Here is a 288,358-nt window from a genome sequence, read left to right as displayed (position 1 = left end):
GATGAAACTTCTGCAAGGTTCACAGGAGAGCTTCTGTAAAGTTTGGAAGGTAGGAGACGAGGTACTGGCAGAAGTAAAGCTGTGGGGATGGGGCGTGAGTTGTGCTTGGGTAGCTCAGTTGGTAGAGCACTTGCCCACGAAAGGCAAAGATCCCGAGTTCGAGTCTCGGTCCGGCACACAGTTTTAATCTGCCAGGAAGTCTCATATCAGCACACACTCCGCTGCAGAGTGACAATCTCATTCTGGAAGAATGGAGATGTCCACAACGGCAGCTTCCAGTTTCCAGAAGAAAATTTTTTCTATCATTTGTATAACTTCTTTTTGTAAATCCATATAACCCACAGTTGATTTGCTCTGTTGTTTCCTCTCATAAACCTCGTGTATTCTACAATAACTGTGGTTTTTCCAAACTGAAGTGGCTGTTCCTTTATATAAATCAAAGACAATATTTTGCACTGTTGCTCAGCTTTTGTCATGAAAGGATCGACACATCATTTTAATATTAGACTGACATGTGTAATTCTTTGTAAACTATTTAAAAAAATTTCCACAAGTCATAACTGCTCCTGTTGTACAAATTTTAATTTTATGCAGTTCTTGATGAGGTTGGGGCATTATATGTAATCTGTCATAGCTGATGTGATAGCCTGAATGACTAAGCACTGGTGTATGCTAGCAGAACTTCTGACAAATAATTCACGTGTCAAAATGAAAATGCCAAATAAGAATGAATAAGACTTGCCACAATATGGAATTCAAGAAAACATGAAGATGTACCTATTTTTATTTTCTGGTATTGAATTGTGTCCTCATTTGCAGATGTTAAAATCAACAATTCCCATGGATATACTTATTTTAGGTGATATCATTTCATCCAAAGTTATGGGTCCACAACTTCATTTAATGTCTGAGTTGATACTTAGATCTGAATAACAAACAGAAAGTTAATGGATTCTTCATTTATTTTTAATTGCTAGCACAAACATAAATACAAATGTGATGCTCTCCAATAGGACTGCCATCAGTGTTGCCACTGTACCTTTATTCAAAACAAAAATTCAGTATCAGTAGTCCAGTACCATCTGAAATGACATATATGCTGTCATAATAACCACTATCTGTCACTGCTGATACTCTCAGCCCACCTCCACCTGAAGCTGCTTCTTTTGTAATGGTGACCTGTGACAGCATTGTTATGGCATCAATCATATTATGTCACAATTAAAACATCTCTTTCCATTCATACTATCATTTAATGAATTATTTTAAAGTTATGTCAAATGCCAACTTAACAGAAGATTTAGTGTATCAAAATTAAAATTGCAGAACCTAATGGGTTATTGACTCTATTCACATGCAAAATACATTTGTAATATATTTATTGAACTGGGTTAACATGAGGATAGGAGGGCTAAATACATACATAAACAAAAATATCTTCTATAATGCCAAAATAAAAATTGAAGAGAATACTATTATGTGCAGTAAATGATCGCATTTGGTTATGGGAATACAAATATGAAATAGAATTTTAACAATATTAGGGATAGGTTACATTGCTACTCACTGAGTTTTCCTTGAAAGAAGGCTTGGGCTGAAAGCTATAATGTATAACACTCTTTTCATTGTGCCCCATGTCTGAAACTCAACAGGTCATCTTTCATTGTTTGAAATAACATTTTGTCAAGGCAAAATATTTTGATAGTTATCAGTGTTCTGGTTAATTAATATTTTAATTAGTTACAAAATTGTTAAGGCTTTCATGGCCACTTGTTGACAAGCTGGCTGTTGGTCTCTGTCCCTGGTTCTTTGTCAAATGTTTGTTTGATGATTTTTCTGACACTGCCAGAATGAGTGGCTGACATTGTCAAAGATTCACCCTACATTGCAGGTGGTGGATATTAATTGAAACCTCATCTCTTAGGTTGAACCCATAATATGAATTGAGGTATTTTGGTGTTGATCTTTGACTCATACATCAATAACTTAAAAGGACTTTTTTAAAAGTATTTACAAAGAAGTTGACCAGTGCCAGGTGTCATGGAAGCTATCCCCTTTAAAATCTAGCAGTATGAGGTGGTTTGGCTTTCAATACAATTTAGTAAAATCAGGCACAGTTTTAAAAATTAAACCAAATCCAAAAGCTGGAATCACACAATGGGAGGTGAGAGAGTAAATATAGGCAAAATGACTTATGTGTAAACAAGTGGATAATTTCAAGCTATTTTATGTTGTGGACAAAAATATCTGTTACATTAGATCAGAACAAGCTTTTATTTAGGAAAAATTTAGGGAGTGATGAACAAATAGCCTTGCTTCTGAGTCAATTAGATGGAGAATGAGTGCTTGTAATCAGTCTTACATTGAAAAAAAAGTGGAGAACTGAACAAAAGTAAATTACAATAGATAACCATTTTTCTCAGTCACAGGTGCAATGTCTCTGAAGACAAACTTGAAAGGCTTTCTTAGATTAAATTATTTGAACTGGATTTTACAGGGTGGCTGGTAGAGTCACAAATTAAAATTTGGGGTATTTTCCAGGTTTTCATGGTTCAGTTTTCTGGGTCTCCCATTTTTTGTTATAGTATGTAAATACCTTCCTATCTACTTGTTATCAAAATGTGACCATAAACATTCAAATTTTCTAAAATAAAAAGTGCCTGTCAGTCAATACTATATGTTGTTGTTGTTGTTGTTGTTGTTGTGGTCCTCAGTCCTAAGACTGGTTTGATGCATCTCTCCATGCTACTCTATCCTGTGCAAACTTCTTCATCTCCCGGTACCTACAGCAGCCTACATCCTTCTGAATCTGCTTAGTGTATTCATCTCTTGGTCTCCCTCTAGGATTTTTACCCTCCACCCTGCCCTCCAGTACTAAATTGGTGATCCCTTGATGCCTCAGAACATGTCCTACCAACTGATCCCTTCTTCTAGTCAATTTGTGCCACTAACTCCTCTTCTCCCCAATTCTATTCAATACTCCCTCATTAGTTATGTGATCTACCCATCTAATCTTCATCACTCTTCTGTAGCACTACATTTCCAAAGCTTCTATTCTCTTCTTGTCTAAACTATTTATCGTCCATGTTTCACTTCCATACTTGGCTACACTCCATACAAATACTTTCAGAAACGACTTCCTGACACTTAAATCAATGCTCGATGTTAACAAATTTCTCTTCTTCAGAAATTCTTTCCTTGCCATTGCCAGTCTACATTTTATATCCTCTCTACTTTGACCATCATCAGTTATTTTGCTCCCCAAATAGCAAAACTCTTTTATTACTTTAAGTGTCTCATTTTCTAATCTAATCCCCTCAGCATCACCCGACATAATTCGACTACATTCCATTATCCTCGTTTTGCTTTTGTTGATGTTCATCTTATACCCTCCTTTCAAGACACTGTCCATTCCATTCAACTGCTCTTCCAAGTCCTTTGCTGTCTCTGACAGAATTACAATGTCATCGGCGAACCTCAAAGTTTTTATTTCTTCTCCATGGATTTTAATACCTACTCCAAACTTTTCTTTTGTTTCCTTTACTGCTTGCTCAATATACAGATTGAATAGCATTGGGGAGAGGCTACAACCCTGTCTCACTCCCTTCCCAACCACTGCTTCCCTTTCATGTCCCTTGACTCTTATAACTGCCATCTGGTTTCTGTACAAATTGTAAATAGCCTTCCGCGCCTTGTATTTTACTCCTGCCACCTTCAGAATTTGAAAGAGAGTGTTCCAGTCAACATTGTCAAAAGCTTTCTCTAAGTCTACAAATGCTAGAAACATATGTTTGCCTTTCCGTGATCTATTTCCTAAGACAAGTCGTGGGGTCAGTATTACCTCACGTGTTCCAACATTTCTACAGAATCCAAACTGATCTTCCCCAAGGTCGGCTTCTACCAGTTTTTCCATTCGTCTGTAAAGAATTCGTGTTAGTATTTTGCAGTTGTGGCTTATTAAACTGATAGTTTGGTAATTTTCACATCTGTCAACACCTGCTTTCTTTGGGATTGGAATTATTATATTCTTCTTGAAGCCTGAGGGAATTTCTCCTGTCTCATACATCTTGCTCACCAGATGGTAGAGTTTTGTCAGGACAGGCTCTCCCAAAGCTGTCAGAAGTTCTAATGGAATGTTGTCTACTCCCGGGGCCTTGTTTCGACTAAGGTCTTTCAGTGCTCTGTCAAACTCTTCATGCAGTATCATATCTCCCATTTCATCTTCATCTACCTCCTCTTCCATTTCCATAATATTGTCCTCAAGAACATCGCCCCTGTATAGACCCTCTATATACTCCTTCCACCTTTCTGCTATCCCTTCTTTGCTTAGAACTGGGTTACCATCTGAGCTCTTGATATTCATGCAAGTGGTCCTCTTTTCTCCAAAGGTCTCTTTAATTTTCCTGTAGGCAGTATCTATCTTACCCCTCGTGAGATAAGCCTCTCCATCCTTACATTTGTCCTCTAGCCATCCCTGCTTAGCCATTTTGCACTTCCTGTTGATCTCATTTTTGAGATGTTTGTATTCCTTTTTGCCTGCTTCACTTACTGCATTTTTGTGTTTTCTCCTTTCATCAATTAAATTCAGCATCTCTTCTGTTACCCAAGGATTTCTACTAGCCCTCGTCTTTTTACCTACTTGATCCTCTGCTGCTTTCACTATTTCATTCCTCAAAGCTACCCATTCTTCTTCTATGGTATTTCTTTCCCCCATTCCTGTCAATTGTTCTCTTATGCTCTCCCTGAAACTCTATAGAACCTCTTGTTCTTTCAGTTTATCCAGGTCCCATCTCCTTAAATTCCCACTTTTTTGCAGTTTCTTCAGTTTTAATCTACAGTTCATAACCAATAGATTGTGGTCAGAGTCCACATCTGCCCCTGGAAATGTCTTACAATTTAAAACCTGGTTCCTAAATCTCTGTCTTACCATTATATAATCTATCTGAAACCTTCTAGTATCACCAGGGTTCTTCCATGTATACAACCTTCTTTCATGATTCTTGAACCAAGTGTTAGCTATGATTAAGTTATGCTCTGTGCAAAATTCTATCAGGCGGCTTCCTCTTTCATTTCTTAGCCCCAATCCATATTCACCTACTATGTTTCCTTCTCTACCTTTTCCTACTACCGAATTCCAGTCACCCATGACTATTAAATTTTCGTCTCCCTTCACTACCTGAATAATTTCTTTTATGTCATCATACATTTCTTCAATTTCTTCATCATCTGCAGAGCTAGTTGGCATATAAACTTGTATTACTGTAATAGGTGTGGGCTTCATGTCTATCTTGGCCACAATAATGTCTTCACTATGCTGTTTGTAGTAGCTTTCCCACACTCCTAGTTTTTATTCATTATTAAACCTACTCCTGCATTACCCCTATTTGATTTTGTATTTATAACCCTGTATTCACGTGACCAATAGTCTTGTTCCTTCTGCCACCAAACTTCACTAATTCCCACTATATCTAACTTTAACCTATCCATTTCCCTTTTTAAATTTTCTAACCTACCTGCCCGATTAAGGAATCTGACATTCCATGCTCCGATCCGTAGAATGCCAGTTTTCTTTCTCCTGATAACAACGTCCCCGCCCGGAGATCCGAATGGGGGACTATTTTACCATCATCATTTAATCATACAGTAAAGCTGCATGCCCTCGGGAAAAATTACAGCTGTAGTTTCCCCTTGCTTTCAGCCGTTCGCAGTACCACCACAGCAAGGCCGTTTTGGTTAGTGTTATAGGGCCAGATTATATTTCACTAAGTTGAGTTTCTTAATGCATGCAAATATTCTTACAAAACAGTTTTCCAAACAATTTCATTACACAGAAAACACTACGATCATATACTAAATGTGGTGTCACCGCCAGACACCACACTTGCTAGGTGGTAGCCTTTAAATCGGCCGCGGTCCATTAGTATATGTTGGACCCGCGTGTCGCCACTGTCAGTGATTGCAGACCGAGCGCCGCCACACGGCAGGTCTAGAGAGACTTCCTAGCACTCGCCCCAGTTGTACAGCCGACTTTGCAAGGAAAGGTTCACTGACAAATACGCTCTCATTTGCCGAGACGAGAGTTAGCATAGCCTTCAGCTACGTCATTTGCTACGACCTAGCAAGGCACCATTACCAGTTTGTATTGAGATTATTATTGATGTATCAACAAGAGCGATGTACACCAATTATGGATTAAAGTTAAGTATTACATCAACTACGTACTTTATTTGCTACTATTAATTCCCTTAACTATTCCAGACCTCGCGCCAGCCTGCGTGAGCTTAAGCGCGTGCCTTTTGGCTTCACCTCATAGTGACTTGGCTGTCTTGCCAAGTCACAACACTAAGTATGAACATGTTTGTCCTCAAGACATTAAAATAGTAACAGAAAAAAGTTTATATCGTAAAACCTGATGAAACATGCTTCATCATTTGTTTTTCGATAACTCTGAGATTGATTCTTCTATTTCAGCCATACCAGCTAAATATCTCATGTTTTGAATTTCCAGTTCTTAGATTTGACTACTTTTGTGTTTTTATGAGATTCCTGTTCCATTTTTTTCTCTCTGTTTTTAAGCAGTTTAACCAAATACTCTTATACTTGAGCATCATGCATTGAATGTATGAAACTTTTGTTGATTCCTATACATTCCACATCTTCTGCATCTTGGTCAGATACATAAATTCATTGTTGTGCCCCCAGGCATTCTTCATGTTGATTTTCCAATAAACACCGTGAGTTTACAGAAAAGCCACAGTCAATGCTTGCACTGTCATGGTATAAGATAAGAATCTTTTTAACAAAATCCTTAAAATTTTCACAAGCCTTCTGTGGACTGCAGATTAAATCCATCCAAAATTTATCAAGATGAGTTTGAGACTTGTTGAATGGTCTAAGGTCACCTTTTATGTACAGTTGACTGCAAAGATCCATGTATTCTTGTTTTACAAGGTTGGACTTAATGCCAGAGAGTCTAGCATTATACAACAGAATTTCTAAACATAATGATAACAATTTTTCAGCTGATGGATCTATACATGAAATTCCCTGTGTGAGCTTATACTTTAAAGGCAAATGTTGTTTTAATGTGTCTAATATTCCTAAAATGTATGTTTACATTTCTTGTTTTAGATGGAGAATGTTCAGCTCTGATGGTCTGTTGTGTTTTCTCAGTAGTAAAGTCAAAATCAAACTTTCTTATTGTAACTAAATTATTTTGTTTTTGTTTTTTTCCCTGTAAGGTCTATCTTCCAAAATGAAAGAGTAGATTATAAGATATAATAGTAGATAATTCCAGGCTGCATCTGAGAAAGCTGTGAAGACCACAAGTTACTGTACAAGAATGGAGCCGTGGGATTAGTTGTCTGGTACTTTCACACAAAAGGCTCAACTAATGATGCTGTTGCACCAGAAAAAGCATGTTTTGATGCTAGCATTTTATCACTGAGAGCGTCACATACAGTTTCAAAGCTCTGTGTAGTTGGCACAGATTTTTCTTTTATTGATTCTGAAACATATTTGTTTAAAGTAGGCAACATTCACAGTTCTCTCTAAGCAACATCAATAGCATATATTGATCTGACTGAACAAATGTTTTTAGAGAAGATTGTACTTTAAAATATTCTGTATATTGTGCTCTGCTATCAGGAGAATAAATCAGCCAAAGAAGGCAATAATGTTCCAATTAGTTTTTATTATAACGATCTTAAATGCTCCATGTACCACATGAAGCTCTCAACTGCCTATATCTAGAAGACCCATACCATTAAACAATCCCTTAATCTCTGCATTTAAATCCATGAGTATTTTAAAGTTTAAATTAGGGTCATCCATAGATGCTTGTAAAATTTTATTCAAATTATCCATTCCAACAAAAGATTTTAGTCGTCCTGCAAATCTACAGCAGAAGTGAAGTACACAAAAAAAGAAAAAATCAAAATATCATTCTAATGTTTGAGAGGATTCTGGATTCCAAAACCGTACAGTGGTGTCCATCTGTGCTTTCTTTGCAACAGTGTTTAAACTTTTATCAAAGGCGACAACCATATCTTCACAAAAATAAGTAAGGAGATCTGTTCTCTGATAAAATGGGGAACAATGCTGTAAACTATACTATAAGCCAATTTTACCCTGTGTAGCTACATTCTTTGTGTTATTTTTAAATCGGGATACATCAGTGGAAATATGAATGAACATTCTGAAGAACAATGGAATATTATATGGCTCATCACAATATGAAGACACCATGGTAATGTCATCTGATAACATAAATGATCTCAATGATATTGATATTTCCGCTACGGTCGCAGGTTCGAATCCTGCCTCGGGCATGGATGTGTGTGATGTCCTTAGGTTAGTTAGGTTTAAGTAGTTCTCAGTTCTAGGGGACTTATGACCACAGCAGTTGAGTCCTATAGTGCTCAGAGCCATTTTTTTTCAGATATTGATATTTCAGCTTTCGGTGACTAACTCTACTGTAAACCTTGCAGAAGTTGAAGTATTTTCAGGGCCACATGCAATTGTAGTTCTTCCCAAAAACAAGAACTCTACATTAGACTTATCACACATACTTAATGTAAGAAGTTTTGCATTTTAATATTTACATAGACAGTAGCAGTAAGTTCAAAGAGTATCTTGTAGACACTTATTTAAATAGCTTCCATAGTTAAAGTTCTGCAAGTGGAGAGAAAATTTAGATTTTTTGCAATAAAAATTGTTTTCACTTTTTAAACAACAGCAACATACTCTTAATACCCTTGCAAGCCAATTTTCAAGCCTTGCTTAAAACACATTATGTTTCTTTCGTTACATACACTATGTGATCAAAAGTATCCAGACATCCCCAAAAATATACCTTTTTCATATTAGGTGCATTGTGCTGCCATCTACTGCCAGGTACTCCATATCAGCAACCTCAGCAGTCATTAGACATTGTGAGAGAGCAGAATGAGGCACTCCGTGGAACTCACGGACTTTGAACATGGCCAGGTGATTCGGTGTCATTTGTGTCATACGTCTGTACGTGAAATTTCCACACTCCTACTAAACATCCATAGGTCCACCGTTTCTGATGTGATAGTGAAGTGGAAACATGAAGGGATATACAGCACAAAAGCGTACAGGCCGACCTCGTCTGTTGATTGACAGTCCGCTGACAGTTGAAGAGGGTCATAATGTGTAATAGGCAGGAATCTATCCAGACCATCACACAGGAATTCCAAACTGCCTCAGGATCCACTGCAAGTACTATGACAGTTAAATGGGAGGTGATAAAACTTGGATTTCATAGTCGAGCGGCTGCCTATAGGCCATGCATCGTACATGTAAATGCCAAACAATGCCTTTCTTGGTGTAAGGAGCATAAACATTGGATGATTGAACAGTGGAAAAACATTGATGGAGTGACAAATCACGGTACACAATGTGGTGATCCGATGGCAGGGTGTGGGTATAGTGAATGCCTGGTGATCATCATCTGCCAGTGTGTGTAATGCCAACAGTAAAATTCGGAGGTGGTTTTATTATGGTGTGGTCATGTTTCTCATGGAGGGAGCTTGCACTCCTTGTTGTTTTGTGTTGCACTATCACATCGCAGGCCTACATTGATGTTTTAAGCACCTTCTTGCTTCCCACTGTTGAAGAGCAATTCAGGGATGGCAATTGCATCTTTCAAGACAATCGAGCATTTATTCTTAATGTATGGCCTGTGGCAGAGCAGTTACATGACAATAGCATCCCTGTAATGGACTGGCCAGCACAGAGTCCTGACCTGAATCATACATAACACCTTTGGGATGTTTTGTGCCAGGCCTCTCTGACCGACATTGATACCTCTCCTCAGTGCGGCACTACATGAAGAATGGGCTGCCATTCCCCAAGAAACCTTCCAGCACCTGACTGAACATATGCATGTGAGAGTTGAAGCTATCATCAAGGCTAAGGGTGGGCCAACACAATACTGAATTTCAGTGTTACTGATGGAGGGTGCCACAAACTTTGGAAGTCATTTTCAGCCAGGTGTCCGGACACTTTTAATAACATAGTGTATGTTGGCAACATTGAATTTGCTTTTTCTGTTGTTACCCTTTTGTTTGTACAGTACATTGTCTTTCTGGTAAATTTTCATGATTTTGAGTGATTGTGTCCCTACATAGTAAACAGTTACCAAATATTCTGAAATGAAAAAAGGTTAAAAATGTTATATATTCAACAAGTTACATGGTTTTTGGAACTTACCTTTTTCTGAAGACTTACTGCAGGTGGCCTTTGTTCTTGCATTCACTTCATGACTGTCAAGCTTCAAAAACATATTGATAGACAAAGATTGTCTTCTATGTTATTGTGCTTGTTCGAATGTGTATGACTGGTGTTATACCCAGGAACAACATAACAAATATATCACAGTTCTACAGTTTATTAACACAACACTGATACAAATAATTCTGCCACCAAGTGCCAAGTGCTAGGTGAACACTTTATGAAAAAATATAAATTGATGGTGGTTGTACCAACATACAGAAACTGCAAGTGGAATGTGGAATTCTGGCAGGAGTCGTAGGTCTATTGACACACTAAGCCTAATGATTGTTGAAGTCCAAGTTACACTATGGCAGCCTGATTCTAAGGCCAGAGCGCATCAAGACAGCATCAAGCAGCAGGTACACTTGTCCAAGACATGAAACAGTCTAACACAGCGTACTGCAGCAAGATTGTGGAATAGAACATAGCATGATGAAAACTGGCTTGCAGACATTGGTGGCATTCTAAAATAAGGCTCCATAGTTAATGTAGCCAGCATCCGCAGTCACTGTATATTTTGGGCAGTCAGTTGCTGCGTGTTCTGGTTGGCCAATCATTGTGGCTCTTGAGCACCCTTGCAAAGGCAGCCTGTGATGTTAGCAGCTGGCCACACATGGAGAAATGTGGCCAATGATGAGTTTCTTGGCTGTGCATAATGTAGCATGCCATTGCTTGGTGTGGAGATTTAATAGGAGTGGAAACCACAACTGGGAAGAGCTGCTTGCCACATAGAAGATTCAAGAGAAGTAAAAACATAGCTGACAAACAAAAGCTGAACAAAGTGAAAATGAGTGTAAGAAGAGTAATGAGAAAATCCTTGAATGATTTTGATAGTATGACATTGCCAACCGACCTGAGAAAAACCCTAAGACATTTTGGTTGTGTGTAAAAATCAGTAAGTGGGTGAAAATCATTGATTCATTCTCTCAGTGACCACACTGGCACCAAAACGGAAGATAACAGAGAGAAGGCCAAAATACTGAATTCAGTCTTCTGAAGTTGTTTCACCATGGAAGATCATATCACTGTCCCTCCTTTCAATCATCATGTTGTTGTTGTGGTCTTCAGTCCTGAGACTGGTTTGATGCAGCTCTCCATGCTACTCTATCCTGTGCAAGCTTTTTCATCTCCCAGTACCTACTGCAACCTACATCCTTCTGAATCTGCTTAGTGTATTCATCTCTTGGTCTCCCTCTACGATTTTTACCCTCCACGCTGCCCTCCAATACTAAATTGGTGATCCCTTGATGCCTCAGAACATGTCCTACTAACCGATCCCTTCTTCTGGTCAAGTTGTGCCACAAACTTCTCTTCTCCCCAATCCTATTCAATACTTCCTCATTAGTTATGTGATCTACCCATCTAATCTTCAGCATTCTTCTGTAGCACCACATTTCGAAAGCTTCTATTCTCTTCTTGTCCAAACTATTTATCGTCCATGTTTCACTTCCATACATGGCTACACTCCATACGAAAACTTTCAGAAATGACTTCCTGACACTTAAATCAATACTGGATGTTAACAAATTTCTCTTCTTCAGAAACGCTTTCCTTGCCATTGCCAGCCTACATTTTATATCCTCTCAACTTCGACCATCATCAGTTATTTTGCTCCCCAAATAGCAAAACTCCTTTACTACTTTAAGTGTCTCATTTCCTAATCTAATTCCCTCAGCATCACCCGATTTTATTCGATTACATTCCATTATCCTCGTTTTGCTTTTGTTGATGTTCATCTTATATCCTCCTTTCAAGACACTGTCCATTCCATTCAACTGCTCTTCCAAGTCCTTTGCTGTCTCTGACAGAATTACAATGTCATCGGCGAACCTCAAAGTTTTTATTTCTTCTCCATGAATTTTAATACCTACTCCGAATATTTCTTTCGTTTCCTTTACTGCTTGCTCAATATACAGATTGAACAACATCGGGGAGAGGCTACAACCCTGTCTTACTCCCTTCCCAACCACTGCTTCCCTTTCATGTCCCTCGACTCTTATAACTGCCATCTGGTTTCTGTACAAATTGTAAATAGCTTTTCGCTCCCTGTATTTTACCCCTGCCACCTTTAGAATTTGAAAGAGAGTATTCCAGTCAACGTTGTCAAAAGCTTTCTCTAAGTCTACAAATGCTAGAAACGTAGGTTTGCCTTTCCTTAATCTTTCTTCTAAGATAAGTCGTAAGGTCAGTATTGCCTCACGTGTTCCAGTGTTTCTACGGAATCCAAACTGATCTTCCCCGAGGTTGGCTTCTACTAGTTTTTCCATTCGTCTGTAAAGAATTCGTGTTAGTATTTTGCAGCTGTGACTTATTAAGCTGATAGTTCGGTAATTTTCACATCTGTCAACACCTGCTTTCTTTGGGATTGGAATTATTATATTCTTCTTGAAGTCTGAGGGTATTTTGCGTGTTTCATACATCTTGCTCACCAGATGGTAGAGTTTTGTCAGGACTGGCTCTCCCATGGCCGTCAGTAGTTCCAATGGAATATTGTCTACTCCGGGGGCCTTGTTTCGACTCAGGTCTTTCAGTGCTCTGTCAAACTCTTCACGCAGTATCATATCTCCCATTTCATCTTCATCTACATCCTCTTCCATTTCCATAATATTGTCCTCAAGTACATCGCCCCTGTATAGACCTTCTATATACTCCTTCCACCTTTCTGCTTTCCCTTCTTTGCTTAGAACTGGGTTTCCATCTGAGCTCTTGATATTCATACAAGTCGTTCTCTTATCTCCAAAGGTCTCTTTAATTTTCCTGTAGGTGGTATCTATCTTACCCCTAGTGAGATAGGCCTCTACATCCTTACATTTGTCCTCTAGCCATCCCTGCTTAGCCATTTTGCACTCCTGACGATCTCATTTTTGAGACGTTTGTATTCCTTTTTGCCTGTTTCACTTACTGCATTTTTATATTTTCTCCTTTCATCAATTAAATTCAATATTTCTTCTGTTACCCAAGGATTTCTACTAGCCCTCGTCTTTTTACCTACTTGATCCTCTGCTGCCTTCACTACTTCATCCCTCAAAGCTACCCATTCTTCTTCTACTGTATTTATTTCCCCCATTCCTGTCAATTGCTCCCTTATGCTCTCCCTGAATCTCTGTACAACCTCTGGTTCTTTTAGTTTATCCAGGTCCCATCTCCTTAAATTCCCACCTTTTTGCAGTTTCTTCAGTTTTAATCTACAGGTCATAACCAATAGATTGTGGTCAGAGTCCACATCTGCCCCTGGAAATGTCTTACAATTTAAAACCTGGTTCCTAAATCTCTGTCTTACCATTATATAATCTATCTGATACCTTTTAGTATCTCCAGGGTTCTTCCATGTATACAACCGTCTTTCATGATTCTTAAACCAAGTGTTAGTTATGATTATGTTGTGCTCTGTGCAAAATTCGACCAGGCGGCTTCCTCTTTCATTTCTGTCCCCCAATCCATATTCACCTACTATGTTTCCTTCTCTCCCTTTTCCTACACTCGAATTCCTTCAATCATCATACAAACATCTAAATGGCAGCTATTGAGATAACTGATCACGGAATTGAGAAGCAGCTACAATCAGTATGGAAAGGCTTCAGGACCAGATGAGATACCCATAAGATTCTATAAAGATTATGTGAAAGAACTTGCTCCTCTTCTGGCAGTAATTTATTGTAGATCACTTGAGCAATGAAAGGTACCTAATGACTGGAAAAAAATGCAGGTCATTCCCATTTTTAAGAAAGGCTGTAAGACAGATCCACACAATTATAAGCCTGTGTCATTGATGTCAATCTGTTGTAGAATTACAGAACATGTTTTATGATCAAGAATTATGACGTTCTTGGAAAATGAACATATTCTCTATAAAAATCAACATGGATTCCGCAAACAGAGATCCTACGAAATTCAGCTCTTCTGTTCCTCCATGAGATCCACAGTGTATTGGACAACGGCACTTAGGTTGATGCCGTGTTCCTTTATTTCAGTAAGGCATTTGACACCGTCCCGCATTGCCATTAAATGAAAAAATATGAGCTTATGGAGTATCGGAGCAGACCTGCAACTGGATTCAAGACTTTCTTGCAGATAGAACTCAACAAGTCACTCTTAATGGAAATATTCCACGTGAGAAAAATATATCTAAAAACAAAGATGATGTGACTTACCAAACAAAAGTGCTGGCAAGCCGATAGACACACAAACATACACATAAAATTCAAGCTTTCGCAATCAACGGTTGCTTCGCCAGGAAAGAGGGAAGGAGAGGGAAAGACGAAAGGATGTGGGTTTTAAGGGAGAGGGTACAGAGTCATTCCAATCCCGGGAGCGGAAAGACTTACCTTAGGGGGAAAAAAGGACAGGTATACACTCGCACACACATCACATATCCATCCGCACATACATAGACACAAGCAGACATTTGTAAAGGCAAAGAGTTTGGGCAGAGATGTCAGTCGAGGCGGAAGTACAGAGGCAAAGATGTTGTTGAAAGACAGGTGAGGTATGAGTGGTGGCAAATTGAAATTAGAAATTAGCGGAAATTGAGGCCTGGCGGATAACGAGAAGAGAGGATATACTGAAGGGCAAGTTCCCATCTCCGGAGTTCTGACAGGTTGGTGTTAGTGGGAAGTATCCAGATAACCCGGACGGTGTAACACTGTGCCAAGATGTGCTGGCCATGCACCAAGGCATGTTTAGCCACAGGGTTATCCTCATTACCAACAAACACTGTCTGCCTGTATCCATTCATGCGAATGGACAGTTTGTTGCTGGTCATTCCCACATAGAAAGCTTCACAGTGTAGGCAGGTCAGTTGATAAAGAGTGTCTTTCCGCCGTCCACCTAACCTTCGTAACCTCTTAGTTCATCCCTATGAAATCCCCAAACCATCTTCCCTACCCTCTGGCTCCTACCCTTGTAACTGCCCTCAATGTAAAACCTGTCCCATGCACCCTCCCACCACCATCTACTCCAGTCCTGTAACCCGGAAGGTGTACACAATCAAAGGCAGAGCCACGTGTGAAAGCACCCACGTGATTTACCAACTGACCTGCCTACACTGTGAAGCTTTCTATGTGGGAATGACCAGCACCAAACTGTCCATTCGCATGAATGGACACAGGCAGACAGTGTTTGTTGGTAATGAGGATCACCCTGTGGCTAAACATGCCTTGGTGCACGGCCAGCACATCTTGGCACAGTGTTACACCATCCGGGTTATCTGGATACTTCCCACTAACACCAACCTGTCAGAACTCCGGAGATGGGAACTTGCCCTTCAGTATATCCACTCTTCTCGTTGTCCGCCAAGCCTCAATCTCTGCTAATTTCTAATTTCAATTTGCCGCCGCTCATACCTCACCTGTCTTTCAACAACATCTTTGCCCCTGTACTTCCGCCTCAACTGACATCTCTGCCCAAACTCTTTGCCTTTACAAATGTCTGCTTGTGTCTGTGTATGTGCGGATGGATATGTGTGTGTGTGCGTGTGTATACCTGTCCTTTTTTCCCCCTAAGGTAAGTCTTTCCACTCCCGGGATTGGAATGACTCCTTACCGTCTCCCTTAAAACCCACATCCTTTTGTCTTTCCCTCTCCTTCCCTCTTTCCTGACGAAGCAACCGTTGGTTGTGAAAGCTTGAATTTTATGTTAATGGAAATAAATTGACAGATGTAAAGGTAATATCCAGAGTACCACAGGAAAGTGTGATAGGACTGTTGCTGTTTACAGTGTATCTAAATGATCTAGTAGAAAGTGTCAGATGATCTTTAAGGCTATCCACTGATGATGCATTTGTCTGTACCAAAATAACAATTTCAGAAGATAGTAAGAAATTGCAGAGCGACCTGCAGAGAATTGATGAATGGTGCAGACTCTGGCAGTTGACCCTGAATGTAAATAAATGTAACATATTGCACATACATAGGAAAAGAAATTCACTACTGTTCAGCTACACTATTGATGACAGACAGCTGAAGACACCATCTACCATAACATATCTAGGTGTAACTATCCAGAGTGACCTTAAGTGGAATGACCATATCAAACAGATAGTGGGAAAAGCAGACACCAGACTCAGATTCATCAAAAGAATCTTAAGGAAATGTAACTCATCCTTGAAATAAGTGGCTTATAAGATGCTTGTTTGCCCGATTCTTGAGTACTGTTCATCCATCTGGGATCCCTATCAGGTAGGACTTATAGAGGAGATAGAGAAGATCCAATGAAGAGTGGCGTGTTTTGTCACAGGATCGTTTAGCTGGTGAGATAATGTTATGTAAGTGCTAAACAAATTCCACTGGCAGACATTACAAGAGAGGCCAAGTGCATCACAGAGAGATTTACTATTGAAATTTTGGGACAGCACTTTTCAGGAGGAGTCGGACAACATATTACTTCCCTCCACATACATCTCACGTATGGACCACGAGGAGAAAATTCAAGAAATTAGAGCCAATACAGAGGCTTACTGACAATCATTCTTCCCATGCACTATTCACAAGTGGAACAGAGGTGGAGGGATCAGATAGTGGTTCTGAAAGTACCCTCCGCCACATTCTGAAAGTACCCTCCGCCACACACTATTAGTTGGCTCGTGGAGTATGATGTGGATGTAGATGAGAAGCAATGTTTATAGAAGTATTGCTGCTCCCAGTATACGCTAAACCTGTCTCAACATTTTCTCTCTTGACCAACAGAAAAGTGAATTCATAAGAAGCTTCATACAAAATTATGCCTTTCGCTTTTCCCATGACTGTGTCACAAAAATTGTTCACATTTTGTCATAAATAAGAAAAAAAACAAATCACATTATACAGGGTGATTCAAAAAGAATACCACAACTTTAGGAATTTAAAACTCTGCAACGACAAAAGGCAGAGCTAAGCACTATCTGTCGGCGAATTAAGGGAGCTATAAAGTTTCATTTAGTTGTATATTTGTTCGCTTGAGGCGCTGTTGACTAGGCGTCAGCGTCAGTTGATGCTAAGATGGCGACCGCTCAACAGAAAGCTTTTTGTGTTATTGAGTACGGCAGAAGTGAATCGACGACAGTTGTTCAGCGTGCATTTCGAACGAAGTATGGTGTTAAACCTCCTGATAGGTGGTGTACTAAACGTTGGTATAAACAGTTTACAGAGAATGGGTGTTTGTGCAAAGGGAAAAGTTCTGGACGGCCGAGAACGAGTGATGAAAATGTAGCACGCATCCAGCAAGCATTTGTTCGCAGCCCAGGAAAATCGACTCGCAGAGCTAGCAGAGAGCTGCAAATTCCACAATCAACTGTATGGAGAGTCCTACGAAAAAGGTTAGTTATGAAACCTGAACGTCAACTACCCGAGGCGATGGATCGACCGCCAGGCAGCCCGTGACAGAGCACTTCATCACTGGCCTCCAAGAAGCCCTGATCTTACCCTCTGCGATTTTTTTTTATGTGGGTATGTTAAGGATATGGTGTTTCGGCCACCTCTCCCAGCCACCATTGATGATTTGAAACGAGAAATAACAGCAGCTATCCAAACTGTTACGCCTGATATGCTACAGAGAGTGTGGAACGAGTTGGAGTATCGGGTTGATATTGCTCGAGTGTCTGGAGGGGACCATATTGAACATCTCTGAAGTTGTTTTTGAGTGAAAAAAAACCTTTTCAAATACTCTTTGTAATGATGTATAACAGAAGGTTATATTATGTTTCTTTCATTAAATACACATTTTTAAAGTTGTGGTATTCTTTTTGAATCACCCTGTATATTAACAACTGAAATTTATTTAACATTCAGTGATACCAACAGGGCCTTTAATGTGGCGGAACAGAACAGAATGGAATATCTATATTTTGTTAGCTTTTATACTTATTTCATGAGCTTATGCAACAAAAAAGTTATTTATAATGTTTTCTTGTATACAAAATAACAGCACATATTAGGTGCGTGAATTTGAGATGTGCATGCATTCCAACTACTTACATGTTCCGCCCCTTGCTGTGTGCCCTGTCATCTAAATTAAGATGAGCCATATTTTGTCAACCATCGAAGTGATGTTGAAACAAAATGAGAACAAAAAGCACAAGAGAAAAATTTTTGTTCTTGTTTTAATAAGAAAGGTAAATATTGACTTTATTGTATAAAAGTAATAATAGAGCAGAATGTTTCAAATTCCAGGACTTCATTTGAATTACCCAGTTTTTCAAGATTATGTAAGCTTTCTGGCTAATTCTCAGTTTTCAAGGATCCAATTACCATCAGCCACCCTGTTTTAACTTTGAACCTACTGTGCCCTTATCAATAGCCACTTTTCAATGTTCTACATAAATTTCTATACATTTGTTACTTTATTATCCCAACCAGTGGACATCAGTATGGATGCAGATGAACTTGCACGAGTCATGGCAGTGCAGTGCAGGAAGCTGTTGTGGATGTTATCACAGAGAATTGTATGGGGAGAACCACTGACTCAGCTGTTTACCTGCCGGCAATAATAGACTGATCCTCCCAGTTCTTAAGCTGACTTTGGCCAGCTAGGACCCCACCTTCACATGGCCCCATACTCTTGGTTGGCTTGCGACTTATTTAGTCATTTGCACTGATCATGTTTTGAGCTTTTTCCCTGCCCATCCCTGTACAGTGTTGGGACCCTCTGCTCCCCTATAGATTGGCCTACACATAAAGTCTTTCAGGGTACAGTTTCCTGGCTTCCATAGTTGAGACATCACTGGCTGGAGTAGTTACATTTGTGCTGACAGGATGGTTTTGCAGTGTTGTCAGACCAAGCTGATACAAACATGCTGACAGAGAATATTCTTATGTGGGTGGTGCTTTTATTTTTATTTTATTTTATTTTTTTTTTTTCAAAGTGTTAGTTTGTGGCCAGCATCAACCACCATTTTTGCAATTCTGGCTGTAATAGTTGGACTTCTAGAAGCAGTGACAAAAGCTGCAGCAGGAATAAATATAGGAGTTTCTCAGATGGAATAGGGAACTGACCTGCTCTCACTCCACACTGGTGGTGGGTCAGGCACCTACAGAGAAGCCTTCTCTCCAGCCATCCCAGACACAGTTTGCAGGTTCAATGAGTTTATGGAAAGATGGGAGAATTACCTGTGCCTGATGTTGCTGCACTGCCCAGTACGGTGTATCATTGATCCAGCTGTATAGGCCACCACATTATTGTCCAGCAGCACAGGGTTGTACAGAACTGTGAAAAATTTGGAACCCTCTACGGAGCCTGAGAAATTTAACTTTGAGGAACTCTGTCAGTGTTCACACACTTTGCAACTTGGTTGCAGTTTAACGAGAGCACCAAGCACTGTGGGTAGTCAAATGTGGCCTGGGTTGCCAACCTGCAACACCCCTTGCACAAGTGCTGGTTTGTGTGTCCGCAATGTGCTACCTCATATGCCGACTCACTGATTAGGAACATGATCATTCATTTATCACTGAATACTGAGGTCCACTCTAGGACATCGGTCTTCTCTTGCCTGGTCTTTAGTCAAAGTTGGTCAGGTTTCTGAAGCAGATGAGCTTACATCAGTAGCAAAGAACTTACTTTCTAACAACTGAGTGGTGGCATAATTTGATAAACATAATAAACAGTCCCCAGTGCTCTGTGGGATTGACCAGGTGACCTTGTCTTCCACTGAGGAGCCATGTGTTGACAACATTGCTGTTTCTAGTTGGGTGGCAACACAACATTGCCCATCTTTGCTTGCCTCTACCTGTGTAGGACATTTGGCATTAGTTTGTGCAAGTTGGTGAGTTGTAGGATAGTCACTGGATGTCCTAGTGTTTTATCGGGTCACAGAGGATATTTATGACAAGCATCAGCCCAGTGGGTTCTGCTAACATTGTGGTTGGGTAATTGACTGAGTTTCAGTTAGATATGGGGGCAACGGTCAGCCTAATTAGACACATGCTCAGATCAGAGGCTATCCTGAATCGCAATGTCCACTGTGTCAATCTGTATCTTACAGTAAACAGTATATTACATTGTGGAGGTTAATTCACCATTGGTGCAGAATATTTTTGGTCTAGATGCCTTTTCCATTTTTGGCATCCAGATCATTGAAAACACTTGGCGTCCCAATCAGACCCCTTTCAAGATTTGGTTGTACAGCCAACTATTTGAGCATGTATTGGTCTGGGCAGACAAATTGAAGGCCTATGTCTCCCTTAAGCTGACAGAAATACCTGAATTTTGTCAACCATGTCCCATTCGCTTTGCCATGTGCAAAAAGATCAAAGTCAAGTCCCATACCTTCCAAATTTCATAGAGCTTTTCCTGCAAAATCTGCACATCTAGCATGCCTGGACAAAATGATATAGTGGAGACATGGCTTAGCAACAGTCCTGGGGATGTTTCCAGAATGAAATTTTCACTTCACAGCAGAGTGTGTCCTGATATGAAATTTCCTGGCAAATTAAAACTGAAGCCAGACTGAGACTCAAACTTGAGACCTTTGCCTTTCTGAATGACAACTCCTTCCATCCAACAAATGAATTTTTAGGTATGAAGAAGTAAATGTAAAAAAATATATAAATTAAATAAATAAAAATAATTATATTGAGTAAAGAAAGCTAATTTTAACTGACATTGTCCACATCATTCCATATTCATGATCTATGGGACAAGTATTAATGTAATGTAATGAACTGTCTGCTGCATAATTACATATCTAGACTTTCTGAGAAAAGCATTATTTGTTGCAGATTCTTCATGTTTGGTAGCCCATCTTAAGCATGTATATTTGTCCATGAAATTCTACTTTTTTCAAACAATTTTTCAAGATAATCTCACATGTGTACTATTTCGTTGATGTCTCCGTACTTTGTGTTGCCATTCTCAGTGGGATGTAGCCATTTTTTGTTAGCTTTGTTTTTCAGGCTTATATAATACAGTGAAATAGCAATGAAGACAAACCATTCCCATGCCACATGCCCTTTTTTTCTTTTATTTTTATTTACAGCAAAGGAGTGCAAAGACAGCCTAGAAACTTCATTATGGGTTTTGTGTCTGCCAGGATGAATAACTGTAGCTAGCAGTTTCCAGTCACACCTTATTTGTTGAAGATGTTTAAGAACACCTCATGCTCCATAAAGTCACATGGTTTTTTAAACATCTCAAAGACTTCCACTTAAAATTTAAAACTAAACATAAGGTGTCTCAAGACTGTTTCGAGGTTGTGGATCTGTTTTCGTTCTGTGAACCATGTTTTCCTGAGTCTCCCTTGGTATCTATCTGCAAGTGACAGAATTTTGCTTCATCAGTGAAAGGGAGATTGCTTCAAAATTACAGTTTGTTGTCATGACCACTCATGGTGCTTGTCTTGTCCAGTGGATGAAGCAGCAGCATTTTCCAATCTTCAGATAGAGTTCAAATGGTTCAAATGGCTCTGAGCACTATGGGACTTAACATCTGATGTCATCAGCCCCCTATAACTTAGAACTACATAAACCTAACTAACCTAAGGACATCACACATGCCCATGCCTGAGGTAGGATTTGAACCTGTGACTGTAGCAGTCGCACAGTTTCGGACTGAAGCGCCTAGAACCGCTTGGCCACCGTCTCAGATAGAATCTGTGCTTTCCAGTTCTCTTCTGATTGCTTTTACAGGATCATGTTCTGTAACTTCTGAATCTTCTGGTGCCTTGTTGCTCTTTTAATTGGCCAATGTGACTGTGTACTGGAATATGGGATCCTTAGTTTCGGGTACCTTCTGTGTCTTTCACAGTTATGTAGTTCTTAAAGTAGTTTGCAAGGATCTTACAGTGTCCTTTGAATGAGATTATGAGATGAGCATCATTGTGTTGACTTATAGACAAGATTTTTCTTTTGGAGATTCTCTAGTACTCTCAGGTTTCATTTCACTTAAAGTTTTGTTCTATTTTTTTCAGAAAGAGACTTTTCATGTTTCTCGACTCAGGTCACTTTATCTGTGTGAGTTCTTTGGATTTTGTAGGCCTTCCAGAGAGTGTCTTATATATTGAGTAAAATTATTTAAAAGTCTAAAATCTTTCTTTGGTGATCAGTTATGAGACGGTGTTCCTCTAGTATTGCCATTTCTAATGGCATTGGTTGTTTGCGATGACTGTGATAGTACTAGCATTGTTTCTCTCTTAGTCATATGCATATCTGGTTGGAATGATTCTTTCACAACTAATATTACCATAATTGTTACTATTGATGAGTATCATTAATTATTAAAATTGTTAAATTATTAAGAAATGAACTGACTGGCCATTATGCACTTCATGTACACTCAAAAGTAGAAAAAACTTTCCAAGCTTTTAGAGCTTTTATTTTCTTCTGTCAGGGACAAAAATGGGTTTAGTGAGGGAAGGTTGTAAAGGAGGGGCAGGTGATTCACACCTCAAGCAGAGATTTACTCACCTGTTATGAGATGAGGAAGAGAGGAGAAAAAAGTGAAGGAGTAGTCATGAGAGGGACTAGGTAGGGCCACCATAGGCCCAAGTGACATGAGTGGCCTTTTGTGGTGCCAAGCAGAGGTGCAGAATTTTTAAATCTCTTGTGCAGAGTGCAAGGAATGTCAGCTAATGTCTGACAAGCAGGGGGGCATGAAACCATATGTCTTTTGTGCACAAAAAGTTCTTGAACCATCCATGAGGTTAAAAGGCTGAAGATAAGCACCTTTCATTATTTATTCAGTCATTTTTTATCTTCACCTGCTCATCTATATCTCTTTTCATGTTTACCCTCTTTTTCCATTTCCCTTCATTTCTTATTCACAGTATTCACTTTTCATTTCTTTTCTTCTTTAATCCCCCTTACCTCCTCAGTATGCACCTGCTATCATCCTGAAGAGAAACCAGACCTCCTACTCCAACATTGCTACTACAGTACTTAAATTCCTTTCATAGCTGTATTTCATCCTCCTTTATCCTAATAAGGTCATAACAAAGCAATTGATGATTCCTAATTCTGAAAAATATGTTGTCCTGATGTTTTCTGACATTATGCAGTCGTGGAACTCTGTATGTCACAGATAGTCCACTTGATATGAATACTGTAATGAAGAGGAACTGGAGGAAGACCAGTTACATTTCAGAAAAGGTAAAGATACCAAAGACAAAATTCTAAACTTGTGCATACTAATGAAAGGAAGGATATAACAAGACAGAACACCTTATTAGTATTATGGATATAGAAAATCTTTTCAGCAATTGAAGTTGAAATAAAGTGTCCAGAACTCTGTTGTGAATGAATGTAAAGGTGAGTACACTTGTCCGAAGACTGGTTGGTGCAGCCCTCCATGCTAGTCTATACTGGGAAGCATTTTCACTTCTGCATAACTACATCAAACTACAGCAATTTGAATCATTTAGTGTCATCAAGCCTTGATATCCTGATACTTAGTTTAACTCCTCACAGTCACCACCAGTGGTAAAGTAATGATTCCTTAATGTCTCAGAATGTGTCCTATCAACTGATCCTTTCTATTCATTAAATTGTGCCATACATTTATTTTCTGTCCAATTCAACTCAGAACTTCCTCATTAGTTCCTGATTTATCCATACAACATTTTTCTGTGGTACATTTCAAAAGCTTCTATTACTTCCCACCTAAACTGGTTATCATTCATGTTCCATGTTCTGCTTCTGTCCAAGGCTACACTCCAGACAAATAACTTTAGAAAAGACTGCCTGGCACTAAAATTTATATTCAGGGTTAACAAAGAGTTCTTTTTCAGAAACACTTTTCCTGCTGAAACTTCCTGGCAGATTAAAACTGTGTACCAGACAGAGACTCCAACTTGGGATCTTTGCCTTTCGCGAGCAACAGCTCTACCGACTTAGCTACCCAGGCATGACTCATGACCCATGCTCACAGCTTTACTTCCACCAGTTCCTTGTCTACTACCTTCCAAACTATGTAGGACCTCTCCTGCAAAAGCTGCAAGTCTAGCACTGCTAGAAGAAATGATATAGTGGAGACATGGCTTAGCAACAGCATTGGGGATGTTTCCAGAATGAAATTTTCACTCTGCAGTGTAGCATGTGCTGATATGAAATTTCCTGGCAAATTAAAACTGTGTGCCAGACCGAGACTCGAACTCAAGGCCTATGCCTTTTGTAGGCAAATGCTCTGTTGACTGAGCTACTCAAGCACAACTCATGACTCATCCTCACAAATTTACTTCTACCAGTACCTCATCTCGTACCTTCCAAACTTCACACAAGCTCTCCTGCGGAACTCACAAGACTAGCACTCCTGGAAGAAAGCATATAGTGGAGACATGGCTTAGCCACAGCCTTGGGGATGTTTACCAAATGAAATTTTCACTCTGCAGCAGAGTGTGCACTGATATGAAATTTCCTTGCAAATTAAAAGTGTGTGTCGGACCGAGACACAAACTCGGGACCCTTTCATTTAGCCTGAGCTACATAAGTGCAACTCACAACTCGTCCTCACAGCTTTACTTCTGCCAGTATATCATTTCCTACCTTCCAAACATCACAGAAGCTCTCCAGCAAAACTTGCAAGACTATCTTATCTACCACGAAATTTCAACTCAATGCACACTCTGCTGTAGAGTGAAAACTTCATTCTGGAAACATCCCTAAGGTTGTGGCTAAGCCACATCTCCATTATATCCTATCTTCCAGGAGTGGTAGTCTTGTGAGTTCCGCAGGAGAGTTTCTGTCAAGTTTGGAAGGTAGGAGAGAGGGCAGTGGCAGAAGTAAAGCTGTGAGGACAGGTCGTGAGTTGTGCTTGGGTAGCTCAGTTGGTAAACCATTTACACACAAAAGGCAAAGGTCCTGAGTTGGAATCTTGAACTGGCACACAGTTTTCTGCCAAAAAGTTTCATATCAGTGCACACTCCACTGCAGAATGAAAATTTCATTCTGGACTTTTCTTGCTGCTGCCAATCTGCATTTTACATCCTCTCTCTATTGTGCTTCTTAAATTGTGAAAATCACCTGCTTTTAGTGTGTCATTTTCTAATCTACTTCCCTAATTTCACTACATTCCAGTCTTGTTTTACCTTTGATGATATTCATCTTATACACAGTGTTCCAGCTATAGTACCCCTCATACATGGACATCAAAAAAGTTTGTTACAACAGGTGTCTGGAAATTTCTGGTTTCTGAGCTATAGCCGTTAAAACGGTTGTATTCATGGGAATGTTTTTCTAACACTAGGTCTTTACAGAAGATATTAACAGGGTACTTAATTCTGAGGTGAAGGGTACATTGAACATTGTCTTTGGTGCTGAACATGTACTCAAATCAAGTGCTCACAGAAGTGCATTTCATGTATGTTGTGCTGACTTGTTTGCACCAGGAGTGGTACCCACAGTGAAGACGTCCAGGTTGGAAGATATTTGAATGACTTCATTACCATCTATGTGTTGGAAAGTTTACATCTCCTGGTCTGGTGGTGGGTCAAACATGATCTACAATTTCAGATGTAGAGGAGGTACATTAATCAACTGTTTCCTGATTTATAGATAGGCAGAGGAGAGCCCCAATTGCTTGGCTTCCACGTTCACCTGATTTGAACCCTATCGATTTCTAGTTGTGGGGCCATTTAAAATCATTGGCGTATTCGTCTCCAGTACCTGACTTGGAATCCTTTTGGAAATGGATTGTGGAATGTTGTGAGGAAATACGCAATACTCCTGGAATTTGAGGTCATGTTGAGAGTGCTGTGAGATATCAATGTGACGCCTGTGTTGAAGCAGGCGGTTTACATTTTTAACAACTTCAGTAAAGACAAATATCTGCAGGGAGAATAAACTGCAGTGAATATCAATGTTTTGAAGGCTATAACTCAGAAATCACGCATTTCCAAACACATCGTAATGAACTTTTTTTACTATCTGCACATGGGGAATAAATTCCTAAAACTATGTCCTCTGTTTTTGAAACACCCTGTCAACAAAAGCAAAAGTAAAGGTAAGAAAAATGGAACCTCAAAAAGGCAGTTTCTGCTAAGAATTGGGCAAGGTGGAGTTGCAGCTTATCAGACATGTATCTTGAAGAATCAAAACAAGTGATGTGGTACAAATGTTAAGGTACTGGACACACATTCAAGAAGAGCAGAGTTCAGATCACCATCCATCCATCCATCGGAGTTCACTAACTTCTCGAGATTGCTTAAGGTGAATGTGGGGATGATTCCATTGAAAAGGACACGGCATAATTGCTGCCTAAAACTTGTCCAATCTGACCTCATGCTCCATCTCCAATCAAGTAGTCTCTCATTATCAAGATGATTAACTTTATTATTCCCTTCTTCTTTTGAAGAATGAGTGGATGAAGTCACAGACAGTGTCAGAAAAGTAATAAAATTGCAAGGAAAAAAATTATGAGTGCTAAGGTTCAGGTACAACACAGTCATTCGGTCCTAAATTTGGGAAGGGCTGTGAAAAGAAACAGAATACATAATGTGCACGTAAGACCTGAAGCATAAAAATCATAAGACAAAAACCATGAAGAGCTGTAGAAAAAAAGGGTAGTGACTTTTCCTATTTACATATAAAGATCACATAGGATACTCAGAGCAAGGGAAACTTCAGAATAGATTGACACACAAGTTTTGAAAAAAAAAAAAATAATAATGGAGGATTAAATCTGTGTTTCAGGAATTGTATACTGAATTTCTTTTATTTCTGCCACTGATCACCAAACTTTTTGTCTTTAGATTACTAATTTCAGTCAGCAATGATCATCTACCTTAGTTTTTCTATCAACTTTATGTTATATAATTAGCTCCATAAATGTGTTCCTGTGTTTATTATTATTTTCAGCTGAAACGACTGCAAGAGATCTCAGAATCATACATTATTGCTTAACCATCTCCTTTTAATGATTTTAAATTTAGTTTTATTCGTTTTTTTATTATTACACTTTATCACTGTACTACCTTATACGTAAGGCAAGCCCACTATAGATTTTACTTACTGTACTCTTTACGTATTTCATGCTGTATAATTTTTATAACTGATGAATCTGTGTAGACTTATAGTAGCGACATCTAACGAGCTTATGGCACAAAGATATGTTGTGCCTACTATATTGCAGTTTGTTATGACCAGCAGCGATAGAGACATTATGACCCTGCCAGAACTGTGGCCTAGTTTACATCACATTTTAAATATGTGCAATGATGCTATGCTGATTTTGTGTACTTTTTGTGATGATGCCACTGTGGATTTATTATTTTAGGGCAAATTGTAAAACAGGTATAGGTAGTAAGTTCCTATGGGACCAAACTGCTGAGGTCATCGGTCCCTAGGCTGACACACTAATTTATTTAACTTATGGTAGGGACAACACACACTCACACACACACACACACACACACACACACACACACACACACACACACACACACACACACACACAAGGAAGGTTTCGAACCTCCGACGGGGGAAGCCGCGCGATCCGTGATAAGGCGCCTGAGACCACGCGGCTAGACTGTGCGGTTGAAAGAGGTATGCCTCGTCATATTTTAAGTTCATGTTTTCATATCCATGAAAGTAATACTTTTTTGTTATGGCAAATTTTATTGTTCTAAGACGTAATCTATTCATTGGTTACATTCCGTTTCCAATGTTTTGCTGCAGATCTGAAGATGGTCATTGCCGACTGACACCAGTGACCAAAAGTTTTGTGATCAGTGGCGGAAATAAATGAAATTCATAGATTGGGTCATTCGAAGAAAGCTTGCTTCAGTACTTGTTCTACCGATGCACAGTGAAGAAAATGGAAGAAAAATTCGGAAGAAGAATAAAAGTGCAAGGAAAACAAATACCAAGGTCCACGGGCTACTTAGTCGAATGTTCAAATGTGTGTGAATTCCTTAGTGAACAAACTGCTGAGGTCATCGGTCCCTAGACTTACACATTACTTAAATTAACTTATACTAAGAACAACACACACCCATGCCCGAGGGAGGACTCGAACATCCGGTGGGAGGGTCCGCGCAATTTGTGGCATGGCGCTTCAAACCGCACGGCCACTCCGCGCTGCCGACTTAGTTGGTTCAAATGGCTCTGAGCACTATGGGGCTTAACATCTGAGGTCATCAGTCCCCTAGAACTTAGAACTACTTAAACCTAACTAACCTAAAGACATTACACACATCCATGCCCGAGGCAGGATTCGAACCTGCAACCGTAGCGGTCACGCGGTTCCAGACTAAAGCGCCTAGAACCGCACGGCCACACCACCGGCGCCAACTTCGTCGTATGTAGCAATCTAACGAAGACTTAGAATCCCTACTGAAAGGAATGGAGAGCATATTTAGGCTTGAACGGAATACGGATGAAGTATAAAAAAGACGAAAGTGATGAAGAGTAGCAGAAAGGAGAACAATGGCTTGCTCGAAATAAAACTTTTGAACAGTACAGCAGTGGAAAAAGTGAAAGAATTCTTGTAGTTATGGAGCAAGGCTACACAGGATGACGAAACAAGGATGATATCAGAAGCAGACTGGTACAGGCGTAGAAAGCTTCCTTCAGTAAAAGAGCTCGAGTGGTATCAGATATTGAGGAAGACGACTGAACATATGCTTGCCTGTAGTACTACGCTGTATGGAACTAAGAAGTGGGCCATGAGATATCTGAAGAAGAACAATCTAAATATTTTGGGTTAGGCTTTATCCTGACTGTTACTGTTACTGAATCAGTTAACAACTTTATTGTTATCAGTCACTGTTTATTTATTCCCGCAACGCGTTTGGAAGGCTAAAACCTCCAACATCAGGTGTATTTACGTGGATTAATGTATCATATATCTATTGCGTCATGACTTTTGGGTAATGTGTGGCATTGTCTAGTGGTCACAGGCTCCTTTATTTCTCGCGATATATCACATACATACTATCATACATTTATAGGTTACCCCACAGTCGTAACGCAACACGTACTTGCCATAATAATCCACATAAATCCACCTGGTAATGGATGTTTAAAACTTTGAAACGTGTTGTGGAAAGAAATAAACAGTGACTGGTTGTTTTATTCAAGATGAACATGGAAGCATTTGAAGTTTTATGTAACAGCAAGCTCCCGATTATTCGGGTTAAAGCGAATCCGAGGCTGCATGGATGTCGTAACCGAAAAACACAGATAATCCAAAATACACATGTTTTTAGCGGAAATTGCTATTTACTGTATTTGCAAAACACGCTACATGTCACACTCGACAACTTACTGCATTCGTTACACGTTTATCGACGGAACCTGACAGATTATTTACATAATTACCTTTAAAATACAGTGCATTTAGTGTAATGATTTCAGTTCACTTTCAGGAAATAATCGTCCCAGTTTCTGTTTCCGTTTTTCATTCAATTTTTTTCGTCATTTTGTGGAGATTCAAAACATTGCTGTAGTCAAACACATTTTGTCCTGCGTACTGTAATAACAGACTAATTCGTTTCAGTGCCTCGGTAATGTGTAATAGTGTAGTCTAAAAGCAAATATTCGTACTGATTATAACAGAAGACTTCGTGTTTTTTGGTCAAAAGTTCCAGAATTATTCACGTATCTGCAGGGTATCCCAGGAGGAATTATCAGCATTCAGGGATATGACAGGAACGATCATTCGAAGCAAAAACGCGTAGTAAACATGGGCTCTAAATTACGTACTGGTACCTTTCGAACTATGAGCACTTCTTCATGTTCGATGCCGTGGAATAAGTAGACTCCACTGAAACACTTTGCTTACCATATTTTGGGACGTCGTAGTATGGACAAAAAAAGAAAAAATTAAGTCCAGTAAACCTGGGCTCTGAAGTACATACCTTCAAGAACTGTGAGCACTTGTTCGTCTTCACTACTGAGGAAAACGTTTCTTCTACTGAACAAGTCTTCATAGCTCTTGAAGGAATGTATTTTAGAGTCCATGTTTACTAGACACTTTTGCTTCGAGTGATCGTTCCTGTCATATCCCTGAATACTGACCATTCCTCCTGCGACATCGTGTACACTGTACAGTATATTCTGTTGCACCAATCAGTGCCAAACATAATGTTTAATAGAACAGCAGTTCGAAACAATTACACTACTGGCCATTAAAATTGCTACACCACGAAGATGACGTGCTACAGACGCGAAATTTAACCGACAGGAAGAAGATGCTGTGATATGCAAATGATCAGCTTTTCAGAGTATTCACACAAGGTTAGCGCCGGTGGCGACGCCTACAACGTGCTGACATGAGGAAACATTCCAACCGATTTCTCATACAGAAACAGCAGTTGACGGGCGTTACCTGCTGAAACGTTGTTGTGATGCCTCGTGTCATGCGTACCATCACGTTTCCGACTTTGATAAAGGTCGGATTGTAGCCTATCACGATTGCGGTTTATCGTATCGCGACATTGCTGCTCGCGTTGATCGAGATCCAATGACTGTTAGCAGAATATGGAATCGGTGGGTCCAGGAGAGTAATACGGAACGCCGTGCTGGATCCCAACGGCCTCGTATCACTAGCAGTCGAGATGACAGGCATCTTATCCGCATGGCTGTAACGGATCGTGCAGCCACGTCTCGATCCCTGAGTCAACAGATGTGGACGTTTGCAAGACAACAACCATCTGCACGAACAGTTCGACGACGTTTGCAGCAGCATGGACTATCAGCTCGGAGACCATGGATGCGGTTACTCTTGACGCTGCATCACAAACAGGAGCGCCTGCGATGGTGTACTCAACGACGAACCTGGGTGCACGAATGGCAAAATGTCATTTTTTCGGATGAATCCAGGTTCTGTTTACAGCTTCATGATGGTCGCATCCGAGTTTGGCGACATCGCGGTGAACGCACATTGGAAGCGTGTATTCGTCATCGCCATACTGGCGTATCACCCAGCATGATGGTATGGGGTGCCATTGGTTACACGGTTCGGTCACCTCTTGTTGGCAATGGTGGCACTTTGAACAGTGGAAGTTACATTTCAGATGTGTTACGACCCGTGGCTCTACCCTTCATTCGATCCCTGCGAAACCCTACATTTCAGCAGGATAATGCACGATCGCGTGTTGCAGGTCCTGTACGGGCCTTTCTGGATACAGAAAATGTTCGACTGCTGCCCTGGCCAGCTCATTCTCCAGTTCTCTCACCAACTGAAAACGTTTGGTCAGTGGTGGCCGAGCAACTGGCTCGTCACAATACGCCAGTCACTACCCTTGAAGAACCGTGGTATCGTGTTGAAGCCGCATGGGCAACTGTACCTGTACACGTCATCCAAGCTCTGATTGACTCAGTGCCCAGGCGTATCAAGGTCGTTATTACGGTCAGAGGTGGTTGTTCTGGGTACTGATTTCTCAGGATCTATGCTCCCAAAATGTAATCACATGTCAGTTCTAGTATAATATATTTGTCCAATGAATACCCGTTTATCATCTGCATTTCTTCATGGTGTAGCAATTTCAATGGCCAGTAGTGTATTTCTAGGAATGTTTGAGAAGTCTGTAGCCGACATTGCCGGCTGACTAGTTCTGAAAAAGAGAAATTTGACAACATGATAGTGCTAGAAAGTTATTCTTGGGTATTTGGCTGGAGAGTGGCTTTTGCGTAAGAAAAACGTGGACGACGAACAATTTAGACTAGAAGAGAATAGAAGTTCTTAAATGTGGTACAACACAAGAGTATTGGAGATTAAATGGACAAATCTGATAACTAAGGAGAAAAGAAGTTTACGCCACAGCTGGACTAATAGGAGGGATCGTTTAATGAGACATACCCTCAGATATCAAGGAAACGTCAGTTTGGTAGTGGAGGTGAGTGTGGGGAGTTAAAATTGTAGAACAAGATAGAGTCTGGACTAAAGTAGCCTGCTTTAAATGGATGTAGGTTACTGTAGTTAGACACAGCTGATGAGGCTTCCACCGTATTATACGATCGGCGTTCAATAAGTGATGCAACACAATTTTTCCTCGGCCAGTTTCGGTTGGAAAAATGCGGAATATGTTGTGTGACATCGTTGACTATTCCCACTTCACCTCATGTATTTCCATGAAGTTCCGTTAAGGTATGGCGCTATTCACAGCCTTCAAATGGCGCCTGTAACGGAGGTGTGTTCCAAGCAGAGAGCTGTCACTGAGATTCTTTTGGCGGAAAACCAGAGCATACCAGATATTCGTAGGCGCTTACACTATGGCTGCGGCGACCTGGCAATGATGAAAAGCTCAGTGAATCGTTAGGTGAGGCGTGTGTTATCATCGCAACAAGGGCGTACACGTCACACCTCCAGCGTGCCGGCTGACCGCACGCAACTGCGACTCCTGCGATGTTGGAAGGAGCGGACACTCTCATTCGAGGTAATCGACGGCTCAAAATCAAACCCCTCGCAGCACAACCGGACTTTTCTGTCGGTAGTGCTGACATAACAGTCCACCCGTTGGGGTACTGAAAGGTGTCCGCCCGCTGCATTCCTCGCCGCCTAACAGGTTGTAAAGTTGATGCATTAAGTTGTTCTGAAAGCGGTGCTGATATTCAAGACAATAAATCGGGTTAAAAGCTGTGAGCTATCTGGGGTAGTTAACCTTGCATTACTGAGCAACTGTTTCACCATGTATCCAGTCTAGCTTACCAAATTGCCAACCAGACTAACATTAATTACAATCTTTTAATAGTCATCTTACGACAATCGGTGATATATACAGGCTGTTACAAAAAGGTACGGCCAAACTATCAGGAAACATTCCTCACACACAAAGAAAGAAAATATGTAATGTGGACATGTGTCCGGAAACGCTTACTTTCCATGTTTGAGCTCATTTTATTACTTCTCTTCAAATCACATTAATCATGGAATGGAAACACACAGCAACAGAACGTACCAGCGTGACTTCAAACAATTTGTTACAGGAAATGTTCAAAATGTCCTCCGTTAGCGAGGATACGTGCATCCACCCTCCGACGCATGGAATCCCGGATGCGCTGATGCAGCCCTGGAGAATGGCGTATTGTATCACAGCCGTCCACAATACGAGCACGAATAATCTCTACATTTGGTACCGGGGTTGCGTAGACAAGAGCTTTCAATTGCCCCCATAAATGAAAGTCAAGAGAGTTGAGGTCAGGAGAGCGTGGAGGCCATGGAATTGGTCCGCCTCTACCAATCCATCAGTCATCGAATCTGTTGTTGAGAAGCGTACGAACACTTCGACTGAAATGTGCAGGAGCTCCATCGTGCATGAACCACATGTTGTGTCGTACTTGTAAAGGCACATGTTCTAGCAGCACAGGTAGAGTATCCCGTATGAAATCATGATAACGTGCTCCATTGAGCGTATGTGGAAGAACATGGGGCCCAATCAAGACATCACCAACAATGCCTGACCAAACGTTCACAGAAAATCTGTGTTGATGGCGTGATTGCACAATTGCGTGCGGATTCTCGTCAGCCCACACATGTTGATTGTGAAAATTTACAATTTGATCACGTTGGAATGAAGCCTCATCCGTGAAGAGAACATTTGCACTGAAATTAGGATTGACACATTGTTGGATGAACCACTCGCGTAAGTGTACCCGTGGAGGCCAATCAGCTGCTGTTAGTGCCTGCATACGTTGTACATGGTACGGAAACAACTGGTTCTCCCGTAGCACTCTCCATACAGTGACGTGGTCAACGTTACCTGGTACAGCAGCAACTTCTCTGACGCTGACATTAGGGTTATCGTCAACTGCACGAAGAATTGCCTCGTCCATTGCAGGTGTCCTCGTCGTTCTGAGTCTTCCCTAGTCGCGAGTCATAGGCTGGAATGTTCCGTGCTCCCTAAGACGCCGATCAATTGCTTCGAACGTCTTCCTGTCGGGACACCTTCGTTCTGGAAATCTGTCTCGATACAAACGTACCGCGCCACGGCTATTGCCTCGTGCTAATCCATACATCAAATGGGCATCTGCCAACTCCGCATTTGTAAACATTGCACTGACTGCTAAACCACGTTCGTGATGAACACTAACCTGTTGATGCTACGTACTGATGTGCTTGATGCTAGTTCTGTAGAGCAATGAGTCGCATGTCAACACAAGCACCGAAGTCAACATTACCTTCCTTCAATTGGGCCAACTGGCGGTGAATCGAGGAAGTACAGTACATACTGATGAAACTAAAATGAGCTCTAACATGGAAATTAAGCGTTTCCGGACACATGTCGACATAACATCTTTTCTTTATTTGTGTGTGAGGAATGTTTCCTGAAAGTTTGGCCGTACCTTTTTGTAACACCATGTATATCGTCAACTTGGTTTATACAAAGAGTGTAACTCCACAATAATTTTGATAATTAAAATAAATTAGGTCGAAAAGCAATTTACAAAAGAAAAACGTCAAACTGGTTACTATCGTCTTACTATTAACCTGATGGGTCAAACCACTGTATAAGCACGTGGTACTGGTCCCACAAAGTACACCCCACGTGGGTTGAACATAAAGATAAGTTGCTATATTGAAAAATATTGTCAAGACGAGATGTTATAATCTCACGCACTTTCGCATTTAAGATTGATGATCTTAGTTAGAGTTACGGATCTTCAACACGTGGTTCCACTTTACCCACAAAGTAGTGACCAAGCAACTACTGGAAGATATTCTGAACTTCACACTCGAATTACACTGCGTTGCAATTTAAGATAACATAAGATATTTTAGATCTGAACCTGAAATAAAGGTGATTAAATTTTCAGTTAGGCTGAACTTAAGAAATCCATTGTCCTATGGACTTAGCAGAGATGCGCTTAGCCAGAGATCTTACCACATCAGACGCTCACCGCGGACCGACTGCCGTGGTCCCCTACCGAGGGTGCTTCACAGATACAAACGGAAGTGACCAGAAAGGCAGCTTCCTATACCAACATGACAAGGGACAGACAGGACCATACCAAGAATAGAAACCTCTTCGCTTTTAGAAAGCGTAGCTACCTGTTCCGACATTGTTCCTACTGTTCTCTAGCAGACAGGCTTGTCTGCTACCATCAACCATGCAACTAGAGATACATTTGCTCATTCATCCTTTCACACAGAAAGGAATGGGGATAACAGTATCTTATCATATACAGTATATAAAAGAAAGCGGATGTAGATTCCGTATGATACTGTGTGACATGAATTACATAAAAATTGTGTTTTAAAGTGTAGTAGTATGACAGATCTTTCTTGATTATGTGTAAAAGTAACACGTTCCACTGTTCAGTCTCCTCCCAGATAGAGTCAGAAACACCACAGTAAATTTAGTAGAGGAATTTATGCCGTAAATGACAACAGATTTAAGAAATTAACATGAAAGGAATCCAACAGAGACCTTTCAAGGTGACTATAAAGAGCAACGAAGGACCATCAGTGCGGAATTGCTTGCACGTCACGGAAGCTGACCGTGACAAGTTTTTTTTTTTTTTTTTTTTTTTTTGCGTCACAGGCGATGAAACATGGGTTCATCACTTGGAACCGGAAACAAAACGGGAATCCATGGAGTGGCGCCGCACCATCTCTCCGCCGAAGAAAAGCTTCAAAGCCACATCCTCAGCAGGTTAAGTTAAAGTGACAGTCTCCTGGAACTCAGACGGAGTTATTGTGTTCGATGTCCTCCCTCATAGCCGGTCGCTGTGGCCGAGCGGTTCTAGGCGCTTCAGTCCGCAACCACGCGACTGCTACAGTCGCAGGTTCGAATCCTGCCTCGGGCATGGATATGTGTGGTGTCCTTGGGTTAATTAGGTTTAAGTAGTTCTAAGTCTAGAGGATGATGACCTCAGATGTTAGGTCCCATAGTGCTTAGGGCCATTTGAACCATTTTTGAACCTCCCTCATCGTGCAACGATCAGGTCTGAAGTGTATTGCGCTTCCCTCAGGAAGTTGACAACGGAAGCCCTAACTCAAGTCTGCGGTCCCGAGAGGAGCTCACAAAACTTCATTTGACTGTTCTATCTGATCCACCCTGTTTGGCTGGTTCAAATCGCTCTGAGCACTATGCGAAGTAACTTCTGAGGTCATCAGTCGCCTAGAACTTAGAACTAATTAAACCTAACTAACCTAAGGACATCACACACATCCATGCCCGAGGCAGGATTCGAACCTGCGACCGTAGCGGTCGCTCGGTTCCAGACTGTAGCGCCTAGAACCGCACGGCCACTTCGGCCGGCCCACCCTGTTTGGCCCAGGGAAAGATGCACTGCACGAGAAGCAATACGTGGGTGATGGAAAGGTTATTGATGCGTTAGCTCGGACATCGATCAGTAGAGTGTTACCATGCGGGCATACTAGCCCAGCTAGTAAGGCGGTGTAAGGCCGTCGCATTGAACAGAGATTATGTCGAGAAACATGGTTTTGTAACTAAAAGAGTGGGTTATAATATGGTATTATGAAATCCGAATAAAACCAACGTGCTTCCAGAAAAAATGTGTTGCAATACTTTTTGGAAGCCTCTCGTAATATACTCTAGCGTGGAGAGCTGCATCAAACCGGTCTTCTGACTGAAGACCACAATAACAACAACAACCTCTGAAAGTGCCCGCTCTTTCCCTTGAGGACACTTACGCTTCGCAAAAGAACAGGTAGATTAGTGGAACATGGTATACATCACTACTGAACTTATCGCTTTAAGTAACAATAGAAGAAAAAAGTTGTAGCAGCGAGCTATGACGAGAGTGTTGGATGCACAGAAAAGAGAAGAGAAAAAAGCGAGTTAGTCACGGTACGAAAGTTCTCGTTTAGATACACCTGTCATTTGTCAATAAGTGAGCACAATAACATTGTCGTATGACGCTCTTTGTGCTCCCCGAGTCACAGGAGTCGCTATCAGACAGCGTACAGTTTACATCCGTGCGCCGTCTAATCGACAAGCCAATTATTTATACAGCTCGTCCACAGTTCAGGTGTCCCAGTGGACCAGACGATAATGTACCGCCGGCTTGTTTCTGACCATAGACATGTCCTCCTTGCTTGTCTCACTCTCCTGAAGATTGTTTCAATCTATTGCAGTTTTCGCTGCCGGCCGGTGTGACTGAGCGGTTCTCGCCCCTTCAGTCTGGAACTGCGCTGCTGTTACGGTCGCAGATTCGAATCCTGCCTCGGGCATGGATGTGTGTGATGTCCTTCGGTTAGTTAGGTTTAAGTAGTTCTAAGTCTAGGGGACTGATGACCTCAGATGTTAAGTCCCATAGTGCTTACATCAGTTTTCGCTAACTTGAGTCATACCAGCAACAGAAGGGTGCGTAGGTATCCACCTGAACATTCAGACAGTTTTCCCGCTGGATGTCCATAGGACACTCAACTAGGGTCTTTGGCGATTACTCTAAATTTGTCGGTGTATTTTTGCCGCGTTGCACTCATTCGTATTTTATTATTTTTTCACATACGGCAAAACTATAAAGAAGTTACGTATGTGAAACAAAAATAAGACTAAACAACCACACAAGAATATTAACAAACTGAATAAAATTATAGCAAGCGAAGATTTAGAGCACTTGCTAGTGTTACAATTCTATCACAGCTCTATGTCCAGCGGTATAAAGATGCTATAGCCTTTGGAATGGCCTTTATGAAGTCGTTCCAGAGGTAGCAGACTACGCCTTTTGTAGTTGTTTAATAATTATAGAAAATATTAGATCTGAGGTATGGCCTGATATGACAGGTTTAATGTAAGAAACTTTAATAATTAAATGATTTTAGTGTGTAAGTACACTCACCATTGTATTCAGTACGTAATGGCGACAAATACTGTGAGCAAATTAGTACGTCTGTTCTGTACAACAGTTAGTCTTAGAGTCCGCCGCTAGTGATCCGTTCGTTTGTTCCTTTTCCGCGAACAGATGAATGGAACAATTCAGCAAAGTACTCACCCCATCGCAGACAAAGATATCGTAACTCGGCGACATTAAATTACGCGGAGATTCATGGGAATATTCCATATTAAAGTGTTCTAGTGTTTCCTCTATTGCGACACTGTGTGGTGTGCTTTCCATACCATCGAGTAGAAATATTTATGGAATGAGCATAGCATACTGCACATGTCACCGAAATCAAACCGAAGTAGGCACATATTGTTTAAATTTTGTGCTATGGCTGAAACTTATGTTAATATTACAAATGTTTTCCCTGTTTTCTCCTATTTATTTATTAGTAATGGCAGTGATATTGAATTTATTCTGCTCACTCACTCACCAGTCATACCGGAGTCGAGAGTCCATTACCACAGAAGCGTATTTTCGCCATCTGTCCCTGTCTCGGACTATTTCCTTCCATTCACCCTCAGTACCTAGGCTCCTTAAATCAGCTTTCACATTGTCCTCCCATCTACGCCTCGGTCTCCCCACAGGACGTTTTCCCTCTAAGTGCCCTACCAGTACTCCGCGCGCTGCCCTGCCCTCATCCATTCGAGCTACGTGACCCGCCCATCGCAGCCTACGTGATTTAATAATACTGATTATGTCAGGACTTGAATAGAGTTCGTGATCCTCTTCTTTATGCAGTTTTCGCCACTCTCCGATAATGTCATCCCTTTTTGCTCTGAAAATTTGATTCTGCTACAGAAGCAAATTGAAATTCATCAAGAGAGTGAAACTATGATAAAAGTCTAATTATAGTTATCATTCCAGTAATAGCTGCTTTATGTTTCCACTGATAGGAAGACAAAGTTATAGGCCAGTTTATGTGACGTATGGCCACGTATTTTCGAGATAAGTGCAAGACACATTCGGTAGTGTAATAGGGTGCTGCCAGTCAATCCGCCGAATGTGTACAAATATCGACTGATGCTCATCTGCATATATCATTTATATGTGACTGACGTGGTCATTTCCCTCGTATTGTTCAGTTTTCCAAACTATTGCGCTTATTTCACAGTAGTCATAAAGTTTTTTTGACATGGTGTAAAGTTATGTGTGATAAATATTTTAGCGTCTCTGAGAATGAACAAAGATTGAACCATAAAGTGAAAACAGAAACTGTAGTTCTTAAAAATATATATCAGAGTGTTATCAATAGCTAATTTGCTGCGTGTCGTAGCTCCGCGAATTCGAAGATTTTCGGGACATTTTTCAAACTGGCGTACTTGGTAGTTTTTTCGCAATGCCATCTCAGCATAATCCACGAAAACCAGTTTCCAGTTAGCTGTCCCTTGCCGCAAGGAGTAAGTTAATGAGAGATGTTGGGGTCCCGCACAATTTTTCTAGACTTAACGCTAGCTATGTGGAAGGCGACAGTCCGGTGGACAACCCATATGCCTTCATGGCCTGGCGAGGAGCTAGTTTTTATGTGGAAGATGAGAAAGATTTGTAGAGTTGCTTAGAACAGATACGTTACATATCTGAGTCCTCAGTCAAGTGCCTCTTGTCGTCTGATATCTGATGATATCTTAGACAAGGCTGGAAACCAGGAAAGTTCCTTTGTTTTAGCGGGACGATAACATTTGTCATTGTGTCGTTGAGCTAAGGGTCAATCTAGTTGGTATGACTGCTTATAGCCTCACAGAAGCACAGTATTTTGCAGCAAAGCACACAGTCCATGGTGACCATGTAGGTTATGGGGACGCTTGTGCACTTCCTTCTTATTCCAGTCAACTTTCTGACCATGCTGTTTCTAGTTTTTATTTCTTCCAGTTACGTCAAGATGATTCTTAAATGTTAGAGAGCGATTTATTATTACACCCTAGATATTTAGGATGTGGACTGTGGTTCAAAACTGTGCCCTGAAGAAGTCAATATTAAGTTTGGTACCGGAGAACATAGTATTGGTGTGAAATGCAGACGCCTCTGAGTTTGGTATATCTGTTGAGTGTACCTACATCCTTTGAAAGCGTTTCTCCACAGTCATATAAAAGCCTGCTTGGCTCATTAAGGAGATATCATTACACTGTCAGGTCACATAATTATGGTCAACCTTTTGACATCTACAGGGGGTTTGGTAAGTCACTCCCGACTTAACAATTTCTGCAAATTAAATCTCTTTAGCATTGCAACATTGATACTTAGTCATTACACGTCATGGACGTTGAAGTTTTGTTGACATCAGCCTAAGTTTCATACAAGCCCAACTATTGTCGACATACTTTCATGATTCGTTCATTATACTTGCAATTGCCACCTTCACATATCGCTTAGAACATTCGAAAGAACTGTTGTCATTGTTACTTCTAATTCATTGGTGGTTCTTAATTTCCCTTGCTACACTTCTGTTGCTCACAGCCAGAGTGTAAAGTCAAAGGGCGTTAGACATGGATTACGTGTAGGTAAGGTCTGCCAATCTGTCATCCAGGGAAACGACCAGCCAACCACTCAGGAACGTCATCTGAGAAATATAGGCTTCCACTACCCTGCATAAAGTGAAGTCACACAGTGTTGTCTCGTTGAGAAATTACTGCCCACACGCCATGCATGTTTCATAGTGGTGAGAAAAAGGTTTAGGAGTAACCAGGGGAGATTCTAGAACTCGGTGAACGGGGGCAGGGCTAATTGGGGGTGGGGAATGGAATATCGCTTAACAAAAGGAGAGTTAGGGTCTTCCACCGACAAACTGGTCAAATTTGGTAATTGTTTTGGAGTTCAGGGTAAAAAATGTATATCAATGAATAATAAGACGCCCATTTTAAGATAGATGATATTTATTGGTTTAGATAGTAAGCTACGAGGGGCGTTCAGAAAGTAAGCTCCGATCGGTCGCGAAATGGAAACGACTATGAAAATCCGATAAAGCTTTGCACAGATGTGTTGGGTAGTGTCTCTAGTATAACCCCAGTTAGCATCACATCGCTCTTCTCATTTCTGAGCTCGGAGTGAGTGCGTAAAGATGTCTAGAAAATAGTGTCTGCCGCCAAGTACGAGGGCCTGGTGAGAAATTTCGCCTGAAGCTATGCAGCTAACATTACATAACTGTCGTGCTGTTTCTTCTTCAAGACAATTCTCAGCCGCATTCTGCAGGTGCAATGAAGATGCTCCTGCATCGTTTTCAAATGGAAGTGTGAGATTACCCACAATACAGTCGGCAATTGTCTCCCCCTGAGTTTCATCTCTGGTCACATGAACCGCTGTCTTTGAAGACAACATTTTGACACAGACAACGAGGTGTAGGCCAGCGTGGAGAATTGGCGGAAAGCACTGGCGGCTGTCTTCTATGATGAGGCTATTGAAAAGTTGGTACAACGCTATGACAAAAGTCTAAGTCAGAACGGCGACTACGTAGAGAAGTAGCTGAAAGGTGTAGCTAATTGTTACAAGTAAAACATTTCTGATGTTCACTGTGGTTTCAATTTGGCAATCAATCGGAGCTTACTTTCTGAACAGGCCTCGTATTTGCTGCTCTTATTCTTTTGTTAAAATGTGTTTGAAATAAATTGCAACCTGTATTACTACATAATTATAAAAAAAAATGTTTGAATCTGTTGGAGTAATATATTCGCTTATTTCTGAAGCCATTTTATCCAGTGTAATATGATATTCCATTGCTATAGCACCAAAGTCCTCCTCCCTTGCCGCCGCCCCTGGGACCAACAACAAAGGAGTCTCCAATCCCGCATCACTCTGTTATCTTTAAACATATCTGTTCCTTTTGAACAGAAGTTTGTTGATTCTCGCTTGCCCCATATTCAGGATCATTTTAAGAGCCGAGTGACACAAGCGGTGACTTGAACGCCAAGCTGAGAGGGGCACTCCAAATGGAAAACTTGTGTCATAATTAGCGGCGAAAACTGACACAGGTGAAAGTTTCCGATAATGGAAGTAAAAAGGTTCCAGTAAACGCAGTCGACTAAAGAGTCGTTTTTGGGACAGCTGTGAATGCGTGAACATAAGTTTCCTCTAACTTCAGTGTCAAATATTACCCTAGTTGGTAGAAATGTATTTTGATTAAGTCCTCATGTAATTTTTTCGATTCAGTCCATCCTCATTAGCATTTACTCGATCTACGTTCTTTAGGGCAAACAGGTGGGGGGGGGGGGGGGTGAATAACGCCACTAATGAACTTCTTTGGGTGCGGCTTGCTTTCTTTGCTATTTTGCTTCTTATGTCCTCTTGTCTGGACCATCATGCGTCATTTTATTTTAAAGGTAGCAGAATTCCATTAGTTTCGCTATACAACGCATGAGGTCCCAAATTTTGATACCGCCTACTTACGGGAATTCAGCCACGTAATATTCACGTTATATTTCACTTACACGGATGAAGATAAATACTAGGGAAGATTTAAACTTACGTATCGAAACTAAAATCTTGCTGGTTCGTGGGTTCGCTAGTAGGGGCCTCGCAGGTGCAGCTAGCTCTCACGATTCTTCGTTCATTACCCATCGCCCGTGGAGTCCAGATTGTATAAACAGCACAGCAAGTAAAGGCCTTTTGAGTTCTCTGTTTCAGCAGACGCAATTCACTTACAACAGAGCGGTGTGATATTCTTTGGTAGCACGTCACTGCACCTCCTGCAGAGGAAGAGCTGTACGAGTCTCGCCTTGCTTCTTTGGGGTCCACAGACTTATCTTTATGGATTGCTCGCTCCGAAGCAAGAATAACCAATGGCGTTCCAGGCTAGCGAGAGCAAATGGTACTGCTTTGTTTCGGATGAGCCTGTGTGCGGTCTGGCTTAGACCTTTTATCTCTGGTGTACTCGGGCGCTGAGGCTGACATTACGAAAGCTGAATGTTTATATGTGAAAAAGGGGAGTGAAATAAAACTTGCTCCATATTTTCAATTCGTGAATGGTCGTGTTGCTGGCTTCTCCTTCTGGAACATTTGCATATTGCGAAGATTCACTGAAAATCTTTTTTTGTAATTTGTAGCAGTCAGTGTATTCAATAGTTGTAGTTTTGCTTCCTACAACTGAAAGTATATTTTGTCTTTAAATGATCAAGTAGCAAGGCGTAAAAAGTGAAGTCGGACAACAATTTTACTGTCCATTCTTCACTTAACACAAAGTTCATTATTACTTGCCGTGTGGTGCAATCTTTGCGTTTACCGCCGAATTTACAGCAGTAATATTAAAGATTCAATCGCAGCAAAATATTTCTGACAAGCAAACCTAGAAACTTGTTTGGTGCTTGTTTCACTCGCAGCGTCTTGTCCTCTTAGGTTCCTGACAATCAACACCATCGGAGATTGCGACATATTCGGAGTAAACAGCAACTTATTCGTTACAGACCAGAATACAAGTATCATTGCTGGTCGTTTCACTTTCAGGAGTTTCATCATTCGTTTTTTAATCGGACTGAACTAACAAAATCGAAGAAAGTCGTTCCTGAGAGAGTATGCTGTTGTATAAAAATAACATCGAATATTCCAGAACAATCTTCTGTTACAGGAATAAGAAAGAATCTCACACATGCGAAAAAAGGGAAAAATATTAGCATGTAACACGATTTGAACCGACTTCTTCCAACACAAGAGCGACGTGCCTCTAACCAAAAGAACACGTTCACATATTCCTCCCTGCTTTAGTATCGTTTATCATACGATCTCCTAAAGGCTTTTTACCGTTAATGTGTCGTTAACTGACATTTAATTCAAAAATGGTTCAAATGGCTCTGAGCATTATGGGCCTTAACTTCTGAGGTCATCAGTCCCCTAGAACTAAGAACTACTTAAACCTAACTAACCTAAGGACATCACACACATCCATGCCCGAGGCAGGATTCGAACCTGCGACCGTAGCGGTCTCGCGGTTCCAGACTGTAGTGCCTAGAACCGCTCGGCCACTCCGGCCGGCTGACATTTAATTGTACGAAATCGTAACAAGAGCGACATTTGTGACAAATCTTCAATGCGCTATTGCCTAGAAACGGCATACTGTCATAATATGCAAGTTGTAATACAGAAACAACAAAATACGATGAAATCCAATATGGAGTATCCAAACTAGGAAGCGAGGGACGTTACGTGACCCGCCCTGAATGCCGTGAACTGCCATCGGCTATTCGTGTTTCGGGCAGAACTGTAAGACTACATCGTCGCCTGTCCTCAAGGACTTTGACTTTTTTTGTTGGATTTCTGAAAGAAGACCGTCTATGTGTCCCTTTCCGAAAACGTTGGAAGCACTTCCAACAAGATCGGTCGTATTTTACGGAAATACGATGTGAAATATATTTTCCGACCTCCAACTAAAATTCCCCCCCACGAACCATGGACCTTGCCGTTGGTGGAGAGGCTTGCGTGCCTCAGCGATGCAGATAGCCGTACAGTAGGTGCAACCACAACGGAGTGGTATCTGTTGAGAGGCCAGACAAACGTGTGGTTCCTGAAGAGGGGCAGCAGCCTTTTCAGTGGTTGCCGGGGCAACAGTCTGGACGATTGACTGATCTGCCCTTGTAACACTGACCAAACAGGCCTTGCTGTGCTGGTACTGCGAACGGCTGAAAGCAAGGGGAAACTACAGCCGTAATTTTTCCCGAGGGCATGCAGCTTTACTGAATGGTTAAATGATGATGGCGTCCTCTTGGGTAAAATATTCCGGAGGTAAAATAGTCCCCCATTCGGATCTCCGGGCGGGGACTACTCAAGAGGATGTCGTTATCAGGAGAAAGAAAACTGGCGTTCTACGGATCGGAGCGTGGAATGTCAGATCCCTTAATCGGGCAGGTAGGTTAGAAAATTTAAAAAGGGAAATGGATAGGTTAAAGTTAGATATAGTGGGAATTAGTGAAGTTCGGTGGCAGGAGGAACAAGACTTCTGGTCAGGTGACTGCAGGGTTATAAACACAAAATCAAATAGGGGTAATGCAGGAGTAGGTTTAATAATGAATAGGAAAATAGGAATGCGGGTAAGCTACTACAAACAGCATAGTCAACGCATTATTGTGGCCAAGATAGATACGAAGCCCACGCCTACCACAGTAGTACAAGTTTATATGCCAACTAGCTCTACAGATGACGAAGAAATTGAAGAAATGTATAATGAAATAAAAGAAATTATTCAAATAGTGAAGGGAGACGAAAATTTAATAGTCATGGGTGACTGGAATTCGTCAGTAGGAAAAGGGAGAGAAGTAAACGTAGTAGGTGAATATGGATTTGGGGTAAGAAACGAAAGAGGAAGACGCCTGGTAGAATTTTGCGCAGAGCACAACTTAATCATAGCTAACACTTGGTTCAAGAATCATAAAAGAAGACTGTATACATGGAAGAATCCTGGAGATACTAAAAAGTATCAGATAGATTATATAATGGTAAGACAGAGATTTAGGAACCAGGTTTTAAATTGTAAGACATTTCCAGGGGCAGATGTAGACTCTGACCACAATATATTGGTTATGAACTGTAGGTTAAAACTGAAGAAACTGCAAAAACGTGGGAATTTATGGAGATGGGACCTGGATAAACTGAAAGAACCAGAGGTTGTACAGAGTTTCAGGGAGAGCGTAGGGGAACAATTGACAGAAATGGGGGAAAGAAATGCAGTAGAAGAAGAATGGGTAGCTTTGAGGGATGAAATAGTGAAGGCAGCAGAGGATCAAGTAGGTAAAAAGACGAGGGATAGTAGAAATCCTTGGGTAACAGAAGAAATATTGAATTTAATTGATGAAAGGAGAAAATATAAAAATGAAGCAGGCAAAAAGGAATACAAACGTCTCAAAATGAGATTGACAGGAAGTGCAAAATGGCTAAGCAGGGATGGCTAGAGGACAAATGTAGGGATGTAGAGGCATATCTCACTAGGAGTCAGATAGATACAGCCTACAGGAAAATTAAAGAGGCCTTTGGAGAAAAGAGAACCACTTGTATGAATATCAAGAGCTCAGATGGAAATCCAGTTCTAAGCAAAGAAGGGAAAGCAGAAAGTTGGAAGGAGTATATAGAGGGTCTATACAAAGGCGATGTACTTGAGGAAAATATTTTGGAAATGGAAGAGGATGTAGATGAAGATGACATGGGAAATATGACACTGCGTGAAGAGTTCAACAGAGCTCTGAAAGACCTGAGTCGAAACAAAGCTCCGGGAGTAGACAACATTCCATTAGAACTACTGACAGCCTTGGGAGAGCCAGTCCTGACAAAACTCTACCATCTGGTGAGCAAGATGTATGAGACAGGCGAAATACCCTCAGACTTCAAGAAGAATATAGTAATTCCAATCCCAAAGAAAGCAGGTGTTGACAGATGTGAGAATTACCGAACTATCAGTTTAATAAGCCACAGCTGCAAAATACTAACGCGAATTCTTTACAGACGAATGGAAAAACTAGTAGAAGCCGACCTCGGGGAAGATCAGTTTGGATTCTGTAGAAATGTTGGAACACGTGAGGCAATACTGACCCTACGACTTATCTTGGAAGCTAGATTAAGGAAAGGTAAACCTACGTTTCTTGCGTTTGTAGACTTAGAGAAAGCTTTTGACAATGTTGACTGGAATACTCTCTTTAAAATTCTGAAGGTGGCAGGGGTAAAATACAGGGAGCGAAAAGCTATTTACAATTTGTACAGAAACCAGATGGCAGTTATAAGAGTCGAGTGACATGAAAGGGAAGCAGTGGTTGGGAAGGGAGTGAGTCAGGGATGTAGCCTCTCCCCAATGTTATTCAATCTGTATATTGAGCAAGCAGTGAAGGAAACAAAAGAAAAATTTGGAGTAGGTATTAAAATCCATGGAGAAGAAATAAAAACTTTGAGGTTCGCCGATGACATTGTAATTCCGTCAGAGACAGCACAGGAGTTGGAAGAGCAGTTGAACGGAATGGATAGTGTCTTGAAAGGAGGATACAAGATGAATATCAACAAAAGCAAAACGAGGATGATGGAATGTAGTCGAATTAAGTCAGGTGATGCTGAGGGAATTAGATTAGCAAATGAGACACTTAAAGTAGTAAAGGAGTTTTGCTATTTGGGGAGCAAAATAACTGATGATGGTCGAAGTAGAGAGGATACAAAATGTAGACTGACAATGGCAAGGAAAGAATTTCTGAAGAAGAGAAATTTGTTAACATCAAGTATAGATTTAAGTGTCAGGAAGTCGTTTCTGAAAGTATTTGTATGGAGTGTAGCCATGTATGGAAGTGAAACATGGACGACAAATAATTTGGACAAGAAGAGAATAGAATATTTCGAAATGTGGTGCTACAGAAGAATGCTGAAGATTAGATGGGTAAATCCGGTAACTAATGAGTAAGTGTTGAATAGGATTGGGGAGAAGAGAAGTTTGTGGCACAACTTGACAAGAAGAAGGGACCTGTTGGTAGGACTTGTTCTGAGGCATCAAGGGATCACCAGTTTAGTATTGGAGGGCAGTGTGGAGGGTAAAAATCGTAGAGGGAGACCAAGAGAAGAATACACTAAGCAGATTCAGAAGGATGTAGGATGCAGTAGGTACTGGGAGATGAAGAAGCTTGCACTGGATAGAGTAGCATGGATAGCTGCATCAAACCAGTCTCAGGACTGAAGACCACAACAACAAAAACAACATCTAAAATTAGAGTGGTTCTGGGTTCCGTCAAGGATGAGCTTGGTTTGCGTAAGGCGGGTGTATATCTCATTACTTGTAGCTATGGCATGGCATATATTGGTCAAACAATCAGGACCGTGGAGGACCGATGTACTGAGCATAAACGGCACACACGATTACAGCAGCCAAGTAGATCTGCTATTGCCGAACATTGCTTGGATACTGGTCACCCTACGTTATATAACAACACCGAGATATTGGCATGCACGTGCAACTATTGGGACAGTGTTATCAAGAAGGCAGTTGAGATTAAATTAGCGAGCTGCCTTGTAAACAGGGTGGAAGTTTTGTTTAAACTATGTTTGGAATCCTGCTCTCTCCCTTGTCAAAAAACAGAGGGAAAGAGTAGATGTTAGCTCACCTGCTAGTCCATAGTCTCACTATTGACATCTCTGTCTTAGGTCATCTTTGGTGGCACTAGTGTTCAGTGTGTGTGATTCCTGCATTAGTCCAAGAACAGAGGTTTTAATTTGTCTGTACATCGCCTGTCCGCTGCAGTTTGTGCCTCGAAAATGGCGGGGTGTACTCCCACCGAAATATCGACGGTCGCTGTAAATATTACCTGGCTGAATTCCCGTAAGTTGTTTGAAAAAAGTAGAATATATACACATACTAGTTAAAACTGAAACTATTTTAAAGTCACAGAGCTATAACAGAACATGCCAGACATTAAAAAAGACCAAAAGTAGACAATATACCATCAGAAGCTTAACCGAACAAAGATTGTTAGTTTTTTAATAAAAAGTCCTACATAATTCTTGTAGATGAGGAACACTCTAGTTCGTATAAAGACTATCCTCATTCAAAGTAAACCGTCACGATGTAATCTATGAGGTACACAGAAGTGTGCATATCTATAGCCTAAGTATTATACTACTGGTAATATATCAGAATCAGTTGTCACAACATCAAAAACACAACCAGACGGTAAGGCCAACGGCAGAAAACATATTATGCAAAGAATAATACTTAAAAAATACTTCGAGAGCATGTGCTGTATAGCACATCAAAGGAAAAGGATATATCCCCTACATCACTTAGTAGACGGGCAAATATAAGCGTGAAACAAACTAGGCACCAATCCATGTTTCCTAAGGGAAGTCCTTCAAAATCTCAGCTGACAACGTAATATTATTTCCCTGGGAATATAAGGTATTACACTATCGACCTATCTATAAAATGACGAACCTATCCAAATAGAAACTGACAAATAGCAAGCTGTATTGCGATAAGTAATGCGAGGATGGAACAAGCTAAAAGTGAGGTTCGTGTGCAAGACCAACAAGACGCCAAAGCCCACGCTGTTTTGATCTTTTATAAGCTTGTACGTATCTATGAAAGGGTTTTCCTTATGGCAATAATGTCTTCCTGAAATTTAGGACGGTGAGGTAGTTTTTGTTTCCTTATGTGTGATTTGTTGTAGTCAATTCGTTTGCGTACCATTTTTTGCAGGTTGCATTTTTAGACCCAAACTGACATATTCCTCGGTTCACTTGTGGGTTATTCGGTACTTTTTGAATTTCATGATTAATGTTTAATTAGTTGAGCATAGTTCTATCTTTGTGACCTTTACTTCACCATACACCTTATGGTGAATGATGGTGAATGTTATGATGTTCTTGTCACATATGCGTATTTTATGGTGTTTATGGATTTTGGATTGATGTCAACCTGTGGATATTTATGGAAAATTTGTGGTATGGTATTATGGGACCAAACTGCTAAGGTCATCGGTCCCTAAGCTTACACACTACTTAATCTAATTCAAAGTAACTTACGCTAAGAACGACACACACACCCATGCCCGAGGGAGGACTCGAACCTCCGACGGGGGGAGCCGCGCGGACCGTGACAAGTCTCCTAAGCCCACGCGGCTGGATATTTATGAGTATTGAGTTTATGTACTACTGCTGTGACCCACAAGTTTTACTGTGTGGCTTGAGACCCCTGGCGTATTTAGGCTTGGGCCAATACATGTCTTTTTTTTTTTTTTTTATCGTCTAGTATTGAGTAGTATTGTTCGACTCTACGGTTGGTTTGTAGCGTGACGTCATTTAACATCTCTTTTTCTCTCTCACAGTTGTTGCTCTTCCCCTTTTTTGCGCAAGTATGTTGCTTAATTAGTGCACTTGTACTCTGGTGTCTTGTTGGTGTCCCCACGCTAACCTTACTTTTAGTTCGTTCCATCTCCGCGTTACATATCGCGATAAAGCTTGCTTTGTATCACTTCCTGTTTGGATGGGTTCGTCATTTTGTAGATAGGTCGATAGTGTGATACCTTATATTCCCAGGGAAGTGGTATTACGTTGTCAGCTGAGATTTTGGAGGACTCCCTTAGTTAACATGGATTTGGGGTCCTTATTTGTTCCACTCTTGCTTTTTCCACCTATTAATTGATGTAAGAGACATCGAGTCATATCTTTTTATTTTGATTTGGTATTCAACATATGCTCTTGAGGTATTTTATGAGTATTCCTCGCCAAGTTCTCTGCATACCGTTATTCACTTAATATGTAGTTTGCTGTTGGATTTTGCGTCTGGTTGTGTTTTCGATGTGACAACTAATTCTGATATACCACCAGTAGTGATAACACGTAGGCGATAGATATGCACACTATTGTGTACCTTATAGATTATGTCCCGATTTTACTTCGAATGAGGATAGTTCTTCGTATGAACTAGGGTGTTTCTCATCGACAAGAATTGATATAGGGTGTTACAAAAAGGTCTCTGCTAAGTCCGTAGGACAATGGATTTCTTAAGTTCAGCCTAATTGAAAATTTAATCACCATTATTTCAGGCTCAGATCTAAAATATCTTATGTTATCTTAAATTGCAACGCACTGTAATTCGAGTGTGAAGTTCAGAATATCTTCCAGTAGTTGCTTGGTCACTACTTTGTGGGTAAAGTGGAACCACGTGTTGAAGATCCGTAACTCTAACTAAGATCATCAATCTTAAATGCGAATGTGCGTGAGATTATAACATCTCGTCTTGACAATATTTTTCAATATAGCAACTTATCTTTATGTTCAACCCACGTGGGGTGTACTTTGTGAGACCAGTACCACGTGCTTATACAATTGTTTGACCCATCAGGTTAATAGTAAGACGATAGTAACCAGTTCGAGGTTTTTCTTTTGTAAATTGCGTTTCGATGTAAATTATTTTAATTATCAAAATTATTGTGGAGTTACACTCTTTGTGTAAACCAAGTTGACCACGTGAAGCATGTGGTGTAATCACCAAAGTAGCCCTCAGCTATTCTTTTCGGGAAGATTTCACAGAGAGTTAGTATGAATTTAGTATACCAGTATGCGGTAATTTCATGACGGACAGGATTGCGCAACGAACGTAACTTCTTTGGGTGAAAATTGAATCGGTTGGTTGTGGTTAATTTCCTCTTGCATATGTTTCAACGTTCTTCGTGCGTTATTTTATGAAGGCAGTGTTGTATGCAGTCTCCCAATCTTGGCTCCATATTTGATGCGTTCCGTAAAATTACAAACTCACATTTTCACAATCCCAAATAAGGCACCAGTTTAGTTATGAATCAAGTGTAATATGCTGAAATTTTAACGGAACAATGATCAATGTTAAAATAAATGTCCAAATATAAACTGATTTATTTCTTTTTATTTAAATTCTCTATTTATATACAGGGTGTTACAAAAAGGTACGGCCAAACTTTCAGGAAACATTCCTCACACACAAATAAAGAAAAGATGTTATGTGGACATGTGTCCGGAAACGCTTAATTTCCATGTTAGAGCTCATTTTAGTTTCATCAGTATGTACTGTACTTCCTCGATTCACCGCCAGTTGGCCCAATTGAAGGAAGGTAATGGTGACTTCGGTGCTTGTGTTGACATGCGACTCATTGCTCTACAGAACTAGCATCAAGCACATCAGTACGTAGCATCAACAGGTTAGTGTTCATCACGAACGTGGTTTAGCAGTCAGTGCAATGTTTACAAATGCGGAGTTGGCAGATGCCCATTTGATGTATGGATTAGCACGAGGCAATAGCCGTGGCGCGGTACGTTTGTATCGAGACAGATTTCCAGAACGAAGGTGTCCCGACAGGAAGACGTTCGAAGCAATTGATCGGCGTCTTAGGGAGCACGGAACATTCCAGCCTATGACTCGCGACTAGGGAAGACCCAGAACGACGAGGACACCTGCAATGGACGAGGCAATTCTTCGTGCAGTTGACGATAACCCTGACGTCAGCGTCAGAGAAGTTGCTGCTGTACCAGGTAACGTTGACCATGTCACTGTTTGGAGAGTGCTACGGGAGAACCAGTTGTTTCCGTACCGTGTACAGCGTATGCAGGCGCTAACAGCAGCTGATTGGCCTCCACGGGTACACTTATGCGAGTGGTTCATCCAACAATGTGTCAATCCTAATTTCAGTGCAAATGTCCTCTTCACGGATGAGGCTTCATTCCAACGTGATCAAATTGTAAATTTTCACAATCAACATGTGTGGGCTGACGAGAATCCGCACGCAATTGTGCAATCACGTCATCAACACAGATTTTCTGTGAACGTTTGGTCAGGTATTGTTGGTGATGTCTTGATTGGGCCCCACGTTCTTCCACCTACGCTCAATGGAGCACATTATCATGATTTCATACGGGATACTCTACCTGTGCTGCTAGAACATGTGCCTTTACAAGTACGACACAACATGTGGTTCACGCACGATGGAGCTCCTGCACATTTCAGTCGAAGTGTTCGTACGCTTCTCAACAACAAGAGAAGTAATAAAATGAGCTCTAACATGGATATTAAGATGATGTGCCTTTACAAGTACGACACAACATGTAGTTCATGCACGATGGAGCTCCTGCACATTTCAGTCGAAGTGTTCGTACGCTTCTCAACAACAAGAGAAGTAATAAAATGAGCTCTAACATGAATATTAAGCGTTTTGCGGACATATGTCCTCATAACATCTTTTCTTTCTTTGTGTGTGAGGAATGTTTCCTGAAAGTTTGGCCGTACCTTTTGGAACACCCTGTATATAAGCTTTGTTCGGTTGTGCTTCTGATTGTATATTGTCTATTTTTGGTCTTTTTTAATGTCTGGCATGTTCTGTTATAACTCTTAGATGTTAAGAGCTTCAGTGCTAACCATTATGTGTGCATAATCTACTTTGTTGTGCTGCATGTGCGCAGGTACTTGTCTTAACGCTGCTACTTGCTATTTGTAAGTTTTAAGAACTTTTATTACTGCTCTTCACTTTCTGTAAAGTCAGCTGTGGTACACATTGATATACACTACATGTATACTCGTTTTAATAAGCAGGAGCCTAAAAACGACACTGAATTGCCGAAACTGGATGCGAAAATAAAATAAAATAACTCTTAAAATCGCACGGTTGTTTGGCGATTTTCCTTGTTGAAGATTTTCTGTGAGGTTCATGTCAGTTGATTTTGTGGGCCAATCGAGATGTCATAGTGTATTCAGAAAAATCAGTCCATATTCTTCCAGTGCACTTTTGTGCCTGTGTGCACAATGGCCTCTCGCGAAGTGACAGACTCCAAATGTTCATTTCATGCAAGTCCCGTCGCAATATTCTCTCGCTAACAGGGTGGGATGGACCTTCATCCACTTCCTGCAGCAATTCCTGTTGGGTGTGGAAGGGAATTTGGTTCGCAACTCGTGAAACGCATCTCACAAGGGAACATTCCAAAGTGTCAATAAATGGTCTTGATGAAACCTGGCGGGTGTGTAGACGGAACAAATTAATGCAATACGTGCTTTTCTGTTTGTGACCAATTTCACTTTTACGGCGTAAAACACACCCCGATAAATAATTTGGCATATTAGATTTGGAGGGAATATCTTCGAAACGATGATACCGAGTGATCAAAATTGTCAGTATAAATTTGAAAACTGAATAAATCACGGAATAATGTAGATACAGAGGTACAAATTGACACACATGCTTGGAATGACATGAGGTTTTTATTAGAACAAAAAAAAAAATACAAACGTTCAAAAAATGTCCGACAGATGGCGTTTCATCTGATCAGAATAGCAATAATTAGCATAATAAAGTAAGACAAAGCAAAGATGATGTTCTTTACAGGAAATGCTCAATATGTCCACCGTCATTCCTCAACAATAGCTGTAGTCGAGGAATAATGTTGTGAACAGCACTGTAAAGCATGTCCGGAGTTATGGTGAGGCATTGGCGTCGGATGTTGTCTTTCAGCATCCCTAGAGATATCGATCGATCACGATACACTTGCGACTGCAGGTAACCCCAAAGCCAATAATCGCGCGGACTGAGGTCTGGGGACCTGAGAGGCTAAGTATGACGAAAGTGGCAGCTGAGCACACGATCATCACCAAACGACGCGCGCAAGAGATCTTTCACCCGTCTAGCAATATTTTTTTTTGTTCTAATAAAACTTCATGTCATTCCAATCATGTGTGTCAATTTTTACCTCTCTATCTACATTACTCCGTGGTCTATTAAGTTTTCAAATTTATACTGACTTTTTGATCACCCTGTATATAAAAATGTTTCTTATACAAACGTTGATACGTAGGTAACGTTCGGTGAAAACTATATAATCGAATTTTGGAATAATTTGAAATTTTGCAAAATACCCCATCACCATGAATTAATTTTGAAAAATGAGAAGTTTCGTTACGAAGTAAATTAAACAAGCTTTCAACCTACATACATCCAAGTGTAATAAACCTGGTTTCCGAAACACCGTTTTTGAAAAACAATCTGAACACAATGTGCCGTCAGTGAATTTTCGACATACCCAGTTAAAATATCTAAACATTCATTAATACTCTAGTTACTGAATTTACTTATATTTGTTTTATGTTTTAAACTGTTATTCTACGCGTTATATTTACAGCTTTTTCTTTTATTTTACCGTGTCACATATGTATATTTTGTTAACTGAAAATAAGTAACTCATTATTATGATACAAAATCATTACAATAATGGTAGTCTCTAAGTAAATGTTTAAGAATAATGTTTTCTTACACCATATACATGAAATAGACGAAATTTCTTCACATAATATACATGACAGAGAAGACAGTATAAAAGAAAATTCAGCAGGATTTCAAACTGTCGCCGATGACTCTATGAATATCCTGATCTGTATTTGGCGCGTTTGAGAACATTATTAAGCGATGGTGAAAGAGAATTGATTAAGTACTAGTGACAGCACCTTGATTATTATCGTTTCTCAAGTGGATATCGACGTCATAATCATTCAACAGAATTAGATCTGAAAATCTTTTCACAAAGTTCCTCCAGCATCAAAAGCCGTAGAAATTCTACGGCTGCAACTGTGCCAAATTACCGTTCGGGTTGTATTTTACACCTTAAACGTGAAATTGGTCAGAAATAAAAAAAAAATAGGGGTTGCATTTTTTGCCCCCTCTTCACCACCGGCAAGTTTCATCAAGTTCATTTATTGACACTTTGGAATGTTCTCCTGTCAATCAGGATTTTTTTTCAGACGATAATTCGGACGTAGTGTTTCGTGGTCACGTGTCTTACAGCACTGCCTATCGACGCGTTGAACAGTACGCCGCGAAACCCCAACGAATCCAGAAACTTCTCACACTGTGTTGGTCATGGAAATGTTCAAACACGATTTCATCCTTCTGCCACTCTGTAAGTTCCTTACATTTAGCCATTTTTCCGTGCAATGTCCTCGTGAAACATAAATACTGTATCTCATTTATCGCTACTGCTTTATGCTCACGTAGAGGCAGCACATGTGCAGTTGATCTCTGCGCCATGTGTAAAGGCTTAACGATTAATCTGTGCGTGCTTATTTCTTGGAAGTTACGCTGAAGCCATATGAAATACATCAATGTTAAATTTACTACTCGTATTATTATTATTATTATTAATATTTTAAAACAAAATATTTTAATAACAAAATATGGTAAAATTGCACAAGTCTGCCATTTTAAATACCTCGGTGAAACTATACAGTCCTCAGGATTAAACCGAATTGCCAATGAACAAAGAATCACCAAGCTCCAGAAAGCCTACAAGCTAACATGGACGCATTACAACAAGAAGTGCATTTCGACAGACGCAAAATTAAGGCACTATACAACAGTGATTCTTCCAGAAGCAATCTATGCAGCTGAAACAATGGTGATTGATGGTCATTCTAAAATTAAGGAAATAGAAAAGCAGGAAAGAAAAATTCTCAGGAAGATTTACGGTCCAATCAACAAAAATGGCATTTGGATGAAGAGACCACAAAACGAGCTCTACAGAAAGATCAACATAGTAACAGATGAAATCAGAAAGCGCCGAGCCAAATTTTATACACACATCTACAGGATGGAAGACTCCAGAACAGCAAAGAAATTATTCAATATTATAACAAGGAGTAAATGTGGCACGGAATGGCTGAAAGATGTCCAGAGGGATCTACAGCAGATCAACATAAAAAATCTCGAAGATCGCACCTAGTGCCGGCATAAAACCACAAGTGTGAAGTTTGGGGAAAGAACATCGCGTCAGTCTGGTAAAAAATGGACAGAGGAACGGAAGAAGGAGCATTCTGAGAGGATGAGGAGGTTTTGGGAAGCAAGGAAGAAAAACATCCGAAGATGAAATTATGAATTCAAGTTCAATCGCTCTCCTAATGGGGAACAATCGTTATAATAATAATAATAATTTTAAAATATATTATATACAGTAATTTTTTGTTACTATTATTTAACGCATAGGCGTTGTGGCATGCTAAAACTGAAAGTGACCGTCAGCTACCTATATACAGGGTGATATGGATAAACTGGGACAAATTGGATTAAATGATCACCGACAGCATAAGGATCAAAAACGGTCATACGGACACACACTGAAGTGACAAAAGTCATGGAATACACATAATATCGTGTAGGACCTCCTTTAGCTCAGTTTAGTGCAGCAACTCGACATATCATGGACTCAACAAGTCGTTGGAAGTTGCCTGCAACAATTTTGAGACATGCTGCCTCTATAGCCGTCCATAACTGCGAAAGTGTTGCTGGTGCAGCATTTTGTGCACCATCTGACCTGTCGATTATGTCCCATAAATTTTCGATGGGATTAATATCAGACCATTTGGGTGGCCAGGTCATTCCTCGAATTGTCCAGAATGTTCCTCAAACAAATGATGAACAATTATGCCCTGGTGACATGGAGCATTGTCTTCCATAAAAAATTCATCGTCGTTTGGGAACATGAAGAACATGAATGGTAGCAAACACAACCATTTCCAGTCAATGATCGGTTAAGTTGGACAGAGGACCATTCAGCCCACTCCATTATGGAGCTGACAGCAGCTTGCACAGTGCCTTGTTAACAACTTGGGCCCATGGCTTCGTGGGGTCTGCGCCACACTCGAACCCGACCATCAGCTCTTACCAACTGAAACTGGGACTCATCTGACCAGGCCACGGATTTCCAATCGTTCAGGTCCAGAAGATGCACTGCAAGCAGTGTTAAGCTGCTAGCAAAGGCACTCGCGTCGGTCGTCTGCTGCCATAGCCCGTTAACGCCAAATTTCACCGCACTGTCCTAATGAATATGTTCATCGTAAGTCCGACATTGATTCCTGCAGTTATCTCACGCAGAGTTGTTTGTCTGTTAGCACCGACAATTCTATGCAAACGTCGCTCTCACGGTTGTTAAGTGAAGGCTGTCGGCCATTACATTGTCCGTGGTGAGAGATAGTGCCTGAAATGTGGTATTCTCGGGACACTCTTGACACTGTGGATTTCGGAATACTGAATTCCCTAACGTTTTCCGAGATGGTATGTCCCATGCTTCTGGCTTCAACTACTATTCCGCGTTCAAAATCTGTTGATTCCCGCCGTGCGGCCATAACCACGTGGGAAATCTTTTCCAGTGAATCACGTGAGTACAGGTGACAGCTCCACCATCGCACTGCCCTTCTATACCTCATGTACGCGGTACTATCGTCAACTGTATGTGTGCATACCACTATTCCATGACTTTCCACTTCGGTATATATCCGCAAATGCGTTTCAAGGGAGGTACACCCACTTGAAGGTGGAGATATTTTTCGCCAGCAGAGGGCTTGTAGCCCGCCAGCGTGGGGTTAACCCAGATAACAACGTGGAACATTGTCCACGACTGCTGTCACCATCAGTTTCGCTTATAATGTGTGCGGGCTTTGTTTGCATCGTTTGCTGCAGTTTTTTGCCCGTTTACTAGCTACATCTCCATCTTCATCAACATGATTACTCTGCACTCTGAAATTCACAATTAAATGCCTGGCAGGGGGTTCATCGAACCACATTCAAGTGTTGTGACTTGGCAAGACAGCCAAGCCACTACGAGGTGAAGCCGAAAGGCACGCGTTTAAGCTCACGCAGGCTGGCGTGAGGTCTGGAACAGTTAAAGGGGTTATTCTAGCAAGAAAAGTACGTAGCTGCTGGAATACTTAACTTTAATCCATAATTGGTGAACATCGGTCTGACGGTACGTGCATCACAAGATTAATAGCAAATGATAATGGCGCCTTGCTAGGTCGTAGCAAATGACGTAGCTGAAGGCTATACTAACTATCGTCTCGGCAAATGAGAGCGTAATTTGTCAGTGAACCATCGTTAGCAAAGTCGGCTGTACAACTGGGGCGAGTGCTAGGACGTCTCTCTAGACCTGCCGTGTGGCGGCGCTCGGTCTGCAATCACTGACAGTGGCGACACGCGGGTCCGACGTATACTAACGGACCGCGGCCGATTTAAAGGCTACCACCTAGCAAGTGTGGTGTCTGGCGGTGACACCACATCAAGCTTTCGAAGAGCGCGCTGAAACAACGAGCTCTGATTACTTTTATTTTATTATGGCGATCATTTCTCCTTACTTAGGTGGGCGTCAAAAAAATATTCTCGCATTCGGAGGAAAAAGTAGGTAGTTAAAATTTCATGAGGAGATACTGCCGCAACGAATAGGACCTTTGGTTTAATTATTGCCAGCCCAATTCGCGTATCATATCACGTGCGTTGTCTTCTCTATTTCACGATAATACGAAACGAGCTGCCTTTCTTTGATCTTTTTCGATTTGCTCCGTAAATCTTGTCTGATGCGGATCTCATACCGCGCAGCAATACTCCAAAAGATGACAGGCAGACATAGTGTATATAGTTTCTGTAGTAGACCTGTTGCATTTTCCCAGTGCTCTGCCAATGCAGACTTCGGTTTTCTTTCCTTTCAACATCATGTATGTGATCGTCCCAATTTATATTATGCGTTATTGTAATCCCTAACTATTTTGTTGAATTTACAGCATTTAAATTTGTATTATTTTTTGTGTAACCGAAATTTAGCGGATTCCTTTCAGTAATCATGTGGATGACTTAACACTTTACATTACTTAGACACAATTACCACTTTTCGCACCGTACAGATAGCTCGTCTAAACAGTTTTACAGTTTGAAACTTGCTGGCAGATTAAAACTGTGTGCCCGACCGAGACTCGAACTCGGGACCTTTGCCTTTCGCGGGCAAGTGCTCTACCAACTGAGCCACCGAAGCACGTAAAGCTGTGAGTACCGGGCGTGAGTCGTGCTTCGGTAGCTCAGTTGATAGAGCACTTGCCCGCGAAAGGTAAAGGTCCCGAGTTCGAGTCTCGGTCGGGCACACAGTTTTAATCTGCCAGGAAGTTTCATATCAGCGCACACTCCACTGCAGAATGAAAATCTCATTCTGGAAACATCCCCCAGGCTGTGGCTAAGCCATGTCTCCGCTATATCCTTTCTTTCAGGAGTGCTAGTTCTGCAAGTTTCGCAGGAGAGCTTCTGTAAAGTTTGGAAGGTAGGAGACGAGATACTGGCAGAAGTAAAGCTGTGAGTACCGAGCGTGAGTCGTGCTTGGGTATCTCAGTTGGTAGAGCACTTGCCCGCGAAAGGCAAAGGTCCAGAGTTCGAGTCTCGGTCGGGCACACAGTTTTAATCTGCCAGGAAGTTTCATATCAGCGCACACTCCGCTGCAGAGTGAAAATCTCATTCTAGTTTTACAGTTTGTTTTCGTGATATAATGACTTTATAAGATGGAGTGACAGCATCTTCTACAAACAGTCTAAGAGGGCTGCTCAGACTGTTTCATAAATTGTTTATGTAGATAAAGAACGACAGAGGACTTGTAACACTTCCTTGGGGAACGCTGGATATTGCTTCTGTTTTACTCCGACGATTTTCCATCAATTACTACGAACTGTGATCCTTCTGACATGAAATCACGATTCCAATCGCACAACTGAACCGATACTCCACAGACACGCAATTTGATGAGGAATTGCATGCAAGGAACTTTGTCAAAAGGCTGGAAATCTAAAAATATGAAATCCGTTGTCATTTCTGTCGGTAGCACCCATTACTTCGTGAAAATAAAGAGCTAGTGGTGTTTCACAAGAACGATTTTTCTGAATCCTTGCTGACTATATGCCAATAGGCCTTTATATTCGAACACAGTATGTGTTCCAAAATCCTACGGCAAATCGACGTCAGTGAAATCGGATTACTTCTACTCCCTTTCTTGAGTACTTTCCAGTCTTTAGATACAGGTCTTTCGAAGAGCGAGCGGCTCTATGGTACTGCTAAGTGTGGAGCTATTGTAACAGCATATTCTAAAAGGAACCTAACTAGTATACAATCTAGACCGGAGATCTTGCCTTTATTAAATGTCTTAGACTGCTTCGCAGCACCGAGGATATCTACTTCTAAGCTACTCATGTTGACAGCAATCTTGATTAGAATTCGGGAACCGGCCAGAGTGGCCGTGCGGTTCTAGGCACTACAGTCTGGAGCGGGGTGACCGCTACGGTCGCAGGTTCGAATCATGCCTCGGGCATGGATGTGTGTGATGTCCTTAGGTTAGTTAGGTTTAATTAGTTCTAGGCGACTGATGACCTCAGAAGTTAAGTCGCATAGTGCTCAGAGCCATTTGAACCATTTTTTAGAATTCGGGAATATTTACTTGGTTTTCTTTCGTGAAGGAACTACGGGAAACCGTGTTCAGTAACTCTGCTATAGTGGCACTGCCATCAGTAACATCACCATTTTCATCGTGCATTGAACGTATTGATTGTTTCTTTCTGCTGGTGTGTTTTACGACTAGAATCACATTGGGTTTTTTGTCACATTTCGAGACACTTTCGCTGTGAAAATTATTAAAAGCATCTCGCATCGAAGATCGAGCTAAATTTAGAGCCTCTGTAACACTTCGCCAGTTTTTGGGATTTTGCATTCTGTTAAATTTGTCATGCTTTTTTCGTTGCTTCCGCAACAATGTTCTGACCTGGTTTGTGTGCCATAGAGGATCAGCACCATCTTTAATTAATTTGTTTTGTGTAAATCATTCAATTGCGACAGATATTATTTCTTTGAATTTATGTCACATCTCGTGTACACTTACATAGTAGGATTGGAAAGAGTGGAGACTGTGTCTTAGGAAGGCACCAAGCGAAGTTTTCTCTGATTTTTTAAATAGATATATTCTGCGTTTACTATTGGTGGGCTGAGATTTTACGGTATCCAATCAAGCTACAATAACCTTGTAGTCAGTAATTTCTCTGTCATCATGATGCTTACTATTTACTCAGTGTTATTTGTTGCTAGAGGTGGAGTATGTTTTCACAGCCATTTACACTTAGAACGGGCTCCAGAACAAACCAAAATAATTTTCTAACAAACCATTCAGTACGGTTTCGGACGACAGTTTATGCCTACAACCGACTTTGAACATGTATTTTCGCCAACATATCGAGGATAGATCGAAGTCACTACCAACTATAACTGTATGAGTGGGATACCTCTTTGAAATGAGACTTAAGTCTTCTTTGAACTGTGCAGCATCTGTATCATCTGAGTTGGGTGGTCGGTAAAAGGAGCCAATTATTAATTTATTCAGAAGGTAAACTACTTTTGACAGCAATTAACACTTCACCACCATTTATATTTAATCTACCCTTTCTGAACACAATTGGTCCTTGATAAAAATTACGGCTGAATTTATCTCCAGCTTTAGCCAGTTTTCCTTACCTACAAGGATTTGAGCTTCAGTGCTTTCTATTAGAGCTTGGAGTTCTCGTTCTTTCCTAACGCAGCTACGACAATTTACGACTGTAGTACCGATTGTTGCCGGGTCTACTCTCGTGTCGTGTTTGTCCTGCACCCTTTCTGCGCCTTTTAGACTGACGCCCGTTCTGTAGTGTCACGAGACTTTCTAACCTAATTACCACCCAGTCCCCTATACACAGCCCCCGCTATCTGTGTAGCCGCTTCCAGTGTGTAGTTGACCCGTGACCTATTAAGCGGAACCCGAAAACCCACCACCCTACGGCTCATGTTGAGTCTGCAGCCTACAGCCAACATGATCGCAGAATCATCTGCGATTCTGATTCAGACCCTCCACTCAGCTCTGTAGTAATGGACCACAGTCTGTTCCGTCGACGACGATGCAGATGGTGATCTCTCCCTTCATCTCGTAAGTAGCACTGGCAGTCTTTACCACTTCAGTTAGCCATCCAGAATCGGAAAGAATCTCTTCCAATCCAAAGCGACATACGTAGTTGGTACCAGCAGGAGCCACTATCTGCACCCTGTCGTCTTCATCTATCTGGAAGCATCTGTCCCACATGTGGAATGACTCCTCCTGGTGTGCGCACAGAGTGCACACTGGATACCTTCCCCTCCTTGCAGCCATGTCCCTAAGGAGACATATTACATGCCTACGGTGGAGTTTCCAACTACCAGTAATCCCACCCTCTGTGAACACACAGACCTTGAGGACTGACAGGCTTCCTCTGGAAAAAGGCGAGTGGCTGGATCTGGCTCAGAAACTTTGTCAGCCACTGACAGCGCCGAGACCTGTTTCGTCAGAAAGCCGCAGAGGCCCTCTATTTCCCACATGGACAGTCTTTCACTGCCTGCCACCCCTAGGAACGACTTCCAAATCGACCCCAGGTGATAGGCCATCCTCGGTGTGGACAGTAGGTGAGGTGGCCACAGCAGTGGACTGATCAGGGACACTGGGAACGAGCTGGATGTCTCTCGGATCCCCACGTGCCCCCCCTCCCTCCATTCCCCCTCCCTCCATTCCCCCCCCCCCCCCTTCCTACCTCCCCAGTGATACTCTGTGAGTGAAGAGTGACCAACTCTGCTCGCATTTCAACGCGGCGATCACAGTTCCTACCCGTACTAATGACGGCAGAAATATATCCCAGGCACTTAAAAACGCAGAAATGTGTCTAATAAATACCCAAACGCGCACGAAATATAGGTGCACAGAGGAAATTTCAAATAAGTTGCTTCCTAGGAGAATCTGTATCAACTCACAAACGAGTGAAGGATCGAACAACTGGAAGCGGTTCTTCAAAACACAAGACAAATGACTATCGCAATGCCAAAGAGCGGTAATATTTTAATATTTTGAGGTATCAGCCTCAGCTGCACAAATTTTCCGGTCTTTACCAGGTTTCGGCTAAATTAATCTAGCCTTCTTCAGAAGCATAAAATTACTATAACATGCCAGAGTAAGGCATAGTCAACATTAAAATTAAAACCTATAGTACTTCAGTGCCAACGTTAGTTGCCACTGCCAACCGCGTGGTGAAGAGATGCCGCGGCTGGACTTCAGCTAAGTAGTTTTATTCGACATGGTACCACGGTACTATAGGTTTTAATTTTAATGTTGACTATGCCTTACTTTGGCATGTTATAGTAATTTTATGCTACTGAAGAAGGCTAGATTAACTTAGCCGAAACCTGGTAAAGACCAGAAAATGTGTCCAACTGAGGCTGATTCCTCAAAATATTAGTCTATTACAGTTGCTGACGGGGCTGCAACATGCTAAAAATTCCAAAGAGCGGTACTATGCACTACACAGTTAGCATAATCAGCCTGGACGTATCTACATCTACAGCTTCATCTAGATGACTTTTCAGCAATTCACACTTGTCTGCTTGCCAGAAGGTTCGCAGGTCGGCATTTTCCACATTACCCACCTCCGCTTTCGGGCAATTTTTCGAACGTTCCACTCTCAAATAGCACACGGAAAAAAATGTTCAAATGTGTGTGAAATCTTATGGGACTTAACTGCTAAGGTCATCAGTCCCTAAGTTTACACACTACTTAAGTTACATGATCCTAAGGACAAACACACGCACCCATGCCCGAAGGAGGACTCGAACCTCCGCCGGGACCAGCCGCACAGACCATGACTGCAGCACTTCAGACCGGTCGGCTAATCCCGCGCGGCACACACGGGAAAAACGAACAACTAAATCTTATTGTGATGTCTGTTAAAATGGTCATTTCTTCGTATCTAGGTGGGAGTCAACAAAATATTTTCGCATACAGTGGAGAAACTTGGAGATTTAAATTTAATGAAAAGCTCTCGCTGCAGTAATTCGATTTAATGACTCGCGTATCATGTCTGTGACGCACTCTTCCTGATTGACAAATAATACATAATTACCTGCCCTTCTCTGAACTTTTTCCGACGTCCTCCGTGAATCCTGTCTGGTAAGGATCCCATATCACGCAGCAGTAACGCAGAAGGAAACGGACAACGTAGTGTAGGTAGTCACTTTAGTATATCTGTTGTATCCTCTAAGTGTTCTGCCTATAGAACGCAAATTATTTACTTTATTATATTTCTCCTATTTTTAACTTAATGATTTCTTTGGCTGTTGAGTAATTTTCCCCATATGTGTTCTTTATCTTATGGTTTATTGTTTTTTTTATGCTGTACTAGATTAGGTGTTTATACTGTTATAATTGCTTGTTCGTCTTCTAATTCAAATTATTCTTCATTAGGTTCCCTTCGTAGAAACCTGGGAGAGGAGGGGGGGAGGGAAATTATAAATTATGAACCCACTCCCCCTGTAACCCAACACCGCGATGTGCCCTTGCTCTCCTCTGGCCTTTGAACTAACTTACACGGGCAGTTCAACGAGAAGCTACAGTTTAAATTGCTCCCCAAGCAACAGTGCATATTGTCATTTTGCACATTACCACACCATAGGGAGAGGTGAAAGTATCTGTAAGAAAGAGGGGGAAAAAACCGACAGAGGATTGAACTCTGGATCTTTGAATCTGCATGACACTTACCCAATTTTAAGACGTATGCTGGTTGTTAGTTTTTCCTTATTGCCTCTTGCTAGCATCGCTCCCTCGACCGCGTTTCCTTGCGGCGCGCAGTGCACGGCAACAGAAGTCAGCAGGTCGGTGCAGGCAGGCCCCGGCGGCGCAGGATCTAGGCTCTCCCGGGTGCCGTCTGGCGGGCGGCAAAAAGACGCTCGGCCGTTGAACGAGCATCCAGGAGGCGGGAGGCAGTGAACTCGGACAAAGAGCGCCAGGGCCTGCACCGGCGGCGGACCAGCTCTGCCGCACTGCCCACTATCGCCACAGGCCTCGCACCTCGCTAGGGCACTAGAGCGCATCCGAGTTACGCAACCAGAAGTCGGTGGCAGCAATGGAACTACCGTATTAAACAGTTCTCCATGGCGGATGCGTACCAGGACATAATGCACTTCACATATGAAACAATTTCTTTTGACTGTGTCACTTTGTCTATGGTCCAGAGTGGAGTTATGTGCTCTGGTGCAACGGTACAGATAAGCTCTCTTCTAACATTAACCACTCTGACAAATTACCTGACCATCTAGGTCTTTCCGGACCTGAAGAACCGCCCAGCGTTGAGTGCACGCCATCTTCTCCCGCCTCATGGTGTCTTGCGGATGTGGTATGGAGCGATACGGAGTCAGCATACCATTCTTCCGGCCGTTGCCGCGTTCCCAGACGTTGAAGCCGCTATTTCTCACGCAAGCAGCTCCTAAATTGGCCGCATGGTGCTGAATGCACTCCGTTCCAGTCCTCCCACTACAAAAAATTTCCTGGCAGTATCGGGAACTGAATTCGGATCCTCTGAACGGCACAATCACTGACCAATCATCTACGGAGGTGAACGATTTCTAGACTGAAAATTCTTGAATAGCTGGTAAGTAACAATGACCATTGTAGAGCACCATGACAAGTAGCAACGCACCGCAAATTCACAAACTCTGTCCCAACAGACCTTGAAGACCCAACGCTACCGATCGACCATTGTGTCCAGAGGGGCATGTGATCAGCATGCCATTCTCCCAGTCGTTGTCTGTTTTCGTGACTGGAGTTGCTACTTCTCAATGAAGTAGCTCCTCATTATTGGCCCCACAAGGGCTGAGTGCACGCTGCTTCCCAGCAGTACTCGGCAGACTCCAATAGTCACCCATCCAAGTGCTAAGTCTGACAGGGCTTAACTTCGGTGATCTGGCAGGAACCGGTTTTACCACAGCAGCAAGTCATTGGCGATACATTGTAAACTGTGGTTGTGTTATTGTAGATGTACATAATCAGTTTCTTTGAAAAATATCCATGCAATCAAATAAATTTTAAGTCACAAATATCACTATTTCTTTCTTTATTGTAATTTCATTCCCCTGCCCCACAAGGTTGGGGAGGGGGAGGGGGAAGGGGCTGGCAGCGGCACAGTCCACCACTCTTCAGCCAAACGGCTTTATAAAATACAGAAAGGGGGATTCTTACATAAAAAGGGAGATAAAAAGGGGGACATAAAAACACTGGAGTTAAAATACACACTAATATGGGGACATAGACTGGGGGACAGTTTAAAGTCGACATAAAGTTAAAAGAAGACAGCTGGCAATTTGAAGTGCACTTAAAAAACACTCGAGGCAAAAACACCATAAAAGGTGGCCACAGTATAAAAAGCACATGAAAAGTGTGGACTATATACAGGTCGAACACACAGTTAAATCCACATTACTAGATGACACTGTATAACGGCACAAAACACAACACTATACATAGCACACTTGATAATGATTAAAAGCGGGAGGGGGCGGAGATCCAGGCAACACTGGCGTAACAGAAGAACACATAGCATAACAGCGCCAGCTATAGACAGATTACGTATCATAAATTGAAGTCCCCCACCGTTTTTTCTGTCTTTGTGTCGTGGCTTATCGCAGGAACTACTGTAAAGATTTAGGTCTGTTTTCATTAGTAGACAGACTGATTCACGAGGAAGCTTTGTTCAAAAATGGTTCAAATGGCTCTGAGCACTATGAGACTTAACATCTGAGGTCATCAATCCCCTAGGACTTAGAACTACTTAAACCTAACTAACTCAAGGACATCACACACATCCATGCCCGAGACAGGTTTCGAACATGCGACTGTAGCAGTCGCGCGTTTCCGGACTGAAGCGCCTAGAACCGCTCGGCCACCGCGGCCGGCAGGAAGCTTTGTGTATCCAATTTATAGTTTGTAGTAATGATATGTCAATAATATGTGTAATGTTCTCTGTTCCATATTTAATTGGCGATGGGAGTGACATCTCGTGGCAACGATTAGACGTGCGAACGAATCGGCTTGAGAGGACGTAGAATCTGGCGGGAAAAGCAATAAAGTAACAACATCTGCCGCAACTCCTGAGAGCAGCGTTTCTTGACCAGTATCTATCATTACATATTATAAATTAGTCTCCCGTCGTGTCATGGAGTGTTCTTGAGATTTTGATAACATTCCCACTAAAATACAGGGTGAGTCACCTAACGTTACCGCTGGATATATTTCGTAAACCACATCAAATACTGACGAACCGATTCCACAGACCGCACGTGAGGAGAGGGGCTAGTGTAATTGGTTAATACAAACCATACAAAAATGCACGGAAGTATGTTTTTTAACACAAACCTACGTTTTTTTAAATGGAACCACGTTAGTTTTGTTAGCACATCTGAACATATAAACAAATACGTAACCAGTGCCGTTTGTTGCATTGTAAAATGTTAATTACATCCGGAGATATTGTAACCTCCGACGTTCAGTTGCGTGTTGTAACAAACAGCTGCAACATACATCGCGTTTCTACAGAATGATCTGCCAAGTTGCTCGAAAATGTCCCACTGGAAACGCGTCGACGTATGTGGTATCAGCATGATGGTGCACCTGCACATTCCGCAATTAACACTAGGCTGACCCTTGACAGGATGTTCGATGGGCGTTTCATAGGACGTGGAGGACGCATAAATTGGCCAGCCCGTTCTCCTGATCTTACACCTCTGGACTTCTTTCTGTGGGGTGCGTTGAAGGAGAATGTGTACCGTGATGTGCCTACAACCCCAGAGGATATGAAACAACGTATTGTGGCAGCCTGCGGCGACATTACACCAGATGCACTGCGGCATGTATGACATTCATTACGTCAGAGATTGCAATTGTGTGCAGCAAATGATGGCCACCACATTGAACATCTATTGGGCTGACATGTCGGGACACACTCTATTCCACTCCGTAATTGAAAACGGAAACCACGTGCGTACGTGTACCTCACCCCACATGGTAATGTACATGCGCGTCAGTGAAAAAGACCAATGAAAAGGTGTTAGCATGTGGACGTAACGTGCTGTTCCAGTCTCTTCTGTATGGAAGGTCCATCACCGTTCCCTTTGGATCCCTACGTAATTCGGTGCTCTCCGATACACACGATCGAACAGCGGAGGAGTGGTACTCAAGCGTCAACTTTAGGTTACAATATCTCCGGATATAATTAACATTTTACAATGCAACAAACGGCACTGATTACTTATTTGTTTATATGTTCAGATGTGCTAACAAACCTAACGGGGTTCCATTTAAAAAAACGTAGGTTTGTGTTAAAAAACATACTTCCGTGCATTTTTTATGGTTTGTATTAACCAATTACACTAGCCCCTCTCCTCACGTTGGGTCTGTGGAATCGATTCGTCAGTATTTGATGTGGTTTACGAAATATATCCAGCGGTAATGTTAGGTGACTCACCCTGTATGTACTGAGTCATGCTGAATATTGTGTGTATAATTTATAAATATTTCGTCCAAATTGGCTGAATTATTATCAATTAAATTCCCCTCCAGCAATTACCTTAGGGTAATTCCGCCAACATGTCCATCACATTTCACAGACCAGTGCTGTTTACCTGTTCATGTACTGAATTAGCATTTTCTTTCTTTTTTTTTTCAGGAACACGCTTCTAGTCGCTTAATACGCTATCAGCTTTTTTACAGTCTGCTTAAATTTCAGAATAGTTTTATCGAGATTCTGCGATTCTTTGAAGGAAAACGTTGCAGATAATTTCAGATATAAGCAGATATTATCTGCTAAGACTTTTGTGTTTTGTGAAATGCAGAGGTATTAAAATACTTCAGCGAACACATTCGGTGTTCTATCCGTTTTCAAAGATGGCGCTCCAGCAAGTCGTACTGCGTGTTGCCTGTTGAGCAATTTTCACTCCAGGAGTGTACTTCAGAGAATATTTCGAAAATAGTCCACCTTTATTGGTGAAAGGACATTCCGATAAAACTGTGGAATTACGTAGATATTAGAAGCAAAGGAGCTGGGTAATGCAGAGCAACACAGCACCTAATTAACATAACAGAACACTTAAGAATTGTTTCCAGGACTTTCGTAAAAAAAACTAGACATACGCATACAAATGTATCAAAGACGTATAAAGACAATAAGCTGAGCAACGCCTACACATGGTTTATTGAGTTTTCTGCACGGCTGCTATGCTCTGCGGGTAGCGTTCAAAGTAAAGAATAGGCGCTCCCTAGTAAGAGAATCAGTGTGGCAACTTCTTCAGCGGGTGTCTGCGAACGGGCGAAATGCAAGTTAGGAATCGCGTCTGTAACAAAGTGAATGATTTTCCGTGTTCTAGAGAATCACCTTGTACGTACAGGTAGTAATTCAGTGATACCTAACGTGGAATTAAGAGATTACAGATTTAGTTGTATGAACATAATTATAAAATTTCACAATAAGCCTTTAGTTTCATCGCGATCATGTTTTACCCTGAATCCATGCAACTCTTTCAGTAAGCAGCCGTGTGCTGCTCCCCTTCAACTTGGTCACAGAAAAGTATCTCCAATAAGGGACTAGTTGCAGACGACCACTTTAATAAAGAAACATCCGACAATAGGTAAGCCAAACCTGACGGATGATCAGTGGTGAAACAATGAAAGACTGGAAGATTTTGAAGAACTCCAAAAAATTAACGTTAGCAACATGCCAGAAGAATGTTATGGTCCACGTTTGGTTCTATTTTTTTTTTCTGCTAAATAACTTGGCTTTCAATTTTGTCGGTATGTTTTTGCTTGCATTAAACATCAAATTGCACCGCGCTTTGCATTTTGCATGAAGCACAGATATTTGAAACCGGATCGATAAGGCAAGCTTCCAGGTTAAAAATATGCAAGGAACTACACCACATCAATTACGGGCCATTTCCATTACAGCATCGTGGAGCTGCGATAAAAGTGCTACAAGAGCGGGTTTTGTACACAACCTTTCTAATCTTTACGTCTCAGTGACGGAACTGTCTGTAGCCTTTTTCTGGTGACCCAGAGCAAAAATACGTCACCTGTTGCTAATTGGCATGCTCCCTTGTTCAGTCAGACGATGCCTCTGCCTCAGAAATGGGGCAATTGCAAATTCACGAAGATTTCCAGCGTAGCAGTAGAAGTTCATAAGAATTCGACTTACGAACATTGACAGAAAAGACACGAAATAGCCCACGCTGCTGAGGAGCTTGCTGACAAAATACACGGTAGAACAAAAAATGGTTCAAATGGCTCTGAGCACTATGGGACTTAACAGCTGAGGTCATCAGTCCCCTAGAACTTAGAACTACTTAAACCTAACTAACCTAAGGACATCACACACATCCATGCCCGAGGCAGGATTCGAACCTGCGACCGTAGCAGCAACGCGGTTCCGGACTGAAGCGCATAGAACCGCTCGGCCACAACGGCCGGTTGCTTCCACAGTTCCGTATCAATACCTGATAACAGTAGATATCTTTGTTTGAAGAAACCTTTCTCGGCCTGTGCCAAGCTTCTTCATATGTCTTCGACGCCCAGGCCTACCTGTATCTTGTTTGCTAGTGCGATTGTAAGAATCGTGTGAAGCTTTTAAGAATTGAAATACCTTCACTGTGTTGTTCGTACAGATTTCGTAACTTGCGGATTCCAGGGGACCGAAACCTGCTTTGTAACGCACAAGCTCAACTGTAGCCAACATATACCCTAGAACCGCTCGGCCACTCCGGCCGGCTACGCGGTAGAACCACTTTAATGTGAGCACCTACCAAATGCCTGACATACTACCTTTTGCAGGGCTGAGCGTGCGGGAAGACAGTCAGTGAGGATCTGAAAGGCACCTACAAGGATATGAAGCCATGTCGCGGCCAGCTGCGCGGGGTTTCTCGGTTGAGAATCCGTGACGCGAAGAAACCGATCGAGGTGCTCCTGCAGATTCTCGGCTGGTTTTAAATCTGGGGAGATTGGTGGCCAGAGCAGTATGGTAAACGCATCCTGGTGCTGTTCGAACCACGAACGTACACTGCGAGCTATGTGACATGTTGCATTGACCTGCCGGTAGACGCCATAGTGTGGCGGAAAAAAAACTGCATGTAGGGATGGACATGGTCCCCAAGGATTGAGGCATACTTTATTTGATCCATTATGCCTTCCATATTGGCGAGATCACCCAGAAAATGCCAAGAAAGCATTCCCTCCTACGGCTTGGACCATTCCGAGGATTGTTGCGGGGCAGTACATGCTAATGGCCATCTGTCAAAAGAGCATAAAATGTGATTCGTCTGGAAAGGGCACCTATCGCCATTCAGTGGATGTTCAGTTGAGGTATCGGTGAGCAATTTCGAGCCTTCGTCGCCGATGAACAGAGCGGGTGCTTGAATCAGGTGCCTACTGCGGAGGCCCATAGATAGGAATGCTCGCTGAACCGTCGTTGAGGAGACATTGTTCCTATCCATTGGTTCATGTGGGCGGTCCGTTGCTGTGCAGTTGCACGTCTGTTCATCCGCACACGTCTCTGCAGCCGTCATTCACCCCTGTCATCTATGGCCTGTGGCGTACCGCAGTTGTCTCGGTGCCAGTTTTGGATAGCTCCATTTGGCATGCACGGTATGCTTCATCCACAGCGGCATGCGAATAGTTTTCAGATTCAGCCGTTTCGAAGCCAACGGGCCTTGCCGCAGTGGTAACACCGGTTCCCGTCAGATCACCGATGTTGAGCGCTGTCGGGCTGGGCTAGCAATTGGATGGGTGACCATCCGGTCACCGAGCGCTGTTTGCAAGCGGGGTGCACTCAGCCCTTGTGGGGCAAACTGAGGAGGTACTTGATTGAGAAGTAGCGGCTCCAGTCTCGGAAACTGACATACGGCCGGAAGAGCGGTGTGCTGACCACATGCCCCTCCATATCCGCATCTAGTGACACCTATGGGCTGAGGAGGACACGGCGGCCGATCGGTACCGTTGGGCCTTCATGGCCTGTTCGGGAGAAGTTTAGTTTATTTTTTAGCCGTTTCGAAAACGCTTCCACTCTTGGCCCGAAAGCCAATGACCATGCCCGTCTGAATATCGGATAAATCGCTTCGTTTCCGCATTAAGGCAACGAGAGTACATTTTTCCGCGTCTCCAAGACACTCTTTTTATAGCTTCCACCGCTAGTGCTGCCACTTGCCGTCTGTGAGTGGTTACTGCAAGTTGACGTCGGATATAGCCGTTGGTCACGTTAATGTTACTGGAGCGCGTAGGAATCATCCCGAAATGAGCACACTGGTCGGGTTGGATTGCTGTAGGTGGTGTCGAACTGATACAAGACGGTCATCACTTGTCCTTAATTTCTGTTACAGGAAGGTGATTCCTGGTTCATGATCAGGACAAGAAGCAAGGATGGTGGATGATTTTTAGTGTATATATACGAGGGTAATCCCAAAAGTAAGGTCTCCAATTTTTTGTAAGTTCATAGACCTGTTCATTTTTACAATGGCTTACATCAGTTTACAGCTAGAGCATTTAGCTATTTTTCGACATAATCACCATTTCTGTCGATGCATTTTTGTAGACGCTGTGGCAGTTTTTGTATGCCAATGTCATACCAGCTCGCTGCCATGCTGTTCAGTAAGTTATGAATCTCTTCTTTCACCTCGTCGTCGGAGCTGAATCGCTGGGACCCCAATTAACCCTGACAGGTACTGTGAGACTCTGAAAAAACGTAAACGGGCAATACAGAACCGGAGAAGAGTAATGTTGAGCAAGGGCGTATACATTCTCCATGGCAATGCTCGCCCACACATCGCTCGGCAAACCGTTGCTCTCCTACAACAGTTACAGTGGAACGTAATCACCCACCCACCCTATAGTCCTGACTTGGCGCCCAGTTCCCTAGGTTAAAAGAACATTTGGCTTGAAAGCGATTCAGCTCCGACGACGAGGCGAAAGAAGAGATTCATAGCTTTCTGAACAGCATGGCGTCTAGCTGGTATGACATGGGCATACAAAAACTGCCACAGCGTCTACAAAAATGTATCGACAGAAATGGTGATTATGTCGAAAAATAGCTAAATGTTCAAGCTGTAAACTGATGTAAACCATTGTAGAAATAAACAGGTCTATGTACTTATAAAAAATAGGAGACCTTACTTTTGGGATTACCCTCATAAATCATCCTTCATCCTTGCTTCTTGTCCTGATCATGAACCAGGCATCACCTTCCTGTAATACAAATTAAGGACAAGCGAGTACAATACAAAGCTGTATAAATAAGAGTAATAGACAAATTTAGATAAACAGTGTTAATTAAAGCAGGCAGATACAGATACAAGTAGCTCACTTAAAAACTCAATGCGATAGCACTGAAATAAACAGGGTGGGCGAGAACTAACTTCTTGTTAAAATTGCTTATAACTTTTTTACTGCTTTATTAATTTTTATGAAACGAAATACATATATTAGATGTCTTAACACTTGTGTTTTGCATATACTCCTTTCTTCGTCGATTCTCCTCCTCATCTTATCAGCCAACCTAAGTTTCATCGTTCTTCCTTAGCAGCACATCTCAAACGCTTCGATTCTCTCCTTTTTTAGTTTTCCCACCATATATATAATGATTGAATTACGGAACCACCAGGTGTGTTTGTGGTATTAACGTGGTACTTGTTGTCCCTTCGCACCAACACAAATATTAATATTGCTCGATTCATGAACCACATTTACTGTTTGCAAGTCACACCAGCAAAATTTTACATTTGCCTAATACCAAAACACACGTCGCATACGACACACGTGTGTACTAGTCGTCGACCACGCTTATTGGTCAGCTGTACGCGTCGTTTAACGCAGCGGCACTATGCCATGTGCTTGGTGAAATTACTTCAAGGTAAATTTGCAACAGACATTGTACTATTTTATTTCAGGAAGTGACTACAGCATCCTCACAATGTGTATTGCAACGGGTATATTTCTTCCAGCGAGACCAGGGGCCTCATCTAGTCAGGTTTAAAGCAGCGTCCACGTCACACTGCGCCGCTCTGCGCAACGGCCAAGACGTTCCGCGCAGTATCGGTGCATCAGACTAGATTAGATTAGATTAATTATTCATTCCATAGACCCATAAAAGAGGGAATCCTCCTGGGTGTGGAACATGTCAGGAAATGGTTCGTTCGTGTGCGTTGTATTTGAAGGGCTTTTCTCGTCTGTTATTTTATTGACACGCGCGCGCACACTGGAACACTGCTGCGCGCCTATGAACACCGCTCCGTTCGGCTCATTTCTGTCCTTGTCTGCGCCTTGCGAGGCACGGTGCTGCCGGCGCGGGTCGGTGTGTCCAATGCGGACGCTGCGTAAGGGGGAACGTCGATGAAAAACGCACACTATTTCAAAAATGCACCAAATCTACAGTTTTGGGGATATGACAAGGAAATTTGGTAACCACGCTTTACATGAAAGTAACACATTTACATATAAAATTCTTTAATTATATATATATTCAACTTTTTTTGAACGAAATTTCAAGTTTTATTTTCAAAAAATAATGTATGTTCCTTTTTATCAGAAAGTATTCAAGAGATTTCTACAAAAATTTCTCTGTTTCATCTCTTCATATGTTGTAAGCTTCTCTCATGAGGTTTTTGGAATAGGTGAAATAGAAGAATTGTCATAGTTTTTTAATTATAATTCGACAAGTACAATTTTAAATTCATGCAAAATTCCAAGCACTCTGCCCCATATGTCAGCTTGCAATCAGAATTTCAAAATTTGCTGTTGAGACAACGTTTATTATTATATATGTACAATATTTCATAATTCTAGCATTCATAGAATTTGAGGAAAAGGTACATAAACTTAAAAAAAAACATTTTCAGGAAACGCAATTTAAAGTTCAACCTAACTTTTTTCCTTATGTCACTTCTTCAGAAAGCACCACATTTGTACTCAGGGTCGTCTTTCCCTTGACGGCTTCTCTTCTAGTTTCTTATTGTCTGTCTACTTTCCTTTACCAGGTCTTCAACTGACTTTTTAGCTGCAGAGACGCGCTGTAAATCTATTTTTCTCAGGATGTCTTGAGTAAAATTTCCTATCTTCAAGCCCATTCTTTCTAATAGCTTCATCCTCCCGACGTTCCCATCATTAAATACAATAACTGTATCATAAGTTGCAATTCTGACAACTGTAGCAGATGCAAATGTGTTTTTAGCGCAGCTAGTTTGTTATTGTTTATAAGATACTGGAGTCAAAGATGATCTGTAAAACCTAAGAGTATATATCACGGCCTTCTAGATGTATCCCGCACATGTTTGGTTGAAACAAAGTAAGAGCATATGGACTATCAGACCAATTGTGTGATTGGATTGAAGAGTTCCTAGATAACAGAACGCAGCATGTCATTCTCAATGGAGAGAAGTCTTCCGAAGTAAGAGTGATTTCAGGTGTGCCGCAGGGGAGTATCGTAGGACCGTTACTATTCACAATATACATAAATGACCTTGTGGAAAACATCGGAAGTTCACCGAGGCTTTTTGCGGATGATGCTGTGGTATATCGAGAGGTTGTAACAATGGAAAATTGTACTGAGATGCAGGAGGATCTGCAGCGAATTGACGCATGGTGCAGGGAATGGCAGTTGAATCTCAATGTAGACAAGTGTAATGTGCTGCAAATACATAGAAAGGTAGATCCCTTATCATTTAGCTACAATGTAGCAGGTCAGCAACTGGAAGCAGTTAATTCCATAAATCATCTGGGAGTACGCATTAGGAGTGATTTAAAATGGAATGATCATATAAAGTTGATCGTCGGTAAAGCAGATGCCAGACTGAGATTCATTGGAAGAATCCTAAGGAAATGCAATCCGAAAACAAGGGAAGTAGGTTACAGTACACTTGTTCGCCCACTGCTTGAATACTGCTCACCAGTGTGGGATCCGTACCAGACAGGATTGATAGAAGTGGTAGAGAAGATCCAACGGAGAGCGGCGCGCTTCGTTACTGGATCATTTGGCAATCGCGAAATCGTTACGGAGATGATAAACTCCAGTGGAAGACTCTGCAGGAGAGACGCTCAGTAGCTCGGTACGGGCTTTTGTTGAAGTTTCGAGAACATACCTTCACCGAGGAGTCAAGCAGTATATTGCTCCCTCCTACGTATATCTCGCGAAGAGCCATGAGGATAAAATCAGAGAGATTAGAGCCCACACAGAGGCATATCGAGAACGCTTCTTTCCACGAACAATACGAGACTGGAATAGAAGGGAGAACCGATAGAGGTACTCAAGGTACCCTCCGCCACACACCGTTAGGTGACTTGCGGAGTATGGATGTAGATGAAGAAAGTAATACACAGAATCGTTGTTCACTGAGCTGGTATTGAAGTGCTGCTTCAAAACGTGGGCGTGGCAGGGAGGCCGCGTCACACATTTAATTAATTTTCAGGCACTTCGGATGCGATTTTAACATTGAAACCTTGGGAACTTATTGTCCATCAGTTGTACTAACAAATAAAAAATAAATCGAAAATTGACATTTTTGGTCAATTTCATCAACGTCCCCCTGTAAGATGCGCAAGAGTACTGTAACATCCCCTTTGGAAAATTATAAATTACTGTGCTGGTAAACCTCTCACGTTGTTTGATTTTCAAACAGCTGAGCAAAACTGAACGTAGTCAGTCATTTCTCTCTTTACGTATTCTGATCATCACTAAACAGACACACAATATTTTTAGCGCAACGCAATGTGACTTTCATTAATCCCTACAAAAGAATGGGCCTGACTAACAATACCCTATACCTTTCATGAATCACTTACCTCACAAAAATCTTCGTTACCCGAACTACTGCAATACAGCGAGCGCCAATACTGCCTGCTAAATAAAATATTCTAACTACTGAAGGCACTAACTACTGATAGGCATAGTTAGCAAATGAAAAATTTTGATGGAGAACAAACAATTTATTTACCTTAATAGTGTTCAAAAGTCATAATATATACCGGGTGATAAAAAAGTCAGTATAAATTTGAAAACTGAATAAATCACGGAATAATGTAGATAGATAGGTACAAATTGACACACATGCTTGGAATGACATGGGGTTTTATTAGAACAAAGAAAATACAAAAGTTCAAAAAATGTCCGACAGGCAGCGCTTCATCTGATCAGAATAGCACTAATTAGCATAACAAAGTAAGACAAAGAAAAGATGATGTTCTTTATAGGAAATGCTCAATATGTCCACCATCATTCGTCAATAATAGCTGTAGTCGAGGAATAATGTTGTGAACAGCACTGTAAAGCATGTCCGGAGTTATGGTGAGGCATTGGCGTCGGATGTTGTCTTCAGTATCCCTAGAGATGTTGGTCGATCACGATACACTTGCAACTTCAGGTAACCCCAAAGCCAATAATCGCACGGACTGAGGTCTGGGGACCTGGGAGGCCAAGCATGACGAAAGTGGCGGTTGAGCACATGATCATCACCAAACGACGCGCGCAAGAGATCTTTCACGCATCTATCAATATGGGGTGGAGCGCCATCCTGCATAAACATCGTACGTTCCAGCAGGTGTTTATAAGCCAGGGTGGGGATGATGCGATTCTGTAACATATCGGCGTACCTCTCACCCGTCACGGTAGCAGTTTTGCTGTCCAGCGCCATCTGTCGGACATTTTGTGAAGTTTTTTTTTTGGTTTCTAATAAAACTCCATGTTATTCCAAGCATGTGTGTCAATTTTTACCTCTCTATTTACATTATTCCGTGGTTTATTAAGTTTTCAAATTTTTACTGACTTTTTGATCACCCTGTATATCAGTGCATGACATCGTCTTACAAATGTCCTTTTTCTGGCGGACACGCGTCCAGATTGTCCGCTCTCAAAATTCTGCCATCTCTCTCCCCACATCCACCACTGCTGGCGGCTCACCTCCAACCGCCCAACGCTACGCGCTGTTCACATTTAACTGCCCAACACTACAATAGCGAATATTCCAACAATGCCCATCAGCCACAGATTGCACACAGCACAGTCAGTGATTTTCATACAGAGCGCTATGTGGCGTAACCAACATAAAAACCTAAACAGCCCACTAACAGTACTTCTTCCAGTGGGACTGGGGCTATGTCTAGTGAAGTCTGAGATGACTGACCGACAGTGCAATGTACGCAAGGGTCTGGTCCGTTGATGCTGGTAGAGAAAGGAGAAGCAGCTTATAGTCGCTGGCGACCCCGGTCGGGTCCAAGGCCGGTGGAGGCGGGCAGCTGCAGGCGAAGAATGCAAGATCGGCGGCCGCGGAAGGAAGCGGGGGAGGGGTATTTATGGAGCGCGCCAGGCCGCTTTGTGTGACTCACAGTGGCGGCAGCACACGGCGAGCACGTGGTGGCCAGCCCGGGACCAGAGGATAGGCGCCGCATCAGCTGCCGCACAGCTGCGCCGCCTCCAGGTCCCCCCGCACAAAGGCAGGCGGCAACACAGGCTGCGCCGTTGTTCCACCCTCTCACCACAGACCGCTGCCACCTGCCATTCACATCGCCCCACCTCAGTGATCTAAATTCTCTCAGTGTCCAACTGATCATGTAAAACAAAAGCTGTATCTGCAAAGCTGGCCGACTATCCACATCTGCCTCCCACTCACTCACCAATATCATAACGTTCAAACCTACATCTTCTTCCGACTTCTTGATTTTTGTTTTCTCTCTCTCTCTCTCTGAGCCTACAGTCTTCTGATTGGTTGACACAGCCTGCCACGAATTCCCCTCCTGGAAGAACCTCTTCATTTCTGAATGGAGCTTGCACCCTACGTCTTCAGTTATTTGGTGGATTTAAATAAGTTATACAAAACAGCAACCATTCACTTTTTTTAATAATTATGTTTTATTCCATGAACCGGTTTTCGAAACTGTTCAGGTTCAGCTTCAGATGGTTTCAGGAAGTTACATCATTATTGCTGGCATAATGCTGGGTGATGAAAATCAAGAGCTCAGATGGAATCCCAGTTCTAAGCAAAGAATGGAAAGCAGAAAGGTGGAAGGGCGAGGTACTTGAGGGCAATATCATGGAAATGGAAGAGGACGTTGATGAAGATGAAATGGGAGACATAATACTGCGTGACGAGTTTGACAGAGCAGTGAAAGACCTAAGACGAAACAAGGCCCCGGGAGTAGACAACATTCCATTAGAACTACTGACAGCCTAGGGAGAGCCAGTCCTGACAAAACTCTACCATCTGACGGGCAAAATGTATGAGACAGGCGAGATACCCTCAGACTTCAAAAAGAATATAACAATCCCAATCCCAAAGAAAGCAGGTGTTGACAGATGTGAAAATTACCGACCATCAGTTTAATAAGTCACAGCTGCAAAATACTAACGCGAATTCTTTACAGACGAATGGAAAAAACTGGTAGAAGCCGACCTCGGGGAAGATCTGTTTGGATTCCGTAGAAATATTGAAACACATGGGGCAATACTGACCCTACGACATATCTTAGAAGCTAGATTAGAAAAAGGCAAACCTACGTTTGTAGCATTTGTAGACTTAGAGAAAGCTTTTGACAATGTTGACTGGAATACCCTCTTTCAAATTCTGAAAGTGGCAGGGGTAAAATACAGGGAGCGAAAGGCTATTTACAATTTGTACAGAAACCAGATAGCAACTATGAGTCGAGGGACATGAAAGGGAAGCAGTGGTTGGGAAGGGAGTGAGACAGGGCTGTAGCCTCTCCCCGATGTTATTCAATCTGTATATTGAGCAAGCAATAAAGGAAACAAAAGAAAAATTCGGAGTAGGTATTAAAATCCATGGAGAAGAAATAAAAACTTTAAGGTTCGCCGATGACATTGTAATTCTGTCAGAGACAGCAAAGGACTTGGAAGAGCAGTTGAACGGAAAGGACAGTGTCTTGAAAGGAGGATATAAGATGAACATCAACAAAAGCAAAACGAGGATAATGGAATGAAGTCGAGTTAACTCGGGTGATGCTGAGGGAATTAGATTAGGGAATGAGACACTTAAAGTAGTAAAGGAGTTTTGCTATTTGGGGAGCAAAATAACTGATGATGGTCGAAGTAGAGAGGATATAAAATGTAGACTGGCAACGGCAAGGAAAGTGTTTCTGAAGAAGAGAAATATGTTAACATCGAGTATAGATTTAAGTGTCAGGAAATCGTTTCTGAGAGTATTTGTATGGAGTGTGGCCACGTATGGAAGTGAAACATGGACGATAAATAGTTTAGACAAGAAGAGAATAGAAGCTTTCGAAATGTGGTGCTACAGAAGAATGCTGAAGATTAGATGGGTAGATCACATAACTAATGAGGAGGTATTGAATAGAATTTAGGACATGTTCTGAGGCATCAAGGGCACCAATTAGTATTGGAGGGCAGCGTGGAGGGTAAAAATCGTAGAGGGAGACCAAGAGATGAATACGCTAAACAGATTCAGAAGGGTGTAGGCTGCAGAACGTACTGGGAGATGAAGCAGCTTGCTCAGTATAGAGTAGCATGGAGAGCTTCATCAAACCAGTCTCAGGACTGAAGACCACAACAACAACAAATGCTGGCTGCTGGCTCTATGACAAAAAGATGGAACATACTTTAATGTATCGCCATGACTATAGCTTGTCTGTCGATATGGATGTAAATTTAGTTTTTTACTTACTGCGACAGTATAGGCGGCTTTTTTCGGTTAATGTCCATCATTTTGATGTACAGTTGTTATATCACTACACACACTTCCACACAAATTATGTTAATTTACACTCTGACAGCGAGACTTTGCCAGCATCCAGCATGCGCTTTACAACTGTATCTTGTAACAAAGATCTTGACAGAAAGGTATGGCAGAGACCTACTTTGCACAGAGATGTAATTTATTCTTCTCTACATGTATTAATGTCGATATAAGGCAAATATTTTAATCAGACTGGCTATAACACGAGAGCACAAAATAAAATAAATAAATAAATTACTACAAGAACAAACTTCAGGTGATCTTATTTCTATTTATATATTACGTATAATACAGGCAGTTTATGGCAATTTTTTTAATCATGATTGGCATTAACATGAATACCCTGGAATCAATGATACAGAGTTATTGTATCTGCAAGATAACTTTTGTTCATGATTTTTTAAATATAAAGTGTACAGCCATGCAAACAGCTTTAGTCCGCTACAATCACTATAACTTTTAAACGTATACCTTTAGCTAAAATAAACAGAATCTACTCTTGATAATACCCCAGATCATGTTAACATAACTACAGAAATAAGTCAACTGTTCATCTGAAGGTTTGTTATTAATTTAAATTTAAATATAAAGGTCCTAGTCATACAGACAGCTGCATCTCACTGCAGATACAATAACTCTGTATCATTGATTCCTGAGTATTCATGTTAATGCCAATCATGATTAAAAAAAATTGCCATAAACTGCCTGTATTATACGTAAAATATAAATAGAAATAAGATATCAGATCACCTGAAGTTTTTTCTTGTAGTAATTTATTTATTTATTTATTTATTTATTTTGTGCTCTCATGTTATCGCCAGTCTGATTAAAATATTTGCCTTATATCGACTTTAATACATGTAAAGAAGAATAAATTACGTCTCTGAGCAAAGTAGGCCTATGCCATATCTGTCTGTCAAGCTCTTTGTTACAAGCAACAGTTTTAAAGCGCATGCTGAATGCTGGAAAAGTCTCGCTGTCAGAGTGTAAATTAACATAGTTTGTGTGGAAGTGTGTGTAGTGATATAACAACTGGACATCAAAATGGAGGCAGACAGATGTACACTAACTGAAAAAAAGCCTCCTATACTGTCGCAGTAAGTAAAAAACTAAATTTACGTCCATATCGACAGATAAGCTATAGTCATTACAGTCTACATTACAGTATGTTCCATCTTTTCGTCATAGAGCCAGCACCCAGCATTATGCTAGCAATAATGATGTAACTTCCTGAAACCATCTGAAGATGAACCTGAAAAGGTTCAAAAACGGGTTCATGAAATAAAACATAATTATTCAAAAAAGTGACTGGTTGCAGTTTTGTATAAGTTATTTACATTCACTATACAGTCACGGTCCTAAAATATCCGTAATGGATAAGCATAATTTGGTGGATGTATTCTAACCTCTGTCCACAATTACCGTTTTTACCCTCTACAGTTCCCTCTAATACTATGGATGTTATTCCCTGATCCTTTAGCACATGTCTTCCTATCCTGTCCCTTCTTCTTGTCAGTGTTTTCCATATGTTCCTTTCTTCTGATGACAACTTCACCTGATTTTCGACGTTGTTCTATAGACTGCATCTCAGAAGCTTCGATTTTATTCTGTACCGGTTTTCCCACTGTCCGTGTTTCACTACCATACAATGCTGCGCTCCGAACTTACACTCTCAGAATTTTCTTCCTAAAATTAAGGCCTGTGTTTGTAACAGTAGACCCCTCTTAGACAGGAATGTCCTGTGCTGGTCTGGCTGTGCTAGTCTGCTTCGTGCGTCCTTCTTGTTTTGTTCACATGGATTATTTTGCTTCCGAGGTAGCATATTTTCTTAATTTCATCGACTCCGTGACCAACTATTCTCTTTTGTGATATCTCGCCTTTGCTTTTCCTTTCCGTGGCTTCCTCTCAATTTATATTCTGTATCCTTAGGCTATTCTTTCCATTCAGCATATCTTATAATTCTTCTTCACTTTCGCTAACGAATATTATCATTGATACCTTTTCATCCTGAATTTTAATCCCACTCTCTGCAGCATTCTGTTATTTCCGTCATTACTTCTTCGACGCGTTCAGTGAACCACTGAACAGCAGGGGCGAAAGACTACATCCCTGTCTTACACCCTTTTCAATCCAATCACTTCCTTTTCCGTCTTCCAATCTTATCGTTCCCTCTACGTGTTGTATATCACTCGCTTTCCCCTGTAGTTTATCTGTATTTTTGTCAAAATTTCGAAAATCTTGTACCATTTCACATTGTCGAACTGTTTTTATAGATTCCTAAGAGCGAATCTTGGTTTGTCTTCAGTCTCGCTTTCGTGTCTTTACCTTTCCTAAAGGCAAACTGATTGTCATCTAACAGAGTTTTCTTTTCCATTCCTTTGTACTGCATATTATCCTTGTGTGTAGCTTGGGTGCGTGAAATGTTAACCTGATTGTCTGATAGTTTTTGCACCTACCTACATTTGCTATCTTCAAGATTGTGAGAACATAACAATAAGAACAATTGTGAATTATGTACGTATCCTGTATCAGCTCATACTAACAGTTAGACTAGTCTTCAGCCTGACTGTCCAAAGTAATCCTTTTCTAAATCAAGTTAACTTCAACTTAAGCCACCTCAATAGTAGTTTAAAACAAACTCAAAACGATAGCTTACTTCCCTCCGTCTGTAGCTACTACTGTGTATACTCGGCAAGGGGTGCTTAATTTCTAAAACTTCTCTTCAACCACACAACTCCCACATACCCCACACCAGTCATAAAAGTCACAAGTTTTGATTTCGATTTTTCAAAACTTGTGGTAACTTAGAATGAGAAACCATTTTTACGAAATACTGTTCTGAAATTTTGGTTTTCAGAACATAGCTTGTTATAATCAAAACAGTAAAACCAGAAAATTTAATGCAAACAACCGATGTTACCGTCTGTCCCCCATCTCAGTGGCACTTGCTCCCTAATCCTTTTCGGTACACTGCTGAAACAGACCACCTCAAATGACCAAAAAGTATCACTGCTGGCCAACTGTAAAGGATAACCGTACGTTCTCGCGGAATTTTATTTACGTATTTTTGAGCTCTACATTCTGGTCCTACGTAGCTTGATGTATCTCTTACGGATAACGTAGCTTATATCAAGAGGGCGCCCTGGTGGAAAGAGTTTTTACTTCGCATAGCTGATGAAATTTAAACGGCTGAACAAACTTCCATCGAACATAGCTAAGAACCAACCCAATTAAACCAACTTTCAAATAAAAAAAACTTTAAAATCTGACCTTTCGTTTGGCGCACACGCACATGCAGATTGACTCAGACATCAAATATGTAATACCCACGTTTTGCATCGGGAGTTAAAAAAAGCCCCCACTGGGAGCTCCCCTCTACTGTATAGGTAATCCAAGATAAGCTGATAGTCGACCTATGTTCTAACAATGGTGCGGGGCAGGGAAGAAGGAAAATGTCTTGAATGTCATGGGCAAAGCGACGTGAGGGGAGGGATGTTTACGTGTCGGTTCGGAACGTTGCCAACTTTTACCCATGCGTTTGCCTTGCGCACATTTGATCAGCATCTGTGCCATAAAGTACGACACGGAAGAAGCAATATTTCGTGAAAGTACACTGTACAGACGCTCATGTTCAAACACTTCTAACTTCATTTATTTCTCACTGATACACATAACAGGAGACATCGTCGAGGTTGCTGCTAGTCGTAAACAAAAGGCGATACGTACCGACCACAAATTCGGAACGAAGCTTAACTTATCTTGTGAATACTGTACACACATGCATATACATATACACTCCACACACACACACACACACACACACACACACACACACATACACACACACACACATTTCGCCCTACGCCCCTGTCCGTTGAATCTCGTTGGTCACCCATTGTGACGTTGACCGGTACCGGCGCAGCGGCAAATTATTGTTATGCTGCGATTTAAGACACTGTGCTAAAACGAGTTTAAAAAAATTTCTTGGAGGGTGCCGAAATGCCGTCCCAGTACGTTCCGTCCGAAATTAAGCTCTGTCGTAAGCGACAGCGCAGTGCATGGAGGGTAATTTGTAAAAAAGGAAAAATTACTCTGTACATGCCCTAATCTCTGTTACCTTATTCCCATAATCCTCGTGTGAGATACGCGATAGTAGCTGCAGAATGGCCGTACAGTCTTCTTCGAATACAGATCTCTCTCGATCCACCCAACAGTATTTCGCGAGACCCATGTCATCTTGAAATTTCCTGGCAGATTAAAATTCGTAACCTTTGCCTTCCGCGGGCGAGTCGTCTAGGTCGGCCGCGACAGGCAAAGGTTCCGAGTTCGAGTCCCGGTCCATCTCACAGTTATATTCTTCCACGAAGTTTCATATAAGCACACACTCCTCTGCAGAGTGAAAGTTTCATTATGTAGTCTTTCTTCCAAGGACCCCCATCCGAGTTCTGCAACATTTCCCTATTGTTTATACCGACCTGTCAGTTGTCATGCAGACTTGATAAGGACTCCAAACACTCTAACAATACCGTAGAATTTGTGTCACTATCTTAATGTATGCGATTTTCTTTACACACGCATTGAACATTCCCAGAAACATTACAGTGGATCGTCTTCCATTCGCCATCCCTAACTCTGATTTTACGTGACGGTCTTATTACATATCGCTTCTTACTTTTACCCCTGATACTTATACGATTTGACGTGCTCAAGATGTTCACCGCTAAAATTGTAATCGGATACCATACAGTTATTTCTAATTCGTTCGCTGCTTTATATTACATTTGTCGACATTTGAAGGAGGTTGGCATTCTGTATAACGAGTGGAAACTTTTGTTCGATTGATTTTGCAGGTCTTTACGACGGTCCAACTACAGTACTTTCCTGTGCACAACATCGTCAGTGAATAATCTTATAGTGTTTATCTCACTGACAGCACTAGAGGAACTATTACCCATCGTTACAACACACCTAATGTTGCTTTCGTTTTTGTGGAACATTTGCCGACTCGTAGAGCGTACTGGGTTCTATTAGTCTAACATTCCTCCAGCCATTCACATATTTGCGAATATACTCCATATGTTGGTATCTTGGTTATAATCAATGATGCGGTGGAATCTATCGTTTCGCCCACATGCCATATATATCTTGTTCAAATGTATTTGAATTACTGAGGGACCAAACTGCTGAGGTCATCGGTCCCTAGACTTATACACTACTTAAACTAACTTAAACTAACCTATGGTAAGAACAACAAACACACACCCATGCCCGAGGGAGGACTCGAACTTCCGGCGGGAGGGCTGCGCAATCCGTGACATGGCACAGCGCGCGGCCATTCGACGCGGCTACGAATAGAGCAAGCTGTGTTTCGCACTAGTGGTTTTCTTCTGAATCCACGCTGATTCTTTGAGAGCAGTTGTTTTCCGTTAGAAACATCATAGTGTTTGAGGTTAGAATACGTTCTAGGATCTACCATCAGGCGGACGTCAGTCATGTTGGTCCACAATTCTATGCATCTAATCAATTACCCATTTCCCAGTCACGTGGGAATATTCGCTGCCCAACAGATTCTCGATAAATCCCAGCCTCAGTTTCTCGCCGGCCGCTGTGGCCGAGCGGTTCTAGGCTCTTCAGTCTGGAACCGCGCTGCTGCTACGGTCGCAGGTTTCGAATCCTGTCTCGGGTATGGATGTGTGCGATGTCCTTAGGTTAGTTAGGTTTAAGTAGTTCTTAGTTTAGGGAACAGGTGTTAAGTCCCATAGTGCTTACAGCTATTTGAACCATTTGAACCCAGGTTTCCATAAACTACTTGTTTAAACCTGTCTCATAGAGATATTAGGGTTGGACAAGAATATGGGAATGCCGCGAGAAACGCAATCTTCAACATTATGCAGATGACAGACAAATGAGCAGGTTGCGCTGTTGTACTTTAGTATAGACGGCACCTGTGCAATTTCCTCAATACGTTGCAAGAGTCAGGAGTGGCCAAAATAATGAGTCAGGCATGGTCAGAACAATATTCCGTGTAGTTGTGAGTCCGTTATGCCGCAGCTGAGTGTATTCGATCGTCGGCAAGTTACTGTTGCTCGTATGATGGGTGATTCCGGAACTAACGTAGACGAGGTGTTTGGTGTTTCAAGGGGCACCGTATCGAAGATTCATACTGCATACAGGGAATACGGGAAAATGCCATCCCGCTATACCACAAAGCCGAGTGATCATGACGGACAGTCATTCGAGAGGATTGTGACGAAAAGTACAAGGCTGATAGCTGCAAAAGTCGCTTCAGAACTGAATGTTGCACTTGCGAACCCTGAAAGCAGCAAAGCACCACGAATAGAGGTCGAAAATCTGGGAACTACAGGGCGAGCTGAAATTCCAAAAACGTTCACGAGTGATGCAAATGGCTGTATCAGGAAAACCAGCACTCTGGAGGAATGGAAGAAAGTAATTTTGGTCGGATGAGTCTTGCCTCACAAGTTCCCAACTTTTGGCTGAATTTAACGTCGCAAGAGTGAAACATAGTGGGGCTGCGATGGTGATTTGGGCAGCCACATCGTAATATTCCATGGGTTTCATGGTTACACTGCAAGGTAGAATTACTATCAAGGATTATGTGGCCGATTAGGCTGATCAGGTCCATTCCGTGTTACAATATTTGCTCTCCAGTAGTGATGTTGTGCTCCAAGACAAGACCTCCAAGACATCATCCAGGACTGATTCTGTGAGCACTAGGATCATTTTTCGCAACTCCCATGGCAGCCACAGTCACCAGACTTCAGAACTATTGAGCCCTTGTGACCTACTTCGAGAGAATGGAACGCGAGCTTGCCACTATTTTGCATCAAGAATGGTGTAAGCATCATACAGGATCCATTCCGAGACGACTGGACGCTCTGTCGAATGACAACAGTTTTCCTACACCGTATTGGAATGTTAATGTGTTGTGTTTTAGGTGTTCCCATATATTTTGTCCACGCCCTGTCCTCCTCTAGCTCCTTTCCTTCAACACAACGCCCAGATTTCTCGTAATCACACTCTGTGGCCCAATTCTTCCCAAAACAGTGTCCATTCTACAAAATCCGGTTCAAACTCCGGAAGCCTCGCACCACACATCCCCGGGTCACGTGTACCTAAGGAGAGTCTTTAATACTGAAACGTCACGTGCCATGCGTAATTATAACCTAGAAATGCCACGCTGCAATTACGTCGGTGCCTTCAATACCACTTTCACTGCCCTCAGCTGTTTCATCATCAAGAACAGAACTCCAAACAGTTATGTGAATCTTCTGTTTAACTTACATTCTAGGTTCTCGTCTTCTGACAGTGGTTCAGTGCTTTATTACTATTTTATCACATTCCACCCATGCTATCACTGTAGTCCGATGGATAAAGAATATAGAATCATCTTTTTTAAAGGTTGGTGTCATAACCCAGCAGCTACAAACGTTAAAAATTACACGGGTATATCAGGAAACTCGGCGCATTGTGCGCTATGAGGTACCGAAAACACCCACTCGATTTATTTGCTCGTTAGGAGTGCTTTTGGGGTGGCCTGTCTTCGGTACCTCACCATGTATGTCCATATTTAAAAAAATTGTAACACAAAGAAATTCAATTTTATGGGCAAACAAAAGAAATAATTACCAGTAGCTGAGTACAAATTTTGTTTTTGGCTCTGGGAGAATTGGAAAAGAGAAAGACGTCTAAACTAGAAAAGGAAAGGGACTCAGAGGAACTCTAGATTATTATAGAAGATAGCCCAAATATTTTCCATTTATAGTCTCGAAACACTAAAGCGTATAACAAAGAAAAATACTGGTACGACGACTGCAGTTAGTGAAAAGTAAAACTAAGGGGAGGAAAGAAAGAAATACTGAAACCAGTCTTTTCATGTCGACAGCCTTTATAAGCTGCCTCAGTGACGTAAGTTGTAGCAGTTTAGAAGTTTTCTAATTTTTAATGTACTCTGTAGCGTTTTAAAACTTTACAATATTGTAAACAAGCACTAAGGACTGTGATACTGTTTTATACGTGTTTGAGAGCGACACTAGAAAAATATCGAATGAAGTTGGTTCATATATCTAATCACTAATGTACGCATGTGCGTGTACGGCAGCACATGTACACCATCTATTGAGAGAGTTCTGTGTTGCCAGTATCGTAAAATAGTCCTTATGTATATTTAATTTCAGTATATTCCTTATTATTGTACTCTTCCTTATACTGGAAATATTTTCCAGTGGATTACATAATCATGAACATTTATTACATATTATACAATGTGGATATCAGAGTCACACTAAATGATCTGCAAGTATTTTTCTTAAATCTTCGAAACAGTGTTGTTTATAATATCGTCAATGACGAAGTTTAACCTTGCCTACTCTGAGACTCGCCCTCTGCGGTACGCGCGCTGCTAGTAGCTAGGTGTTGTACAGGGCGATTCATAAAGAAAGGATTGATTTCAGTTGTTTTTTTACAGAAAAACTATGAAAGATAGAAACACATTGCGCTTATACTGGACAGAGGAAGGTTCAAGTTTTATGTTCGCACAAGGCACTATATCATACACTCAACATGAGCATCGTGCATTGCTCGAGAAACATTGAAACGATAGTCCATTTCATTCTATACACTGAAAGGGTACAGTACCGCCCGACATTGAAAATAGGTACAACATTCATCGTTATTCTTGTCAGAGCAACATATTTTTTGTAATAATAACTCAATTTCACTTAATACACTGAAGCCGGATACCAGTGTAGGAAAGAATGACAATTTATTTATTTAATTGGTCACATGTGCACTCCCACAAAATAAATCCCTACATCCAGTTTCGTGAGATCTGTGAAATGAATGAATGTATGGTCGTCTGCTAACCGGAGATAGTGAATGTGAATATATGATCATCTTTGAGACGGTCCTTTGGTCACCTTTGTTGGAACCAAAGAGATGAAATTTACCGGAGCTTTGAGCGCCTGAAATGTGGCTGACCAATACGGTAGCAAGGTGCGCCCCCACCTCGACGGAGGTGCGAGCTGACCTGAAGAACGGCCATGTTTTCGGCATTCTGGCGCTGGATCTTGTGTTGGTAAGACCTGTCTTAGGTGTGCTCCATAAAGACAAAAGAGTGGACAGAATGGTATGCATTTGGAATACTTAAGAGTAGTTTGGAATAATAATTTCTCTATTTCAGGAACTTTTGTGAGGAGAATTAAATGTCAGGCAGGTAATATTAAGGGGATCGTAGTAATCTTCGAAAGTGACCAACGGTCACAATGAAACCACGTGTAGCAATAAGTTGAAATACTTCCGGGTGCTAAAGTTAAGCTGAATTACTAGCGTGTGTACTATAAGTTGGAAATATTTAAGAAATGGCGCGTGCAGGATTTGAAATTAGAGACGAGTACTTCCACGTGGTGAGTACTGTGTGAGTCTCAATCTGAATGTTAGACGAAGGATAAAGAGAAGTACTCGTCCATGGCATCAGTTGAGGACTCGCGTGTGTGACGAATATGTTCTTAATATTACTTTACGTGTTATGTTTCCGTGTGACGCTTGATTCAAACTATAATACTCTGAGAGTGAAGCAAGGTGAGTCAGCCGTCTATCCAGCAACGCCACTTGGTTTGCATTGCACAGGAAGACGTGCCTATATCCTCCAGAGTTCATAGTAGGAAAGAAAAGCTACGAAGTGGGGCAGTGTCGTGTGAAACTGGGATGAATTCTAATTGAAGTGGGAAAGCTGAAAGTGATGTGATTATAACGTTGCGACTATTCCTTGTGTTGTATTCCATGTTGCCAGTGTGGTGTATTTCATGTGATTTAAGTATGTGTGGTTTGCATGGGAGAGTAGCAAGATAGGTTCAGAGGTAGTGGGTTATGCATGTTCCTTTTGTACCGCTCGGTCTGGAGGAAATTTTCGTGATGTTGGGTGTGAGAGTCGAAGTGTGAGATATAGCATCCTATACAGAAAGTGCACTGTAGTGTTAGATAATTACGAGACCATAAGATAGAGAATCACCAATGTAAAGCCATGCCCACTGGGCGGAGTTTCTCATGTGCAATTGTTGTAGAAAATGTACTGGTGTTTTTAGGTTATAGAATTTATTGGAATAAAAAATATAGTGAAAAGAAAAAGATTGGTGGCCTTTTCCTTCGAATAGTATGTTGTCATGATATCCAGAATTTATAATGTGTGCGCCATTCATATTCAGTGCGATGGCCACGTGTTGATCAAAGCCATTAAATAAGAAAGAAAATGTGGTATTGCCAGTGCGTAGTGAACAGTCAGAGTTGCATAAATTACTAATAGTCAGATGTGCGTTTCCGTTTCCGTTGCGTAATATTCAAACAGGAGAATAATTTGTAACTTAATTGTGAGTACTAGAGCTCATGTTACTTGATAAATAAGAATGAATCCACTCGCTTGGCAGACCACTCATCTTGCAGGCTTGACTGCTTGATGCCACAGTATGAGCAAGGCATGTGGGAGCCTCTCAACACGAACGAAAAGATGAGTCGTTCGGAAAAATGTGTCCTCTTGCTTATCCTGAAATGCAAAATTCGTACTTTATGTTATGGTCGCCGGGATGCAACAGCTGCTCTGACTACAACTTGTAAGGGTTCATACACAGGCGCCATTTTAGAACACGCCGCACCGTTGTTTGAGGAAGTTGGAGTTCCTCGCCTGCGCGTTTTGTAGACTTCAGAGGGCACCGAGTGAACGCATGTCGGATGCGCTCGACAGCTTCATCTGACCTGCATGGTCGTCCAGTGTTCTTGCCTTTGCATATGCAGCCAACTTCCAAGAATTTTGTATGCCAGTCATAAATATGCTTGTGCAGAGACGATTTCTTGTTGAATAGACAGCAGAGTGGAAGTTACAGTTGAAGAAGGGATTGTTTTCGCACAATTTCTAACACACAAAATGATTTCTCTTGTGGTGTTGTTGCCATGTTGCTACTAACAGCCGGCCAGTGTGGCCGAGCGGTTCTAGGCGCTTCAGTCTGGAACCGCGCCATCGCTACGGTCGCAGGTTCGAATCCTGCCTCGTGCTGCCTACGCAAAGTGTGCTGCCCTCGCAAGGCGTTTTGTCTTCACAAGGAGTGCTGTCGTCGCAAGGCATTCTGCCTTCACAAGGTGAGCTGCCTTTACAAGGTGTGCTGCCATCGCAAGGCATGCTGCCTATGCAAGGCATGCTGCCTTGGCAAGGCGCGTTGTATTGGCAAGGAGTGCTGTCTTGACAAGGCGAGCTGTCTTGGCAAGGTGTGCTGTCTTGGCACTCTGTGCTGCCTTGGCAGTCCGTGCTGTCTTTGCAAGGCTTGCTTCTTTGGCAATGCGTGCTGCCTTGGGAAGGCGTGCTGTCTTGGCAACGCGTGCTGCCTTGGCAAGGCATTTTGTCATGGCAAGGCATGCTGTCTTTGCAAGGCATGCTGTCTTTGCAAGGCATGCTGTCTTTGCAAGGCATGCTGCCTTGGCAAGGCGTGCTGCCTTGGCAGGCGTGCTGCCTTGGCAAGGCGTGCTGCCTTGGCAAGGCATGCAGCCTTGGCAAGACGTGCTACCTTGGCAAGATGTGCTGTCTTCGTAAGGTGCACTGTCTTTCCATGGTGTGCTGTCTTGGCAAGGTGCGCTGTCTTGGCAAGGAGTGGTGTCTTGGCAAAGAGTGGTGTCTTGGCAAGGAGTGGTGTCTTGGCAAGGCATGCTGTCTTGGCAAGGCGTGCTATCTTGGCAAGGTGTGCTACGTTGGCAGGGTGTGCTGTCTTGGCAAGGTGTGTTCTCTTGGCAAGGCATGCTGTCTTGGCAGTCTGTGATGTCCTAAGATTAATTAGGTGTAAGTGGTTCTAAGTTCTAGGGGACTGATGACCTCAGAAGTTAAGTCCCATAGTGCTCAGAGCCATTTGAACCATTTTTGCTACTAACAAACAACAGTTCAACTGTGTCAAAACTTTGAACTTTATCCAGTGACATGCACAATGTGTATCTATCTTTTTGAAATCTATTCTTTCTTTTTGAAACATCCGGTACTTGTTCTGACGTAAAGGCATCTGCTGGTGAAATCCAACTGTTGTACCCCGGGAAAAGAGAAGCTTACACAAATAAGATTACTACACAGACAAGTATTTTAACATATAGTATCGTTTGCAAAAATACAGAACTGCACATTATTTGAATCGTACTATATAACGCAGCATCAACAAAACAACACCTTTCTTCATTGATAGACGACGAATATACACAAAACTTCGCACCTCTGACTGTTGAGGGGAAAAACCCGAATTTAGTTACGAAAAATTTAGTAAGTGTACATTATATATGATCAAGTGCTATTTGACGTAGGTACTGAAAATGACGAATGTGTACTAAGCGCCTGAGTATATTGAGGGGGCACTGATGTGCGAAACTAAATAAGTGTGCAGTAACTTTAAATTTGTGTACAAATTGTTTTATGCCATAACAAAAGGTATTAAATTATGCTGATACTATACCACACGGCAACATCATCTTCGTACTAATGGGATGGATTCTTCTTTGCGTTATTGCCATCAGAGGATCACATTAATTAGGTCACCTTCGTTTCTGCTGGTCTTTCTTCTTGTCCGGTATTCCTTCAATCTCATGCATTCAACATTCTTTGCTATTCTGTCCATGCTGATTTTCTTCAGGATCTAGTTCTCGAAACCTGTGAAAGCCTGAATTTTTCATTTAAATATCAGATTATTATAGAAGATATGCCAAATATTTTCCATTTATAGTCTCGAAACACTAAAGCGTATAACAAAGAAAAATACCGGTACGACGACTGCAGTTCCTGTATTCCTTTTTCTTCCAGATCCCTTTGTGCCTGTTGGATCCAACGTACTTTGATTTTCTTGTTCACCAAAAACGGTATTATTTGCTGGTCCATTCTAATGATGGGCCCGAAGAACACTCTCCTTCTTTTCCTGATACTGTTCGCGATTCTCTCTATCATGGTATACAGTTCTTGGTCCGCTCGTCCTCTGTGTTCTTCGAAACCCCAATATCCTCCTGAGAATCTTTCGTTTCACCAGTTGCAGTATCTTAAGTACTCCTGTTCTTAGAAGGTTAAGAGTTTAAGCTGCGTATTAGGCTTCAGGGAGGATCATTGGCAGTGTCTCAATTTTGTACTGATCGAAATATTCTTCTTATTGTAGATGTTCATATATTACGGTGATGCATAAGTTCGTAGCGTTTATCCTTAGTTTAATTAACACAACTGATACATATAACAGGGACTTTAGTCATCAAATGGCTCTGAGCACTATGGGAGTCAACTGCTGAGGTCATCAGTCCCCTAGAACTTAGAACTACTTAAACCTAACTAACCTAAGGACATCACACACATCCATGCCCGAGGCAGGATTCGAACCTGCGACCGTAGCGGTCTCGTGGTTCCAAACTGTAGCGCCTAGAACCGCACGGCCACTCCGGCCGGCTTTAGTCATCAATAATATATTCTACTTCATTATTTATAACTGTCTGCCAACGGTGGAATAACTTTTAAATTCAGCTACTGTAGAAATGACGCGGTTTTGAGGCGAAGAACCCATCGAACCGCGTTCGGAGCGCGTTTTCATCCGGAAAAAAAGTTCCTTGAAGTTTGTACGACAGAGAGCGGAAAGGTGAAAATACACTCCTGGAAATGGAAAAAAGAACACATTGACACCGGTGTGTCAGACCCACCATACTTGCTCCGGACACTGCGAGAGGGCTGTACAAGCAATGATCACACGCACGGCACAGCGGACACACCAGGAACCGCGGTGTTGGCCGTCGAATGGTGCTAGCTGCGCAGCATTTGTGCACCGCCGCCGTCAGTGTCAGCCAGTTTGCCGTGGCATACGGAGCTCCATCGCAGTCTTTAACACTGGTAGCATGCCGCGACAGCGTGGACGTGAACCGTATGTGCAGTTGACGGACTTTGAGCGAGGGCGTATAGTGGGCATGCGGGAGGCCGGGTGGACGTACCGCCGAATTGCTCAACACGTGGGGCGTGAGGTCTCCACAGTACATCGATGTTGTCGCCAGTGGTCAGCGGAAGGTGCACGTGCCCGTCGACCTGGGACCGGACCGCAGCGACGCACGGATGCACGCCAAGACCGTAGGATCCTACGCAGTGCCGTAGGGGACCGCACCGCCACTTGCCAGCAAATTAGGGACACTGTAGCTCCTGGGGTATCGGCGAGGACCATTCGCAACCGTCTCCATGAAGCTGGGCTACGGTCCCGCACACCGTTAGGCCGTCTTCCGCTCACGCCCCAACATCGTGCAGCCCGCCTCCAGTGGTGTCGCGACAGGCGTGAATGGAGGGACGAATGGAGACGTGTCGTCTTCAGCGATGAGAGTCGCTTCTGCCTTGGTGCCAATGATGGTCGTATGCGTGTTTGGCGCCGTGCAGGTTAGCGCCACAATCAGGACTGCATACGACCGAGGCACACAGGGCCAACACCCGGCATCATGGTGTGGGGAGCGATCTCCTACACTGGCCGTACACCACTGGTGATCGTCGAGGGGACACTGAATAGTGCACGGTACATCCAAACCGTCATCGAACCCATCGTTCTACCATTCCTAGACCGGCAAGGGAACTTGCTGTTCCAACAGGACAATGCACGTCCGCATGTATCCCGTGCCACCCAACGTGCTCTAGAAGGTGTAAGTCAACTACCCTGGCCAGCAAGATCTCCGGATCTGTCCCCCATTGAGCATGTTTGGGACTGGATGAAGCGTCGTCTCACGCGGTCTGCACGTCCAGCACGAACGCTGGTCCAACTGAGGCGCCAGGTGGAAATGGCATGGCAAGTCGTTCCACAGGACTACATCCAGCATCTCTACGATCGTCTCCATGGGAGAATAGCAGCCTGCATTGCTGCGAAAGGTGGATATACACTGTACTAGTGCCGACATTGTGCATGGTCTGTTGCCTGTGTCTATGTGCCTGTGGTTCTGTCAGTGTGATCATGTTATGCATCTGACCCCAGGAATGTGTCAATAAGGTTTCCCCTTCCTGGGACAATGAATTCACGGTGTTCTTATTTCAATTTCCAGGAGTGTATGAGGGGACGTCAGGTGATATTTCTGTCAGTCCATCAGAATGCGGGCGGGTGTTATCGTGTAGAAGCATCACTTCACGCAATCTGCCTGGTCGTTTCTCTCGGACTGCACATCCAAGATGTCTCAGTTGTTGACAATAAACGTCAGCAGTGATGATTACACCTTGTGGAACAATTTGAAGCTCACCACATCGTCGCTATTCCACCAGATTCGTAACATTATATTTTGTTAAGGGGCGTAGGTCTTTGTACGGAGGGTCACTGCTCTGTTTGGGCTCAACCATTCCTTTCTTTTCCTTATGTTAGCAGAAAGACTCCATTTTTCACCACCAGTAACGATATAGGATACGAATGGTCGATGTTGCTGACGAGCCAATTTAAATGAGTAAGCAGAGATGCACTTATGGCCACTTGCAGATTTTTATGATTTAGAGCATGTAGTATCCATACACAAGATTTTTGAACCTTCTCTGTTGCAAGCAAATGTCGTACGATGGTAGTATGATCACAGTTCATCACATTTGCCAGTTTTCGAGTACACTGGCGTGGACCATTGTGGATTAATGCGTTTAAACAATCTTCTTCAAAGCCCGGAGGTCTTCCTGAACGTTGAGAGTCTCTAAAGTCAAAACGATCTTTCTTAAAATGAGGAAACCATTTTCTTGTCGCACTCTGTCTGTTCCGGCGTAACGTCAAGCGCCGGCACGCCGGCCTGGAACGTTACAGCAGAGGGGGCTGTGAGACGACGCCAGCCAACAGTGCGCTGACCAGGACCACACCAAGATGGGAGCGGCCTCTATACGAAGAGAATATAAGCGCTGCGCCGCGCCGCGCCGCCCAGCCGCGGACGGGGTGGAAGACGAGCCGCCATACAAACGCTACAGCAGTGACTTGTGAACTGTATTGTTTTGCTTGCATTGAAATTGTGTATACGGAAGCATAATGGTTATTTACATGTCCCCATTTGCTTGCGACTCATCTTTGTGAATATGTAAAGTTAATTATTGTCAGTTTAACTTACTGTAATAAACTCCATTAATATGATTTGCTTGAATTGTTGTATAGCGATCCGAGAAAACAGCTTCCTGCGCACCCTATATTGGATGAGTGGGCAGGATACTACACTATCCAATGGTATTATCCCCATATACGGCGCAAATGTTTCTGCCTCCGCTGCTGTCACCCCTCTGCTGAACTCAAACATAAAATTATGTCGGAAATGTTCAGATTTTTCCACTCGGGACTCAGTTTTCTAGTGTTTCAGCTCCACTCATTATATCAAAATAAAAAATAACAATATGTAAACTCAAATAGCAAAAGTGAACTACAAATAAAACTGACAGTCGAGAAATAAACCTATGGCAACTGGAGAACATGCAAAACAAAAACGCTGAGACCTTATGCGCCAACCTAATGCCAGTCATCGGCATTAGAAGGCAGTTAAAGCGACTGTTGAATGACGTGGCAAATCACCGAGATACAAAGGGTTTTGATTTTAATGGTAAGAGAAAGAATGCTCTAAGTCGGTCTTTTCAGCCGACCGGAGTGGCCGAGCGGTTCTAGGCGCTTCAGTCTGGAACCGCGCGACCGCTACGGTCGCAGGTTCGAATCCTGCCTCGGCCATGGATGTGTGTGCTGTCCTTAGGTTAGTTAGGTTTAAGTAGTTCTAAGCTCTAGGGGACTGATGACCTCAGATGTTAGGTCCCATAGTGCTCAGAGCCATTTGAACCATTTTTTCGGTCTTTTCATGAAAATAATGGGGCAAGTCCAAGGCTTGATTCAACTGTTTGCAATACACCTGTTGTCAGTAGGGTGTGGCTATGAACTTGAGCGAATGAGTTTCTTACTCTGTGTTGTTTCCTTATGGTAATAGTGTTTAGTTCGAAGTATGATAGTAGAGTGGTCCTCTTACAAACTCTTTAAAATGTGGAGATCATCAAAGGACGAAGGTGAGCAGCTATCTGTTAACCAATCAGCTAAAAAGAGAAAAAGTTACGGTAGGATGAGCAATGTTTGTACAGATCCTTCCGGCCGAAGTGGCCGTGCGGTTAAAGGCGCTGCAGTCTGGAACCGCAAGACCGCTACGGTCGCAGGTTCGAATCCTGCCTCGGGCATGGATGTTTGTGATGTCCTTAGGTTTAACTAGTTCTAAGTTCTAGGGGACTAATGACCTCAGAAGTTGAGTCCCATAGTGCTCAGAGCCATTTGAACCAAGTTGAGTCCCATAGTGCTCAGAGCCATTTGAACAATTTTTTTTGTATAGATCTTAGAGCAAAGTCTCATGAGCTGCAAATGAGCTGCTAATGCTCATTGTATGAGTGTTTCAAACAAATCAGACAACACGAAAGAGAACAGCTTATGAAGAATTTTAATTTGTTAGGTAACTGGAATGATCACTCTTCCTATTTAACCACCTTAATTTCTCTGACATTTAATTGCTCGTAGAAGTCCGAGGTATGACGATTTTAACGCCAGAGACAGCTTTTTCTCATAAATTGTAAGTATAAAGGAAATAATACCATGAGTGAAATTTCTGTTTGCCAGATGTCTCCGTTGCTTAAGATGGAATTATCGTTTTACAGTTTCAACGTTCATCAAATAACATTGACTGAATTTTCCCTCGGTGCTTGGCAGAGCATGACAACAATTTGTCTTTATGCACCGTTATGAGAGTAAAACCCTTGATCAGAAAGTAATGGTTCTTGTAATATTCTCTTATTCGTGCTCAGGACAGAATAAGAACTACGCAGTGTTCTTAAAGCTTCACTACCTCATTCATACAACTAAGCGATTATATAGTCCCAAAACAGTATTTCCAATAAAAGCGCGGTCTTACATAGAATGTGATAAAAGCTTTGGTTTGATAAAAAAAATTATTGCAGAGTTACCAAAAGACTGCGTTAATGCTTTTGTAACCGCTAGAGTGAATCCAACGTCTTACGAAGTCGTTCCTGTTTAAGAAGAATTTATACGAGATTGGACAACTTTTTTAAAAGCATGTTACAAACCGATTTGCTCTCTCAACACACGGCTGTTCAGAGAAGCTCTGGTTGTGAAGGAAGATAAGCTATTCAAGTAAGGCATTACTTGCAATAGACACTGAACTCCAGTATACTGGGAATGTTCCGGTGATCTATGAGTAGACGTCGATACCGAGTATCAACCGCAGTGACCTGACGTATTCTTAAGGCTTCATCGAGCACGCAATGGTACATGTTTCGTATTATGAAACCTTTTGTAAGGTAAATCACGACTGTTTTGCAAATAACCAATTCCAGGGATATTTTCAGAGTTCCTGCCAATAGCTAATGAAAAATAGAAGACATTCAGAAATTTAAACAGTTTTGTGTTCAAGAAGCAACAAATTTCTACCCCAGTCCACCACGTAACTAACCAAAACCCAAGACCAATAAACAGAAACATCCAGTGCAATGCCAAACAACACAAGAAGGGACGAAAGCCTACCGAAACTGACGGCTTACTTTCTTTGCAATCATTATCTTTTTTAGCATACCGTTTTAGTTGTTATTTTTTTCTAATGTGCAACCTCCACAGTTACGAAAATTTGGCACCGTAAATCTATTAGTTACACTCGACTGGCATGCCTTACGTATATTTTTTGTAACCTTCAAAGCTTAATTTTCCTCTCTTGAGAAATGTACAAAATCTGACTTACCTCATTTATTCTGTGGGCTCTTAGGATCTTCTGATATCTACACTCCTGGAAATTGAAATAAGAACACCGTGAATTCATTGTCCCAGGAAGGGGAAACTTTATTGACACATTCCTGGGGTCAGATACATAACATGATCACACTGACAGAACCACAGGCACATAGACACAGGCAACAGACCATGCACAATGTCGGCACTAGTACAGTGTATATCCACCTTTCGCAGCAATGCAGGCTGCTATTCTCCCATGGAGACGATCGTAGAGATGCTGGATGTAGTCCTGTGGAACGGCTTGTCATGCCATTTCCACCTGGCGCCTCAGCTGGACCAGCGTTCGTGTTGGACGTGCAGACCACGTGAGACGACGCTTCATCCAGTCCCAAACATGCTCAATGGGGGACAGATCCGGAGATCTTGCTGGCCAGGTTAGTTGACTTACACCTTCTAGAGCACGTTGGGTGGCACGGGATACATGCGGACGTGCATTGTCCTGTTGGAACAGCAAGTTCCCTTGCCGGTCTAGGAATGGTAGAACGATGGGTTCGATGACGGTTTGGATGTACCGTGCACTATTCAGTGTCCCCTCGACGATCACCAGTGGTGTAAGGCCAGTGTAGCAGATCGCTCCCCACACCATGATGCCGGGTGTTGGCCCTGTGTGCCTCGGTCGTATGCAGTCCTGATTGTGGCGCTCACCTGGACGGCGCCAAACACGCATACGACCATCATTGGCACCAAGGCAGAAGCGACTCTCATCGCTGAAGACGACACGTCTCCATTCGTCCCTCCATTCACGCCTGTCGCGACACCACTGGAGGCGGGCTGCACGATGTTGGGGCGTGAGCGGAAGACGGCCTAACGGTGTGCGGGACCGTAGCCCAGCTTCATGGAGACGGTTGCGAATGGTCCTCGCCGATACCCCAGGAGCTACAGTGTCCCTAATTTGCTGGCAAGTGGCGGTGCGGTCCCCTACGGCACTGCGTAGGATCCTACGGTCTTGGCGTGCATCCGTGCGTCGCTGCGGTCCGGTCCCAGGTCGACGGGCACGTGCACCTTCCGCCGACCACTGGCGACAACATCGATGTACTGTGGAGACCTCACGCCCCACGTGTTGAGCAATTCGGCGGTACGTCCACCCGGCCTCCCGCATGCCCACTATACGCCCTCGCTCAAAGTCCGTCAACTGCACATACGGTTCACGTCCACGCTGTCGCGGCATGCTACCAGTGTTAAAGACTGCGATGGAGCTCCGTATGCCACGGCAAACTGGCTGACACTGTCGGCGGCGGTGCACAAATGCTGCGCAGCTAGCGCCATTCGACGGCCAACACCGCGGTTCCTGGTGTGTCCGCTGTGCCGTGCGTGTGATCATTGCTTGTACAGCCCTCTCGCAGTGTCCGGAGCAAGTATGGTGGGTCTGACACACCGGTGTCAATGTGTTCTTTTTTCCATTTCCAGGAGTGTATAATAAGTTGAAACTGGTTATCTTGAACCAAAAATAACGAAACAAAAAGTAATTACCTGTGATGGGGACTGCGTAAAAACAAACAGACATAAACAAATATTGTGGAATGAAATTAATAGGAAAACAAGTCGGATACAGTTATCATAAGCGTAGTCCAAAGTAGCTCATATTTTTTAAAAATGGTACATCGTTACGCAACATAAAATCTTAAGTTTAAGAAAGTCTAAGATAAGACTTGGCACATTAGCAATTCAACGTCATGTATTACAAGGAAAAGAAAAACTAAAACCTACTCTATTACAAGCCGCTGATTGCGGTGTAGGAGATACCAATCAGCGGCAAACAACTTTATTTCCCACGGCACCGCTGTTAGCGTAGGTTGCTGTGAAGAAATTACTAAGAGGAGTGCCGCTGGGAGATCTACACCGACTTCCGTGAGAAACGGCTGCTAGCGCGTTGAACGGCTCTGCTGCTAACGGAGTCCGACTGCGACGGAACTGCTGTAACAACAACACGCGAAGAAGGCAGGGGCAGCGAACTACTGCGTCATTTCTGGGCGCAGTGATCTCGATACTTTTAAGGAGGAACAAGATTTATCCAAAAACTTTCCGGTATCTAAAATCAGCTTTCGGCCTTTCTAAGCGTCTTTATTCAGTAATTTAACACCGATTTAAAATATGAGTAAAAGATATTTTAGTGTTCTTTCCATTAAAATGGGGTTTTTGAATGTAATGAGGAATTTATATAAACGTGTTAAAAAGAAAGTGTTGCTCTTAATCGAGTAAGTCCTTCCCACGCCTAAAATAAGAAAACGTACATGAATACCTTTTATGAAAGTGAATTGATAAAGGCTTACCTCATTCGCTTTCAAACTATCAAAAAGGGTGAGTCAAATGAAAACCTTGGATTTGTAATAACAAATCGAAACTTCGCGCCGTTATCCCGTAAGTTGGTAAGCGTGCTACAAACAGCGTGTAGAATGGCCTGTAGGTGGCAGCATAGTGCAGATGCACACATACCGTCGCAGTATCAGTATAAAGATGGCCGCCTCACTTGCGACTTGCGCCAGGGAAGAACAACGTTCTGTTATTCTGATTTTGCGTAGTGAAGGTGTGAAACATATTAAAATTCATCGACGAATGAAGGTTCAGTACGATGATGCATGTTTGTCACAGCAGCAAGTCTACCAATGGTGTAGGAAGTTCGCAAATGGTGTGACTTCAGGTCAGGCACAACGAGTTGTAACGCCGCAGGACATTGCAGCAGTTGAAGCCATACTGAAGGAAAACCGCCGAATGACACTGAATGACATTGCTGCATGTTTACAGATTAGTCATGGGTCAGCACACCACCTTGTGCATGATGTGCTCCAGTTTCACAAAGTGCCTGCAAGATGGGTGCCACGACAGCTGACTCCTGAAATGAGAGAACGACGTGTTGATGCTTGTGAAGAACTTCTTCGGCACGTTTAACGAGAAGGTGATGGCTGCCTTGCAAGAATCGTTACTGGGGACGAAACCTGGGTTCACTTCCACCAACCAGAAACAGAGAGAGCGAGCAAGGAATGGTGCCATTCCTCATCACCGAAACCAAAGAAGTTTCGAACAGAACCATCAGCAGGGAAGGTTATGCTGACTCTCTTTTGGGAAGAAAAAGGCGTCATTTTGGAGCATGCCTAGAGCGATCACTGCCACCAGTGCATCATACAGAGATCTAAAAATCATCTGCGGCCTGCAATCAAATCAAAGCGACGTGGATTGCTGTCAGCAGGTATCCTTCTGCAACATGACAATGCAAGGCCCCACTCTGCACGTACAACAGTTGCAACAATCACAGACCTGCATTTTGAGTGTCTTCCTCATCCACCATACCAGTGATTTCCATATGTTTGGCCCAGCCGGCCGGAGTGGCCTGGCGGTTCTAAGCGCTACAGTGTGGATCCGCGCGACCGCTACGGTGGCAGGTTCGAATCCTGCCTCGGGCATGGATGTGTGTGATGTCCTTAGGTTAGTTAGGTTTAAGTAGTTCTCCGTTCAAAAGTCGCGTTTTAAACGGCCACTGTCAATTTTTCAGCCATACATGCGTTATCTCGCGAACTAGTCTTCACGGATACTTTTGTTGCCACATCAAATCAGTATTAGAACCAAGAATAAAACGACGTCCAGTCGTAGCGCATTTGCCCAGTACGCAACAGTTGCGTAACGAGTATAAACACTCGGGGCGCTGAAACAGAAGCAAGCAAGGATCATGTTGCCACAAACTGTGCGAAAGTGAACGTCAGGAACACCTCATTCAGCACCATGACATCACTCCAAAACAGTCGTAATGATACTCTGTTAACCGGGCAGCTTGAAGAAACTAAACCTAAAGACTACGCAAGAACACCTTTCAAGCTGCAAACCTTGCATAAAAGAACGCTCTGAAGTTCTTAAACTAAACATTAGTCCATCAGGAAGCTGACAGGCTCGAGAAACTGGAGCACATTGTGTCATCTGTTCAAGGGACTCAAGCCATCGACCACTGTACAATACTCCCCTTCCTTCCACTAGGGGTCAGAGTCTATCTATTCCATCTGCATCACTGATACCGGCGGAAGCCGAGCTCCATTAGATGTAGGATGGTCTGTTGACACATGACAAAGTGTTGGCAGCCACTGCAAGTTTGGAGTCTGTGAGTCCACACCCATCCAGCTGTGGTCGAGATCTTCAGCTCTGCAAGATGCCATTCCTGCCATTCCATGGAGACTGACTGAAGATGAGGGTTGGTTAGATCTTTCATCGACGAAGAACTGATCCGTCCAGCTGCAAGCTGTTTGACTTGGGAGCAGTGCGGCTGGTATCCCTCCTCCCTGTCAGAGTGTGTAACACCTTACCAGCTGGGTAAGCTGGGACTGCCTCTCGAGCTGTCCTCTATGTCGCTGTCAGGACTAGCACCTCTCCATCACAACAACCGTCATTTGGGGTATGCGGATTTCTTGGGGTAAGTAAGTGCAATTACGCACAACGACACAAAGAAAACGCTGAACCTTGGGCAGACGTCCACAGTCACATTAGGCTTTGGGACACACTGGCCGTGACTCTGCCCTGCACGAGGCCTAGGAACTGTCCATTTGCAACACCAGGGACTAAGACTACAGATTCCACGAGAGGCACCTACGCGCCACTCATTGTGTTCCTACGATGTGGACGCAGCACGGCTGCTACCTGGCTGCACTGAGGAGGAGACTGAATCACTGTTGTAAAGGATGGGCCAGACAGTAGGGGATTTTACTTTATTATATGAGCTTTCAAATGGTAAGTTCATTTTTCCATTACGGTCAAGCCACAGCTGGCAGAGTTAGCTGCCTGTAAATTCTTTTGTTCCACTGTCTAGTAACAGGGAGTCAGCACCGAAGAAGGGCACCTTGATCATGCGCCTCCCTCATGTGCTTACGAGGTAACACCACCCCAGACGTCGCTTAGGAGGCAACGGTCTGGAATGTTCCATTACCACCCCCGCGGGTTGCGCAGCCCCGACCAATCGGGGTGGAGGAAGCCTCATGGTGCGTCGAATATACCCGGCCGCCCGTCACGGGGCCAGCTCTCTTGTTCTCGTGTCTTCCCACTCTCTTGGACGCGCGCCCTGCAGCAGTGAACAACTCCCGCTTCTCCCGGTGCAGCGGGCATGCTGCTCGGACTGGCCTGATTGGCAGGCGCCAACTTTCGGTAGCTTCACGAACTATGTTTCACCAAACTCCACGCTCTGCCTCATCCTAGCCTCCCTAGGCCTGGCTATGTGACCCCTTTTTAAGATGCTTTCGCCAATAAATGGCCTTTGTTTAAATATTATCCTATTCATTCGATAACGCCCACCGCCTGTACACTGTAAAACCCTCAGCAATAAACTTTTGTTAATTTAATGCTGTCTCATTGATACCTTGGGCGTGACGCAGGTCCTCACCACGGCCGCTCGACCGTCCTGAACCATCGTAGAGGGTCACATCCAATGATCCCCTACAACAGGCAAAGATGTTTCTGTATCCATTATCGCCTACAGAGACTGTTACGATCTTTTGAGTGTATCTCTGTGATGCTTGGCGAAAGCTTTTGATCACGAACTTCCAGGTGCATTGGCCGCTCATTTCTGGGGCAGTGAGGTAGCACGCTGGCCAATAGCTTTGAAATTGACACTCTGTTTGTAGTGTTTTGAATGTGTAGAAGGCTGAGTGGTGTTAGGCGTCGCTGCTGGATTTGCAATCTTCGTGAGAAAGCCCTATTCACTGTGAATGTCTGACGATATTGCTATTATGCTCAGATACTTTCTTAAACTATCGAATCGAAAAGCAATTGCAGAAACCGGTTCACTGTGCAAAAAGTGAGGTCTGCTAACAATATTCTAATATTCTATTCTATTATTGTTCAAAGACAGATTATGTGAAATGATCCTTATGTGCCGGCCGAAGTGGCCGCGCGGTTCTGGCGCTGCAGTCTGGAACCGCGAGACCGCTACGGTCGCAGGTTCGAATCCTGCCTCGGGCATGGATGTGTGTGATGTCCTTAGGTTAGTTAGGTTTAACTAGTTCTAAGTTCTAGGGGACTAATGACCTCAGCAGTTGAGTCCCATAGTGCTCAGAGCCATTTGAACCATTTTTTTGATCCTTATGTCCTATAAGGTAACGGGCGACAGAGTCGCGTCACAACACATATCACAACTGTGGCCATGTCGTCTGCTGAACATGTGGAGGATTTTACCAACAATTTTCCGACAAGGGAGAAAAGTTACTTGAAAAAATAAGCGCCAAGATAAGTAATCAACAATGAAACAGTTAAAGTTCTACATTAATTCATATAGGATTTGATGTATGTTTTGAATGAAAAGATGGAAACTGGTACTGAAAACAAGAATAACATTTGAATAATGTAGTGTGCAAACGGATGGTGTAAATATAGTAAGACTCTTGACTATTGACTTGGATTCCGACAATGTAATGATCTAAAAAAAAAAAAAAACAGAAATGGTGAATTTTGTAACAATTATGAATGAAAGAATATTTTAATGTTTGTGATAAATAATTTTCAACGAATATAATGTAAATTTTAAACATAAATGACTGTTGGCGACCAAATGTGGTTGGCTCCAGATGAACTTTTGACTGGGATAGTAGTCACGCTCGCTGATCGAGATCATATAGAGGTGTTTTCGTGGTCTTTCTCCGTCGGACGCCGATGTGGTAAGGTCGTTTAGGCAGCAAAGTGCCGCTCGTGTATACGAGCCGAGTAAGGCATATTGTGAGTCTGTTTCAACATTCGGACAGAGATACACCTGTATTTGAGTGTTTATGAGATGTCTTTTGTGCACAACATAAAGCTTTTTTGACGAACAATATTTCCCTGCCAACTGCTCTGCGTACACTGGTAGAAACGTGACCAATTCAATTTGTTCTTGTAATAATATCGAACAGGTTCGTGCTACTTGATGTCAGATGTCATAGTTCATTCTGTATTTCGTATTGACGAATCTTCCTTTGAGCCAGCTCTCTAATGTGATTTATTGTCAATAAATCAGGCGTTTCAAAAGCGTTAATGTACTGCGTTTTCATTATTCACTGACTGAGATTCTCTGGCCGCTTGATAAAACAGACGAGCACAGGAGGGCGCAAATGCAACGGCGGATAACCGCTCCCCTTAATAGACGAGCCATCTGGTAATTTTAGGTTGTTCACTCGCCTCTTCGGTGAGAAAGTAGCGTTGGTTCCTCTTATTGCAGTTAGGTAGGCACGACAGGTGTTTATTAGAGCACACTACTCCCCCGGTAGATTGCATTCCGTCACGGCCAGTCCATCGTTGAAATCTTTTATTGTTAAAATATGCTCCTACATGCATGTGCCAGTGCGATGAGGAGTCATTCTGTTGAAAAATGAAACTTTCCTCATTTTCTCGCAATTATGAAAAATCCAGATGCCCAGCATACCCAGATAAGTGATTCCTGTAACCGTCATTTCCGCAAAAAAGAACGAACCACGAACATTTTCTCGGGAAACGGTGGAAAATGCATGAAGGTTAGGTGGTCGTCTCTCATGCTCGGCTATGTCGTATGACCGCTATGTTTCCCACGTTCTTACGTTGTGGTGCTTAACTTTCCCTCTTAAATGGAACTTAGCCTCACCATTGAACACTAACCATGAAAGGAAACTCTTATCCTTTATCTCCACGCCAAGGCTCCACACATTTTTTTTTTTTACAAAGGTCTCTGCGATCAGGACATCCACAGCTGTGGTAGTACGTTTTTTGGCATGAAGCTGAACCAGTTTTATCAACCCACATCATTAGGTGCATATAAAGATCTGAACATGGTAAGCATTCTTCCAATCCATATGTGGGATGCAGCAAACCAGTGCTTAACAGTACTGGTTAAAAACAGTTTTGGATACAATTTTAGTTTTTTATTTTTCAACTACGCGTTTCGCCTTCTTTAGAAATCTTCTGGTTACCTTAAATTTGGTATTTCTTAGAAGGATCCAAAGGGCATCGTCGAATATATCAGGGCAACATCACCTTCGTTAAACTCAGTAGAAAAACTTTTCTAGATGGACGCGAGTGACACCAAGACCTGCATGACGAGTTCCCGTACACAGGAGTGAGTAACAGAATAAGCATATTATGCTTACTACCTGAGCCCCATCTTATTCTTTTACTCGTTCCTGTGAACGGGAACGCGTTATGCAGGTCTTGCTGTTACTCGCGTCTATCTAGAAAAGTTTTTACTGAGTTTAACGAAGGCGATGTTGACCTGATATATTCGATGATGCCCTTTGGATCCTTCTAAGAAATACCAAATTTAAGATAACCTGAAGATGCCTAAATAAAGCGAAAAGTGTAGTTGAAAAATAAAAAAACTAAAATTGCAACCAAGACTGTTTTTAACCAATACATGGTAAACAATATGGCAAAGATTATGTATGGCCCAACATTCGTTATTAAAATCATAATATTCGTAGGCGGATAGTCAATTAATAAATAGCTGGGCGATGAAAAATGTCTGCCCATAAACATTCATAAATGGTAAACAATATGGCGCAAAATATATAAGGCCCAACCTTTATAGTTGCAACCATAATGTCAATTGGACCGACACTCAATGAATAAAAAGTTGAATGACAGAAAACATTCTATGCCATGTAACAAGACAGCCGCACAGCACATACTGAGCGAGGAGTTGTTTCGACGGCTCACTTGGGTGACTCCGTGTTGCACTGACCAGCTGGCGCGTCCTTGTTACATGGCATAGGACGTTTTCTGTTGTCCAACTTTTTATTCACTGTGTATCCGCCCTACTGGACATCCATGTTCTCAAGGAAAGGACAGGTACTTTATTTCAGTTTCAATAGTAATGTATCACATCACCTACAACTTTAATCTTGGCACAATTCACACACCTTTAACCCATACGGACACAGACACTGATTCGTTTACTTTACGACGATTCCTCGTCCTAAGAACCAACGGCATTGTAGACATACAGTAAGGTGAACCACGATCTCTGAAATGTACGATAAGCCACATTGTTCATCATGTTTCAATGTTTGCATGCAGCCGATGACGCGGCTGTAAGCCCTGAAACCATTAGTGGCTTAATAAAATTGGTTCAAAATACAGTTGCTTACAAAGTTCTTGCCAAAAAATAAAACTGTACGTTGTTTATCACTATCCAAAAGGGCTAACAGTAATTGCACCCTGTATAGATTGAAAGTATTGAATAGAATTGGGGAGAAGAGGAGTTTGTGGCACAACTTGACAAGAAGAAGGGACCGGTTGGTAGGACATGTTCTGAGGCATCAAGGGATCACAAATTTAGCATTGGAGGGCAGCGTGGAGGGTAAAAATCGTAGAGGGAGACCGAGAGATGGATACACTAAGCAGATTCAGAAAGATGTAGGTTGCAGTAAGTACTGGAAGATGAAGAAGCTTGCGCAGGATAGAGTAGCATGGAGAGCTGCATCAAACCAGTCTCAAGACGGAAGACGACAACAACAACAACAACAACAACAACAACATAGTTTGAAATATTATTGTTGCTGTAAAACACACCACATGAAAACTTGAGGGATGGCCAACTCTCGACTGGCACAAATCTGCAGTCTATGTTCAAAACTCTGTTGACTGTGCTCTCCATCTTGAACGAGCACACTGGGACGATCTGGGGATTTCTCCTTGCAGAAACAGACAGTGTCTTGAAAGTCCAGGTGCTATCGTCGAGTGCTTTGAGCTCTGGGGCTGCAACGCGCTACAGTGGATGACAATCACGCCACATAGTTCTCACTAGGTACACTGAACTTCCTGGAAAGAAGACGCAAAACAGCTTTTGTTGGGTACTTTATCGTCTTGACTCAACGCACATTTGATAACGAACTGAGAAAGCATGCTAGCTGCACCCTTATAGGCAATCATATGAACTGGCAACCTATGGCTGGCACTAAGATAAACTTGTAAACTCAGGGAAGAAGTAGCTGCAGAGACAGGTCGTGATTTTAAGTTATTAGTACATATGACACCGACTTTCGGATGTAGCTGAGCACTTGTCAAAAGCAGACACACAAAATACATAGTGTTTTATATGATATGACATTTAATATTAATTTCTAACATTATAGAAATAGCTCCTTAATACTTAAACTGCAGATGGTCTCCCATCATTGACTTCACAGCATAGCCGGCCGGGGTGGCCGAGCGGTTATAGGCGCTACAGTCTGGAACCGCGCGACCACTACGGCCGCAGGTTCGAATCCTGCCTCGGGCATGGATGTGTGTGATGTCCTTAGGTTAGTTAGGTTTAAGTAGTTCTAAGTTCTAGGGGACTGATGACCTCAAAAGTTAAGTCCCATAGTGCTCAGAGCCATTTGAACCAAGCCCTTTTCACAGCTTAATTTCACAATATTTTCTGGTGTAGCATATTGATTCTGCGAAATTACATTTCCACGGCCGGTAAAATGATCATTATCCTTTCTTTAGATTGTTAGCTGAATTTGAGCGACGAAAATGCGAAAACGCTTTTTCTTCTTTGTTAACAGAAATTGTATTTTTCTTGGAAATATTCATGACTTGGGGATCAAGGTCCTTCTCAGCATTAACAAAATTACATGCCATACGTACAAGCTTTGCAATACACAGAGTCAATGTTTGTTTCAATAACTTTGTGCAAAAAATCCCATTTTACGCTCATGATTCCAGAAAATCATTACACAAACCCTCTTCCCCTTTTTCAGACATTATTTAAAGATATGCTGGCTGCCATTCAAGATTCTTCTCGAGGATGGTCTCGTAAAGTACGGTAAAACAGGATGTGCTTCGCCACTTCCAGATCGAACGGGATTTTAAAACGCGTCTGTTTTTCATCTCGACTCGTTTCATTGACACTAAAACATGACGCTATCCTACCATATTCAAAGAGTCAAACAGTTGAATACCTGGGCTGTAAACTATTCTGTATGACGTGCTGTATTCGTATTAGTTGATAGGGCCACGATAAACCGAGAAATGGCGTCCCTATCTGTAATTCGGCATTATCACTAATAACTTTGTCAGGTTGTGAGGTGCGCATGTCGTTTTGAGTTTTGTAAGCTACCGATGTGCACGTCAGAGAGAGAACAAGTTATGATGCACTTAAACAACCTTTGCTGTTACCGTGATACAGTCGTTGCCTTTGCGCAGTCTAATACATTCTTAGTTGAAGTGTGGTAGGCGACGAACGTATTCAGTATTGCTGTGTTGACTTGCGACTGTATCTGTTAGATGAAGAAATATTTACTGTAAAAGACAGCAAGGATGAATAAGATGTAAATATAGGAAGGTGAAAAGAAAATACTGTTAATTATTTTGAAGAGAAGAAATTTCAGCTAAGACTGCAGCACTGTGGAGCTAGTTTGTCAGAGCGATTGTTGTCAGCCAGTTGGCTTGCTCTGAACTGAGAGAAAGACCACGCCACTTCCCTGAGTCATGCATTACGATATCAACTGATTAAGCTGTTTGGTTTTTAGAGAAATTCTCCATGAACATTGTACCATTTTCAAATCGCTGTTCACTTTGTTAAGTGTAGTATTGTTCAGACCAATGTTATGTGTGAAGATTACACGATATTTTAATCTGCCGTTTTGAATATATACTTCATTTTAAAATCGTTATATTGGACTGTCATTTCATGGAATAGTTACTCTCCCCATCCCACTGTTTAAAGAAAGTGCATCATTACACGTTACCATAATGCATCATATGGCATGCACCACTTTGAATATTGTTCGCAAATTTTATTTAACAATGGAAATCTAACTTAGCAGCTGCCTGCTTGCTGTTTGCTGTTGTGCTTTCAAGAAATCTGCAATAATCTTATCAAAACGAGAGGTAAGTGGAAATTTTTATTATTGCCAGATTTTTTTTTTACTTCAGTTGTGCTGTAGCCGCCCACTTCATACATCGTAGCGCCTACTGCATCGGCACCCCACTTCACATCCAAGTAACAAGGGATGACTGCGTCGTCTATGTTGTCTACACAAATATTTACCGCTGGCCACAACACAACCCCAGGCCACCACGGACCGCTACCCGTTCGCGGAGCCTGCAGAACAGCTTCACCAGAGGTTGCAGCTAGCCCAGGAACTACTTTGACACGCCAGGCGCGTGACTGCAAATAGTTCCGGCAGATACATCCGCCAGACGGGTTTCATAGGGCAGCGCACTGCAGGCAAAGGGCAGTTCGACACACTGCTTCGAAGTCTACAGGGCTGCCACCCCAGCTGCCACGGCCAGACGCTTCTTCTAGCTGGCCGATCTCTTGCAGCTGGACTTAGTATAGTCGACAAACATCTTGACATTGTAGAATTGTTTTATTGTGATCTCTCCCCATGAAGAGACGGGTCTTTTCTACTATTATTTCATTTTTTTATATTTGTGACGATCCACAGTTGGCGCTCACGTCTGTTGTTCTTTTGGAGATTGTATTATTGTTTCGTTTCGGTGAGTCCAATAAATTGTTTCCGGACCTGTGTTTTCCGCATTTCTATTCTTCCAGCGCATATACTTCAAGTTGAGCATTTAATATAAAGACAAATTGTATTCAGGGCAGTTACAGCTCAGTTCAAATTAGGCTCTGTTTAGTCAAAGGTTGCATGCGAGTTTAAGTTGGATAACAGTTAGTTGGTCCATAATTTTGCTAAAACATATATTTTTACAGAGTGGGATGTAAATTTGGGCTAAGTTTCAACAGTTATAGTTGGCAACTTTTCTGCCAGGATAATTCTTTGGTTATATTGGTAATACGTAGTCAGACAGTGTTGAATTTCTCGAAAGAAAATAAAAATACCATTGCGCTAAATTTACTAATATTGTACTTCCTTTTCAGGCTATTAATTTAAAATTCTTTGTTCAATTTGTGAAATTTGTATCGTGTGACGATTGTCGATTACGTTGTTACATAAACAGTTGGCATAATAGTACAGATTCTATGTAGATTTCATTTATTATTGAGTATTTGCGTACACGATGGTGCAGTTATTGTTTTTGTTATTGGTTATTGTAGCAATTTCGTTTTTCCAAGAAATAGTATTTCATCATGTTTGGCTCAACAGCAAACAAGATGAAAATCCGTAGAAGCAAAAAACAACAGTGTTACAAATAACGAGTCTGTACAGGATGAGATAAACCACCTTGAGCATTTAGCAACTACCAACAGTTCACATGAGACCGCAGGAAATTGTGCGGATCCACAATTATGCAAACAATAATGAAACAGAACAAACGGTGGGTAATGAACACGCAAAATACTGAATGGATCTACAGTCTGCTTCAAGAACATACTACGTATTTTACCGTTTGTGCATCTGTGGGGTTGTCAGCTGAGAACTGCGCTTCGTCTCACTGAGTCTGGTCCCAAATACCTTCCCTCAACAGTGACATAACTACTAAGAGCTACAGAACGTTTCGTCATTTGTGACTAAGAGCTACAGAAAGTTTCGTCGTTTGTGACAAGGACACTAACTGCTTTCACCTTGCAAAATACTACTGCCATATATGACTGTGCTTCAAAAATGTAGACCATGTGTCATACACACTAATGGCCTTTAAATTGCTACACCAAGAAGAAATGCAGATGATAAACGAGAATTCATTGGACAAATATATTACTCGTATACTAGAACGGACATGTGATTACATATTCACGCAATTTGGGTGCATAGATCCTGAGAAATCAGTACCCAGAACAGCCACATCTGGCCGTAATAACGGCCTTGATACGCCTGGGCATTGAGTCAAACAGAGCTTGGATGGCGTGTACAGGTACAGCTGCCCATGCAGCTTCAACACGATACCACAGTTCATCAAGAGTAGTGACTGATGTATTCTGACGAGCCAGTTGCTCGGCCACCATTGACCAGACGTTTTCAATTGGTGAGAGATTTGGAGAATGTGTTGGCCAGGGCAGCAGTCGAACATTTTCTGTATCCAGAAAGGCCCGTACAGGACCTGCAACATGCGGCCGTGCATTGTCCCGCTGAAATGTAGGGTTTCGCGGGGTCGAATGAAGGGTAGAGCAACGGGTCGTAACACATCTGAAATGTAATGTCCACTGTTCAAATTGCCGTCAATGCGAACAAGAGGTGACCGAGACGTGTAACCAATGACAACCCATACCATCACGCCGGGCGACACGCCAGTATGGCGATGACGAATACACGCTTCCAATGTGCGTTCACCGCGATGTTGCCAAACACGGATGCGACCATCATGATGCTGTAAACAGAACCTGGATTCATCCGAGAAAATGACGTTTTGCCATTCGTGCACCCAGGTTCGTCGTTGAGTACACCATCGCAGGCGCTCCTGTCTGTAATGCAGCGTCATGGGTAACCGCAGCCATGTTCTCCAAGCTGATAGTTCATGCTGCTGCAAACGTCGTCGAACTGTTCGTGCAAGTGGTTGTTGTCTTGCAAACGTCCCCACCTGTTGACTCAGGGATCGAGACGTGGCTGCACGATCCGTTACAGCCATGCGGATAAGATGCCTGTCATCTCGACTGCTAGTGATACGAGGCCGTTGGGATCCAGCACGGCGTTCTGTATTACCCTCGTGAACCCACGGATTCCATATTCTGGTAACAGTCATTGCATCTCGACCGACGCGAGCAGCAATGTCGCGATACGATAAACCGCAATCGCGATAGGCTACAATCCGACCTTTATCAAAGTCGGAACGTGATGGTACGCATTTCTCCTCCTTACACGAGGCATCACAACAACGTTTCAGCAGGCAACGCCGGTCAACTGCTGTCTGTGTATGAGAAATCGGTTGGAAACTTTCCTCATGTCAGCACGTTGTAGGTGTCGCCACCGGCGCCAACCTTGTGTGAATGCTCTGAAAAGCGAATCATTTGCATATCATAGCATCTTCTTCCTGTCGGTTAAATTTCGCTTCTGTAGCACGTCATCTTCGTGGTGTAGCAATATTAATGGCCAGTAATGTAGAAACTCTAACCTGTTTCCTCTCTGCTACAAAAAAAGAGCAGAAGCCCAATACTACTTACTACGTTGCAAAATGTGACTCAAAAATTTTCAAAGTACCCCTGTGCGAAACGTTCTCATAGACATCATAAAACATGGTAACCTGTGGTGAATTCTATTGACTACTTCATTTACATGTTCTTAAATTGTGTAACTATTTTTTACTTATAGTTCAAATGGTTCAAATGGCTCTGAGCACTATGGGACTCAACTGCTGAGGTCATTAGTCCCCTAGAACTTAGAACTAGTTAAACCTAACTAACCTAAGGACATCACAAACATCCATGCCCGAGGCAGGATTCGAACCTGCGACCGTAGCGGTCTTGCGGTTCCAGACTGCAGCGCCTTACTTATAGTTCTTTAACTCATATTCTTGTAAAGCAATTTTACTCTTCGTATTTGTAACATGTGTTGTATGTTCCTATCCACAATATTTAGAGTTTTACCATCATTCCATTGCTATCTGAAATGACCCTCATACGAAACTCTACTTGGGGAAGGTGGAGGATACGTAAGATGGGCATGTTATTTTCATTTTTGTAAGCTATCGATATACACATCAGAAAGAGAGTAAGTTATGTTACTGTTAAACAGTCTTTGGTCTTTGTTGTGGTACAGTCGTCGCCTCTGCTCAGTCTGACACATTCTTAGTTGAAGTGTGGTAGGTGATGGATGTATTCATTAGTGCTGTATTGACTTGCGATTGTATCTGTTAGATGAAGAAACAATTACTGTAAAGGGCAGCAAGTTTGAATATGAAGTATATACTGGAAGGTGAAAATAAAATAAAATTTGAATAATGTTAATTACTTTGAAGAAAAGAAGTTTCGGGTAAGACTGCAGCACTGCGCAGCTAGTTTGTCGGAGTGATTTCTGTCAGTTAACTTGCTCAGAACTGAGAGAAAGATCACCCTCCCCTCCCGTCCCTGATTCATGCCTTAAGATATCAACTGATTAAGCTGTTTGTTTTTTATAGAAATTCTCCGTTATCATTGTACCCTTTTCATTCACTGTTCATTTGCTACGCATAGTATTGATTCAAATGGCTCTGATCTCTATGGGACTTAACTTCTGAGGTCATCAGTCCTCTAGAACTTAGAACTACTTACACCCAACTAACCTAAGAACATCACACACATCCAGGATTCGAACCTGCGATTTGAATCCATATTTCGTTTTAGAATCGTTATCTTGGAATATCATTTCATGGAATAGTTACTCTCTCCATCGGACTGTTTAAAAAAAGTTTATCGCTACACATCACCACATTGCACCATATGGTATGCAACAGTTTGAATATTGTTTGGAAATTTAATTTAAAAATAGATATCTAGATTTATAGTCTGCAAACGACCGTGAGGTGCCTGGCAGAGGCAACGTCGCATTGTACCAGTTATTACGGTTTCTTCCTGTTCCGTTCACGTATGGAGCGGGGGAAGAGAGATTGTTTGAATACCTTCGTGTGTGCAGTAATTATCCTAATCTTATCCTCACAAGCCCCATGTGAACGATACGTAGGGAAGTTGTAGTATAATCCTAGAAGAATCACTTAATGTCGGTTCTTGAAACTTTCTCGGGATAGCTTACGTCCATCTTCAAAGTCTTCCAGTTGAGTTCGTTCAGTATCTCTGTTACTCTCTCCCATGTCTTAAACAAACCTTTGACCATTTGTGCTGCCCTTCTCTGTATACGTTCAATATCCCCCATCAGTCCTATCTGGAATGGGTGCCACACACTTGAGCAGTATTATAGAACTGGTCGCACAAGTGATTTGTATGCAATCTTCTTTGTAGACTGATTGCACTTCACCAGTATTCTACCATAAACCGAAGCCTACCACTTGTTTTACACACAACTGAACCTATGTGGTCATTCCATTTCATATTCCTACACAGTGTTCCCCCAGGTATTAGTGTGAGTTGGCCTATTCCAACAGTGCCTCACTGATATTATAGGACACTACGTTTTTTCGTTTTGTGAAGTACCATATTTTACATTTCAGAATATTTAAAGCAAGTTGCCAATCTTTGTACCACTTAGAAATCTTACAAAAATCTGACTGAATATTTATGCAGCCATTTTCAGATAGTACTTCATTACAGATAACTGCATCATCTGCAAAAAGCCTGATTTTACCATTAATATTGTTTGGAAGGTCATAATGTACGATATGAACAGCAAGGGTCCCAACACTTTTCCCTTGGACACACCCGAAGTTACGTCTACATCTGACGATGACTCTCCATCCAAGATAACATGATGCGTCCTCCCTATCAGAAAGTCCTCAATCCAGTCACAGATTTCACTTGGCACCCCATGTGATTGTACAGGGTTATTACAAATGATTGAAGCGATTTCACAGCTCTACAATAACTTTATTATTTGAGATATTTTCACAATGCTTTGCACACACATACAAAAACTCAAAAAGTTGTTTTAGGCATTCACAAATGTTCGATATGTGCCCCTTTAGTGATTCGGCAGACGTTGTTGTTGTTGTTGTTGTTGTTGTGGTCTTCAGTCCTGAGACTGGTTTGATGCAGCTCTCCATGCTACTCTATCCTGTGCAAGCTTCTTCATCTCCCAGTACCTACTGCAACCTACGTATTCGGCAGAAATCAAGCCGATAATCAAGTTCCTCCCACACTCGGCGCAGCATGTCCCCATCAATGAATTCGAAAGTATCGTTGATGCGAGCTCGCAGTTCTGGCACGTTTCTTGGTAGAGGAGGTTTAAACGCTGAATCTTTCACATAACCCCACAGAAAGAAATCGCATGGGGTTAACTCGGGAGAGCGTGGAGGCCATGACATGAATTGCTGATCATGATCTCCACCACGACCGATACATCGGTTTTCCCCTTACAGAGGCATCCAGAAGCTTTAAACTGCGCATACCATCGCCGAATGGAGTTAGCAGTTGGTGGATCTATGTTGAACTTCGTCCTGAAGTGTCGTTGCACTGTTATGACTGACTGATGTGAGTGCATTTCAAGCACGACATACGCTTTCTCGGTTCCTGTCGCCATTTTGTCTCACTGCGCTCTCGAGCGCTCTGGCGGCAGAAACCTGAAGTGCGGCTTCAGCCGAACAAATTTTATGAGTTTTTCTACGTATCTGTAGTGTGTAGTGACCATATGTCAATGAATGGAGCTACAGTGAATTTATGAAATCGCTTCAATCATTTGTAATAGCCCTGTACTTTTGATACTAAGCGTACGTGTACGGAGTCAAATGCTTTTCGGAACTCAAGAAGTACAGAAGCTATCTGATCGCCTTGATTCAAGCTTGCCATGTCCTGACTAAGGTGGGAGAGGGAAAAAGGGGTTACTGGTCAGTCTGCGTTCCCGAGCGGTACAGAGCAGAAGGCAGAAGGACAATTCACAGGGAAGGCATTTGATTGTTTTCTTCTATCTGAGCCAACACTGGTACAGGCATTTACTAGCAATTCAGGTGGTGAGACTCGGTAGGGAACTCGTTGTGGAGATTCTTGGACAAACAGGGTTTTGAAATAGTTGTTTATTCCAGACAGGGCTAACTAATACACTGGAGACTAGTTCTAGGGTTAGAAAAAGCATGAATAACACTGTTACAACAGAAGCCAGTGCAGAAGTCCCAGAAGTGGATGGTAACCACAGTAGCAAACACTAGCAGCATCTTAGGGCAACAACTCAGTTGCAATACAAAACATACTGAACGTGACACTGTTCACTGAGGCACTCCAAGTGAGAGAGCAGGCTTACGCGGAGCTGGACCGAGGCTGGAGGCGACGGACGCGGATTCGGCGCCCAGATCATATGACTGAGAACTCCGCCAAAATGCGGAAAATAGGGGTTTTAAAGAGTCACGTGGGAGCACTGTTTTTTCCACTTAAAGCTACTCAGCCAACCCCGTAGGTCTCTTGTAGGTGCCTGCCAATGGCGGTTTAGTTAGGTTCCCTCTACTGCTCCTAAGGCGGGGATGGTAATGCAGTTGCACTAAGTCCGTATTTGGTATCAATATTGTTCAGCTGAAAGCAAAACGTAACTGCTCTGCCAAATAAAGCTTGCAACGTTATTGTCATACGTCATTTAGACCCGCCCCTCGGGCTCCCCGGACTAGGGACTGCTAGGTCAACAGTTTTTGGCGTTTTCGCTCTCTTTCTAACCCTTGTGAGTCTACTGACATTGCTGTTCTCAGGGCTGATATCAAGCCGGCTTTATACGCTAGTACGTGCCTGTTGGTTACAAAGTTCTACGGTGACAACCTACTACAGCGTCTGGACGACATATGAAGTTACATGTTAATTCCCTGAAGAGTAACTAACGCCCTGGGACCGCTTCTGGGAGCGTCTGCAGTTTCGTCTGTCCTCAGTATCGTCTCCGCTTCCGCGCCTTGGAACGCCTGTCCTCCTTTCTCACAGCTTCAAGATAACACTACAGTAGCAAGGAATAATCAATATATTACAAGCTTTCAGTGTGTCATGTGAGAAAAGTGCGAGTTGTGTTTCTTATGATCGATGTTTTCGAAATTCATGCTGGTTGGCATTGAGGACGTCATTCTGTGGAAGATACCTCGCTATGTTTGCTCAGAATATGTTCTAAGATTTTAAACAAATCGATAAATCGATATCAAAGATATTCAACAGTAGTTATGTGGATCACTTCTACTACCCTTCTTGTAGATGGGTGTGTCCTTTGCTTTTTCCAAGAGCTCGGCACGGTTTTTTGTTCGACGGATCTACGATAGTTTGTAGTTAGAAGATAGGCTAACTCAGCCGCGAATTCAGTATAGAACCTGACAGGGTTCCGTCGGGGTCTGGAGCTTTGTTGAACGATTTCAGCTGTTTCTCAACACCACTGAAAATAATACTTACTTCATTCGCCTTTTTAATTGTGTGAGGATTAAATTGGGGCAGTACGCCTGGGTTTTCAAAAATGGTTCAAATGGCTCTGAGCACTACGGGACTTAACTTCTGAGGTCATCAGTCGCCTAGAACTTAGAACTACTTAAACCTAACTAACCTAAGGAAATCACACATATCCATACCCGAGGCAGGATTCGAACCTGCGCGGTTCGAGACTGTAGCGCCTTGAACCGCTGGGCCATCGCCTGGGTTTTCCTTTGCAAAGAAACATTTGAGAACGGAGTTACTAGTTTCACCTCTTGCTTAGCTACCCATAATTTCAGTTTCCGTTCATTCGCAAGTGACTGGACACTAACTCTGGTGCCACTCGACAGCCCTTACGTGCGACCAGAATTTCTTTGGGTTCCGTCAAAGATCACTTGATAACATTCTGCGACGGTAGTCATTGAAAGCATCACACATTGTTCTCTTGATACCTAAATGCGTTTCATTCAGCTTCTCTCTATCTATAGCCCTACACTTTGTTGTACGCCTATTTTGCAGTAACCTATTTTTCTTTAGAAGTTTCTTTACAGTGACTGTATACCATGGAAGTTCCCTCCCATTTTGAACTGTGTTACTGGGTACATACCTATACCGTTCACGGTCAACTTTTCTTTTAAACTTGAGCCACAATTCCTCTATATGCTCCTGCCCTGTGCTGAAAGTTTTAAGTTCCTCATTGAGATATGATGCTACTGAATTTTTATCTAGTTTACTGAACATATGTATCTTTATGCTAGTTTTAGTTGCCTTTTGTACTTTGGTACTCATTGTTGCCATAACTGTGTCATAGTCACTGATCTGAACATCCACGAAGCTGTTAGGTCTGTTTGTTGCCATTAGATCCAAGATACGAGGGCGGTTCAGAAAGTAACCTCCGATTGGTTACAGTGCGGGTTGTGGGGGGAGTAGCGACGCCATCTGTGCGTTCACGCACTCAACAGGTCAGTCGGCATCAAGCCGTGGTCAAGTGAACGTCGTACCTGCGCTAGTTTAGTTTTTGTGGCAGTTTGAAATGTGTGCTGCAATAGAAAACCCCGCCAAATGTGATGTGCGTGCTGTCATAAGGTTTTTTACAGCCAAAGGATATTCTGCAGCAGCTATTCATCGTGAGCTTCGTGCCGTGTACGGACCAAGAGTTATGAGTGAAGGAGTTGTCCGTGAATGGGTACGTTTATTTAAAAGTGGTCGAGAAAACGTTCATGATGAAGAGAGGAGTGGTAGACCATCATTGGTGACTGACGAACTCGTTCAGACAGTTGATGCAAAAGTTCGTGAAAATCGACGTTTCTCAATGTCGGAGTTGTCTACTGGTTTCCACAGATTTCTAAGACTCTCTTGTACGAGATAGTGACAGCAAGATTGGGTTACCGTAAGTTCTGTGCACGATAGGTGCCCAAAATTCTTACCGACCACCACAAAACTCAAAGAATGGCCTCTGCATTAGACTTTCTGTCACGTTATGAGGAACCATTGTTAAACAGAGTCGTGACCGGTGACGAAACCTGGATTAAGTACGTGAACCCTGAGACAAAAGAAGAATCAAAGATGTGGGCACATTCAAATTTGCCTACCAAACCAAGAAAAGCCTCGCAAGATTTTTCTGCCAGAAAACTGATGGCAACGGTGTTTTGGGATGCCAAAGGGGTGTTGTTGGATGAATTCATGGAACGTGGTACGACCATTAATCAAGACGTGTACTGTGAAACAATAAAAAAGTTACGACGGGCTATACAGAACAAACGCCGTGGTATGCTGACTTCCGGTATCGTTTTTTTGCACGATAACGCCCGTCCTCACTCTGCTCGCAGAACAACGGCCCTTCTTGAGTCCTTCAAGTGGGACGTTATCAACCATCCACCTTACAGCCCAGACCTGGCGCCAAGTGATTATCACCTCTTCATGCATGTGAAGAAATGGCTCGGGTCACAGCGGTTTGATGACGACGAAGAGCTCAAAGATGCGGTTACAGGCTGGCTCCAGGCACAAGCGGGTGATTTTTATGCAGATGGAATTTCAAAGCTTGTGAAGAGATACGATAAGTGCCTCAATCGCTATGGAGACTATGTAGAAAAATAGTGCAAAGATGTAGTTGTAAGATGTATATATTAAAATATTTTTATTTAACTTAGTGTATTTTTTTAAATCAACCCGAGGTTACTTTCTGAACGGCCCTCGTATTTCAGTCATAAGAGAGGTTATAAACTATCTGTTCTAGATAATTTTCAGAGAAGGCATGTAGTAAAGTTATACAGGAAATCTTATCACGTTCGCCGCTAACAAAACTGTAACTTTCAGAATTAATTGTTGGATAATTAAAGTCTCCACCGATGAGTACAGTACTAAAGTTTTCGGTTACATCAGAAGATGAGTCTGGTGGGTAACAGAAGGATACAAGTATCATTTTATGCCCACCCCTGATACTGACACTTGCCCAGAGAGTCTCACATGCAGCTTCTATTTCTAGCTCGATGGATCTGAGTTCCTTGACTACTGCGACAAATACACCACCTCCATTTCCCATTTGCCTATCCTTTCGTTATACACTTAAATTTTCCCCAAAAATCTTACTACTATCAACTTCAGGTTTCAACAAGCTTTCTGTACCTATGACTATGTGAGCTTCACTGCTTCTCACGAGTACTTCAAAGTAGGAGTAATCCACTAAATTACAGGTCCATATCGTTAACGTCGATATGCTGCAGGATTTTAGAACATATGTTGTGTTCGAACATCATGAATTACCGCGAAGAAAAAGGTCTATTGACACACAGTCAACATGGGTTTAGAAAACATCGTTCCTGTGAAACAACTAGCTCTTTATTCGCATGAAGTGTTGAGTGCTGTTGATAAGGGATTACGGATCGATTCCGTATTTCTGGATTTCCGGAAGGCTTTTGACGCTGTACACACAAGCGGCTCGTAGTGAAATTGCGTGCTTATGGCATATCGTCTTAGATATGTGACTGTATTTGTGATTTCCTGTCAGAGAGGTCACAGTTCGTAGTAACCGACGGAAAGTCATCGAGTAAAACTGAAGTGATTTCTGGCGTTCCCCAAGGTAGAGTTTGCAGATAACGCTGTCGTTTATCGGCTAATGTTGTCATCAGAAAATCAAAATAAACTGCAAAACGATTTAGAAAAAATATCTGAATGGTGCGAAAAGTGGCAGTTGACATTAAATAACGAAAAGTGTGAGGTCATCCACATGAATGCTTAAAGGAACTCTTTAAACTTCCGTTACACGACAAATCAGTCTAATCTAAAAGCCGTAAATTCAAAGAAATGGCTAGGTATTGCAATTACGAACAACTGAAATTGGAAGAAACACATGAAAAATGTTTTTGGGAAGGCTAACCAAAGACTGCGTTTTATTGGGAGGACACTTAGAAAATGCAACAGACCTACTAAGGAGGCTGCCTACACTACGCTTGTCCGTCCTCTTTTAGAATACTGCTGCGCAGTGTGGGATCCTTACAAGATAGGACTGACGGAGTACATCGAAAAAGTTCAAAGAAAGGCAGCACGTTTTGGTATTATCGCGAAATATGGGAGGGAGTGTCACAGAACTGATACAGGATTTGGACTGGAAATCATTAAAAGAAAGGCGTTTTTCATTGGGACGGAATCTTCTCATGAAATTCCAATAACCAACTTCCTCCTCCGAATGCGAAAATATTTTGTTGATACCGACCTACATAGGGAGGATCACCACGATAAAATAAGGGAAATCAGAGCTCTTACGGAAAGATATAGGTGTTCATTCTTTCCGCGCGCTATACGAGATTGGAATAACAGAGATTTGTGAAGGTGGTTCGATGAACCCTCTGCCAGGCACTTAAATGTGATCTGCAGAGTATCCATGTAGATGTAGATGTAGAAACTCTGGGACTTTGCCGCGAATGCTTTGGCAGTTTACCATTAGGATTTTAATACTCTCATCTGTGGGAGGCATTTCTTTCAATCTTACACTGATGCTCCTGGGTTCCTACAACTTTAATTACCTGGATTGGATGGAGAGTCGCTCAATCTGAAAAAAACCTTATGTGCACATCACACACAGTCAGCGACCATTTATAGTTCAGTTCAAATTAAATTCTGTTTAGCCAAAGTGTATCGTACGAGTTTAAGTTGCATAATAGTTTTCAGGTACATTGTTTTGATAATACGTAGATTTTTATAAAGTGGGAGGTAAACTGGGCTAAGTTTCATACAGAAGCACATAGTGCGGGCATTACAAGGACGTGTGCTTGTAAATAGTATTAACTGCAAAAAAAGTTGCTGTTAGTAGTAGTTGTAACGCATGATGTGTTCGTGCCAGGAAAATGCGTTTCAGGGATGAGTTATACGGATCCGAGGATGATGTGGATAACTACATCTCAGATAAAGATCTTGAATGTGTTCCTGAAAGCAAATGCGCTTTAAATGTTGTAAACATGAATAAATATTTCATCAAGTACACAATGGTGCTTTTGTTACCATAGTTTAGATGAATTTTCGCCACTGTGTAGACACAAATTTTAGGGACCATTCTTAACAATGTTTGCCATTGGTGCCAATACCATTAATTTTATATTGTGCTGAATCATAGATTAAGTTTTGAGGTTTTTATGTTTCATCATTGCAAAAATTGGTAATGTAGATCATAGCATCATATAGTGAGACATTCGGACCTTTTTAACTTGTATCTTTGTGAAGTTTGATAGTACTGTTTTGTTAATGCAACCGGTGGTAAGTCACTTCAGTTATATTTTATCATAGAAATAAGGAAACTTCGGTCTTTTGCAACTGAAATTTATTCTTGAGTACCAGACATCTTTCGCCTATTCATGTCAGGCATCTTCAGTAGTGTACAATACGACGGGCGTTCACTTAGTAATGCAACACATTTTTTTTTTTCTAAAAGCAGGTAGGATTTAATCAGGATTGCAATACACCATATTATTTTTAAGGCTGCGTATAGCGCCGCCACCTGTCGGAACTTCATGAAACTATAGCGACTGAAGCGGGATTATTCCACGACGTCGCACAACAAATTCAGTATTTTTACAACCGAAATTGGTCGAGAAAAGATATGTTTGATTACCGACTGAGAGCCCCTCATACACACAAAGTTATTTAATTATATATATTTTGATGTGAGATTTGTACTGATTCATTGGCGGTTTATTTACATGTAGCTATTTCTATCTATAGTTATGTTTGTGTTTCTTACGTACACTCATTTTTGTGTCCTGTTCATGCTGTCGTTTGTTCTTCTATATGTGCTATGGTAAGTAAATGCTAATCCATGTTACTTACACTCAATTTCCAAATAAACGATGCTAAGTACCCATTAACGTATTTTAGATAAAATTTAAATTTTTAAAAATAAGTCGTTATATTAGAAAAATGTGTCTCTGTGTCTTATCTGAATAAAAAGATCGAAATGAATGTACTTGAAACGTTTCATACATGAGATTTAAATCAATCTTTACACTGCAGTTTCTAAAAGCAACCAACTTCCCCCTTACCACTGTTTACAGGCAAGGTCTTCAATTAGACGAGCTTGTATCGATGCTGCGCTGCCTTGCTTAGCTCATCGGACTCACAGGTAGCCGGACATGCGACAAATCTCACAAGAGGATCTTTGGTTACGGCAGGCAGTCAGGCAGCTGTCGCAAGAATTGGACTTTACTGTAGGATGAACTTCAGTGTGGTGTGTTCACGAAATCTGGTGTCAGTCTTGGATCTGGCTGGCCACGCGGTTCACTTCGTGTGGTTGCACATCTGTCTGAAATCTCTCTCTCTCTCTCTCTCTCTCTCTCTCTCTCTCTATATATATATATATATATATATATATATATATATATATATATTCGTTTGTCACAGTGCATCTCATGTAGTTTACTTTTCGTAATGATGTTTCTGAATTTTATTCTGTCGTTTATTGTGTCTGTTGTTATGTTCAGTTGGTTCATGTCATTTTTCACCTCTGCCACCCATTTGTTGTTTCTAGCGGTTACCCAGTCAAAGATCTGTTTGGTCAGTCTGTGTGATGGCATTCTGTATAGGTGTTCATAGAATTGTAGTCTGCGTTTTCTAATCTTTTCTGTGATTGTTTCCGTATGTTTGTGTAGTTCCTCTGTAGGTTTCTTGATCCATATTCCATTGTTGTTAGTTGCGCCAGATATTTTCCTAAGTATTTTCCGTTCTACTTTTTCTGGTTGCCTGATACGTGTATGCCCTAGGCTTAGTGTGGTCTCTGCTGCATATAGTGCCTCGGGGAGCATCACCGTGTCGTAGTGGCGTAATTTGGCTTTTTGTGAGATCTTGTTGTAATGATTCCACACTACTTTGTATGCCTTGTCCAGTTTAGTTTTTCTTTCTTCGTTTGAGTATATATAGCTTCAGCGGTTCATTGCATGTATAAACATCTGCAATCACGTAGCACGGATTTATTTTTATTATGTCGCAGTTACGTCCAGTAAATGTTTTACTTTTCTTTGACATTCTGGCTGAAAACAGGACATAGTTATCAGTGGATGTGTTTGAGTCATGTGCCCTTGTGGATTGGGATATACAGGAATTCTATTGGCACTCATGATCGTACAAGATGTTAAGCTGCCGTCTCATCTAGTAACACGTCGGTCGGTCTGACACCATAATTTTACGTTTCCTATAAGGTATATTTTTTGTACTTAGTTTGAATTTCGATCTTGATCAATGACCTTCCTCTACTTATTCCGTAATAGAAATTTTCTTCCTAGTAGAGCAGGTTGTTAGCAAACCTGTTAACAAATGGTTCAAATGGTTCTAAGCACTATGGGACTTAACATCTGAGGTCATCAGTCCCCTAGACTTAGAAGTACGTAAACCTAACTAACCTAAGGACATCACACACATCCATGCCCGAGGCAGGATTGGAACCTGCGACCGTAGCAGCCGCGTGGTTCCGGGCTGAAGCGCCTAGAACTGCTCGGCCACAGCGGTCGGCAAACCTGTTAACCAAACGATTGTTTTTCCGAAGTTTCGTTTGTTTATCCCATAACTGCTTGGTATGCAAGACCGCGATTTTCATCAGGCCGCACTATGATCCCATGTCCTGTTTAGCTGTACTCACACTCGCAAATATTTTGCACATTTCACGGTGAAGTCACGTTTATGTGACCAACTGTCAAGAGCTTTAATAACTTCCTTTTGCAGTGCAGGCGTGCAGGAAGAGAGTCAATGATGTCTGGAAAGTATAAACAGGGATTTGGAGAAATGCTGATTCCAGTGCCGTGGTCAGCTGTACTACGTCTTTCGGTTGAGGATACATAGCGCGAACAACCCGATCGAGGTAATTCCGCGGAATCTCGACGGGGTTTAATCTAGGAAGTTTGGTCACCGGGGAAGTACAGTAAACTCATCCTGATGCACTTTGAACCACGCACGTACACTGTCAGCTGTGCATTGTCCTGCTGGTAGATGTCATCGTGCCAAAGAAAAAAAAAAAACTGCATGTTGCTGTGAACTTGGTCCCAAAGTACAAGTGCACACATGTGTTCATGCATTGTCCCTTCCAGAATGACGAGATCACCCAAGGAATGGCATGAAATTTTCCAGGCCATAACGACCCCTCCTCCGGCCTGGATGTTTCCCACGATCGTTGCAGAGACACTCACACCAACCGCCATCTGGCTGATGGAGCATAAAACGTGACTCATCTGAAATGTCCACCTGTCGCCGCTCAGTATACGTTCATTTTCGATACTGGCGTACGACTTTCGGCCTTCGTCCCCGATGAACAGTGAGCGGTCGGCAAGGGTCCACGTACCGGCGCATGTTGTGGAGGTCCACGCGCAACAACATTCTCTTAACGGTAATCGAGAAGGCACCGTTTGTAGCCCTTCGGTTCATGTGGCCGGTCAGTTGCGCAACTGTTGCACGTTTGTTCGTTCGTACACATCTCCGCAGCCGTCATTCACTTCTGTCATCTATGGCCCGTGGTACACCAAAGTTGCTTCGGCTACAGTTGTATGTGTGTGGTTTCCTAACGGACCAAACTGCTAAGGTCATCGGTCCCTATACTTACACACTACTTAAACTCAATTATGCTAAGAACAACACACACACTCATTCCCGAGGGAGGACTAGAGCCACCGGCGGGAGGGACCGCGCAATCCGTGATGTGGTGCCTCTAACCATGCGGCCATTCCGCGCGGCGCGATGGTTATGGATAGCGCTATTTTGTCATGAAAAATATACTTTAACCACAGACGGTCGCGAACAGTCTACAAACTTAGCCGTTTCGGAAATGCTTTCACTCTTATCCCGAAAGCCGATGACCATGCCCTTGTAAGAGGTCCATGACTAAGGATTTTATTGGTAGCGCACTCGAGCAGATGTAACTTCGATGGACTGCTCACGCGCTGCCTGCGATATGCAAGCTACAATAGAATCTCAGACCAGAGAGCAGTGTCGGCAGCAGCAGCAGTAGTAGTAGCTCGCAGTCTGGCGGTTGGGTCAGGTCGCTCTTAGAGAGCAGTTGTCTAGTTGTATAGCTCACAGAGAGCACTTATGTCCTATATGGAATTACCAAGGCCGGTCGTGGAGAAAGATGTCGGTGCCTGAGCGATGTAGTATAAGGTAAAAGCAAAAATTATTATTATTGATTGACGCGCGCATATGTGATTTGCAACAACTCATTTTGTACTATTGTTATATCAAAGTCACATGTAAATATTTTTCAATAATTTTTCAATAATAATCTTTCTTATACAGATAAAATTTGACAGTCATTCATCTGAATTTAAAGTTTTTACTAATTTCTCTTATCCATAGACATGCCAATTATCGTAAATAAAATCAGTTGTTTTTCATACATAACAAAATCTAGTGGCCAGCATTGCACTGGGCTGTGCTAGAAAAATTTCTTATAGGAGCAGATATATAGGCGTTATCCGGCGACTTCACTGAGGTATGAATTTTCAGTTTATTCAGAATGACTTTTCAGGGCCATGACGCAGCACTGCTGACGCCCAGATTTACCAGTTCAGATTCATAGTCAGTTAATTATTGAAAGATTATATATCAGTCACATTTTTATTGGGAGGTTACGGAAATAAACTGTTGGGAGGTTACACCCTTTTGGACTTTAGATCAATCGCTCCGTTTCCGCATTAGAACAATGACGGCCTGCTTTTAGGCTTCCAATTTGCAAATAGTTCCAGTTTTTACTGATTTGTTCAACTAACGAAGATGATAATTGGCTTTTTAGTTTTGCACAGCATGTCTCGTAGTATTTCCATATCTTCTGGCACATTCATCATTCCTACTTCTAGTTTCTGAAATAGTGAAGTTGTCCAAAATGTTCCCCCATTGCTTTGCCGGCCTGCACCACTCACCGCAACAGCAATTAATTTTCAGCTGCGTCAGCTACTGCCTGAGGCACTATTGGAAAACACTGCGTGAATATGTGTAGTGAGCCACTGTTAGCTGGACCTTTCACTGCAATGTGTTTCCATGTATACTCCACTTACAGTTTCGGAAGTTCCATTTCACAGAACATTTCTTTGCTATATCGTGCCACATTTGTGTCGTTGGTTGTGGTATGGAGTCTTCACGAACAACCTTTCATATTTTCGTGCGGGCATCTTTGACAGTTGCTATGGTGATTTTTTTTCACTCTGAAGTGAAGTGATAGTGATGCAAATGAGTCGCCAACTGCACGAAATATGAAAAGACTCAAGACGGAAACTGAAATAACATTCTCTTACGAAACAAAATAGGGATGTTTGCATAAGTAATATATATACTGAAGCGTCAAAGAAACTAGTATGGACATGCATATTCAAATACAGAGATATGTAAATAGGCAGAAGACGGCGGTGCGGTTGGCAACGCCTAGATAAGACAAGTGTCTGATGCAGTTGGTAAATCGGTTACTGTTGCTAAAATGGCAGGTTATCGAGATTTATGTGAGTTTGACTGTGGTGTTATAGTCGGCGCACGAGCGATAGGGTACATCTCCGAGGTAGCGACGAAGTGGGGATTTCCCCGTACGACCGCTTCACTAATGTACCGTGAATATCAGGAATCCGGTGAAACATCAAATCTCTGACACAGCCGGAAAAAGGTCCTGCAAGAACGGTGCCAGCGACGACTGAAGAGAATCATTCAACGTGACAGAAGAGCAACTCTTCCGCAAAGTGCTGCAGATTTCAATGCTGGGCCATCAACAAGTGTCAGCGTGCGAACTATTCAACGAAACATCATCGATATGGGCTTCCGGAGCCGAAAGTCCACTCGTGAAACCTTTATGACCGCACGACATGAAGCTTGTAACCTCCCCGTGAAAATACTTTTAAATGACAATTATTGAATATAAATGCAAATAGTGCCAATTGTTAGCTTCCCACAGTAATAAAACTCAATGATAATAAAAATGTGCAAAAATGTAAAGTCCCCACAAAATTAACATTAAGAAGAACCTGATAAATTTTATAAGGGCAGCTGCGCTGACCTTCGGCCCTGTGCAATAATTAAACCTGAACACAAAAACCAAAATTCTTACCTCAGTAAACTGCATCTATATCTGCTCTTATTTTTCGGCACAGCTCCGTGCAATGCTGGCCCATGTTTAATTTTGATTCTTGGAGGGAATGCATAGGAAATATTATTTAACTTGAAATGAATCTTTTTCTTTAAAAAGGTTACTTTGTAGAAAAATTATTATTGGGGCAATTCTTGAACAAATTAATTACAATTAACGTATGTTATTAGCTGAGCGCAATGCTGCTTCATTACCTTCGATAACAATATACCTGTGACCAGAGATGTAAGGAGAGGACGCTGCCGACCCTTGTCGACGCCCGCTCAGTACAACCGTCCACTCGCTACTCGTACTGCCGACTCCTCACACACAACTTCCCACTGAGTCCAACTCACAACTGCAACTCGCGACTCCCTACACGCAACTGAACACTCGCGCGGTCAAGCGCAGACTAGCAACGATAAATAACTCTCTGGTCAGAGATTCTGTCATGCCTCGCCATCGCTGTTAATGAATACACTGAATACATACGTGTTTCAAGCTTTACGCCTCGCCTGGGTCCGTCAACATCGACATTGAACTGTTGATGGCTGGAAACATGTTGCCTCATCGGACGAGACTCCTTTCAAATTGTATTGAGCGGATAAGTTTCTACTAGCTTACAACTTGCTCATAAATGTTGTTGGAAATGTTTTAGTAATATTCATTTTTTAATATTTTTTCAGTGAACATAAGCGTTAATAAATGAACGCTGAATTAAGGGTACGGGGACGGAGACAGCCTCATGAATCCATGGACTCTGAATAATAGAACGGGACCGTTCAAGTTGTTGGAGGCTCTGTAATGGACAATCCAGCAGGACAGTGCGACACCCCACACGTCCAGAATTGTTACAGTGTCTCCATAAACATTGTTCTGAGTTTAAACACTTCCGTTGGCCACCAAATCCCCCAGACTTGAGCATTATTGATCGTATCTGGGATGCCTTGCTACGCGCTGTTCAGAAGAGAGCTCCACCCCATCGTACTCTTTCGAATTTATGGACAGCCCTGCAGGATTCATGGTGTCAGTTCCCTCCAGAACTACTTAAGACATTACTCGAGAGCATGCCACGACGTGTTGCGACACTTCGCGTGCTCGCGTGGGTCCTACACGATATTAGGCACGTGTACCAGCTTCTTTTGCTCTTCAGTTTATTTCAGTACTTCGATTGGCACTAATCATTAAAGTATTATTACCATCCCGTTTCCTCAGCGTATTTTCAGTCAAACGCGCAAGACCTCAGTGGAAAACACTTCCAGACTATTTTCGTCAAGAGGGGAGTAAAACTGAAAAGCCAAAATCTGGTGGCGATGGAGACGTTATGAGCTCCTGGCGATATTTCTGTGGGCTTTCTGCGTGACGTCATGGTAACTAAAGGCCGAAGCTGCAGTCTGAGCATTCACTCCTTATCTCTGTCGAAAGGACTGCTGGAAGCGACGATAAATGAAGAGACCACCAAATCGCGACCACTTCAGTAAGAGGTTCGTGACAAGATGTCAGGAAACTCCGGCAGAATTCGATGAGAAAACAGGAAAACGACTCACTCAGAAATAGAAGCACTCATGAGGAAGAACGTAGCGTTGACAACAAGTGAACAACGAACTCTAGGAATTCTGCAGAAAAGTATGTGCGAAGGACACAGGAGTCTGCTAGCTGGTCTCTGGTGGCTTCCACGTGTAAGAAATCGTGCAGTGCGACTAAAATTTCAGGGACTTGTAAACGATGATCGGATGCACTGGAAGCCATACCTACCACTTCTAATCACAGTACACGGATTAGAAGCTGTTTTCATTCAACCTTTAAGTCAGCGTTCATTTATTAACGTTTACGTTCACTGAAAAAACATTAAAAATGAATATTACTAAAACATTTCCAACAACATTTATGTGCAAGTTATAAGCTAGTAGAAACTTATCGTGTTACTTCAGCGTAGTACCAGGTCGTTCTTGTGTTGAGAGCCTTCTGTAGTTAGCTTGTAGAAATAAGGAAGACCAGCAGCCGCATTTTTTATATAATATACTAATTAAGCGACCAATTTCGACACTACATTAGTGTCATTTTCAGACCCCTTTACACCAAAAACCCAAGACATAGAACATATTACAAGTAACGCACAAATGATGTTGAGACTGTAAAAAAAGATACCATAAAAAAAGCTAGTGTATGAACTGATATCTATAGTTATGTTGTTGTTGTGGTCTTCAGTCCTGAGACTGGTTTGATGCAGCTCTCCATGCCAATCTATCCTGTGCAAGCTCCTTCATCTCCCAGTACCCACTGCAACCTACATCCTTCTGAATCTGCATAGTGTATTCATCTCTTGGTCTCCCTCTACGATTTTTACCCTCCACGCTGCCCTCCAATGCTAAATTTGTGATCCCTTGATGCCTCAGGACATTGTCCTACCAACCGATCCCTTCTTCTAGTCAAGTTGTGCCACAGACTTCTCTTCTCCCCAATTCTGTTCAGTACCTCCTCATTAGTTACGTGATCTACCTACCTAATCTTCAATATTCTTGTGTAGCACCACATTTCGAAAGCTTCTATTCTCTTCTTGTCCAAACTATTTATTGTCCATGTTTCACTTCCATACATGGCTGCACTCCATACAAATACTTTCAGAAACATCTTCCTGACACTTAAATCTATACTCGACGTTAACAAATTTCTCTTCTTCAGAAACGCTTTCCTTGCCATTGCCAGTCTACATTTTATATCCTCTCTACTTCGACCATCATCAGTTATTTTGCTCCCCAAATAGCAAAACTCCTTTACTACTTTAAGTGTCACATTTCCTAATCTAATTCCCTCAGCATCACCCGACTTAATTCGACTACATTCCATTACCCTCGTTTTGCTTTTGTTGATGTTCATCTTATATCCTCCTTTCAAGACACTGCCCATTCCTTTCAACTGCTCTTCCAAGTCCTTTGCTGTCTCTGACAGAATTACAAAGTCATCGGCGAACCACAAAGTTTTTATTTCTTCTCCCTGGATTTCAATACCTACTCCAAGCCGGCCGGTGTTGCCGTGCGGTTCTGGCGCTTCAGTCTGGAACCGCGTGACCGCTACGGTCGCAGGTTCGAATAATGCCTCGGGCTTAGATGTGTATGATGTCCTTAGGTTAGTTAGGTTTAAGTAGTTCTAAGTTCTAGGGGACTGATAACCACAGATGTTAAGTCCCATAGTTCTCAGAGCCATTTGAACCATTTGAACCTACTCCAAATTTTTCTTTTGTTTCCTTTACTGCTTGCTCAATATACAGATTGAATAATATCGGGGTGAGGCTACAACCCTGTCTCACTTCCTTCCCAACCACTGCTTCCCTTCCATGTGCCTCGACTCTTATAACTGCCATCTGGTTTCTGTACAAATTGTAAATAGCCTTTCGCTCCCTGTATTTTACCAATGTCACCTTTAGAATTTGAAAGCGAGTATTCCAGTCAACATTGTCAAAAGCTTTCTCTAAGTCTACAAATGCTAGAAACGTAGGTTTGCCTTTCCTTAATCTTTCTTCTAAGATAAGTCGTAAGGTCAGTTGCCTCATGTGTTCCAACATTTCTATGGAATTCAAACTGATCTTCCCCGAGGTCGGCTTCTACTAGTTTTTCCATTCGTCTGTAAAGAATTCGCGTTAGTATTTTGCAGCTGTGACTTATTAAACTGATAGTTCGGTAATTTTCACGTCTGTCGACACCTGCTATCTTTGGGATTGGAATTATTATATTCTTCTTGAAGTCTGAGGGTATTTCGCCTGTCTCGTACATCTTGCTCACCAGATGGTAGAGTTTTGTCAGGACTGGCTCTCCGAAGGCCGTCAGTAGTTCTAATGGAATGTTGTCTACTCCCGGGGCCTTGTTTCGCCTCAGGTCTTTCAGTGCTCTGTCAAACTCTTCACGCAGTATCGTATCACCCATTTCATCTTCATCTACATCCTCTTCCATTTCCATAATATTGTCCTCAAGTACATCGCCCTTGTATAGACCCTCTATATACTCCTTCCACCTTTCTGCTTTCCCCTCTTTGCTTAGAACTGGGTTTCCATCTGAGCTCTTGATATACCTCTGGAATACTTTACCCAAGAGGACGCCATCATCATTTAACCATACAGTAAAGCTGCATGCCTATAGTTATGTACACACTACATATTCGAATAAAAGCTGTTGTTTCGATACTGATAGGTATTGTCAATACAAAATAGATATAACAAAATGAGAGAGGTGAAATATCATATCAGACTCATGAACAAATGTAAGATACGTAATAATTTCTGTTACAAAGTATAAAGAAAAATTCCACAAAACGTTTTCTTAATTTTAGGGGCTCATAAGGGAATACCGCAACTACGATATCGAAGATGGTTGGTTGGTTGGTTTTTGGGGAAGGAGACCAGACAGCGTGGTCATCGGTCTCATCGGATTAGGGAAGGATGGGGAAGGTAGTCGGCCGTGCCCTTTCAGAGGAACCATCCCGGCATTTGCCTGGAGTGATTTAGGGAAATCACGGAAAACCTAAATCAGGATGGCCGGACGCGGGATTGAACCGTCGTCCTCCCGAATGCGAGTCAAGTGTCGAACCACTGCGCCACCTCGCTCGGTGATATCGAAGAAAATCGTTAGCCATAGGAGTATTATTTTTTATTTTTAAGGTGAGTTATATGGAAAAATAAAATGTTTGGAGTCTAGTTATTGAATGGAGAGACAGTGTCTGACAAATAGAAATGTGAACTATAAACCATAGAGGACAAAAATGAGTGATGTCCTCTGTGGTTCAAAGCTGGAGACACAATGGGAATAACATTGTTACCATGACTGTAAACTGTGGCGTGGTTTATTAAAGAATGTATAAAACGAAATAAACGGTATATACCGTGTTAGGTACCCATACTGTAAAGATATTAACACATTGGATACACAAAGCCGTCAGACTGAAAATTACCAATATTTTGCCACAATGGGTATCTCTCTTGTTATTTCAATTCATTCTATTTTGTTTTAACAGTATAAGCATTAAAATAGTAGCTTGTGTCGACATTGATCGCACAGCTTATTAATATATTTTATAAAAAGGACGGCTGCTGGTATTCTTTATTTCTACACTACTGGCGATTAAAACTGCTACACCACGAAGATGACGTGCTACAGACGCGAAATGTAACCGACAGGAAGAACATGCTGTGACATACAAATGATTAGCTTTTCAGAGCATTCACACAAGGTTGGCGCCGGTGGCGACACCTACAACGTGCTGACTAGGTTAGTTTCCAACCGATTTTTCATACACAAACAGCAGTTGACCGGCGTTGCCTGGTGAAACGTTGCTGTGATGCCTCGTGTAAGGAGGAGAAATGCGTACCATCAGGTTTCCGACTTTGATAAAGGTCGGATTGTAGCCTATCGCGATTGCAGTTTATCGTATCGCGACATTGCTGCTCGCGTTGGTCGAAATCCAATGACTGTTAGCAGAATATGGAATCGGTGGGTTCAGCAGGATAATACGGAACGCCGTGCTGGATCCCAACGGCCTTGTATCACTAGCAGTCGAGATGACAGGCATCTTATACGCGTGGCTGTAACGGATCGTGCAGCCACGTCTCGATCCCTGAGTCAACAGATGGGGACGTTTGCAAGACAACAACCACCTGCACGAACAATTCGATGACGTTTGCAGCAGCATGGACTATCAGCTCGGAGACCTTGGCCGCGGTTACCCTTGACGCTGCATCACAGACAGGAGCGCCTGCGATGGTGTACTCAACGACGAACCTGAGTGCACGAATGGCAAAACGTCATTTTTTCGGATGAATCCAGGTTCTGTTTACAGCATCATGATGGTCGCATCCGTGTTTGCCGACATCGCGGTGAACGCATATTGAAAGCGTGTATTCGTCATCGCCATACTGGCGTATCACCCGGCGTGATGGTATGGGGTGCCACTGGTTACATGTCTCGGTCAGCTCTTGTTCGCATTGGCGACACTTTGAACAGTGGACGTTATATTTCAGATGTGTTATGACCCGTGGCGCTACCCTTCATTCGATCCCTGCGAAACCCTACATTTCAGCAGGATAATGCACGACCGTATGTTGGAGGTTCTGTACGGGCCTTTCTGGGTACAGAAAATGTTCGACTGCTGCCCTGGCCAGCACATTCTCCAGATCTCTCACCAATTGAAAACGTCTGGTCAATGGTGGCCAAGCAGCTGACTCGTCACAATACGCCAGTCACTGCTGTTGATGAACTGTGGTATCGTGGTATCGTGTTGAAGCTGCATGGGCAGCTGTACCTGTACACGCCGTCCAAGCTCTGTTTGACTCAATGCCCATGCATATCAAGGCCGTTATTACGGCCAGAGGTGGTTGTCCTGGGTACTGATTTCTCAGGATCTATGCACCCAAATAGCGTGAAAATTTAATCACATGTCAGTTCTAGTATAATATATTTGTCCAATGAATACCCGTTTATTATCTGCATTTCTTCTCGGTGTAGCAATTTTAATGGCCAGTAGTGTACGAGTTTATTAGCAGCCACAGTCCAGCGTCGACTTCAATAATGGATGATCTAAAACATTTTGTATTTAGTTTCTTTTCTGTGGAGACGTTTCTCCAGCTTTTCCAGTATTGAATGAAACATCTCTATAGACATTCGTAGGTTGTTGAAAATATATCAGTGTACTTTCAAGCATCACGGGGGACAGATACGTTAAAAACTAATATTTATAGACACATTGAATTCATATCCACGTGTGTCCGCAGCTCATGGTCTAGTGGCTAGCGTTGCTACCTCTGGATCACGGGGTCCCGGGTTCGATTCCCGGCCGCTTTGGGGATTTTCTCCGCGCGGGGACTGGGTGTCTGTGTTGTTCTCATTATTCCATCATCATTCATAAAAGTGGCTACAAGGGACTGCGTACAGATTGGAAATGTGTACGGGCGCTGATGACTGCCCAGTTGAGTACCCCGCAAACAAAACATCATGTCCACCTGGGAGACAATATATCAGGGTCGTAAATTTTATCTATGGTACTTTATAGTAAATACACTTTCCTCGATACCCTTGCTGGCTCCTATCCTTCACTCCCAAACGTCCCAGGCAAGTGCCTGCATCGATCTGCCAAGTGTGTTGGTGTGGATGGCTTCACGTCACCGGCCAACCTGCTCTGCTTACCTTTCAGCTCCAGTGTGAATACGACCTTATGATTCCGATGCATAAGTTAAGTCACCTTTAGTTTCCATCTTGATTCATTTAGAAGACATAGTCTTGTGAAATCTATTAAATGTAAACGATATGGATGGAAAAAATAAGGAAACTTCTTGTTACTTTAAAAGAAATAGCTATAATGTTAGCAAATGTACTCCTTCCAGGAAAAATGTGTGCGGTAGCCAACAGGACCATGGTTATACCCAGGCGTCCCCCTCATCCTCTGAAGCAAACCAATGGCCACAAATGTCTTTCTTCAGGGCTCCAGCAATATGGCGAGAGATTGGGACTTATGGAGGATGTGTTATGTCCTTCCAGCGAAACCTCTACAGAGCACCTGAGACAACTTTGGCAACATTTCCCACCATGTTTTTGGAGCCCTGAAGAAAGGCATTCATGGCTATCGATTTGCTTCCGATGTAGGGGTGCACTCCTGGGTACTGTTACGGTTTTAGAGACAGCCGCAGGCATTTTCCCATGAAGGCACTGAGTGGGATAAATAAATGAAACAGGTATGGTGATCAGTTTTGAAATAATAAACGGTGTACTTACCTATCTTCCATCTCTCTGGTTTTCATTTGACTGCCCCTTACAGATCTACGTGATTACTCCGCAATCCACACTTACATATGTGGTGTCTCTTCTTTCAGGTATGTCACAAAAAAAGACATCATTTTGTTACTGCAGCCACTACGAACACAAAGGAATTAAAGACATTAACCGCCAGCGGCCTTTCAGTTATACCTAAATAAAGTGGCAGCTTGAATGAATGTTAATTTCGCACCTTAAATGAAATTTTATATGTCACCTGACATATTTCGGTGATAGTGAGTAGATTTGCCTATCAAAATGTATGGTAAGTAATGCAAAAAGGTATGACACTCGATTTGTTGATATTAACACACTGAACCCAAATCCTGCATGTCAGTGAGCAAAATGTGAAAAAATCTGCTAGAAGAAACGCTTTAGTTTGCGACAGACTCTAGTTGTGCAGCCACGGCCCGCATACAACGAAAGGCTTCTAACAGGGGCTGGTGACCCATGGTGATGGAGACAACAAACGCACCAGGCGATACATCAAAGGGAGCAGGTAACAGCCCAGCGCTGCCTGTGACAGAGAAATTCTTTAGAAAAATGCGTTAGGGAATTTCCAGATGGATACAAACAGGCCGGAGACGCAGTTAAAAGAATATCGCATTTACTGATCACATGAAAGGCCTGTGATGCTCTTGTGATGTACGCGTGTAACTTGTAGGCATCAGGAGTGGGCACAAAATGTCCGACTGGCTGAAATAAACTCAGAAGGAGTAGAAGTGGCGAGAGTACGGAGCACTATAAAGATACGCCCTTTGCGATTGGCGGGGGTAGTTTCCGCGAGATGAAAGGAGTGCTCCTACTGGTCCAGAAAGACCGTGATGCGAAACACAAAAGGATACAGGTGGAGGGGACTGTCTGTTTTTGTTATGAAAGATAGAATACCGAAAACTTTGAGGACTCTCCTCTGAACCAGTGTCAAGTGTAGAACAGCGCGCATCGCGCTCTGTATGACGCCAAAAGAGGGATTTTGTGTGAACACTGCATTCACTTTGGCTGACATTCTGGTAGAAATTAGCTGAAGAGTCGTTGAGCTCCGACAGCAGAGAAACGAAACAGCCACGTAGTTAATTGTTCAAATGGTTCAAATGGCTCTGAGCACTATGGAACTCAACTGCTGAGGTCATTAGTCCCCTAGAACTTAGAACTAGTTAAACCTAACTAACCTAAGGACATCACAAACATCCATGCCCGAGGCAGGATTCGAACCTGCGACCGTAGCGGTCTTGCGGTTCCAAACTGCAGCGCCTTTAACCGCACGGCCACTTCGGCCGGCCAAGTTAATTGTTCTTGCGAGAACTGGGACGGCGTTGGAGTATACATGCTGCTCCATCTATTCACGTGTATATCGCCATATTTTCCAGACTAGGCATGAGTGCATGTTTTCTTGCCTAACGAGAAACATAGGGCAGTTTCAGCTGATAACATCAGTAAAGATTTTGATTAACTTTGTATGGGATTTTCAGACGTCAAGAGCAGACATGCAGCCGACAACACATCGGAGCTAAAGGTAAATGCCGCTAGTAGAAGTATAACATTATTGGATCACCAGATTGTGTCCACTGTGAACATGAGCAACTTTGAGTAATCTTTTGCATGTCTTGTCATAAAAACTAATCATCCTCCGTAGGCTTGATTGTCATACTAAATAGTACCGAAATTGGAACCAAAATTGGATGATTTGACGTAATATTGGCCAACTCAGACAGTGCTTCACTGTCTAGATGTAAGAAAAATCTTGTAGAGTACCTTCTATTTAAATTTGATATTGTTGTGTTCGGTGTTATTTCTGCTAATCAGGGCGTAATACGTTATCTTGACAATTTTCCTGAATTATCATGTCACTATGCATGTAAACCAGTGTGCTTCATTGACAACAACACAGAAATTAATCAAATTTTGTGCAGCTGAACATCGACGTGCTCTGAGTTAGAATAAGGGTCCACTCCTAACCCCAGGAATTTATTCTAGTGACGCTAACGCACTCACAGGGTGTTCTTGCTGTTGTCTGACGAATGTGAAAAAGAGTGGAGTGTCAAAAGCTGCAGAGATTACTCTAGCATGCCTGCCACCAGGCAGAAATTTTCACCTTGTATCACACATTACTTTTGTAGTGCCCCTGCAGAATTTGGGTCTGACGGGAGGCATCCTAGTCTAGTTCATGCAGTTGTGGTATCCACTGTGTCCGGATGCAATAATCGTCAGCTTATACCACTGATTTAGCGCTTCCTGCAGGATTTGGTCTGACAGCAGGCGTCCTAGGGTATTCTCTGCAGGTAAGCTGAGCACTTTGTCCAGATAGTGTAGTGGCCTGCGCATCTGCCTAGTAAGCAGGAGATCTGCGTTCGAATCCCTGCCTGGCATAAATTTTCAGCTTATCCCATAACTAGTGAACATTGCCAGCTAATGTCTTTAATTCCGTTGTGTCTTCATACTTAACAATTTGGCAGAAGGTTCACAGTACCAGACTGCCGCGCGGGGAGGGTCATTTCTCCCTATGTACGTGGGAGTCAGCAAAGTATATTGGCATTGTGATGAGTACGCTGGTGATTGAAATATCCTGAAACGGCCTCGTCGCAACGAAAAACGTCTTTGAAAATTCCTGGCAGATTAAAACTGTGTGCCGGACCGAGACTCGAACTCGGGACCTTTGCCTTTCGCGGGCAAGTGCTCTACCAACTGAGCTACCCAAGCACGACTCACGCTCCGTCCTCACAGCTTTACTTCCGCCAGTACCTCGCCTCCTACCTTCCAAACTTAACAGAAGCTCACCTGCGAAACTTGCAGAACTAGCACTCCTGAAAGAAAGGATATTGTGGAGACATGGCTTAGCCACAGCGTGGGAGATGTTTCCAGAATGAGATTTTCACTCTGCAGCGGAGTGTGCGCAGATATGAAACTTCCTGGCAGATTAAAACTGTGTGCCGGACCGAGACTCGAACTCGGGACCTTTGCCTTTCTTTCTTTTCTTTTTTTTTTTAATTTTATTCCTAACCACTTTTTTTTCGGTGTAACAGTAACAAACATAAACTGCTTCTAGTATTTTTTTTTAAATATATAAGACGATAACTTTATAAAATAAAATTTTCTGGGAAACGTAAATAAGTGGACTTCTTTTTTTATTACATAATAGTGAAAAAAATAAAATAAAATATCCTTCTTCTGTCAGTACAAAACAATAACGTTCTACGTTCCTCTTTTAGGCGCGTACCTCACTAATCCCGTCATACCTCGCGTTGGTGTCGGGTACGTCTTCACGTGTGTTTGTGGATCCTCTCCACTGTCCTGGCCCTTTCGTGTTCTGATACTTATAGACAATAATTACATTCTCCTACCCGGGACACCCCAACTGGGTGGGGGATCAAGCAAGGCACTCCCTAAAAAATTTGCGTAATATGTTCGATATCTCGGATGTCTCATAAGCTGTGAGTGATGTTCCTGTAGTAAGGTCCAAAAGTCAAGCACATTCTTACTGCCGTCTCGGAAAAGATAACGCACAGCCAAACCTCGAATCCAAGTCACTGCGTTTGTCTTCGTTCGGGGATAATATGTCCTATCTGGGAGAAGTAGTGTGCGTGGTTCTATTGTTTGCGGCCCCACCCGAAGGAGGAAGGCGATCCTTTTTTTGACCAAACACCATACGTCCGCCGAAGGACCGCATATCAGGCGATGCTCCTCAGTGTCTATAACATTGCACTGCGGACACAGTGGCTCGTCCGCCATATGAATTTTATGCAACCTGGAACGAGTCACGTATTTCCCATTTACCACCTGATACCACAGTGCGCGCGTTCCCGTATCAAGGTGTGGGTGGTGCACTGTACGCCATACCACTGACCACGTAACTGTTGGTTGGCGGCGCTCTACGGCGTTATTCGGCCGTCGTCGAGTCAAGATGTGATATATATCACGTGCCGTCGCCGTCCTGGTAGTCGGTAGTTCCATATGTACATAACTGTGTTCCACAAAGAAGGTTCGCATATGGGCAAGCGATGGTGAGATGTGAGCCACCGCTACCGGAGCCGAAAGAGAAGTTGGAGCGAGTTCGTCTATCAAGCTGCCCGTCAGACTTGTCTGGTGTCGTGTCCACATCTTTATCATTGTGGTTACATAAATAGCCACTGCTCGGTCGCGTACGTGGACGAGTCCAAGACCTCCACGACTACGAGGAAGGGTGAGGGTTTCGTATCCTACCTTAAAAAGCAGACCTGTGCTCACAAAATATCCTAGTGCCGCCAGGATTCGGCGGGCCAACACCACCGGCATAGGAAGAACTTGTGCCAGGTGGGGGATGGGAGAGGCTAGATAAGTGTTGGCAAAGGTGACCCGTTGTATCATATCCAGTGCCCTTAACCTGTGACTTCGGACACTCGCACGAATTGTTTGCAGAAGATGTCTGTAACTCAGTGCCGCCGTGCGTCGAACGTCTGTAGTGAAGATAATTCCTAGGCATTTCATCTTGTTGATCGGCTGTAATGGTGCTACACTTCCTGTCGGGAGTCCTCTCCCGATGTTCATCGCTCCTGACTTTGCCATGTTCAGGCGACTTCCCGTAGCCATACAATATAAATTAATCCAATGCAAGGCCACTCTTGCCTCGTCGCCTGACCTTGCTAAAAACACTAGGTCATCTGCGTATGTTCGGCATATAAACGTGTTGTGCCTTATCGTCATTCCTTAGAGTCGATGCCGGAGCCCGCAAAGCAGCGGCTCGACAGCGATGGCATACAATATCGTTGACAGCGGGCACCCTTGTCTGACCGATCGTGAGATGGTGATGGGCCCCACCAAGCGTCCATTGATGAGCACTTTGGATGCGGCTCCGTGGAGTAGTCTCATGACGACGGTGACAAAACTTTCCGGAAACTTCATTTTCGTCATCACGTCCGTGAGATAAGCATGACTCAGCCTGTCAAATGCGCGATCGAAGTCTATCGATACCAATACACCCCGGAGACGACATGTTGAAGCCAGTGCGATAACATCGCGGTAGTCGCTGAGTGCCGTTTGTATATTGCTAGCTCCTCCTAGCTGGGTTTGGTCGAGTGAAATCACTTGGCGTATCACGCGTTTAAAGCGTGCTGCAAGTATCCTGGCGTAGATCTTGTAGTCGCAATTAAGAAGGGTCAGTGGCCGGTAGGCCTGTATCCCTGTGCCGCCAGATGGTTTGTGGATGGGGATGATCATTCCTTCCACGAAGGAGGGTGGAAGAGTCACGCCGGGAGACATCAATTCGCAGTACATGGCAGTCCATCGTGGAATCATGAGATCTTTAAATGTACGATAGAACTCTAACGGAAACCCGTCGGGCCCCGGCGATTTGTGCGACGCTCCCTTATCAATCGCTTCCATTACGTCGTCAACTGTGATTTCACCTGTTAACTCCAGGTTGGCCGTCTCGTCGAGACACGCGGAGAGCGTTCGTCGGACCTCATGAAAGGCTGCCTGATCGTGTTCCGCTTCTTGATAGAGATGACCGTAGTGTTCCACGAAAGCGTTGGCAATGTCTTTTTGCGTTGTCATGCGGCGACCATCTGGCAGTACGACCGTCTGTATTAAGGTTCTGCGGCTACGTTGTTTTTCTCTGATAACGTGATACATCGACGGGGATTCTCCACGGACTCGTTCAAAGGCCCTTGCACGGATTGCGACACCCTCCAGTCGGCGGCGGGTTATGGAAATTATTTGGGCCTGTGCTCGTTTTATACCGGCACGACGCTCCTGTGAAGGTGCTTGTACATAAAGTTCGCGCAGCATCGTGAAATAAAATTCCGTCGTGTATCGCCTCCACATCGTCTGCTCCCTTCCGTATGCAATTAACGCTCGGCGCAATGCAGGCTTAACGCATTCCAGCCACCACTGCAACGTCGTCGGATATGTCGGGAGGCGTCGTTCACACACGTGCCAAGTGTCTTCGACTAAGTGTCTGCACTCAGGTTCCCTAAGGTGTGCTGTATTCAGTTTCCAAACACTGCGACTCCTCCACACTTGTTGACGACTCAGGGAGACCGTGCATATATATGCTATGTGATCTGAAAAGGCGACAGGCCACAATTCCGCATCGAGGATCGCAGGTTCGAGACGACGTGTTACGTAAATGCGATCGAGACGACTTGCAGAGTGACTCGTGACGTAGGTGTATCCACGTCTGTCGCCATGTATCTTCTCCCATGTATCAATGAGATTCATGTCCTGTATGAGTTGCCGCAGCTCCGGGCACGAAGTATAACGTGGGTGTTGATCTTTTGGTGCGAGCACGCAGTTGAAGTCGCCTCCAAATAAGACATGTTCATACCGACCTAAGAATAGTGTTGCTATCTCCTCTGCGTAAAATCGGGATCGGTCGCGCCGTCTGTCTGACCCCGACGGTGCGTAAATGTTAACTACCCGTACTCCCAGCACTGTGAGCGCCAGTCCTCGCGCTGACGGCAGGTACACCACGTCCTCGGCTACTATGCCGCTACGTAGAAGTATCGCTGTTCCGCTGACGCCGTCGGTAGTAGGTGTAATGTACGTATCGTACTCATAGAGGTCGGGGAAGCTCTCAACACATACTTCCTGCAGCAGAACGATGTCGACTTCTGACGCATGCAACATGTCTCGTAATAATTGCAATTTGACAGGCGTTCTGATCGTATTAATATTAATAGAGGCCGTTCGATATGCCTGCCGCTGGTCCTCAGTGCGTAAAGCGCACATGAACGCTTATGTTAATTTGTGTGCTGCTGCCCGGTGACATGCTGTCCGTGCGTCAGTCTGCATCTTCTGCGCGGTTAACATCCGGTGGACGCAGCACTCGCCATGGCGGGTGCGTCGTCGGTGTGGGGGTCAGTATCGGATTCGTCGGCCCAGTTCCTGTGCTGGAGGTCCAGCTCCCGTCGTGTCTCTCCGGCCGGGCTGACCGAAGGCTGTGGCGTTGCTGCGGTGGGTGGAGGGACTCCTTCCGTCGGCTTTCCGTCCGGTGTGTCTGTATTTAACCCCTGTGTAGCATGATCCGCGTCGTACTGCTGTGTGGGAGGTAGAACCTCCCGTTGCGCATCCGGATGCACTGTATCGACGTTACACCCAAGTTCGTCTGCCGTGGACTGCAGTAAGCAGGTATCCGACGGCGCTAGTCGTCGTTTCTTGTGGCGCTTCGGCGATCGTTGTTTGCGCGTGTGCGCCTCCGTATCCGAGTGCGGAAGTGACTCCCGGTGCTCAGGGACGAAAGCAGCTGTCGGCACAACAGCAGGATCAATTTCCATTTCTCCTACCGATCCTTTCCGCTCGGTGAAGTGCGTCGTCGGCGCCGGAGCGGCCGAGGTGTGCGTCGTTTCGTCACTGGAGGCGGTCTCTGCCGCAGTCGGTTGCCGTAAACTGTCAGGATTCTGTAGCTGGTCATTCTTCGGGATGGGATCCGTTCGAAACGCGTCCGCATACGTTAGTGGCAGCGGCGTCAACGTGGACGGAGGTACGGGTTCGCCGTTTGGAACTTGCACTATCCTCCGCTGCATACATTCGGAACGGACGTGGCCCTCTTTCCCGCAGCCTGAGCATGTTTTGGGTTGTCCATCGTATATGACTATAGCTCTGCATCCGCCGATGAACAAGTACGAGGGTACATGTTGTGTCAGTTCTGATTTGACGCACCCCATTGAGAACGGGGTAAGTCGTGAAGTTGGACCATTTTTCCTCAACGTGGCTAAGCACTCTTCCATATGGGCGTAAGGCGTCAACGACCAAGTCAGACGGAACCTCGAAGGGAAGTTCAAAAATACGTATGTTTCGTAAGCCCAGTCCTGCATGATCAATAGTGACTTCTCCAACATGTCCATCAGAGTGACGAAATTTGAGTCCATGTTTAATATCTCGGATGATTCTGTCACATACTGCATCGTTAATCAGCTTGACGTAAACGACACTGCTCACTATGGAGAGGTGGATTCCGGTAAGTTCGTTGTAGTCGAGTTTAACTTCGTCTCGTAGGAACCTTTCTATTTCGTAGGCTTTCGGTCGCGCATATTCATTCGAAAAACTAATCTTGAGAGTCGACTTTCGGTATGCATGTGCCATTCTATATCGAGTGGCCTAAACGCACGAGTACGCCGAAGAGGTAAACAACTGCGCGAGCGCGAACTTCTCCGGCAGGGACGTAAACAGACGTCCGTGCCGTAGCACCGCCGAAGGCAGACTGTCTTCCGCCAGTACCTCGCCTCCTACCTTCCAAACTTAACAGAAGCTCACCTGTGAAACTTGAAGAACTAGCACTCCTGAAAGAAAGGATATTGTGGAGACATGGCTTAGCCACAGCGTGGGAGATGTTTCCAGAATGAGATTTTCACTCTGCAGCGGAGTGTGCGCAGATATGAAACTTCCTGGCAGATTAAAACTGTGTGCCGGACCGAGACTCGAACTCGGGACCTTTGCCTTTCGGGGGCAAGTGCTCTACTAACTGAGCCACCCAAGCACGACTCACGCCCCGTCCTCACAGCTTTACTTCCGCCACTACCTCGCCTCCTACCTTCCAAACTTAACAGAAGCTCTCCTGCGAACCTTGCAGTACTAGCACTCCTGAAAGAAAGGATATTGTGGAGACATGGCTTAGCCACAGCCTGGGAGATGTTTCCAGAATGAGATTCTCACTCTGCAGCGGAGTGTACGCTGATATGAAACTTCCTGGCAGGTTAAAACTGTGTGCCGGACCGAGACTCGAACTCGGGACCTTTGCCTTTCGGGGGCAAGTGCTCTACCATCTGAGCTAGCCAAGCTTCACAGAAGCTCTCCTGTTAACCTTTCTTCCAGGAGTGTTAATTCTGCAAGGTTCGCAGGAGAGCTTCTGTTAAGTTTGGAAGGTAGGAGGCAAGGTTCTGGCGGAAGCAAAGCTGTGAGGACGGGGCGTGAGTCGTGCTTGGGTAGCTCAGTTGGTAGAGCACTTTCCCGCGAAAGGCAAAGGTCTGGAGTTCGAGTCTCGGTCCGGCAAACAGTTTTAATCTACCAGGAAGTTTCATATCAGCGCACATTCCGCTGCAGAGTGAAAATCTCATTCTGGAAAAACGTCTTTGTTTGAATCATTGCCACCCCAGCCCATTTATCATATCTGTCACACTCCCTTCTCAATTTCGCAATAATACAGGGTGGAGCAGAGAAAACGCATGTTTTTTGAACCGCTATTACGCGGTGACGAGAGGGGTATTGACTTTGAATGAATGTTGGCAGACTGCCAATGCAGTTTCATTTGCTATGGAGCGTTGGAGCGTAGAGCATCGTGTGTTCGTTGTCGAGCAGTACTTTGGAAACAATGATTCCTTAGTCACAGTGCAACGTCTTTTCCGTCAAAATTTTAGAGTTGGACGTCGAGTTGCAGTGCCTGATCGAAATACTATACTCCGGTGAGTTGCAGAGTTTAGAAGTACTGGATCTGTGACGAAAAAGAAACCACCTGGTCTTCTCCGTTCAGTTCGTACTCCGGAAAATGTAGACCGAGTGATAACGGTAGTTCCTGCTAGTACGATAAGGTCGGCTAGACGACAGGCTGTAGTGCTGGGTATGTCACTTCGTTCACTTCACCGCATCTTACATGATCTTTAGTTTCACCTGTACAAGATAATGATCGTCCAGCAGCTTAGTGAAAGGGATTTTGTGCAGTGCAGAGAGTTTTGTCGCGTAATGGACGAAATTTTTACAGAACATGCAGATGCTACAGTCTTCATGCGTGATGAAGCACATTTTCATGTAGACAGTTACGTCAGTGTTCAAAATTTCGATAATGGGCGGCGGAGAACCCACATGAATTGCACCAAAGATCTCCCCACAGTTCAGAAGTAACAGTGTGGGCCTGCATTTCAAAGAAGGGGATTGTTGGACTCTATTTTTTTGAAGAGGAAGGAACTGCAGTTACTGTGACATCAGTGCGCTACGTTCAAATGTTAAACAACTTTCTTCGTCCAGAACTTGAAAGGCGTCAAGTGAACCCGAGAGAAGTATGGTTTCAGCAGGACGGTGCCACAGCTCACATGGCGAGAGCATCCATGGGAATGGCTCGACAAATGTTTCCAGGACATGTTATTTCGAGATATGGTGATGTTTACTGGCCCCCTCGCTCACCCGATTTGTCGATATGCGACTTCTTTTTGTGGGGATATTTAAAATGAAAAGTCTACACGAAAATCGATGACCTGAAGAATTCCATTCGTTAGGAAACTGAAGCCGTACCGAATGAAATGATGGAGAGAGCCATGCATAACTTTAGTGAGAGGACCCAAATATGTATCCAGCAAGAAGGATGTCATCTCGAAGACATTATTTTTCGAACCTAAAAGTATGTATATTTCAAAACTGTATTAAAAAATCTATCAGTTAATGGCTTGTTTTTATTATTTTTACCAAACCGTGTCCCAGTCATTCAACAGTGAAAAACATGCGTTTCCTCTGCTCCACCCAGTACAAGACGATCTGTCCTTCCTGTAACTTTTTAGGTGTCCTACATCAGTCCTATTTGGTAAGGATCCCATAGTGTACAGTAACATTCCAGGAGAGTACAGACAGTCGTAAGTATGCAGCCTCTAGTAGATTTTTCGCACTTTCTTAGTAGTCTGTGGCCAATACAACGGAGTCTTTGGTTTTCATTCCCCATGACATTTTCTATAAACTATTTCAATTTAAGCTGTTTGTAATTTTAATCGCTACGTACACTACTGGCCATTAAAATTGCTACACCAAGAAGAAATGCAGATGATAAAACGGTATTCATTGGACAAATATATTATACTAGAACTGACATGTGGTTACATTTTCACACAATTTGGGTACATAGATCCTGAGAAATCAGTACCCAGAACAACCACCGCTGGCCGTAATAACGGCCTTGATACGCCTGAGCATTGAGTCAAACAGAGCTTGGATGACGTGTACAGGCACAGCTTTCCATGCAGCTTCAACACGATACCACAGTTCGTCAAGAGTAGTGACTGGCCTATTGTGACGAGCCAGTTGCTCGGCCACCATTGACCAGACGATTTCAGTTGCTGAGAGATCTGGAGAATGTGCTGGCCAGGGCAGCAGTGGAACATTTTCTGTATCCAGAAAGACCCGTACAGGACCTGCAACATGCGGTCGTGCATTATTCTGCTGAAATGTAGGGTTTCGCAGGGATCGAATGAAGGATAGAGGTCGTAACACATCTGAAATGTAACGTCCACTGTTCAAAGTGCCGTCAATGCGAACAAGAAGTGACCGAGACGTGTGTGCCGTCAATGCGAACAAGAAGTGACCGAGACGTGTAACCAATGGCACCTCATACCAACACGTCGGGTGATATGCCAGTATGGGGAAGACGAATACACGCTTCCAATGTCCGTTCACCGCGATGTAGCCAAACACGGATGTGACCATCATGATGCTGTAAACAGAACCTGGATTCATCCGAAAAAATGACGTTTTGCCATTCGTGCAGCCAGGTTCATCGTTGAGTACACCATCGCAGGCGCTCCTGTCTGTGATGCAGCGTCAAGGGTAACCGCGGCCATGGTCTCCGAGCTGATAGTCCATGCTGGTGCAAACGTCGTCGAACTGTTTGTGCAGATGGTTGTTGCCTTGTAGACGTCCCCATCTGTCAGGGATCGAGATGTGACTGCACGATGCGTTACAGCCATGTGGATAAGATGCCTGTCATCTCGATTGCTAGTGGAGGCCGCTGGGATCCAGCACGGCGTTCCGTATTAACCTCCTGAACCTACCGATTCCATATTCTGCTAACAGTCATTGGATCTCGACCAACGGGAGCAGCAATGTCGCGATACGATAAACCGCAATCGCAATAGGCTACAATCCGACCTTTATCAAAGTCGGAAACGTGAAGGTACGCATTTCTCCTGCTTACACGAGGCATCACAACAACGTTTCACCAGGCAACGCCGGTCAACTGCTGTTTGTGTATGAGAAATTGGTTTGGATACTTTCCTCATGTCGGAACGTTGCAGGTGTCGCCACCGGCGCCAGCCTTGTGTGAATGGTGTGAAAAGCTAATCATTTGCATATCACAGCATCTTTTTCCTGTCGGTTAAATTTCACGACTGTAGCACGTCATCTTCGTGGTGTGGCAATTTTAATGACCAGTAGTGTATTTAGTTGATTCTACAACTTTTAAATTATTGTTGTTATCGTGTAATCGAAAACTGACGGATATATTTTAGTTCTCATGTTGGTGGACATCACACTTTTTGTTGTCTACGGTTAATTGACGCGTTTCGAATGAGGCGGATATCCTGTCTCAATGATTTTGCAGTTCGTTCTGATCTCCTGGTGACTTTAGTAGACAGTAAACCAAAGCATTATCTGCAAACAATCTAAGAACGCTGCCTCGATTATCTTTTGCATCTTTTCTGTGAGGTAACTCTTTTTCAAACATCCTATGTTAACAATGTAGAAACCGGGGAAGTATGAAAACGCAGAAAGACGAAAGAAATATTCAGCTGCTGCAAGTAGGAGAGTTATGCATCAGCGGTGGCTGACGGGGGACTACAATCTGCCTGTGTGCTCGCAGAGGACAATGGGTGGATGGGGGCGGGGGTGGAAGCTGAGGCGCATATCTGGCAGAGCGGCGGCGGCGGCAGCGAGGAGCGCGGCCCGCCGACCTACCTCCCACCTGTCGCCATCCGTCTTAGTCGCCCAGCATATCAGCCGCTGCGCCGCCGCCCGACGTCCCGTCAACATAGCTGTCCAACTTGGCTGGCTGCAAACTCACCACGCAGCTGCTGTTGTGGCAGCCCTGGCACGCGCAGAAATAACCGTGTCCAATATGCCGGCGACACGCCCTTTATCACACCCGCCTGTCATATGCAGAGACAAGCCTACATCTAACGAATTTAATATGGTGTGTAATTGAAACGCCTGCCATGGGAAAACGACGTACTGTCTTGGAGATCAAGTGACTGATGTAAGTTGTATTTAGTTGTATACGGGGTGGTCCATTGATCGTGACCGGGCCAAATATCTCACGAAATAAGCATCAAAGGAAAAAACTACAAAGAACGAAACTTGTTTAGCTTGAAGGGGCAAACCAGATGGCACTATGGTTCGCCCGCTAGTTGGCCATATTCGTGTAGTACGTAAAGAAATATGAATGTTTTAGTTGGACCACTTTTTTCGCTTTCTGATAGATGGCGCTGTAAGAGTCTCAAACACATGGCTCACAATTTTAGACCAACATTTGGTAACAGGTAGGTTATTTAAATTAAAATACAGAACGTTGGTACGTTTCAACATTTTATTTCGGTTGTTCCAATGTGATACATGTACCTTTGTGAACTTGTCATTTCTGAGAACGCATGCTGTTACAGCGTGATTACCTGTAAATACCACGTTAATGCAATAAATCCTCAAAATGATGTCCGTCAACCTCAATGGATTTGGCAATACGTGTAACGACATTCCTCTCAACAGCGAGTAGTTCGCCTTCCGTAATGTTCGCAAACGCATTGACAATGCGCTGAAACATGTTGTCAGGCGTTGTCGGTGGATCAAGATAGCAAATATCCTTCAACTTTCCCCACTGTAAGAAATCCGGGGACGTCACATCCGGTGAACGTGCGGGTCGTGGTATGCTGCTTCGACGACCAATCCACCTGTCATGAAATATGCTATTCAGTACCGCTTCAACCGCACACGAGCTATGTGCCGGACGTCCATCATGTCGGAGGTACATCGCCATTCTGTCATGCAGTGAAACATCTTGTAGTAACATCGGTAGAACATTACGAAGGAAATCAGCATACATTGCACCATTTAGATTGCCATCGATAAAATGGGGGGCAATTATCCTTCCTCCCACAATGCTGCACCATACATCAACCCACCAAGGTCGCTGATGTTCCACTTGTCGCAGCCTTCGTGGATTTTACGTTTCCCAATAGTGCATATTATGACGGTTTACGATACAGCTGTTGGTGAATGACGCTTCGTCGCTAAATAGAACGCGTGCAAAAAATCTGTCATCGTCGAATAATTTCTCTTGTACCCAGTGGCAGAAATGTACACGACGTTCAGAGTCGTCGCCATGCAATTCCTGGTGCATAGAAATGTGGTATGGGTGCAATCGATGCTGATGTAGCATTCTCAACATCGACGTTTTTGAGATTCCCGATTCTCGCGCAATTGGTCTGCTTCTGATGTGCAGATTAACCGCGACAGCAGCTAAAACACCTATTTGGGCATCATCATTTGTTGCAGGTCGTGGTTAACGTTTCACATATGGCTGAACACTTCCTGCCAAGCGGTCTAAGGCGCTGCAGTCATGGACTGTGCGGCTGGTCCCGGCGGAGGTCCGAGTCCTCCCTCGGGCATGGGTGTGTGTGTTTGTCCTTAGGATAAGTTAGGTTAAGTAGTGTGTAAGCTTAGAGACTGATGACTTTAGCAGTTAAGTCCCATAAGATTTCACACACATTTGAACACTTCCTGTTTCCTTAAATAACGTAACTTTCCGGCAAACGGTCCGGACACTTGGATGATGTCGTCCGGGATACCGAGCACCATACATAGCACACGCCCGTTGGGCATTTTGATCACAATAGCCATACATCAACACGATACCGACCTTTTCCGCAATTGGTAAACGGTCCATTTTAACACGAAGCAAATACCGTCCGCACTGACGGAATGTTACGTGATACCACGTACTTGCACGTTTGTGACTACTACAGCGCCATCTATCACAAAGCGAAAAAAGTGGTCCAACTAAAACATTCATATTTCTTTACGTACTACACGAATACGTAATAAAAATGGGGTTCCTATTTATAAAAAACGCAGTTGATATCCGTTTGACCTATGGCAGCGCCATCTAGAGGGCCAACAATAGCGCCATCTGGTTTCCCCCTTAGAGCTATACGAGTTTCGTTCTTTGTAGTTTTTTCCTTTGATGGTTATTTCGTGAGATATTTGGCCCGGTCACTATCAATGGACCACCCTGTATACACTGGTCTGCAAACTTAGCGACGAAAGTAGCTTTCACGTGACGTGTCACAGCCAAATAACATAACTCGATGAGATTTGGCCAATACGTAGAAAGAACCACGCTGAACCAAAGGTACACCTGCCTAATATTGTGTAGGGCCCCGCGCGAGCACGCAAAAGTGCCGCAACACGACGTGGCGTTGACTCGACTAATGTTTGAAGTAGTGCTGGGGGAAATTGATAGCATGAATCCTACAGGAGGTCCATAAGTCCGTTAGAGTACGAGGGGTGGAGATTTTTGAGCAGCACGTTGCAAGGCTTCCCAGATATACTCAATAATGTTCGTGTCTAGGGAGTTTGGTAGCCAGCAGAAGTATTTAAACTCAGAAAAGTGTTCCTCGAGCCTTTCTGTTGCAGTTCTGGACGTTTGGGAGTCGCATTGTCCTGTTGGAATGATCCAAGTCTGTCGAAATGCACAATGGACATGAATGGATGCAGGTGATCAGACAGGGTGCTTACGAACGTCTCACCTGTCAGAGTCGTATTTAGACGTATCAGGGGCCCCATATCACTCCAACTGCATACGTCCCACACCACTACAGAGCCTCCACCAACTTGAACAGTCCCCTGCTGGGCGTACATGGATTCATGAGGTTGTCTTCATACCCGTACATGTCTATCCGCTACATAGAATTTCAAACGAGACTCGTCCGACGAGACAATATGTTTCTAGTCATCAACAGTCCAATGTCGGTGTTGACGGCACAAGGCGAGGAGTAAAGCTTTGTGTCGTGCACTCAAGGGTATACGAGTCGGCCATCGGCTCTTAAAGTCCATATCGATGATGTTTCGTTGAATGGTTCGCACGCTGACAGATGTTGATGGCTCAGCACTGAAATCTGCAGTAATTTGCGGAAGGGCTGCACTTGTGTCACGTCCCATTCTTGCAGGATCTTTTCCCGACCGCAGTGATGTCGGACATGTGATGTTTTGCCAGATTCCTGATATTCACGGTACAGTAGTGAAATTGTTCTACGATAAAATCCCCACTTCGTCGGGTCTCGCCGCTCGCTCGCCGATTATAATACCACGTTCAGGCTCATTTATCTCTTGACAACCTGTCATTGTAATAGCAGTAACCGACTTAACAACTGCGCCAGACACATTGAAACGTCCCCTTGGGAAAATTTATAAATGACAGTTATTTTACTTGATTTTCAAACAGCTGAGCAAAACTGAACGTACTCAGACATTTCTCTCTTTACTTATTCTGATCAGCATTAAACTGACACAATTTTTTTTTTTTTTTTTTTTACCGCAACGCAATCTGACTTTCAATAATCCCTACCAAAGAATGGCCCTGACTAACAATAACCTATGCCTTTCATGAATCACTTACCTCACAAAAATCTTCGTTACTCAAACAACTGCAATACAGCGAGCACCAATACTGCCAGCTAAATAAAAGATTCCAAGTACTGAAGGCACTAACTACTGATGGGCATAGTTAGCAAATGAAAGCTTTTGATGGAGAACAAATAATGTATTTACATTAATAGTATTCAAAAGTCATAATATTTATATCAGTTCATGGCACATAGTCTAACAAATTTCCTTTCTCTGGCGGACACACGTCATCCGCTCTCAAAACTCCGCCATCTCTCACCCTACATCCACCACTGCTGGCGGCTCAACTCCAACTGCGCAACGCTACGCGCTGTTCACATCCAGCTGCCCAACACTACAATAGCGAATATTCCAACAATGCAAATCAGCCACAGACTGCACACAGCACAGTCAGTGATTTTCATACAGAGCGCTACGTGGCGTTACCAACATAAAAACCTAGACAGCCTACTTACAACTTGTCTTAAATAGGCGTTGCCGACCGCAGCACGGTATTGTGCCTGTTTACATATTTCTGTATTTGAATACCCATGCCTATACCAGTTTCTTTGACGCTTAAGTGTATGTCAGTACAGTACAGAAAGTAACTGAAAGCAACAGAAATGACTCTTTTTCTCAAAAACAATAATTACGAGATAAAACTCGCATTTCGCTAAGGAAAGATGCCAGGCATTTCGAACTAGGCAGCTGAACCTACCCGTCGGCCTGTCAGAGCCAGCAACGAAAAACGAGTTTACATCTGCAGTACTGGCCATTAAAATTGCTAGGGTTTCGCAGGAATCGAGTGAAGGGTAGAGCCACGGGTCGTAATACATCTGAAATGTAACGTCCACTGTTGAAAGTGCCGTCAATGCGAACAAGAGGTGACCGAGACGTGTAACCAATGGCACCCCATACCATCACGCCGGGTGATACACCAGTATGGCGATGACGAATACACGCTTCCAATGTGCGTTCACCGCGATGTCAGCAAACAAGGATGCGACAATCATGATGCTGTAAACAGAACCTGGATTCATCCGAAAAAATGACAATTTGCCATCCGTGCAGCCAGGTTCGTCGCTGAGTACACCATCGCAGGCGCTCCTGTCTGTGATGCAGCGTCAAGAGTAACTGCAGCCATTGTCTCCGAGCTGATAGTCCATGCTGCTTCAAACGTCGTCGAACTGTTCGTGCAGGTGGTTGTTGTCTTGCAAACGTTCGCATCTGTTGACTCAGGGATCGAGACGTGGCTGCACGATCCGTTACAGCCATGCGGATAAGATGCCTGTCATCTCGACTGCTAGTGATGCGAGGCCGTTGGGATCCAGCACGGCGTTCCGTATTACCCTCCTGAACCCACCGATTCCATATTCTGGTAACAGTCATTGGATCTCGACGAACGCGAGCAGCAATGTCGCGGTACTACAAACTGCAATCGCGATAGGCTACAATCCGACATTTATCAAAGTCGGGTACGTGATGGTACGCATTTCTCCTCCTTACACGAGGCATCACAACAACGTCTCACCAGGCAACGCCGGTCAACTGCTGTTTGTGTATGAGAAATCAGTTCGAAGCTTTCCTCATGTCAGCACGTTGTAGGTGTCGCCACCGGCGCCAACCTTGTGTGACTACTCTGAAAAGCTAATCATTTGCATATCATAGCATCTTCTTCCTGTCGGTTAAATTTCGCGTCTGTAGCACGTCATCTTCGTGGTGTATCAATTTTAATGGCCAGTAGTGTACATATTGCACTGCCTGTGTTATTCTGAATTACATGCAAAGGTACTTCGGACATGCAGGCATCCTCTCGTTTCAGGTTGTATGCAGAGGGCGAACGTGTACGGATATGGAGAGAACCTCATGAGTCCACGGACGCTGCATGTCAGCAGGGGACAGCTCAAGCTGGTGGAGGCTCTGTAACGATGTGGGACGTGTGCAGTTGGAGTGATATGAGACTCCTGATACGTCTAGATACGACCCTGACAGGTGAGACGTACGTAAGCATCCTGTCTTATCACTTGCATCCATTCATGTCCATCGTGCATCCAGACGGAGATGAAGACATGTAGGAGTACAGGTTGTAGACGCATGATTGATGGCATATCGAAATTTGGGTCTGTCCATGGCTCTTGCACGGCCAGTCAAGTGGTAAGGCGACCGCTCGCGATGAGAAAGAAATCCTTGGTCGAGTCCCGGTCCGGTATAATTTTCAGTGTCATCATTCTGTTCTACACATAGTGGTTGTCCATATTTTCAGTTGCGATTACATTTTATGACTACATATGGTTCACAAATTGCACAGATGTCACTTTTGGCTCTGATGCTGGACACCAACGTAACGGAAATCTCAAAGGAAATTTCGTGAACATATTCATTTTAGTGATTATTTTCAGAGAAAAATGTTTTTGTGTGCAGTGATGGCTGGAGTGGGATAATGTACATTCTTTGGCGGTTCTTCAAATTAAGTAGGTACTCAAACACTGGCATCACGACTTGATTACCAGAGCTACTGTAACGAAAATTAGTGTCATTGGTTTCATTACAGAAGACAACGTGTCATGTTACTTAAAATTCAATGTAGGAACCATCGGCGATCGTTATCTTTCTTAGATAACTGCGAGTAGAACCTTCAGCTTTGCACAGTAATTCATTTGAGACGCATTGTGTAACCTTTCGTATCCATAACCTATTCAGGCGGTGTGCACAGTTTCATCTTTTATTTATACAGGGTGTTACAAAAAGGTACGGCCAAACTTTCAGGAAACATTCCTCACACACAAAGAAAGAAAATATGTTGTGTCCGGAAACGCTTTCTTTCCATGTTAGAGCTCATTTTATCACTTCTCTTGAAATCACGTTAATCATGGAATGGAAACACACAGCAACAGAACGTACCAGCGTGACTTCAAACACTTTGTTACAGGAAATGTTCAAAATGTCCTCCGTTAGCGAGGATACATGCATCCACCCTCCGTCGCATGGAACCCTGATGCGCTGATGCAGCCCTGGAGAATGGCGTATTGTATCACAGCCGTCCACAATACGAGCACGAAGAAAAATGGCTCTGAGCACTATGGGACTTAACATCTATGGTCATCAGTCCCCTAGAACTTAGAACTACTTAAACCTAACTAACCTAAGGACATCACACAACACCCAGCCATCACGAAGCAGAGAAAATCCCTGACCCCGCCGGGAATCGAACCCGGGAACCCGGGCGTGGGAAGCGAGAACGCTACCGCACGACCACGAGATGCGGGCGAGCACGAAGAGTCTCTACATTTGGTACCGGGGTTGCGTAGACAAGAGCTTTCAAATGCCCCCATAAATGAAAGTCAAGAGGGTTGAGGTCAGGAGAGCGCGGAGGCCATGGAATTGGTCCGCCTCTACCAATCCATCGGTCACCGAATCTGTTGTTGCGAAGCGTACGAACACTTAGACTGAAATGTGCAGGAGCTCCATCGTGCATGAAGAACATGTTGTGTCGTACTTGTAAAGGCACATGTTCTAGCAGCACAGGTAGAGTATACCGTATGAAATCATGATAACGTGCTCCATTGAGCGTAGGTGGAAGAACATGGGGCCCAATGAAGACATCACCAACAATGCCTGCCCAAACGTTCACAGAAAATCTGTGTTGATGACGTGATTGCAGAAATGCGTGCGGATTCTCGTCAGCCCATACATGTTGATTGTGAAAATTTACAATTTGATCACGTTGGAATGAAGCCTCATCCGTAAAGAGAACATTTGCACTGAAATAAGGATTGACACATTGTTGGATGAACCATTCATAGAAGTGTACCCGTGGAGGCCAATCAGCTGCTGATAGTGCCTGCACACGCTGTACATGGTACGGAAACAACTGGTTCTCCCGTAGCACTCTCCATACAGTGACGTGGTCAACGTTACCTTGTACAGCAGCAACTTCTCTGACGCTGACATTAGGGTTATCGTCAACTGCACGAAGAATTGCCTCGTCCATTGCAGGTGTCCTCGTCGATCTAGGTCTTCCCCAGTCGCGAGTCATAGGCTGGAATGTTCCGTGCTCCCTAAGACGCCGATCAATTGCTTCGAACGTCTTCCTGTCGGGACACCTTCGTTCTGGAAATCTGTCTCGATACAAACGTACCGCGCAATGGCTATTGCCCCGTACTAATCCATACATCAAATGGGCATCTGCCAACTCCGCATTTGTAAACATTGCACTGACTGCAAAACCACGTTCGTGATGAACACTAACCTGTTGATGCTACGTACTGATGTGCTTGATGCTAGTACTGTAGAGCAATGAGTCGCATGTCAACACAAGCACCGAAGTCAACATTACCTTCCTTCAATTGGGCCAACTGGCGGTGAATCGAGGAAGTACAGTACATACTGACGAAACTAAAATGAGCTCTAACATGGAAATTAAGCGTTTTCGGACACATGTCCACATAACATCTTTTATTTATTTGTGTGTGAGGAATGTTTCCTGAAAGTTTGGCCGTACCTTTTTGTAACACCTTGTATATGGTTTGGGTTTGTTGAACCATACTGCCAACAGATGGCAAAAAATTTAGACTCATATATACAGAGTACTCGCAATACAACTTGTTTGAATAATGATTTAGGATTATTTTGCAACGCTCACGTAGTTACAATACTTACAGCTAAGGAATCTTGAAATATTGGGTAGAAACAGAGTAGGATGTATAAAAGAACTCAACAGAGATTTGGAAGCATACACATGGAAATTATTTTTACCACCATGGAGACAGCAACAAATTTGAGACGCACTCGTATAAAAAAAAGGGCTTTGTACATTTGAATATATTCATGAGATAATAAAAAAGAAGCACTTCAGTTTCAGAAAGTTTCTTAGGAGACGGTCTTGCCATGTTTGGAAGAAACGCGAGAAAAACAGCAACTGACTTTTATCTCCTTCTTTCTTCTAAAAGACACACAAAGAGTTGTCCCTGATGCCTATGCAATGTGAGAGCGAAGGAGTTGAACCACGGTTCGTACACATTAGTACCAACGTAGTTATAGGCATCCTGCTAGCCTGATTTATCTTTTACTCAACCCCCACGAAAAGAATTCGTAGGACATGAGCTATGGGCTTCTGGCAGGGGTGCTCAAGTGGTTCTTTCCGTCCCCAAAACTTTCCTGGTAGTCTTTTGTTCACACAGATACGTACGGAAAGCAGTTTATGCATTTCGCCGTGTTATTTGATAACGAGAGCTCTTCCAATTAGACACAGTGAACCATGCATATTTAATAGCACGTATTATAATTCAGCGTTTTAATATTTTAAGTTTTTACTATGTCCTCGTGTGCTTATTATAGTTCATATACCGAAATGTTACCATTCTGTTAGGTGCACCTGCTGGTTTCGTTAAAAGTTTATCCATTAAGGCCTTTGTAGTGTCTTCTAGGGATCTATCGACATAAATGCTAACGGAAAAGTAATTTTTGTTATTTTAAACCTTTAAATTCTGGAGCATTGTTTCAAGCAATATTAATCGTGCTGTTCAAAGGACGATATAAAAGGAAATATGTTACCACAAATATGTTCAAATGGCTCTAAGCACTATGGGACTTAACATCTGAGGTCATCAGTCCCCTAGACTTGGAACTACTTAAACCTAACTAACCTAAGGACAGCCCACACATCCATGCCCGAGGGAGGATTCGAACCTGCGACCGTAGCAGCAGTGCGGTTCCAGACTGAAGCGCCTATAACCGCTCGGCCACAACGGCCGGCGGCAGACATTAAAAGAACATAAAATGTAGGCTGGCATTAGTATGAAAACCTTCCCTGATATAACTAAGATAAATGTTAGGAAGTCTTCTCTTAAAGTATTTATTTGGAGCTATTCTTGAAACGTGGAAATGAACAGTACAGGCACGCAGAGAACATAAAAATTTGAAATTTGGTACTACAGAAGGAGGTTGAACATTAGATAGGAAGATCGAATAATTAATGAAGAAATAATGATTCAAATTAGGGATGAAGGAACTTTATTTGACTACGAAAAGGAATATCTTACCACAAATACCACGAAGCGCCAACGAACATTTAAGTTGGCAGCGGAGGGAAGCGAGTGAGGAAGACCACGGGTTGAATACAGATTCAAATGGATGTGAGGTGCAGTAGTTACGCTAATGAGAAAGAAATTTCAGAAGATAGACTAGCGTGGGTAGCTGTATCAAATCTGTCTTCGGACAGATGCTTAACGACGACTATTGTAGATGTAACAAGGATATGACGAGATACTTTGTACTGAAGATAACGAGATGTTTTGCTGTGTTTTATTCATCCTATATGTTTTATATTGTGGTTAGTAGTTTGTCACTGTATCTTGTGCGTGTGTTTTTCTAACACTACCTGAGTACGGACAATGGCTGAAACTACCCGGAAAATGTGTGCAATGTAACTGCGATCTTAACAGCATATTTGGACAAAGTACGTGACCTCTTATCCAGATATTTGACCTTCGATCCATATATATTTACCATCTTAACCTTTGCGCGGTGTCTGGGGTCTTTTTTGACACCAAGGCTCGATTAACTACAAAGAAACAGTTTTAATGTTGAAGTAGACTTCGAATTTTTTTTGTTATAACTGGGTAAAAGATTTATGATTCTATCATAGTTCGTAGTACAATAATCTGAATGTTTTTTTGCAGTGGGCTCAGGAAATATCCTAGATATACAATACGTGATTTTTCAAAATTACATTTCAACTTAATTAGAAAATAAAAACTTGGCAACACTGCACCTATTAAACCGACATTTATATGTCGATTGTTGTAAGCAATTCGTAGAAAAACATACAGGTGCGCTGTTATGACAAATTCGCAGCTAGGAATTGCGTTTTGCTGAAGTAAGAGGTGGTGTTATATTTTATTCACCATGGATAATGATATACATTTTGAAAGGGGCTATAGTCTCGAGCAGGCTTTAGCAGATTTAGAGAAGATAATAAGTAAATTTTTGGAAATGAGGATGAGAGTGATGCTGATGTAGATATGATAGAGGAAAATATACAGGTCAGACATGAAGTGGATGCGAACAAATGTGAAGAGGATAATACTGGTATTCAGGAAACCAGTGCGCCTACTCTTGTATCTGGAAGTGGGCAGGTAACATACGACATAGCACCACAGGTTTCAAAGGTGAAACTGCAGATATTCTACGTCACCTTACACCACAATTACAGAAAAGGGCCGACTGTAGCAGACTTTTTCTCACCAACAAATGCAGAGTATAGTTATAATGGATACCAATAATCTGCAGATGATGGTGAAATTCTACACCCGTATCTTGAACGCCGAGTTGACGCTATAGAACTGCAGGCATTCTTTAATGTACTAATAATAACTGGTTTGCGCAAGGCAGGTGGGAAACTGTTGAGTGAATTTTGGTCAGATCAGTATGGCTTACCTATTTTTCAGCCACAATGAGATGCTCAAGATTTCGTGATGTTCTGATGTGCCTCTGATTTCAAGATAAACTTACAAGACAGGAAAGAATAGCTGTTTGTGGATAAAAAAAAACTGACCTATAAGGACTGTAATTGAAAAGTTCGTTGATGAATGGATTTCGTCTTATATCCCTGGGCTTTATATTACAGCAGATGAGCGCCTGTATATTTTCAGGAGACGTTGTCCATTCAAGGTGTAAACTCCTCCGAAGTCTGGACAATATGGAATGAAAGTATGTGCTGCTGTACATTGTGAGATCAATTATATCATAAATAAACAAGCATATACAGGGAAATCTGCCGAAGGAAGGGAAATAAACCAAGGGAAACGAGTGGTACATGATTTAACTGATCATCTGAGGGTAAGTGGTAGGAAAATTACCACTGATAACTTTTTTTGCAAGTTTTGATTTGGGACAGGTACTTGTTGGTAAAAGATTGACACTTGTGGGAACTCTTCGGGCCAAACAAAAAGAGATACCAAAAGAAATGTAGCCATCAAAACAAAGTGCTCCATTATCGACCACTTTTGGATACACACAGAATACTGTTATAGCTTCTTATGTCTCTACACAAAACAAATCAGTTATTTTGTTGTCTACTCTACACCAACCGCTTGATATAGGCGAGCATGAGCCCAAAAAACTTGAAATAATAATGTTCTACAAACTCAACAAAGTCAGGAGTTGACATAGTTAATACGATGCTAGACATTATTCAGTGAAACCTGGAACAAGAAAGTGTGCACTTGCCGTATTTTTCGATATACCTGATTTTATATGTCTCAATGCTTACGTTCTGTATAGTAAATTTTCACATGACATGAGGTGTATAAATGCGAGCAGAGAATTCCTCTCGCAATAGGGAAAAGAACTAGTCAAACCTCACATTGAAAGACGAATTCCGTCCACCCACGGCAGAATACAACGCATTCATTCGACAATAATTTCTACAGGTTTCAAGGATCTTCTAAAGCACACGCAACGTGATAACCAGAATGTGGATATTTCAAATCTGAAACGAAAAAGGTGTGATTTCTGCCCACAGTCAAAGAATAGGAAAGTTAACCAACAATCTGATGAATGAGATCTCAGGCTTTCCCGGCGAATGTGCTGTATCCAAGATTCTCGGGTGTCCAGCCGGATCCGTTCGTCGAAGTTCCACGATATTTCGGCGGATAACCGTTCCGCCATGATCAGGTGGTGCTGATGGAATGATCTATCTGCGCTGTGTCCATGGTATTTATGTCCGTGGGGTCCCGAGTCGCACCCCGGCGCGGGCGCGGCTGCAGCTTCCCCCACCCTTCCCACCACGCGGCACCCCACCGGCCGCCCGCGCCGGGGTAACACTCGGGACCCCGCGGACATAAATACCATGGACACAGCGCAGACAGATCATTCCATCAGCACCACCTGATGATGGCGGAACGGTTATCCGCCGAAATATCGTGGAACTTCGACGAACGGATCCGGCGGGACACCCGAGAACCTTGGATACAATCTGATGAATGTTTGTCTGTAAAAAACATGCCAGGGTAAGAGTGTTGTGTGATGATTATTCATCATATGACGCGACAAGCGAGTATACGTTTATTTCTTACACAGTTCCTTATAAATGATATCACACATCGTATTAGTTAATTATAATATTGTCTAAATTCTGACTCGCGAATCCGAGCAACAATATTAACACTTTGAGCACGATATCTATCTATAATGCACCCTTTGACTAATCTTGACCGTATACTTACCTGACTGAACTTTAATTTGTCTAGTGAGCTTTCTCTGAAGGTTTTGTAGACAAACTATTGGGTCGTTGCTTTTAGCAACAAAGTGCTCGCTGCATTTCACTACTTGCCTTGTATTATTGTTTTGATAATTTTTTATTAACAGTAATGACTGCATCTACATCTACATTTACATACTCCGCTAGCCATCAAGCAGTATGTGGCGGAGGCCACAATTCGCGCCAAAGTGATATTTCCCCCGCCTCTGTTCCACTCGAGGATCGCGCCAGGGAAAAACGACTGTCTGAACGCCTCAGTACTAGCTCTAATTTCTCTTATCTTTGAATATTCACTACTGGAATATTTTATGTTAAAATAACTTTTCGATCTAAAAAAAACTAAACATTATATATGTTTTCATATTTCAAATATAGCTAGCACAAAATTACAACTTACACAAAACTTTATTATTGCAAGCAACTGTGGAGTTGTAGTTTCAACTTTGTGCATGGGTCCCTCAATAAATCATTACTGCTTTTTGGAAATATTTTACATTTTATCACCTCAGGAAAGGCCCCAGACATATAATACATCTTTCAAGAGCTGATACTATGCGAGGGTTAAAAGTAAAGCATAGGTATTGTGGTGTCATGTAACACGGGACGATTGCCCTAACTGGTTGTCATTTCCTACCGCACTTTAACACTTGCGTGGTATGAACATCTTCTACTGTCACTTTAGGTCCTGGTTCACAATAGTAGTAGCAACTGTGTGTACGAAAATTCAGACATGGGAAACAGCTTCATATGACTTCAAATTTTTTTCAAGCATCTTTTGCTTACGGCTCTTGTCAACTCAACATCAACTCCCCAAATTTCATTTGTAATCGAAATAGACTGGTGTGACTTTCTCTACGTAACCAGTCTTTAATCTACGGAAACATATATCATTACAGAGTACAATATGGACTGCGTGGCTTACCAGTCCACTTTCGTGGGCAGCCTGACACATGGATTTATTGGGCCGTGCATGAGCGTTTTCCAAATGTATGTTTTTCCAACACTTTCTCACTGAGACCGTAGCGATACACTTGGCCTGGCAGTTCCTTGTTGTTTCAGTTTTAGGACATTTCGCAACATTTTTTCATTGCACTGTGCACCACCAGCTCTGCACAGCAATTATCCTCTGAAATCGAGCTCATTAACGCTGACTTGTGTGGTGCCACTCTACTCGAATGTAACGCGTTCAAATTCCGGTGACGGTGGAAATTTTCATCGCTGGTAGAGTGAGGCAGGTAGGGGGAAACAAGGCCGTGTCGGACAGTTCTCGGTCACCAGATTTTTTGACAGTGTCCGCATTAATATTTCAAACATAATCACAGTGTCTCATTGACTGAAGGCATCTGACACAGCTGGAGGTGAAAAGTTTGTTGGCTGGGGACTTTACACTCGGGGAATATCTTGCTGCTATTCGAGCGGAGCTGGCGATGAGGCAGGGCCGGGTTTCACTACTCATATCTCTCTCTCTCTCGCCGTCACCAGAAACGGAAACATGAAACTACACTCTACATGCCCCATCGTAATCATCTAAACTAGAAAGATACGCTTAAGACAACATGCCCACCGTACTTGAAAGAAAGGTTCCATTTCTGCGAGAGGAGGAAACGCCATTCCAGTTGGGTCGCTGAACAACATCTCCAGGGTCTCCGAGAAAGCTATGCAATAGGACTGAACTTTTTATTTTCAGAGTAGCCACTGAATTCTATTCGCTCACTCTAAACCAGTTAGGAGTCTGGGTATCTTACTAGTGTTGAAAAACGGGAATGAGAAATCTTGGAAATTTCTTCATAGTTGACACCTATACTTTTGCGAATAACTGTAAAGTGTGCAGCGGAGGATACTTCTGATTGTACGAAGTACTGAGATTCTTCTTCGCTCTACTCACGGGCAGAGAGTACCGAGCAGCTATCTGTTGACTAACTGCACGTTTACTTCGGCACCGACACATAAGGGGTTGTAGAATATTCTGTGGTGTCGCCGCCAGACACCACACTTGCTAGGTGGTAGCCTTTAAATCGGCCGCGGTCCGCTAGTATACGTCGGACCCGCGTGTCGCTACTATCAGTGATTGCAGACCGAGAGCCGCCACACGGCAGGTCTAGAGAGACGTCCTAGCACTCGCCCCAGTTGTACAGCCGACTTTGCTAGCGATGGTTCACTGACAAATTACGCTCTCATTTGCCGAGACGATAGTTAGCATAGCCTTCAGCTACGTCATTAGCTACGACCTAGCAAGGCGCCATTATCATTTGCTATTTATCTTGTGATCCATGTACCGTCAAGAGCTATGTTCACCACTTATGGATTAAAGTTAAGTATTCCAGCAGCTTCGTACTTTATTTGGTAGTCTCAATTACTTTACCTGTTCCAGACCTCTAGCCAGCCTGCGTGAGCTTAAACGCATGCCTTTCGGCTTCCTCTCATAGTGACTTGGCTGTCTTGCCAAGTCATAACATATTCGTAGTTTTTCTCTCTTGCAAGTCAAACAAGCGTGTGACATTTGACCCGCCCTTCTTCATGTACGTTCTATACTTTTAATAGTCAGACCGTATATGAATCCCATACGCCTGAGCAGCTTTCAAGTATGGGTCGCAACGGATTCGGTTTGCAGATATGTGACTCGCAGACTTTACGACGCCCTTTCGCCTGCATTTATATTCTCAAATATAGAGTTCTCTTGACGTCTGTTTTTACGTGAGCCTGGTCTCGTCTGTGAAGCAGTGTAACCTTGCTCCGATTTTGTCTGTCTAAACTCTGACTCGCCAATCCGAGCAACAATATTGAAATCTTGAACACTATGATAAACTATAATGCACCCTTTGACTAATCTAGTCACGTATTGACCTGACTGAACCTTAATTTGGCTATCGAGCTTCTTCTGAAGCCTTTTGTAGACATACTATTGGGTCGCTGCATTTAGCAACAAGGTATTCACTGCACTTCATTCCTTACCTTGGATTACCGTTTTGATAATTTATGTTTTCCATTAAACATAGTGAGTGCATTCACCAGTGGAACAGAAACCGCAGATAAACTTACCTTGAATAATCCCTCCTGAAGTTCAACTCTATTATTTGCTATTTACGGTCACTGCGTTCTGAAAGACCTAAATCTCAAAATGAAATCTTTCCATTCAAATTGGAACAGTTATTTACATTTTAATAAAATTAAAACTTGCTTTTTTAAAGCAGAACGGAACTGACAGGATATATACGATTTCCTTTCGTTACTTGAAGTCCTCTAAAAATATTTACACTTAATACTTGGTCTTAAAACTTAAAAAAAATGACTTCTTGGAAATAAACTGTACTCAAGAAATGCAACAAAGCTACCCATTAAAAATGGGAATTTTTATGTCTCATTAAATTGACTGCAACATTGCGGTCACTGTTACACCCATCAGTGATAAATATTTATATAGAATTTTACAAAAATGAAGTGGCTACTTAAAATTAAATAGTCTAAGCTTTAGATATAAATGTCACTTTATTGACCAAAAACACACTTGCTCACAGTATGCGTCGAATTATACACTTAATTAAACCAAAAACACTTCCGCAATTTTTTCACATCTCTAGTTAAAATTACATGACACTGGAGTCGTAATGGCTGCCCTTATCACCAATGCCTGCAGTTAATTGGAGAAATATTTCCAAAATCATAACTTAGCTTGGTAAGTCTAGCAACAACGTCTCGTAATCACCAGAGATGACTTTTAATGCGGAAATATTAATGAAAGTTTTCTTTCAATAACATGTCCATATGTCAGCAAAAACTGTAATGTCTTGCGGGGCGCACCAAAACATGCCCTTTCACTATCAGCGCTGTCTGCTACTTCCCACTGCTCAGTTTGCCTGTAGTAAACTTTTTTACACTTAAAACGTGTTCACCAAAATGGAACGCGACAATGCCACTTGCTACAAGGTGAACAGTTGCTTCAAATGGCTCTAAGCACTATGAGACTTAACATCTGAGGTCATCAGTCCCCTAGACTTAGAACTACTTAAACCTAGCTAACCTAACGACATCACCCACATCCATGCCCGAGGCAGGATTCGAAACTCCGACCATAGCAGCAGCACGGTTCCGCACTGAAGCACCTAGAACCGCTCGGCTGGGTGAACAGAAATTTGCTGTTGTTTGCTGATGACGTTTTTGAGCAAGAGAGGTGTAGTCATTGACTGACTGTAGGAGGATACAAGCTGCGCAGACGTAATTCCTAGTTGGTGTAACGCATAGGCAGCTTGCTCTAAATGTAGAAAAATGTGAGTTAATGCACACGAGCAGGGAAAATATTCCTGTGATGTTTGAAGACAGCGTTAGGTAGCGTACTAATTGACACAGTCATATATCTAGGTGTAATCCTGGAAAGCGATTTGAAATACAAAGAGCACGTGAGGATGGTAGTAGGTAAGCCTAATGGTCGACTTCTGTTTCTTGGGAAAATCTTAGGAAAGTGTGGCTCGTCTACAAAGGAGACCTTAGAACTGCAGTGCGTCCCATTCTTAGGTACTACTCGAGTGTTTGGGATCCACACCAGATTGGATTAAAGGAATACATCGAAGCAATTCAGAGGCGACCCGATAGTTTTGTTACCGAAAGATTCGGTCAACACCTGAGTATTACGGGGATGCTTCGAGAACTCAAACGGGAATCCCTGGAGGGAAGATGACGTTCTTTTCGCGAATTCAGTTAAGAAAATTCAGAAAACCTGCGTTTGAAGCTTAGTGCAGAATGATTCTACTGCTGCCAGCGTATGTTTCACGTAAGCACCAAGAAGATAAAGAAATTAGGGCTCATACGGAGGCATATAGGCAGTCGTTTTTCTCTCACTCTACTTGCGAGTGCAACAAGAAAGTAAATGATTAGTAGTGGTATAAGGTACCCTCCGCCGTACACCGTACAGTGGCTTGCGGAGTATGTGTGCAGACGTAGATGGAAAAGCCTTATGCAATAACTCCGCAGCAAGTGTATCCTACATAATGCGATGAAGTTAAAGGGATGAGTCGAATATATCGTATGAAACAAAGTACGAAAGACCGAGGATTGTTAGGTAATAAGGTTATGCATAAAATGAAAGAAATTTTGTAGTTTTTGACTGACATCAGGACAATTACTGAACAAACGTCGGCTGGAGATCTTGGAGCGAAATCGAACAGGCAATACGCCAGCAATGGTCAGGAGAGCCTCAAGAGGTTTGTAAATTATTTTATTTTTATTAATTAACTTATTTATTTAAGAAATTTGTCTAAGAAAATTCTCTACTTCTTATTTATTTTTGGTATTTAGTTATGATTTCCAGTGGTTTTATCTAGGTTTTAGCTTCAGTCTTTTAAAAGCTAAAGAATGTAAGTCTTTGGTTTTAAATACTACAGGGGAGCTAGATATATGTCCCGCATCGTCGATCTTGCTGATACTCCTCAGCGGAACTGCTCCACCTGAAATCTCTGAAATGTTTATTTTGCCAAGAAGATCGTTCGGCACAGCTAGGTGCTATATTGTATGGTGCGTATGGATTGATGTGTCCAACTTTTTTATCAACGAAAAGTTTATTGCTTCTGAGATATTCTCTCGAAGAATACTGGCCGTGAAAAGATGCAGGCTCACACTATCATTCCACACTACATTTCCTATCGATCTAAGTCACCTGATATCTGATAAATGTTTGTCGAATCTTTTATAAATTGATAAATGCCTTGAATGCGTAATATTTTCTTGAATTTGTTTATTGTGCCACCGACTAACTAAACATACACAATGGAGCTTAATAGCGTCGCACAACAGTAGGAAAATCTCTCCAACATAAAACACGTCCGATCTCTGTAAGCGCTTCACACAGAGTCCCCAGAGTCACATCTTTGGTTACTTGTTCCAGAGAGATACGTCCGTAGCACGGACCGTCCAATTCTCGCACGCAATTTATACTACTTTCGGCATTAATAATTCACCGCACCTGAATGGAATTTGTTCACCATTTATTATCCACTACAATACCACTTTTCGGGCGCGAATATTCTTTAAAAGGCAATACGAGGTTAAGTATGTTACAAAATTAGTACTACTGTTTCTTACAATATTACTGGGTGGAATACACTGGCGGATGATATCTTACGCCGCATACGAATTTTGTGTTGTCTTCATAATGACTCGTCACTTCTCACGAGGTACAATATTTTGAGTAACTCTGTTAACGGCTCACGTGACCATGGACTTTCGATCACAAGAGCCTTCCCATTCGGGCCAGGGTTCCTGAGGGAGACCATGGAAAACCTGGAACAAGGCTAATTTAGCTTTATGTTCCACCCAGTAATTTACAAACATTAATTAAAAGTTTAAATAACAGATCTGACGCTGTCTTTACACAGGTTATTAAAAAAGGTACGGCCAAACTTTCAGGAAACATTCCCCACACATAAATAAAGAAAAGATGTTATGTGGACATGTGTCCGGAAACGCTTAATTTCCATGTAAGAGCTCATTTTAGTTTCGTCAGTATGTACTGTACTTCCTCGATTCACCGCCAGTTGGCCCAATTGAAGGAAGGTAATGTTGACTTCGGTGCTTGTGTTGACATGCGACTCATTGCTCTACAGTACTAGTATCAAGCACATCAGTACGTAGCATCAACAGGTTAGTGTTCATCACCAACATGGTTTTGCAGTCAGTGCAATGTTTACAAATGCGGAGTTGGCAGATCCCCATTTGATGTATGGATTAGCATGGGGCAATAGCCGTGGCGCGGTACGTTTGTATCGAGACAGATTTCCAGAACGAAGGTGTCCCGACAGGAAGACGTTCGAAGCAATTGATAGGCGTCTTAGGGAGCACGGAACATTCCAGCCTATGACTCGCGACTGGGGAAGACCTAGAACGACGAGGACACCTGCAATGGACGAGCCAAGTCTTCGTGCAGTTGACGATAACCCTAATGTCAGCGTCAGAGAAGTTGCAGCTGTACAAGGTAACGATGACCACGTCACTGTATGGAGAGTGCTTCGGGAGAACCAGTTGTTTCTGTACCACGTACAGCGTGTGCAGGCGCTATCAGCAGCTGATTGGCCTCCACGGGTACACTTCTGCGAATGGTTCATCCAACAATGTGTCAATCCTCATTTTAGTGTAAATGTTCTCTTTACGGATGAGGCTTCATTCCAACGCGATCAAATTGTAAATTTTCACAATCAACATGTGTGGGCTGACGAGAATCCGCACGCAATTATGAAATCACGTCATCAACACAGATTTTCTGTGAACGTTTGGGCAGGCATTGTTAGTGATGTCTCGATTGGGCCCCATGTTCTTCCACCTACGCTCAATGGAGCACGTTATCATGATTTCATACGGGATACTCTACCTGTGCTGCTAGAACATGTGCCTTTACAAGTACGACACAGCATGTGGTTCATGCACGATGGAGCTCCTGCACATTTCAGTCGAAGTGTTCGTACGCTTCTCATCAACATATTCGGTGACCGATGGATTGGTAGAGGCGGACCAATTCCATGGCCTCCACTCTCTCCTGACCTCAACCCTCTTCACTTTCATTTATGGGGGCATTTGAAAGCTCTTGTCTACGCAGCCCCGGTACCAATTGTAGAGACTCTTCGTGCTCGTATTGTGGACGGCTGTGATACAATACGCCATTCTCCAGGGCTGCATCAGCGCATCAGGGATTCCATGCGACGGAGGGTGGATGCATGTATCCTCGCTAACGGAGGACGTTTTGAACATTTCCTGTAACAAAGTGTTCGAAGTCACGCTGGTACGTTTTGTTGCTGTGTGTTTCCATTCTAGGATTAATGTGATTTGAAGAGAAGTAATAAAATGAGCTCTAACATGGAAAGTAAGCGTTTCTGGACACATGTCCACATAATATATTTTCTTTCTTTGTGTGTGAGGAATTTTTCCTGAAAGTTTGGCCGTACCTTTTTGTAACACCCTGTATAGGGTGTTCTTGCATTGGTGGAGTCGGGTAAATGTGAAGATGTCTTGGTAATGACGTCAGCATGACGTCTGATGGAAGTTGAAGGTCAGGTGTGTGTAGAGACGGAGAAGGACCCTCTTGCTAGTGTGTGTCGGGTGGTAGGGATGGTCAGGAACGGAGTTGATCCTCAGGTAAGAGTACGGCTGGATCAAACCCTCATAGGGCCAGTCACAGGGCAGTGATGTGTGAACATGTAACATACCCAGGAACAAGTATCAGTGATAATCATCACTGATGGCAAAGCGCTGTGAGAGAACGGGTTAGTACATAAACTCTTCATTCTCACGCTACTGGTCTGAATTTAGTGATCCGGAAAAAGTAATATACGTTTTATTACTCAATATTCGGGTAATCTTTCGCCACAATTAACGATTCTTTTCTCCTTTATACATTTGTTTATTAATATCAGAGTACCACGTCCACACTCGTTGTCCTTGGTAAACTCTGGTGATAAATCTCTTTCGTGACTTCACCTTTTTCTTCAACGAAGCACAAAATCGTTTTCGTATTTGACGCACTTGAGTATATCCTTGCTTATGACCCTCTTGCCCTTACTGTGTCTCCTCACTAATTTCTTTTTATGACACTGCACCAGCATGTGTTCATAATTTATTTTGTACCTGAAAACACACAACACTTCACGTGAAGTTCGTTGCTGTTCACAGAATCCATCACTACTCCGCTCTTCTATCAGTCTTCAAATCTTTACAGAATATAATTACGAATTTATCTACTTCCCCTGAATCTACACATATTCAGCACAGTCATTTTTAAAAATAATTAATCAGCTATACTGCAGTGTCGTTACTTTGAATAAATGTATAGTCCTATGCCTTTAACATGAATATTCCCATGTACCTATTACTAACAATTACATGAAAACTGAAACTGATATCCAATATAACTATATTTTTTACTGAAATTAAAAAACATCGTAATTACTTTTCCTTAAGAATATACAAATCACGTTACTGAAAGAAAACATATATATTTACATAATCATTATCACTCATCTCTTATGGATCCCTGTCGATCCATCATAACCTGATCCGAAATTATGAAAAAAATACTTATATTACTATTAGAAAAATTATCTTCCTTTTCTTATATTTCTTCATTCCCTCAGGAATGATACTTTTTTTAAATCGTGATGAGGATATAATCCATTTACATTTCTGGTCTCAGAATGTCCTAAGACATATGCTCCTGGATTTGATATCCTAATCACTTCAAATTGTCCTTCGTACATCAATTGCCATTTTTTATTTGTCTTGTTTAGCGGCGACGCACAAGGATACGTACGTAACAATACTCTTTCGCCAATGTCATAGGATTGTCTGCGTAATATTGTTTTGTCAAAATCTACCTTCCTCTTTCTAGCGCTTTCGGTCAGATTTAGTAAAGCTATTCTTATCTTATCTCCCAATTGGGTTTCTCCTTTCTTGGAATCTTTGGAATCTTATCTATCTTTTCTGGGTGAGTACATACTGGTACAATGATTGTGTTGATTACACGAGCATCGAGTACGAGACGTACCTTTCCACCTGGTTTCAGCACAACGAGAAGCGGGCTGCAGTAAGGAGTGTTTGAAGGTTCAATTACATTCCAATCTAACACCCTCTGCATTTCTTGGTCCACTGCATTGCGTTGTTTCCAAGGAAGGGGATAGAAACTATGGCCGTGTGTTCTGTGTGGCTTGACATTCAAATGGCATGTATAACCCTTAATGATACCAGGTTGTTCTTCAAACACTCTCACGTACTTGCTTAATAAGATAGAAAATTGTGTCCTATGCTCATCCCTCTTGCCCTTACTGTGTCTCCTCACTAATTTCTTTTTATGACACTGCACCAGCATGTGTTCATAATTTATTTTGTACCTGAAAACACACAACTTGGATGACTTTAATCAAACTTGTATTGCATTACCGGCGCTCTTTCATTATCAATTGCAACTTTGCCACTCTGCAGTATCTTCCATGATTTCTTCTTTCCTTAGCAAATCTACCTGGGCTAGGGCTCCGTCGATCGAAAAATTTACTTTCCCGGTGGAGAAGTCTAATTTTGCGTCCTTCTCCCGGATAGTTTCTAATCCCAGAATGCAGTCGACTATCAATTTATCCACTCCAAGGAACGCGCATGTTATTGCTGCAATTCCTAGATACAATTTTAGCATCGTCTGTGTCTTCACAGGTTGTGATCGCGTGCCAAACGCTTCAAGTATTTTGCAATGTTGCACAGGAAATGTCGGTAACGGGGTCTTCTTCAATATTTTATTAAATAAACTCACTGATATTGCGTTTACTGATGCACCCGTATACAAAACTACCGTTACTGGAACTCCCTCTTTTTCAACTTTCATTGCAGGAATAGGTTCCGATGAGTATTTCTCCATACATTTAGTTGTGTCAGCACAAAGTTCTCTTCTATTAATCTTCCTTCGTTGTACCTCATCATATTTACATTCTGCTCATAGTCCCTATACCTTTCCTCGACCGCTCCTCCGGGGAACGATTCGGCCGGAATCAGTTTTCCTAGCGCGATTCATTTGCATAAACCGCACCCTCTCTCACTTCTGTAATAACTGGTGTTCGTTGCTTCCAGCCATTATCCATCGGCACAGAAGACTGTGTCTGCCTATTATTGTTTTGCCAATTCGTAGAATTCGAGTTCACATTATAACCTGGATTGTACCTTCTGTCGGCTCGATTCTGTCTGTTTTTTCCGTATCTGAAATTGTTTCTATTACCGCTACGCGGATTACGATGTTGGTCGTAATTATTGCAGTGCGGCGGAGCGAGATTTGCATTTGGCTCCTGAATTAGCCGATTGCTCGCTCGGCTGCCGTAAGCATTGTTCGACTGCGAGTACTCGCTGTGTCTGTCTGGTCTTCCCTTAATATCTTCTTGCATCAAATCAATGGAGTCCAAGACTGACATGAATTCTGCTAAATTCGCCTCCGATGCGTGTATTAACTTCTTTCTCGTCTCAACCGGAAGTTCCGCCTTCAAAATCCGCAGAATATCATTGTGCGTTATAGGTTCATCCCAGTATCTTGCTTTATTTAAATAATTCTCAAAGTATCGCCCTAGACTTCCTCTTTTTACACAGAACGGCTCCGGGTTAAAGACCAGTTTTCTTAATCGTTCTTGTACACCCCGTGACCAATACTTAGCAAGAAACGCCTTCTTAAATTCCTCGTACGTTTCGCATTCATCATATCCGTGGCCCATAATGCACCGTCACCTTGAATATATCCTGAAACGTGACTGATCTTTTGCGCTTCAGTCCATGCCCTTGGTAGTATTCCACGAAATCCTCGTATAAATACCACTGGGTTTATGTATTTTCGGTCAGGTGAGAACGTCTGAAACCGCCTACGTTTCAACAATTTTTCCTCCATTAGCATTGCAGCGTACACATCAGCGTGCGGCTCTGCATGCATTCCGTTATAATTTATATTTCCCTCCGACGAAGCATGTCCGTTACCATAACATGATTCATGGCATGAGCCCTGCGTTCGTTCTGCTTCACGCAGCTCGTTTCTACAGTCTTTTACTGCCCCTCGCATCTGTTCCATATCTCTGGACATATTTTCAACAGAATGGACTATTTCGTCCTTCCATTGTTTAAAATTCGCCCCTAATTGTTCTTTTACCTCTTTAATGTCTTCTTTAATATTTTCTGCAATTGGTAATCTGTCAATAGGCAATTTGCTTACCGCTTCTTTTATACTTGCATCTACACATAGCATCACCTGGTTTTCCTTAGCTGATGCCCATTCATCTAATTTATTTGAGAAATCCTGCTGATGTTTACTGAAATTCTCTCGTGTCAGTTGATCACATCCAGAAGCTATGGTAGTCACAGTTTCTGTTAATTCCACTACGGAAGTTTCTACTTCCTCCTGCTTCGATTTCATGTTTTGCATTTCTTCGGTAATCCTTTTGGTTTTCAAAGGGAACTGCTTTTGCGCATCTCGCAAACTCGGTTATCTCATTTGAGATTTGTTGTTTCTGGCTAACTAATGCCTGAATTGCAGCTAACATGTCTGTTTGCTTTCTACACAAGTCTGCTTGCTCTTGTGATACTGTTCGTTCCACCAATGACATGTCAATTTGCTTCTGTGACATGTCTTCCTGCTTTTGTGATACTGCTTGTACCACACCTGACATAGTCGTTACCGATACTGACAGAAGTCATAGTTGTTCTACGATTTGAGCCTAGGATTTGCCTCCTGTTGAGACGAAGCTGCTATCTCCTGTATACTCGTATTTTCACCAATTTCCTGAACATCTAACACTTTCTCTTTATCCATTTTAAATTGTGATCTGGTTTTGACCATAACAAAATTAGAAAACACAAAATACCTATATGTTTGTACACACTTAATTACACTATCTCATATAAAATTCCTCCTGAAAGGAATGCACCAGATAAGTGTCTATGACTTCTTCTGAAGAAAATACTGAAATGAAGTGAAAATATAGAACTATATTACACTATAGAGACTGAGACTATTCAGCTTAAAAGACCAGATTGAGGTGAGATTGCTGGTAGTTGTGTGTGCTTGCCTTATCCAGCTTGCAGCGATGTGAACTTCTGCGTTGGGTTCGGGACTACTCAGCTCACACGACCGGACTCCACCAATTATATTGTACATGAAACACACACACAGTATAGGGATTAGTCCCTGCACAAATTTATTTTTAATTGTTGGCCGTCCTGTACTCGGACGCCATTTTATTATATTTTAATTCATTAATTTATTTTTTTAACAAATTTGTTTAAGAAAATTCTCTACTTCTTATTTACTATTGGTATTTTTAGTTATGATTTCCAGTGGTTTTATTTAGGATTTAGCTTCAATCTTTTAAAAGCAAAGAATATAAGTCTTTGGTAGCGTCGATTTCGCTGATACTCCTCATCGGAACTGCTCCACCTAAAATCTCTGAACTGTTTAATTCGCTACGACGATCTTTCGGCATAACTAGGTGCTATGTTGTATGATGTGTGTGGATTGATGTGTCCAACTTTTTTATCAACGGAATGTTTATTGCTTCTGTGACATTCTCTCGAAGAATATTGACCGTGAAAAGATGCTGGCTCGCACTATCATTCCACACTGGAGCTCCGATCGATCTACGTCACGTGATATCTGAAGAATGTTTGTCAAATCTTTTATAAATTGATAAATGCCTTGAATGCGTATTACTTTCTTGAATTTGTTTATAGTGCCATCGGCTCACTAAACATTCGCAATGGAGCTTAATAGTGTCGCACAACAATAGCAGAATCTCTCCAACATAAAACACGTCCGATTTCTGTAAGCGCTTCACACAGAGTCCCAAAATATACATCTTTGTTTACTTATTCCAGAGAGATACGTCCGTAGCACAGCAGTTATCCTACTCTCGGCATTAATAATTCGCCACACCTTAGTCACAATTTTTCACCATTTACGTTTCACTACAGTAACCACGGTAAATGTGTTTTTATTTTTGTGACTAACTTTTGTACAGTCTACAATGTGTTCAACATAAAATTTATAATGATTAAATGGACTATAACTTTTTTTCTTTTACGACGAATAGCATAGTCGCTGTGAGTACCATAAGCAAACCACAGAGGTGTAAATATCAGTATTGCCCCGTAACATCCCGTGGTTCAGTTCTAGCTCTTTTTTCGGACACTTGTGATCTTCAAAATCAATTAGAGAGAAGAAGCTACCAACCGTTACCCGTTAGTAAACATAGGCTTGGCAATGTTTAACAACGTAGTGAAATGTAAATTTAAAAGTCTCCTACTTCCTTGCTTATTTTGTTTCTTTTGTATGTACTGCTATAGTCTTATACTGTCCTCTGAATTTTGTTTCTTGTACTAAGCATATAATCTCGGCTCTTGAATGATGGTGACAAATGCGGTATTTAACACGTTGTGGCCTATCAAATTGGGCCAGACTGCTTACTCTACGCGCAATTAATTTTAGTTCCGCGGGCGTTATGATTAATTGGAGTCCGTTGCATAAATGAGAGAAAATGGAGCGGCTCTGCTTTTGTCATCGTATCATATAATTAAAATATTCCGCAGTTTTTAAGGCTATAACGTCCGCGATCCGTCCTCATTTGCATAAATACCTTGCCGGCATTAATGAATAAAGTCGGCTTAATGAGTCTGCATTGAGACCTTGTGCCTTGCGTCGTACTGCGGCTTTCTACCTTTTAGACAGCTCCCGCATGACAAAGTCGACATCTGTGGTGAAAGGGAGTCACCATTATTTGGACAAAATGAGGTTGCACTGAAGTCCGTCTTCGTAATTAATTAAATGCAATGAAATATAATACAATACGGCTGTTGAGAAACGAAGCTGGTACCGCGCAAAAACCGCAGTGGTTTCAGCATCCGTAAAGGGACGCTTGCTTCCAGCTTCTGCCTTTTTCCGAGCTCCGCTTCTGCTTTTGCGTGTGTGATGTTCAGCGTATGTGGCCTATGAATGATTCTTTTGCCTGAGCTACTGCAGGCAATCGTGCTGACGGAATGGTCAGGTTGATACTAGTGGTCAGATTCAGGTAGAAGTTACTAAACATGAGATGCTCAGGATGAAAGCTTCATACTCGAGAATTTTGGCTTTGTTCCGTCAGATAAGCGAAGAGAAGTAGAATTCCTGGTTTCATGCACGATGTTGACGTACAATGAAACACAACGCTACCATTTTTAACCTACTGCGCAGTTGACATAGTAGAAAAATGAATATAAAATCCTACAAAACAGTGTTCTGTTTAGATTCTTTGGAACGACGATTACAAACCCGATGTCGGAATTAGGAAATTCAACATGGCGGATCAAAAATTCATATTTAACGGATTCCAGTAAAGTTTATCATATAAAGTATTTTGAGGTTGCTGACAACGAATTACAAGTCGAAACTGCCGAACTGAAATGTTTTATTCCATATTTTACATTTTTCAGACGAATGCGTAGTCAAATTTGTTTCGCCTGTGATTTTCGCTTTCGGAAGGGTCACTGTCAGATTGTCCGCCAAGAGATGGTTCGAAAACAGATGTTTTATCTCAGGTGGCATCCGTTTATCTTATTCAGTTGGTATTTTCTGGAATCTGGAGATGAGCGAATCCCAAGATGCCAAAAGCCGATGGAAGACGCCATGCCTCGTTCTCTCACTGGAGTCAACAACGCCGGGTATCCTTATTCCGAAGGTCCTTCATACAGCACGGCGTTCCGTATTACCCTCCTGAACCCACCGATTCCACATTCTGATAACAGTCATAGGATCTCGACCAACGCGAGCAGCATGTCGCGATACGATAAACCGCAATCGCGATAGGCTACAATCCGACCTTTATCAAAGTCGGAAACGTGATGGTACGCATTTCTCCTCCTTACACGAGGCATCACAACAACGTTTCAATGCGTAGTCAAATTTGTTTCGCCTGTGATTTTCGCTTTCGGAAGGGTCACTGTCAGATTGTCCGCCAAGAGATGGTTCGAAAACAGATGTTTTATCTCAGGTGGCATCCGTTTATCTTATTCAGTTGGTATTTTCTGGAATCTGGAGATGAGCGAATCCCAAGATGCCAAAAGCCGATGGAAGACGCCATGCCTCGTTCTCTCACTGGAGTCAACAACGCCGGGTATCCTTATTCCGAAGGTCCTTCATACAGCCAACCAATAGACAAACGAACACCTTTAGTTACGGCATGTCGTTGCATCAAAAATATATGGACTGATGTCGGCATGGCGTATTATTGCAGAATACTGAGTGTCTGGTGAAGTACACATTTTTCAGAATTCTTCATAGATATGCTATAGTTACAGAGTTCTCTATACAAAATTTGAATAACTGTACAGAATTTTGCCAAAAAAAAACAATAGTACTCCGGAAAAATTTAATTTTATAATGAAAATCTCGTATTTGCTAGTTTGCAAAAAAAAAATCATGATTAAGTTCTGCATAGCTCCCCAAGAGTTCTGCAGAGAACTCTAATGATAATTTTTGTGCGGTAAGACAGATACTGCCTACAGGAAAATTAAAGAGACCTTTGGAGAAAAGAGAGCCACTTGTATGAATATCAAGAGCTCAGATGGAAACCCAGTTCTAAGCAAAGAAGGGAAAGCAGAAAGGTGGAAGGAGTATATAGAGGGTCTATTCAAGGGCGATGTACTTGAGGACAATATTATGGAAATGGAAGAGGATGTAGATAAAGATGAAATGGGAGATACGATACGGCGTGAAGAATTTGACAGAGCACTGAAAGACCTGAGACAAAACAAGGCCCCGGGAGTAGACAACATTCCATTACAACTACTGACAACCTTGGAAGAACCAGTCCTGACAAAACTCTACCATCTGGTGAGCAAGATGTACGAGAGAGGTGAAATATCCTCAGCTTCAAAAAGAATATAATAATTCCAATCCCAAAGAAAGAAGGTGTTGACAGATGTGAAAATTACCGAACTATCAGTTTAATAAGTCACGGCTGCAAAATACTAACGCGAATTCTTTACAGACGAATGGAAAAACTAGTAGAAGCCGACCTCGGGGAAGATCAGTTTGGATTCCGCAGAAATATTGGAACACGTGAGGCAATCCTGACCCTACGACGTATCTTAGAAAATAGATTAAGGAAAGGCAAACCTAAGTTTCTAGCATTTGTAGACTTAGAGAAAGCTTTTGACAATGTTGACTGGAATACTCCCTTTCAAATTCTAAAGGTGGCAGGGGTAAAATACAGGGAGCGATAGACTATTTGCAATTTGTACGGAAGCCAGATGGCAGTTATAAGAGTCGTGGGACATGAAAGGGAAGCAGTGGTTGGGAAGGGAGTGAGACAGGGTTGTAGCCTGTCCCCTATGTTATTCAATCTGTATATTGAGCAAGCAGTAAAAGAAACAAAAGAAAAATTCTGAGTAGGTATTAAAGTCCATGGAGAAGAAATAAAAACTTTGAGGTTCGCCGATGACATTGTAATTCTGTAAGAGACAGCAAAGGACTTGGAAGAGCAGTTGAACGGAATGGATAGTGTCTTGAAAGGAGGATATAAGATGAACATCAACAAAAGCAAAACGAGGATAATGGAATGTAGTCTAATTAACTCAGGTGATGCTGAGGGAATTCGATTAGGAAATGAGACACTGAAAGTAGTAAAGGAGTTTTGCTATTTGGGGAGCAAAATAACTGATGATGGTCGAAGTAGAGAGAATATAAAATGTAGACTGGTAACGGCAAGGAAAGCGTTTCTGAAGAAGGGAAATTTGTTAACATCGAGTATAGATTTAAGTGTCAGGAAGTCGTTTCTGAAAGTATTTGTATGGAGTGTGGCCATGTGTGGAAGTGAAACATGGACGATAAATAGTTTGGACAAGAAGAGAATAGAAGCACTCGAAATGTGGTGCTACAGAAGAATGCTGAAGATTAGATGGGTAGATCACATAACTAATGAGGAGGTATTGAATAGAATTGGGGAGAAGAGGAGTTTGTGGCACAACTTGACAAGAAGAAGGGACCGGTTGGTAGGACATGTTCTGAGGCATCAAGGGATCACAAATTTAGCATTGGAGGGCAGCGTGGAGGGTAAAAATAGTAGAGGGAGACCAAGAAATGAATACACTAAGCAGATTCAGAAGGATGTAGGTTGCAGTAAGTACTGGGATATGAAGCAGCTTGCACAGGATAGAGTAGCATGGAGAGCTGCATCAAACCAGTCTCAGGACTGAAGACAACAAACGCCACCTAGTGCTCTGTATGAAAATAACTGACTGTGCTGTGTGCAGTCTGTGGCTGGTTGGCATTGTTGAAATATTCGCTATTGTAGTGTTGGGCAGTTGGATGTGAACAGCGCGTAGCGTTGCGCAGTTGGAGGTGAGCCGCCAGTAGTGGTGGATGCGGGGAGAGAGATGGCAGAATTTTGAGAACGGACGATCTGGACGTGTGTCCATCAGAAAGAGTAAATTTGTAGTATTGGATGTCATGAACTAATATATATATATATATATATATATATATATATATATATATATATATATATATATATATATATATATATAATGACTATTGAACACTATTAAGGTAAATACATTGTTTGTTCTCCATCAAAATCTTTCATTTGCTAAGTATGCCTATCAGTAGTTAGTGCCTTCACTAGTTTGAATCTTTTATTTAGCTGGCAGTATTGGCGCTCTTCTGATTTTTTCTTGTAGTTTGTGTAATTAGTGTAGCTATTGTTTGTTGCTAGCGCGTAATTATAGAGAGAATTTCCTTTGTAGTTGTAGTTTTTCATTGTTGTACAGTATAACAGTTGTGGCATGCATGCAGATTTGCACCAAGTATTTTGCAGCTGCGCTTGCAGTTAACTAGATATGATTTTCAGTGCTATGTTAATATTTTTCTTATTTTTGCTCTTCAAATTGTGCTTTTCTTGTTATCGTGTGAAATACGTGATAAATATGGCATGTGAAAAAGTAACACTAGGCTCCAAAGTAAATTGAGAAATGATAGTGACGACGATTATAGCTTATCAGCACAGTCATTCATAAATTTTTCTAAGGGGACATTTCACAATCTACAAAAGTTTTCGTTCAAATGGTTCAAATGGCTCTGAGCACTATGGGACTCAACTTCTGAGGTCATTAGTCCCCTAGAACTTAGAACTAGTTAAACCTAACTAACCTAAGGACATCACGCACATCCATGCCCGAGGAAAGATTCGAACCTGCGACCATAGCGGTCTCGCGGTTCCAGACTGCATCTTTTTCTGTTCTGTCCTGGTTTTGAAGCGAGTTGGCCAACTGTGTAACTATAAGATGGCTATATTGAGATTATGAACAACTCATTGTTACGAAAATTAATCTTCAGGGAAACAATGTACAGCATTATCCATTAAATTTCCCACATAAGAGCGGAGGAACTTGATTTCTTGAAATGATATGCCGCCGTATATCTTTCGGCCGTGTTCCGAGTGACCCGAGGTGCTGAAGCTGCAGCAGTAGCGTCCGCATACGCCTACAGTTACACTGAAGAGCCAGAAAAACTGGTACACCTGCCTAATATCCAGTGGGGCCCCCGCGAGCACGCAGAGTGCAGCAACACGACATGGCAAGGACTCGACTAATGTCTGAAGTAGTGCTGGAGGGAGCTGACACCATGACTCCTGCAGGGCAGTCCATAAATCCGTAAGAGTACCAGGAGGTGGAGATCTCTTCTGAACAGCACGTTGCAAGGCATCCAAGATATGCTCAATAACGTTCATAATAACGAAGACGGGGATGCTGTAGTATACAGAGAAGTTGCAGCATTAGAAAATTGTAGCGAAATGCAGGAAGATCTGCAGCGGATAGGCACTTGGTGCAGGGAGTGGCAACTGACCCTTAACATAGACAAATGTAACGTATTGCGAATACATAGAAAGAAGGATCCTTTATTGTATGATTATATGATAGCGGAACAAACACTGGTAGCAGTTACTTCCGTAAAATATCTGGGAGTATGCGTGCGGAACGATTTGAAGTGGAGAACAAACACTGGTAGCAGTTACTTCCGTAAAATATCTGGGAGTATGCGTGCGGAACGATTTGAAGTGGAATGATCATATAAAATTAATTGTTGGTAAGGCGGGTACCAGGTTGAGATTCATTGGGAGAGTGCTTAGAAAATGTAGTCCATCAACAAAGGAGGTGGCTTACAAAACACTCGTTCGACCTATACTTGAGTATTGCTCATCACTGTGGGATCCGTACCAGATCGGTCTGACGGAGGAGATAGAGAAGATTCAAAGAAGAGCGGCGCGTTTCGTCACAGGGTTATTTGGTAACCGTGATAGCGTTACGGAGATGTTTAATAAACTCAAGTGGCAGACTCTGCAAGAGAGGCGCTCTGCATCGCGGTGTAGCTTGCTCGCCAGGTTTCGAGAGGGTGCGTTTCTGGATGAGGTATCGAATATATTGCTTCCCCCTACTTATACCTCCCGAGGAGATCACGAATGTAAAATTAGAGAGATTAGAGCGCGCACGGAGGCTTTCAGACAGTCGTTCTTCCCGCGAACCATACGCGACTGGAACAGGAAAGGGAGGTAATGACAGTGGCACGTAAAGTGCCCTCCGCCACACACCGTTGGGTGGCTTGCGGAGTATAAATGTAGATGTAGATGTAGACGTGAGTCGTGGTTGGGTAGCACAGTATATAACAATTCTGGACGTGTGGAGATTCGCACTATCCTGCTGGAATTGCATTAGTCAGTCGGAATGTACGATGGACATGAAGTGAAGCAGGTGATAAGACAGGATGCTTATGTACGTGTGACCTGACAGAGTCGTATCTAAACGTATCAGGGGTCTCATATCACTCCAACTGCACACGCCCCACAGAGCCTCCACCAGCTTGAACAGTCCCCTGCTGACATATAGGGTCCATGGATTCATGAGGTTGTCTCCATAGCCGTACAAGTCCATCCGCTCGATACAATTTCAAACGAGACTCCTCCGACCAGGCTACATGTTTCCAGTCATCAACAGTCCAATGTCGGTGTTGAAGGGTTCAGGCGAGGCGTAAAGCTTTGTGTCGTGCAGTCATCAAGGGTACACAAGTTGGTCTTCGGCTCCGAAATCCGATATCGATGATGTTTTGTTGAATGGTTCTCACGCTGAGTCTTGTTGATGGGGCAGCATTGAAATCTGCAGCAATTTGCGGAAGGGTTGCACTTCTGTCACGCTGAACGATTCCCTTCACTCATCGTTGGTCCATTTCCTGCAGGATCTTTTTTCAGCCGCTGCGATGTCGGAGATTTGATGTTTTCCCGGATTCCTCATATTCACGGTACACTAGTGTAATGGTCGTACGGGAAAATCCGCCTCCCCCCCCTCCCCACTTCATCGCTACCACGGAGATGCTGTGTCCCATCGCTCGTGCGCCGACTCTAACGCAACATTCAGACTCACTTAAATCTTGATAACCTGCCTTTGTAGCAACAGTAACCGATCTAACAACTGCGCCAGACACTTGTTGCCTTATATAGGCGTTGCCGACCGCAGCGCCGTATTCTGCCTGTTTACGTATCTCTTTATTGGAATACCCATGCCTATACCAGTTTCTCAGTGTAGATCGGCAGCTGAATGATTACTCTGCAATTCAAACTTAAGTGCTTGGCAGAGGGTGCAAAGACCACTTTTAGATTGTTTCCCGCCCATTCCGATCTCGAAGAACTCGAGAGAAAGATGGATACCTAAATTTTTCCATGCGAGTTCTGATTTCTTTAACTTCTTTACTATGGTCATTTTCTCCCCATATTTTGGCATTCGAAAATATCTCGTACAACGAAAAATGCATTTTTAAAATGATGGCAACCCCAAATCGCGTGTAATATCCATGTTACTCTCTCCTCTAGCTCACGGTCATACAAAATGAGCTGCCTTTTTTGGACGTTTCCCGTGTTTTCCGCCAGTTCTAGGCGGTAAGGATCTCATACCGCACAGCGAAACTCCAGAAAAGTATCGACAAGCATAGTGTAGACAGTCTGTTTAGTTTATTTGTTGCCTCTTCAAAGTTTTCTGCTAATAAAATCCAGGCTTTAATTCACCTTCCCCACGACACTTTTTGTGACGTTCCAGTTTAAGTTTTTCGTAACTTTAATCATTATGTATTTAGTTGGATCTACAGGCTTTAAAGTTGTTTGGTTTATCGTATAACTGTAATTCAATTGATTTTTTAGTACTCGTGATGACTTCACGCTTTTTATAGTTTAGGATCAACTGCCACTTTTCGCGCCTTACGGAGATCTTGGCTAAATCATTTTCTAATTCCGTTTAGTTCTCTGCCAACTTCGCTAGACGGTAAATGACAGCACTATTTGCAAATAGTCAAACAGCAGAGGGCCTAACACGTGCTAGAGGAACGCTAGATGTTACTTCTGTTTTACGCGATGACTTCTGGTCTGTTACTCTGAATGGTGACAGTAAAACACGGATCCAAACGCACAAGTGAGACGATTCTATGTAGAGAAGCGATGAGATTAGAAGAATCTTGTAAGGAAGTGTTAAAGGCCTTCTGGAAATCGAGAAATAGTGGAGCAACTCGAGATCCTTTGTCGACATCATTCATTACTTTGAGCGAATAAATAAACAATTATGTTTCACAAGAAAGTTTTAAATGAATTCGTGTTTGCTATGTGTCAACAGACCGTTTTCTTAGAGCTACTTTATAATGTTCAACACAGTATAGGTCAAAAATCCTACTGCAAAACGATGTCAGTGATATGGGTCTACAATTCAGCAGATTACTTCAATTTCCTTTCTTGAATATTGGTGTGAGCTGTTCAAGTTTCCGGTATTTAAGTATGGATCTTTCATCGAATGAGCGACTGTATATTATTGGATCAACTTCGTCAGAATACTCAGAAAGGATTCTAACTGATACACAATCTGGACCGTAAAATTTGCAGCAAACTGAGTGATTTAAGTTGCTTCGCTACGCCGTGGCTCTGTCTACATACTTATCTAGTTACCCATGTTGACAGTTGTTCTTGATTCGAATTCTGGAATATTTACTGCATATTCGTTGGTGAAGAAATTTCGGAAGACAGCATGTAGTAACTTCGCCTTGGTGGTGTCATCACCGGTAACATTACCCTCGCTATCAAGAAGTGAAGGTACTGTTTGTATTTAGCCTTTAGTATGCTTTACACACTAGAATCGGTTTGGATTTTTTGCCAGCTTTCGAGACTGAGTTTCGTTATGGAAACTATTAAAAGCGCCTCGCATCGGAGTTTACTCTAAATTTGCAGGTCCTGTAAAACATCGCCTGTCATGGAGATTTTTAGTTCTTATAAATCTGGCACGCTTTCTTTGTTGCTTTTGCAGCTGGGTAATGACCTATTTTGTGTACAATGGGGGATCTAATTAGCTAGTTTGGAAGATTTGAGGACTCTCTTATGAAGACGTCAAGTAAAAAGGAAATATTGATCTGATTTTTTACATAGATACTTTTTGCTTTTATTTGTGATGAATTTGGATGTTACGGTATTCTGCCTTGCTACAACGACGTTGCGGTCACTAATCCATTTATCCGTCTCGACATTCTCTATTTGCTAGGAGGTTTAGTATGCTGCCGCAACCATTTACACATCGTGTGGGTCCCTGAACTAATTGCTTCATCTTACTTTCTTCTTTCACTTTCCAATGTAGTCTCACACATTTCCTGCTTTTCTGCAATTTGCGCTAGAACCGCGTTCTATCTGCTTGAAGACACTGACGCACCTTTTCTTGATATCCACCAGCGCCACGCAGCATTGGTTTCGCAGCTGTTCTTTGACAGACCCAAGAAGCTGATACTCTCAGGGAGACAAGTCGGGATTGTAGGTGGGAGGGGTGCCGAAAACTGTCTCCTTAATCTCCGCACAGTTGCACGAGCAGTGCTATAGTGCTGTAGTATGACCTGCTTCTGAGTTCGTTAATCGTGCAATGCGTTACGGAACTTCGAAAGTGTCTGGATGCACTTCTTACGGTCTATCCGGGCTCAAGAAAATCAACGAGAATGCAACTCTCTACGTCCCAGAAGTCGCAGCCCATAACTTTCCAAGCCGATCACACTGTCTTTTATACCGTTTCTGATGGCGAATCCAAATGATTCTACTATATTCTACCGTCTTATTTCCGGCTCATAACTGTTGTTGTTGTTTGTTGTTCTGGACTTCAGTCCTGAGACTGGTTTGATGCAGCTCTCCATGCCACTCTATCCTGTGCAAGCTTCTTCATCTCCCACTATGTACTGCATCCTACATCCTCCTGAAACTGCTTAGTGTATTCATCACTTGGTCTCCCTCTACCATTTCTACCCTGCACGCTGCCCTCCAATACTAAATTGGTGATCCCTTGATGCCTCAGAACATGTCCTGCCAGCCGATCCCTTCTTCTAGTCAAGTTGTTCCACATACTCCTCTTCTCCCCACTCCTATTCAGTACCTCCTCATTAGTTATTTGACCTACCCATCTAATCTTGAGCATCCTTCTGTAGCATCACGTTTCGAAAGTTTCTATTCAATTCTTGTCCAAACTATTTATCGTCCATGTTTCACTTCCACACATGGCCACACTCCATACAAATACTTTCAGAAACGACTTCCTGACACTTAAATCTATACTCGATGTTAACAAATTTCCCTACTTCAGAAACGCTTTCCTTGCCGTTACCAGTCTACATTTTATATTCTCTCTACTTCGACCATCATCAGTTATTTTTCTCCCCAAATAGCAAAACTCCTTTACTACTTTAAGTGTCTCATTTCCTAATCGTATTCCCTCAGCATCACCTGAGTTAATTCGACTACAATCCATTATCCTCGTTTTGCTTTTGTTGATGTTCATCTTATATACACCTTTCAAGACACTATACATTCCGTTCAACTGCTCCTCCAAGTCCTTTGCTGTCTCTTACAGAATTACAATGTCATCGGCAAACTTTAAAGTTTTTATTTCTTCTCCATTGATTTTAATACCTACTCCAAATTTTTCTTTTATTTCCTTTACTGCTTGCTCAATATACAGATTGAACAACATCGGGCAGAGACTACAACCCTGTCTCACTCCCTTCCCAATCACTGCTTCCCTTCCATACCCCTCAACTCTTACAACTGCCACCTGGTTTCTGTAAAAATTGTAAATAGCCTTTCGCTCCCTGTATTTTACCTCTGCCAGTTTCAGAATCTGAAAGCGAGTATTCCATTCAACATTGTCAAAAGATTTCTATAAGTCTACAAATGCTAGAAACTTAGATTTGCCTTTTCTTAATCTAACTTCTAAAATAAGTCTTAAGGTCAGCATTGCCTCACGTGTTCCCACATTTCTACGGAATCCAAACTGATCTTCCCCTAGGTCGGCTTCTACCAGTTTTTCCATTCGTCTGTAAAGAATTCGCGTTAGTATTTTGCAGCCGTGACTTATTAAACTGATAGTTCGGTAATTTTCACATCTGTAAACGCCTGATTTCTTTGGGTTTGGAATTATTATATTCTTTTTATAGGCTGAGGATATTTCGCCTCTCTCATACATTTTGCTCACCAGATGTTAGAGTTTTGTCAGGACTGGCTCTCCCAAGGTTGTCAGTAGTTGTAATGGAATGTTGTCTACTCCCAGGGCCTTATTTCGACTCAGGTCTTTCAGTGTTCTATCAAACTCTTCACGCAGTATCATATCTCCCATTTCATCTTCATCTACATCCTCTTCCATTTCTATAACATTGCCCTCAGTACATTGCTCTTGTATAGAACCTCTATATACTCCTTCCACCTTTCTGCTTTCCCTTCTTTGCTCAGAACTGGGTTTCCATCTGAGTTCTTGATATTCATACAAGTGGTTCTCTTTTCTCCAAAGGTCTCTTTAATTTTCCTGTAGGCAGTATCTATCTTACCCCTAGTGAGACAAGCCTCTACATCCTTACAGTTGTCCTCTAGCCATCCCTGCTTAGCCATTTTGCACTTCCTGTCGATATCATTTTTGAGACGTTTGTATTCCTTTTTGCCGGCTTCATTTACTGCAGTTTTATATTTTCGTCTTTCGTCAATTAAATTCAATATTTCTTCTGTCACCCAAGGATTTCTACTAGCCCTCGTCTTTTTACCTACTTGATCCTCTGCTGCCTTCACTACTTCATCCCTCAAAGCTACCCACTCTTCTTTTACTGTATTTCTTTCCCCCATTCTTGTCAATTGTTCCCTTACGCTCTCCCTGAAACTCTGTACAACCTCTGGTTTAGTCAGTTTATCCAGGTCCCGTCCTCTTAAATTCCCACCTTTTTGCAGTTTCTTCAGTTTTAATCTACAGTTCATAATCAATAGATTATGGTCAGAGTCCACATCTGCCCCTGGAAATGTCTTACAATTTAAAACCTGGTTCCTAAATCTCTGTCTTGCCATTATATAATCTGTCTGAAACATGTCTGTATCTCCAGGCTTCTTCCATGCATACAACCTTCTTTTGTGATTCTTGAACCAAGTGTTAGCTATGATAAAGTTGTGCTCTGTGCAAAATTCCACCAGGCGGCTTCCTCTTTCATTTCTTACCCCCATTCCATATTCACCCACTACGTTTCCTTCTTTTCCTTTTCCTACTATCGAATTACAGTCACCCATGACTATTAAATTTTCGTCTCCCTTCAATATCTGAATAATTTCTTTTATCTCATCATACATTTCTTCAATTTCTTCGTCAACTGCAGAGCTAGTTGGCATATAGACTTGTACTACTGTCGTAGGCGTCGGCTTCGTGTCTATCTTGGCCACAACAATACGTTCGCTGTGCTGTTTGTAGTCGCTTACCCGCATTCCTATTGTTTTATTCATTATTAAAGCTACTCCTGCATTACCCCTATTTGATTTTGTATTTATAACCCTGTATTCCCCTGGCCAAAAGTCTTGTTCCTCCTGCCACCGAACTTCACTAATTCCCACTATATCCAACTTTAACCTATCCATTTCCCTTTTTAAATTTTCTAACCTGCCTGCCCGATTAAGGGATCTGACATTCCACGCTCCTATCCGTAGAACGCCAGTTTTCTTTCTCCTGATAACGACGTCCTCCTGAGTAGTCCCCGCCCGGAGATCCGAAAGGGGGACTATTTTACCTCCGGAATATTTTACCCAAGAGGACGCCATCATCATTTATCCATACAATAAAGCTGCATGCCCTCGGGAAAAATTACGGCCGTAGTTTCCCCTTGCTTTCAGCCGTTCGCAGTACCAGCACAGCAAGGCCGTTTTGTTAGTGTTACAAGGGCAGATCAGTCAATCGTCCAGACTGTTGCCCCTGCAACTACTGAAAAGGCTGCTGCCCCTCTTCAGGAACCATACGTTTGTCTGACCTGTCAACAGATACCCCTCCGTTGTGGTTGCACCTACGGTACGGCTATCTGTATCGCTGAGGCACGCAATCCGAATTTCATTTCGTTTTCTACCATGGCGAAACACAGGACAAAGTGTCAAGGATATGATAAATGATTTGGGGTGACAGTAATCAAAACAAAGAGATTATTCGTTGCGGCGAAATTTTTTCATGAAATTACAGTCACCAAGCTGCTCTCCCAAGCGCCAAAATATTTTGTTCACTTCTTTCCACACAAGGTGAAAAGGCCATTGCAATTAAATAAGATAAATCGGAGCTCACACAGTAAGATTAAGGTGTTCTTTCAGTATATCCATTGTGGATGAAGAACTACGACTGCGATTTACCTGATAATAAATATGTAACCAGTCGCTTTCCTATGATTTAGTAGCCGGCATGGTAGCTCAGCGTGTTCGGTCAGGGAGCCGGTTGGCCTCTGTAATAAAAAACTGAGTGGAAGGATCAACCACCGAACTTGAACAGGATGTCTTGCGACGTCCGCAACGACCAAACACAACGATAAAAAAAAAAAAAGTTAACCATGAACATGTTTTCGAGCCACTGCAGGCTCATCGTCAGATGGAGGTGGTACAAGAACGTTGTCTTGTGGACCAGGTCTAGCTGCACTTGGTTCACAACATAATGTTCTTCTAACATTTCCATCTCATGGTGAGCCTGCAGTGGCTCGAAAACATGTCCATGGTTGAATAAATCGTAAAAAAGCGACTGGTCGCTTTTTATTACCACATAAATCGCCAATTAAGGTGTTCATTTATCCCATGTACTGTTCTAGGGTGGAACGATCGAGATATAACCTGAAACTCTATCAACGAAACTTCTGCCAAACACTAAAGTGTGAACTGTAACGTATTTACGTACACGTACATGTAAATGTAGATCTGTGAAGGATTTGTAAAGGCACAATGATGGAAATGGAAATCGGCTATAGTATTTTCAAACAGAGCACATCATTCGCCATAGGCAGTTCTAGGAAAACTCGGGAAACATCATTTTTATGACCACATGATTCCAACGCCGCTGTTCCGGACTGTGAGTTAAGGGCCCTAACCTCTGTGTCACCTTACTCGGTAGTTCAGGAGTAGATTCACATTTTTTGTTTCTCTAACATACACTGAGGTCGTGGGAAGCTTTTGGCTCTGATGTTAACAACAGTCGATGTTCCACAATTCATTAAAACCTGCAGTAGCATATCGAGTCAATCGACTCTGTGAAATGTTGGAATTATTCTGGAGAGATACTGATCCAAGCATTTTGCAGTGCTACCCACGCTTCTGTTTGTATTTGTTTCACTACACGTTTATCGACATCATCCTATAAACACACTGAAGCTCCAAAAAACTCGTATAGGTATGGGTATTCAAACACAGAGGAATGTAAACAGGCAGAATACGCCGCTGCGGTCGGCAACGCCGATATAACACAAGTGTCTGGCGCAGTTGTTAGATCGGTTACTGATGCTACGATGGCAGGTTATTAAGACTTAAGTGAGCTTGAACGTGGTGTAGTATTCGGCGCACGAGCGATGGTGCACCTCAGAGTTAGTGCTGAAGCACGGATTTTCCCGAACGACCATTTCACGAGTATTGATGACTGGAAACATCTACATCTACATTGATACTCCGCAAGCCACCCAACGGTGTGTCGCGGAGGGCACTTTAGGTGCCACTGTCATTACCTCCCTTTCCTGTTCCAGTCGCGTATGGTTCGCGGGAAGAACGACTGTATGAAAGCCTCCGTGCGCGCTCTAATCTTTCTAATTTTACATTCGTGATCTCCTCGGGAGGTATAAGTAGGGGGAAGCAATATATTCGATACCTCATCCAGAAACGCACCCTCTCGAAACCTGGCGAGCAAGCTACACCGCGATGCAGAGCGCCTCTCTTGCAGAGTCTGCCACTTGAGTTTATTAAACATCTCCGTAACGCTATCACGGTTACCAAATAACCCTGTGACGAAACGCGCCGCTCTTCTTTGGATCTTCTCTATCTCCTCCGTCAGACCGATCTGGTACGGATCCCACACTGATGAGCAATACTCAAGTATAGGTCGAACGAGTGTTTTGTAAGCCACCTCCTTTGTTGATGGACTACATTTTCTAAGCACTCTCCCAATGAATCTCAACCTGGTACCCGCCTTACCAACAATTAATTTTATATGATCATTCCACTTCAAATCGTTCCGCACGCATACTCCCAGATATTTTACAGAAGTAACTGCTACCAGTGTTTGTTCCGCTATCATATAATCATACAATAAAGGATCCTTCTTCCTATGTATTCGCAATACATTACATTTGTTGCTTGATCGGACGAGTCTCGTTTCAGATTGCATCGAGCGGATGGACGTGTACGGGTATGGAGAGAACCTTATGAATCGATGTGCCCTGCATGTTAGCAGTGGCTGTTATGTAGTGATATGGGGCCTCTGATACGTCTACATATGACTCTGACAGGTGACATTTACGCAAGCACCCTGTCTGATCACCTGAATCCTTTCGTGTCCATTGTTAATTCCGACGGATTTGGGCAATTCCAGCAGGACAATGCGACTCCCCACACGTCCACGAATGCTACAGAGTGACTGCATGAACATTCTTCTGAGTTGAAACACTTCCACTGGCCACCAAAACCCCAGACACGAACGTCATTCAACATATCTGGGATGCCATGCAACATGCCTATCAGAAGAGATCCCCACGGAATTACGGACAATCCTGGAGGATTCATGATGTCAGTTCCCTCCAGCACTACTTCCGACATTAGTCAAGTCCATGGCATTTCGTGTTATGGCACTTCTGAGTACACGCGGGAGCCCTACACGATATTAGGCAGGTGTACGAGTTTCTTTCGGTCTTCAATGTATTAGATACCATTAACATCGGCTTATCTGCGAGGACAAGTCATCCAAAGGTAGTGATTTCAGTGGTGTGATTTTCATCCCAACTGTGGGCAACCAAGAAGGGATGACGTATTTCAAATCTCATGTTGAAATTGGTGACTCCATGAGGGTTCTCGAATGCCAAAAAGGGATCCAGACTGTTTGCAAGAATGCCCACACTACGTGCACTTGTCACTGATCGGACTTAACTGTGACCACGTGACTCAACAAAGAGCGCAACTGAGTAACCTGCCGCCTCGACGTAACCTTGTTTGTAGGCAACATACATAGCTTCATAAGGGCTGCACGACACTTCCAGGCGTCGATGAGATGGATACAACCGAAACGCTGATTCATCGAACCATACTACTCGCCATGGTCCATGGTCCAATGGTGGTGTTTGGGGCCCATGCCAGCACCTGAGCTGTGTCAAGTTATCAGTAAGAGACATGAGTCGGCTGTCAGCTGCTGATCCTTATGTGGTGCTCTTGTCTCCATACAGCCATGATAGGAATGGCTTCCTGACGCCCCGAATTCATATACACAGCGATCTACCTCGCAGTAAACCGTCAGTGGTCCTGTATGGCTCTGTGGCAGCGGCTTGACAGCTCTTCGTCAGAGGGTTGTGATTGTCATGTGTGTGGGTTTACGCCTGTGAAAACACTAGCTTTGTGACATTTAACATGCACCCAAGACACTGTTGGTCTCGGAAACACGAGTTACTCCGTTATCTTCGGTCGTTTTGAGCGGTGTTCTGGCTGAGCATTGTGTAGACGTGGGACTCAATTTAACGATTATTTTACTAAGCTTACTGAGACGCCCTGCTTAACCCGCAGGACAGGACAGATAGATTGTGGAAAGGGGCTAAAATAAGGGGCCGTCAGTTACACTCGCACATACAACTATATTGTTTGATCAAACATTACAAGATCCCATTTTTTTTTAAACCACACAGCTTTAATCCTTGGGACTTAATTACCTGCTGAAAGCCATTTTAATTTAAAAACTGCTGAAGGCCAATAACTTAAAACGCAAGCATAATCAGAAATTTAGAAGGTAAGCCTTATCTTAAAACAGTTCTTTAGTTAGGCTGAAGTAAAGAAGCTAAATTCAAATCGGCTGAAGGCCTAACAATCAAAACTCCATAACATTACTTTTTTAAAAACCAAAGGCCTTCTGTGAAACATTTCTTTAATTTAGGCTGAAAGCCTTAAGAACAAAACAACTCTAATTCAAAAAATCGGCTAGAAGCCATACAAGTACAAACAACGAGAACAAATTTTAAAAAATAGGGCAATACACACAAGGGCGCTCAGATGTTCGAGGGTCGGCCTGTAATTCAAACACTAACGCTGACCATCTTCTCATCCACTAGATTAGATTTACTTTCATTCCAACTGATCCGCAGTGAGCAGGTCCTCCAGGATCTAGAACATGTCACAAAAACAATAATACATGACAAATATTTACAACTCAAACAAATAAGCTAATGTACCATTCACAACAGGTCCCAAGTGGAATGATCGTCATTTTTTTAATGAACACTATATGAAAGAATGATTTTCCAAATACTAACGTACTGAATTTAAAATGAAAAAGCTTTTTATTTATTTATAAAGTAATAAACGTGCAATACAACTACTATAATACTTATTTACAATTCACACATTACTGCACTGAAATGGAGGAGAAGTTAGATTGTACTTACACACACACACACACACACACACACACACACACACACACACACACACTTATTTACAATGAACACGTTACTGCACGGAGATTGTGCAGAAGTTGTATATATATATGTGTGTGTGTGTGTGTGTGTAAGTACAATCTAACTTCTCCTCCATTTCAGTGCAGTAATCTGTTCATTGTAAATAAGTATTATAGTAGTTGTATTACACGTTTATTACGTTGTAAATAAATAAAAAGCTTTTTCATTTTAAATTCAGTGCATTAGTGTTTGGAAAATCATTCTTTCATATATTGGTGAATTTCTCAGTAGAACCAACTGATTATATATATATATATATATATATATATATATATATATATATATATATATATATATAATCAGTTGGTTCTACTGAGAAATTCACCAATGGAGTAGAAGGAGTTGGCCACTAATAAATCCTTTAGGCTTCTCTTAAACTGAATTTCATTGGTTGTTAAGCTTTTTATGGCTGCTTGCAAGTTATTGGAAATGTGTGTTCCTGAATAATGCACACCTTTTTGTACAAGACTAAGAGGCTTTAAATCCTTATGAAGATTATTGTTATTTCTAGTATTGATTCCATGAACTGAGCTGTCGGTTTGAAAAAGTGATATATCTTTAATGACAAATTTCATTAAGGAATAAATATATTGGGAAGCAGTAGTTAGTATCCCTAGTTATCTAAACAGGCTTCTACAGGATGTTCTTGAGTTCACACCACATATAACTCTTACTGCACATTTTTGGGCCCAGAAAACTTTAGCTTGGCTTGATGAATTACCCCAAAAAATAATCCCCTATGACATTATGGAATGAAAGTAACCATTTTAATTTTTATATCCTCTATGTCTGACATTTTTTCATTTTTATAGCCCCTGTGTCTGACACAATTCGCATTGCAAAAAGAGATTTGTTAAGACGCTTCAGCAGTTCTGTGGTGTGCTCCTCCCAGTTGAATTTATTATCAAGCTGTAATTCCAAGAATTTAACACTGTCCACTTCTTCTATCTGCTTGCCATCGTATGTTAGGCGTATACTCGTAGGACACCCCTTACAAGTTCTGAACTGCATGTAGTGTTTTTTTTTTTTTTTTTTCAAAGTTTAGTGACAAAGAATTGGCTAGGAATCAGTGATTAATGTCCACAAATATTTTACTAGCCGATCTTTCTAAGACTACACTTGATTTGATATTCATTGCAATCTTTGTATCATCGGCAAACAAAACGTACTTGGCATCTGGTAATGTTACTGATGAAAGGTCATTGATATACGCAAGAAAAAGTGGGGGCCCTGAAATGGAACCTTGTGGGACCCCATATATAATTAGTTCCCGGCTGGATGGTACCTGATAGCTTGATACATGTCTCTTTCCTAATAACACGCTTTGTTTCCTGCCAGAGATATGAGATTTTAACTATTTTGCATCATTTGCTGTTACACCATAATATTCTAATTTAGTTAAAAGGATATTGTCATTTACACAGTCAAATGCCTTTGACAGATCACAAATTATACCAGTTGCCTGCAATTTTTTTGTCTAAGGAATTAAGCACATTTTCACTGTAAGTGTATATAGCCTTCTCAATATCAGAACCCTTTAGAAATCCGAACTGTGACTTTGACAGTATGTTATTTGAGATAAGATAGTTACAAAGACGATTGTGCATTACTTTTTCTAAGATTTTTGAGAATGCTGGCAAAAGTGAAATTGGATTGATATTTCATCATACCCACTAGATGTTTTTGATTTTAAAGATTTTAAGATGGGCATTATTTCTGCTGGGGTAGTGAGGTCATATTCATATTATCGAAGTTACTAGAAATGTCTGGTCTGAGGTATTCCAGATCCTTGAGGCCCTTGGACAGGGCCGGCCAAAAGCTGCACAGTGTGCAGACGTGCGGAAGTGCTGCACACGTGCGCACGTGTGCGACAGCGAGCGACAGCGACATCTGTTATTAGACATGTGTCCTAAATGAACGGCAGCGGCTCCACTTCCCTGTTTATGTGATACAAGCAAGAGTGCAACATACCCAGTCTCGTTTACCCCTGGTAACCGCAACATTAACAGAGAAGTACTGAGAAATGGCAGGTACTGTGAAAAAGCAAAGGACGGGAGATCTATGTTCTCAGTCGTTTAAAAATGACTGGGAACTGCAATTCTTTTTTGTAGCCGTTGGTGAAAACTCACAGTGTTTGCTGTGCCGCCGAATAATAGGCGGCCAGCGTAAGTTGTCAATTGAAAGACACTACAATACATATCACAAAGACGAGTGTAGTGTACTCAACAGTGAAGAACGGCAAGCAAAATTAAATGTCCTTAAGAAAATGGATGAGACACATCAATTCGATTATCATTTCTCATGACCAGTGATAAACGTGTTTGGATTCATTCCTTTCATAATTAAAAATTATTGTTTACTAACTGTGCATTATTGCCGCACTCTGCTCCATGTTACATTATTATCAGGAAAGTTGGTCATTAAACCGATTGTTCCAATGTATACTTACATTTAGGGTTTTTTTTAATGTGTGAAGGGCTACGCTCAGCTGAAGTCGATAAAACATAACATTCATCTAATTGTCGGTTATTATGCAGATTTCAGACGTAACTGATGAAAGACATAGCTATAATAGTATTGAAATAACAGGTGATCATCGAGAGGTCTGCGGTTATCATTGTGTTTAGAAATCAGTGAGACAGAAATTATGTGGGTGTAACTGAGGGCACCGAGAATTAGCTATAGGAAACCTTGCATTAGTTTAATGTTGTTTGAAATCATGAATAAGGTTCGTTGGAAGTCGCTAAGTGCTCTCTTTCTTAAATACTAGATCAAAAACAGTACGCGTATTTACGTGCTGTCAGTCAAGCTGCCTTAATAAAAACCCACGGTTGTTAGCTGTATTACTTGTCTTACTGGGTTAAACTGTTAACATAAAAGTAGACGTCTCAATTAGTAGACTGTGTCAGTATTTTAAATGTTTAATACGCGAAATACCTTACCATGGTTGGCTTGCAAGCTGTGGAAGAGCACTAGAATGCGCCGGTACAGAGTATCCCAGCAAGTGGATAAAGCGACATCTGTGGGTAGAAACATGCACTACATGAACGCTGACGGCTGCGGCGTGCACGCTGTGACCCGGAAGTTGCACCCGAGCAGGAGCACCGCACGCGTGCAGAATTTCTGGCCGGCCCTGCCCTCGGACGTGCCTCAGCTCAGAACTGTCTTCTTTGTGTCCCTGCAGCAACTAACTACCTCCAATAATTTCAGACCTAGTCCGCCACAAGTGATACCTCGGCCAATGCACCAAACCATTCCCCAGGCGATGTGTCACAGGCCTCTACATCTCGATGATGACGCCGGTATCAGAAGATGGTGCTAGTTTCAAACGCTCTAACTGACTGAGTACCACCAGCCACGTGTGTCCAGAGGTCGTCCACTGTGGCGCTCGTACCAATGACGTGCACTCAGAGTGTGCCACCCAGCGGTATGAGTGTGACACTCTACTCAAGAAGAATTTCCGGTGGCGGGGAATCGACTATGCCGTTCTACGCGGCACACGTTTCAATCCACGTTCTAAATCTACTACTTATCTAACACACTGCTCAGATATCGTGTCTTTACTAGCGCCATACACTGCCGTTAGCCACAACGTTCGGGCATATGGCTGGCGCACCTTCAAATGGGACAAAATTACCAGTGAGTTTTGAACGTTCAGTTTAGTAAAAGAACTTCAGAATGCCCCAAGAAAAATAAATGAAAATTACAAGGTGTACAACTTTGCTTCCGCCGTTTTTTCCCCAACATTTGAGGTTACACATGTATCATTCAAAGTATTTTCGATCGCTGGCCACTACTTTCCGCCATCTTTCCGGCTGTGTACGAATCCCACGTCAAAAAAGTTGTTCATCTTTTGAAGCGGTCCACGAATCGATTGAATATGTGACTTCTTCATGAGATCGGACGTGTTGGTCAGCCAGGCCATGCTTCATTGATCTAAACAGGTGAGAATCAGAGGGAGCAATGCCTGGAGAATACGGCGGGTGGGGTAGGACTTCCCATTTTAACGTTTCCACGTACGTTTTTGCCTCTTTTGCAGCGTGGGGTCGAGCGTTGTCGTGTTGCAAAATCACTTTATCGTGCCTCTCGCTGTATTGCTGCCGTTTGTCTTTTAATGCTCTGCTCAAACGCATTAATTGCGTTCGATAACGAGCACCTGTGATGGTTTAACTTGGTTTTAACACCTCATAGTACACGACGCCGACCTGGTCCCACCAAATGCAGAGTCTGATTTTGGAGCCGTGAATATTCGGTTTGGCCGTCGACGTGGAAGCATGGCCGGGATATCCCCATGAGTTTTTGCGTTTAGGGTTATCGTAATGAACCCATTTTTCGTCCCCGGTCACAATGCGATGGAGAAATCCCTTCCGTTTTTGCCTCTGAAGCAACTGTTCACAATCACACAAACGCCGTTCAACGTCTCTTGGTTTCAGCTCACACGGGACCCAAGTTCCTTCTTTCTGAATCATGCCCAAAGCCGTGAGACGTTTTGACATGGCTGTGTCACTCCCACTAATCGTGCCAATTCTTCTTGATTTCGACGCGTGTCTTCACTCAGCAATGTCTCCAATACTGCATCTTCCAAAACTTTCTCTCTTCCACCACTATGCCGGTCTACGACGTTAAAATCACCGTTCTTGAAGCGTTGAAACCACTCACGACACGTTATTTCACTACTAGCTTCCTTATAATACGAACTTGAGAGCATTCGATGAGACTCAGACGCTGTTTTCTTTATATTAAAACCAAACAGTATCAACTCCGCCAAATGACGAGAATTAGGCTCGTAAACTGACATTTTCAATCAAGAACAACTTTATGATGCAGACATAAACCGACTAATGCTTGAATGAGATTATGTTGACCGAGGTCCAAGCTAACTGCCTGACATCTTCGTCTGTTCCTTTCGACCGCTACTTACCATTGTCGCCGCCTATCTGCAAACGGAAGCAAAGCTGTACACCTTGTATTATTTTATATCACCTAACAAATGTGCCCAATGGAACTTGTTATAGGATACGGGCGTTACTACTTTGTCGACAGAAAAGCAAACTCTATACACACACCACCGGTAAACTGTAATTAATACGTTAAAACCAAGCAGCAAGAACAAAAATATTCAAATACATGAGAATAAATGTACATGGAACTGTACATTTTTATACAACAGTAACGATGATTTCTTTGCAGGCCACAAAACTGCGTGGAAAACATGTATTGTTCCCTACACGCTGCTGTTGTTTTAATTTAACAGGCTGGCAGTATTTCTTCCGGCAGTAGCGGACATTCCATTGTGTGACAACCGGCCAGCGTATGAATTAATTCCCGGATCGATCTGTGTAGCCCCGAGGCGGGACTCACGCCAAGGCTCCACCGTTGCTGAAAGGCTCATGAAGTAAAGCACATACGCACGAACACTTGGCAGCTGACAAGCATAGGGGTGTGAGTGTGGGGCATTTTGTTTACTCTGTGTTCTTTGCTTTCGACTGCTTGCGTTGCCAGTGGTGCACTGAGTAGACAACACTGCCTGTAGAGTTCTGAAGAAAGTACAGTAATATCTCCAGAAAAGTCCTGCTGACACCCACGGAAAACTGAAGTATTTAGATCAGGGTATCAGTAAAGAAAAGCATAGCAACATTTAATATTAATGGTGCTATAAAACTGTGGCAAAAAGCTCTGCTGTAAAAAAATGTAAATATCGTGTGACTAGGTCCTCCCGTCGGGTAGACTGTTCGCCGGGTGCAAGTCTTTTAATTTGACGCCACTTCGGCGACTTGCGCGTCGATGGGAATGAAATGATGATGATTAAGACAACACAACACCCAGTTCCTGAGCGGAGAAATTCTTCGACCCAGCCGGGAATCGAACCCGAGCCCTTAGAAGTGACATTCTGTCGCGCTGACCACTTTATTTATTTTGAAAACCATGACCACATTTTTTTATCTCATTTTGTTCGCTTTTGTTCGATGCATCTGCTCGGGGCGGACGTCGTAAGACATCCGTTTAAGTTCGTTGTTGATCGATTAACTCAGTTTTTTTTTATTACAGAGGCAGCGAACCCTCTGACCGAACACGCTGAACTACCGTGCCGGCACCACTCAGCTACCGGGGGTGGACAAAAGCTCTTCTAAATAAGGCAAACAATGCAGAAAGGGAAGTCCCACAGGGCTGAACGGTGGGTACACTTTAGCTTCTTCTCTAATGCAAGTGTAAATTATAGCTCCGAGAAGGAATTTCCGACCACTGCTTAAATATATGACAAACCTAAAAGGAGTAGGATTACGCAACTATACATGACTTCTGAACTTGAAAATTCAGTATGTTACAAAGCACCCTTGTGTAATAATCACTATCTCTCAACATAACGGCTTGATGTCAAAGGGGGCGCGAATGTTTTTGTGAAGAGTCTTCATCCACGAGGTTTTTGTGCGAGTAAACAAAATATCAACAGAGATTGCATGGGGATCAAGACGAATAAGTTGCTGACCCTCCTATAAATGACGTCTTCAATAGGTGCCATATAAGGCGGACGTGAAGGTGATGGGAACTGCTCGCAACTGTCGCGTTCTGCGTAGACAACTTGTAACTTTCTCATCACATGTGGCAGCACGTTGTACCACTAGAATATGAAATTTAATGTTGCCTGAAGGAAGGATATACCTCCCCGACGTATCCGCTACTGTTAGTTCATTGTCAATACGAAGCAGTCAAGATCAGAATTTATACTGAATGGTACCTCAGACCATCACATGTGGCACTTCTGCGCTAAGCCACATGGAGTCCAGGTTGTTCATATCACAGCAGCTGGCAGAAGACTTGAACATAAATCGTCCGAAAACATTACCACGTGACAGTTTGATCCGCGTCCTCACTGCTGGCTGACGTGTTCGTTGTTTCTAAGTAATACAGCTAGTGAACTCCTACGTCCACGAAGCGGCACTCACGTGGGTGGGGGACACTACCGTCATCAGGCAAGGTGATGCTATTACCAGGGTGTGGCGCCAGTAAATAATGTTCGTAAGGCCACTCTGTCACAGAAGCCATTGCCAAAATCTCATGGCAGTTATCAAGATGTTACGGAGGCTGTGCAGGCGAACTCTTGCTGGATGCTGTCCGAGGAAGTGTTTTTGTTTCCCGACAACGCCTCAGATCGTTCTACACGGGCTTCACTCACACGTGCTGCTTATTTGGGCTACTAGACATTGCCTCTACAAGTTTTACAGACCGCTGAAGCGGCTTGGAAATCAAATAAGTTGAACTCTTTTGCCGAGAAATGTAAGGCGTCGCCGACCGGAGTGGCCGAGCGGTTCTAGGAGCTACAGTCTGGAACCGCGCGCCCGCTACGGCCGCGGGTTCGAATCCTGCCTCGGGCATGACTGTGTGTGATGTCCTTAGGTTAGTTAGGTTTAAGTAGTTCTGTTCTAGGGGACTGATGGCCTCAGAAGTTATGTCCCATAGTGCTCAGAACCATTATTGTAAGGCGTCTCTTTAAATTCAGCATCTGATCCTGCATGGTTCGCAGGAGAGCTTCTGTAAAGTTTGAAAGGTAGGAGACGAGGTACTGGCGGAAGTAAAGCTGTGAGGACGGGCCGTGAGTCGTGCTTGGGTAGCTCAGTTGGTAGAGCACTTGCCCGCGAAAGGCAAAGGTCTCGATTTAGAGTCTCGGTTCGGCACACAGTTTTAATCTGCCAGGAAGTTTCAGCATCTGATTGTTTTTGGAAGGACAGAAATATATATCCCTACGATCTGAGTAAATCAAGGACTTCCTGCACAAAAATGTCATACCAAGTACTAAATACCCAGTTTACTCACATTAATGTGATCACCACCTATGATAGACGTAAACGTGCAATAACATGTCACAGACTGCACATGGCAGCGCTAGCTGTGTAGGGTATATAAGGCGCATCGGGGAGATGTTGAAAACGGCGCAGTCCTTGCCTTAATCCGGAAACAGAGTGATGTATCTGACATCCAAAAGGGGTATGGTTCAAATGGCTCTGAGCACTATGGGACTCAACTGCTGAGGTCATTAGTCCCCTAAAACTTAGAACTAGTTAAACCTAACTAACCTAAGGACATCACAAACATCCATGCCCGAGGCAGGATTCGAACCTGCGACCGTAGCGGTCTTGCGGTTCCAGACTGCAGCGCCTTTAACTGCACGGCCACCTCGGCCGGCCCAAAAGGTGTATGATCACTGGTTTTCGGGCCAAAGGTGGAAGTACTGCTGAAACAGCTGAGACTGTAACTGTTCGCTTGACGCTGTGGTAAAAGATACCGTGCATGACAAAGTGACCCTATCCCAAAACGGGGCCGAGGCAACTGGGTGGTGCACCATGGGCCATAGATAACAGAGGCGAGTGACGGCCGCAGAGATGTTTACGGGAGAATAGACTTATAGCTGTTGAGCAACTGACTACGAACAGTGGTTACGTACGGGACTCTGCAGCAAGCGCCTGGTTCATGCAGCCAGGCTGACTGCTGTTCATCGCTGACAAAGACTGAAATCTACACTCCAGTCCTGCAGTTGGACGTCTATTGAGTGACCTTCCCAGATGAATCACTTTTTATGCTCCATCGGACAGAAGGTTGTTGATGTGTACCGCGTGAAACGTCTGAAAGCAAATACGGTACAATCAGAATGGAGTACTAAGGTCTGGGGAATGTTTTCGTGGCATTCACTGGGTGATCTCGTGATTCTGGAAGCCACAATGGATCAACACAAATATGGATCTATCCCTGGGCCCACATCAACCATTACATGCAGTTTGTTTCTTCCTCGGTACGATGGCATCTATCGACGAGACAAAGCAATGTGTCACAGAGCTCGCGATATACGTGTCTTATTCCAAGAGGACCAGGAAGAGTTCAGCGTAGTTCTCTGGCCACCAGACTCCCCGGATTTAAACCAATCGAGACTCTGTGGGGCCACCTCGATCGGGCAGTTCACGCCATGTGTGCTCACCTGAGAAATATTGCGCAGTTGGATAGAACACTGGAATCGGGGTGGCTCCACATTCCTGTCGGTGCCTTCTAGAACATCACTGACACTCTTCCTGCACGTCAACGCTGTTAAGGGGAGGTTTACTATCTTTTGGTTCAAAAAATCGATTTTTAAAAAAATCGCATTTTTGTGTTTAGAATCCACCCCTGAAACGGTTTTTCTGAACACGGAAAGGAAATGTTGTGTACATAGTTCCGCATAGTCAGCGTGTACACAACTTTCCTACTAGAGCGCGCCCCGCTAAGCGCAACAGCGCAGGCGCAGCGCTCATCCATCTCTGCACTACGAGATGGCGCTGCCTTAGAGACGGACCAAATTCTGCTTCCGCCGATCCGTGTATTAGTATGTAACGCAGCCAATGAGATTGCTGCTAACATAGAACCTTTTCTCCTCACGGATCACACTCGCGCAGTGATACCTGAACGTCTGCATTTGTCTGCGCCAGTCTGTACCAGTCTGCATTAGTCTGTACCAGCCTATAGTCAAGTTTCAGTCTGCGCCTAATAAGATTACCATATTCCTGTACATAGCCATGTAGATAAATGTATAGACACTTTTGTCAAGTATCAGAGATATGTGAGAATAAGATTAATGTACCAAGACCAAAGGAACTTCAGATTGTCAATTGTAAACAGCATCCAGAATCAAGTTACGTAATGTCTATGCTTTTTATTATTTTAATAAATGTGCGTGAAAATTGATCAAGTTCTGTTTAAAGTTGATCACCGTCAATCTGCTACTCTAAGCGTGTAAGTGGCATTTCTATCGTCTGACCTAACAGCAGAAGATAAACACGCCACGATAAGACCACGAGACATATTGCTGACACTCGCCTACTTCGTTTGAGCGACAGGTCAAATAATCTGATGGTGTGTGTACCGAAGGTCTTACAGTACGCACACCACAGGAAATGTTTGTTATTCGCGGTTGAACAAAAAAATGCACCTGCCTGAAATCGGCCTTTTTCACGCACCAGCTTTTTTTCGGGAATTTCCTCTTTGTAGCCGCGAAGTATTATTCTTTGTGCTTGCCCATGACTAAAAATGACTCGAGCGTTCGCTAGATGGCGCTGCGTATCTACTTCATTTACCGACCGTCGGTACATACTGCGATATAGATTCCTACGTAAGATTCGCTTCTTGGATCAGTTTAGTCTGTGCTCCCGGAGTGTAAACAAGCACACGTGTGACAAGTGCGACGAAAATGCCGCGACAACACGGGAGAGACCGTCGCTGGATTGAGAGGTCGAGGAAATTCAAAAGGAACCAGCACAAGGCTGAAAAAGCTGAAATTCACTGACTACGATGACATCGAGATTGATCCTGGATTTTCCTACGTGATGCTGGACTTTCTGGGAGTCTTCAACTTTTTATCAACAATATTAAAGTGCTAGACCTGCAACGGTGACGTCAAATTCACCCGCACCAATGAACGAGGCCTTGGTTTCAAGCTGACTGTACGATGCAAGTGTCCCATACGTCATGTCAAATCATTTCCGACGGTGAACCAGACGTATGAAACTAATCGTCGCTTTACGTTCGTTATGCGTCTGTTAGCACACGGTATGCGCGGCGGGAACTTATTTTGAGGGCTCATGGCTGTGTCAGTTGGCTCCTCTACTACTCTGTACTACAATTGCCTGGAAACTGTGTACGTTGCTGCGAAGGCTGTATTTCAGGTCGTTCGGACGAGAGCAGTATCCGAGGAAGTTGAACTAAACGGACAGACGGGTCAGGAACGAACGCAATTATCAGTCTCGGGCGATGGATCACGGGAGAAGCGCGGATTTTCCTCATTGTTAGAAATAACTTCGCTAATCGGCAAATATTCCAAGAAAGTATTTGATTGTCAAGTAAAGTCATCTTTTTGTCAGAGTTGTTGTGATAAGAGAGCGTCAGTAGATCCCGTGGAGTATGAAAAATTGTACGAGTCTCATGAAGAACAATGCAGCACGAATCATTCCGGAAGCGCGGGCAAAATGGAGGTCGGCGCCGTGAAGGAGATGTTTTGTCGTTCGGAAGAGTTATTCGGCGTGAAGTACAAGTATTATATTGGGGACGGCGATACAAAATCTTTCAAAGGCCTCTTTGATTTGAACCCGCACCCAGATGTGATCTTCGAGAAGAAAGAAAGCGTAGGACATGTAGAGAAAAAAAGGGCACACGGCTTAGAAATGCGAAAAAACAAAGCAAAAGCATGAGACGAAAAGTACAATGGAAGCTTACTGATAAAGTGATCAAAGAGCTTACGACGTACTACGGCTTGGCAGTCCGACGGCATTCCAATTCCGTGGAACAGATGAAGAAGGCAATTTGGGCAACGTATTTCCACAAGTGTTCGACGGATGACCACCCAAAACACCAAAATTGTCCGGCTGAAGAAACTAGTTGGTGCATGTGGCGCATTGCAGAGGCTACCGGACATCTGGACGAATATCAACACGACCAGCCGCTCTCCAAAGAAGTTCAAAAAGTGATTCATCCGATCTACGAGGCCCTTTCGGAGGACGAGTTATTGTACCGGTGCTTGGGAGGAAACACACAAAATTCAAATGAAAGTTTGACCTCGTGTGTTTGGAAGTTAGCCCCCAAGCATTTGCATTCTGGTGCGAAGACTGTGGATACTGCGACTTTCCTGGCAGTGAGCAGCTTCAACGAAGGGTTTTCAGCAATTGTGAAGACCATGACAAAAATGGACGTCACCTTGGGACTCTATTCGACGTTGTTCGCCAAGCATTCGGACGACCACCGGATTCAAGCGGCTGAAAACCGCTTGTCACCGACAGTACAAGCGGCACTGGAGCAGCGCAGAATGGCCCAGATCGAGCAGAACGCCCTCTATGAGGAAGAGGAAGGACTAGTTTATGGACCCGGAATAGCAGACTGAACGTACGTTGCATAATATTGCGTTTATATGTAGTCAAAACTTCAAACGTGTTTTTCTCGAAATGCCTTTTTTATTGCACGGTATGGTAACTTCAAATCTACTGAACCGATTGGCATGATTCTTTGTTTCCGACGAAGCTAACTAAACTCTCTAGGAGTTGTACCACTTTTATTCCGATCAATCAACTATAAATATTTTTACATGCCCGACGAAACGAAAAATCGATGAAAAAACCATATTTTTTTAAAATGGCCGCCATTTTGTCTCCTATGGTCCAAATAACCTAAACGAGGTACAACTCCTAAAGAATCTTATATACTTCGCTAACATCAACTTAATTTCGATTTCAGACGAGTCGGCTGACCTGCGACATACCGCGCTTGGAGGTCGAAAAAATCCCAGTTTGTAGAGGAAATATCAATAATCATTTTGACCAAATTTGACATTGATATACATAACACATCCCGAGAAAAAAATTCTCAAAGTACATGCTTTTTTCGGGCGAAAGATAGTAAACCTCCCCTTAAGGTCGTTATTCAGGCTTTAGACAGTAGGCCACACTAATGCGACGGGACCGTGTAGCATACGATCTGAGGAAGTCAAGGACTACCTGCACAAAGATACCACTCCAGCAAGTTACACTACTGGCCATTAATATTGCTACACCACAAAGATGACGTGCTTCAGACGCGAAATTTAACCGACAGGAAGAAGAAGCTGTGATATGCGAATCATTAGCTTTTCAAAGCATTCACACAAGGTTGACGCCGCTGGCGACACCAACAACGTGCTGACATGAGGAAAGTTTCCGACCGATTTCTCATACACAAACAGCAGTTGACCGGCGTTGCATGGTGAAACGTTGTTGTGATGCCTCGTGTATGGAGGAGAAATGCGTACCATCACGTTTCCGACTTTGATAAAGGTCGGATTGTAGCCTATCGCGATTGCGGTTTATAGTATCGCGACATTGCTGCTCGCGATGGTCGAGATCCAATGACTGTTAGCAGAATATGGAATCGGTGGTTTCAGGAGGGTAATACGGAACGCCGTGCTGGATCCCAACGTATCACTAGCAGTCGAGATGACAGGCATCTTATCCGCATGGTTGAAACGGATCGTGCAGCCATGTCTCGATCCCTGAGTCAACAGATGGGAACGTTTGCAAGACAACAACCATCTCCCCAAACAGTTCGACGACGTTTGCAACAGCATGGACTATCAGCTCGGAGACCAGGGCTGCGGTTACCCTTGACGCTGCACCACAGACAGGAGCGCCTGCGATGGTGTACTCAACGACGAACCTTGGTGCACGAATGGAAAAACGTCATTTTTTCGGATGAATCCAGGTTCTGTTTACAGCATCATGATGGTCGCATCCGTATTTGGCGACATCGCGGTGAACGCACATCGGAAGCGTGTATTTGTCATCGCCATACTGACGTATCACCCGGCGTGATGGTATGGGGTGCCATTGGTTACATGTCTCGGTCACCTCTTGTTCGCACTGACGGCACTTTCAACGATGGACGTTACATTTCAGACTTGTTACGACCCGTGGCTCTACCCTTCATTCGACCCCTGCGAAAACCTACATTTCAGCAGGATAATGCACGACCGCGTGTTGCCCGTCCTGTACACGCCTTTCTGGATACAGAAAATGTTCGAGTGCTGCCCTGGCCAGCACATTCTCCAGATCTGTCAGCAACTGAAAACGTCTGGTCAATGGTGGCCGAGCAACTGGCTCGTCAGAATACATCAGTCACTACTCTTGATGAACTGTGGTATCGTGCTGAAGCTGCATGGGCAGCTGTACCTGTACATGCTATCCGAGCTCTGTTTGATTCAATGCCCAGGCGTATCAAGGACGTTATTACGGCCAGACGTGGTTGTTCCGTGTACTGATTTCTCAGGATCTATTCACCCAAATTGCGTGAAAATGTTATGACATGTCAGTTCTAGTATAATATATTTTTCCAATGAATAGCCATTTATCATCTGCGTTTCTTCTTGGTGTAGCAATTTTAATGACCAGTAGTGTAGTTTGTACCGAGCGCTAAATAACAGTACCGAAGTTTTCTTTCCGCGTGCGTCAATTAGCGGGTTGCTGCGACGCGTAGTGACGTGGCAACTTGCGTAGATGGCCAGCTGGTTTATGGTTGCTGTATAGTCTGACTGGGCGAGGTCGCTTGCTGATAGGGCAGGCAGATTTCAGCCAGACCCTGAAACGTCGATAACACGTAATCCGTCTGGCAACACTCGCCGATACGTTATCGCCCCAAGGCTCCGTTCCTCGTAGTACATAGCTTTTGTTTATGCTCTGCTGACATCAGACTCATGGACCAGTCTGCAGACTATCAGAAGACCAAACGCCAGCACAAAGAAAGACTGCAATCACCGGCTGTTGCTCCCTCGAGGAAGGACGCGATTTACATTACGCAGGGATTGCCCTTGAGCAAGGGCCGACAAACTTATAAATCTTTTCTCGTTTTACGACCGTTCTAGTTTTGTCGGTTTGAGAATGTCCTCCCACTGTCCTTTCATATAGTGAGCTAATGCTTTCATATCTGCTTATTTATTATACCAATAGTTGTCAATAACCTGTTCTACGTGTTCTGTTCTTTCTAGCTTATTACAGTTCTGCCCGTCCTTGCCTTCCAACCGTGCAAACTATCGCAGTTGTGTGAAACTAGACAGGCATTTGAGAGGATGGTTGTTCACATTCTCCGTCCGACCGGATGTAGGTTTCCCGTGGTCTCCCTGACGGTTTAAGGTGAATGCCAGGGTGGTTCCCCTGAATGGGGGACAACTGTTTCTCTTTCCCACCCGACTCCAATCTGAGTTTGTGCTCTGTCTCCAATGACCTCGTCGTCGGCCGCACGCTAAACTCGGATAACTTCCTTCCTCGGTTTGCTCCTTCCACTCACTCCACCACTAGTCCTCCATGACGTAGCAGACATAGCACTAAGCTCTCCCTTCTTGTGATTAAGAGTTCCTAAAAGTCCTTTCCTCACCTGTTCTTTCCACTACCGCTTCATTTCTTATTTTTCTGTCGGCTTGATTTTCGACTTCTTCCTGGTCAAGCTTCAGAAAACTCCAGCGTCTCTTTCTCTGTATTTTTGACTCTGCACATTTCACTTCCAAACAGCGCTGTACTTCAGACGTAAAGAATCAGAAACGTCTCCTCACAGTGAAACTCGTTATCGGAGAAATGTTTCTTCGCCAAGACAGTCTGCTTCTAAATGGAGTCTTTTCTTCCTAAATAACAGAATTCTTCTGTTACGTCTCCCCCGAGTATAATCTTCGGAAAAATGGAAATGAAGTCCCATGCTTCTTTACAGAGCGTAGGGGAACGATGCGGGAGACCCGCACCGCAAGGTCCTAATGGAGGTGGTTGGCCGTTGCCTTCCTCCGACCGTAATGGGGATGATGATGAAGACGACACAACAACACCCAGTCATCTCGAGGCAGGAAAAATCTCTGACCCCGCCGGGAATCGAACCCGGGACCCTGTGCTGGGGAAGCGAGACGTTACCGTGAGACCACGAGGGCAGACTAGCAAATCATTATTCTCCTTCCTTCTCGTTCACGTCACTGGTCTCCTTCTTCGGCATCAGAAACTATGATCCACAGACAGTTAATGCACAATAACATCCGTCAATGCACAAAATCAAAATACAACTAAAGGAAAATGAAAGTAAGCAGAGGACACAACCTCTACAAAACCCCAGAAATAACACAGACACTATAGTGCACATACACACAGAGCAAAAACAGACATGATAAGACTAACAAAAAGAAGTAGTACACTTTGACACACAAACATAAATGAACACACAAACTAACAAAAATTCTGAAGGACCAGGGGTTACACATAGCATACAGAACAAGAAACATACCCCGGTCATATTTATAGATAGCAATAGAAAAACTTGACAAATACCGAAGTGCTGAAACACATCAGAATGTTAAGGTGTATCTGGAGGTTATAGGCAAAAATTTCAAAACTGGATACAAAGAATATATAAGAAGCTGGAAGTATGAAAATAGTTATTATACCTTTTCTGAACATCTAATAAAGCAGGGCATGAACCACCTATTACGGATCGTGCTCTATATTCTCGGATAAAGTATTAGAATAAACAATTTCAACAGAAAAACTCCTAACATTACAGGGAAACTTTCATATACTAATAGCTCTTGCAATGAACAAGACAGTAACAAATGGCCAAATCAATACAAGTAACGACTCACTATCACGTTAACTACTACAGCAACACCGAACGGAGATGCAGAACATACGAGATAAAATAGTAACAATCTCCCAAAACAACAGAGCTTAAAAATTCCTTCCACTCAAAATCAGAGCAAGCTCCAACACTCTCTCTCACACACACACACACACACACACAAACACACACACACACACACACACAAAACAAGCAAACGAATATCAAACTACATACAGATACCACAACGCAAACAAAAGTCGAACGAAAAACACACAGCGACTGTTTGCAGCACTATATACAGTAAACACACAATAAACGCACAGTAAAAGTAGAGCGTTCAATTGAAATGTGTTCGAAAACGTCGAAAATTGGACATCCTGATCACAAACAGAACCAGACGATAGTCTAACAGTATGTAACTTAAAAATTGTTTCTTACAAAAGAAAATTGTATCGTAACAAATCTGTATTCATTGCAGCACGCAATAATTGTTTATATAAAACAGACATGTTTTACAGGCCACTAAAGATGCTTCGTAAATAAAATAAAGCGAAACACGTCAACTAACATGAATAAAGCTCATCACTTACCATGTTTTAAATGTAATAACTGTTTCTCACTGACTGTTTCTTGGCACTGTTTACAGCCGAGGTGTTCAATCAATACTGCCGAATACCAAAATCCCTAAACTCTAAAGCCATCTGATAGAAAACGTCTTTCACTCATTTGTATTTAGATGAGTTGTAGTACACTGACGAGGTGCAAAGACGCTCTATGCAAGGTTTTCGTGGAGTCAAAAATAAGGGGAGTTGTCATAACATCAGCAACTTGAAGCAAACATTCGCGATCTTAGTTGCCGCAAAACATTACCTTCGGGTGTTTTGATTATTTCGAGTCGTGAAAGCTGTCTGATCGAAAATGCGAACTTACTTAATTTTATGGGTATACGACTCGTTTTTATCGTCCTTTGTTCGAAAGTGCTTCGTCTTACGTATAAAATACAGATATCCCAGAAGAAAACAAATGAATATAGAATGAATAAAATGATAGCTGCCTGCGGTAATATGCTTGATTGGATAAAATACTGGGAAGTGGGAGATTCGGGAGATTCATCTAGTTAACCATACATATTGCTTTCTTAAACGTGGATTTTCTGGTGTTCAAACATTTGGAACGTTTAGTCTCGTAAACCTTGTCTCCTTTCCTCTTCTATAGTTCATTTTAAGTCGTTAGGTGCTGTTTCTGCTTATTCCAACTTTGTATCTGAGTTGCAACTTTCTCGTTGTTTATATGTGAATCAAGTTTAGAAGAATCGGCTTTAAATTTGTCACACACTGAACATGTGTCAGTTCTGTCGTATAGCAGCCAAAACTTTTGTTGGAGGATTTTTCTCTGAATATAACAGGCGTAATATTCTGAATATTAAGTTCTTTTAGTGAATACAACCGTTTGCTGCCATGAATACTATGATGTGATTTGCGGCCCCTCAGTGACTGTATATGTTGAAGCACTGTAGATACTGTTTCTCCTTTACATTTGTTTGGTCTAGCGTTACGTTTTCCTCTGGTCTCCATATGAGCTTTCCCTACAATAACCAATGTGTTTTTAAGAGTAATCCGATGTCTGCTGGTGATGACACCTAGAGTTAAGAATGCTGGTTGAAATACCTGAACATCCTGTATTTGTCCATCTCTATTAACACGCACCTTATGTACACAGGAAAAATCATCGCATGCAAATTCATCTGGATTTTTGTTTGGACTTCTTCGGAGCACAGGATACACACTAATAAGTCCAGTCAGGTGAGTTTTGTGTATCGCCGGAAGTCATTTGGTTGAATTCCTTCATTAATCTATTCCTTTCTACAACTGGAATATTCTGAAAACATCTCAGCCGTAAGCACCTACAACCGTCACATATGATGTGAATGGTCCGTAATATTTTTGAAGAATCGGAAATACGCCCCAAAACTTTTCTTTTCCTTGTGGTCTGTTCATCCTCATTCTGTGACATTTCTGATGACTTCATTTCACTTATGAAATAATTTCTGCTCAACTTACCGAGTAAAACTGCTTTTTCAGCCTACTTTGGAAGCATAACCTGGTCGTATTTTATATCGATCTTTCCTTTATTGCTTGATAATGTAACAGTTGGAACTTCGTTTGCAATGTGTGAGTGACTGGCTAATTTTCTTGGAAAATAATATGAAGCTACAGCTTTATAAGATGAAATACAAAGGAAGCAAAAAAGCTCTAAGTAGAAAATGAATCTTGCTCGTTCTTCCTGAGCACCGAGGGATCTTGATTGTAAAAAAAAAAAGAAAGAAAAAGAAAAAAAACTCAGTAGTTGCGTGGTATCTTAGTATTATTACTGGTTTTTCACAAGGCTTGGTGTAGACTTATGTACTTTCAAAACCTCAAAATGAAATTTAAAAGTAAAATCATACAGGAAAACTGACATCCAGAGGTCTTGGCAAGAAATAGTCTGGAAAATGAAGCAATAGGCTACTGTAAAAAGATGCAATTATTTAGTATACAACTACATGCTATTAAGTAAATCTTTATCAAAGTATATATGAAGCACCTGTTGAAAAAGCACTTACATGTTACAGAGATTAGACTATCTTTAACAAAACAAAAAAAAGAGTTACGTTCTTGTCGAAGCGAAATATCCGTTTTACATGCTCTTGGCTGTTGAGACCATTCCTTTACACACAATGCGGTCTTTTGCGGTAACTAATATAGGAAGCATTAGTTTAAATGCTGATTAGTACCATCAGAACTGTCTACTGATGCCATTTATTGAAATACAAATTGCAGGAATGAAATTGTCGTTTTAGCTATTATTGGCCACACGCTGAGTGACACTTCATAGGTAACATTTAAAGGCGAGAAGATGTGTGAACTACAGAAGCACTGACAGTCTAATAAAATAAGAACTGAATTCTGTATGTAGGTATATTTCCATGCAGTTCTGTCCCTTCGACATTTCATGAATCTTTCACTTTGTTGACTTGAAAGCATGCCTTGCTTACTTCCTTCCTCATTGCACACGTTTATAGGCTAGGAAGGAAAACGCAGGTAAGTTTTTTCCAAACGTGATTTGAATGTTGAAAATGCAACAAGTAAGAACAGTACCACCAAGCAAACAAGCATTGTTTTCGGAATTCTGGCTTCAACGACGCAAAACAGTAAAAGCTTTAACTGGATTACGAAAGCATCCTTTTCAAATCACATACTGCTTTTCTTGATTATTTGAAATATATAAACAAAAAGGAAGTTACATTCACGAGAGTAAATTCGTCGTATCAGCGGCTGAAATAAGCATTAAGACCAGAAAAAAGTTTGAAAATTTCTTCTTCATATTGCGTAATTAGTGTAAGCATTGTAACATTTGCTATTTAAAACAACCGTCGCGTGCACACGTCAGAAATAGTGAACAAAAAGCAATGGTAATCTGTCTTCACGTAAACACTAGTCTGCTAATGTTTTGAGGTATTTGACATGGCGGCACAGGCTTCAGAACAACGTACAGCCTGTCTGTAACGCCATCTCCCTTATTTTTACCTCCATGTTTTTCGTTCGCTAGGGAAGTCACAATCTTTGACTGCACAGCACACGTGCGCTGTACTTTGCAGCGGCATCTTACTGACAAACCCAGGAACAGGGAGCTGAGATATGCGTTAGCGTGCCAGTGTGGATGGAAGTCGAAGTAGTTTTCTGTTTCTGCAGATGTAGTCACATCGCGTGTACACTGCCTGCAATTTTCGTGTTCTATTGGTTCAAATTCGAGGACTTTGGTTAATATTTCATTTCGTTGGCCACTTCTACTGTGCAATATAGAAGAATTTAAAGGGAGAAAATTAGTCGTCAGCGCGCTTTGGCGTAACATTTCATTGTACACGATTTTAAAGATGTTCTTTGTTTGTGACCAAGGTTAAATCTGTTGTTCCGAGCGTCAGTCTCTGTCCCATGTTCAAGGATTAATGTCGGTCTTTCATTAACTCATCCACGAATATAGGTCATGGTTCACATTACTATTCCACTTATTTAATATTACTACGAGAATAATTTATGTGAGATTCCCTTTGTTTTATCCTAGTTTATTTCTGGTATTGTATTCGACATTGTAACATGGAGGACATATGTAATTTCATTGCTTATTTCTTAAATAATAATCAAATATGAGACCTGAGTTCCCCACACTGTATACAATGTTCAAACAACTTACGGGATCATCTTTGGTTGTGTCGTGGCCCCCTGGGAGATAAAAAAGGACAGAACTGTCATTACATCACAAACTTGAAGCCGACGACCGCCATTTTGCATCATACCTCCACGTTTCACCACGGTAACACTTTCCTGTGATGTCAGTGTTATGTGTCCACGCCCAGTTTGGCCCGTGGGGGTACCTATCGACTTTTGTAGTCGTACAAATAGCATCTGGTGTCTTGATTCTTCGGAGATGTATCTGCCCTTATTAAAAAACGCCAGCTTTCGTCGTTTACGGGTGTATCGTAATCTAAAGTTGAAAGGAATCGCAGTTCATTCAAAAGTGGAGCTGTTCAAGCAATTTTTTTCTTTTGTCTATATGAATTATGGCTGCGCTGTGTACTTTTATTCTTTCCAGCGTTTTCCGTTGCATTCCAAACCGCAAACGCTCCGACATCCGAGCCACACTGCTATCGCCGGTCTCGTTCGCACACAGCACAGGGCTACGTGACCGCGCTAATTGCTGGTGCAGCATCTCATGTCCTAAATTTCTACCACCGATAATGAATCATTGTCCACATTTCCTCCCGCTTAAAAAAAAAGTTCTGGATAGAACAGCCAGAGAATGTGGTCAAGTGTGGGTGTGAGTCTTGTGTACATGACTGTGTGTGTGTGTGTGTGTGTGTGTGTGTGTGTGTGCTTTGCTTCCTTTGTGAAGAGAGCCTTGGTCGAGGCGCAATCACTGTTCCCGTCATGCCTACCTGCTACTCGGCTTGTGGGTAACAGTCTATCCATTAACAGGACAGTTATTCCCCCATAAAGTTTGTTGCAAATAATCCACTACAGTTGAAAAGAAACAATGGTGTACTTAATTAGAACGCCAGTAAAAATGACATTCATTTCGCCATATGAAAGTTACCTGTAGCACAAACAGGGGTTCACAATGCTGCAACCAAAAGTTTTGATCACGTACCCTGTGGTATAAAATGCCTGAGAGACAGCAAAATAAAATTTGACGCCAAACTGAAAACGTTTCTATGACAACCCCTCCTATTCTACAGATGAGTATCTATTATTGTAATGTGTAAATGGTGATGGGTAGGAATTATTAACGTCTTTCTGCCTTTAATTAAAAACCAAAAAAGATAATAAATGATCAGCAAGAAGTCATATTTAGAGAAAAAATGATCGTAATATAAAATGATTCGTTCGATTTATCGTGGAAATGGTACATGGAACGTGCAACCAACTAATTAACTAACTTACTATTGGTACATCACAAAGCATGGTACAGACTTAGATACTTTGAAAATCTCCAAAAGACGTTCAAATCTAAAATGAAGCAGATGGTAGAGGTGTATTCCTATTGTGATATGTTTGGTCGTTCCTGAAAGGTGACAGAGTTACCGGCTTGAAATTTTCCGAGAAAAGAACCAAACAGACTATTGTTGGACAGGGTACACAGGTTAGCCTATCATTACTAAAAAAAATGACTTACATGCATGTTAAAATATCAATGTTACGGGAGTCTAAGCACTTGACACAGTTCCCTTAATCGCGTTTATTGTATCGAGCCATCCTGGAAAATGTTTAAAAATTATATTGTGTTTTACCCTGTAACTTGATATTATTTGTCACACATTGAATGTGGCAAGATTTCAAAGTGAGAAGGTGTGTAAACTGCAGTGAAACTAATGCACTGACAGTCTAATAAAACAATAGTCTTCATGGATGTATACCTCCAGGCAGTTCTGTTTCTTTGGCATTTCAGTAATCGTTTACTTTGTGGACATGTACAAGATAAGGTAACATGAATAGCTTCTTTCCTCATTGCTCACATTTGTGAGCTAGAAAAGAACACATAACTGAGTTTTTTTGCGAACGTGAACATAAAAAATGTTGTGCATACAAGTTGAAACCTGAAAAAGTAACGAACAAGAAGCAGTGACAGTAAGCAGACAAGCTTTGGTTTCGGAGTTCTTCCTTCATTTGGTGTCGATACTAATGCAGTAAAAAGGGAGTTAAATGGATTACAGAAGCATGCTTTTCACATCACTTCCTTGTCGTCTTGGTTATTTAGAATACATCACCAAAAAAACAAGTTACATTAAGGGAGCCAAATGTGTCGTATTACCAGGCGAAATACGCATTCAAGAACAGAAAAACGTTCGAAATTGCTTTCCTGGCACTACGTTATTCATGGAAACACCGTAATTTTTAGTATTTAAAGCAGTTGCTGCGTGCACACGACATAAATAATGAACAAGAAGCAATCGAACGCAGTGGTCTGCTAATGCTTTGGGCTGTTTAAGATGGAGGCAGGTCCCGCCCACTTTGGCTTCAAAATAACTTAGAGCGTAAGTCTATAGCGCCACCTCCCTTATTATTTTTACTTCTATGGCGGCTCAGCGCTTACTTACAGCAGCTTTGCCTTCAAAACGATAGGGTGTGCACCAGTCGAGATACCGGCGGTTGTCGACGATGTCACCGGTCAGCAGTCCCATAAGTCATTTGAATAATCAAATTGATTTCGAGTAGTAGTTTAGTGTTTAACGACCCGTCGACAACGAGGTCATTACAGACGGAGCACAAGCTCAGTTGAGGAAAGGATGGGGCAGGAAATCGGCGATGTTCTTTCAAACGAACCATCTCGACATTCGCCTGAAGCGATTTAGGGAAATCGAGGAAAACCTAAATCAGGATGGCTGGACGCGGGTTTGAACTGTCGTCCTCCGGAATGCGAGTACACTGTGCTTCCCACTGCCCTACTACGCATGGTATGCGATTTCGAATTCTCTTCAATTATTTTTCACCCCGAAGTCACTTATCACTTTTCCATGGTCAGATCCCTTGTGCTCAAATATCGATTGCCTGCAGTCGTAGTTGATGTGAGCAGACTTCACCTTGATTGTCATTGGTAGATTTTGTTACGTCCTGTTTGTAATGTAGAGCCGTCCTTGTTGTGTGATGTCAGCTTTTATCAGGGTATCCGAAACAACCTCCCAATATATCGCTCAACAAGTCACCCATACAATCATTATACATCGGCTTTCCAAGAAATCAGCCAACATTCTCAATTCTCTATAGGCAACCAAAACTGCAACTTGATGCAGTCATCGTCCCCTTACAACAGCTATTACTGTGCACAGATATCACACACACACCCCTTTGAGAGCCACGACATCACTGCACTGTAAAGTGCTTCTTTCCATGAGGTCGGCTGAGTGAGTTATATACCAGCCCCACATTCTTGCTAGTTCCTTGACAGTGTATAAAGGCACATTTGCATGCCGAGCGTGAGTTTCCGCGGAAACGCGAAATACTAATTAAATAAATAATCAGTGACAAATAAATAAAGCCTATGGCACACAACTGCAGCGCTGTGTCGCTGATAAAACAAAAGCACAACTACGTTACTCTTATGTTTGATTAAGAAAGGAAGAGCTCTGGTTGAAGTGGTGCGAGAAGCACGTATTTTATTTTATTGTCTGGCACACCGCCATATTTCATGTTATAGAAGAATACTGCGAGTTGCAACCACACTAGGCACTCGATTCTGTAAAGAATTTATATTTATAAAAGTAAGTAGGATTATGAACTGTAGGCTTATTCATTGAATATATCTGATTTAACTAACTGTGTAACTTTTTTATGTTTAGTAGACAATCACCTCTGTACGACGTATTGGCATGGCTGGCAAATTATTGTAATATTGAGATTTAGATTATGAGTCCGCACCTACCGCAGCAGTCTTTGGAAACGATTTAGTTACGAAGTCCGATTATTCAGTTTTATTTCACGGTCAACTACGAGTAACATTGCCTTTACGAAAAAGCCATTGTCAAGCGTCTGATAACGAATAATTAAACGTCCACGTTCCAGATAAGCAAAATATTAATTACAATTGCAGTCACAATCACCATCATACAGATAGAATAATTAATATTTAAATAACAATATATTTTTTTTATTTATTTTATTTATTTTATATTGGCGACTGCGTGTCGGACTTGTTATTTTGTCATTTGTTACATTGTTCTCTTTGTTTCATGTAAAAAATCAACTTTCTGGACCTGGACGTCAATGTATGAGAGATAACAAAATCTGAAGATATTTTCCAATTCTGAAATTTTGCCGGAAGACGCAAAGAAGCTTCCAGCAAAATAAGGTAAGACGCAGCATCTTTGCATTAGCAGGCTTGACCAGACGTATAATTCAGTGTATTAGCTTTTCAGTAAATTCTGTAGTGTTTCTTTTCCGCATAACAGTTTCAGTGATAAATTTCATTCTCAGTACTTTTCCCTAAACAATAACGTATGCAACAATACCAATACACGAGTGTACAATATGGCCGACTTCTGTACGATATCATGTAACATGGCCAGCAGCCATTACCAATAATCTCAAATTCAGTTTATATTTTTAAATTAACAGACAGCCATTGTTGCTAGGAGCGATTCATGCTCAACTACATTTTATTTTAAAATCAGTGTCAAAAATTTTCTTGAAACATATATCACGTGTGGCATGGTAATAACTAGAAAACAATACGCAAAAATGGAACAGCAAGGACGTACTATTCAGACGCAATCCGACTCGGACGTGAGACAAGTGTTAGAAAATGACTTTACGACAGCAACCGGTAGTGACGATTCATCAAACATTGACGCAAGTGTTGACGAAAATTTTGACGATAGGCCGTCCACTACAAAAATTTCAAAATCTCAATCAGAGCCCATGTTAATGCATGACGTCACGTCTAATGACGCGGCGGGGGCAGAGACCTTGCAAACGGTAAACATTGCCGACATGTTACAAATGCTAATGAAACAAAACGCAGAAAATATGGCAACCATAAGGAAACAGAACGCCGAAAACATGGCAACCTTAAAGGCACAATTAGAGACACAAAATGAACAGTTAAAAACACAAAATGACGAAATCAAATCTGATCTCATAGCAATCAAGATAGGTAATGACACTTTGTGTAAACGTGTGGAACTTATAGACGCCACACTGACCAAACAGATGACCGAACTCAGTACTAAATTTTCCCAGCTCAATACGAGACAAGAAAAGACTACAACTGACGTAGCACTTTTACAGACACAAGTAAAAAACCTTAATGTCACGTGTGAAGTTCTTACTGAACAAATTCAAACATATCCTTCAGTACATGACAACCTAGAAAGACGAATTACTGACGTGCAGAATAAATTTGACGATGTTGAACAACACCTGATTGACATCTTACAATCAGATGCCACAGCTCATTTTCAAAATATTAATAAAGAATTTCATGATTGGGTTGAGAACAAAGACAAACATTTTGATAGATGCTTACGTGAAAATTTACCAACAATTGTGCACGACTCCGTAGCGCAATACATTACTCATAACAAACAGCTGATCAGTGACGCAGTACAATCCGTCACTGCACCCATGAGACAATTCACCGATCAACTACAGTCTGAATGTAACGAAAATATCAGTCAAAATGTGCAGTTCAGAAACCAATATACATTCGAGTATGATACACACATTCCGCACACGACAAATACACAAGAACAAAACACACCACGACTACAACACATACCACGATGTGCAAACACAAACACAAGCTGTTATCATGGTAAACCACAGCAACATTATCGTAATTACTCGCCAGCTGGACATAGCAGTAATTACAGTGGGACAAATCCATATCATAATGCAAGGGAAGACGAAAGCTTAATGAAACACAGGCAATTTCAGATTTTTATCCCAGAAAAACGAACCATTCATCCGGTGATTTTTCTTAAATCTTTTAGTAACGCATTTCCACGCACTTGGAGTGACCGGAAAAAGATTTCATATATTGTCGGTTACATCCAAGGCGATGCAGCTGTCTGGGCATACAGTCAAGCTGACGTATGTACCACGTACAGTGAGTTTGAGCGTGCTTTTCTGAACAAATTCTGGTCGCAATCCGTCCAGGAGCGACTCAGAAGACAAATTTTAGAACCTGAAACTTTTAACAGTAAAAATGGTAACTTACGCAGATATTTTGAAAAATACTTGAACATGGGACATTTTTTAGACGAACCAGTCGCAACGCGTGATATACTCCGAGCGCTGAAGGCCAAATTGCCTTTCAACATTAAGGAAAAACTTCTACATATCCCGGATGACGATTCAGATTATTTTTTTAACAGCTTTAGATTCGGTTGACATGTTACTTGAAGATCAGCGCTTCGCGCGGCAAAACAGCAGCCACAATGTTTACACTAGTGGTATGCAAAACATGCAGGCTTGCCAACACAATTCTGGCACGCCCACAGTTGGATACGCGGTACAACAAAAACAGCAAACTCACATGCCGTCTCAGTACGGAAATCAAAATCAACACGCGTATTCCAATACAAACAATAGTTACAACAGTAATAACATTTCATGCGGCAATCCATACAAAAGGCACCGCGGTAATAACTACAACGGTAACAACGGATACAAAGGTAATAACAAAAACACAAACAGAAATAGAAATAATAATAACTGCGAGCCAAGACAGCATCAAGGTTGGACTCGTAACGATCAGTACTTTCATTCAAACTCTGCTTTACCACAGCAGCCACCAGGACAAAATTGGAGCATACCTTACGACCGACAGGTAAGTTATAATGTGCAACAGCAACAACAACCGCAAAAGTTTGGAGATCATAATAGGCAATATCCGAATGTGAATATAATAGAAATGACACCTGATGCACAACCTCAATCTGTGTCAGTACCTAGTACAAATGCTAATCCAACAAACTAGAAACAGTCACTACTTTGCCCCAGGTCGTGGCTGAAGAATTCTTGGGGGGCGACTTCAATGTTAATCAGTTATTTGACACCACACTTGAACAACAGAATAATGATATGCCGAGTAATTCTAAACAAAAACTACCTGTTTTATTTATAAGATACAACCACAATAACAATATATCAGATGAACTTTTACAAGACAGTACACAATGTCGTTTAAACACAAATGAAATTGTTTTAGCATCTACTACTGGTGTAGTAGGTGGGATTCCAACTACTATTATCCTAGATACAGGTGCAGCTGTGAGCGTTTTGTCTTTTAATTTCTATAAAAAGATGTGTGAATTGGAACCTGTGCCTGAGTTTCCTGCCCAAAACTGTAAAATAACTACTGCACTAGGTAATAAGTCATGTAGGGTTACGAAGCAAGTTTTTGTAAACGTTAAAATAGGTAATGGAACCGTACAATGGCCATTCCTGGTTGTACAAAACCTTGTGACAAATTGTATATTAGGAATAGATATTATGAGCGAGAAGGACTGCATTATAGACTTCTCCAAAGGTAAATGTATTTTAAATGATAAAAGCAGGGTAATTATTATTGATTTGGACAGGAGAACTCAAAAGCATGACAAACACTGTACAGGGTACAAGGTTCAGTTAGTACTTGACAATGACATTCAAGACATGCAAACGCACTCATCTGACACAGAGATAATGGACTTGAAAACATTGCTTGATCATAAGATAAGTGAAGCTACAGCTCTCAGTGTACATGAACGTATAAAACTACAGGAAGTGTTATCCAAATATTTACAAGTTTTTACCAAACGATTAGGTGCTATCAACACGTATGTGTACAAGATTGAAGTTAAGCCTCACAAGATCTTCTGCCATAAGACATATAACGTACCGTTATCTCAACGACCTGCTGTGTGGCAAGAATTAAAACAAATGTTAGACTGGAAGGTCATTGAACCATCCACCTCACCTTATTGTAGTCCTCTACTTGTTGTCAAAAAATCAAATGGAAGCATTAGGTTAGTGTTAGACGCACGAGCTATTAATGAAATAATTTTACCGGTTCACACAAAACCTGAAAATTTAGAAGAGCAATTACAGAAATTTCTAGATGCAAAATATTTTTCCACAATGGATCTCGCTAATTCGTTTTGGCAGGTGGGTATCACTCCTGATTCTCGGAAGTATACTGCATTTATGTTCGGGGGGCGAACCTATCAGTTTTGTGTTCTACCCTTCGGACTGAATGTCAGCTCTGGGGTATTCATTACAGCCCTGGATACCGTGCTTGGCGACGATTTAGTTGAGACAGTCACACACTATGTAGATGATATACTGATAGCTACACAATCTTGGAATGAACACGTTGACACACTTCAAAGAATTTTAGAAAAATTTGCACAAGCTGGAGTCACAGCCAACCTAAGAAAATCAAAATTTGGTTGCAGTGAGATAAAATATTTAGGACATATCATTAATTCACAGGGCATACGTCCGGATCCCAGTAAATTAGATGCTATCAGAAACTTTCCTAGCCCTCGAACTAAAAAGCAGTTAAAATCATTCCTTGGGCTATGTTCATTTTTCAGACGTTTTTTGCCACAACCACTTTTGAACAGTAAACATCTGCTAAATCTACTCAGAAAGAATCAAGTTTGGATCTGGTCGGAACAGTGCCAGAATGACTTTAATACAATTAAACATGCTTTAGTGAATGCTAACATATTGAACCATCCAGATTTCAATTTAGATTTTTGTATGACTTGTGACGCTTCACGTACTGGCTTGGGCTGTTGCTTATTTCAAGTTGTAAAGAATAAAGAGGAGGAACAGATAAGAATTATTGGGTTTGCGAGTCGCACTCTAACTGAATGTGAGCGTACATACTCCACTACTGAGTTAGAAACACTTTCCATAGTATGGGCATTCAAGAAATTCAATTATTATTTATTTGGAAAACATACAGTAATTTACACCGATCACCAGGCCCTGACATTTTTGTTAATGTGTAAACTTGTACATCCTAGACTATCACGATGGGCAGTCACACTTCAGAACTACTCTTTTGAAATTAAGTACATAAGAGGTAAGGACAACACCATTGCAGACACTTTGTCTAGACTTCCACAAGGTATGAATGATACCAACAGTGACTTAGAAAATATAAATGACTACAGGATTCTCTTAATGCAAGACAAGCAGTATCACCAATATTATATTGATATGTGCAGAAACATGGCTGAATTACAAAAATCTGATCCTCACTGGTATAAGATAATAACATTACTGGTAGAAAAACACAATCATCCTTTGACTAAGTATTACAAGTTACACAATGATGTGCTATTTTATCGACGACACCCAAATGCTACTAACTGGTGTGTATGCATTCCCAAAGAGTCTGAACGTAATTTAATTTGGCACACACACTTAGTTTGGGGTCATTATGGGACCAAAAAGTGTTTAGCGAAGCTCAGTACATACTGTTATTTTAGCAATATGAGAAGAAAAATTTACAGGGAACTGAAAACATGTGTCATATGTCAAAAATCAAAACCTCAGAATTTATCCACAAAAACAGATTTACATTCTATTTTACCCAGTAAACCCCTGGAAATTCTGTGTACTGACATCAGTGGACCGCATCCAGCAAGCTCTGGAGGCGTCAAATATATCTTAGCTTTTTACGATATATTTTCTAAACATGTCAAACTTTATGCTTTAAAATCCGCCACTGCAAGTGCTATCATACGAAGATTCTCAAGTGATTACCTGACGCACGTGGGAAAACCTAAAGCAATTCTATCAGATAATGCAGCATACTACTCTGGGTACAAATGGAGAAATTTCTTGAAGGACAATAACATCAAAAGTATATTTATTTCGAGGTTTAGTCCACAATGTAACGCGACTGAGAGACTTTTCCGAGAATTAAACCGTTTCATGAGGACCTATATTTCATCAAAACATACTAATTGGGTGTCCTACCTAAGTCTTTTCGAAGACGTACACAATAACTTAAATATTTACGATACAAATTACACACCTAACGAGATCATGTTCAATTGCAAACAGAACGATCAGTGGATAGAACCATTACCTAAGTTGTCAGACAAGGAAATCACACCTGAACAGAAAATAAAAGAAGTATTGACTACATTGACACATCACGCACAAATACGAAACAAACATCACAGAAACATAATAAAAAGAAAACAAAAATTCGAGGTAGGAATGCTTGTACTACTTCGTACTCATCATAAATCTGTAGCACTCAAACGACGCAACGCTAAGTGGCGTCTGCTATATGAAGGACCTTATATAATTGTTAACATACCGCATCCTGGTGCGTATCTGTTACAACATCCTAGAACTAACAAAATTATTGGGCTATACGCACACCGAGATCTTAGAGCATTTCATGCTGAATAATGTCAAAGTCATACCCATCAAAATATTGCTAAGCAACTTGAAAAACTCTGTTGTTACAACACAGATAATAAGTAGTATAGAAATTTTCATTTCAGCGGTTCCAGTGACGCAGTTGAAGACAGAAGAACTCTTCTTTCAGCGCGCGCCTCCACCTGAAAGACAGAATATTAAAGTAAAATTTATGATTACGTAGCAGTGGATGACATATTAATTTTTCACGGAACATTTGTTATTGAAGGTACCACTGACTTGGTGTGACACCTGACGAACTGACAGACGTCATCTGTGAAGCGATCTTTTACTTTGAGAAATAGATTAGACGCACATCTCTCAACACGAAAAGCATCTACCAGTAGTCAAGGCCACATAGACACTATACACACACGCACAAAACGCGAGGTATCGAACATTTTCTCTCTCTCTTACTATTTTGAATATTTATTGAGTAGTGAAAACGCCTGGTCTTGCCTACTGATGTAATGAATGTTGTGTCTAACCTATCTTAATTTCAGATGACATCACAAAAAACATCGATAATATCCCAGCATAAGTGACACAATGTAATAACCTATAGCGATGTAATGATGATGTAAACATGTTTATGTGCAACTATATTATGTTTATGCTAAGAAAATATGTGACGTGTGTATGTATAATTACTTATTTTTTTAACTGATGTATAGTGCAACTGTTACTATGTAAAAATTTGAACAAAACGAGTGCCAAAAAGACATTGCATAGTGAACCACTGTTCACGGACGTTAACGAACATTACTAACTCTGCAACTACGCGGAAACCTATGTGAAAGAAACTGTTAATGCCATTCATTATGCAGCGTATCTATGTAAACGCGATGAACGATTTCCTTGATTAATAACTACGAACATTTAGGTGAGCTATATTCAGCAAAAAACTGAAAATGTGAAGTGCATAATTCGTGCATCGTCTAGTGACATTACTACAGTACCCAACTTCAAGATGTTAACTGGATTAAATGGACACAAAGTGCCTGTCCAGAAAACAACACGACGGGTGGAAGAATTTTGGTTGGAACTTCAGGGAATGAAATGTTCTCGAAATGTGATGGACACTCTTACCTGGACTGTCCAAGGATCGACGCCAGCTATGTGCCGTCCGAGGTTCTGCAACCAAGCTTCCACAGAATGTAAAAAACGAACTGCACATGGACCAATTACTCGACGGGTCACGTCTGATCTGTAATAAGCAATGCTTTTAGTCACAACCAACTGCATCACTACGACTATAATGGAAATGGGAAATGGACACGCTTATGTATTAATCACGTTGTTATACAACGATGTTACTGTGATCAAAAAACTTTACCAGACGATACTAACCTGTAAAAAATTATTGTGCAGCGGATGAATATGAACTGTAATAACGACACGATGTGTATAGGTCAACGCACCTGAAAAATACGGACATTTTTCTTTGAAGTATTTCAAAACAATACTATGTAACTAAGAACATTCAACAATCTAAGTTGTATTGTGTTATAACAAATATTGTAAATTTAAAACTACGTTACCTGTCATAGAATGTAGTCTTCATATGTAATCTTGGTTGAATATTTTCTTTGTGCAACGACTGAAAAACGCGCGCACACGAACAATATGAACTGCAATACTGTGCCGCGTGATCTAACTGTACGATATAACGGTAGTCCCGAAGTTACACAGACGCTTCTGCGCATGCGCGCACTCTATCTGCCAACATAAGAACTTTTACGGCGCACCCGCGTCATTCAAATTTTGTATATAATGTGTAATGTAAGTCATGTAAATAGTTGTAGATAACTTAGATTTTCTTGTGCCTTTAGGTGAATTGCTCGCCTGCAGGTGTGTCCTTTCGCCTCGCAATTCAGGGGGCAATATAAAGGCACATTTGCATGCCGAGCGTGAGTTTCCGTGGAAACGCGAAATACTAATTAAATAAATAATCAGTGACAAATAAATAAAGCCTATGGCACACAACTGCAGCGCTGTGTCGCTGATAAAACAAAAGCACAATTACGTTACTCTTATGTTTGATTAAGAAAGGAAGAGCTCTGGTTGAAGTGGTGTGAGAAGCACGTATTTTATTTTATTGTCTGGCACACCACCATATTTCATGTTATAGAAGAATACTGCGAGTTGCAACCACACTAGGCACTCGATTCTGTAAAGAATTTATATTTATAAAAGTGAGTAGGATTATGAACTGTAGGCTTATTCATTGAATATATCTGATTTAACTAACTGTGTAACTTTTTTATGTTTAGTAGACAATCACCTCTGTACGACGTATTGGCATGGCTGGCAAATTATTGTAATATTGAGATTTAGATTATGAGTCCGCACCTACCACAGCAGTCTTTGGAAACGATTTAGTTACGAAGTCCGATTATTCAGTTTTATTTCACGGTCAACTACGAGTAACATTGCCTTTACGAAAAAGCCATTGTCAAGCGTCTGATAACGAATAATTAAACGTCCACGTTCCAGATAAGCAAAATATTAATTACAATTGCAATCACAATCACCATCATACAGATAGAATAATTAATATTTAAATAACAATATATTTTTTATTTTTTTTATTTATTTTATAAGTGTGAGTATGAAACCTGTATTAAACGCAGTTATCCTGGTATTGTGTATCGCCCCACCGACTTGAGGACTGGAGTTCAGCAACACCACCTGTTTGGTATTGCTTCCAGAAACAGACTTGTAATTCACTGCCTCCATTGCACAAATGAAGGACGGGAAACTAGATTTTCGTTAGTAAAATAATGTTATTGATGGGGCAGTCAAAATGAAACACAGTCTGCTTCCAAAATCATGGCGCAGAGAACAAATCACTTCTCCAATTTGCACTTTTACGTGTCACCAAAGCAGGGAGAGCCGGGTCAACCTGAATAATACCGAGCACATCTATCAACACAGGCCTGTTTTTACACTACCCAGTTGGCGTATATTTTTGTGCCCGTCAGAGCCCACTAACAACTTTTCTCCAGCAATATTAACGTAAAAAGTCTTTCCTTGATTACATAAATTGATAACGCAGGCTAGAAGTAAGATACAAATATGAAACTTGTGTCGAATTGTTTACAACTATCAAAGTTTTTTTTTTGTGTTTTAGATTCGCAGTACGTAAGCAGTGGATGAGGTGCAGTGCCCAAGAAGCCACGTTAATCAGAAGGGGTATCACCAACCACAGTGCAGAGACACTTCCAGACAACATTTGGAAGGAATCCACCTGATGTCAAGAGCATTAAAGCCTGGTATGAGAAGTTCAAGAACACAGGATCGGTTGCTGACCTTCCGAGGTCTGGTCGACCAAGAACCTCAGCAGACAGGGTGGAAGCCGTAAGGCAGTCTTTTCTGTAAAGTCCGAAGAAATCGGTGCGCAGGGCCTCACGTGAGTTACAGATGCCAAAAAGCTCTCTCCATGACATTTTACACAAACGTTTATTGTTTCGTGCATACAAAGAGCAAATCGTTCAGGCCTTGTTGCCCAATGACAGTACACGTTGATATGACTTTGCGGTCGAAATGCTATCACGTATTGAGGTCGATGATGGTTATCTCAGACGAACTGCCTTTTCCGACGAAGCGACCTTTTTTGTCAGTGGAGTAGTGAATCGCCATAATGTGCGCATTTGGGGTTCACAACCCCCTGGCGAGGTGATGGAGTGCACCAGAGGCACTCCAGAGGCGAATGTTCGGTGCGCGCTATTGCACGATCGAATTATCGGACCATTCTTCTTCGCTGAGGCTACCATCACATCTGCAGTGTATCTGGACATGTTGCAACCGTATGCTGTTCCTCAGCTGTTTCAGTATCACCCCGATGTCTTGTTTCAGCAAGACGGTGCGCCACCTTATTGGAGTTTGGACGTTCGTGCCTATCTCGATATGACCTTTCCTGGGCGATGGAGTGGTCGTGATGGGCCAACGGTTTGGCCTCCACGCTCTCCTGACATAACCCCATTAGACTTCTTTTTATGGAGTTATGTCAAGGACGAGGTCTACCGAACACGTGTGCCAGATCTTGAAACCCTGCGGCAACGGATAACCACAGTCGTTGAATCGATCCCCCCAGTGATGTTGGCTAATGTGTGGACGGAAATTGAATATCGCCTAGATGTGCTACGTGCTACCAAGGGTCTCATGTAGAAGTTTACTGGTTTACTGATGTGTAAAAAACACTTTAATAGTTTGTAAACAATTAGACACCAGTTTCATATTTGTATCTTACTTATAGCCTGAGTTATCAATTTATGTAATCAGGGAAAGACATTTTCGGACACTCTGTATTTTCAATAACGTACGTTGCCCATTTTGGGAAGGGGAGAGGTATCCGTATTTTATGACCATCACAAAAAAGAACACGTTTCGTTAACTATCCTTGACTTACATTAACAACATACTTTTTAAGGAGATACTCATGTGCACATGGGATCTAGGACCTAAAAATGCTTTTTAGCATTGTCTTCAAAGAGTATTTCACTTTGTTTTACTTATTGACTTATTTACATTTATTTACCGTTATTGTGCTGAGAAATATCCGTTTCAACTAGCAGTAAAAGAAGCCTTCAATGGAGCCGTTATTTAAGTGAACTACCACCGGAAGATGGTATATTTAATTCTTTGAAAGCGTATTACAGCAAGTATAAGGTAGCTCTAAGCCGCTGAGATCTTCCAGACAAATGCTGATCCTGAATATTTTGAGAGTGACTGTTACGGTAAGTGCTTCTTATAAGTAGACTCTACAACGTGGAGTCTACATCTGCGTTGCATGCGCTCTACTTTCACGGTCTTTCTTCGAGTTTAGGTGTACTGGTGGTAATCACATATTATTTAATTTCAAGATCGCCTTTATTTACAAGTATTGTTCTCACATAAAAGTCTTTCCTACTACAAATAACACAATAACAAAAGTCAGATAGTGTTACCATTTATTCACAGCTCAGGATTTTGTATATGAAGGGGAATATTTTCAGGGCATTGGCGCTAATGTAATACTACACTACTGGACATTAAAATTGCTACACCAAGAAGAAACGCAGATGATAAAAGGGTATTCATTAGATAAATATATTATACTAGAACTGAGATGTGATTACATTTTCACGCAATTTGGGTGCATAGATCCTGAGAAATCAGTACCCAGAACAACCACCTCTGGCCGTAATAACGGCCTTGACACACCTGGCCATTGAGTCAAACACAGCTTGGATGGCGTGTACAGGTACAGTTGCCCATGTAGCTTCAAAACGACATCAAAGTTCATCAAGAGTAGTGGATGGCGTATTGTGACGAGGCAGTTGCTCGGCCACCATTGACGAGACGTTTTCAATTGGAGAGATCTGGAGAATGTGCTGACCAGGGCAGCACTCGAACATTTTCTGTATCCAGAAAGTCCCGTAAGGACCTGCAAAATGCGGTCGTGCATTATCCTGCTGAAATGTAGGGTTTCGCAGGGATCGAATGAAGGGTAGAGCCACGGGTCGTAACACATCTGAAATATAACGTCCACTGTTCAAAGTGCCGTCAATGCGAACAAGAGATGACCGAGACGTGTAACCAATGGCACCCCTTCCATCACGCCGGGTGATACGCCAGTATGGCGATGACGAATACACGCTTCCAATGTGCGTTCACCGCGATGTCGCCAAATACGGATGCGACCATCAGGATGCTGTAAAAAGGAACCTGGATTCATCGGAAAAAATGACGTTTTGCCATTCGTGCTGCCAGGTTCGTCGTTGAGTACACCGTCGCAAGCGCTCCTGTCTGTGATGCAGCGTCAAGCTTAACTGCAGCCCTGGTCTCCGAGCTGATAGTCCATGCTGCTGCAAACGTCGTCGAACTGTTCGTGCAGATGGTTGTTGTCTTGCAAACGTTCCCACCTGTTGACTCAGGGATCGAGACATGGCTGCATGATCCGTTACAGCCATGCGGATAAGATGCCTATCTCGACTGCTAGTGATACGAGGCAGTTGGGATCCAGCACGGCGTTCCGTGTTACCCTCCTGAACCCACCGATTCGATATTCTGGAAACAGTCATTGGATCTCGACCAACGCGAGCAGGAATGTCGCGATACGATAAACCGCAATCGCGATAGGCTACAATCCGACCTTTATCAAAGTCGGAAACGTGATGGTACGCATTTCTCCTCCTTACACGAGGCATCACAACAACGTTTCACCAGGCAAGGCCGGTCAACTGCTGTTTGTGTATGAGAAATCGGTTGGAAACTTTCCTCACGTCATCCCGTTGTAGGTGTCGCTACCGGCGCCAACCTTGTGTGAATCCTCTGGAAAGCTAATCATTTGCATATCACAGCATCTTCATCCTGTCGGTTAATTACGCATCTGTAGCACGTCATCTTCGTGGTGTAGCAGTTTTAACGGACAGTAGTGTAGTTACGTACACAGATTAAGTTTAAAAAGGAACAGGGGCCTAAGAAACTTGATGTTGTTCTGCACGTGTCTGTGACCGCTTCGTTCCATCACGGTTTCTGGCACTGGCTGCTGAGATTCTACTGTATTCTGTATTGGGTCAGATGGAAGCAGAAGCGCCAGTGCTCAGTCTGTGTCTCGAGTGTCAGTACTGGTGACGCCGGCTGAGATAGGCTGGGGTCATCGCAGAGCCCACCGGTGGCCGGCTCCGTGCGCAGACAGCGCGTCGCCGGGGGCTGCAGGCCAACGGCCATAGTGCAATCTGCGCGGCTAGTCCGACTCGTGGACATTTCGCTGCTGCTGTTGTTGTTGTCGTTGTTGTTCTGCCTTCAGTGACGGGACAACCGGCTGCTCTTAACAAACGACTGGCCAATCAGCCCTTTTTTTATTCCGTCGCTTTTTCCAGTCGAATAAAACATACGAATATAACTAGATTCTGCACGATGTCTGCTGTGTGAATTTTTCCACTCAGTCTGCGGTTTGAGTGGTTTCATTTAATGTGAGACAACCGACTGACGTAAGTCCTTGGCGGTTACGTCAGTTATATGACTTTTTTCACTCAGTTCCCGGGTAGCAGGGTTTCATATAAATAAGTTACATAAAACAGCAACCAGTCCCATTATGAATAATTATGTTTCATTCCATGAACCGGTTTTAGAATCTTTTCAAGTTCATCTTCTGATGGTTTCTGGAGGTTACATCATTATTTCTGGCGTAATGCTGGGTGCTGGCTCTGTGACAACAGGATTTTACACGCTTTAATGTATCGCCAGACATTGTTTATCTGTCGATATGGATGTAAATTTAGTTCAAAAAATGGCTCTGAGCACTATGGGACTTAACATCTGAGGTCATCAGTCCCCTAGAACTTAGAACTACTTAAACCTAACTAACCTAAGGACATCACACAACACCCAGCCATCACGAGGCAGAGAAAATCCCTGACCCCGCCGGGAACCCGGGCGTGGGAAGCGAGAACGCTACCGCACGACCACGAGATGCGGGCTTTCTCATAAACGAAAAAGTCAAATCCACATGGCGTTTTAAATATTTTAGATAAATTTTTCAAGTATTATGGTTTTCATTAAGGTCCAGACCCTTACTACTCCACCACCTAGCTCCCTACTATTTCATTTACGTACTGAATGTACGGTATCTGCTACATCAATGAGCGTGACAGTTCACTTTTAAGTAAGAGCACTGTTCACAAACACGGACGAAAAACTGGACTAAATGTTACTTCCACTTTTATAGTACTGTCGCCCTCGTTTGCTTGTAATATTATGGCATGTTGATAATTAGTACTTTAGGTCTGTCTAATCATAACTGAATAAAATACAATTTTTGTGACATGCGTTTTTGGTCTTCATTCTTTGAAAAGTATCTTCAATAGCCTAGAATACGTACATATTTTTGTTTGTACTATTTAGTCCACATTTAGGACGTTGTATATTGAGGTTATAAACAGTTCTGGCATTTTTTTTATTTTCTATTACGTAGTAATAATTTCAAATCCCACTTACAAGTTTAGTGGATTCTGATCTACATGTCTTCTTTTTTCTTCGTGCCAAATTTTCTTCGTCTGTTACTGTAATTTCATTTTCAAGGAACTGAATGCTCGTTTTGCTGTTATGTTTTGAATTGAGTTGCCAATTGTCGAATCTTATTGCCATGTATTGAATGTGTTTTTGCAACATCACTGATCTCTCTCTCTCTCTCTCTCTCTCTCTCTCTCTCTCTCTCTCTCTCTCTCTCTGCCTCTCTGTCTCTCACTCACTGACACACACAGAGATATCACTTTCACTAGTCGGCAATAACATTTGGTATCCGTCAACACCATCGAAAACATAACATCAAAACGAGTGTCCACTTCCTATTGCTGTGAAATTTCAAATAATAGTAAGCAGATGAAAAACAGCTGTAAGTTAGGAAAAAGAAAACAGGTAGATCAGCAGCCACGAAATCTGTAAGTAGACCTTTAATTTATTACTGCATTATAGAAATGCAAAAAATGACAGAACTGCTTACAACCTCAGTACACAAAGACGTAAATTAACTAAATACACTGATGGAAAATAATCGCAACACAAAAAAATTAAGTAGAGTAATGAATTTGCGGGAATACATTTGCGTAGGTAACATATTTAACTGATTAACATCGCAAGACCGCAGGTTAATGTAAGCACGAGATAAGCCATATCGGAATGCTGGTACATTAATAACACGTATAACCACCAGAATCGAACGGCCTTGCCGCAGTGGTAACATCGGTTCCTGTCAGATCACCGAAGTTAAGGGCTGTCGGGCTGGGCTAATACTTGGATGGGTGACCATCTGGTTTGCCGAGCGCTGTTGGCAAGCGGGGTGCACTCAGCCCTTGTGAGGCCAACTGAGGAGCTACTTGATTGAGAAGTAGCGGCTCCGGTCTCGCAAACTGACATACGGCCGGGAGAACGGTGTGCTGACCACATGCCCCTCCATATCCGCATCCAGTGTTTGGTCCCTTAAACCTCAAACAACCAACCAAAAAACCAACCGCATCCAGTGACGCCTGTGGGTGAGGATGACACGGCGGCCAGTCGGCACCGTTGGGTCTCTTCGGGCGGAGTTTCAGTAACCGCCAGAAAGCTGAATGCAAGCCTGTAGATCTGCATGCATTGCGTTGTACAGATATCGGATGTCAGTTTGTGGGATGGAGTTCCATGCACTTGGTAGTCGGTCAGTACAGAGACGGTTAACGCTGTATATGGATGACGCTGGAGTTGTCTTCCGACGTCTCGATTGGAGACAGATCTGGTGATCGAGCAGGCCAATGCAACATGTCAACGCACTCTAGCTTGGTAGTTACAGTAGCGGTATATTGGCGACCATTTTCCTTTTGGAAAAGGCCTCTGGTGTGCTGTTCATGAATGGCAGGGCAACAGGTCGAATCACCAGATTGACGTACATATTTGCAGTCAGGGTGCGTGGGATAACCTGCTGTCATACGAAATCGCACCCCAGACCACAACTCCAGGTGTAGGTCCTGTGTGTTTAGCACGCAGACAAGTTGGTTGCAGACTCTCAACCGATATCCTTCTAAGCAACACACGGCCATCATTGGCACCGAGACAGAACCAGCTTTCATCAGAAAACGCAACAGACCTCCACCCTGCCCTCCAGTGAGCTCTCGCTTGACACCACTGGGTGCAACTGGTGGTAATTTGGGGTCGGTGGAACGCACGCTACAGGAAGCCAGGCCCGGAGTTGTCTTGAAGTAACCGATTGGTAACACTTCATTGTGTCATTGTGGTGCCAACTGCTGCTTAAATTGCTGCTGCTGATGCAGTACGATGCTCCAGAGCCATATTCCGAACACGATTGTCTGCCCTCGCAGCAGTGCCACGTGGCCGTTCTGAGTCTGGTTTTCTTGTGACCGTACATTCCTGTGATCACCGCTGCCAGCAATCATATACAGTGGCTACATTCCTGGCAGGTCTTTCTGCAATATGGCAGAACGAACATCCAGCTTCTCGTAGCCCTGTTACACTACCTCGTTCAAACTCAATGGAGTGTTGATAATGACGTGTTTGTTTCGACTGGAGACAGATCTGGTGATCGAGCAGGCCAATGCAACATGTCGACGCACTCTAGCATGGTGGGTTACAATAGCGGCATATGGGCAACCGTTTTCCTGTTGGAAAATTATCGAACAAACGCAGGGATGGCTGACATAGTGTTCAGTGTATCTGGGATTGTAAAACAGTTAAGATCCTTAGACGCCAGGAAGGCATCTGGCCCAGACAGTATTCCAGTAAGATTATGTGTTGACTATGCTACAAATATAGCACCATTCCTATCCATTATCTATCAGAGATCATTGGAACAGCGGAAAGTTCCATGGGACTGGAAGATGGCCCAGGTCATAGCAATCTATAGAAAGGGTAGAAAATCGAATGCACATAATTACCGACCAATTTCACTGACATCGATTTGTTGTAGAATCGTGGAACATATTTTGTGTTCAGAGATAATGACCTTTCTAGACTCTGAGAAGCTCATCTGCAGAAACCCACACGGCTTAGGAGACAACAGTCCTGCGAGACACAGCTTACTCTCTTTGTGCATGATATACAGCAGGCTCTAGATACCGGCTCCCAGGTTGATGTCATATTTCTCGACTTTCGAAAGGCGTTCGACTCAGTTCCGCACTGTCGCTTGCTCCAAAAAGTGCGCGCTTACGGTCTATCCGATGACATATGTGGTTGGATACAAAGTTTTCTAACAGACAGGGAGCAGTATGTCGTCCTGAACGGGATGACTTCAACAGAAACAAGCGTAACTTCAGGTGTGCCCCAGGGCAGCGTAATAGGTCCTCTGTTTTTTTACAATTTACATAAACGATCTGGTTGATGGTATTGACAGCGGCCTTAGACTGTTTGCTGATGATGCTGTGGTCTACAGGGAAATAGTATCACACGAAAGTTGTGAACAAGACATTGAGGATTTGCGGAAAATAAATGCGTGGTGTAATGACTGGCAGTTATCTCTCAATATTAGTAAGTGTAACCTACTGTGAATAACAAGACGAAAATCCAAATAAATGTACGAATAAAAAATAAATGCCCAGTATTTCGAAGCGGTAACATCCGTCAAGTATCTGGGTGTGACTGTTCGAAATGATCTCAAATGGAATGATCAGATTTCACAAGTAACGGGCAAGGCGAACTCTAGATTGCGGTTTATTGGTAGAATCCTGAAGCGATGCAGTCCTTCAGAAAAAGGAAATTGCTTACAATAGGTTAGTTCGTCCAGTCTTAGAGTATTGTTCGTCTGTATGGGACCGTTACCAGTTGGGTCTCATTCAAGAGACTGAAAAGGTCCAAAGAAGAGCGATAAGATTCGTGACTGGTACATTTAGCCATCGCGAGAGCGTTACAAATCTCACAGAAAGTTTGAAGTGGGACACACTTGCAAATAGCCGACGCGCTAAACGGAAGGGGCTGCTCACTAAATTCCGAAATCCAATCTTCGCCAAGGGTGTATACTGAGGCGTTCAGTCGTTTTTCCCTCCCACGATCCGGGAGTGGAGCAGGGGGGCGGGGGGGGGGGGGCAAATATGACTTTGGGGCGCATTGTGCCCTCCGCCACACACCGCTTGGTGGCTAGCGAAGTGTATATGTAGATGTAGATGTAAACACTGTACATCATCTGCATATCAGTATCAGGATTTGATATTATCACCTAGAGGCTAGTTGTGTAGGAACTTTTTTTAGAAATGGTCCCCATTGCTAAGCCAGAGAACCCTCGAAATAAAAATAACTTTATTGCATACGTATCTGGGCAGCAAGCCTTACTTCTTCTACTTGTGCAGGGTTAACATCTGCTCTGTATAGTAGTACTCTCAGAATATCGAGGCATTCTTTGACTGTTATGTTTGTAAATAGGCTGCTGGCATAAAAGATACTAGCTTAGCACTATGTGGACTAGGGAAATCTTTAATTTTGTTAACGAGGTCCATTGAATTTATAATTCCAGAGTTATATATAAATTTTATCTAGTTTTGTTACAGAAATGTAATTCTTTGTTACCGAGCGAGGTGGCGCAGTGATTAGCACACTGGACTCGCATTCGGGAGGACGACGGTTCAATCCCGCGTCCTGATTTAGGTTCACTTCAGGCAAATATCGAGATGATCCCTGCGAAAGGGGACGGCTGATTTCCTTCCCCATCCATCGCTATTCCCATGGGACCGATGACCTCGTTGTCTGGTCTCTTCCAACAAATCAACCCCCAGTTCTTGATAACTTTGTAGTTTGGTGCGGTGTAGATTGGCACAAGAGATCGTAAAGGTTGGCCTTCCTTGTCTAATTTAGGAAGTCCACACAGCTTAGGAGCTACTGTGTTCTTGTCGATTAAATAGCTTCAAAGTCAGTTATTATGCTTTTACAGGCATTGGTGAAGTTTTTAATTTCCTCGTTAAAAGTTTTGGTGAGGATATGGCGGTAACTGGGCGTGAGGAGTTGTTTCACTTTCTCTTTACCTTTGTGCATGAGAACCAAGTACTACTGTTATCTGCTTGCGTGAGAATGTTGTTATTTTAAATAATTTTCTTCTTTCAGATCTTCAGTATGTTCTGGTCTTGCGGACGCTAGTCACTTGTTTCCTGAAGATGGCCCATTAAACCGGAAAATGGCCAGAAATAGACAAAAAATGGCTAAAATGGCTCTAAGACCTATGGGACTTAACATCTGAGGTCAACAGTCCCCTATATTTAGAGCTACTTAAACCTAACTAACCTATGGACATCACACACATCCATGCCCGAGGCAGGATTCGAACCTGCGACCGTAGCACCAGCGCGGTTCCGGACTGCAGCGCCTAGAACCGCTCGGCCAAAGCGGCCGGCCCAGAAATAGACAAAAATCAGTAGAAAAAGCAGTTTAATTGTTGCTCAACCTTAAAAAATGAATGAATAATTCAAATGACCTTTCAAACTCGTACCGAATGAGTCGACTGTTTTCCAGTAACTCAGTGAATCGAATGTTTCCATTCGGTTCTTCTCATCACTCGTCTTCAGTCAGAAGAGTGGTTTCGTGTAGCTGTCGTTGCTAGTGTATGATACGGGAATATTACTAAAAATCAGTATTATTGAAGATTAGATTCATTGGAAGGGTTGTGGGATAATGCAATGCATCCATTAAAAAAATTGCATATAAAACGCTAGTGTGACCAGTTCTAGATTATTATTATATGTGAGGTATCTGTTCAGTCGGACATATAATAACATATATGCACCTTGACGGTAATGCGAATTTCAGTGCGGACGCACATTACTCATATGATCCAACCCTCGTGCGAATTAGGAAAAGCTGAGGATAATGGACGATGGATGCTACGTGTGTATTGTGTGACAAGTTGATAATCTGGGGTGGTTGGTGAGTGTGTTCCGACACCCGAAGTAGCTAAGGTGACTGCTCGCGTAAAGCTCGGGTTCGATTCCCGGTCCAGCACAAATTTTCGTTTTTCTCCAAATTTAGGTTGTGATCTGCATCTCTCTAAAATCCGGTCTAGAATACAGTTCCAGTGTTCTAGTAATGACAACAGAAAACGAACCAATTTAGAGATGCACTGCTAGGATATAGCAGGTCGGCATAGCCCCCACGATGGTATAATCGGAACGCTTAAGTGGGAACCCTTGGCAGAAATATGATGTAGTTGCGCAAATATGCAGTGCGTGTGTTCGAAGAAGATGGCAACCGTCACCCTGCCAGCAACGTAGCCTATATCCTGCTTAGGGATCATGAGAATAACATAAGGAAGGAAAGAGATGGAAGGGGTGGAGCACAGCCTCTGATTACCAAAGTATGGGGAAGAAAATTTGCTTTTAGTTATATAGAGAAATCATGGAAAACCTACATCTGGAGGACCAGACGAGTATCTGAACCGTCGTCCTCCCGAATGCGAGTCCAGTGTGCCGCTTCGTTAGATAATAAGAGTGATTACAATGTTTACGAGGGGCGTTTGAAAAGTCCGTGCAAAGTGCGAGAGATGGCACCACCGACGCGTATGGAGGTCATGCTTAGTTATTAGCATCTTTGGAAAGAACGCACACCAAGTTTCAAGCCATATTGGTCTATTTCTTTGTGTTTGGCATTCGTGTGAATCAAGCAAGGCGAGTGATTGTCAAAAAATGGACGAAAAAGAATTTCGTGTGGGGATTAAACATTAGTTTATGAAAGGCAAGACGCCTCAGGAGACTAAAAAAAAAAGCTTGATAAACATTATGGTGACTCTTCATCTTCGATTAGAACAGATTATAAGTGGTTTCAAAATTTTCGGAGTGGCCAGTTGGGCACAAGTGATGCTGAACGTTCTGGACTCCCTGTGGAGGTCACGACTCCAGAAATCATTGGTAAAATCCATGATATGGTGATGGAAGACAGAAGAGTTAAGGTGCGTGCGATTGCTAGTGCTATGGGCATCTCGAATTAACGGGTACATAACATTTTGCATAAACATTTGGACATGAGAAAGCTATCCGCTTGACCAAAAACGGAATCGTGTGAAATGTTGCAAGGATGGTTTGCAGCTGTTCAGGAAGAATCCGCAGGACTTTAAGCGTCGTTTCGTCACTGTGGATGAAACACGAATACATTACTGTACTCCTGAGACCAAACAACAATCTAAACAATGGGTTACCAAGGGAGAACCTGCACCAAAAAATGCGAAGACCATTCCTTCGGCCGGAAAGGTTATGGAGACTGTCTTTTGGGATTCGCAAGGGATGATCCTCATCGACTATCTGGAAAACGGTAAAACTATTACAGGTGAATATTATTCATCGTTACTGGACCGTTTGAAAACCGAGCTGCAAGAAAAACGCCGGCGATTGGACTGCAAAAAAGTAATTTTCTATCACAACAATACACTAGCACACGCCTCAGCAGTTGTGGTCGCAAAATTAATGGAAATAGGTTTCCAACGCGTTTCACATCCCCCCTGCTCTCCAGACTTGGCTTCCTCGGACTACTATTTGTTCCCCAATTTGAAGAAATGGCTGGCGGGACAAAGATTTTATTCAAACTTGGTGGTGGTTGCAGCAACTAATAGCTATTTTGCAGACTTGGACAATCCTATTATTCGGAAGGGATCAACAAATTGGAACAGCGTTGGACGAAGTGTATAAGTCTAAAAGGAGACTATGTCGAAAAATAAAAAAAAGGTTTACCTCAAACACGTAAGTAGTTTTTATTTTTGCACGGACTTTTCAAACGCCCCTCGTACATAGACACGCGTACAGTTTCAGTACACCAGTGGAGTAGCAAACAATGTTTATAATACTGCAACGATTCCTTACGAAGTATTCATGTTGTAACGAGTGTAAGTGCAGATATTTTTATTGGCGACTAAGAACAGTGTACTGGACAATATTAAATCAGTATTTACTTCATAGCTATTAGGAGCAGCATGTTTTAAGTCGGTAGTACCTCCAAGTATATGTGGCAAGAGCAAGCCATTAATGCTTAATGGACGCGTGTACACAAAGCGGAGAGGATGTACTCGCAAGCATAGTCCACTTAGTGGTGCAGTCACGATCTTACGGGAAACACCAGATAGTAAATTATATGAGGTGTTTGTAAGAAGACTGTTCTATGCAGAGAGAAAAAAAAAGCCAGCGCTCTGAAGTCCCTGTGTGTTAAGGTACCGCATATAAAAATAATTGCACTGCACCCTGTATATTCAGATACAGCTGTAGATCCCGTGCAGTCATCTTCATCGCTGCGTAACTACTGCATCCTACATCCATTAGCAGTCAATATTTAATCTGTCTCTGCAGTTTTTACCCATCCAAACTTCCCTCCATAACCAAGAATACTATTTCTTGATGCCTCAGGATGTGTACTATAATCTGCCCTTTTCTTTCACTAAAGTTCTACAATAACACGTTCTTCTCCACAATTCTATTGGAGATGGCCACGAAATGGGACGACCACAGGCAACTTCTACGTGGGTATTTACGAACAAGAAACGCAAAGTGAGCTGAGAATACAAACACGTCCACGAAGGTGAAGTACATGCTGGAACAAGCTATCCTCTAACTACTAACAGATAATGATTAATTAAACGTTTTGCACGAACAATTACAGATCTTAAGCGAAAATTTAGAAATTGTTAGATCGGTCGTGTGGGAAACACAAAATTGTCTTCACGCTCATTGGACTTAATTCTCGAGAATTTTAATCGTGGAGGAAACTAAAACAAGAGCTCTACAAGGAAAAATAATTTATTGGTTATGAAAGGTAGGTGAAAATTGAAGGGTTTTCAAAAAGGTAGGAAATTAAGGACATGGGACCTGGATAAGTTGAAAGAACCAGAGTTTGGTGAATGTTTCAAAGCGAGCATTAGTCAACGACTGACTGAAACGGGAGAAACGAATACAGTAAAAAATGAACGGATAGCATCGAGAAATAGTGAATGCTACATAGAAACAAACAAAAAGACAAGGCCTAGCAGAAGTCCTTGAATATCACGAGATATAGTGAATTTAATTGATCAAAGGAGAAAATATAAAAATGTAGTAAATGAAGCAGGGCGAAAGGGAACACAAACGTCTAAAAAATTCGATTGACAGCAAATGCGAAATGGCTATGCAGAAGTTGCTAGAGGAAATGTAAGTCTAGAACCATGTATAACTAGGGGAAAGACAATCTGCTAGAGAACAAAGAGAACTTTGGAGAAACAAAAAGCGGCTGTATAAATTTCAAGAGCGCAGATGGAAAACCAGTATTAGGCAAAGAAGGGAAAACTGCTAGGTGGAAGGAAACCATAGACGGGCTATATAAAGGAAATTAAGGCAATATTATAAAAACAGAAGTAGATGAAGATGGGACAGAAGCTACAATGCTGCTAGAGGGATCTGACACAGTACTGAAAGACCTAAGCCTAAATAAGGTATCTGCAGCAGCTGACATTCCCTCAGAACTGCTAATATCCTTGGGAGAGCTAGTCATGACTAAACCACTTCACTTTGTGCCTAAGTTGCGAGACGGGAGGGGTACCCTCAGACTTCAAGAAGAATGTAATAATTTCAAATCCAAAGAAAGTAGGTTCTGCTAGTTGTGAATATTACCGAACTATCAGTTAAATAATTTGCAAAATGCTCACACGACGTCTTTAAAGAAGAGTGGAAATACTGGTAGAAGCTGAACTCGGGAAAGATCAGTTCGGATTCAGGGGAAATTTAGGAACACGCGAGGTAATACTGACCCTGCGACTTATATTGGAAGATAGGTTAAGGAGAGGCAAACCTATGTTTACAGCATTCCTATCTTCGGAAAAGGCTTTTGAAAATATTGAATGGAATTTGCTCTTTACCTTTCTGAAGTTATTAGGGGTAAAATAAAGTAGCGAAAGGTTGTTTTCAACTTGTACGAACACCAGACGGCAATTATAAGTGTCGAGGGGCGTGTAAGGGAAGCAGTGGTTCAGAAGACAGTAAAACATGGTTGTAGTCCATCCCCAATGTTATTCAGCCTGTACATTGAACAAGCTGTGAACGAAAGCAAGGAGAAATTTGGAAAGGGAGTTAAAGTTCGAGGAGAAGAAATGAAAACTTCTCCATGTTCTAGCGACATTGTAGTTCTATTAGAGGCAGAGAAGGACTTGGAGGTGCGGTCCCCGGCACGAATCCGCCCGGTGGATTAGTGTCGAGGTCCGGTTTGCCGGTCAGTCTTTGGATGGTTTCTAAGGTGGTTTTTCATCTACCTCGGGGAATGCGGGGTGGTTCTCTTATTCCACCTCAGTTACACTGCGTAGGCGTTTGCTGCGTAAACACCGTTTCCACGTACGCGTACACCATAATTACTCTATCACGCCAACATTTGGGGCTACACTAGTCTGTTATGAGACCACTGAGGGCTACGGTGTTTCTGGGACCCTAATTTCATACATGACTAAAAGAAGTGTTCGGTTGATAGCATACACTCTGAGACTTCGGGGAATCGTCGACTTAGTATTGAAGGGAATTGTGTGTTGGGCGGAGGGGGGTGGGGGCTAAAAATTTGCAGAGGAATATAAGATGAATGCAGTAACCAGGTTCATATGGATGTGGGTCGCAGTAGTTCTTCGGAGATAAAGAGTTATGCACAGGGTAGGGAAGGGCAGAGGGCTGCATCAAACTAGTTTACTGACTGAAGAACACAACAAAAACAACAAGAAAAAAGTGAGGACTCCCGAAGACAGGAAACGCTCCATAACATAGGTCTATGAAATTCGAAGTGCAGTACTGTCTGTGCGGAACTGCTTTCTAGAATGTATCTGTACTCAGAGTCAACATTTTGCACCACAGTCATAACGATAATAAACACACAAATAGTAACTGAGTTACGTGTTTGCATAGATTTGATACAGCATGGCAGAATTTTGAGGGACATCTTCTCATGTTGGCAGGAAGGTGTTTTGCAACGCAGTTACCTTGTTACTATCTGATCAAGTTACATACACGTTACGTCATGGAAATTACTTTTGAGTACCCTGCTCAGTTCCACAGCAAAAGGTATTTAGTCCATTAAAAAAATTGGTCGATGTCATAATTTGGTAGCTACAAATGTTAAGAACTAATTGTGTACATTAATAAATTCGCTATAACTCAGCTGATATCGCACCTCGATAAATTTACGCATGCTTGATATCCTCTTTCGTCCCGAGCACATTTTAAAAGTGCAGCTGAGCTACATTTCTGTTAACTGCTTTTTCATAATGCTAAAATGAATGGTCCGCAAAAAAGTTCTTGAAACCATAGTGAATACCTCGGGACTTAAGCAGGACAATTACACACATAACTGTAGAGTTTCTTGTTGCTTTATTACCAAAAAAGCACTCAGAAATATATTGTCCATAATTGCTGTAGATTTCAAGATAGGTCAAACTACAAACTTGTTACAAAAACGTTCAACAACTGTACGTCATCAGTTAATTTTAGATATTACTTTAGGAGTTCAAACATGTCCTTTGAAACAGTGTCTAAAATTATTACCTAGTTTTCATCTCTCAGCACATTCTTCGTCGTGGTACACTTAAAAGTGTTGTGACAACACTGTCTCCAAAACTTGTTCATTACTTCTGCAGTAGAATGTCGTGCTTTTCCTGTGTTACTGATTGTGGGTTATGTATGAAAACTGAGACACAGCCTCAAAAAATGAACAAGAAAGTATTTGGAAACATATTCAAACGGGTTCTTGAGTTTACCTGTGGCTGCTGGATTGCTGGCAGCAATGTTAGGTTGTAGGTTACTGAAGTGCCGCCCATCTGGAAATCAATAAAGGCAAATAAGTCTTTTAAGTAAAATATCTAGTAAAAGACAGAAATGCTTTTAATAACACACTTATTCTTACTCATTTGGAGCTCGTTTCTATCTCGATTTTCAGCTTGAGGCACAGTTTCCTCTTCTGATGCGCTTTCTTGACTTCGATCTCTTGCATAAAAATGTCATCTTCATCGTCAAATTCATCAGAGTCAGTCAGACGTATATGCACTAATTCTCTTGACGAACTCAATGATCTCATCAACAGTCAAGCCTTGTAATCAAGTGGAAAAAATACATCCACGCTTCAACTGAGGTAAACGAATCGGCACTGAGTCCCGTGGTATCATACGCCATTCCCAAAAGTTTAAAGCATATGAATAAGTTATAATGTTAATTTATAGTTCGCTATTAACTGAGGAATGGCTGCACAGTTTTAATTCAATATTAAAGCACTTAAAAAGTGTAATTAGAGAAAAGTATGTCTTTACGTTGATTTCGTCAAGACACGCTGAGCAGTACCAGAATCCAAAGTTTCCAGTAAGAGCTGACACCTCACGGTGCTCGGCAGAAGAATGAACTAGTGAGCTGCCGCAAGCGCGATGTCTTTCGAGCACGATACCATTGCCCAGCTGTGTACGCGCCCGATAAAAACATAAAACCATCAAATATCAATAGGACACGTCGGAGTATATCTGGAGTGGCGTATTTCAGCTGTCTGAGCCTGTAATGATACGGTATAGCTTAAGAGCAACAAATGTTTGTTTCTTGCAGTATACACTTTATCCCAAATCAGATGTTGTTCATGTTATCCAAAAGTTCAATAACTAGTACGAGGGTCACTCCAAAAGAAATGCACACTATTTTCTTTAAATACATCCTTTATTCTACATGTTTAAAAGTTTTACAGTGTGTAGATACATCCTTTAGAAAGAATATTTTCATTTCTCCACATAATTTCCATCCCTCTCAACTGCCTTACGCCATCTTTGAACCAGCGCCTGTATACCCGTACGGTAAAATTCTGTACCAACCTGTTGGAACCACTGTTTGGCAGCGTGCACAAGGGAGTCATCATCTTCACACCTTGTTCCACGAAGACAGTCTTTCAGTTTCCCAAAGAGATGATAGTCACACGGAGCCAGGTCAGGACTGTAAGCTGGGTGTTTCAGTGTTGTCCATCCGAGTTTTGTGATCGCTTCCATGGTTTTTTGACTGACATGTGGCCGTGCATTGTCGTGCAACAGCAAAACATCCTGCTTTTGCCGATGTGGTCGAACACGACTCAGTCGAGCTTGACGTTTCTTCATTGTCGTCACACGTGCATCAGAATTTATGGTGGTTCCACTTGGCATGATGTCCGCAAGCAGGAGTCCTTCGGAATCGAAAAACACCGTAGCCATAACTTTGCCAGCAGAAGGTGTGGTTTTGAATTTTTTTTTCCTTGGGTGAATTTGCATTATGCCACTCCATTGATTGCCTCTTCGTCTCTGGTGAAATACGATAGAGTCATGTTTCATCACCTGTCATAATTCTTCCAAGAAATTCACCATTCTCGTACTGTTCCAAAAGTTCGCTGCACACCGTTTTTCTTGTTTCTTTGCGAGCCACTGTCAACATCGTGGGAACCCACCTGGCACAAACCTTTTTTAACGCCAACGCTTTCAGTATTCTGCAAACACTTCCTTCCCCTATCCCAACGTAGCGTGACAATTCGTTCACTGTGATGCGTCTGTCAGCAGTCACCAATTCGTTAACTCTCTGCACATTGTCTGGAGTGTGTGCAGTACGAGGCCCGCCGCTGCGAGGACAATCCTCAATATTGCCGTGCCCGCTTTCATCACGTAACCTGCTTGCCCACCGACTAACTGTACTACGATCGACAGCAGCATCTCCATACACCTTTTTCAACCTCTTGTGCATGTTTCCCACCGTGTCGTTTTCACAGCACAGGAATTCTATGACAGCACGTTGCTTCTGACTAACGTCAAGTGTAGCAGCCATCTTGAAGACATGCTGTGACGGCGCCACTCCCGGGAAGAGGTTGAACTAAGTTTGAAAACAAGCGGGAAGGATGTATCTACGCACTGTAAAACTTTCACACATGCAGAATGCAAACTGTATTTTTACAAAAACAGTGTGCATTTCTTTTGGAGTGACACTCGTAGAAAGAATTTCCTGAAGAGGGGTTTCTTCAATTTAATCGGGTGACCAACATCAGATTTGGCGTGAATTGAGAGAACATTATGTAAATTTATGTTAATTAGAAATGTTAAAACGAGAATTGTCTACTTGCTCCTCCTCTCGGCAGTACTGCGTCTGACAGTCGGCTAAGATTACGTCCACCGGCGCAGTCGGGCGGAGTGCCGCCTGGGAGTTGACCCAAGGCGCGCGGCTTTCGCCGCTGGCGCTGTCTCCACCAGAGATCGCAGAACGCATCCGGCTCAGAAGCAAAGTTTTAATATCCGGTCCTCTGTGTACTTTCCTCTCTTTACTAACACGCTGAACTAATCCTGCATAGTTATCAGGGCGGTCTCGCTGGAGTTAAGGAAGCCACCAGTGGGAGATTACAACTTTGCTTTGGCCCGCCGGAGCGCTTGCAGGGAGGCTGCCTCTCTCTCTCTCTCTCTCTCTCTCTCTCTCTCTCTGCCTCAACCACGCGAACTAAGCAACCGAAAACTGCGATCCAATACACTTTTTGTTGATAACTAAAAATTTCTTTTAGTTAAGGGTACGAGAGGGAACTTAGCATTAAAAAATGCACTGACTAGAAAAAAAATTACGGCCATGAAGAATTGCATGTTTCTGAAATAAACCACTTCAAGCTCACAACTTTTACAGGAACGCCGGCCGGAGAGGCCGCGCGGTTCTAGGCGCTACAATCTGGAGCCGAGCGACCGCTACGGTCGCAGGTACTCGAACCTTCCTCGGGCATGGATATGTGTGATGTCCTTAGGTTAGTTAGGTTTAATTAGTTCTAAGTTCTAGGCGACTGGTGACCTCAGAAGTTAAGTCGCATAGTGCTCAGAGCCATATGAACCTTTTTTTTTATTTATTTTTTTTTTATACAGGAACACGACTGGTTTCATGATATCAGATCACATCTTCAGGTTTACATCTACAAGACAGAAGGAGTACAATCGACATCATGATAAAAAACAGAAACCTATCCTAATAATCTATGTTCTGTGACAATCAATATGAAATATCCCCACGTCAGCAAAACACTTAAGAGCTTATCCTGATCAACACTAAACTGACACACAATATTTTTTAGCGCAACGCAATCTGACTTTCAAAAATCCCTACAAAAGAATGTCCCTGACTAACAATAACCTATACCCTTCATGAATCACTTAGCTCACAAAAATCTTCGTTGCTTGAACTACTGCAATATAGCGAGCGCCACTACTGCCAGCCAAATAAAAGATTCTAACTGCTGAAGGCACTAACTACTGATAGGCATAGTAAGCAAATGAAAGATTTTGATAGAGAACAAACAATGTATTTACCTTAATAATGTTCAAAAGTCATAATATATATATCAGTTCATGATATCCAGTATTACAGATTTACTCCTTTTGGCGGACACACGTCCAGATCGTCAGCTCTTAAAATTCTCCCCACATCCACCACTGCTGGCGGCTCACCTCCAACTGCGCAACGCTACGCGCTGTTCACATCCAACTGCCCAACACTACAATAGCGAATATTCCAACAATGCAAACCAGCCACAGACTGCACACAGCACAGCCAGTGATTTTCATACAGAGCGCTACGTGACCTTACCAACATAAAAACCTAAACAGCCTACTTACAACCTTTCTTTCTTTTGCTTGCGCCTTTTTTCCCGCGGATACGCAGGATCGGCATGGTTAATCAGATGTGGCAATGTTAATATTGAAGGGGTGGCCGGATGCCCTTCCTGCCGCCACCCCGTACCCCCTGGGAAGGAATTAGTGTACCCCAACTGTCCGCGACCAGTGTAAGCCATGGAATAGTGCGAAAGTGTTCAGATGTCTGCGAGCCGTGTAACTGAGGGGGCACGTGGGGACCAGCCCGGTATTCACCTAGGGGGATGTGGAAACCGCCTAGAAACCACATCCAGGCTGGCCGGCACACTGGCCTCGTCGTTAATCCGCCGGGCGGATTCGATCTGAGGCCGGCGCCCCTACCCGCAGCGCGTTAGCGCGCTCGGCTAACCTGTCGGGTTAGGAGGAGGGGGGAGGGGGGGGGGGGGAACCAGCCTTATTAAAATAAAATACTGCTAAAACTGATATGTTAAAATCGCGTTTACTACGATGAAAAGAGCAAAATAAGAAAATATGGAAAGGTAACAAGCCCGAGCTAGTAACACTGAAAGCCCATGGTAAAAAAACGCTCCGGGCTGAGTAGCCGAGCGGTCTTGGGCGCCTTGCCACGGTTCGCGCGGCTCCCCCAGTCGAAGGTTCGAGTCCTCCCTCGGGCATATGTGTGTGTGTGTGCTGTCCATAGCGTAAGTTAATTAGATTAAGTAGTATGTAAGCCTAGGAACCGATAACCTCAGCAGTTTGGTTCCATAGGAACTTACCACAAATTTCCAAAATTTCCAAGAAAACGCACTTCACACCAGGAAGCTGAGCAGAAAAAGCCTCTAACCGCCTCGCCGTGCAGGGCCGAGGCAATAAATTAAAAACATAAAAGATGAAGCCCACAGAATCTTGACGAAAGACTTGTATACAAAGAAAAGGTAGCTCGTGGAGAATACGACGCTACTGGTGTATACTGCATCAGCTACAGTTATCCTATCGTGTATGTGGGACAGACAGATGGAGAGTTTGGAATTAGGTTCCGAGAACATCAGAGTTGAGGAATTACATATCTACTTTAAGAAGCCTCTTACGTCTTTCTGACCACACAATAACAGATGCAGCTAATAATTTAAAGACTTACACAGAGAAGTGAAGGGGCACACCTTGAACATTCTGGAAGATATTAAAATTTTGCGGAGTCTAAAGCTATACCCCTCAAAACACCGTTAACAACTAGATTGAGTTAAGAGATTGCAATGTACTGTCGAACTCTGACTGTCTTTCAAGGACATAATGTAATAGTTGTTCGACTGCTTGATTATTGAGCCTGGGCCTGTTACACTGTATATGCCATTGCGTCTGGTCTATTTGGCCCCGCAGGCGAGGCAGTGGGAGGGTTGCTGTATGCAGCTCCTTGGTATGAAGTGAGTTTTCTTAACCACCGGGTTTTCAACGCTACTACTCGGGGCTTTTTACCTTTTCTTGCTTTATTATTTTCTTCTTGTCATTGCAGACAACGCGCTTTTAAAGAAGTCAGTTTCCAACTGGCCAATTTGAACTATGGGGCATTTCTTTTTGCGGGTAACAGAATTTTGTTTTGAGAAGACTGAGTCCCCTTCCTTCCAGCATCAGGGCTTAAATATTTCACTGTCTCGTTAGTATTTCATTTTTAATTTGCAAAGAGCATTGATTAGTAGGATATGTGTCTGTTCGATTGTGCCTTTCCTGTCTTGTAGATCCACACCTGAAGATGTTATTTGACATAACGAACCAGCCGCGTTCCTGTAAAAGTTCATATGGAGCTGAAAGCGGTTAATTTCAGAAATATGGATTACTTCAGCTGCGGTTACCCCCAACAGGAAACTATTTGTACCTCAAGAAATGATTCTACAGTGCGTACATAGAAAACTTAATAGTGGCAGAGCACATATGGGGATATAATATATCATTTTATTTCGAATAATTTTAAATGTTTCCCATACCTTTGCTTATTGTTCTTGTTCGATTCCGGAGAAGTTCCTCGCGAAATTCAAATATCTCTCTAGTCATTTTCGTTCTACTCGATGACCATTAGAAAATAGTAGCTATTTTTTATTAATCTCGATTCTGTGCTAGAGTTTGCCTAGGCCCTACCAGAGTATCAGAGCTTATTGAATTGATTAGATAATGTGTATCTTGAGAATTATTTCAAGACAAAAACTTATCTTTGCGATGTAGCTACGCGGAACGCATTATAGGTTGACTTATGTTTTACTGTGAATAAAACAACAGATAATTGTTATTAAATATTATTTATTCTCACGACTGAAATATTTCAGACTGTAAAGGTATAGTCTGGAAAAAGTCGAATACACATGAATTTCATGTGCAGTTTTGCAATCTTATCTGGTAGGCAGTTTTTTTCTGTGCCCTGAGGAGATGAAATAACACACGATACTCATTGTACATTTTATATCATCATAATCACAGCGTAATGCATTTACCGACAAATTGTTTTCACCAGTTTTAATATCTTGTGTTGATTTCTTTAGCGCTATGAAATCATCCACAGAGACAATGAGACAAGTCTCGAATATTTTAGTGGTAGTTTTCTGAAAAAGAGTTCGTTTCATTCATTTCATCGCCAACAATTTAGATAGTAAGACTGTTATTTATTTCTAAGCCGTATTAACATCGCTATCCATTTTGTTCAGATAAAAAGCTTTCACCTACGTGAAGTCACTTTGCGGTAAAGTCATCTTTGGCGATTTCTCGTGAGAGAGTCGCCACGCATGGTGCTAGGAATTCGTCTGCTGGGCCTTGACGAGAAGTGTAGATGAACGAGCTTTGATGTCAACAAGGTATGGCGAGTGTGTGGTGGAATACCAAAGTAGTCTTCCCATTTACATGTTTCTGATGGTTCTAGTCACTCCACTGCATTTATTCAGGTTCTTGATGGCTGTAGATTCCAGGGTGAGGCATTTCTAGAATTGCCAAACGCGAAAGAACTTGCCCCCCTTCTAACAGCCGTGTACCGCAAGTCTCTAGAGGAACGGAGGGTTCCAAATGATTGGAAAAGAGCACAGATAGTCCCAGTCTTCAAGAAGGGTCGTCGAGCAGATGCTCAAAACTATAGACCTATATCTCTTACGTCGATCTCTTGTAGAATTTTAGAACATGTTTTTTGCTCGCGTATCATGTCATTTCTGGAAACCCAGAATCTACTATGTAGGAATCAACATGGATTCCGGAAACAGCGATCGTGTGAGACCCAACTCGCTTTATTTGTTCATGAGACCCAGAAAATATTAGATACAGGCTCCCAGGTAGATGCTATTTTTCTTGACTTCCGGAAGGCGTTCGATACAGTTCCGCACTGTCGCCTGATAAGCAAAGTAAGAGCCTACGGAATATCAGACCAGCTGTGTGGCTGGATTGAGGAGTTTTTGGCAAACAGAACACAGCATGTTGTTATCAATGGAGAGACGTCTACAGACGTTAAAGTAACCTCTGGCGTGCCACAGGGGAGTGTTATGGGACCATTGCTTTTCACAATATATATAAATGACTTAGTAGATTGTGTCGGAAGTTCCATGCGGCTTTTCGCGGATGATGCTGTAGTATACAGAGAAGTTGCTGCATTAGAAAATTGTAGCGAAATACAGGAAGATCTGCAGCGGATAGGCACTTGGTGCAGGGAGTGGCAACTGACCCTTAACACAGACAAATGTAATGTATTGCGAATACATAGAAAGAAGGATCCTTTATTGTATGATTATATGATAGCGGAACAAACACTGGTAGCAGTTACTTCTGTAAAATATCTGGGAGTATGCGTACGGAACGATTTGAAGTGGAATGATCATATAAAACTAATTGTTGGTAAGGCGGGTACCAGGTTGAGATTCATTGGGAGAGTGCTTAGAAAATGTAGTCCATCAAGAAAGGAGGTGGCTTACAAAACACTCGTTCGACCTATACTTGAGTATTGCTCATCAGTGTGGGATCCGTACCAGGTCGGGTTGACGGAGGAGATAGAGAAGATCCAAAGAAGAGCGGCGCGTTTCGTCACTGGGTTATTTGGTAACCGTGATAGCGTTACGGAGATGTTTAATAAACTCAAGTGGCAGACTCTGCAAGAGAGGCGCTCTGCATCGCGGTGTAGCTTGCTCGCCAGGTTTCGAGAGGGTGCGTTTCTGGATGAGGTATCGAATATATTGCTTCCCCCTACTTATACTTCCCGAGGAGATCACGAATGTAAAATTAGAGAGATTAGAGCGCGCACGGAGGCTTTCAGACAGTCGTTCTTCCCGCGAACCATACGCGACTGGAACAGGAAAGTGAGGTAATGACAGTGGCACGTAAAGTGCCCTCCGCCACACACCGTTGGGTGGCTTGCGGAGTATCAATGTAGATGTAGATGTAGATGTAGATATGGCTCCGAATTACATATAGTTATTTGAAGACACTTTTTAGTACAAACCGCCGAATATTTGTTTCATTTGTTGTTACAGTATATGTCATAATACCACAGTCCTCTAATGCAACAATTAAATAGAATTCTTAGATGCTAGGTACATGGTTCTGTGTGTGGGGTTGACCCTGCTGGGCAGGGCGGGTGCTGAAGGAGCGGGGTGACGCTTAAAAATCAAGGACACCACACAATGTCGCAGCTTCTTCACCCGAAAGGCAGCAGAAATGGACCAGCTCCGAGACGTATCCCGTACTCAACGGAGTGCGCCAAATAAGAACTGAACTCCAGAAGCACATACCATCTTATGTGACAATAGGTGGCTGCCGAGCCATCATTACACAGTGTGTTACAAAAAGGTACGGCCAAACTTCCAGGAAACATCCCTCACACACAAAGAAAGAAAATAAGTTATGTGGACATGTGTCCGGAAACGCTTACTTTCCATGTTAGAGCTCATTTTATTACTTCTCTTCAAATCACATTAATCATGGAATGGAAACACACAGCAACAAAACGAACCAGCGTGACTACAAACACTTCGTTACAGGAAATGTTCAAAATGTCCTCCGTTAGCGAGGATACATGCATCCACCCTCCGTCGCATGGAATCCCTGATGCGCTGATGCAGCCCTGGAGAATGGCGTATTGTATCACAGCCGTCCACAATACGAGCACGAAGAGTCTCTACATTTGGTACCTGGGTTGCGTAGACAAGAGCTTTCAAATGCCCCCGTAAATGAAAGTCAAGAGGGTTGAGGTCAGGAGAGCGTGGAGTCCATGGAATTAGTCCGCCTCTACCAATGCATCGGTCACCGAATCTGTTGTTGAGAAGCGTACGAACATTTCGACTGAAATATGCAGGAGCTCCATCGTGCATGAACCACATGTTGTGTCGTACTTGTAAAGGCACATGTTCTAGCAGCACAGGTAGAGTATCCCGTATGAAGTCATGATAACGTGCTCCATTGAGCGTAGGTGGAAGAACATGGGGCCCAATCAAGACATCACCAACAATGCCTGCCCAAACGTTCACAGAAAATCTGTGTTGATGACGTGATTTCACAATCGCGTGCGGATTCTCGGCAGCCCACACATGTTGATTGTGAAAATTTACAATTTGATCACGTTGGAATGAAGCCTCATCCGTAAAGAGAACATTTGCACTGAAATGAGGATTGACACATTGTTGGATGAACCATTCGCAGAAGTGTACCCGTGGAGGCCAATCAGCTGCTGATAGTGCCTGCACACGCTGTACATGGTACGGAAACAACTGGTTCTCCTGTATAACTCTCCATACAGTGACGTGGTCAACGTTACCTTGTACAGCAGCAACTTCTCTGACGCTGACATTAGGGTTATCGTCAACTGCACGAAGAATTGCCTCGTCCATTGCAGGTGTCCTCGTCGTTCTAGGTCTTCCCAAGTCGCGAGTCATAGGCTGGAATATTCCGTGCTCCCTAAGACGCCGATCAGTTGCTTCGAACGTCTTCCTGTCGGGACACCTTCGTTCTGGAAATCTGTCTCGATACAAACGTACCGCGCCACGGCTATTACCCCGTGCTAATCCATACATCAAATGGGTATCTGCCAACTCCGCATTTGTAAACATTGCACTGACTTCAAAACCACGTTCGTGATGAACACTAGCCTGTTGATGCTACGTACTGATGTGCTTGATGCTAGTACTGTAGAGCAATGAAACGCATGTCAACACAAGCACCGAAGTCAATATTACCTTCCTTCAATTGGGCCAACTGGCGGTGAATCGAGTAAGTACAGTACATACTGAGCTCTAACATGGAAAGTATGCGTTTCCGGACACATGTCCACATAACATATTTTCTTTCTTTGTGTGTGTCTGCAGCTCGTGGTCGTGCGGTAGCGTTCTCGCTTCCCACGCCCGGGTTCCCGGGTTCGATTCCCGGCGGGGTCAGGGATTTTCTCTGCCTCGTGATGACTGGGTGTTGTGTGCTGTCCTTAGGTTAGGTAGGTTTAAGTAGTTCTAAGTTCTAGGGGACTGATGACCATAGATGTTAAGTCCCATAGTTCTCAGAGCCATTTCTTTGTGTGTGAGGAATGTTTCCTGAAAGTTTGACCGTACCTTTTTGTAACACCCTGTATACGATGGTCAACCGAAAACCTGTTCTGGGCAGGGAGGACGTGTCCGATCTGACTGTCTTCAGCGACGTCTAGTGCAGCTACCTCGGGACACCCAGCAACCGCCACAGCAGACGACGTCGCTGCCTATTACGTACGTGGAAGCGCTACGGAACGTCGTGAGCGACGCGCATGGCAAGCCGTTACCCGTAGACTCTGCGAGTATCGACCCCGATCCCGACGGCACAAATGGCCATGTCACACCAACAGCCAGACTCCCCACAACAGCTGCGGAGCCACGGACCTACCATGCTCCAGTCGAGCCTGTCTTCAGATATGGAAGCGGATCCGCAAGAGGATCGCACTGAACAGCATCCCTCAGCAGACGTGGAAGCTCCACCACGAAAACAGCGGTCGAAGACACAGAAGGAAGAGACGGCTGTCCACAGAAGACTAGCAACACAACCGAGGCGACGAACAATGGGAACCATCAAAATTCGCATCCACCGCCAGGCCAGGACTACGTCACATCCACAGCGTCGGTGCTACAAACTGCCACATCAACGAAACGCGACGGATACAGATATGCAACAGGATGAGGTCCCACCTGCAGAAGAACGCCCGTCAAGAGCGAGAGTCCTCACCAATGCATTAGCAGATTGGGCACAAGAAATGGAACAAACTGATGAAATGCAAGAGGACGACGTTCTATCATTGTCTCCCACCGACAACGAGTCGGGAGGGAACCTTGCCCATGACGGTCAATGAGGCCGTGTCGCGTTGTCCCGGTCCAGGAAGAACGCTCCGTCGACGGCCGATCAATAGAAGCGTAAACTCCCAGCAGTACACAACCGCTAAGATGTCACACGTCTACCGTATTGGCACAGTCAAAATCAATGGTATTAGCATCTCAGTAAAGATACAAATGGTGCAAGATATTCTGCGGGTAGCGGACGTCGATATAGTTTTTCTGCAGGAGATATGAAACGATGGCCCAGTTGATTTTTACGGCTATGACGTCCATCGTTTAACAACTTACGACGGTAGTGGTGGCACAGCCATTTTGTTACGAGAAGGAATAGTGGCGGAAGATGTGGAATACTTACCATCGACCCGTGGTGTTGCCCTGACTGTAAGGGATGTACGTTTGGTGAATGTTTACGCACTGTCTGGTTCGACCAAGAGACACGAGCGCACAACCTTTTACACAGAGGAAGTGTCGCCGCTATGTCGAGGACCAACGACCACACTTCGTTCCTTGCCCGGCGCTACAGACGCTGGTTCGGCATCTAGCACTGCATGACACCTGGGAAATGACGCACGGGGACAGCCGCGGACATAAGTACTTTACAAGCCACTCAGCTAGTCCACTCGACAGGGTGTATGTGTCACGTGGGCTACGCAAGGCGACGATTGACGCCGAGGTGTGGCCTATGGCCTTTACAGCCCACCAGGCTTACATCTGCACCATCGCTGTGCCACGACAGAAGACATGGCGCAGTAGGGGCCCATGGAAGCTCAACGTTACCCACCTGCGGGCTGAAAACTGTTTACAGGAGGTTGAAGTCACATAGCGACAATGTCAACGGCGTCAACGTTCGTACGATTCAACGCTTAAATGGTGGCTCTGCTGCGCTAACCATGTCCGCAGGAACTTCGAACTGAACTTCGAATACGCGTACCGTTCTCACTCCGAGACCGGCATGATCAACAGAAACCACACCCATGTTCCCGTCGGCGTGGCAAAACCGGTAACCTTCGGTGGATCGACGGATAAGTCTGTCGCACGCTGCCTCGTCTGTGAGCTTTACGTATACGACGCTGGCCACTATTGATAGGTCAATTCCTATCAGCTCCCGGGGACATAGTTTTAACACTTCGTGCATGAAACGTTCGATTTCGTGTGCTTTTGGTCTTGTGTATTGTGCGTCGAGCGTCAACTTGATAGTCGCCTTCCGGTAAGAAAGAGTCATCGTGTTCTGTAGTAACCAATACACCGCTATGCGAAGCCTCACGGATGTAAACAAAGCTCGCGTTAAACGGGGAGCGAACGGTGCGCCACAGAACAACAAGAAAAGAGAAGCGCAACTCCCGTGTTAAAAGAGGGCAACACTGACCGATAGCAGCACCTCTAGTGGTATGGAGATGAACTGAGAAAGGATTAACATTGCGGGTTGCATCCCTCCTAGCTTATCTACGCTGTTTTTTTTGTTTTTTTTTTTTTTTCTTTTAATTTTCTTATCTCAGTTTTCTGGGCGTGCTATGTAATTATTTTGGCTAGCATCACAATAAAATAATTTAAACACAGCCATAGCACACTGCAATACAGCAGTGACAACCTATTATTCATGAATATTTGTAGTCCAATATAGCTGCAACAATTTTATTTAGCTTCAGCTATTTAAGCTACAAGCTTGTTTCGACTTACTGTTAGTTTCAAGTGTTGCGTCTAGTTTTTATGACGCACAAAACATCCTGGAGCTCTTATATGTTGATAGAAATCAATATAAGTGTGTCAGTTTACAAGTCTATTCTTGACATTTGCGTCTGACAGTCGCTGCTTCTATGATCTAAGCTGTGGGGTCAATGGAAGAAAAAGCGATTATTAAGAGAATAAGCGGCAGTTAAAGAGGTTCAATGAAGAAATCTTTGTCACAGTGTTAATGAATGAAGAACTCTAAAATTTGTTACAACTATATTTCAGAACTGTAATTTCTGAGTAATTGCCCAGGGAACGTCCACTATGACCATTAATTTCTTAAAAAAGTTCCTACATCTTAGAACTGTAAACACTTCAACACAAAAAAGAAGACATCAATATTAAGGACCAAAAATAGGAAAGGTGGATAAAAACAGTGAAATGAAAACAAAACTTACTTTTTATTTGTTAAGCACACAACAAAAATTTCACTATGAGCAACAGTTTCACCTGATTCACTACTGATATTAACAATTTCACGTGGAACATCTGCCACATGTTTTGGAAACTCACCCCTGTTTAGCCTACGCCTAGTTTTATTCATAAAATCTTCCTCATAAAAATGATCTTCACAAACAAAATAAGTAGCACAATTCATATCAGGTCACAGTTTACGAACACTTTTCCGTTTCAGAAGCAATCCTTCAAGTAGTTTTGGAAGCCTATTGAAATGCCTGTTCCTAACTTTCTCCGTTGAACCGACGTAATGTCCAGATGAACAGCCAGGGAATTTACAGGAGTATTTTTACGTCAATTTTTTGTGTTTAATATTCTGAAAAACATAAAATTCTTCATCAAATAAAACTACTACTGACATATCAAAGTTATTTAAGTAAGCGAACAGAAATCACACAGCTTCATTCACGACAGAAGAGAATACATTTCATTTATAGGCTACGAGATTATTTACTGAAAATTAAATGTCTTACCTTAGGATTAATTGCAGATACTTTTTCTGCAGGAAATCTCTTAACTTCCACAGGGAACTTTATGAAAATTAAAGTAATAAACCTGTTTATAATGAAGATGCGTAGTATGTAAATATGAAACATATACAAAGACGACTGTAACGGTGGACTTCAGTACAGAGCAAGGCGATATAATATCAATAACCACCATTGGACAGTTCTAATTGGTCAACTGCAGCTTCCTTTGACCCATAGTGGTCTGGAACGAACTACCTGGCTTGTTGCCTCTTCACCCATATAGCTTTCACCCCCGTGCGGTGCGCTAGGCACGTTCGAGCCGCTGGAACGCCAAAGGCGGACTGTCCATCTGAGCCACCAAGGGCACAGAGGATAGTGTGACCGCAGGGACTTATTTCTGGCACGCTTTCCGTGAGATCCACATTCCCAACTTATTGTCCCACACTGTATTCATTGTAATAGAGAGAATTTTGAAGGGGATAAGGTTGTTTTTAAAGAATTTGAAAATAATATCTTTTAAAAACTAATTCCGATTCTTTTTGGGTACCCCTCCTAGTATGAACGCTGTGCTCTGAAACACTTGTGCGTGCACAATCATTGTGCTGTCTTGGCAGGGATGCCACTTATCACCATCTATCCTAGTTTACAGGGCAGACAAGCCTCCAAATTCCACGTTCTATGAAAAGTCGTGAACGTCCAACCATTTAGCACCCAGTAGTAGTTTCACTGTCCTTCTACATTTTTCCGTGTATGCTCACGACGATAGCAAGTGAACATTCTACCAGGTTCGCCGTTTTCGAGATACTCGTTCACAGGCTCTGCGTAATAATAATCCACCCTTTGTCAAAGCTGCTTATCTCGATGGATTTCCCCATTTACAGCCCATATCATTGCTAGGGTGATCCCCCGTCCGTGTCTGCTCCGCTTGCAAACTTTTGTTCCCGCAACCCCGCCAGGCGGCATCCAACGTCGAGATGGACAGTGGTCATAATGTTTCGGCTGATCAGTACAGTCATCGGGAAATCGAAGTGCTATTTTGTTTATGTTTTAATTGAAATATTTTTAGAACGAGGAATAAACTTCATTCAGTCAGCATCCACTTTCGTCAAAGACTTATGGAGTAACAGTTCTATATATTTCTGAAAACAATTCGCGTTTTAATTTTTCATCTTTTTCATCGTTTCTACTCATTTCCTCAATTTTTCACCTCTTTGATTTGAAATTAATTTTTTCCGCTCTTTGCCGCCCCTAAAATTTTGTCGCCCTAGGCGGCCGCTATAAAATGACTTTTACCTTAATAATATGAATATTTATATATGTGTTTGGAGAGAGTGAGAGAGAGAGAGATTTTTGATTGAGATTTTTACTTTACGTCGTAACTGCCTGAATTTTGGTTGCTGCCTCCTTGAATGATCAGCTTCTGCACCAGTTGGTGACGTACTACAATTTGGAGGGAGTTGTTGTTCTTTAACGTTTAAAATACGACTCTGTTAGTTACTTGGCCGTATTGCGGATAGCTTTGAGCACAAGTTTTCGTGGCTTTAGATACCTAAGGGACCACTGTTGTAAGTAAATAAGATCAAACAGCAATCTGCTTTTCGTGAGAAAAGGAGGTTACTTAGCACACAAACTTCCTTCAACCTACACGTCCTGCTGCATCAAAATTGGTCAGTGGAGTTAGGCTCGATACTACGAGTATTATACGAGAGCTATCCACAAAGTACATTACGTTTTGGAATTAAAAACAAATAAAGTATTGGAATTTTTTTTTATTATATACAGATAAAAACCACACTTAAATACTACTTTTCTACATAGTTGCCATTTAAATTAAGGCACTTATCGTAGCGATGGACGAGCTTGGAAATTCCTTCGTCGTAAGATTCGGCCGCCTGCGCCTTCAACCACGTGGTTACCTCTTCTTGAAGCTGTGCGTCGTCATCAAAACGCTGCATAGCCAACCACTTCTTCATTGCTGGGAATAAGTGAATCGCTCGGTGCCAGGTCGGGACTGTACGACGGGTGAGGAAACAACTCCCGCTTAGAAGATTCGAGAATTTCACGAGTGGCATTTGCCGTGTGGGCCCGGGCGTTGTGAATCAGCAAGACCTTTGAGCCCAACTTTCCCCTGCGCTTGTTTTGTATTGCTCTTTTGAGGTTGTGCAGAGTTTGGCAATACCTTTGAGAGTTTATTGTAGTGCCTCTTTCCAGGAAATCCACAAAAATCACACCTTTTCTGTCCCAAAAGAAGAGGTAACCACGTGGTTGAAGGCGCAGGCGGCCGAATTTTACGACGAAGGAATTTCCAAGCTCGTCCATTGCTACGATAAGTGCCTTAATTTAAATGGCAACTATGTAGAAAAGTAGTATTTAAGTGTGGCTTTCATCTGTATATAATAAAAAAATTTCCAATTATTTATTTTTAATTCCAAAATGTAATGTACTTTGTGGATAGCCCTCGTACAAGAACATTGTAAGCTACCGCTTCTGTTTTGCTCTTTTCTGCTGATGGTTAAGCCTGAGAGCGGAACGTATAAGTGAAAATTTTTGCACAACGGATTTTATAACGCTAATTTGTCGCCATGACACTTATACGCTCTCCAGAAGGGTAAGCTTATCCTTTGCTCTATATGTGACGTTAACTAGTGGTATACAAATCTGATTAGTTTCTAACCATATCCTCAATATACGCTAGAATGTTCAGATATGCTGACCTACAAACACTGTCTCCACCAGGTGGTTGCAAACATGAAATACACAAATAAGGACATAATAAAATGACAAAGGAAAGTACTAGCTATGAAATGATACACTCAGTAGCGTTAAATTCTTTACTCTTCTGCAATTCACTCTATTCAAGATTACACAGTACGAGCAACATTATAGTTCTGCCTATTCACATTTGGTAATCGCTCTGTCTGACACTGTCCTGTGATATATAATCGCGGTCGTTAATTCAAGCGCGGAATACTGACATCGGCTGTGGCAATTGCAATTATATTTAGAACTACACTCGCGAATAGCAACGTGAAGCCTCAGCATAGAACGAAAAAGACACGTGATCAGCAATTTACTTTACTTCCCTCGCACGACCACTACAGTGATCTGACGCTTATCGCTGCAAAGGTTCTCTGCTCAGCGAGATAACATAAATTCTACTTCACCAAAAGCTTCCGTGGGCACCTCCACGGCTGCCGTGGAACACCAGACGATCCTCAGGCTCTCGCTACAAGTACTCTGTCCCAGTAACGAGGTCGCACACCTCGCCAGGACCAACCTCTCTCCTCGACGCTCCAGGAACAAGTGTTTCTCAGTCGCTACGCTTTTTCGTAGCTCCTGTTCTTTTTTATTCCCCCTTTTAATGTGTGTGGCCAATCATGTTGCTGGAAGGCGTTCGTTTCCAAGCGCCGACCAATCTCATTTTTGCAACCGACCGAAGCTTCTAGAAGCTTTCAGACTGTTCCAGAAGCTTCCGCTCCGGCCATTGGGAAAACCACCTACACGTCGCCACGCGTTTTGTGAGCGAGCCCTTGTGTCTTCTCCTTGTCCTCGGCCACGTGGCTCCCGCTAAGCCGCGGTCCACCCGCCTGGGGTTTCCAGAGTAGCTTACGGGCGCTGTTGTCTTCAGCTCTCAGGCCTGCCTGCCACGCTTGTGTCTTTCCCGTTCTCCTGCCTGCCTCCCGTCTCCGTCCGCTTCACTATCGCCCAACGTGCAGATATTCTGCTACAAATTAAGATCCCTAGCCGATGTCAGTATCGTTAATGGTTTCCTGTCTCGATGTTTATACTTCCAGAGTGGTAGTTGTAATGTCGCTGAAAATGATGCCACCTTACAACATGATCCAATCACTGCAATTAAGAAATTATGAGAGGTTGTTACGTATTGAATGAAAACTATAGAGAATGCATTTCCTTTCCTGTATTTTAGTGCACTTTTTACACTTACAGTTCTGTCGATTGATAGCCGGCGACGGCAATGAAGTTCACCTCCTTTTCCAAAAGCAAGATATTTCTATTCTTCAGTTCCAGAAAACTTGTATACATAAATTTTTGGCAACTATTAGACATAATTTACTCAATTTTATCACTGAAACAGCATTTTTCATTAGATGTAACAATACGTTCTGAGCGACGTCCTAGCAACATGTCCTCTTGCAACAAGATGCAGATTAACAGTCCTTTTTTTTTTAATAAATGGTCTTTTTTTTTAGAGTCCATACTCAATGATTCACAACTACTATAGTCGCGGGGATTGAGCGCTAAAGAGTTTGTTGCTGTCCAGCTGCTCTTCACTTCACTTCAAGTACTTTTTGAATCAAATTTACATTTACGGTATTTATATACATTACTGAGCTTCTCAGAATAAAATCAGGCACAAATTAGTTAAAAAGAAGGGGCATCGAGGCTCACATAACATTACAGTACCTTGTGTCGTCTAAGATTAGAAAAGTCCCTGACTGTTTCGAAATATATCACACAAAAAAGCTTCCTGAAATGTGGAAAAAAGTTGGAAATTTGTGGTAAAGTCTTTTTGGGACCAAACTGCAGTGTTCATTGGTGCTTAAGCTTACACACTACTTAATCTAACTTAAACTATGTTACGCTAAGGACAACACACACACCCATGCCCATGCCCGAGAGAGGACTCGAACCTCCGATGGGGAGAGCCGCACGCACCGTGACAAGACGCCTCATACTGCTCGGCTGCTCCGCGCGACCTCTGAAATGTGGTTCTTGGTAACGTTATCTAGTTTTAGGAACCCCAATACTAAAGAATTTTCGAAGTACAATTTATTTTAAACTTATTTGTGGGAATGAGTACAGAAGAGCCTGCGACGATAACGACTCAACGTATCACGCGCTGCAGGGTTCAGCGCCTTACCTTCCCCAGCACTACCCTGTGGACCGTCCCGACAGGACAAAGACGCTAGCACTGTTATGACTAAATCAGAAGTGAGAGGTTTAACCTAGAGCAGACACGTGACGCGTAGACGTTCTTCTTGATGCAATAATTTAACACAGTCTGTGTCGCCTGGCCACCAAGAGCTGTTGCAGGACGATTTGATTCACGGATCCAGTTATATGGCTCCTTCCGTGTATAGCGATTTTACGACTATGAAAACTGGGGCCTGAAGATGGCAACAATGTAATGCCGAAACTGGTAGCACATAGAAGTTCATAAAAATAAATTTCTATAATACGTACAGGCTGTTGTTAAATTATTGCATCAAGAAGTTCATGCCAGCCGTCGTCCCACGATCCATAATGGATCAACGAAGGCGTAGACATTCTGGTCACAACAATTTGCCTCCGTTCAGATTTGCTTGTCATCTTCCTGGTGTCTTGATTTACAGGGGGCGCACTGAGTCTTTTGTCACAGTTGGTTCAGCACTTTTACTATCCTCAGGTGCGCTCGCTAATGTCGCAAAGTAGCATACTTGAAAGAGAGTAGTATTATGCAGGACATGCGTCGACAGGGCGGGTAAACTCTATCGGTAAACTTTGAGATCTTTGGAACTACTTCTAAGGAGCGAAAACCCGATATTACGAGATGGTTCACTGAAAAAGAGGAAGCTCGAACTAAAGGCAACGTTTAAGAAGTATAAAAAAAGGTTGAGTCAACATTTTCTGCAAATATTTTGCTCTCGAGTGTTGCGACAGGCGGGGGGAGCCACACACGGAAGTTTGTGGCCCTCACAAATACGCCGGCTGCCTTGGAAGCCAGCCAGGGACGCCGCGGCGCGTTGATGTTTCACAGATGTGCGTGGCGCGGCGTGAGCAGCGGCTGCTGCTTCTACTGAAATCACTCAACACAGGACAAAGACAAAACGAAACACTGCGGGTGCGAAGAGTCGGCGTGGAAAACGGGGTCAATATCGCGCTTGCATGGGTGTAGTGGAATATTCCCCATCTGACAGAGAATGTGGGCTGCATATCGCAGTTAACAGCAGAAACTCATACGGGTGAAAATATGCAGTAATGGAAGCAAAAATGTTTGCAGGAAAAATTTCTGCTAACGAGCAATTATTTCTCAAACCTCTAGTCTTTGGACCCATGTTAACTGAAACGTTTTTGCTTGTGTGGTTGCGATCCGCCACCGACTTCAGTACGAAATGTTTATTTAGTACAAATGTATCTGAAGTGTAACCAAGCCCTCATGCAATTGGGCCTGCATTTCACCAATGGCCTACATTAACAAGAAAGACAATACTGCTTCAACAAGTTTTATGCCAAAATTTACTGTGCCTGCGTCGCCTTTAAAGGAGGTGTCCCATGTGTCCTTGTACTTGGATCAATACTGCACTCGTTTCTGCTGATAGGTACGAATTCCTAAAAACATCACCATAAAGCTTGACAAGACTGTAAAATTCGCTGTTCCAATTCTTCAATCGTATCAACGGTAATGCTGAACAGTTCACTTTTGAGATGACTTCAGGCAGAAAAATGCACTGGACAGAGATAAGATGACCTTGGAGGTCAACTTACAAGCGACCCACTACTACCCATCTATCACCTTAAACGTGCTTAGGATGTCCTAAGCCCGTATTACACGATGCGCCTAAACGGTAACCCAATGCACCAGCGTCCCAACTCTCTAACTGGTTCAAGTCGATCTGTTACACCATCCATGCGGAATTAACTGGCGCACATGCGCAGTAGACAGTAATAACGCGCGAAACGCAAATACAACTTCTGACCTCTTGTAAACTCGTTCGTTCTACCATGTGAAACCTCAGGGGAGACCGCGCGATATATGGGAACGTCATTCGTTCAAATTATTTCTGTGAGCTCAAGTTCCTATTTAATAAGATGTTTTTTCATTTTTTATGTAGTAATTGCTATTCTATTATGATGGTTACTTCTATTCTGAGTTACAGACTCAACAGTTAGTTTTATATTACGACACTTGGTTACACAGGTATAAGTTACACTTGGTTACATTTATACAGCAGTTTGCACATGGATGGCCCACTTGTTTCTGGAAGTATTGCTCTGGCGGTGGCAGTAAATCTTCGGATTAGGGCACATCGATGACGAAAACGAAAAGCCAGACGTTGTTGAGTTCGACCCCGGCTCAAAAGAAAGAACGAAGGTAGGTGATTATATTCAATGCTTATAAAAGAACAGAGGCCCGAAGATCCGCAAGAATTTCGGAAATTTGTGTGGATGGACATGGCCGTTTCGAGAAGCTGCTGTTTATGATAGATGGATTTAGCAAGTGTGACACAGTCATGAGGAACTCTGTCTCACATTCTCTAAAGTAAGAATTAAATAATATGTTTATGCGTTTTGTGAGCATACCAGCGTAGATCACTTATAAAATACCGGTAAACGCCGGTTATGTTGCAGGATGGTTGTAACATTACGTTTACTGGCGAATGGAGAATCTTTCAAATGGTTCAAATGGCTCTGAGCACTATGGGGCTTAACATCTATGGTCATCAGTCCCCTAGAACTTAGAACTACTTAAACCTAACTAACCTAAGGACAGTACACAACACCCAGTCATCACGAGGCAGAGAAAATCCCTGACCCCGCCGGGAATCGAACCCGGGAACCCGGGCGTGGGAAGGGGGAATCTTTCTTTTAGCCACAGAATAGCACAGCCCACCATTTCAAAAGTTGTTTTGGATGTATGCACTGCAATTTGCAGCACTTTAAAGGACAAATACTTAAAGGTGTACTTGGGTTAATTTTCCAAGGTTTGAATATACCAGGTTTGGAACTTAAATAGTGGCAACTATTTATTCACAAACTCTAAAAAAGAGTTACATATTTGCATCTGTTACTGTCCTTGAAAGTAGTCACCAGCGTTGTGTAGAACCCTTTGCCAGCGATGTGGAAGGCGTAGTACACCGTTAGCAGAGCCTGTTCTGTTGATGGCGCGAAGGAGCGGTCTACTGCCTGTCGAATCTCGAACAGTTCTGAAGCGTACGCCACGAAGTGGTTCCTTCATCTTCAGAATCAATTCAAAGTCACAAGGACTTAAGTCCGGGGAGTATGGTGGATGGCACAGTACTTCCCAGTCCCATTGACCTAACAGAGCAGCCACAGCTTGCGCTGTATGCGCCCGCGCAATGTCTGGCAAAATGATGGGTAGGTTGCGCAGAAAGTGTTGCCGATTCTTTCGCAAGTCTGGGTCAGATGACGCTCCAAAAACGAAAAGTAATACTGTGCAGTGACGATCTGCCATGGAGGAACGTAATGCGTTAGGATAACACCATCACAGTCGTACACGAGAATCCTCATAACTTTCGCCATACTGGGGCTCTGACGCACTTTCGACTATCGCGGGGCCGGCCGAAGTGGCCGTGCGGTTAAAGGCGCTGCAGTCTGGAACCGCAACACCGCTACGGTCGCAGGTTCGAATCCTGCCTCGGGCATGGATGTGTGTGGTGTCCTTACGTTAGTTAGGTTTAACTAGTTCTAAGTTCTAGGGGACTGATGACCTCAGCAGTTGCTCAGAGCCATTTGATCCATTTTTTGACTTTCGAGGCGACCCATAATGACGCCACTCGTTGGATTGGCGTTTCAGTTTTGGCTCGTACGATGTGGCCCGTGTCTCATCCAGTCTTATGATACGGCGTAAGAAAGCCTCTCCTTCGCGCTCATAGCGCTCCAAGTGCGTCTGAGCAGCGCCGTAACGCATCTATTTATGCATTTCCGTCAAATGATGCGGAACGCATCGTGATGCAATTTTTCGCATTCCCAGGCGTTCCTTCAGGATGCGAACCACAGTCGTATGTGCTAATCTGGTTTCGTGGGCGAGCTCACGAATCGTATGGCGTCAATCACTGTCCACTAACGCGGCAACAGCATGCACGTCTTCTTCAGAGACGTCCGCCCCGGTAGCTGAGTGGTCAGCGTGACAGACTGTCAATCCTAAGGGCCCGGGTTCGATTTTCTTCGCTCAGGGACTGGGTGTTGTGTTGTCCTAATCATCATCATTTCATCCCTATCGACGCGCAGGTCGCCGAAGTGGCGTCAAATTGAAAGACCTGCACCAGGCGAACGGTCTACCCGACGGGAGGCCCTAGCCACACGACATTTCCATTTCCATTTCTTCAGAGACGCTAGGACGACCTGCCCGATGCATGTCTTCCACAGTTTGCCGACCTTCGTTGAAGGCTTTTACCCAACGTGCCACTGTTCTGTACGGCAATGCCGATTCCCCGCACGCCTCTTGAAGACCTCTGGCACATTCAATCTTGATTCAACTTCGTTGTTCCTGTTTCGAAAACATAGTCACATCTTTACGTTAGACCGACTGTGTGCGCGCCGGTGACGTGGGACGGGCGAGTCCATCTGCTCGGAGGTAAGGTAGGTATGTCAAAAACGTGTGCTATCAGCGACAATAGTAGATTCCATTGCATAGCGTCTCCACAGCAGTGTTGGCACTATTTAAGTTCCAACCTACGAATATATGTGCTACTCAGACTTTTTCAGTCCTCGTGTATCGAACTGGAGGAAACTGCAGGGACTTTGTCGCCTATCACTGCCAGTTTCTCTTTTCTGGCATGCTGAAATAAACAAGAGATACAGTCAAAGCAAACACGAACTTTCATAAGCTAAGGCATTGCGATACAAATCGAAAATCACCGTGTGGCGTTATATGCACATTACTTAGAATGAAACGATTGTCGACGTATCATATTATGTGGAAGCACATTTACTGGTAAAGAACAGAATACGCAACAGCATATACAAAATTTCAGATTTCTTCAATCTTCACTCACGGGAGAGAGGACTGAATGGGCTCTTTCCGATGTTGTTTACTGTTGTAACAGCGTAGCGGACAATGAACGAACAGGTGCAGTATCTATTACCGCTAATGTAGCTTCTTCGTCACTGCATATAACAGTATCAACGACTGAGGTTTACATCTAGGTTATTGATGAGTGAGCAGTCTTTTGGGACGGAGCACAAGCTCGGGTTGGGGAAGAACAGGAATCGAAATAGGCCCTGCCCTTACAAAATAAACTACCCCAAGATTAGCCTTAAGCGACTTACAGAAATCACAGAACACGTAAATTTGGATAGCCGAACGGCGAACTGAAGCCTCGCCCTGTCTAATACGAGCCCTGTATACTGTGACAGCGTCACTTCGCTCGATTTAATATGAGCAGTCAGGCTCCTGGGTGTGAAGCTATACCTCATGCACTAAAGCTACAATGTGCCTGGCGCTATTAAATGTTCTTTACGTGATGCCATCCATGGCGAGAGTCTATGGCCGTATGCTAAAAAAGAGGATAGAAGAAGAAATAACTGAATCTGAAGAACAAAATGAATTCAGATCTGGTCGCTTCTGTACTGGTGGCGTATTTTCCCTCAAAAACCTAGTGGAGAAAAGGACAGCAAGGGGCCTTACGACCCACCTTGTCTTTGTAGACCTCCTGAAAGCTTATGACACAGTTCCACAGAACAAGCTATGGACAAGTCTCATTGACAATGGCGTGTGACCGAGCTATGTGAAAGCTGTCAGAGTCCTCTACCAAGGTTGCACGGCAATGGTTAAAGTGAGAAATCAACTATCTCAAGATTTTGAGGTGACAAAGAGATTACGCCAGGGATGCACACTCGCCTCTGCACTCTTTAAGATCTGCCTAGAGGAGGCACTAAAATCTTGGAAAATGCGGAGGAATGGGTGTCCCCAAAGACGATGAGATCTTGTTCACTTTATTTTTTGCTGACGACCAAGTGTTAGTAGCTGGAGATGAGGAAGATGCAAATTACGTGTTCCGCAAATTAAAAGAAGAATATGAAAACTGGGGTCTTGTCATAAACGTAACTAAAACAGAATATCTGAAAGTGGGAGAAAATGCTGTTAACTACTTACAATTCGGTGCTGATACTGTTAAAGGGTGTCATAATTTTAAGTAACTGGGAGTGACACTGTCGTCCAATGGTAGAAGTGTGGATGATATAAACAATAAAATTGGCCAGGGTAAGCGAGCCATAAAACAACTAAGTGGTATCCTCTGGAAGAAAACCATAACGTGCAGAACAAAACATACCATCTACCACACAATTATTGTAAGTATTACAACATATGGTGCAGAGTTGCCGGAACTAACTCAGAGGCAGAAAGATCGCCTGCTGGCTGTTGAGATGAATTTCTGGAGACGGAGTTGTGGATATTCCAGGCTTGATCATATTAGAAACGATAGAATCAGAGAGGTTATGAATGTCGGTAGCACAATCCTAGACTACATAGACAGGAAGCGTCTACTGTGGTACGGTCACTTACAGCGTATGCAAGACGCAAGATGGCCAAAGCGTGTATGGCAATGGACTCCACATCAAAGAAGAAAGCGCGGCAGATCTTCGAGATGCTGGAAAGATGACGTCAGCACAGCAATGGTGGAGAGAGGTCTTAATGAAGGAGACTGGAATGACCGTGATGCTGGAAAGATGACGTCAACGAAGCAATGGCAGCGAGAGGTCTTAATGAAGGAGACTGGAATGACCGTGATGCTGGAAAGACGACGTCAACGAAGCAATGGCAGCGAGAAGTCTTAATGAAGAGACTGGAATGACCGTGATGCTGGAAAGACGACGTCAACGAAGCAATGGTAACGAGAGGTCAAAATGAAGGGGATTGGAATGACCGTGAACGATGGAGACTGGGATGCGAGAGGCGGCGGCAGCCGTAGAAACAGGGTGGTCCATTGCTCGTGACCTGGCCAAATACCTCACGAACTAAGCGTCAAACGAAAAAACTACAAAGAACGAAACTTGTCTAGCTTGAAGGGGGAAACCAGATGGCACTATGCTTGGCCCACTAGATGGCGCTGCCATAGGTCAAACGGATATCAACTGCGTTTTTTTTAAATAAGAACCCCCATTTTTATTACATATTCGTGTAGTACGTAAAGAAATATGAATGTTTTAGTTGGATCACTTTTTTCGCTTTGTGATAGATGGCGCTGTAATAGTCACAAATATATGGCTCACAATTTTAGACGAACAGTCGGTAACAGGTAGGTTTTTTAAATTAAAATACAGAACGTAGGCGTTTCAACATTTTATTTCTGTTGTTCCAATGTGATACATGTACCTTTGTGAACTTATCATTTCTGAGAACGTATGCTGTTACAGCGTGAGCCGGCCGCGGTGGCCGTGCGGTTCTAGGCGCTCCAGTCCGGAGCCGCGCTGCTGCTACGGTCGTAGGTTCGAATCCTGCCTCGGGCATGGGTGTGTGTGATGTCCTTAGGTTAGTTAGGTTTAAGTAGTTCTAAGTTCTAGGGGACTGATGCCCACAGCGGTTGAGCCCCATAGTGCTCAGAGCCATTTGAGCCATTTTTTTGTTACAGCGTGATTACCTGTAAATACCACATTAATGCATGGCAATAAGTGTAACGACATTCCTCTCAACAGCGAGTAGTTCGCCTTCCGTAATGTTCGCACATGCATTGACAATGCACTGACGCATGTTGTCAGGCGTTGTCGGTAGATCAAGACAGCAAATATCCTTCAACTATCCCCACAGAAAGAAATCCGGGTACGTCAGATCCGGTGAACGTGTGGGCCATGGTATGGTGCTTCGACGACCAATCCACCTGTCATGAAATATGCTATTCAATACCGCTTCAACCGCACGCGAGATATGTGCCGGACATCCATCATGTTGGAAGTACATCGTCATTCTGTGGTGCAGTGAAAATTTTGTAGTAACATCGGTAGAACATTACGTAGGAAATGAGCATACATTGCACCATTTAGATTGCCATCGATAAAATGGGGCCAATTATCCCTCCTTCCATAATGCCGCACCATACATTAACCCGCCAAGGTCGCTGATGCCCCACTTGTCGCAGCCATCGTGGATTTTCCGTTGCCCAATAGTGCATATTATGCCGGTTTACGTTTCCGCTGTTGGTTAATGAAGCTTCGCCGCTAAATAGAACGTGTGCAAAAATCTGTCATCGTCCCGTAATTTCCGTTGTGCCCAGTGGCACAACTGTACACGACGTTCAAAGTCGTTGCCATGCATTTCCTGGTGCATAGAAATATGGTACAGGTGCAATCGATGTTGATGTAGCATTCTCAACAGCGAAGTTTTTGAGATTCCCGATTCTCGCACAATTTGTCTGCTACTGATGTGCAGATTAGCCGCGACAGCACCTAAAACACCTACTTGGGCACCATCATTTGTTGCAGGTCGTGGTTGACGTTTCACATGTGGCTGAACGCTTCCTGTTTCCTTAAATAACGTAACTATCCGGTGAACGGTCCGGACACTTGGATGATGTCGTCCAGGATACCGAGCAGCATACATAGCACAATAGCCATACACCAACACGATATCGACCTTTTCCGCAATTGGTAAACGATCCATTTTAACACGGGTAATGTATCACGAAGCAAATACCGCCCGCACTGGCGGAATGTTACGTGATACCACGTGGTTATACGTTTGTGACTATTACAGCGCCATCTGTCACAAAGCGAAAAAAGTGGTCCAACTAAAACATTCATATTTCTTTAGGTACTACACGAATATGTAATAAAAATGGGGGTTCCTGTTTTAAAAAAACGCAGTTGATATCCGTTTGTCCTATGGCAGCGCCATTTAGCGGGGCAACCATAGCGCCATCTGGTTTCCCCCTTCAAATTAGACGAGTTTCGTTCTTTGTAGTTTTTCCGTTTGATGCTTACTTCGTGGCTCGGTCACTATCAATGGACCACCCTGAAGTTTCAAATCAGAGAATGTATATCTTTTGCTAATTTTTTCGCGTAGCAGTTGATATGTTTCTGATTATGGTAATTGTACACACTCCAGTATTATATCGACACCATTAAAAGCCCCTATATCTGGTCATTGCTAAATGTATAACAAACACCGTTTGACTTGTCCAACAATAATTGACCTAACAATAATAAACAATTTCCTTACAGAGCACATGTCTTTCAAATACCGTAACTTCATTTTCATTAAGTTACCTCACATGTAGTTACTTACACTGTGCCCTCCGACAGTAATCTTCATCATATCAGTTCCTATGCTGAAGTTCACAGTTTTGGCGGCAGCTGCGTCCGCATAGCTACACTTTCGTCAGATGTCATCGGCGGACACTACATATCACGCGACTCACTGAACTGCTTCAAATGGTTCAAATGGCTCTGAACACTATGGGACTGAACTTCTGAGGTCATCAGTCCCCTTGAAAGAAATACTTAAACCTAACCAACCTAAGGACGTCACACACATCCATGCCCGAGGCAGGATTCGAACCTGCGACCGTAGTGGTCACGCGGTTCCAGACCATAGCGCCTAGAACCGCTCGGCCATCCCGGCCGGCGAACTGCTTCAGCCTCTCCGAGATGACGAAGTCATATGGCACTGGTGTCGTCGGGAGTAGGATGGTCCAAACGCTTGATTAGCCACACACATTTTACACCCCCCCCCCCTCCCTCAAATTGTAGAGACAAATGTAAAGACGCTCCTATTAAAAAGGGCGCGGACGATTTCCGTTCTCATTCTTACCCAATCCAAGTTTCTGTCCCGTCTCTAATGACCTCGTCTCAGGCTGGAGGTTATGATCTTCCTTCCTTCCTTTCTCTGTTTTCGAACTACTCAAATACCATCACGAAGCTTCCGATAATACCCATATCCAGAGCAGCGCACAAATTTTGTGACGAACGCCGGAAAAATTAAAGCTGCGTCAGGTGAAATGACACTCTCTCGATAAAGAGTACATTAACGTAAATGACTAACTCTTCGAACCTGCCGATAGCTGCGGAAACGTTAAAGTGGATGTCAGACTGCGTGGCCTCGCGTCTAGGAATAGACGGCCGTTGCTGCCACATCTTTCCGCTTCGCGCACACCTCCGGCGGATGCTCGAGGTTCGACACTCTTCCTCGAGTGTTTATCAGCGCTGGCACAAGCTGCTAGACAAAGGTGCGTTGCCGCGTGCGTGGCGCCACCGTCCACTGTGCCTGGTTCGACGACCGCTGTATTAAGAGCGGCGCATGTGTTGACCCGTCCGGTCGATCGCTATGTTACGTGTCAGCAGCGCTTATTGCTACGAATGCTGTGTACACATCCAGAAATGGGGCACGATGGCCGACTCGAAACGTCACAGCTGGCGGTCAAATGTTCTCTCACACTGCATTTGTTACAGGAAATTTAGTACAAACCACTCGACACTTGCAGACAACCTTAAAGACGAATATCGTAGCTGAAGAAGCACAACTGGATATGAACATGAATCAATAACAGACTTTTCAAGAAAACTACCACACACACAAAGCACTAACACACAATAAGCAGCTGCTTAATGACCACATAAATGTTGGAAACCAGACGTAGTTCGAAACTACTGAACAAATCAAGTAATAAACATAAAAGTTACTCTCTAATGGCTCCCCCCCCCCTCATTCCCTCCCCAGCTACCCCTCCCTCCCCCTTCCTCTCTCTCCATCCGTTTCAGCCCTACGCCCCCCATCCCCTCGCTCTGCATCCCATTACCAACACACTTTACCCTTTCCTACTTCGCATTCACTGCTGACTACATTGTACTTATCTTTGCCGGCATCCACTCTTACATTTTGATAATTAAATCCTACGCAGCTCCCACATCCCAATAATATACACTACTGGCCATTAAAATTGCTACACCACGAAGATGACGTGCTACAGACGCTAAATTTAACCGACAGGAAGAAGATGCAGTGATAATATACACTACTGGCCATTAAAATTCCTACACCACGAAGATGACGTGCTACAGACGCGAAATTTAACCTATAGGATGAAGATGCAGTGATGTGCAAATGATTAGATTTTCAGAGCAGTCACGTTTCCGACTTTGATAACGGTTTATCGTATCGCGACATTGCTGCTCGCGTTGGTCGAGATCCAATGACTGTTAGCAGAATATGGAATCGGTGTGGTCAAAAGGGGAATACGGAACACCGTGCTGGATCCCAACGGCCTCGTATCACTAGCAGTCGAGATGACCGGCATCTTATCCGCACGGCTGTAACGGATCGTGCAGCCACGTCTCGATCCCTGAGTCAACAGATGGGGACGTTTGCAAGACAACAACCATCTACACGAATAGTTCGATGACATTTGCAGCAGTATGGACTATCAGCTCGGAGACCATGGCTGCGGTTACCCTTGACGCTGCATCACAGACAGGAGCCCCTGCGATGGTGTATTCAACGATGAACCTGGGTGCACGAATGGTAAAACGTCATTTTTTCGGATGAATCCAGGTTCTGCTTACAGCATCATGATGGTCGCATCCGTGTTTGGCGACATCGCCATACTGGCGTATCACCCGGCGTGCTGGTATGGTTACACGTCTCGGTCACCTTTTGTTCGCATTAACGGCACTTTGAACAGTGGACGTTACATTTCAGATGTGGTACGACGCGTCGCTCTATCCTTCATTCGATCCCTGCGAAATCCTACATTTCAGCAGGATAATGCACGACCGTATGTTGCAGGTCCTGTACGGGCCTTTCTGGATACACAAAATGTTCGACTGCTGCCCTGGCCAGCACTTTCTCCAGATCTCTCACCAATTGAAAACATCTGGTCAATGGTGACCGAGCAACTGGCTGGTCACAATACTCCAGTCACTAGATGAACTTTGGTATCGTGTTGAAGCTGCATGGGCAGCTGTACCTGTACACGCCATCAAAGCTCTGACTCAATGCCCAGGCGTATCAAGGCCGTTATTACGGCCAGAGGTGGTTGTTCTGGGTACTGATTTCTCAGGATCTATGCACCGAAATTGCGTGAAAATATAATCACATGTCAGTTCTAGTATAGTATATTTGTCCAATGAATACCCGTTTATCATCTGCATTTCTTCCTGATGTAGCAGTTTTAATGGCCAGTAGTGTATTTAAATATAAGCTGTGATATGGCAATGCACAAATGAAAAGAACTAATTTTTACACACACGAAAGAAACAGTGTTCAGCCTGGTGAACGGAAATTAATGTTAGTCGTGCAATATTTTGTCGTACTTTTACTTCAAAGAATGTGTAGTGCTCCAAACGAAAGTTAAATTAGTTAAAAAACATCAATGTCAAATCCTGACGCATTAAATGAGGACGACACTTCCAGGTGTAAAAATTCGGGAGGACGACGATTCAGATCTGCGTCCGGCCATCCAGATATCGTCGACTTAGAACCGTAAACCCCTTATCTCAACAAAAAATATTGTTATTGCGTCATGTGGTAAAAAGCATCGTATCACAACTCTTGGTAAGCCAGTGACCTATGTGCTGCGCTCTAGTGAGGAAAAAAGAAATCAGTTTTATTGCAAGGCAACCCTATTAAGTGAGAAAGCCACGCATAACTTGTGAAGGTTTTCGTTCATGTTTTTAATTATTTGCAGCAGTTTTTAACAGCGGAAGCAGGCGTTTATAATAGTTAAAAACATACAATTCTTTTTATCTTATTAAGACATTAATCAATATGCCCGATAATATTACCTGTTAAATGCTACAATTAGATTTGAAAACCAAGTGCAAAGATCAGGTCAGATAGAATGAAAAACACATGATTCATAATCAGTTTTTCACCTTCTGTAAAATTTTTGTTTTCTGAGATAAGACGTTTTCATTATGAAAAATAAGTACGCACTTCTAGTACTGTAATTTCAAAGACTGATCTGCAATAACTGTAAAGCAGCTATGCATCTTTGCCTATAAAAATAAAGAACTGAAGGACTCTGTACCATCAATATTGAATCACCTGCTGGTATTTATTTCAAGATACCGATTTCAGATTAGAGGACGATTATCAGAAAATATGTATTATTCTCAAAAATCATACGAGTAACCTCTATTAAGCTAGAAATAAAATACTCTGAGGATTTTCAAGAAAAATAAAACGGCAAGCACCATGCAGCGCGGAGTGGCCGCGCAATTTAGGATGTCATGTTACGGACTGCGCGGCCCGGAGGTTCGAGTCCTCGCTCGGGCATGGGTGTGTGCGTTGTTCTTAGCATAAGTTAGTTTAAGTTAGTTTGAGTAATGTGTAAGTATAGGGACCAATTACCTAAGCAATTTGATCCTGTAGGAATTCACAAACATTTGAATCTCACCTTAGAATAGTGGCAACAACAGACTGCAGACTGAAAAAATATTGAAAAGAAGGGGAGAGAAAAACGCCACTGGAAATAATAATTCATGAGTAAATATAGTACATGATTTGTAGTTGGCAGGATTAGAGAAAAAGAAAACTAGAATAGTCTGAAGAAAATTTATTAGAAAATTCTTAAGAGTAAACTGTTCTTTACTTCTCTGTGTAATTACCATTCAGATTTAACGAATTGTGAGATCTCTCAACGCTTGTTGAGAGATTATCTTAAAAAATGGTTCAAATGGCTCTGAGCACTATGGGACTTAACATCTGAGGTCATCAGTCCCCTAGACTTAGAATTACTTAAACCTAACTAACCTAAGGACATCATACACATCCATGCCCGATGTAGGATTCGAACCTGCGACCGTAGCAGCAGCGCGGTTCCGGACTGAAGCGCCTATAACCGCTCGGCCACAGCGGCCGGCGACAAATTACCTCTGCAAGACGAGTATACACAAGGATCAGTCGAGGACTTCTGGAGCAGCAAGGAGTACCAACCAATATGGTGACCACAGTTGCTGCTTTGCTTGCCTGGTTCTGCGTAGGTACAGCAGCCAACGGACCTGCGCGTGCGTGGAGGCTGCGAGGAGAACGAGCATAGCCAGACGGCGTTCGTCATCGTTACAGGGTCCCAACACCTGTTGTTACAGCATGGTGTGTCGCTGGGAGCACAACACATCACTTCCGGTTCGCGTAGTCGGTAAATTGGACAGAAGCCGTTACATCTCTATAGTGTTCGTGTTCGTGGCTGCGCATTATCGAAATCTATGTGATGTTATCTTTCAACAAGATAACGCCAGATCCCATGCTGCCCGTGCTGTCCTGAGCTACCTCAGTACGGAGGGTGTTCGAGTGTTTCCGTGGCCACTGCACTGAAAACAGCTAGTCATGGATTGCCGAGAAACTGATGACTCCTAGCACAGAGTTCAAACAACTAGTATGATGTACCCATAACTGACATTGAAGGTCAGTTCAACTCGATACACAGCAGAGAAACAGCACTGGCAGCTCAATGAACAACACCCTGCACCCTGTATAACCCCAAATTGTCAACAAATTTAATTACATATTCTTGATTCTGTAGCGCCCAGGAGTGGATGGCCACTATGGTAGGTGGCGAAACTGAGTTGTTAGTGTCAGGAAGCTGGTAGTACACCATACTGAGCGAGATAGCAATCGAGTGGTGAGTGAATGTCTAGTGCCAGTCCAGCGTGTCTAGATGAAATATCAGTTTTCGCACACTCGCTTGTTACTCAATAAACTACAGCAGTCGTGATGGTGCTCGGAGAAGTCAGTCCACTCAGGATGTAAATTGTAGGCAGCCCGTGAAGAGGTGCGACTGTCACCAGTGTTTCTTGATGCAATAATTTACCAACAGTCGTATGATTTGTAGAAGTTTGTTTTATTTTATGAACTTCTATGTGCTACCAGTTTCGGCATTACATCGATGCCATCTTCAGGCCCCACTCGTCATAGTCGTAAAATGACGAGTGGGGCCTGAAGATGGCATTACTGTGTAACGTTGTTGCATTAATTTGGTATGAAAGCGGTGCTGATAGACAATAAAAGCGGGTTAAAAGCTGTGAGCTGTCTGGGGAAGTTAACCTTGCAATACTGAGCAACTGTTTCTCCAGGTATCCAGTCTAGCTTACCAAACTCCCAACCAGACTAACATTAATTATAATCTTTTAATAGTCATACGACAACCGGTGATATGTATATAAAAAAAGAGAATTTAAATAAAAAGAAATAAATAAGTTTATATTTGGAAATTTATTTTAACATTGATCACTGAAATTTCAGCATATTAAACTCGATTCATAACTAAGCTGGTTCCTTATTTAGGATTGTGAAAATGTGAGATTGTAATCTTACGGAACACATCAAATATGGAGCCAAGATTGGGAGACTACATACAACACTGCAGTCATAAAATAACACACGAAGAACGTTGAAACATATGCAAGAGGAAATTAACCACAACCAATCGATTCAATTTTCACCCAAAGAAGTTACGTTCGTAGCACAATCCTGTCCGTCACGTAATTACCACACACTGGTATACTAAATTCATACTAACTCCCTGTGAAATCTTCCCGAAAAGAGTAGCTAAGGGCTACTTTGATGATTACACCACATGCTTCACGTGGTCAACTTGGTTTACACAAAGAGTGTAACTCCACAATAATTTTGATAATTAAAATAAATTAGATCGAAAAGCAATTTACAAAAGAAAAACCTCAAACTGGTTACTATCGTCTTACTATTAACCTGATGGGTCAAACCATTGTATGAGCACGTGGTACTGGTCTCACAAAGTACACCCCACGTGGGTTGAACATAAAGAAAAGTTGCTATATTGAAAAATATTGTCAAGACGAGACGTTATAATCTCACGCACATTCGCATTTAAGATTGATGATCTTAGTTAGAGTTACTGATCAACACGTGGCTCCACTTTACTCACAAAGTAGTGACAAAACAACTACCGGAATACATTCTGAACTTCACACTCGAATTACACTGCGCTGCAATTTAAGATAACATAAGACATTTTAGAGCTAAACCTGAAATAAAGGTGATTAAATTTTCAGTTAGGCTGAACTCCATTGTCCTACGGACTTAGCAGACACGCGCTTAGCCGGAGATCTTACCACGTCAGACGCTCGCCACGGACAGAGTGCCGTGGTCCCTTCTTGAGGGTGCCTCACAAATACAAACGGAAGTGGCCAGAGGGGCAGCTTCCTATACCAACATGACAAGAGACGGACAGGACCATACTAAGAATAGAAACCTCTCTGCTTTTAGAAAGCATAGCTACCTGTTCTGACGTTGGTCCTACTGTTCTCTAGCAGACAGGCTTGTCTGCTACCATCCGGCATGCAACTAGAAATACATTTGCTCATTCATCCTCTCACACAGAAGGGAGGGGGGATGACAGTATCTTATCATATACAGTATATAAAAGAAAGCGGATGTAGGTTCCGTATGAGACTGTGTGACATGAATTACATATAAACTGTGTTTTAAAGTGTAGTAGTGTGACAGATCGTTCTTGTTTATGTGTAAAAGTAACACTTTCCACTGCTCACTCTCCTCCCAGATAGTCAGAAACACCACAGAAAATTTAGAAGAGGAATTTATGCCGTAAATGACAACAGATTTAAGAAATTAACATGAAAGGAATCCAACAGAGACCTTTCAACTGTAATGCCGAAACTGGTAGCACATAGAAGTTCATAAAATAAAATAAACTTCTACAAATCATACTGCTGTTGGTAAATTATTGTATCAAGAAGTTCATGCCAGCTGTCGTCCGACGATCCATAATGGATCAACGAAGATGTCACCAGTGTGGTGTGGCTTTGACAATGATCATAGTAGCGACCCTGCAAGGATGCTGACCGAGAAGTGAGTGGCAAGCAATTTCCCAACACTGCAAACTAAAGACTGCCTGGCAGGACTGGAGGAGGCACGCTCAACATCTTTGAGTCACACCGTGATCCCACTGTGGAAGAGGAGACCCACAGCAGCATCAGTGTCCACATGTGACAAAGGTAGGTAACGAGGATCTTGCTCACACAAACGATGGTGGCTGAGTGGCTGCGTGGCCCTGGGCTTGAACAGTTGGTCAACAAGCTTGGCAGCAACTGAAGTAGGCTTCCAGGTGGGTCGTCGGTTGGAGAGCGTTGGATCGACAGCACTGCCTTGGCACAATCCGCAGCGCCGCAGCTAGCGGTGGCACAGCCTGGAGGTGGTGACTTCTTGAGTCGTGAAACCCGTCATGACTGATTGCTGGCAGAGTGCGATACCTTTTTCTAAAAATGACGACAGTTCAAGTGGACTTGTCCCTTCTTTCTTTTGCTACAGCATCGGTTTCTGTCACATAAGCTACAACAAGTGAAACATCCCTGTGAAGTCGTTTCATAAGACGCTTGTCTCGCTGGATTCTGTGCATCCAATTCCGTCCACCACCTGATTGTGGATTAATTTATTAACTCTCCCAGAAAGACTGAGCAATCACACTAAAGCTTATTAAATGATATTATGTTTGATTTTATTTATGTTCCATAGGAAATTATGACCTTTATTTATTACGTTTTCCCTTCAACCTACCTTATGTGTGCGTGGATGTGACTGAATGAGTGCTTTTACGTGTGGTTTCTGGTTTCTTTTGTGGGGGACGCTGAGTTGGTTGTCGTCTGCTAGGAGCAGGTGATGTTTGCTTCTTGTTTGGAGGGTAGCACAGGATGACCAACTTAGGATCCCAGTACCTGGACAGAGAGGTTTACCCCTTCTAGTCTGAGGTTGGTTTGTCTGTCAGGTTGGTGGCGGAAGCCTACCCCTCTCGTAGCTTCCGTTGCACCGGTAGTTAGGCGAAGCTCGGTGGAGAAAGGACACCCTGCAGCTAGCGGTTGGTGAATACAGTTCGTAGCTCCTGGTTTCTGCTGATAGGAAGTAGCTCGAATTAGAACTTCCATATGTTATAGAATATTTAAGTACTCCAGCTTAACTGAAGCGTGTGTAGTTATGCTTTTTCGGAATGTGGCATAATTATTTTGTTAAAAAATCGGCGATGATGTTAGTTTCAATTAAAAGTGCGGAAGTTGCTTTGTTCCTTTCGGACATTGTGGAATTTCTAGCAATGAATATGTTTAAGAAAAGATAGTCAGTAGAACTTCGGGTGAACGTGAGAATAGTAGTGTTTTCGAGCGAGTGTGATGTATTCTTATTTTCTATGTTTTCGTGGAAGATGCTGATGTCTCTTTGTGTTCATCTTGTACCTCGTATCTGGTAACCAATGATCCTTCTGATGTACTACTGCACTGCAATAGGTTTTCATACTACCAGTTTAATTGTTTCGTGTGTTATAATTTCAATAAGATATCAGTTTTTCGTGCGAATAGAGGAAATGTTTGTAACGGTTTGTTTCTGAACGGGCCACGTGTAACTTGAAACGGTCGGGGGAGGGGGGGGGGTTCTGTGCCGAGTTAATTTAATTTCGTGATGGAAAAATCGTTCTGGTATTGCACCATTAAAATTTCTTACATTTGTGCTTGGTTTAATGTTTAATTTCTGAACAGTTAATTCGTAATCAAGTTTACCACGTGCTGAAGTTCGGCCCTTCGTAAGCGGCAGGCGCGGTCTCTGTGTCGTCTCTACAATACCTTGCGAATCGGATAAACCTATTTCCAAGCTAGTGCATGAGCATAACGGTGGTAGGTATCTCTATGAACTATTTCTGTCGTGGGTATGTAGATGGTATGATTGAATTATTGTGATCCACTTCCCTGTAGTGTGTTTTTTTCCTTTTTAATAGCGCTATTCTACCATTTTGGGCGAATTATTTATTTAATTTTTTTATTCAGGCACCATTCATGCGTATTCGTTGGATGTGCGTCATATACAGTCATGAAATAAGTGTGCTACGTAAAAGATAAATTCTGCGTCCTTTATCTTTCTCATTGATGCCACTTTTCAAATCAATATTCTATTCCCTGATTTTTTTAAAGTTAATCTGCTTGCTTGTGATGAACAAAAATGGGAGAAAAAAATCAAAGTGAACGGGTGTACTGTCTCATAATTAAGGAATTCACATTTAATTAAACAAGCTCATTGATGTACGACATACACTGCTGTTCATCTTGTTAGTTTCTTTGAAAAATTTTCATTCTTATAATTAAATTCTTAATTTAATTAAACTGATAATTTCCAGTTCGGTCTTTTCTTAATTGTTAGAAAGGGCTTGGGCTGGTGGCGACCCTGTAATTTTTAAATTTATAATTGCCCTTGTGTGGTGGCTTACAAGGGTTACATCTCCATTATTCTTGGTACGTAACGTATGTCGACCCTTGGCTAGGATCAGTTTACAGTTCTACATACATACTTTGCACAAGCACAGATGAGATGGAGCATCTAGATTGCCCAAGCTGCGGTGGCTCTACCTTTCTACCACATCAACGCTGTTACACCTTTGATGCCTCTACCTGGTCGCAGCATGTGGTAATCGAGCTAGTATTTTAAGTATCAGCTGGTAGGCCCTATTGTAACTAAGTCTGGCTGTCTCCAGTTTGCACCCTTCAATGATCTATTGCATTAGCTGCAGCAGCAGCATTTACTCAGCCATGCCCAAAGGTGGTAGTGGTGCTACATGGTAGTGGTGCTACATACTATACTGCACAGTCCTGTCACATCAACGTGACCACTGCCTATGCTCAAGGTCAACGTGCAATAACCACTCACAGACGGCAGGTGGCTGGAGAAGCAGAGAAGGGCATACGTGTATAAATCATAACGAGGGTACACAGAAACAGTGCAATCCTTGTCGAAATGCGGAAACGAATGATTTATCTGACGTTCGAAAAGGCATGATGACTGGCTATTGGCCAAAGGGTGAAAGCACTTCCGAATAGCGGAGCTCGTAAACTGTTTGAGTGCCACCATGCTTAAAATATACCATCATCATCATCATTTAAGACTGATTATGCCTTTCAGCATTCAGTCTGGAGCATAGTCCCCCGTATAAAATTCCTCCATGATCCCCTATTCAGTGCTAACAGTGGTGCCTCTTCTGATGTTAAGCCTATTACTTCAAAATCATTCTTAACCGAATCCAAGTACCTTCTCCTTGGTCTACCCCGACTCCTACCCTCTACTGCTGAACCCATGAGTCTCTTGGGTAACCTTGCTTCTCCCATGCGTATAACATGACCCCACCATCTAAGCCTGTTCGCCCTGACTGCTACATCTATACAGTTCATTCCCAATTTTTCTTTGATTTCCTCATTGTGTCATTGTGGACACACTCCTGTCATTGTTCCCATCTACATCTACATCTACATCATTACTCTGCAATTCACATTTAAGTGCTTGGCAGAGGGTTCATCGAACCACAATCATCTACTAGTACCTGCAATCATCCTAGCTACTTTCTTATCCGTAACCTCAACCTCATTGATAAGGTAACCTGAATCCACCCAGCTTTCGCTCCCATACAATAAAGTTGGTCGAAAGATTGAACGGTGCACAGATAACTTAGTCTTGGTACTGACTTCCTTCTTGCAGAAGAGAGGAGATCGTAGCTGAGCGCTTACTGCATTAGCTTTGCTACACCACGCTTCCAGTTCTTTCACTGTGTTGCCATCTTGTGAGAATGTGCATCCTAAGTACTTGAAACCGTCCACCTGTTCTAACTTTGTTCCTCCTACTTGGCACTCAATCCGTTTATATCTCTTTTCCACTGACATTACTCTCGTTTTGGAGCTGCTAACCTTCACACCAAAGTCCTTACATTTCTGATCTAGCTCTGAAATATTACTTTGCAAACTTTCAATCGAATCTGCCATCACAACTAAGTCATCCGCATATGCGAGACTGCTTATTTTGTGTTTACATATCTTGATCTCACCCAGCCAGTCTATTGTTTTCAACATATGATCCATAAATAACAATGGAGACAGGTTGCAGCCTTGTCTTACCCCTGAAATTACTCTGAACCATGAACTCAATTTACCGTCAACTCTAACTGCTGCCTGACTATCTATGTAAAGACCTTTAATTGCTTGCAAAAGTTTGCCTCCTATTCCATAATCTCGTAGAGCACACAATAACTTCCTCCTAGGAACCCGGTCATATGCCTTTTCTAGATCTATAAAACATAGACACAGTTCCCTGATCCACTCGTAGCACTTCTTCATTATTCGCCATAAGCTAAAGCTCTGGTCCTGACAACTTCTAAGAGGCCTAAACCCACACTGATTTTCATCCAATTTAAAATACACCACGCATGGCAAAATGGCGGTAACCAAAACGTACACTGAGGCCACTGTGATGCACCAGGGGGCGTAGATGACGGGGATGAACAACAGCTGCGGAGATGTTTATGGATGAATAATCGCGCAATTGTTGAGCTACTGACCGGTCAAATGAACCAAGGGGCTACCAACAGAGCCTCCTCAATATTGCTGCGCATGGACCCCTGCAGGTGCTTAGGTCATGCACATTAGCTGCCTGCTGTTCATCGGCGATGAAGGCTGGAATTTGTACACCAGTACCACTACTGGAGGTCCACTGAGTAGCGACAAGTGGCCTTTCCAGATGACTCACATTTTATCCTCCATCAGACAGATGGCCTTTGGCGTGTACGGAGTGAAATATTCTAAAGGAAACACCCTTCAACCCTGAGCGAGAGTTATGGTCTGGGTGATGTTTTCGTGGCATTCTTGGGTGATCTCGGCGTTCTTGAAGGCACCATGGATCAACGCAAAAATGCATCTCTCCTTCGGTACTACGTCCACGCCCGCCTGGTTGGCCGAGCGGTCTAACGCACGGGTTTCTGGACTGAGAAGCAGCGCCGGTCCCCGGCACGATACCGCCCGGCGGATTTGTGTCGAGGTCCAGTGCGCCGGTCAGTCTGTGGATGGTTTTTAGGCGGTTTTCCATCAGCCTTGGTGAATGTGGGCTGGTTCCCCTTATTCCGCCTCAGCTACTCTACGTCGGCGATTGCTGCGCAAACAAGTTCTCCACGTACGAGTACACCACAATTACTCTACCACGCAAACATAATGGTTACACTCGTCTGGTATGAGACGTTCCCTGGGGGGTCCACCAGGAGCCGAACCGCACAATAACCCTGGGTTCGGGGTGGGGCGGTGGAAGGGGTGAAGTGGACTGCGGTAGTCGTCATGGGGTTGCAGACCACTGCGGCTGCGGCTGGGACAGAGCCTCTCTGTCGTTTCTAGGTCCCCAGTTAACATAACATAACATAACATAACACCACCATTACACTACCACGCAAACATAGGGGTTACACTCGTCTGGTGTGAGACGTTCCCTGGGGGGTCCACCAGGGGCCGAACCGCACAGTAACCCTGGGTTCGGTGTGGGGCGGCGGAGGGGTGAAGCGGACTGCGTTAGTCGTCATGGGGTTGTGGACCACTGCGGCTACGGCGGGGACGGAGCCTCTCCGTCGTTTCTAGGTCCCCAGTTAACATAACATAACATAACATAACATAACATAACACCACCATTACACTACCACGCAAACATAGGGGATACACTCGTCTGGTGTGAGACGTTCCCTGGGGGGGTCCACCAGGGGCCGAACCGCACAGTAACCCTGTGTTCGGTGTGGGGTGGCGGAGGGGTGAAGCGGACTGCGTTAGTCGTCATGGGGTTGTGGACCACTGCGGCTATGGCGGGGACGGAGCCTCTCCATCGTTTCTAGGTCCCCAGTTAACATAACATAACATAACATAACACCACCATTACACTACCACGCAAACATAGGGGATACACTCGTCTGGTGTGAGACGTTCCCTGGGGGGGTCCACCAGGGGCCGAACCGCACAGTAACCCTGGGATCGGTGTGGGGCGGCGGAGGGGTGAAGCGGACTGCGTTAGTCGTCATGGGGTTGTGGACCACTGCGGCTACGGCGGGGACGGAGCCTCTCCGTCGTTTCTAGGTCCCCAGTTAACATAACATAACATAACATAACATAACATAACACCACCATTACACTACCACGCAAACATAGGGGATACACTCGTCTGGTGTGAGACGTTCCCTGGGGGGGTCCACCAGGGGCCGAACCGCACAGTAACCCTGGGTTCGGTGTGGGGTGGCGGAGGGGTGAAGCGGACTGCGTTAGTCGTCATGGGGTTGTGGACCACTGCGGCTATGGCGGGGACGGAGCCTCTCCATCGTTTCTAGGTCCCCAGTTAACATAACATAACATAACATAACACCACCATTACACTACCACGCAAACATAGGGGATACACTCGTCTGGTGTGAGACGTTCCCTGGGGGGGTCCACCAGGGGCCGAACCGCACAGTAACCCTGGGATCGGTGTGGGGCGGCGGAGGGGTGAAGCGGACTGCGTTAGTCGTCATGGGGTTGTGGACCACTGCGGCTACGGCGGGGACGGAGCCTCTCCGTCGTTTCTAGGTCCCCAGTTAACATAACATAACATAACATAACATAACATAACACCACCATTACACTACCACGCAAACATAGGGGATACACTCGTCTGGTGTGAGACGTTCCCTGGGGGGGTCCACCAGGGGCCGAACCGCACAGTAACCCTGGGTTCGGTGTGGGGTGGCGGAGGGGTGAAGCGGACTGCGTTAGTCGTCATGGGGTTGTGGACCACTGCGGCTACGGCGGGGACGGAGCCTCTCCGTCGTTTCTAGGTCCCCAGTTAACATAACATAACATAACATAACATAACATAACACCACCATTACACTACCACGCAAACATAGGGGATACACTCGTCTGGTGTGAGACGTTCCCTGGGGGGGTCCACCAGGGGCCGAACCGCACAGTAACCCTGGGTTCGGTGTGGGGTGGCGGAGGGGTGAAGCGGACTGCGTTAGTCGTCATGGGGTTGTGGACCACTGCGGCTATGGCGGGGACGGAGCCTCTCCGTCGTTTCTAGGTCCCCAGTTAACATAACATAACATAACATAACACCACCATTACACTACCACGCAAACATAGGGGATACACTCGTCTGGTGTGAGACGTTCCCTGGGGGGGTCCACCAGGGGCCGAACCGCACAGTAACCCTGGGATCGGTGTGGGGCGGCGGAGGGGTGAAGCGGACTGCGTTAGTCGTCATGGGGTTGTGGACCACTGCGGCTACGGCGGGGACGGAGCCTCTCCGTCGTTTCTAGGTCCCCAGTTAACATAACATAACATAACATAACATAACATAACACCACCATTACACTACCACGCAAACATAGGGGATACACTCGTCTGGTGTGAGACGTTCCCTGGGGGGGTCCACCAGGGGCCGAACCGCACAGTAACCCTGGGTTCGGTGTGGGGTGGCGGAGGGGTGAAGCGGACTGCGTTAGTCGTCATGGGGTTGTGGACCACTGCGGCTATGGCGGGGACGGAGCCTCTCCATCGTTTCTAGGTCCCCAGTTAACATAACATAACATAACATAACACCACCATTACACTACCACGCAAACATAGGGGATACACTCGTCTGGTGTGAGACGTTCCCTGGGGGCGTCCACCAGGGGCCGAACCGCACAGTAACCCTGGGATCGGTGTGGGGCGGCGGAGGGGTGAAGCGGACTGCGTTAGTCGTCATGGGGTTGTGGACCACTGCGGCTACGGTGGGGACGGAGCCTCTCCGTCGTTTCTAGGTCCCCAGTTAACATAACATAACATAACATAACATAACATAACACCACCATTACACTACCACGCAAACATAGGGGATACACTCGTCTGGTGTGAGACGTTCCCTGGGGGGGTCCACCAGGGGCCGAACCGCACAGTAACCCTGGGTTCGGTGTGGGGTGGCGGAGGGGTGAAGCGGACTGCGTTAGTCGTCATGGGGTTGTGGACCACTGCGGCTACGGCGGGGACGGAGCCTCTCCGTCGTTTCTAGGTCCCCAGTTAACATAACATAACATAACATAACATAACATAACACCACCATTACACTACCACGCAAACATAGGGGATACACTCGTCTGGTGTGAGACGTTCCCTGGGGGGGTCCACCAGGGGCCGAACCGCACAGTAACCCTGGGTTCGGTGTGGGGTGGCGGAGGGGTGAAGCGGACTGCGTTAGTCGTCATGGGGTTGTGGACCACTGCGGCTATGGCGGGGACGGAGCCTCTCCATCGTTTCTAGGTCCCCAGTTAACATAACATAACATAACATAACACCACCATTACACTACCACGCAAACATAGGGGATACACTCGTCTG

The 288,358-nt window shown here is 42.9% G+C and overlaps 1 non-coding gene across 1 annotated transcript; it reads right to left on the bottom strand.

The window, feature by feature from the left end:
- Positions 1–59,154: 59,154 nt before the first annotated feature.
- Positions 59,155–59,229, bottom strand: Trnas-cga. The gene has a single exon. It is a non-coding gene; the product is annotated as a tRNA-Ser (tRNA).
- Between the last annotated feature and the right edge of the window lie 229,129 nt (positions 59,230–288,358).

The sequence above is a fragment of the Schistocerca piceifrons genome, chromosome 1 (genome assembly GCF_021461385.2).
Source record: "Schistocerca piceifrons isolate TAMUIC-IGC-003096 chromosome 1, iqSchPice1.1, whole genome shotgun sequence".
Classification (NCBI taxonomy): Eukaryota; Metazoa; Arthropoda; class Insecta; order Orthoptera; family Acrididae; genus Schistocerca; species Schistocerca piceifrons.
Note: the sequence above shows the minus strand (reverse complement) of the source record. Positions and strands in the feature narration are given on the sequence as shown.